The sequence below is a fragment of the Pholcus phalangioides genome, unplaced genomic scaffold, assembly GCF_987345545.1.
Source record: "Pholcus phalangioides strain wild (caught in Gottingen) unplaced genomic scaffold, Ppha-v1.0 ptg000021l_1, whole genome shotgun sequence".
NCBI classification, from domain to species: domain Eukaryota; kingdom Metazoa; phylum Arthropoda; class Arachnida; order Araneae; family Pholcidae; genus Pholcus; species Pholcus phalangioides.
In genome coordinates, this window is record NW_028301614.1 from 452,658 (window position 1) to 725,000 (window position 272,343).

A 272,343-nucleotide genomic window follows, 5' to 3' on the forward strand; every position below is an offset into this window, starting at 1 on the left:
GAGAATCTCGCTATAATGACTGATTTGCAAATGTTCGTCAAGATTCAAAAAACTTCGGCTATAGCGTGTTGAAAATTGGAGCGCATTCTCTATAACGTCGAAATATTCTCGAAAACGTTAGTTCTTCTTTGTCTCTCTTCAAGAATTAAACTTACGTTGACACTAGTTATCGCACATGGTCTTCGTAAACATTACTCCTCAGGTGCTTTCTACAAAAGAATAGACACAAAAACCATATTTTCTGACCTTTTCTTACTATTTTTAGATTCTTCCATAGACAAAAGATATTCGACAATTTTATTAGACTTTTCTCTCAACCAGTGACTAAGAGACTACGGTCACAGGCAGTGCTATATCGAAATGAACTTACAGTTTAATGTCGTTTCCGAAACACCGAACAAATCATGCAATAAAAAAAAAACTTTCCGAATGACAAAAAATTCTAACGAGTCCATAACATTCATAACCATAAGCAATGATGAGAATTAAGAATTATTGTTGTTGTTTGGTTTTCTAAATCACTTTTTGAGAATACGATATTCTATGCGCAAACGTCAACTGCTGTGAGATCAAAAAATCGAATTCACGAACCGGAATTTTCTGTTCATTCGTTAATATCAGAGCGAAATGGTAAAAAAAAAGTTTTAAATTAGACAAAGCAGGAATTTTATACAATTAATGTATCGATAGAGCCTAAAATTGCAATTCGCTTATAACGAGAATTCCTTTTTAACGACAATATTTCCCGCGATTGAGAGCTCTCATCATATAACGGCATCCCGTTTGTGTTTCTCTTCAACCCCTTTCACCACCATATTACGAATAATAGAAGTATTTATCATGTAAATTTTCTTTTAGGTAATTTTAGTTCTAAATGAAGCCTAAAAACAAATTTTCTTTCCCCAAATAAATTATCTATTACACAACGGATTAATTAACTTAGTATTTGTAAGTTTCACCAGCATTTATACGCTTAAAATAAAAAAACCAAATTCAAGTATGTTCATTAATACATAGAAATGAAAGGTTTTTTTTTATTTTACCTCAAGGAAAGCCATAATTTGCTTTGAATATTTGGGAGGGAACATTATGTATAAAAGCAGTGTTTTACTGCATTACACGAACAAGTATAATATGATAAAAACTTCTACAGCAGCAAAGCATCTACCGGGAAAAACAAGTTGTCTCATCCTTGCGCTACTGCTACCAAACCACGCATGCATCTCGTCCACATTCCTCTGCAGAACTTCTAATGAACTGGTAAATGTTGGAATGTGCGAGCACACGTGAACCTAACTTGAAGTTAACCTAACTTTCGTTTCTGTGTAATGCTTGTAATATACCGCTGCCATCAGCTATCTATTTTTCGAACTATGAGTGAAGTGTTATAATTAAAGAAAAGACTCGTTCGGTTGTAGGCCTGTTACTCTCTGAGGCAAGACTTTTTAACGGGGAGATCGGCTCGCCTTCGCAAGTCGAATTTGGGAACTACAGGAAACCAACTTCATCCGACTATCAATGTGGTTCGATTGGGTTCGAATCCGAGTCCTCGCGATTCGAATCCGTCATTATGAACACTCGACCACCACAGCGGCATTAACACCACACTTGCGCTATCATCTGATAATCATAAAGTAAATATACAGTCTTTATACTTCAAAATACCAACACCCGAGGACGTATGTAAGCGATTTTACGGGAATTAAAATAACTAGTAGTAACATCAGTAGTGAAAGAGTTAAATCTTAAAAAATGAGCGGACAAAAACTCAAAAAAAAAAAAATTCTTATCTACATTTTTTCTACATCGTGAATACCTTTATTCCCCCATTCTTGCTAAAAGAAGAGAATAAAATTGTCATAGGGCACCGATTTTTTCTTATTATCATCAGCCCCGGTCAGGATAACTGGATACCAGTCACAAAACAGATGAAAAATGATTTTTTTTTCCTTCTTTTTGCAGACGGGTTAGGTATGCGAAAAAACGGGTCACAGAATTATTGAGAAAAATTACAAGTTTGCTTCTCGTAGGAGTGAGACATCGCGTTATTGAGCACATCCATCAAACACACTGTGGGGATATAAGAAAAGATATACGTGGGGAACTCTTTTGTCGTCTCCTTTGAGGAAAAAGCAACAGAATAAAAAGGAAAAATAAACCATCATAAATAAAAGATATTCTTTCTCCTTTATTTATTTTGCACATAATTTTTTTTTGGCAACAGGGTAACTCAGGAAAAAAGCAGCTCAAGATGTGGCTATATGGATACCTTTCCTTCTTTTTTGGTTCTTTCATCATCTTTGTTTTGCCACGGAGGGTACAGAGAAAATCGGAGAAGAAAAACCCCGAATCTCTATATACAGAAACATTTTTCTTCATAAAAAAAGGGACGGGAATGTGTGGGGAAAAAAATGTTGATAGGAATGGCTCATCGAGATGGCAAAATATCTTGTCTTCTCTGAATACAAGTATATCTGTATGTAAGGGATGTGTGGAAGGTATTGAGAAGCTTCGGAGCATCGGGAATCAACATGGACTTTGTATAAGGCTGAGGAAAAAGTAACGATGTTATATGATGTACCGAAATTGGAAAAATTTCTAGTATTTTTGTCCCTAAGAAGCGATTACTGGTTCACAATTGATGGTACGAGACTCTTCGTGACAAATAAATGATGTATATAGGGTGCAGAGGTAGCAGGCTGTATGGTATTTTACTGGCGAACCGTTGATCCTAAAGGCGTATTTACAATTAGAAAAAAAGTATTCGAAGAGAGGTGTAGCACTCAGATATTCCATTCATGTTGCGAGGAGGTTGTGTAGTTAGTAAAATAAAAACGTTAATTTTTTATACGGACACCCTGTGCTCAAGAACCCAATTACAAAGTTGTTGCCTTCTGTCTTTCCCGATGCCACTTTTGTGAGTGCAATATTCACTGAGATATTCGAATTCGGAGAAAAGTTGGGAAAAAAAACCGCTCTAAATGTAGAAAAACCGTTTTACCCGTATATAACGCTGTTTTTTTTTTCTCAAATTTCCTTAGTTTTTCGAATTCGAATATCTCAGTGAATATTGCACTCAGAAACGAGGAAGTTTTTTTTTTGTTGGCATCAGGAGAGACAGGGCAACATGAGTATCAATTACCGTTTCAGACCGTTAATATAGTTTGTACATTGAAAACTGAAGAAGAAGAATCAATGTTATTAACCCATATTAATTCTAAAGTAAATCAGACATCAAAATGAAATGGAAATTAAATTGAATTAAACGATACACATTTTTACACAACAAAATAACTAATAATTGAGATCGTGTACAGTCCCTAAAAATGGAAGTTTCCAAGCCAATACAAACTTGCCAACGCAGTGATGAATCACCAAAGCTTGGTACATTTCCATCTTTAATATCTCGATAAATATTGCGTTTGAAAATATGTAACGTTGCAAATGACTTTTTTGAGGCGTATTTGACTATTTGGATGTTTTAAAAATAGTTAATTTAGCATTTTACTCACTTAAAAAAAAAAAATACGACGTTTAAGAAACCGCATGAACCACCCTGTATAGAGTGGGAAAAAATGAACCTTAGGCGAATATATTAAGATGAAGGGACAAGACTCTTTTTCTACTCAATATTCATGCATGGAAATCGTGTCATTTCCAGATGTTGGTTTGTTGACTCGATAGAGATATTTATGATGTGTAATTGTGTGCTCCTCCCCAACAAAGTTTTGTCCCTACTTGTCATATAGATATTTACATGAACGATGTTCAGCTTCTAAGGACTCTGATTCTCAATGCCGAAAACTAGATGCATGTTTCTGACATTCATCTCTATCATGCTAAAGACGGTATATTCTAGACCATTATCTAATTTTTTTCCCATTTTAAGGCATCCGACTACGTTCGAAAGCACTTTTCCATAAAATGGTACTGGAATGAACCTTAAAGCTATTTTTTGATAGAAGGTGTCTGAAAATGGTGAAAACAATAATAAATTTTGGACTACGTCATTTTTCCTGAGAAAAATCGTTTTTATATCAAATTTTAAACAAAATTCGTGTAAAATTCTAAACACGATTGCCGAAAAATTCTACGAATGGAATAGTTTGTTGTTTTTACAGTACATTCAGATAATAATGGTGCAGGTTGTGAACCGAAACTAAAAGGGATTGTAGGATATGCTCATAAGTTGCACTTAATTCTGTTAATGCACGTGTCAATTTTTTGAAGTCTCACTCTACATATCGTCTATAAAACACTGTAATTAGCCAAATATATGCGATAGACCTTAGATTTCTTTTTTTTGGTTCATGACTTCAAAAATATACAGAAAAATATCATGTTAAAATTTCGTTATGATACAATGAATAGATTTTAAGAAATTATGTCACAAACTCAACGTCAAAAATAGCATTCTACGTAAAACACGTTTGAAGTATTTATTCACATATTACTTGTATGTAAAAACGCAACACTGAAGTGGACGTAACGGCGATTCTAAGCGTCATTTAAACAAAACAAGTTCCTGTAGTGGAATCACAATGAATAGGGGTTTTACAAAAAGATTAAAAAAAGGAAAATTGATATTTTCTTCCAAAATGACGTTTTCAACGTAGTCGGATACCTCAATATCTTGTTTTTTTACGCATAATCACATTTTTCTATTATGTTTAAAAAATGTTTCGAACATAATTTTTATTAACATTTTAACATAAAATGTTTCTAAAATTAATGTGACTCCCATTTAATCCAATAAAAATTTTCAAACATAAAGATATGATATTAATTACTTAATATCAAAAATAGCTAATTAGTAAAGGAGAAAAAAAATTAAATTTTTTTATCTTAAAATTTTAAAAAATAACGACAAAATGCAGAAACATCAGCAAAAACAAGATATTTCTGCGTTATTTGATAATGCGTCACTAGATGCCACCAGCACAACGTGTTTGAATTATATTCAAAACGTTTTCAAAAGGTGATTTTGATGCAGTGAAATTTTACAACATGGATTAAGTTTTTCAAAATTTGTTTGGCCATTGTTTTTAGTCAAAACTGAACTTGTAGGCGAAACCTCTGAAGAAGGGACACGCCTGAGACCACAATTATAATCCCTTAAATATATAGAGGTGTCTCATATTCAAATGTAAATAAGTCTTTATTTAAAGGAGGCATGGATCAGCCAGGATAAATAGAATCGTCGTTTGCTCGGAGGGTCCATTAACGCGAGGTTTGACTGTATTTAATTCTTTTTAAAGTAACGTAGAGCTGTTAAGTTATTATACAAATACAAATACAACGACACAACAGGCAAAATGCCCAACGAGGTGGCTGATAAAAAGATGCCCATAAAAATATGGTTGTCATATGTTTCAAAAATACAGCAACCCAATTAAAAATGCAATTAACACAAATTACAAACAATATATACACATGATAAAATATTATACAATGCCCATAAAGAATACTTATGGTTGTCTTATTCTAAGAATGGATAGCTTCTCGATTTACCCCAACATGTTTATCGTATTTCTTTTTAAACGTGTCAATTGTGTTACAATTTACTACTTCCGGGGGTAAGCTATTCCATTTATTAACAACCCTATTGGAGAAAAATTCCCTGCGACACCATAACCTTGCATTGTCCCTCACCAATCGATACTGGTGTCCCCTTGTAAAAGCAGTCGATTGGCGGTGTACTAAAAGTTCATGGTCCATCCTATCCATCCCATTGAAAATTTTGAACACTTCGATCATATCTCCTCGACACCTGCGTTCATCCAATGTAAACATATTCAAAAAATGAAGTCTTTCTTCATAACTCAAGCCCCGTGTGCCAATAAGGACACGCGTAGCTCTTCTCTGCACCCCTTCAACCAAGTCTATGTCCCTCTGTAGGTATGGTCTCCAAAACCTTACAGCATACTCCAGTCCAGGACGAACTAAGCCTCGAAAAAGCGGAAGAATGACTTTAGGAGAACGCGAAGAGACCTTTTTGAAAATGAGACCAAGCATTCTATTCGATTTTTTGACAACCGCTGAACAATGTTCAGAAAACTTAAGTCGCTCGTCAATGAGAATTCCCAAATCGGTGACTCTAGTTGCATCCGGGATAGTGACACCATTCAACTCGTAAGAGAACCGTGGGTTGTTCGAACCAAAATGAGCGACCATGCACTTATCTACGCTAAACGTCATGCTCCATTCATTTGCCCATGCTGCAATCTTGTTTAAGTTGGTCTGGAGCAACTCCCTATCGCTTTCATTTCCGATTACCCCCATTAGCTTCACATCATCTGCGAATTTGCTAGTAATTCCATCGATACCCTGATCGAGTTTGTCGATAAAAAGTGAAAAAAGTATGGGGCCAAGGACACTTCCCTGAGGAACTCCACTTGTGACGTCTGTCCAACCAGAAAATTCCCCGTTCACCATAACTCGTTGCGACCTAGCTCTTAACCACGATTCTATCCAATTCAGCAAGTTGCCCCCATTCCAATCTCGTGTAAACGCTTCAAGAGTTTGCCATGTTGGACCCGATCGAATGCCTTCTGGAAATCAAGGTAAACAACGTCGACATTTTTGCTCTTACCCAAAGCCTTAGTCACGTAATCATAGAAGCAAAGGAGGTTAGTTACACATGACTTCCCCTTCCTGAACCCATGCTGATTATCCGACAATACATTATTCTCGTCTATCCACTTCACAAACTGCCTTTTGATGATAATTTCCAAAATTTTCGAGAGGGAGCTCGTCAAACTCACTGGACGATAATTAGACACCACTTCTCTACTACCCTTCTTAAATATCGGAACAACGTTAGCCAGTTTCCAATCTCTCGGGACGATACCCTCAGCAACACTACTCCTGAATATCTGTGCGACTGGCCCCAACAATTCATTAGCACCTTCCCTGAGAACCCTGGGATAGATATCATCTGGTCCTGGTGCTTTGCTTGCACATACATTTCTTAGAAGATTTAGGACCTCCACGTCTTCCACTTGAATATCGTTGAGCGTTTTATTACCCCATGCAACACCCGTATATCGAATATCATTATCTCCATTAAAAACCGACGCGAAAAAGTCATTGAAAGCACTACACATGCCTACATTGCTCTCTACTTTTGAGCCTCCTATCGAGAGGGGGCCAACTGTCCCCTTACATCCATTATTGACGTATCGAAAAAATGATTTTGGGTCAGAGCCAATGTTATCTGCCTACCTAGATTCAACTTGCTTTTTACTATCCCTTATCGCTTTCTTCAACAGTCTTCTTTTATCAGTAAACAATGATAGGTCACCTCGTCCACTTTTATACTCTCTGAATGCTCTTTTCTTTTCAAGATAAAGTTTCCGCACGCTATCCGTGAACCATAGAGGGTGTGATGTACAAACACGCTTTTTTCGAACAAAGGGTATGACGTCGTGCAAAACAGAGGACAGCTTCGTACTAAATTCTTCCCATTGACTTACCACCCCTACTGATTCCAACCGGTCTTTGAAAACTTCCGCTAACCTTCTTCGCAAAACATCAAAGTTAGTTCTCCGAAAACAAGGAACCAGTCTTTTGTTATCAACCTCACCCGAGGAAAAGTTACAGTGAAATCTGACGATACGATGATCACTGGAAGAAAACTCTTCCCCCACCGAAACATGTTCAACTAGATCCTCAGAACTAGTAAGAACTAAATCCAAAATAGCAGTACCCCTAGTGGCTTCTGATACATGCTGATACAAAAAATTTTCGAGCACCAACTTAAGAAAGTCTCTTTCATACTGATTTCCAGATGAAAGGTTCTCCCAATCAATACCCGGGTAATTGAAATCCCCTAGTATGAAAACCCTCTTTCGCTTACACATGTAGGAAATTTCATCTTGCATTTTGGCGATATAGTTTTGATCCCTATTCGGTGGATTGTAACAAACCCCAACAATAAGCTTATGACGTCTTTTGTTCTCAAGTTCAACCCATATGGTTTCAATATCACTTCTCTGCACGTTACACTCTCTAGCCTTCAAACATGATTTCACGTATATCAACACTCCACCCCCTTTCCTATCAGATCTATTTCTCAAAAAAGTATCGTATCCGGAGATGTGTAAGAAAGATTCATCCCCATCGTTTGCCCAAGATTCTGTAATGGCTATAAGATCCAAGTCCTCCACAACTATCATAGTTTCTAAAAAATCTTTCTTGTTACCCAAGCTCCTGGCATTTATTAACACACATTTTAATTTGCCCGGTGGTTTGTTGTCAATCGAGAAGCCATCCAAGTCAGAGGTGGGTAATTCCCCGTCAGTACTGTTGTGATTATCATTAACTAACCCGCATTCCCGACTACGTGGTCTGGGAGTAAAAAACCTGACCTAAGACTATCGTAAACCTCCCAGACCCCTCTCTTATTTAGATGGATCCCATCCGAACGAAGCCACCTATCGGTAAATGCGGGAAGCTCCAAGAACGTGACCCCAAGTGAGGAGCAAATGTCCTTCAGGCCTATATTGAATTGGTGGATCCTACTCCTATAAACATTCCAGGAGCAATGTTTCATTTGCGTACGGACAGTACTTCGTCTTCTCTCTGCAGATATCAGGCTGACGGGAGCGGTAGCCCAGGCCAAATAATATACTTTACTAAAGGATGTTTATGCCAAATAAGATACTTTACTAAAGGATGTCTATACCAAATAAGATACTTTACTAAAGGATGTCTATACCAAATAAGATACTTTACTAAAGGATGTCTATGCCAAATAAGATACTTTACTAAAGGATGTCTATGCCAAATAAGATACTTTACTAAAGGATGTCTATGCCAAATAAGATACTTTACTAAAGGATGTCTATACCAAATAAGATACTTTACTAAAGGATGTCTATGCCAAATAAGATACTTTACTAAAGGATGTCTATGCCAAATAAGATACTTTACTAAAGGATGTCTATGCCAAATAAGATACTTTACTAAAGGATGTCTATACCAAATAAGATACTTTACTAAAGGATGTCTATGCCAAATAAGATACTTTACTAAAGGATGTCTATACCAAATAAGATACTTTACTAAAGGATGTCTATACCAAATAAGATACTTTACTAAAGGATGTCTATGCCAAATAAGATACTTTACTAAAGGATGTCTATGCCAAATAAGATGCTTTACTAAAGGATGTCTATGCCAAATAAGATACTTTACTAAAGGATGTCTATGCCAAATAAGATACTTTACTAAAGGATGTCTATGCCAAATAAGATACTTTACTAAAGGATGTCTATACCAAATAAGATACTTTACTAAAGGATGTCTATGCCAAATAAGATACTTTACTAAAGGATGTCTATACCAAATAAGATACTTTACTAAAGGATGTCTATGCCAAATAAGATACTTTACTAAAGGATGTCTATGCCAAATAAGATACTTTACTAAAGGATGTCTATGCCAAATAAGATACTTTACTAAAGGATGTCTATACCAAATAAGATACTTTACTAAAGGATGTCTATGCCAAATAAGATACTTTACTAAAGGATGTCTATGCCAAATAAGATACTTTACTAAAGGATGTCTATACCAAATAAGATACTTTACTAAAGGATGTCTATACCAAATAAGATACTTTACTAAAGGATGTCTAGAGGTGTCCCGAGTTCGATACCCGTTTTGTCCTTGTCAGAAGCTTTTCTGACGCACGGATGCAACAGAAACGACGACATGGTCCGACAGAAAAAGATTGCTACCGCAGGGAGTCTCACATCGAGGAGTTAGCGCACCAACCTTTCGGTTAGCATAAAAATAGGCTGCCGTTCGGAAGCGGCATTATAGATCCCGGTCTAATTAGCCCTCAGGTGCAGAAAATGATCGTGGTGCAACAAAAATGATCAAATAAATGATATCAGGCGGACCTTCAATGTGATACTACTACGACTTGAACGTACATGCACGTCGTTTACATTGCTCTGCGGAATTTGTAATGAATTGGCACATGCGCCCCTTCGAAATTTTAGGGGGGGGGGTTTGAATTTAATAAAACGTTTTTGTTTTAATGAAATAACTGTTCAAAAAAATTACCTAAAAATTTGAAGGAGTATTTTCACTCCTCAACTAAATTTGTTGTAAAACTGAATTTTGATCCGTTAATCACGAATCTAGATGAGCGTTGATGAGCACTGATGGACAAGTTCAGAAAACGTACTACGTAGAAAAAATTTTCATGAAAATATTTTTTTTTGATATCTTTAAACTAAAGAATCTCAGAAGGGGAAATAAAAGAATAAAATTAAGAAAATCAATTCAAAATCTTATTTTGGCTGGTAAAAGGTTTTAGTTGAAGGGGGAAAAAATTGGGGTAAAAGCTGTGCCATAGACCACAGATTTAGAATAATATATATTATCTATTATATATATCTAAATATATATTATATCTTTAGTCTATGCCATAGACACGGCAGGCAGTTTTGACGTGAATACTTTTTTTCCTTTGCCTTGAATCACGTGATAGGAACTGGCATAATGGAATCGACATCATCGGACTTGTCTTTAGAATAGGTAATAGAAATATCTGTCATCTATTTGCGTCGAGAACATCTTGAGATATAGCGTAAAAGAATTTCGTTACGAAACCGGATCATCAGACTAGTGCCCAGACCAGAAGAGGTTTTAGATTCAGAGTAGTGTTATTGGATTTGCCTCAAAAAATGTCTATCAGGCGCAACCATTGCTTTTTATTTGCGTTGAGAACCTCTCGAGATATGGCGTAAAATAATTTCTTTACGAAGGTGGACCGCGAGCCTGCTGCCCATAGCGGAACAGGTATTAAAACCAGAGTGGTATCGTTGGATTTGTCTTAACGAGATGTACCCACAGACATCAAAAGCACTGATATATTATAAATACTTTTCTGAGATATACAAGCGCTTAAAGTTTTTGCGTCCCGCAACTATTTGCGAATGCACGCAGTACCGTCCGATATTTTAAAAGACGCATTCACGTCAGGGCGAAACGACGTAAGCGCGGGGTGACGCATAAGTTGATGTTTTACTGTACTACAGTACTTTGTTCATAATCGGCGAAGGAAGTGATAGTTCCATACAAAGATCACTAGATACGGCAAGTAAATACGGAATTGTAAGACATTGGCTAAGAATAACAAATTCGATTAGGTGCTTGAACAACAAAGTTAAATTGGTTTCATTGCATTGAAAATTCCAGAAATAACGTAATATATGATTGTTTCTTAATGATATTAGTCTGGAAACATTACATAAACTAAATACCGTTCGTGCTGGTATGAATTTCGTGCACATAATATTTAAAAATATATCCGGGGGTCTTTCAGTCAGAAAACATCAACCGATTCCAGAGAAAGAAAAAATTCTCATGGAGGGGGGAAAAAAAAAAATCTCGAATTTTTCCTTCTATCCACGAGAAATATCCAGATGGAATGGTGAAACAACTCGTCCTTAAAAAAAAAAAAAAGGAAATAAAATTCCGGGATCGGGAACGTCGATGATGGGGTCCGGGATCTGTGAGCGAGAATAAACCATCTCGGAGAAATGACTACGAACCGTAACCACTGGAGCGATCAACCATTTTTTTCCCTCCCAACCATCAAGGAAAACTAAAGATACGAATAGGAGAAAAAAATTGTCCAGGAAAAAAACACGATTCCAATACGGTGGGGGGAAAAGAAAATTCCCGGAAATAATAGACACCAATAGGTTGGAGTCACACAACCGCAACCACCAACCATTTACCGTGTTTCTAATTCAATTTACGGCGACTTTTCAAAGAACATTTTTCTTCGGTTTAATATGATTTCCTTGTAAAAAAAAAATCCTGTAAAAAAAACGAACGATAGAAAACTTATGGCGATTATTTAAACATCAATCCCTATATAATACAGGAAAAATATCCGATGCAGCTTGAATTTTTCTAATATAAACCGCCAGTACGAAAAGTTTCCGAACTCAATTTTTTTCCTGGGCTTGTTTATTGCGCCATCTGTAAAAAATCGCTGGTACTAGATACTACTATAACTTAACCGTACATGCACCTCATTCACATTCGTCTGCGGAATTTCTAAGGAATCGGTACATTCCGGAATATACCTGAGTTGCATGTGTGGCCATTAAAAGGCAGTGGTTTTCATACTTTTGTCTTCCGCGAATCTCTTGTCTTGTGGACGTGTATCCGCGACTCCCCCACATGTTAGCCCAACCAAAATCCGCTTCGTGGTATTGAATTAGCACAGCTCGCACTGCAACGGCCGTGACAGTGGCTTGCAGTTCCCGTAACAGCCGCGGTACATACTTTGAAAAATCACTGCCCTAGTCTTCCATGTATTGAAGACTTGGCAAATGCTTGAAGTTTCATATTATGTAAATACCATGATGAAGGGTTGCCTGCTCTGTGCGGAAAGACTTTGTCAAATAAGGGACCGGCTGGCATTCACGCCCCGAAATTGGAAACACAAAAAGAAAAACAACTTTAGCCGACTACAAATATGCTGCCAACGAAGTTCGAACCTGGATCCTCACGATGACAATCCAGCATGATGCCCATGGTCCTGTTAATGAGTTATTGTCGTTTTATATTCTCACTTATAATTTTTTACCTCGTAATTTTGTTGATTCGAATAAAGGCAGACGATTTTTTTTCATCGAACTGTTAGGGCGCGATAGTCCAGGTCGATAACATACTCGCCTAAAGTACCAAAGGATGTTCAGAGGTGTCGCGAGTTCTATACCCGGTTCATCCTTGTCAGAAAACTTTCCTGATACAGGGGTACAACAGAAACGGCAACATGACCGCAGAAAAAATTGCTACCGCTGGGCAATTACCGCACCAACCTCTCGATGAGTATAAAAAACAAGCCTGCCGTTCGGAATCGGCAGTAAATTGTAGGTCCCGATCTAATTAGCCCTCGTGTGCATAAAATGATCATGGTGCGACAAAAATGATCAATCAATGATCGAACTGTTGAAGAAATCAAAAATTCTGGATTATTATAAAACATGAAGACCGGCGTAAGTGTCTATGGCCGCTGTGCGGTCGTAACGCTATAGTGACTCTATATAACCACTTAAACTTGAACTACCAGACAGATACCCACGTTAATATTCCTTACGGAACCTCTAACGTAAAGGGTATCTGTTGGAAAAGTAGCAACACCTTCCCCAGCCCATCAAATCCGTCCACCCTACCCGATCAAACATGAGAACACTTTTTCAAAGTACATGGGGGGGGGGGGGACGTAAAATATATATAGTAATTTACAAAATAATGTGAAAATTAAACATTTGTGGAAGCACAATGCACGTCACAGTTCAGTATGTATGAAAAGGGTGGGGGAAAACATCAGTTATATATACTATATATCAGTTATATAACACTGGAAAACACAGAACAATGAAAAATAAACATCTGTGGTAAGCACAATGCAGGTCACAGTCCGAGAGAAAAAAAAACGGGGAACAACAGAAATGCAAATATGAAGAACACGGAAATGTAAATATGAAGAACACGAAAATGCAAATATGAAGAACACGAAAATGCAAATATGGTAAGCACAAGAAATATTCAAATCTTAAGCATCTGTGGTAAGCACAATGCACGTCACAGTCCGTTCAAGTACATATGTATATGAGGAATAGAAAATAAACATCAGTTAAATCACTATGGGAAACACAAAAAACAGTAAAAATTAAACATCTGTGGTAAGCACAATGCACGTCACAGTCCGTTCAAGTACATATGTATATGAGGAGTAGAAAATAAAAATTAGTTAAATCACTATGGGAAACAAAAAACAGTGAAAATTAAACATCTGTGGTAAGCACAATGCACGTCACAGTCCGAGAGAAGGAAAAAAATGTGAACACATTTTTACAATTTCAGCGTAGTCATTAGATTTGGGGTGTCGATGCTGATCTGGCCATCGATCTAGTCACCATGGTGAAGACAGGGATGTCTTCACCACTCTCATCAGATTCAAAGAGATCTTCTTCATTTTTGCTGTGCAGTAACGACAGATTTTCCTCTAGAAAGTTGATAAGTTTAATGATGTCAGCCCAGTTTTTAGTTTTTATTACTTGACGTTTCCAGACGTGGAAATGTTTTAGATTAATCGGGGGCTGATGGTAGGATGCAGTGCTTGGACACGACCAAATATAGTGAGGAAATGTTCCGATTTCCCCACAAGCACATAATTTATTTTTAGATATTTTAAATCTCCTTAAGTAATACGGAACAGGGCCATGCTCACTATATAGGATTGTCCTTTCTCTAATCCATGGTTGGTTGAAGATTTTGGTCTTATTTATGATTTGGAAGACCTTTCTGCCCCGTTGTTCACCATCAATCCATCTGGACTGCCAAGTTTCTTTCGCTACACAAAGTATCTTGTGTTTGGCATGAGACCAGGGAGGAAAAACATCAGAGTTCATATTTTCTGATGAAGTAGCTGTTTTAGCAAGTGCGTCTGCTAATTCATTCCCTTGATTACCCACATGGGCCCTGGTCCATGAGATGAAAGTGTTGGGCTTGTCAATTAGATTTGCTCTGATTTGTCGTACAAGTCGGGTGGGGGAAAAATTATTTCTAAGCGCGAGAATACTGGAAAGACTGTCGGATATAATCTGAATAGGTTCGTTCTCATGTAGTATATGGAGAATTGCCTGATGAATAGCATACAATTCTGCCTGGAAAACAGAGTTGAAGTCTTGGAGCCTTTGTGACCATTCGTGTATGATGACGTTGTTGCGAAAGACGACAAAAGCCGAAGCAACTCCATTAGAAGTTTTCGAGCCATCCGTATATATTTTGATGGCAGTTGGAATGTCTTTTTCTTCAGTGATGAGCTGATTATCTTGAAGATCTATGGCTGGATGATGAGGCCATGAGGTTATTTTTTCTTCGTATGCAGATGCTAGTAGACTGAAATCGTTACATATGACATTGTGTCTTAATAGAAGGAGTCGGCTTCTTTTCGATATAACTTCTATTTGAAGGTCCAAAGGTAAATTTCCAGTGGAAAGTTGTAACACATTAGTTGGCGTAGTATTATATGCACCTGTTACAAAAAGTAAGTATTGCCTTTGAGCTGTCAGCATCTTGCGTTTCATTCTGCAGGTGGGGTTTGCAAACCAAATACTCGATCCATAGGATAATTGGGGGATGATAATGGTTCGATAATAGATATTTCTGAATAGCCTGTTAATACCCCACTTGCTGCCCCCAATCCTATAGAAAGACTGGAGTGTTTTATGAGCTTTAAGTACTTGTTGGTCAATGTGGTAGATCCAGTTAAATTTTTCGTCAAAATTGATTCCCAGATATTTAAAGTTCCGTGTTCTTTTGATGTGTTGGTTATCATATTGGATTTTCAGGCGTCCTTTCTTTCTATAAGGCCAGAAATATGCAATCTTGTTCGTTTGAAGTTGCAGGTGATTAATTTCAAGCCATTCTTCTATTTCTTTTAGACATCGGGTGGCAATTTCATTGATGGATTTTGATGTGTTGCTTGATACTATAAGAATGATATCATCAGCATATGCTTGTAGGCATACATCGTCTGGCCATTGATGTTTGAGAAGGTCGTTAATAATAACATTCCAAAAAAAAGGACCACTACAGGAGCCCTGAGGGCATCCCTGTTTCTGTGTCTTTGTTGCAGGCCCTCTATCTGTCATGATAGATATACTTCTTTTTTCTAAAATACTTAAAGTGCTTTTAAGTAAATTATCAGGTATTGTTGAAATTGACGATAGCCTATTATATATGAGCTCATGGCGAAGATTATCGAATGCTGACTTGATATCGAGAAGGATCACAGCAGAGAAATTACTCTTTTCTTTTTGTCGTTTCAATTCTTGCATCATGTTGTCTATTGCTTTTTCTGTCGATTTCCCTTTTCTAAATCCAAACTGTAGCGGATGGAACCAATTCTGTTTGTTTAAGAAATAATCCATTCTATTTATGAGTATACGTTCAAATATCTTCCCAGCATTCGATAATAATGTTATGGGTCTGTAAGAGTCAAGGTCTTCGGGCTTCCTCCCTTGTTTCAGAAATAATAATAGCATGCCATTTTTGAAATGTTCCGGAAAGGTTCCAATGTCCAGGCATTTATTGAACAAGATATAGAATAGAGAAGGGAACTGACAATGAAGTTTTTTGATAGTTCTGTTACAAATTCCATCCACACCTGGTGCCTTTCTATTGTTTAACTTGTTAATGATTCTTGTTATCTCCATGTGTGTGATAGAACCACTTAAACTGTGAGTTGGTCTCAGTTTGAAAGGAAGTACAAACCGATCGGCCGAAAAGAGTCAAAACATATAATGTATAATAGACATTGTATGTTAGCTCCTCATCGACTACTTTAATCAAAGTTTAAATCGGAAATTTCCAGTTTTCAAACGAGCGCCCGAGTGATAAGATGCTCGTCTTCCACTATGAAGGTTACCATCATGGTCCAAGGGCTCGAATCCGGGTAAGAACATAAGTAACAAGTCACCGAGACTGAGCGACCACCGATAGATGTCACCTTAATTTTAAAGTAACTCCACTGTTTGGAAATTGACATATGGTGATCCGAGTTGGTGTGCTGTAAAGTAGTTTCAAAACGAAATTTGATGGCAGATATTCTTGCGTTTGTACGTATCAAAAAAAGTACGAGATAAAAATTCTCATGAGTAATAACGAAAATGACTTACTATGGAATGCAAACATTAGCGGTTGATACATTAAGAAAATTAGATACAAATACAAATACAAATACAACGCCACAACAGGCAAATTGCCCAACGAGGTGGCTGACTTAAGACATCATGGATCCCCGAGCCATTCTTTGGAGGCCCTACCTACTACTGCTACACCACAAATGCACCCCCCCCCCCGCGGAACCCCCCAATGAATCGGTACATGTGGGAATGTGCGTGTACGTGTAGTGCAACCTGACGTAAAGTTTGTTTCTGTGTAATGTTTGTTATGTGTAGTGCTGCCATCTGCCACCAGTTTTTTCTAACTATGAGTGAAGTGTTATAATTGAATGATTTATCGTTGTAGGACTGTTGCTCTCTGTGGCGAGACTTTTTAACGGGGAGATCGGCTCGCATTAGCGCCTTGAAGTTGGGAACCACAGAAAACCAACTTCAGCCGACCACCACTGATGTTTCATTGCAGGTAGTACCCTAAATGCTCAATAGATGACACAACGAAAAAGACCAGAAAAAAAAAAATTACAGCCAGTCGCAAAATGTCTAGTTGTCCTCGGTGTAGTACAGGGTTAGAAAGTTTTTCCACTCTGGTGTACCCCACTAGGGTGTGCAAAGCCATATTTCATTATAACTGAAGCGGGACATCCAATCAATATTTGTGATCGAAGAAAAAATTTTGTTTCTACGGTGCCTTCAACAAAGGGCGTTTACTGTTTTTTTTATTTAGGCCGGGATTACATGATAAAATTTTGATGAAAGATCTTTTATAAAACTGGAACAAAATTCAACCAATAAGCGCATCGGTTACATTCGAGGAAATGTAACCTGTGATCTTAATGGTTGAATTTTTCGAGTTTTATCAAAGAGCTTTTACAAAACTTTTATAGTTAATCCCGGCCTTAGAGTATTTATATTTTGACCTTTATTGTATCTATATTTGTTATTTTCACACGTAAAGAAATGCCATGGATAATATGTACTTTCTGTTATCATCTCTGATACCGATTATCCGACACATCCGTAGCCACGTGAGAGTCAGATAATCCAGAACACTTGACACAAAATATAACTGTACAACGTATCCAAAAACTGATTGCATTTTGAAATATTCAATTTACCGTCCGTACACAATATGAGATATAAAACTTGTAAGTTTTATTCGAAAGCTTCTAGATCGACTTCAGTAGGAACGGAAAATATATGTATTGTATATGTGTACGTTTTCAATTTTTACTGAAGAAAATGTTCAAATAATTTTTGAAAGAACGAGCTTTGTGCATGTTGTCAAATATATTTGTATTGAGTTTGTCTTTTGTTAAGGTTCTGAATAAAATTTCCTGTTGAACAAAAGTGTCTGAGTTGGGAGAATTCCATTGCAGTGCAATATTTTATGCGAAAATATTTCACTCCGTATTTCCACGGATTTCCGTGACAATCCTCTGAATACCTTATATATATATATATATACATATATATACAGTACGAATTTTCAGTTAATTCCATGCGAGCAGTATTATTTGTCAGGAAGGCCGTCTTTTCAGTGTGTGAAAATAGCTCGTGCTAATTAATTCAAGTTTCCCTATTGATACAGTATTCACCGTATAATAAATGTATATAAGTCCTATGTATATAAATATATGTAAATCTTGCTTCTTGTTCCATTTCCAATCCAGTTTCAGTTTCGATATGAGTTAGCGCCATCTGTTATTGCATACGTTGTACTAGCGTCATTCAGTGACGCATTACTGAACACGGTATACATTGACTTTTCTCACATATTATTGCAATTTTATTGCGGTTTTCTGCAATTTTAAGTAAAAAACAAAAAAATAAAACAATTTTTTTATTTTTTTTTTACCAATTCATCATTTTTAATGCTAATATTTAATCAATAATAAGTTCTACAAATTTCATGTCTTAGTGTTATTCTCATCTAATTTCTCACAAAAGGCCAGCCTTATTGGCCCGCTTAATAAGTAATTGCGTGGAAAATGTGTATTAGTGAAACAAGGTACAAGTAGACTCTTGATTATCTTTCCTAGCGTGGGGAAGGGCGGGCCGGTTAACAGAAAACTCGGATAGGCCGGAGTTTTATAGACTTCCCATACCCATCCAATGTCGCCAATACGCATCTAGACGCGTTGATTCAAACATCAAAATTCAATTTTGCTCCCAATTTCGTTGAGGAATAAAAATACCCTTCAATTATATAATCCTCCTAAATTTTAGGTAATTCTTTACGGGATTATTTCTCACTGATAAAGAGAAATACCCCTTATATAACTTCAAAGAGGAGTAAAATTATTTTTTCAGATAATACTGCCCATTTACCATCAAAAACATCCTTTTTTATACCAAAACCCACTCAATTCATATTTTCTGACGCCTAAAGGCCATTGTAAAAGTTTTATGAAAGATATTTTATGAAAATTGAAAAAAAAACCAAGCAATTAGTCTCTTGGTTACATTTGCTCGAACATAACCGATACGTTTATTGGTTGCATTTCTCAAGTTTTATAGAAAAGCTTTAGTTAAACTTTTACAGTGTAATCCCCCTTCCTTAGTACAGGAGAGTACTTAATAAATGTTTGTTGTGCACTTCTGAACTGTACTGTTTTCAAAAGTTACTTCAGAAAAAAGGAAATCCGCAAGAACAAAAATATTGCACACATTTCAAGATAAATTTTATGATGCTTATGGCCGGGATTACACTATAAAAGTTTTATAAAAGTTCGTTTGTAAAACCAATAATCGTACATTAACATATACTTACAAAATTATAAAAAAACAACACATTTTTGATTTCCTTTGGTAGCAGCACGGAAATTGACCTTCGTTATAGGGAGTCTGTGGGGCGTTGGCCTTCACTAAAGGGGGGGGGGGCTGCAGAAGGTTCACTACATCAAAAAGGTTTGAAAACTCTACTTACAGTACAATTACATACACTTTCAAAATGAACAAAACATGAACGTCAAACGTAGGCTAAATTTTTACAAAACTTACCTCACTTACTTTTTAAACACAAAACTCTCAAAAATCATTTAAACTTACTTTACACAATATGAAAAGGTAATATTGTAGTTAATTGATGTATTATTGCTTTTATATTAGGCCGGATAGTCCAGAGTCTACTGCATTAAAATGTAATAGAACTTCTCTAATCCGGACATTTCTGCCGAGCATTTTTTTATCAACCGGTAAAACCGGAGACTTAGACGTTTTTGCTTCACGAAAGTCCATTTCGGCTTTTCTTATAAAATCCGTCACACACACACACAATTTCGTATCTTTTTTTTATTGCGATTTTTCCGATGCATTGTGGGTGTCCACTGTGGTTTTTGGGCTTCTGGAAAAATGGAAACCATGATAGCATTTGCGTATCTCAATGAAAGTGATTAGCCAGAAAGTAAGTGAGCTTTTTTTTCTCCGCGCTATGTAGTTGATTTTTGTGCTTCAGAACTTGTCCAGCGATCGGATATTTTCTGCGATTATCTAAATCAGTGTTTCCCAAAGTGGGCAGTATCGCCCAATGGGGGTAGCTGGAGTGGTCTGAGGGATTCGGTCGTAGAAACTAGGGGTTAAAAAGAACATCCTATGGGAGCCGTTGGGATGCGACGAGAAAAAAAAATTTGGAGAAGAGTGCGAGATCGAGAGAGACCTAAAAGTTTTTGAGGAACTATGATCTATCTAAACAACGCATGCTCAACCCATGACACGCTGGCCAAATGTGATCCTCGGAGTCATCTGATCTGGCTCGCGACCTCAAACCTAATTTTGTACAAATGAACTAAGCGTTACATTGCCAGACCCCTTAAGCGACCAGCGGTGCCGCGTTCCAGAACACTCACCTCACACATGCGGTACATTTTCAGATAACTTAAGTGACCCGAGGTACATTTTTAGATCACTTAAGTGAACTGCGGCACATTTACGGATCACTTAAGTGATCTGATTATGACAGAATATGTGAACACTTGAGTGACATATATATGACAGTTATATTAACACTTAAGTGATCTGTGACTCAGTTCCAGAGCGCTTAAGTGAGACACGGCATATTTCCAGATCAATTAAGTGACCAGTGACGCAATTTCAGATTACTCAGGCGGCCGCGGCACATTTCCATATTACTTGAGTGACACAGGGCACATTTCTAGACTACTTAATTAGCCCGAGCAAAGTTTTAGATCACTCGAGTGTCGCGGCACATTCAAGTATATGCGTAGCCGGTCAATTTGTCGCGCGTCAGTTTGTCGGGTACAAATTTGTCGCAGCGCCAAGTCGTCCTGCAACCAATTCGTCGTGTCGTCGATTCTTCACTATACGTGTTCCTAGTGATCTTATATGTAGGTTTTTTGTCTTATACGTGAAATAAAAAACACGAAAAAAAAACAGTCTTTGCTAAAAATAATTCTTCCTTTTTATCATTTCGAAAAAATCATAAAAATTAAAATTCCTACTCATATTAATATTCCATTATTTAATAATTTGATTACAATATCAATTACATTATAAAATGTAACAATATCTAAAAATTTAATTACATTTGAAAATGAAATTATTTATAAAATTTTTTTTAAACGTTAAAAAATTGATTTTTGCTATGATGTGAAATTTCAATATTCTGTGGGAAAATTTCGGTGTTTATGATATTCTTCAAATTACAGAGGAGTCTCTCTTTAAGTTTAAATCTGTATCCGGCTCATGGGCTCCAAAGGTCCCTCCCCCCACCAACATCTGCCGCTAGAGTATCTCCATAAGTAACTGAAATATTTAATTAATTAATAATGAAATTAAATTTATATTTAATTTTCACCGTATAAGCCGCACTACGCACTTTCTGTCGGGATTTCCATTTCTCGCAGTGAGAGATAATAAATTACGATTAAGAAATATATTTTCAAAGGCAAGTCGTGGTTTATGCTTCTTTTTTCCGACCCGATTTCTTGCACTAGGGGACAACGGAATTTCGCAGCGTGGATTTGAATAATAAATCAAGAAGTGAATAAATTTCGCACCACAAGAAATCCGTTCTAGGAACATTGCTGTTTTAATTTATGCCAATGAGTTTTGTACATTAAAGCTAAACGAAAAATTGATATCTTCAGCTGATGATACAGTGCTTTACATGTAATGAAAAGTCTCAAAAAGTATAGAAGAGGGGACTTATTTATAAAATCAACTGATCAGTAATCAAACGTAAACTGAAATTAAACCTACAAAAAACGAATTACTCTTTTAAAAACCAGTAATATAAACACTAACCCACACATCTGTATTAAGATCCCTATCCACAGTCAAATAATTACCTTGTGTAACTTTCAAGAAATAGAGTGTCTGAATACTATTTTGACGTAATAACACAAGATGATTTGATATGTATACATTTCGAATTGCAGGAAAATAATTTAAAAGTAAGACTTTTTGCAGCTGTTATATATAAATTTAGATATATTGCCGATAAAAAATTCCTCAAAGATGTGCTTGGGGGAGCATTGATCGCAGTTTATTATCTTGGTATGTACCCCAACTCCCCTTGTTGCGATAAATGAAAATCCCGACATAAAGCGGGAAGTGCGGCTTATTCGGTGAAAATTGCATTTTAAAATTTTATTTGACCGAGTTTATTATCTTGGTATGCACCCCATAGTCCCTCGATGACTTCAATGAATACTTTCCTTCATTTGTTAAAAATAAAAATAGGGACGCGGAACATTCCCAATGAATGATTAAGAAGAAATTGGTTTCATTTTACGACTAAAACAAAAACCCTATTTATAAGATCACAATGAACATGCAAAGCATAGTTTCCCAATCTTTTTTGTCCGATCGCCCCCTTCTTCACAAATTTTCTTATATCGCCCCCAACTCAATCTAACCCATAGGATCCTATATTATACCCGTAGCTTCTACCGCCCCCCTGGAACTTTCCATCGCCCACAAGGGAGTGTTAACGTCCACGTCGGGAATCACTAATGTAAAGCGATTCAAATTTGCCTCTCGCGTTGAGACAACTTTGTATCATTTCATTTCATTCCGTGCACCGCCCAGGCTCTATCGACCATTGTCAATTTTAGCCATTGCCCGGATGAGGGGCTGGGCGATGTCGGGTGCTTTATTATGCATATAAAATATAAAATACATGAACATTGAATATAAAAACACATTATTAAAAAAAAAAAAATATATATATATATATATATACAGATTTAAATATTTCTATTATACAATTTATTCCGATGAGCTGTTCTGATGTCCTTTCCAGCTTTATTGAGCCCGAGCCCCCTGTTCCTCTCTGTGGCCAAGCGCCAGGTCCTGGACCCATGTCTTCCCTTGTTGGCTAGTGTGAGCCCTTCGTGTCACATTGGTCCAACCAGGTGCCAGGTCCTTCAGCATGAGGGGAGGGGGTTGTTCGATTATTCAAAAGCTCCTCAGCTTTTGGTTGGGTGCTTCACAGTTTAAACACTGATCATTGGGACTTTGTTTCTTGATTACTCTTTCACTGGATCATTCTATTTGAAGTCAGAGTCAGAGTCTTCCCATATTTCGACCGCTTCTTCTCTCTCCGATTGCTCTCCCTCTGTGTCGTATTCTTCGTCTTCTAATTCTTCTATTTCCTGGGAGAGTACCCTATCGACGCTGTCTTCGGCTTCTGCCCTTGCTCTCAGTCTTTCGCTCCTCCTCAGTTGTTGCGTTTCATGTGGAGTCTGGATGGTCTCATCCCTCTTGGTGTGGAGATGTTCCTGGTTGGCCTCTAGGAATTTAACCAGGCCCTTGATGGTTTCCATTGCTTTTCCATCTCTCTCCATCCTTTTGAACCATTCATGCTCCAACTGAGGGAGCGGCTTAACCAGGTGGAAATCTGAGGTCTTTTCGCACTCTGTTGCGTAATGCAATGGGCTTCCGACTCCTCCACACAGGCACTTGTCATTGTTTGAGATCCCGAAGCGGAGGAAGTGGGTGGGGAACGGCCCGTGGCCCGAGAAGAATATCGTCTTCTCTCTGCTCCAAGATCTCTCTCTCCACTGTATTTTGGGCAGGACCCTATGGATTAACTTCCCATGTGTGGCGGGGTGGTCCCAGAATTTCTGCCACTCTCCAAGGATGTGAATCTTTATTATCCTTTTTGCAGTCGCTGCTGGAATCTTCTTTTCCAGGAGGATCGTACGGCTCAAGGTTGCTGCCTTGGCCAATCGGTCCGCCTCCTCGTTCCCTTTTTCTCCGACATGGCCACGAACCCAGTTCAATTGGATGTTTGGATTTTTTAATAGAGCCCTGCGGACGGTCCTGGCGTCCTCGTGTCTCGTGAGGGGGTCTCTTATGGCTTCCAGGCTGGATCGGCTGTCTGTGTATACTTTGGACTGGGTCGTTGTGTTTTCCAAGCTGCTTACCGCTTCTCTTAGAGCGAAGAGCTCCGCCTGGAAAATCGTGCACCCTGTCAATATCCTCTGCTTCCACTTCTGGGTTACTACGTCATCCTCGTATCTCACGAAGGCAGCACCCGTTCCATCCTGGGTTTTAGAACCGTCTGTGAATATGGTGGTTCCCTCGTATGAGATAGGGCCCGTTTCTTCCAGGGTGATGATCTGGCTCTCCTGGATGTCGGTGGCGGGGTGCATATCCCAGCCTATCCTTCTCTGCTCTAGCTCACTCCACTGGTATTGGGCCTCCCCCAGACTAATGTTCCTCTTGAGTCTTGTCACCATAGCTGCTTTGGCGACATACTCCGTCTGAAGACTCAGTGGGGGAACTCCTGCGATGGCCTGCATGGCTGCTTTTGACGTCTTGTGGTAGGCTCTTGTGAGAAGGTGCAGGAAACCTCCCTGCAGGCTGTCCAGCTGCCTCTTGAGCTTCTCTGATGGGTCCTGGTACCACGCAGCAGCTCCGTATGTTATTATCTTGACAGCCACCTGGTCGTACAATATCCTTCTGAGCTTCTGCGTTAGTCCCCATCTTCGGCCTGCCATGCTCGCCAATGTTTGAAGGTTAGCGTTCGCCTTGGCTCCCTGGGTTTTTACGTGTGATATCCAGTCCAGGTCTTTGTCCAGAGTGACCCCAAGATATTTCATCGTCTTCTTCCATGGGATCCTGGTTCCCTTCATCCTTATCTTGGGTCTCTTGATTCTTGAACTGTACCACAGGTAAGAACTTTTTTCGATTGCCGGCTCCAGATCGTTGTTGTGTAGCCAATTGGCCATCTGATCCAGAGTCCTGGTGGCCTTTCCTTCCATCTCTTTCCATTTCTCTGTGGCCATGACTATGAGTATGTCGTCCGCAAAGGCCTGGACTCGTACTCCCTCTTCCCAGGACTGTTTAAGTAGGCCGTCCACCGTGACGTTCCACATAAGGGGGCCCGAGCACGAGCCCTGCGGACTACCTCTCGTTTGGTCATGTTCCATGAGCTCACCTCCCAGCTCCATGCCCACTTTCCTGTCTTTCAGGAGATGCATCAAAGTCTGTGTTAGATCTTGTGGTGCGGGAATCTGGGCAAAGATCTTTCTCAAGTTGGTGTACCGAAGTGCATCGAATGCGCCCTTGATGTCGATGGATACCATCGCCACGTGCTTTCCTTGTGTCCTGGCTTCCTTGATGTTGTCGACAACGTCACAGAGTGCTTCGTCCGCCGATCTTCCCATTCTAAAACCATATTGATTCTGGTGCAAGTATTGGTGTCTCTCCAAATGGTACATCACCCTCTGGACTAGGATCCTTTCCAGAATCTTTCCGGCGTGTGGGAGCAGGGTGATTGGACGATACGACTTTATGTCGTCCACTGGCTTTCCTTGCTTTAGGATCAGGATAACCTTTCCCCTCTTGAAGACCTTGGGAAATCTCCGCAGCTCCAGACACTTGTTGTAAAGCGCGGTCAGGAGCTCCGGGTGCTTGCCATTAATCGCCTTCAATATGGGCACGGTAAGCCCGTCCGGACCGGGAGCCTTCTTGTTACCTGTCCTGTAACTTTTTTCCCTCCAGCTTCAAATTATCCAAAAAAAAAATTCGAAAAAAAGTTTGAATTAAACAAGAAATTTTAACATTTAAATTTAATATATTAATTAAGTAGATGAAATTGGACTGAAAATTCAAGAACAGCTCGTAAAAGTCCGAATTAACCAAGTTGTACTGTATTTAGCACGTCACATATTTACCAAACCACATGTGCACGTATTTGCTACAGAAGATGGAGGTCAAAAACACGCAACTAGCTTTCAGCATAAGTAGGGTGACCATACGTCCCGTATTTCCCGGGACAGTCCCGGTATTTTCTGGTTTTTTGGCTGTCCCGACTTTTTAGCAAAAGTGTCCCGGTTTTTCCCGTATTTTGCACGAAGCCTACTTGAATTTTTATTCTATATTCAAGTCAAAGATTGAAATTATTTTCAAGTTATAAATTATATTATGATAACTATAACTATAAATGAGTATATGAATCTCCCACATTTGTCGTAGTGAAATTTTTTTTTCGTGGAATTCATTTTAATCCACTGCAATTAGCAGTAATGCTGCATTTCCCGTCATTGGGATTTCTCCATTATTTCAACAATATTTGGCGACTTTGTTCGGTTTTGGCGTCATTTTTGGCAATAATTGGCGATGTCCCGTATTTTGAATCCCAATGTCCCGTATTTCTCTTGAGGAAATATGGTCAGCCTAAGCATAAGGAATCGTGCTTGATAGAAAAAGGGGAAAATTCACTAAAACACTTGTATACATGACTTGAAATAACTGTAAAGTGTACTCAAAACTGATTGCATTTCGAAATAAACATAGCACCACTACTACTTAACCGTACATGCGCCTCGTGCACAACCTCTTCGGAATTTCTAATGAATTGGCTACATGCAGCAACGTGTTCTGTGTGTATATATGCATATTTCACTTTCCCATGTTATGTTCGTTACCTGTTATACTGGTACCACTACTAAACCGCGCATGAACCTCGTCCACATTCCTCTGCAGAATTTCTAACGAACTGGTAATCTACATGTTGTAATGTGCGTGCACGTGTTGTGATCATTTGATCATTTTTGTCGCAGCACTGTCATTTTCTGCACGTGAGGGCTAATTAGATCGGGACCTACAATTTATTGCCGATTCCGAACGCGGGAGGCTTGTTTTTATACTTATCGAGAGGTTGGTGCGCTAACCCCTCGATGGAGGGACTCCCTGCGGTAGCAATTTTTTCTGCGGTCATGTCGCGTTTCTGTTGTACCCCTGTGTCAGGAAAGTTTTCGAACCGGGTATCGAACTCGCGACAACTCTAAACATCCTTTGGTACTTTAGGCGGCTATCTTACCTACCTGGGCTACCGCACCCATGTACGTATTGTGAACCTAACGTGAAGTTTCTTATTATGTGATTCTTACTATTTTTTACTGCCGACAGCTGCCACTAGTTTTCCTAACTATGAAATGTAATGATTAAATATCGCTGTAGGCCTGCTGCTCTATGTGACGAGATGGGCTCACATTCGCGCCTCGAAGTTGGGAACCACAGAAAACCAACTTCTTCAACCGACCACCACTGTGTCTCGACGGTGGGGTTCGAACCCAGGCCGTCGCGATGCGAGTCCGTCTTTACGACCACAGCGGCTGTTGTATCGGTGCCGCCATCTGTATACGTATTTTGAAGTGAAAAACGCAAATTCTCCAATTGCCATGTTATGTTGGAACTGCACCAAGAAAAACATAGATTTCCAGTAAAATTCGTAAAAAATAAAAGAAATCGCTGTATATTACCCGTATGTACTTCTTTTAGTTTTTGACGTACGAAACTAGGAAAAAAAGGGAATTCTAAATTTTTTATGGGGAAAAAAAAATCGCCAAGTGTGTTTTTTTCCCCCAGAGAAAATTTAGGTTTTTTTTTGTTGAACACAAACTGTTCACGAAGGAGGAAAAATGAAGGGAAAAGAAAATTTCGTACGTAGAGATTTCTCACGTTTTCCATTCATACGTCGCGAAATCATACAACATATAAATAATATCTACGTCTATCAAATTTTTACACCGGGAGGAATTTTTCGAGAGAGTAACAGCGCTCCGCGGTTTTTTCAATGAAACCTCTCGGTCTTTGTTACGTGTGTGTGAGTGCCGGGTGTGGTACAAAATACACCGAAAGAAAAGGATACAAAAATTACACGCAGATATATTTTATAAAAATGTATTTCTCGTGCCCCGAATACAAAACGCAACAATAGAAATAGATTAGTGGGGGTTTTTTTCCCCAATAATACGGAAAATCTCGTTTGGTTTATCAAGGAGAACACGTAGAACTGTTCAGCATTTTTCGAGAGTGCGGGCCACTTCATTCGTTCGGAAACGTGCTGCGTGCCACTTGAGTTGTCTGGAAATTTACCTCGTGCCACTTGATTTACTGGGAAATGGTGATTATAGAAAAATTTCGATTTCTTAAATGCGATCAGAAGGAGATCGGATTTTGTTCTGACGAGAGAACAAAAATTAGTTTCAAAAGAAGAAGAAGAGAGAGAGGAGTCGAAGACGATTTACGCAAATCAGGACGTCAATGAATTGCATGGACGTATGCGCATTCTTCATACGATGCCGGTAAATAGCGTGTTTTCCAAAATTTGTTCCATATAATTCATGCCAGCGCAAGGCCGTAGCGGGGTCTATAGAGGCACAGGGTCATTACTACCGTCGTATTTCTCAGCGGTGGAGTAATCCACAGTAAGGACTTTCGTTTCTACAGTGGAACCTCCCAGCGGGCACTACCCATTGACGGACGCTTTGGTCACGTGGAATGGGACTTTTTAATGTATTTCACTCCCCGTTAGTGGACAGTGAAATCAGGCAAACTCTAATTTGATCATAAACCGAGAATTTATCATATTCAACTAGGATTATGTTTAATCCCAAGCTCTCGTGTTGGCAAATATGATAAATCGTCAATTAATTACTTAATTGACTGAGCATAACTATACTCTGGGATAGCGAATGGCCATGTTGGCTTTGTTTGTTGATAACGTATCAAGAAAGTCAACACTACAAAACTGATAATGTTGTTATGAATGTGTTTTTATCTTGTTCACACTTATTTCGATTCAATTTTTATTACGAGATACGTGTAATGCACGTATCATGCACGGGTAAAAATAATTAATTAGTTTAATGAACAAAAGAAAAGTTATAATTTTTTTTCCATATTTATGAGACCATCTTTTATTGAGAATTATGCATAATCGCCGGTAAAAGAGATATTGCCGCTGTGGTGGTCGAGTGGTTATAGTGCCGGACTCGTGATGCGAGGATCCGGGTTCGAACCCCACAGTGGTGGTCGGCTGAAGTTGGTTTTCTGTGGTTCCCAACTTCAAGGCGCAAATGCGAGCCGATCTCCCCGTTAAAAAGTCTCGCCACAGAGAGCAACAGTCCTACAACGGTAAATCATTCAACCATAACACTTCACTCATAGTTAGTAAAACTGGGGGCAGATGACAGCACTACACATAACAAGCATTACACAGAAACAAACTTTACGTCAGGTTGCACTACACGTACAAGCACATTCCCGCATGTACCGATTCGTTGGGGGGTTCCGCGGGGGGGGGGTGCATGTGTGGTGTAGCAGTAGTAGGTAGGGGCTCGGGGATCCATGATGTTCTTAAGTCAGCCACCTCGTTGGGCAATTTGCCTGTTGTGGCGTTGTATTTGTATTTGTATTTATATAAATGTCGTGAGATTTAATCAAACTTTCTTTATCGAGATGATTGGCGATTATGCATAACCACCGGTGTATCACTTTTACACAGAGTAACAAAAACATTTTAACATTAAAAGGTATAGGAATCTATTGCGATCGAAGCCAAACGTCGTATAAGTGTGAAAGTCGTGTAATCGAGGTTACGCAGTCTATCTTAACTAACTATAAGCGGACACTCCCTGTAAACGGACAAAATGTTTGGTCTCATGGGTGTCCGTTATCGAGAGGTTCTACTGTACTATGAAAAAAGGACGTCGTATAGTCCACAGTTGAGTATAAATCCACGTGTGAAAACTGCATTCATCTCTAACGGAATCTTAACCCTTTGCGGTCATAGGCCGAGATGAACTCGACATCAGGAAAAAAAAGCTAGGGCAGACCGGGGCTAGTCGGTGTAGTTTTTACTTTTTGATTTTTCTATTTTTTCCCTGTAATGCTTCAGAAAATGTGACCGATGCCGCGGATAGCGGTACTCCTTGGTGGAGCGACAGGGGTGTGTGACAAGTGCGGTCGCACCGGGCCGCCATTAATAACTTTTTTTTCGTAAATTCTGAGCTTTTATCTATTCTAGAATTTGCATTTTTATCTGAAATTAAATTAATAATAATTAAAAATAATTTCATGAATTATGAATTTTCATCGGTGCCGGAATCATTTCTTTCAAATATACGTCTAAACTATATCAAAAATGCATCAACCCAATAACAGCAATAAAAAACCAACATTTATGATGAAATACGAATATACATACAACCCATAAAAAAATTATGGTTGTCTCATCTGAGTATGTGGATAGCTTTCCGATTTATCCCATCATGTTTATCGTGTTCCTTTTCTAAACGTGTCAATTGTGTTAGAAAATTCACGACCTCCGGAAGTAAGCTATTCCATTTATTTAACAGCCCTATTGGAGGAAAAACTCCCTGCGACGTCACTACCTAGAAATGTCCCTTACCAGTCGATATCGAAGCAGTTGATTGACGATTTATTAAAAACTCATGGTTCATTCCCGTTGAAAATTTCAAACACTCCAGTCATATCTACCCCGACATCTGTGCTCTTCCAATGTAAACATTTTCAAAAAAATCACGTGTCTCTCTTCTTATCTTAAGTCCCGCGTGCCATCAAGAGCACGCGGGGCTCTTCTCTGCCCCCCCCCCCCTTCCTCGATCAAGTGAATGTCCCTGTGCAAGTACTTAATGAAGCATCCCAGCACTCGAAATGCAATCGTATTGACCACTCTAATCCATCACAGCTGTTGAAAATGTCTCAACATATTCATGGGTCGCACAGATTGAAAAGAACTTTAAGTGAAAAAAATATTTTCCTGGCCGGAAATCCCGAAACTTGCTGTCCTTCCTTTCTGGAAGCTCCCATCACACTGGAACTACATTGGATGATGCAACACCCTGAGGTGGTTTGACAGTGGCAATACTAGAACTCGGTGCATCCATACTTACCCCTTATGCCAACTAGCCGCGGTCTCCCCTACTTCATTGCCGAAACTGTCCCATACGATTACAGGCGGGGCCCTGTGAATTAGGCTTCTTAGCAGAACTCATAGGCTAGTCAAAAAAGCTAGCAACCAGGAGTCTTCCTGTACCGGAAAAAATTAAGAAATGAAAAAAGATGAGTTTTATACGTTATTTGGATACTTTTCCTAATTGGAAGTATGTTTCTCTAGGATCAATGGTTCGCCAGTAAAATGCGGTTCGTGCATTGTAACTATGCATTATATTATTAATAATAGCCTTTTTTCGATATATAACACGCTTTTATATTGGGTTGCTGTATTTTAGTTATATTTGACATCCATATTTCCTATGCGCATCTTTTTTTAGCCACCTCGTTGGGAAATTTGCCTGTTGTGGCATTTGTATTTGTTTTTATAGATGCATAATATGATGAACTGTATCACTTTTTTTATTGTTCTCGAGCTTCTCAATGAAACTATTTCTTCTTTGTTATCCTCCTCCTCACAGTCTACATACCTCTGTATTATACATCAGTATATACATGGGTGAAGTAACGGACAAATGGAACTGCCGATTGCTCAATAACAACACTGTATTCCAAGCAGAGTTATACGCAATCTGGATGGTGGTCAATTATGCAAAACATTTTGCAGAGAAATCAACTATAAACACAGACAGCATGTCATGTATACAGGCAATACGAGACGTAGAATCCCCTCATAGCCTAGTGCATGACATTAGAAAAATACTGATGGACAACAGGAAGATTTCAATGCGATGGGTAAAAGCTCATGTAGTCATTGAGGGGAATGAAAAGGCGAATAAATTCGCGAAAGAGGCTACAAAACATCAACATGAAAACCACCTAATGAAATTACCGGCATCCTACATTAAAAATCTGCTCTCGCAAGAAGCGTCAGAGAAATGACAACACCATTGGCAAATATGTACAACTGGAAGAAAGGTCTTCGACGTAATACCAAAAGTGGGTAAAATGAATGAAGTCATGCCGAGAGAAATAATAATGTTCCTCACAGAACACGGTCCATTCGGTGAATACATGCAAAGGTTCAAAATCAGCCAGACCAGCACGTGTAGATGCGGCCATCCGGGAAGCGTGATACACTATGTGTCACAGTGTGAGTACGCAAAGGGATACCATTTAGAGGCACCGCCGAACGGACGAGAGATCTTGTGGAAACGGAAAATTATTTTACAACTTGCAACGAGAAAACTACAACAAGTCTTGGGCTATTTGATGAATTATAAAGAAACTATTTTGATAATAACTGAAAGCAGTGAACAATCCACTAGTGATTCGGAAGTAGAATCTGAAACAGATGCAGATTCAACATAGAGGGACGCACTTAGGCTCATAAACCATAATATTTAAGTAATACACCCTGTATAAATTATGAATGTTTTTGTATATACAATTTCATAGTATGACGGTGGTTTAGTAACCTTGAATATTTGTATGAGCTCATTATGGCATTTTTTCCAATATATGTGTCGTGCATAGTAATGTTTATGTGTATCAACAATTATATAAAAAGGGAAATTTATATTATGTAAATAGCGTATATTATATAAATACATTATGTAAATGTATGTGTGGGTAATTCAAATGTGATCGCTGCCACCCAGCACTGTGAACGGGGACTGTGTTTGATTGTTATCGCCGCACTTTTATAGTATGATAGTAATTTTGTATCCTTGAATATTTGTATGAGCTCATGGTGATATTTGCACCCAATACTACCTTCATAGTAATGTTTATGTGCATTCCCAATAGTATAAAAAAGGGAAATTTTTGTAAAATAAATAATGTATGCATGTAATTCAAATGTGAATGCTCAGCACTGTCAACGGAGGCTCTGCTTGATTGTTCCCGTCGCAATGCGGGCTCTGTGTGTATTCTGTGTGTGTGTATATATTGCATGTTCTGTAGGGGAAGGGCGAGCAGAACTGCTCAGCGCTGTGGACGGAGGCTTTGTTTCTTCGTTTCCCGTCACAGTCGAGGCGCTGTATATATGTAATTTGTATGCATTGTGTATTTAGACCATTCTCAAATCTCTCCCACTTCAACATGCCAGCTTCTTTTTCTTCTTTCTTGCCCACAAGTCTTTTCCACACTTCTTTCGAAATCCCAGGCTGCGGTTTCCGGTCCTTATGTGTCACTGGGAGCACGTTTAATTTTTCTCCCTAGACATTGGATTCAGTCACCCATTTTTGTCAAATGGCTTATATGTTGCTTTGAGTTGATGGCTGTCTTCATGGAGAGAACGACGCGAGTAATTCGAAACTTGCGAGCACGGGGCAAGGGGAGCCACCACTATAAATCTTTGCTAGTTTTTCCCACACAACTCTGCCTCTTTTGAGGTAACGGAAGTAAGGTGCTTTGCATCAGTCCGGGGCTATTAAACCAAAAAATACCTGTATGAAAAATGATTCGATTTATTTTTACAAAATTAAGTTTGAGATCATGGGCCGTAGCGGATGACACCGAGGGTCAAATTTGACCCGCGGGCCATGGGTTGAGCATGTATGATTTCCGGCAGAAGGCTTCAACCTTTAGGATAAGGCTGTTTAAAATTGGAACTTCCAACGAAGTCCGCGGTCTAATCATAACTGAAGGCTTTTGTTTGTTCTGGAATTATTATTCTTTCATATTAATTCTGAAATAATTGTTTTCTCTGATTTTAAAATGTTTTTGATTAAGCACTTATTAAGTCATTTTACTTTGAGATTAATTTTTATCTGAAATCACTTCAAATGATTCTTTAATTATTTATTTAGGTAATTCTGAAATTATTTTTTTTTCTCAATTATATCTTGAAATAATTTCTTTCAATAATCATCCAATCACTTTTTCATTAATTGTAGAATATTTTCTATCAGAAATTACGAAATTATTGATTACTCTCATTGATTTAGTTATTTTTTGTTAAGTGGTTTTTTTCTCTAATTCTGAAATTATTTATTTCAAAAATTCAAAAACGATTTCTTTTAGTAATTATGAATTTTCATCAAATCTGGAATTATTTCTTTCACTAAACCCAGTTTTTACCAATTTGTTCCTTATATATTTCTTTCTTTTGTTCTAGAATTATTTCTTTCATCTTTCATTTATTCTTGAATTATTTTTTCCATTTATTCTTGAATTATTTTTTCCATTTATTCTTGAATTATTTTTTCCATTTATTCTTGAATTATTTTTTCCATTTATTCTTGAATTATTTGTTCCATTGATGCTTGAATTACTTCTTTCATCTTTCATTTATTCTAGAATTATTTCTTTCATCTTTCATTTATTCTAGAATTATTTTTTTGTATGTGTGAGCCTTCATTTACTCTAGAATTATTCCTTCCATTAATTCTAGAATTAATCGTTTTCAATGTTTTCAACCATTTTCTGAAAATTATCTGGGGGCCACAACAAAAGCTCCGAGGGCCAAATGTGGCCCACAGGCTATGCGTTGAAGAGCCCTGATTTACGGTATAATGATTGTGTTGTGAAGACGATCCACAGACAGAAGATTTTATTTACCGTGATAAAGTGTGTGGAAGAAAAAAAAATTTTTTCCTTATCTTTCACTAATTCAACCTAATTTAAATTTCAACTCGATACATTAGCATGAATAGAAGGACGGAAGGAGATTAATGCCTAATATCTCTGGTGATTTCGGTGATAGGCGTGAATTATTGCGTTCATCGCGTTATTCGAGCATAAACGATATAACGTAAACCTCCCGTGTTCCATCTTCATCTCTTACGATATCTCCACGGCTACTGGAACACGTACGTACGTAGGTATGAATGAATGGTTGCTTTTGCCCAGTATCGCATCGTCGTACTCATTGTATGAAAGCGCTCCTCGTTCGATGCATAAATTATGCTTTGTAATTTCTGTGAAATCGCGAATCGCTGGAGCGTCAAACTCCCCGTAGAGATAGAGACGATGATGACTGATGGCAATCTCGGAATGAAAATCGGCAGCGAATGGCAATTGGGGGAAGAGAATCCTTCACCGTCCGTCATCCCTGTTTAACTAGCACGAGTACAGAACGCGGAGCTCTTTCCTAGCCATCCACCCTTCATGACCCTTGCCATACGCTTGGCGTTGCCCATCGAACATCGTGCGAATAATTCGTGAATTCGAAATGAATTAATTTCGGAGGAAGGTGTTTGAAATTTGATGAGGGAATTTCACCGGAACACGTTTGCAACCAAATCAGCTACCAACTCGGAGGCTGGCCACGCAACAACCAGTACAAAGCCTCAATACTGTATGTACGTGTATATATATATATATATCCGACAGACCCAGCACCTCCATGAATCTATTATATTCATGTATGTGTCTGTTGTATCGCATCGCTGAAACAGCCATATGCGATAGCGTTTTCTCTTTTATTACGCCATGGTCGGAGGAAGAGGGTTTTCGAAATATACGGGGAGTGTGCATTTTCTGATTACGTTGAGGATGTAATTAATTAAGAGCAATTTATTGTGCGTGCGTTATGTAACATTTATCTTCATTAAAACCAACTAACTCCATAAAATTATATGGAATTCACGCGTAATATGGTAAATGTTCATATGATGTATGCAGTATGTTGAATATGGTATGCGTGTTTATAAGCATGCTTATTATGTTTGGATAGATGATACAAACGGGGATTTTTAATTTGTTCTGTGTGTGTGTGTGTAAAAGTTTTGGTACGTGGTTCAAATGTGTAATGATTATATCAAAAGGAAGTTTTGTGTCCTCTATCTACCGTGTTACGGCCACTTTTTTGTGTGCACGGATTCAAATTAGATCGGTACGGAGAACACTAATTACAAATTAATTTTCTCCTACGTCTTCCTCACTGAGATTTTAGTGGTGCTTAGTATTGAGACAGGCACAGTAAGTCCATCAGTTCAAACATAAATCTTAGATTCAGACCAGAAAGCCAATTAAGACTTTTGGTAGTCGTGTTAGTGACATCTGTCTTCCTCAAGTGGAATTAGTTAACATTCTGATAAGGACTGAGCGGATTACGGATTCACGATCCTTGGAACGTTCTCTGTACAAGTAGATTGTCTCATCGACCTGGGATAAAGCTGGATGAAAAGTAACTCTAAAAGCAGCTTTGCCCTGGAGCTACCTACACCCTCGTCGGTTACGTATAACTATGGTTACCAGATTTTCAACGAATTAAGTACAGGAAACCGTAGTTGACCATATTTCTAGGGACAACAGCAGGACAACCAGCCAATTATCATCACCCTCAGCGAGATTCAACTAAAACAGGGTAACGTTTGGTTGAATACTTCCTGATGGACAGATCCCGGGCTACGTCCAGTTCTACAGAGCCAACTATTATCAATTCGTCGTCAACGCGGTTCCAAAAAGAAAAAAAAAAAGACAGCCAACTGTCACAGTCTCTCATCGCTTTGTGTCATATAATCCTACAATAAAATTCAGTGGTTCCCAACCTGAGGCAATATGGTAACCTGTGGCCTTGGGATCTTCGAAGGAGTCCACGGGTGAAAATAAAGTGGAGAGTCAGGACAGGTCGTTAAGGGGACCATAGAGAGGTGTGAAAAAATACAGCTGTGAAGAAATAAAGCATTTTTAAATCAATGTAGGATTTTTAAATGAATGTAGGATTTTTAAATGAATGTAGGAATGTAGGAAAGGCGGGGAAAAGATGGAAAATAACTGCATAAATCAGGGGAAAGAAGCGTTATCCGTTAGTTTATGTTGTTCCCCTCCAACTTTTCTCTGATTTTTGAACTCAAATATCTCTGCGAATATTGCACGAAACGTGGAATTTTTCTTAGTTGGCACCAAAATAGACAGGGCAACAACGTTCCAATTGTGTATTTGCGCACACGAAATTGTATAAAAAGTTAATTTTATAATTTTAGTAACCATACAACACCCCTTGCAACATGAATGGCATAGCTGAGTACTATGTATACACGTTATTTGGATAATTTTTCTAATTGGAAGTATGCCTCTAGGGTAAACGGTTCACAGTGAAATTCGACAAGAGGAATTATGGAATCACCCTGTATAGTTTTAAAAATACGTGTGCGGACACTCATTTATTTTATGAAAGTACATTTCTAGACATCGACTGAACGTACAGTAGAACCTCCCTTAACGGACACTCCCGTTAGCGGACACCTCCATTAACGGCCACTTTTCGGATCCTCGGTCCCGTGAAGAACTTTGCGTAGTTTAATATATTTCACTCCCGTTAGCGGACATTCTCGATAGCGAATGCCCGATTTTTCCATATTTATCAGACTTTATTTGGGAATAATGCATAATTACACCGCTAAAAGTGATGATATGTAGTTAAATTTCATCAAACTTTCTTTATCGAGACGATTGATGATTATGCATAAATACCGGTGCATCACTTTTTCTCACAGTAACATATAGGAACCACTCGCGACCGAAGCCAAACCTCGTATAAATGTTAAGTCGAATAATGGAGGTTATACTGAATATCGTACCTCCCCAATAGCGGACACTCCCCGTTAGAGGACAAAAGTTTTGGTCCCATGAGAGTCCGTTATCGAGAGGTTCTACTGCACTGAATACGACGTCTGGTATAGTCTACGTATAACTTAAATGACAAATGCTGATTCAATAATTTTTTACGACCACACAAATAATAAATATTTCTATAACTTCTTTATTGTTTCATATAAAAAAAAAACAACATGCGCAATTTCCCTTATTACATAATAAGTAATAGGAAATCCTATGCACGCATGTAAATTTATTTTACACAGTCTGATATCTTCTTTTATATCATAATTATTTCGAAGTATTATCAATTATGAATTTCCAATAGATTCTTTCACAACTATCAATAATTATCGCCCTCTTCATAAAAATAATGAAAATAATTTGAATGATCGCGAAAATTGACTATATTTTTCCCGATTGATTAACATGAATTTCCGAAAACAATGCATGCGTTTCACCATAAATTTATCCTATGATGAAATAATTATACGCGAGCGACGACATGAAAGTAACGATATGGTTTTTTTATTTTCCTTTAGGGAAAGAATATGTACTCGGTGTGAATGTGCGTGACTATCATCTGCATCACTGATTTTTTTCCCGTTTCATCGAGAGCTGCCCTTGCGGGTGCGCGGAAGGTGACGTCACACCGGGCACCGAAATTTTTGACCCGCACTCACGGTAAATTGTTGGAGGCTTTTCCACCAATTCCTAGATTATTTCTTGCATTAATTATAAATTTTCATAAATGCTGGAATTTGTCATACCTTCAATTTTGAATTTTCATCAGCTGTAGAATTATTAATTTCATCAATTCTTGAATTATTTCTCTTATCAATTCTTGAATTATTTCTCTTATCAATTCTTGAATTATTTCTCTTATCAATTCTTGAATTATTTCTCTTATCAATTCTTGAATTATTTCTCTTATCAATTCTTGAATTATTTCTCTTATCAATTCTTGAATTATTTCTCTTATCAATTCTTGAATTATTTCTTTCATTAATTCTGAACTTTCAACGGGGCTGGAATTATTTCTTTTAATCACTTTTAATATATAAATTCTAAAATTTTCATTAGTTTCTGTTTCCTCTTATTTGTATGAAACTATCTTCATGCTGAAAATTTTCTTCAATTCTTGTGTTAATTTACGTTTAATTGTGTTTAATTTTGTTTTTGTATGGCCATTTCTCACTCAGCATTCTAGAAATAATAGATGCTGATCTATTCCCCCCCCCCAAAAGATATATAAAATCGTGTCAAACAAGGCCCCAAAACAGTGCCCCAGAATTTTTGAGACGTACCTGGCCCCACTATTATTTTCGCACCGGGCACCGCGTCTGGTAAGGGCGATAACGTTGTCATCGATTGAAAAAGTGACTAGGAATCGGAAACTAACGAAAAAAACTCATTTAGTACTTTTATCAAGGACTTTGCATGTCCAAGTCACACAGTGTGAAGATAGTCACACTCACTCACCAAGTAGAAGTTGATGGACGTAATGTAGTCCTTCCTCCCTCCAGGAAAATGTTTTTGGCTCCCTAGACGTACGTACTCTATTATGTCTAATATAATATACAAATAATTTCGTGCTTACAAAAATTACAGATCAACGTGCGATTAAAACTATCATACATGCTCTTATACACTCATACATATATATACAATATTCTGTTCTTATATTATACATATTTTACCTCAAACACAAACACACGTACACACACGAAGAAGAACACGATGATATGCCATTGATTCATTGGACAATCATTGAGAAAATGATGTTTTTTTAATTACTTATTTTCTAAAGACACAATGAAAATTTCAAATTTCACGAACAAGAATGAAAGGATATGAAATTCAAGGGATTCTGTGAACGTAGGTTCCGTTTCAAAGCTTTGGTTTCGGTAAAAGTCACGTGAAGGTACATCACTCGAGCAGCCTGAGCATATTGGAAATGCTTGCAAGATATTGGTTAGTCTTACTTATCGTTAACCCATAATGGTGACGTGTATATTTGAATATATGTTACTGCCGAAGCCCCAAGAGTTTTGGCCGAAGTCAGATTTGCAGAAACGATTCGGGCTTTGGCCGGAGATCGCTGACCTAAGTTCGACGTGCTGATGCAAAACGGTCCGGAGGACCCCGTTTGAATCTTTTTTATCGCCAACGCGCTATAAATGGATATATATAGTAGCTGTATTGAATATTAGTTCTATATGACGAGATAAAAATAGAGAAATTCGAGAGAAAAAATTATTTATAGTAATAATATAGATATTCTATTCTGTCAAATTTTGGAAAAAAAAAAAGTAATTACTGCATTGTGACTGCGATATGATGCGTTGTCACAGCTAACGTGAACTTGGCAATCAACCCGAATCATGTCTTTTGTTATCGGACTTTGTCTGGCCACTTCACGAACTGGATGGCCAAACCCCGAAATTCGGAGCCTTTGGTCAATATTGAACTAAATTGGCCGATTCGTGAACTGGCCGGACCGGTTGACCGGGTCAATGTCTGAATTTTGATCTTTCGCCCTCCGCTATATATAATTTTATAGGTTTTTGGTTCGAATACTTTTTATTAATTTTTATTTTTCGTTTTACTGTTTTTCCAGCCACCTTGTTGGGCAATTTGCTTGTTGAGGTTTCTAATTTTGTATTTGTATATACAGTATATCCATCCCTAATAATATATCGGAATTCCGATTCCTTTGATCGTTAGGGTTGCCATAGCTAACCATAATTATAAATGGCTATAATTATGAAAAAAAACGTCAGCGTGTGGCGTTGACCCAAAATCATAGGGATTAATATATAGGGGTCTTCCAAAGCCTGGTGAAATCCCGAAATTCTGACATTGGCGGATTTCGAGATTTGGCAGTAACAAATATACATATCAAATACATGGTAAAAAAAAAGACCCATTTTTATAATCAATTACCTTTTTAAATTTTTTGGGTGTTTTAGAAAGTACTTATTTTAGTGCCATTTCAGTACAAAATACGTGATGTAAATGCAATACTTTTTTTTTTATCTAGAAGGAATTGGTTATTTGTTGGTGCCATGTTTTGAAAGCTGCAGAAATTTTACATGTGTATGAGATTTATAAAGTGTCACAAAATATCGAGAAGGGGGATTAGAAATGAATGGAATTCGAGATAAAAGCTATTCAACTTTGCTAAAAGCAAGATTTTATTTGTTTATAGATAACATTAAAATCAAGGCATTTTCTCCTTAATTAATCATTTTAGCTAATGAAAAATACATTCTAATTAATTAAAAATTGTCGTGCTGATGTTTTTTTTTTCCATTAAAATTTGTTAACAGCACATATTTTCATCTGTATTTTCTAAGAAGAAAAATTTTCTATAAATTTTTATTGAGGTGAACCATAGAGGGTTGAATCTTGATTATGGCCAATATCTGAAATGTCACCAAATTTTTGATGTCATTGGAGAATAAATACTTTTATAGCCGGTATCGAATGATGGAAAGATAGTTCCGGGCTAAAGAATGGTCGTTCAGAAGAATTTGAACTTTAGGACGTCGGCCGAATAGGATTGCAGGCGCTTCGCTTCCAATCAGCACTAAAAATGCTATTCGTAAAGTGAACGAAACGTCCATAGAATTCGAAGCGTCTCTGGACAACTAAAGAAATCATGGAGACTCGGCTTCTGACACAACTGAAGATGTGCGTCCCGGATGGGGCTAAAACGTTTGAAAGTTCAAATTTTTGATTTTCCCGTGGATAGCTAAGGAGATCATCTTGAGGGTCTCTGCTACCGACATAACAAATGTGCCCGAAGCAGATATAGACAGAATGTCTACTACTTTAATATGTACATAAACTCTGGTGCAAAAACATACGGCAATTTCCAACTAGTGGAATTGGGTAAGAAATGAAGGCGTTATCTAAAGGTGTTCGCCCCAGGATCGGTTGGTAAATAACTTATTTCTGACGTTCTATGCCCGGGTTCGAACCCGTGGACCTTGACGGTAACCTTCACAGTGGAAGACGAGTATTGGGCCACTCGGACACAGAACGTCTGGAATTTAAAATTCGAGTTGTCCGTGGATAGCTAAAGAGATCACGGAGACTCAGCTTTCGACTCAGCTGAAGGTGCACGTAGCAGATGAAGACTAAAGTTCAAATTTGGATAGTCTCCGGATAGCTAAGGAGAGATCCGTCACGGATGTGGATAAAATGTCTGGAAGTTCAAATTTGAATAGTGTCCGAATATGCCAGGAGATCATAGAGATAGAGGCCCAGCTTATACCACAACTAAAGATATCCGTCGCAGAAGCGTGGACAAAACATCTGGAAGTACAAATTCAAATGGTCTTCGGATAGCTAAGATCACAGAGAGACTCGGCTGTCGACACAACTAAAGATTTCAGTCGCAGATATGGCCAAAACATCTGGAAGTTCAAGTTCGAGTCACTTCTGGATACAGGTCTCTAGCTAAGGCGAGACGATCCTAGAGACTCGGTCCCGTCACTACTAAAGATGATCAACGCAGAAATGCACACGAAACATCTGGAAATTCGGTGGAACATGGCTTTTTTCCTACTCCCAGGCTAGGAACTGTCATCTCACCATATTTAATGTAAATCGTGTTGAGATAAGGACCATTGGAATAAAGCTTATCTAATGCTAATTGTGTTTAACTAGAAGCTACTGTAGACGGTCTGTAGACAGAATCCGATCAATTCCATATTGATCACAGTTATAACTTAAACCGGGACGATGTACGTAATCAAGGGAATACAGTTGTCACATATATATGGAAATAAAGTGCTCCCGTTTTCAACAGAACAACAATGGTGGGGGGTAAAATTAAATGAACGTATCTCTCGATTAGAATGTTGGGATTCAAATGATTTCCTCTTGGAGTAATTTGAGCGAATTGGTGAAATTGAGAATCTGTTATTTAGAGTAAATTAATAATAATAGAACATCAAGCGTTAGCAATTCAGTGTTTAGGAATTTTTCGAAAGCTCTTAATAAAGCCAGCTATTCTCAAAGCTAATGATTTCAATAATTACTATTTAAGCCAATTATTCGTATTGGTCTTTCGTTCGACAAAATAAACTTTTAAAAATCATGCGCTTTCAATAACGCGTTTTATTAGAAATGATTCTATTCATGTTATTTAAGAAACAATTTTAATTTTATTTGTACAAATATTCGAAAGAGAATTTTTTCTCAAAATATTTGAAATGGATTATACATTTTAATTGGGGGTTGTAGTAATTAGTAAGGCTAGAATTTCTATGGCTTTGCATAAATTTTACGCATTTCGAATATTCCGATATTTTAACGCGACAGATAAGTTTTCATGATTTTCAGTAATTTTAGGGCATTTTTTCATGATTATCAGTAATTTTTGAGCATTGTTCATGATCTTCAGAATTTAATGCATATTTTCATTATTTGGAACATTATTTTGCATATTGCAGCATAACAATGAAAAGGGTAATTTTTTTCGCTAAGCTTCATTTCCCGCCTTTAGCAATTTTAGCAGTAATTGTCATTTTTACTTATCTTTGACTGGGACGATGTACGTAATCACGGGAATACAGCTGTCACATATTGGTAATGACTGGTGATTTTTCGGCGATACTAGTGACTATTGGCAATTTTATTTGTGCACTTTTTACATCATTTTTGACAATGATTGGCGATTTCCTGTACAATTTCCCGTATTTTTCCTCGAGTGGACATGGTCAGCCTATTTATAAAAGCATATTTTAAGTTCTTTAAGGCATAAATGCATTTTTTATGTAGTATATTCTGTGGGTTTTTATGTCGTTAAAACACCAGCTCTAGTAATTAGCATCTACCTGAGAACTTCTTTGGTCAGACAGCAAGAAAACCAAGGACCCTCTCAAGTGGTAAGCTCGATATATTTTCATTTTAATATCTGCTATGTCCTAAAACACATCTCAGTTACGCCCTAGAAAACTCTTGTTGACTCCCTGCGCCTAACCAGGACATGACACTTCCACTCTACTCAACGAAGAGACATAAGCAGGTGGTCTTGCCGACTCCCGGGAGTTCACGGACCACTTTTTGAAAACCACCAGAAAGAGTAATTTGATGAATCTTGATTATAATATATACACTATCTTTTCGACAATTAAAATTTTATGCGATACTGGAATAAAACGGATTAGTGTTCGATTATTCATAATTATTTCCACGTTTAGCATAATTTAAAGTTTTCTGCGTAGACACTTTTCTATACGGGAATATTTCAGAGAAGGTTAATGGGGGCCGAAATTTGAATGTATAATTTCATATTTCAGTCTATATAGCTATACCTCTGCTGATATCCCGCAGCTTTGGGTGTCTAGACAGCTTGGTAAGTAGCGTGAACGCAGCTTTTAGCATGTCCTGAAGCCCATTACTAAAATCACTGGTTAACTGAATTCACCTGGTAATTCCCGTCACCGTCTAATTGTCAGGTAGCGACGAGTAATTTCCTGGACTCAATGTAGGATCGCCGACATTGATAGGACAGGATTATCCTTTCGATTATTTAAGTATCACTGGCCGTCAATAATAATTAATTCGAGTCCCGCATGTATAAATTGCTGAAGTAATTAACACCCCTTACGGACGAAAATATTCGGTGGATAAGACGATAAAATGTTTAATGAAAAGCCTTTTTGGCTTGACCTCGATCGAAGCTGAAAACTTCATCTTACTGTAAATACAGGGTGTCCCATAAATTTGTATATAGTTTAAGAAATCAGAAAAATTAAAAGGATTGGTTCTTTTGAATGCAGTTTGCGAAAAAGTTATTCTCATTAGGAGGGGGGGGGGGGTTTGGATACAGAAAAAAATTCGTTCAATTTTTTTTCGATAGAGGGTGACACTACACGGAAAAAAAAAAATCACTGTGGATATGCAAATCAGAGTCCAATAAAACTCGGGGTGTACAATTACCAGCTCATTTCTGAATTTCGTGTTATTGGCGCTCGCATGCTGTTTTCATTGTGATGTTGGCATTGGTGGATAGAGTACTTACTACCTCATCGACGAAGCGGCTGAAGCTTTACGGACGTTTCGGACACTGAAGAGATTGACGAAAGTTTCAGGTCCAATCAATCCTGATTTGCTTTCATGCAGTGCCCCTCTATCTACTTTTAGGTACATTTCTTCTATATTTAAGGAACTTCCTTTCGCGGGAATAACTTTTCCGCAAATTCAAATATACCAATTCCTTGGATTTTTATAAATTTTTAAATATTTTTTTTTATATAGAAAAAAAATTAACATTTTAGTCGGCGCAAAGAGCACGGCATAAAAGCAAATCAGGATTGATTGGACCTGAATCTTTCTTCAGTTTGTTCCGTGTCTAAAATATCCGTAAAGCTTCAGCCGGCGATTAGTGTGTGTGGATGAGGTAAACAACTTACCAATAGTGCTCATCCACCAATGTCAACATCCCAATGAGAACCTTATGTAAACGCTTGTAACAGGAATATATTCAGAAATGAACTGCTTCTTCTTCTTCAATTATGCAGGGCCATCCTAGGTTAGACATTGATTTCGAAACTACTTTCGATCATACTGTCGTTTGTTTTCCTAGAAACTCCTCTCAAATGTTACTTGGGGATAAGGGAGTTGATGCTTCCACGAATAAACTATTGTTCATAGAGTTTCATAGAGACAATAAAAAACCAACAAACTCAATTTGAAACTAAAATCATGTTTTCGTTGAATCGACTTTGCATTCCATGTCGACTCCATGTCGAAAAATTCGATCAAATGTTGATCAAAATATTTTTAAATGTGGTCATTTGTCCAAAATGTTGCGAAATGAAAAATTACATGATTGATACAATTGATCGATTAATCGACCAGATTAATCGAACGAGTCCTATATTTTAGTTTTTTCAGACTGCAGGGCTATCTTCAGCTGTATCTACGAACTTCGTGTCGAATCTCGAAAAATTCTGTCTGAATTAAATTCTGGCCATCGTGGCTGTGACGTTCACACAGGTTTCAGTCGCGAGATGGCTTTGAAGCCAGGAACCGGCAAAAAACGTTACATTCTGTTCTGTTTGGTCTGAGACTACACGATGTTGTTGCAAATGGTAGATATATTGAAAATATTGTGTTTCAAAGATTTTTTTTATAGTCTGCAATATCATATGTTGTGAAAACTTGTTACAAATTTGGAATTCTGTCTGACTTAAGATTTACGGTTTTCCCAAGCGCAATGCAGCAAAAGGTGCATTTATATCACTTCCCGTTCTTTTTTTATTCATTGTTCCAATGTGACTACCAAAGCCCGAAATTTTCCGACCCAGCTAGCTGACCCGGCAAATCCGAATTTTGGGCTTTCGCCGGCCCCTATCTATAGATTCCGATGATTCGGGGTCATCATCGCCACTTTGGTGTTTTTGAGATAATTATGGCCAGCTATGGCAACCCAAAGGATCAAAGGAGTCGGAATATCAATATCGTAAGAATCGATATATGTAGGGATCTATAATATACAAGGGCCGGCCAAAGCCCGACGAAAACCCGAAATTCGGACATTGGCCGGTTCAACTGAGAAGGCCAGTTCGCGAACTGGGCGATTTCGGGCTTTTGCAGTAACACATATACATGGCTATAACTACCAACGATGTTACTATCGACATCATGCTTTATTTCTTCAATAACAATCTCAATTAATGCCAAAAATATCGGTCAAAAAGCTTTCACATAAACGTATCTAGAATGTCACACCAAGGATCAATATCAATAATAATTAGTTTAATAGCAAAGAGCTTAGATGAATCCCTATCTTTAACCGAATAATATACGAGAGTATTATTCATTCAGGGCTGAATTGTATTTTTCGCAAGTTTCTGGCAACATTTCCGATAATATTTATTCCATTAACAAAGAATTTTTTGTTATTCAACCACAAGAATTAAAATTTTCTAATTCCGCTCGCGTAGTTACTTTGGACGGAATCTTAAATCCTCTTTAATCCTTTCTTGGGGGAAAAATACTCGGCGACATAATATTTACTTGGCCTTTTCAGAAACATTTGTGACGAGAGCGAGAAACGGATGAGGTGGAAAAGTTCAAAAATAATTTACATTTTCTGTATCCAATTGCGCCGAACTTATCTTGTTTACACGGTGAAGACACAAACCGTTAGTTCTGGAAAACAATTTTCAGTTATAACTGGAGGTAGTATTTGTATTTCTCTGTGACTCTTTAAAAATTCTTCCGGCGAAAAGATGAGAGAGAAGATACGTTTATCATTCTAAAACAGCAGTTAAATGATGCATATACACGTGTATATGTTCTGTTCATCACCAATTTTTACAGGATACGCAAATTCCTCAAGCATAAGCTACAGAGTTTTCAAGTTGTTGATGTTGTTGTTCTAGCGTGAAAATGGTTTGAAATTCATTTGGCAATTAGCCTCGAGCGGAATCTTGGGAGAAAAGTTTGAATGGAATTTAAGTTTGTGACATATTTTTTTACGACTTTTTTCTATCGTTCGATTGGCTGAGTCTGTCTCAAACACTTCGACAGTTTAAGAGGTCTTCTACTTTCTAACGTGGTGAAAAGCTATGCTATAGTAGAAATATCATTAAAAATATTATTTAACCAATTCAAAAATAATTTAATTCAAAATTTAAAAAGATTATAACTCCAGTATTTATGAATGGATCTCTAATCTTTTTCGTCATTTTATGTAATGAACAGTTTTTTTTATTTTGAATAAACTTTTATTCAATTTCATTGATGTCATGCTATTTTATCATGCACGCCAAGCTGTTAATCTTTTTTGAAAATTGGCGAAAAAAACAAGTATCGAAGACATGTAAAACTTTGTACTGTAGTTGATAGGATAGCATGTACAATCAACTATATGTGCACAAAATTTGAAATAAATCAATGTTTAAATAATATTTCTACTAGAACATAACTTCTTAAAATGTTAAAAAAACCTCTTAAACTTAAAAAAATAGAAATATAGATAAAAATAATGCTTTTTCCAAATTTGCATTTCGAGATCTCTAGTTTGAGAATTTATCTCGTTATAGAAATTCTTGTTTTAAAACTCGTTTGAAAGTTCGACTAATTTGATGGAGCAGCCGTAAATTTTCTTATGCAATTCATACAAACATGTATGTACATAAATAATGCAGAAAAAATGAGGAAAAAATATATAGTTTTGTTTAAAAATGAAAATTTATCTAAGTCATTACTTGGATTGAATCTCCTATTGGGGTAGAATAACTAGCTTGAACAGTCAATACGATTATGCAATGCGAACTTATAACTAATTTTTCTAGTGCACAGTTTGTGTAAATTAATATTCAATTACTTCGTTTTATTTCATCATATCATAAATGAAACTGAAAACAATTCTACAAGTTCTCCTATTCTGGTGATCTAAGTTTCAGGGGTTTCTTTTTGGAACTAAACCATCTAATGGCTAGTAGATGAGCATCAATGGCTTTGAAATGAGCAAGATATAATTTTATTAAAACATTTTTAAAGACAAAACGCAATGTCTAGTTATGCCTAATATTACCAATTATATACCGGGTCTCCCGTAACAACCACATAAACTCCACGTAATAAAAATCCTAGCATAATAGGGCTTTACAGGATATCATGTATGTGAATATGCATTTACTTTGGTAACTTTTAAAATTATTTGATAATTAATATTTGTTTGGAAAATGTCTAAGATGGAGTAACAGGAGCATTTCATTTCCATTTGGGAGTACGTAATTGGCTCATATATATCAATGGCGTACCTATAATTTTATTATTATCATGAAAAATAATATCCGTAAATAAAGTATATAGTAAGGCATTTTCTCTTAAATACTGTACTGGATGTAAAAACCACACTATCGGTCAAAAAGAAAAACATACCCTTTATTGGATAGCTTTTGTCTGAATTACGCAAGCATTCGTCGTAGCAATAATTTTCTGAAGCCATGAAATAGCTCGAAACTTATTTTTGGCCAAATTTGCACGAAGTATCACCAAGGTATTGTCTATCAAGAAAAAGTCGGATGACACCTCAGATTCCTGTACAACAGATTCTAAAAGCTCCACGATTGGATTCAGGTCGGACGAGGTCTTTCGACCAATTTCTCATCATACCTCTAGTGATGGATGGAAATAGTCAAAAATTATGCTTGCATATTTTGCTGCAAAATTTTGCTGACATTAGTTCTGCTCAATAGAAACAGCTTCTGATCATAGCAATTGCTTCTGAGTCCTGTAAAGTAAGGGCAGTACAATTTACCGGCATTTGGTAACGCTCGACTACTGCTACTTTACCGAACACCAACTCCAGTCATATCCTGATTCGATTACCTCTGGATCGAACCCGCGGACCTGACGGTTAGCTTTCTTGGGGATAGACGAGCATCTTACTACTGTACCACTCGGACGCTGGGCAACGCTTGAGAACCCGTAATTATCAGCCTCAATGGGTCGATATTCTGTTATTTGATTTTCCCATTGGAATTCCCTCGTCGAGTTTAATGGCTAAAACAGAAATAAAAGAGCTACAGTGAACATAGATACGCCACTGAAATACGCCCAACTCACACGACTAGTAACATCAAATTAAAAAATACAAATAAGTAAAGGACACTCAAAAACTGGCTCAGCTGGAAAAAGAGCTTGAGCACGTATTTGGTACTCGAAAGATATGTATCCATTCTTGAACTCGTGAAAACACGATTTTCTTTTAAACACGAAATATTTAAGACAACTTATTGGGCGCGGCTTCTTCTTTTACCTTTTTAAACGATTCGCCAAAAGAAAACGGAAATAGAAAAATTGCGCTCGTCAACACACAAACACAATAACACAAGACAGAGAGAACAACACATTTGTGTACCGACAAGGATCGAGAGGTTTTTTTTCGAACGGCGGATATAGTCCATTCCATTCCATTCAACGTCACCTCTGATCGACGTAATCGCTGCACAGTCTACTGATCAGTATCTCGCTGTAAATAGCGTTGATTGGTCCCTCGACGTGATACTGAGGCGATCTGGAACGAGAGGAACTCCGGATTCCCGATCCTGGATTAATGGACGTTGTTGGTTTGGCTTGAGGAACTTCAACCACCTTGTAGGAAGGAAAGAAAGAAAAGATTAATTATTTTTTCTTGAAGAATAAAGACGCACAAATACACATATACGTGACGTGATTCCAATAAGAATTTAATTACACTCGAACTTGGTTAATTTGAAGTCCAAAGTGTCACTGGAAAAAAGTTCGAATTATCTGATTAATCTATTCTGGATCCATAAAATGACTACAAATCGCAACTTATTCGTCAACGTTCACATAGGATAATAATTATCAATTATTAAAATTTGATCATCAATTACGAAACTCTTCCAAATTTTAGTAATTGATAACAGTAATTTTTGTACTTTCCGGTACTTTCCTTACGCTTAACATTGAAAATGTCATTTTGGAAGAAAATATCGATTTGAATTTTTTAACTTTTTATGAAAGCCCTGTCTTTTGTTTGCTTGAACGCTTAGGACTGAAGTTATGTCCACTTTAGTGTCGTGATTTTGCATGCAAGTAATGCGCGAATAAAAACTTTGAACGTGTTTTACGGAGAATGACATTTTTGACATTTTACTTGAGTTTGTGACATGATTTCTAAAAACCTATTCATTGCATCATTACGTCATTGTATTGTCATTTCATTGTATATCACGGTAGAATTGAATCTCATGTATGTGCAATTGCCTTGACTAGCAAACACCAGTGTCAAAATCAGCATCTGGTTTTCCGAACGCAGATTCAATGCATGCAAGGCATGGAGCCTTCAATGCATGGACTTCGGGATTTTTTTGCTATGCGCCAACGATCATTTTAGGGAAATTTCTAAAAGAATTGAAAAACGATTAAATTTAATAAAAAATAATCGATCAAGTCCGCGGGCAGCTAACAGTTGTACTAAAATTGTGTAAAAAAATGAGTTACACGGAATTGTGAGGTACTTTCCAGATACACCAGGAACGCTGTACATTTGATAAATTACCGTACCGACACATTACCAGGGCCGTCTCGATAGGTTTGGGGGACCTCCAGGCTCGAACAATCATTCGGGGCCCGTGATTTCATACATATCAGGATGGAAAAGTCGGCATCTAAAATGGCATACCTAATTGCAGAATTTACAAAAACGTTGAAAAAACACATTTACGTATTAGAAGAAATAATTTCTGAATTACTGAATTTTTTTTTTCCAGAACTATCGAAATTATTTTGCATTTGATAAAATTTGAAAAATTTCTTATACATTTTCTGGAACTGTCCTGGAAGAATTATTCCAGAATATCTGAAATAATTTTTGAAACTAATTTCAGAATTAATAAAATCGTACCATATTAAATCAAATTATAAAACAATAAATGAAACAAATAATTTGGAAATTAGTGACAGAAATTATTCAAGTTTTTTCTTTATTATTTCTTTAAATAATTGAGTATGAAATTATCGTATGAAATAATTTCAAGATTTATTGAAAGAAGTAATTTTAAGAAGTAAATGGTTTTGGAACTACCGAAATAAATAATTACAGATTGGTTTAAAAAACTTCAGAATAATTAAAAGGATTAACTAAAAATTCCAGAATTTATAAAAGTAATGGCTTTAGACCTATTCAAAAAATAAAATCTGCAATTTATATATATTTTTTCCCTGTTTAACTCGTGCCCCGTAAAGAGAGCCAGCGGTCAGGGGTCACTGACATTACATGAGAGGCTCTTGTAAATCTGGATTTCATCTTACAATTTTAAATACCTCAATATGACTTGGTGGCCTGCGAGCTACGTGGGAGGTTTCAGTTTGGTTCGCGTGTTCTCTCGTTGAAGACGCTTACTCTTCTCTAATGGAAATATTGATAGACTATATGTATGACGAAAGACGTCACTCTTCCCCTTGTTAATACGATAGATACGGAAACTGGTTGAGTGAGGAGATATCGATGTTTCAGGGAAGGAAAATTCATCTCTGCCCTCACGGGGACGCGAACCCCGGTCTCCCGTTTGACCGAACGAGTGTTCTACCAACTAAGCTACGAAGACCTATAGTATTCTATACTCTATATAGATTGTTAGTCTTCATAGCATAGTTGGTAGAACACTCGACCGGCAAACGAGAGACCGGAGTTCGTGTCCCTGTGACGGCAGAGATGAGTTTTCCTTCCCTGAAACATCGATATTTCCTAACTCAGCCAGTTTCCGTATCTGTCGTATTACTGTTGGACAGTAGTGGAGAGCCTCCTCTCTCTCTCTACTAACCAGATCATGGTCCGCCACTTTATTTCAGTGAAGACAAAATGTTGGTAAAAAAAACAGCGCCAAGTTGGAAAATGTGCGTGTATGCGTTGTGAACCGAACAGGAAGTTTTGTTTCTATGTAATGCTTGTTATAGCGCTGCCATAATTTTTTTTAACTGTTAGTGAAGTGTAACGCGTGGTGAAGAACCCGGACCTAGATTTTTTTCCGGTATTCAAATCTGATTGCCGTTTTTTTTCCCTTTACATGGCTTGCACAGTAGCCAAGAACTGAAAATTACAAAAAATACATACATAAATAAATAAAATTAAGAAGGAAGTGAGAGCATAAGATGTATTATGCGATTCTGACTCGCGACTTACTTTGTGGAAATGGCAGGCACACTTGCCCTGCATGAAGTCTTTGTACCTGGCTATAGTTATGTTGAAGGTATCGATGACTTCGAAGTCGTAATGCCGTGCGAATTGAGCGAGTCCTCTGCTGTGGAGTATCAGCTTCTGCTGCTCATCCTGTTACAAAAAAATTAAATGCACACTTTACATATGGAAACATTATTCCTTATCAAGGAAATGGGTATTTTCTGCATATCATGCCCAGGTGAACTCGGAAAGAAAAGTCACCTAGTCTTCACCGGGACTGAAACCTAGTCCCCCTTGCAAACCGGGAAAGCATGCTACCATCTACACCACTGGAGACACGACCCTGCCTTCCTTATGTCACGCACTGTGGCGTGAGGCGCTGAAGTAGAAGCATTAGTAGCCTCTCTTAACTTCGGCAAATGGCCCAAGGTGGGACGGTAGAGATAGACAGACGGCGTTTTTCTCAGCCCAAAATGTCAAGGAAACAGGGCCGTGTCTCCAGTGGTGTAGATGCATTTTTACCTGGGTTCGAGTCCCGGTGTAGACCAGATGACTTTTCTTTCCGAGTTCACCTCAGCATAATATCCAGAGAATATCTGTTTTCTTGACATCTTGGGCTTAGAAAAGAGCCGTCTGTCCATTTCTATTATTCTTTATGCTTTGAAACTTGAAGACCATGGCAATGAAATAATAAATAAATGGATTTAATTCATACATTGAACTTTTCTCCATTAATTTCTGTATTGTAATTTATTGATATTTTGTATTTCAAAAGTTTAATCTCAATATAAAAAACATGTAGTTTACATTATAAAATAAAATGTCGACTTTTAGACCGACTTTTTTCCTGTTCCAGTTTCGAATGTTAAACATATTCGCAAAATTCTAACGAGATGTCGAACATGTCATGTTTGTAATTGATCATGACCGATGTGTTTTACAGTAAAGTATTGATGATATGTTTATAATAAGCGAAGTCTTATCAGTGAAATTCGTAATATTTTCACATCATTTACCTTCATCATGACATAATATTATGATTTTCATGTTTTATATCCCTTATGATATTACAATCATGAAACAAAGTCCTCCCCTACCATCTAATTTCACTTCATTGGAATCATTCTATTTTTCTAGCCCAAAAAAGCGACAGAAAATTAAAAGTATTTTCAATTATATACACCGCTATTAAAATTATTTTCTGAGCTTATTAGTGTTTTCGAATCGACATGAATATAATGGAGAGGGTATCAGAGCCGAGTCTGCACTCGACGAGGATCATCGTACCAACATTCAAAGTTTGAAATGATCAGTAAATCGCATCTTAGGGTACGAACATAGTGCGGCAGGTTTACTGATTCTGAAAGTCAGTGTCGTTACGAATAGGTTAAAAAACCTGAAATTCAGATTTTTAACTAATCTGTTACGACGCCGACATCTAGAACAGAACGGACAGAGCATGACCAGGCTCTATCCCTCACTCGATATAAGCTCATTGCTCCGGAGAACGTGGTAGTGCCGGAGAAAATTCCGACTCATACGGATAAAAAATAAAAATAATTGGGGTCCCTATCATGGGACCTGAAAGACCTCTAGGTTGGTATATGCATTCATATATAATTACAAAAAAAAAAAAAACATGTGCTAGGTCAGACATACAATGAAGAGAATCATGTTACAAAATGAGTTCGAGGACCTAATTTAGGGCACCCTGATATGACAATATGCATTTAAATGCAAGATTCAAAGTAGCATGTATTAGTATAAATGTATACACAAAAGTGTGAGAATGTACATAAAACAAGTACTGTACCAAACAAGTAAAAACAAAAAATAAATAAATTGAGGCCCCCTATCGTGGGACCTAAAGGACCCTGAGTCATGCACATTCAGATACGATTTCAAAAAAGCATGTGAGAGAGCAAGCAAATACGAAAATGATCAAATTATACAAGAAGTTTGAAGGTGCCTAGAGGAGATCCTCAAGAATCATAAAACCTGCCGCACTATGTTTGTACCCTTATCCTGGAATTGACCGAATTTCGGAAAGAATAGAAGAAATTATACAATCAAATCCATTCTATATCTGTATGATTCTGAGAAAGATATAGAATGGATAATCACTCTTAATCCAAAAAATATTATGAATCCCTACTTACGACCGACAGTGTATGGACGCTATCAACGGCTTGGTGGAAACCGGCACCCAAAGTCTTCATGACGAGTTTCATTCCGTGCAACCGTTCACTTTGAAAAGAAACGAACAAAAACAACACATCAATTATCCCACTCAAACAATACTTTGGGTGACAACAAAGGTTTCGCAATAATAAGGAGCCTTTATTACACTGCTGAACACTGATTTTATGCTCGAAGACATTTCAGTGATTTTATGTCGCTGAATCTGAATCCGACATTGGTTTTGTCAGATTGGCTCGAGTTTTTGAGATAAATTAAAAATCAAATTCCAATGGTAATACTTAATTAGCATACAAATCACATTGAAACTGTGCGTTATAATTTGATTCAGTAAATCATTGGCAACGATATTTGAGTGATTTTCGGATGATTTTAGTGCACTGAATCCAAATTTGGCATTGGGCTTGTCAGAGTGTCACCAGTTTGTCCAACCACGGCCATTTTCTGCATAAGAGGGTTATTAAGGCCCTGGGACCTACAATTTAATGTCGATTCCTAGCGGCAGCCTTTTTACACTCACCGAGAGGTTGGTGCTCTAACCCCTCGGTGTGGGACTCCCTACGGTAGCAATCTTTTTCTGTGTTGATGTCGCCGTTTCTGGTGTACCCCTGCATCAGGAAGTTGAGATAAAATTGAAAATTAAATTTTACATGTGTAATAACACAGGCTTCATTAAAATCGTAAATAATATGGACTACTTCAAAAACCAGAGCCAATCCAGCAAAAATAACACCGGTTTGAAATCAGCAGCTCAAAAATAATCTAAAAAAGTTGAAACTTCCTTGAGAACACGAAATTTTTTTTTTGTTGAACAGTGTTATCATTCATTTCAGGTATCATTCTCAGGTATATCAAAGGGCTCTACGCAAGAATATCTGGAAAAATACGGCTTTCCATTCAACAGAGAAATTTTTCAACGATACCAAATCGGACCAAGAATTTCCGGACAGGCTTCAGAAAATGTTGAGTTAATAATTCTATAAAATCTTCGAGGAACGAAACAAACTCCACAAATTTAATGGGGATTGAGTTCTAAACTAACATAAGAATGCTTTCTTCCTTTCATTAATATTAGTATAAGATATCTAATGCGTTTCTGTGGATTTGTGCATACAAACATTGCTATTACTCATCTCCATACATTATATACACCATATGTTTAAACATGATCACTTTCTTCTTTTCGTATGCTAATTCGATTTGCATCAATGCCATTTTTCAGGAGCATTCAGTTAGCCGAACCGTAAAGAATTCATTTATGAATCTAAAGCTTATTTCCATTGCTGGAATGGCGCTACGAATTTGTATTCATTGGTATTCAAGCACATGTATGAGAGAAAACGGGGAAAACAAATAATGGTTATTAATTAGTTCTGTTAATTAGTGAATGATAAACTGAATAACTACGATAAGAGAGAGAGTTAATGAGTGTGCGAGGCGGCATTGTCATTTTATGCGATCTTGGATAAGAACAACTAAAAATATGTTGTTTTTTAGGGAAAAAACTCTCTAACATGAGTACATGCATACATGGTGTGTGTTTTGTACTTGTTTCTGATTCAGCTTCAGTTACAGTAAACCGATATGTTCCCGTTACAATAATTAGCCCCGTTGTTGGTGGTGGAGATGCTTTTTTTTCCCTTATTGTCCTCTCATCTCCGTCTCCTGTTTTTGGAGAGGGTTATTCCTTTCTCTACTCGATGTTCATCAGGACATTCGCTAATTAGAAGGAAATTCGAATTAATTAGCTCTAGAAAATATATAACCAGCAGCAGCTTAAGTGAAAGAGTAGATCGTGGATCATGGTGCTTATTCCTCGGTTTTTAATAGTTTATTCTAATTACTGTATTTTTAAATATTTTTTAAGGGTTAGTTTCGGTTTCGAGTTAATTAGTCACTGGTATTGTATAACACTATAGTTGAACTGACGAATAAAAACTGGAATGAAGTTTTTGGAAGTGTGTATTATTTGGGATGTCAATGAGCGAAGAATCGCTTTTGTGATGAGAATTCAGTGCATGGTGAGACAACTTTTTTTTATGATTTAATATATAGATGGAATAAAACAATGGGAACCTTGTTGCCTTCTTGCAGTACTTTGATAGTCCAAGGTTGCTACTAATTTACCACACACCAGCTCCTGTCATATCGCCATACAACATTTAATACCGATTGGCAATGAAGGCACCATCTATTGCTGGTCGCCTCAGGTCCAGTAGGGAAAGAATTCGTTATCTACGTCCTACCCTACGATCGAAACCGCTCACCTGACGGCAACCTTCATGGTGATAGATGAGAACTTTACCAACGAGATACTCGGGCGTAGTCTGTGGCTGGGCGTCCACTGGAAGCGACAACAAGCGGCAAACAACGCGGGTGACAACAGCCGACATTGACGTCTGACGTAGTCCACTGGAAATGGACTGCACCAGGGGTTCTCAAACTATGCGCTACCAAGTTTTGTCATAGGCGCCGCAGAGCGTCAGCCCTGACAAAGGTTTTTCGGAGAGATTCTTTGTTAAACTGCTCTAGGGAGACGTGGATAATAAGTGTTGATTAGGGAAAGGGGCGCCTTGGGAGGAAAAAGTTTGAGAACCCCTGGACTTCTCTCTCTTCTTCTACACGCTACTCAGTTCGCGACTGCATAGGGAGATCCAAGGAGAAAAAAACGGTGCGAGTGGCGGGGAAAAAGCGAACAACCACACTGCACTTGCGCAGAATCGGCAAGACGCGTAAAATCTCAGTTGGGTCGAATCTTTCGCTCGCCTACTGCTGTTACCGAAAATCACTCGCCCAAGACCGTTTCTTGTGGACAACGTTCTTCTACTTTCTGTGCAATGGGATCAGTCTTTGAATACAAATAACTGCTCGTGACTTCTTTATCGCTTCTAGTGGACGACCAGTCTAAGTGGGCAAAAATGAAAATAAAGTAAAAGGGTAAAGAATCAATTTCAGAGGGGATTAAAGGAGCCACACAGACCTATATAACAATAGAGATATGAATATTGTGGGGGGGGGGGAATGTGGGTATTTATAGAATCCAATTGAGCTACCCATACAGCCCGCTCCCCCAAATCCACAAGAGAGAGAGACTGACACGTGTCTAGCTCAGGAGAGTTTGGAGATTCATTTTATTCATAAATGTATTGTACATTGTACATTTTCTCGGAAATCGAGTTATTAAATAGGAAGGGACTTGAGAGGCCGGCCCTGTTAAAGACAGTGGGGCTGCAAGAAAAAATTACTATTTTTCCAGAAGGGGACATGAGCGAGAAAAGGGTAATAAACGCTGCAAATAGAAGAATGGGGCTTTTATTGCTCGGAGACCACAACGCTTCCTTCCGGGGCTTCGAGGTTTGCACAGTAGTTTCAGTAGAATATGTTGCGCCATTTTTTTGTCCCGGTATTGTACAGTAGAACCTACCAAATCCGAACTCGTTGGGACCTAGATGAATCCACTTTATTTACTTCCCACTTTTTCATATTTAAAGCAATAATATACTCCTTTGTGAGCACTTTGATTCGTATTTCCCTTTCAAAAAAAAAAATTAATAAAGCAATATATAACTATGCGTTTAGTAACAGATAATTTACTTAAAAAACAGCAATTTTTCATTTACACACCGTCAATAGTTATTCATAGAAAAAAGAATACCTTATTAGTTAAAAACAATTTGTAGTCGTTGCTCGGGTCCGAAGAAAAAGATTTGAAAAAAATTCACTTTTGTTTCTAAAGATCGTTTTTCGATTCCACGTTCTCACACAATATTGTTATTGGTGTTCCGCGTTCAAGCATTTTCGGAAGTTCAACTTTCTCACACACAACACAATTAAAATTCACTTAGATAATCACAAAAAAAAAATAGAGCGCTGGCCAAGTTCTAAAACACTAAGATTGTACATTGTAATTGTACAGCGCGGAGAAATGAAATGAAGAAAGAAAAGTTTTGCTTCCATCAAAACTGACTTTCTGGCTAATCACGTTCAAAGGTTTTTAACAACTTTTAAACTGGCTGTTGCGAAGATATATTTTGGAAAGAGAGAAAATTCAACTGTCCCTGCGGTTAATCGAACCCTCGTCCTTTCACTTTCCGCCCTAGATCATTAGACTACAGAGGCAACGAATATCGCAATCTTTCCTTGGAGCTCGTGTGCACCGAACGGGACCGTACATGGACGGTCAGATCTAACTCAGGCCAAAGCTCACAATTGCTGACGCTGCCACCAGATGGCGACTTGTACAAGGATGACGTCACTCTCCGCTACTATACGATGGTTTTTAACAACTGGCTGTTTGTGAAGATATATTTTGGAAAGAGTCTCTAGCACTGGTAGTCTAGTGCGTTCACCCGGAAAGTGAAAAGACGTGGGTTCGATTCCCCGCAGGGGCAGTTGAATTTTCTTTCTTTCCAAAATATGTCTTCGCAACAGCCAGTTGCTAAAAACCTTCGTGTGGTAGCGGAGAGTGACGTCATCCTTGTGTAATCACGTTCATTAAGATATACAGTTATGCATTAGAAAAGGACGAAAGAAAATTTGGGTAATAAAAAAAAAATTCGGCCGAAATGTCCCGATTACATGGATTCGTCCGAATTATGGGTGTCCGGATTTAGGAGGTTCAACTGCACCGTTTGTTGCAAAAAAATTCTTAACATCTTTAACATCTTAGAAACTCGTGAGAGCAGTTCATGTTTAGCTGAAATTAGAAACTAATTTCACAGTATGTCGCAAATTTGTTTTGAGTACCGTTGAGATAAAACGTATGCATAAAGGGAATTTAATATAACCACTAAAAAAAAATCAGAATGTTTTCTCACCTTTGTTAAAAAAAAATTAAAACATTTAAATAAAAGAATTACTCTCTGATTTTTGGAAATAAACGTGTATTTTATGGAAAAATAAGAAATTTTCGTTACGATTTAGAAATGTTATGAAAATTGGGTTTTTATAATATGATGATTTTATCTATAAAACTGAATTTCTCTCGAATAGCTCCCATGAGGGTAAAATGATCACAGGAAAAAAAAAATCGGTACTTTCAATAATTAGGCTAATTATAATTTGAGCTTGTTTCTACTTACACCCGAACTGCTCGGAGAAGCATGTGCAGGTGCTGTGTTGCCAACCAGTGCACTCCACCGACCACTAGGATAGTGTTGGTGTTGTTTTCTAGTGGTCGAGACCTAACGGGAGTAAAAAAGAATATATAAATTTGTATGAGAGTGAATAATTATAAAAATAATACACGCGCTGGAGGTGAGCCAACGAACATTATTATCATTATCTATCATCAAGGAAGTAGTATCATAATTTCATGACGTTATATAAATGAAATACCATCGAGAGGTAGTATCGGACTGATGTTTCAGCAGCGATTTCTTGAGTTTTTGAAGGAGGGTGTAACATTTACCCATTATATGCCAAAACTCTATTATTCAACTTTAAAAATAACTAAAAAGACATGAAAATGGTAACATGAATGAGAAATAGGACGAAAACTATTTGGGGACAAAAGTTTTATTAAATTTAAATGACTAAGTATAATAATTAACCCTTAGAGTGGCAATCCCGAAATATCTCGTCAAACTAGATCTGCTTTATTTCGTTCACTCCGAAATATCTCGGGTTCTTAACACGTTTTTATTTCCAATGTGACAGTTATAATGCGGATAAGGAAAAACAGCTTAAAGGGTTAATTAATCATTGTTTATTAAACATTTTAGAATATTTTTAATGATTTTGTAACGTTTATTAGCAGTCAGTTCAAAATTTAGGTAATTATAAATGTTTTCCGTTTAATGAAAACATTATGCGGATTTAAAATGATTAGCAACGCATTTTTGAAACTCTAAGCCAAATGCGGTACATGGAGCTCATTGACGTGGCTAATCGACTACAGTATTTCCAGAAAATGGCGGAAAATCATTAAAAGCGATTAAATAAAAAATAATAATAAATCGGTGAAGCCCACATTCCACTATCATCAACGTTGCGCATCTGATACATTACCAGGGCCGTTTTAACAAGTTGGGAGCCCAAACGCATTTTAGGGGGCCCTTAGTTTCAGAATTTAAAAAAAAAAAACAAGCAAATTTTAGAACCAATGACGGAAATAGTTTCGGAATTATTAACTATAATAATTTCAGAGAATTATTAATTTCAGAGAACTAATCCCAGAATTCGTGGCAGGTATATTTTAAGATTCAGTGACAGAAATAATTTTGAAATCAAGTGACAGAAATAATTTGGGATTTAGTGACAGAAATAATTTGGGATTTAGTGACAGAAATAATTTCCGAATCAGTGACAGAAATAATAATATCAGGGAGAGACAATAATAATAGCAATTTAAGAATTAACACAAATAATTGCAGCAATTTTAGAATTAGCGGCGGAATTATTATCAGAATTATTTGAAGTTATTTCAGAATTAGTAAAAAAATAATTAATATCAAAAATATTTTCAGAATCAGTGAAAAAGAAAGATTTCAGAACAAATAGAAATCTTTAATTATTTTGGGCCCTGTTTTTACTCTAGGGCCGTCATAAGCCAATCCGTGAAGACACCACTGCACATTACATTAATAAGTCCTTGTGAGTGGATTCTTCTTACAATTTTAAATACCGTAATATGAATTGGTGTGGTGGCCCGCGGGTTTCATGGGTAGTTCGAATTTAGCCCGTGATGTCTGAAAGTTTGAAGACCCCTGTCTATTCAATCTAAAAAGAGTGTTTTTTCAGCAACGCCATATCGATCAACTCGATAGCAATTAATACTAAAAAATGTATTTTTACTTTATTTGGGTAGTTTGTATCTTCGATAGCGTGCACTCTATAAAACAAAGCTATAATACGTGGTTGTTTTTTTTTTTATGTGACGATTCTCTTCCCGATGTCCAGCTCAGAGGGTGGGGAGGTATTTTAACGACGTTCCGATTTTGATGACATACTTCTGTATCAGTTGGTAAATGGCCTTGTCGAAGACCGGTCTCTGGTTGGTCGGAAGCCAGAACTGCGGGTAATAACCGAAGCTGACGGACGTGTTTCCGCCATTTATGCTGTCGTAAACTCGGATGTCGTGCGTCTTGTCCCATTCGTTGAGAGTTCCGTTAAGCCTTTCTATGAGGTAGTGCATCATGCCCCGGTTCGTCGAATCGCCGATGAAAAGCAACTGCAAAAGCGATATACATACAGTAAACATTTACCATATATATAATACACGGGTATATATACATGCACTAAGTGGTTCCTTTATTTATGACCACCTGACAGTTTTAAGAAAATGAGCTATGGCACACACTGTTGTCGCTAGAGACCTAGCATTATTAAAAAAAGCTAATACAGATACAAACCCAAAGGATACAGGCAAATTGCCCATAAAAAATATGGATATTAAATATAACCAAAACACAGCAACCCAATATAAAGCATATATCACGAAAGAAATAATATTCAATACCACTGTATATAACGCACAGTCAAGAAAAATATTCATGGTTGTCTTAATCTAAGTATGGATAGCTTCTCGATATATTCCACTTCGTTAATCATACTTCTGTTCAAACGTATCAATTGGTATAACTGGTAAACTGGGTATAATCGTGAAAATTGTGCACGTCGCCGACTGGTGAATGCTCGGGTGAAACTGAGTCTCCAGACTCCAGTAAAACACAACAGAACATTAAATGTTCAAGAATCAACGCTGTAATAAAAGCAGAATGTCCCGTTTTACTGCCCGTTAAGAATGTGAAGGTTGAACTCTCTCTCTATTCTAGGTTTACATACCATATCCAGTAAAGACATACAATACTTATTCGATCAAGTTGGTGGAAATTTGTATTAGTGCATTCATGTAATAATTTCTTAGATGTTATACTTTTTTATTACAAAAAGGAAAAAGTAATTTGGCATTTTAAGACGCATTCAATCTACTTTACGAAATTTATTTTGCCACCGTTATGCTCAAGAGAATCTCTTTAAAGACGGAAATGAGTATCACAGATAAACTGTAAATTTCGGCTTTCTGACTTGAGCATTTCGTGACTGAACTTGTAAATTTCCGGGGGACGTTCTAATTCTTTGAAATAAACGTGTAATTTCCACCCACACACATCTAGCTTTTCACTAAAATGCTCAAAACCGCCAGAACTCTTCCGTGTGCACAGAACTCACTCGGTGTAAAGGGATATTGTTTAATCTCAGTAATGAACGAAAAATGTTATTTAGTACAGCAGCACTCGAAAAACAGATCATAATGCATGTTGGGTTAAATGATAGATTTCATACTAATTAGTTTCATCAGCAAAAAGGATCCATCAGTTTATTCATCCATCTATCTATCGACTGACGATAAAGTGGAACGGTAAATGACTTCTCGGTTCTTCGGGAAAATTAAAAGTCCCTTTCGAGAGCCGTAAGTCCTTTAAAGAGATACTAAACCAATTAAAGTTTCACGGAACCTCGCGCTTCGTCGATGACAAATCTTCCGAAAGAGAAGATGATTTGAATAATGAAGCTCCAGAAAAGTCTTTAGCACAAAATTCCTTATCATTCGCTTATTTCGGGAGGTAAGAGCCAACGTGTACGCTCAACGCGGATGACTCGGAGCCGTTTCCTTGTTATTTGGTTATGAGAGAGAGTTACTCTGGATCATTTCAATGAGCTCCAAAGTTTTAAAACGGATTCGAAATTCGCAGTCAAAGGCGGAGCTCGTGTGTGACTCGCAGTCACGTAACTCGATAATCACTATACAAACCCAATTTGATACCATCTTGGTAGTGAAATAGGAGGAGCGCGGAACGTGTTTCTTTAGATCTTGGCATTTTGGCAACAGTTGCCAATTCCGTTGAGGGCTATGGCGTTACATACTGCGGGATTACTTCATGCTATACGAATTAATTTGAATTAGCCGAATTTTTCATGAGACTACTACCAACCACTACCGCGTTTCCCTGAAAATAAGACCTAACTAAAAATAAACCCTAGTATGATTTTTCTGTTTACGGAAGATTCATTCAGCGCAGGAAAGTTCACTGACAACAGTTTGACACCAGTCAGGGAGCCAGTAAGTGAGCGTGGACTAACCGGGTGAATGAGTCAGTAAATGATGTAGTACTTAGTGAAGAGTGACCTCCACCCCCTTTCCTATCAGATCTATTTCTCAAAAAAGTATCGTATCCTGAGATGTGTAAGAAAGATTCATCCCCATCGTTTGCCCAAGATATTGGCGGGAAATAGCAGTTTACGTCTATTGTGAGGCCGAGGGGTTTTCACGGTTTAGCCGCCTGTGGGCTACACGAATTTTGCTGCCCTTTTCCCATCATAGTCTAATTTTCTCGACCACTCATTATTCAAAGTCGCCGCCATGGGCAATAGCCTGCTTTGCCTCCACTCTTGTAAATACACATGTGCCTTTAAGTTACTCTTTTGGTCACTCTCATGCTTGCGTACTGGTTTGGTCACTCTCATGCTTGCGTACTGGTTTGGTCACTCACATGCTGTCACTCTTTTGGTCACTCACATGCTGTCACTCTTTTGGTCACTCACATGCTGTCACTCTTTTGGTCACTCACATGCTTGCGTACTTTTTTGATACTCTTTCTCACACTCTTTAGGTCACTCTTTTTTGTCAATCACATTCCTTCCACGCTGTTTCGGATATTCACATGGTTGCACACTCTCTTTGCCACTGTTTTGGTCATTTACTTCTGTTGCCTTGCATCTACGTCACTCTTTTGGTCGCTCCCATGATCACACACCCTCTAGGTAATTATTTTGCTCATTACATTCTTCTATACTGTTATGGTCAATCACAAGCTTGCATACGCTTTAAGCCACTCTTTCGTTCACTAACGTGCTTGCAAAATCTCTCGGTTACTCGCTGATCTGGTCACTCACTCTCTAGGCAGAGGTGGATTTATGGTTTTGTGCTTCCCATCTTTCATTCTACTAAAATTCTCGGCCGCTCATTCCTCAAATCTGCCACCCCTCCAAATTTAGTCATGTATAGCCCGCGCTAAGACCTATAAATACGCAACTGTTGTCAGGTCCATTCGTAACAGGTGCCACCGGACTTTCTACAGGGCCACATTTATGGTGAACTTGAATTAAAATTCTCGCATTCCAATCGAATATAATCAATATGTATCAATGAATATTTTCCAGATCACACCCGAAGATTGCTTGGTCTTGGAACCACCAGTCGACTATCAACAACAGGTGCAGAGTTGGCAAAAATTCAGTTGGATGGATATTTTTTACAGAAAATGCAAGTTTAAGTAAATTGCTCTCAGCTATATGTAGCACTAATACGTAGTACGTAGCACTAAATTAATTTCTGCAATGTTACAAGTTTGTTCTAAAAAAAATCAGTATACATAGTTCATTCCGTAGATCTGGATATTGAATTAATTCGAGAAACTTTCCTGAAGTGGACTTTTCGGAAATGTATGAAAAAGGTAATCAGACTAATTGAAAAGTTAATGGCAAACCTCACGCAGCTACCATCCATTTATAATCGAATCAATTAATTAATTAAGGCTCCACATCGGAATGTTATTCGTTTAGATCTTCCCTATCTTGTCTCGCTTCTTTTGAAACTGGAAATGGGTTGATTAGAAAGATTTTCTAGTTTTCTTTCCAGGGCTTTTTTTTCTTGAGACGATGTTGATCTTTGGTATACAATCTTGACTTTTGATTAAATACTATACAAATATTTACAGAATTTTTTGAAACCATGAAAGAGTATCATCGACCACGAAAAATCAACGTCTTTCTATTTTGATGATTTTATTCTATGGAACTGTAAAGATGCAAAACCATCCCTTGATGTCACGCATTAATATATTGTATGGTATCATTATGCGATGTTGTAATGAAAAATTTAGAACATATATCTTTTGTCTTCAAAGCACGAGACACATGTGGCTCTCGGAGCCTTTTTTTCCATGGCCCGTGGATCAGTTTCAGAAAATAGCTTAAAACACTCAAATCATTAAATTAAAAAGTTGTTGAAAAAATTGGACTTGATGTCCCCGCGGGGCCTATAAATTGTATGATGGTATAATTATGACTCAAATTATTATAATTAATTACAGTCATAAATGTATTCATCTCACATATTTTTCAAAAACATATAATTTTTTTCCGGTCAATTACATTTCAATATATTGCGACTTGCATTAGCCCCGTATTTCCCGCCATTGGCGATTTTCGAGTAATTTTAGTGATTGTTGCCAACTTTACTTGACAATTGATTTTGGCTATGATTAGCACCTTTACCTTTGACAAGTTTTTGGAGACAATTGGCGAGGTCTCTTATGGATCCAATTTCCCGTTATTTTATAAGTAAATATAGCAAGCATTTACTGCTGATATTTGCTACTGGAACACCTTCTGCGGGCTGGATAGAACCCCGGAGGTTTTTGCACCCGTTTTTAAATAAACCCTCTATAGTGCGGTCGCTCTGATATGGAAATCAAAGAATTTTAAATCCATTTTCCTCAAGACATAATGCCATTGACAAATCTATTGTTTTCATATCATAACAAAACAATATGATTCAATTTTGACTGACGTTGAGTTTGCGGAACGAATTGTTTAATTTTTTTTCAAGTAATTTTACTTTACGTAGATTTTCGCAAGAAATTTCGATTGTTTCTGTTTGACGAATTGGCGATAAATATGGTAACCTTGTCCTAACCGCATGTTAGAAAAACACAGAAAAAGAAAAAGAAAAGAAAAAAATATATAAGAAGAAACGTATAATCGATAAGATAGATAATTTTTTTAGTGCTTTTTTCACGCTTTTCCTACGTATTCTCCTTTGCTCCCCCACACATAAAATAATGAAAGATACATTATATGATGTGTGGGAAAAGAATCAGAAGTGGAAGGGAAGCAAAAGCAAGGGTTACCATAAAGCTTCGCGATGGTGAAGAGAGAGGAATGTTTGAATTTATTCCACTTGTGTTTGGGAGTAATATTACGTTCCGTGATCGTAAAGAGGTCAATACATTTTTTGTATGAAACAAACATTTCTGGAAATTAAATGGTCTAATGAGTGACACATTATTTTTAAAAATTTGTCAACGATGAAATTTCATTTCTTATGATTTTTTAAAAATGAAACTTTCTGAGATTTTGTGATGGTTCTTCATCAGGAATTTTCTTTCTTCATGACGATGAACAGAATTTAAAAAAAAAATAATGTTTCTCCGAATTTTTATTTTCACATGCTGTGTGTATGAGGTTTCCCGAAATTTTAATTACTTTCATTAAATTAATTTACCAAAAAATTAATTAATTAGAAACATACATTAGTTACGGAGGAAAAACAAGCTAAATTAATGTCCAATTTTTTGGAAATTTCTCAGATATGTTATTCAAGTAGCCAGTCAAAAAATTATGCTAATCGGTCACGAATTGCAAGAGCGTGTAAAACTGAGTTTCACTGTGTTTGATACCTATATAGGTTCGCAACAAAAGCGTCAGATTTTTTTTTTTTATGAATAATAAAAAGTTTGAAATTTTTCGCTTAAAGAAGACATAAAATGCAATACAAACAGTGCATAATTTATGTTTATTACTATTTGCGTTACTTAAAGGAACCGCATTTCTGTATGTGCACCCTTTCTAGCTCCGATTACATCTAACCGGGTAAAAGGGTGCTCATATTGAAATGTGGCAGTTTTATACAACGGAAAATCGTAACACATTAATTAAGCACTGGTTGCATCGCATTTTTTGTGTGATGCAGCGTCATCTGTGAGTGAAATTTTCAACTTTTTTTTCATCCTTCATTGAAAAAAAAAAGAAACTCAACACTTTAATAATTATTTTGTTGCAGACTAAATTTTTCTATGTCAGATGCTAGACATTTTTTGTGATGTTCAAAATGTGTTAAAATTTTTTTTGCTCATCTTATTTCTTTTTGTATTATTAACAATTAACAATTAAAATGAAATGCAATATGATCATGACTATAAATCTCTTCAATGGTATCACTCTAAAATCTTCGTTATGAGAGGAAATAGGCTGGCAAGAATGTATGAGAAACGTTAAAACTAATCCCCATGTTTGGCAATAAAAACCTGTACTTTATAAGTATAGCAGGGGTCTTCAACCCATGGCCTTTTGAGCTTTTTTTGCTGCTGCCCTCAATATTTGTTGAATATTTGTAAAAATAAAATAAAGTCTTATAAAATTTGTTGGAAACCAATTTTCGGAATTGTGAAACGTTTACAGACACAGCAGAACATCATTCTTCGTCAGTTTACCAGAGCCCCCTTATATGTGAGAGGAAAAAACATCCGTAAAGATCTTGACTTACCACTAATCTTGGACTATATCAAGGAGCTTGCCAATGCTCATTTTGACAGGCTACGATCTTCTGAACACCCGCATCTTAGAGAAATTGTCTATTATGACCCTAGAATACCCACAGTACACTCTAGGCCAATGGACTTGCTGAGCGTGGATTGGGTGACGAATTGATGTAATTTGCAGAACATTTTCATGATTTTGATTTTTTTTTTTTTTCAAAACAATTTATCAATCTAATGTCAGTTTTGTTTGATATTGCGGATGCTGTGATCGCAATTCAGAGGCACTTATATGTTGTTGTTTTTTTCGCAATTAATAATTTTTCTCATTTATTCATAATTTGCGCTTGCATAAAATGGTGCATTGGGTTCGTGTCGTGTTGAAACTGATGTTATTACAATACAGAGATGGTATGTGTCATGTCTTCATTATAACTTTTTCTTTGACGTTCTTGATTATGGTTATATGACTGATGACGGTTCAACAGTACCTCAAACATCTCTGGTTAGTGTCTCTCGATTATGCAAATATTTATAATGTTGGGGTTTTTGGGTAGCATATCATCAGCTACTTCCCTTAAGACATTTCCCCGTTGTTCTTCGATTGTGTTGTGTTTTATCTCGATGAGCATTCATTTCGCGAAGATTTGTAAACAATACTCTCCTGGCTCATTCATTCTCTACACACACACATACACTACATACCTTACACACATGCACAAACTTGTCTTTTTCCTTCTCATACCACCCCTGGTGATCTGTAAGTCGCCAGGCAGCCTGGAAAGGCTGGGCAGCGACGGAAACGTTCAATTCTGGTCTGGTCTGGTCAATTTTCGGAATTGTTTCAATCGTAATTTTCAGAATTGTTAAGAGCAATTACAGAATTGCTAAAAGTAATAATTCATGAAAAATACTAGGAATTTTCGGAAAAAATAATTTCATAATTAATGGAAATTTAAAATTAATGAAAAATAATTTCACAGAATTATCAGGCGTGTTTCAGATTTATTAAGAGAAATAATTAATTAAAAATAATTAATTCGCTACTTAATTAATCAATGAAATTACGTTTTTTTGAACATAGAAATTCAAATTTAATGAAAGAAATAAATTCAGAAATGAAAGTGTTCAATAATTTGGGGAACCCTGTTTAATAATCACTTGGGGGCCCTTGGGCTTCTTGGAAAGTTATATTTGGCCAGCAATGTCTGAAAGGTTGAAGACCCCTGGTCTGCAGGATACCATCCCAATGACAAATCGAAATTAGTTTCCATTGTAAAAATATACTATTACCTTTTTTCCGCTCAAGCACTGCTGCAGATTCTTAGTTTCCAAGTGCCCGTATTTACAAGAGAACGGGTGCCACACGGCTTGCTTCCAGAAACAGGACTTGCTGTCACTACACACTCCGCAAGGAATCAACCAACGCCCTGAAAGAATAATTTTACATTTCAAAATAATCAGTAAATTTTTGCATTCCCGTATATGGAACGATTGGCAAAACTCTCGTACGGCAACTTGGTCCATGTTATATGAGACGACTGGCAAGAGCCCTGCCAGTTTCCCTGTGACCAATCTTCTTATTATTATCTTAATTTTTTCAATAACAATTTATTTGAAAATTATAACGTTCTAATTTTGCATCTGATTTTTTGAAGTGAAACATCTATAGTGACGCAACAGCGGGTAGATGGAACCGTTCACAACCCCGGACTGATGCAAAGCACCTTACTTCCGTTACCTTAAAAGAGGCAGAGGGGTGTAGGAAAAGTCAGCAAAGATTTATATTGGTGGCTCTCCTTGCCCCGTGCTCGCGAGTATCGAATCACTCGCGTCGTTCTCCCCACGAAGACAGCCATCAGCTCGATGCAACGTACAAAGTTGAGAAAGGACAGCATAAATAGGGGGAAAATCGTTTCCCGTTAATTTTGCTGTTCTTTCATAATTTTCCCCGATTTTCAATTCAAATATGTCAGCGAATATTGCACTTAGAAACATTGATTTTTTTCTTTTGGCATCAGGAGAGACAGGGAAACAAATTTCTAATCAAAAGTTAGATAGATAAATAAAACCTCTCACAACCCCGGACTGATGCAAAGCAACTTTCTTCCGTTACCTTAAAAGAGGCAGGGTTGTGTGGGAAAAATTAGCAAAGATTAATAGTAGTGGTCCCCGTGCTCGCAAGTATCAAATCAATCGTGTCGTTCTCCCTATGAAGACAGCTATCAAGTCGATGTAACGTACAAGCCATTTGACTAAAAAATGGATAACTGACCCAGTAAGCAGGGAGAAAAATTTCACGTGCGCTCAGAGGCACTTAAGGGCCGGAGACCGCAGCCTGGGCTTTCGGAAGAAGCGTGAAAAGACCCGAGAGGCAGATGGATTGTGGTGGTAGTGGGGAGATGTCAATAGAGGTTTGGCCGTGTAAGTAAATAAGGGGGGAGGGTTAATTTGGACGGTTTGTGTTGGAAAAAGACAGTTTGTTATTTTTCCCCACTCCCCGTGACGCCGCACCGCACCTGGCTACATGAGAGTAGAGTATATTTCACACTCAAGCGCAAGTTTTTTTGACGTCACAGTGCCAGCTCCTAATTGGCTGCGCTGTCATAAAACACAATTTATTTTATTTTGATAAATTTTTATTCAATTACGTTGATGTCGGGTGGAGACATCAAAAGAATCCGAATTTAATCATTTCGAGTTGCGAGTAGGTTCTGGTATATTTCTTATTTTTCTTCTGAGTTACGAATAATTTGTTGTGTGTGTGTGTACGAAACGGATCGTGTTCGTGAGTGGAAGAGTGACGTTATCGCTCGCGTCACATAGCTCCTTGAAATCTTGGGCTGATTGATCCGCCATATTTAATCAAAGGTGTAATATTAGTGTCTTCGCTATGACCAATCCTCGTTCTGTATCCTGCTCGTTTTTCAACGATTAGACTTCTCTTGGATCATAAAATCAGTTTTTTTTTTTGTTCAAATATAGAGGACGATGAATCCACTCGCTTATACAGGCGTCTTAGCCTAAACAACTGTGTAGGAAAGTCACCATACAAATCTCAAAAAGGTGAGTAAATAAATTTATACCAACAGCTTTGAGAACGTAATACTAAATAATTTAGAAATAGACGTTTACCAGCGTTTTTAATATCAATTTAGACCCAATTTTTTCGAAATTATGTTTATGAACTATAATTTTTTAAAATCCATTAACTTGGTATTATAAATTTTTGTCACAAATAAATATTCATCAGATGAGAGAGAAAAATCCATAGGAATTTTTTTTTTTTCAAATTTTTTCACGGATTTCAGTTTTTGTTAAAGATGGAAGACAACGAGTCCGCTCTCTTTTCTCTTTTATAGGCACCTTAGCTTAAGCACTATGTACAGAAAAATCGTAAAAAAATATTTTTGCACAAGCAGCTTTGAGAAAGCGACTTTAATCGTTACAACGGCAATGCCGAGTTATCTCGGGTTCTTAAAACTCTCTCAAAACGGCAACCCCGAGCCTACATACGGTTCAAAGTTTTCTTCTCCTGATTACATATTTTCTCCCCCCCCCCTTCTGCCAATAAACTGCCAGTGAGCGGAGTCAGCTTTTGTTCAAAGTCTGATAACAGAAGGGGATAGAGACTGTGTTTTTCTTTTCCTTTCTAAGTAGGATCATTCGTACAGCATAAATAACTGAAAACGATCGTTTTTTTCCCTCTTACTTGTTTATTTTTATTATTATTCTGTGTTTGATGGGGCGAAAGCATTTATCGGCTCGCAATCGTAAAAAAAAAAATTCTTCTTGAAAATAGATGGTAATATCTAGAAGGTTTGGTGATTTCCAACGTGGTAATTATAATGCAGATCAGGAAAATTTTTAAAATCGCCTAAAGGGTTAATAGAGCACTATCAGTATTTTTACTGGCTAATTCACTCTCTATGTTTTGGACAAATCATGCTTTTAAACTATAAATTTCACAGGTCACGGCCCATTAACATAATGCTCTGTTTTTAAATAAAATTCTTGTAACACTTAAATACCGTAATTTAATGTGTATAAGAAATTCCTCTGGTTTTTTTGGGTTAAAAATTAGGGAAAGTTTTCATTAAAGATATTTTTTGTTTTAAGATATATATAATATATAAATATATATGTATGTTTTATTCACGTCGTAGAAACCATTAAACTCCTCATCACTTTTGATGAGTGATGTGAACCATTGCTTGACGAACGCGTGGCTTTCCAGTGTTGCTAGTTATGAAGATTTGGGTTCCGAGGAACTGAGTAATTTGCTAATATCTATAATACTATCCATGTACAAGAAACTCCCTACTTTTAGGGAAAAAAAAGGGTTCCCCTATACAACGTTAAGATACAGTAAACACAGTTATCGGACGGACAGAGAAAAATCCACACAGAATTTTTATAATTTTCGCAGAATTTATTCGCAGATCTCTACAACAATGCACGATACTTTCTCAATATTCATCCGAACTCATGCGATTTCATAACACGGACACATAACCGGGAGAAAACAGAATACAAACTAGGTTCATGAAAAGTTTCCGAAGCATCGAAATCGAATAACGTTACATCTCTCTCTCTCTACGGATATGTTTATTTACTCTCTTCCTCCATTCCGCGTTCGATTCGGAAATCCATGTTTTGTTCCGAATTTGTTCATTTAATATTCTTCTATGCATGAAAATGTTTGTATTATCTTAAATTCGAAGAGGAAAATAAACGTTTCCGAGTTGTTTTCATCAGCGTGAATCGCTAAATCTTTTACAAAATTGATCAAAAATGTTTGCGTATACATATAAAATAAATGCGAAAGCACACGCGTTTGTATCGCGTTTTGTAGTTTGTGTAATAAAGCGACTCGGAATAAAAATAACAGCAACCGAGGAGCTAATTTCGGAGAAAACATTCGTGTTTTGTTCTCTTATAACGTGTCTTAAGACATTCTCGTCTCCTGTCGAATTACTAACGTATACGACGGGTATTCGTAACTTGCTGCTGTACGTTTTGTTTTCCCCCCCTTTGATAAAAGAGATCCGGAAAACAAGGCACTTATTCCGTTGAAAGAGAAAGGAAAAAGTGCCGAAAGAATCGAATCTTTGGAAATTGTATTGAAATTGAATCGAGTTATTTATTCTCTCCCTAAGGGGAGAAAACGAAACATTGACGAAAATGGCGCGAAGAAACTAAGCAAAAAAGACAAGTAGAAAAAAAAAATCGGTGTTTTTCCGTAAATTACACGAAATAACGACGGAAATATTTCAATCTATTGTTTCAAAGTGAATGCAGAGGAAAAATACAAATGTTGTTTTTTATTGTGTGTGGAAAAAGGGGAAAAAAGAGGAACAAAAGCTCTTTTCTCCGTTCCGTAATTGCTGAGCCGGAGAAATGCAAATGATGGTAATGTTTGTAACTTTCATTTATTGGAAAATATTTACAAGCAGAAATTATTTCGGAAGAATATTATTTATTTATTGATGAAGCTTTTGTATGAATTCTCTATCAGATACAATTGTTGTTACAACGGGGAGACAAAAGGAGTTTGGATAAATATGTGAAGGTTTATAGAATTGTGAGAACCTTTGTATGATATTGTTATTAAGGTTATAAAACATTATTTGCTGAGAGACTGAAGATTTCATTATTCAAATAGATGTGTAGAGATGTGATTGTATATATCAAGGGTGGCCAACTTATCTCTGTTCGAAGGCCAGAATAATAGTCAGACGCAGTGTCGCGGGCCGCAACGGGAACAAAACTCCCGTATATAAGCCGCATGCACAAGGGGAGAGAACTTCGGTATACAAGCGCCTCATCCTGCTGATTGCTTCCTATGGCAAAGGAGGCCGCAAACATTTTGACGGTTTTTAAGCTCTTCATTTAATTAAATACCAATTATAAACTGAACTAGAATGAATTATGAGTTATTAACTGAATGAATTATTCTTAATGAACTAACTTCGTAAATTATAAACTGAAAATATGCCCAGCCCACAGGACTGATGGTGGGATTACACACCGAATAGTTAACAGCGAAAGAAGGTGTATTTAATGTATGTATTTGAATGTACGTCAGTATGTATTTGAATGTACGTCAGTATGTATTTGAATGTACGTCAGTATGTATTTGAATGTACGTCAGTATGTATTTGAATGTACGTCAGTATGTATTTGAATGTACGTCAGTATGTATTTGAATGTACGTGTGTGAGAAATATTGTCAAAATCGGGAAATTATAAATTGCTAGAGTTACAAAAATACTGGGAAAAAACATTTTTGGGATAAATAAAGTTTTTAGAGTTCAAATGCAACTCTTGGCTGAAATTCGTATTAATTGACGAGAATATTCTCGGCTTCACTGAGGAATTTGTCCAGGACTGTTTTTTTATCCTCCTTTGAGCAGCAGTTCATAATATCCGTCAGGCAGGGCTTAGGAAACTCGAACATGTGATATGTTGAGTTGGAGCTATCCGCGGAGTAATCATCCGGCTCAGGGAAGAAAGACGGGCCCCGGTCATCATTATTGCACGTGTATTAGTTAGTATTTCGATGGTGAACTTGGTCTGCTTGTTGATGACCGGGCTGATTCTGGCCAAGTCCTCCTCACTGGCTAGAATTTTTCCAGAGTTTTTTCGAAGTCGGGAGATCCAAAGTCCGCAAAACGATTTGGAAAAAATTTTTGGGGTTGACACATGAATTTTTTTCGAAGTTTCTCGGCAACTCATTAGATTCAGCGAAGTCAGTAGGACCCTCATTAGCGGGTTTCGAAAAATTTCAACTGACTTTGCTTTGTTCATGGTTGCGAAACGTTTCTCAAGCACTTCGTAATAGAAATGTGCTGTTGGTGATCTTCTCTCCGATTTTTCAAACGTCGTGGTGAACTTAAGCTTCTCCCTAGATTTTTTTGGATGGGCTTTTTCCAGTCCTCGAGCTGATTTTGTTAGTTACACGCAGCTCGGCCAAATATTTTTGATGTGTCTCACGAAATTTTGTTTTTATTTAGTTTTGCTGACTGCATTTTCTTAGTTGTCAAGAAAACTTGTTCATCTTTTTTTCTTTCAGCAAATTATGAATTTCAACGCCCTAACTAGAGTAGAGAATGTTACTTCACACATAAAAAGTTTAAAGTTTATCAAACAAGAAAAATAACAACAATAATTTGATTTCTGACTTTCGTGCAATGCTTTTCTAGTTTGCTTTTTGTACAGCGAAGCACTCAACTGAATATTTTATGTATAGAAAACAGCACATTAGTTTTGAATTCTTATCGAAAAACTTAATTAAGAAAAACATTTTTTTGAGGGGTATTTTGTTCGTCGAGGTCATCACTGACTTCCGATGATTGCGCAAGAGAATATGCTACTGCTATTTTTCCATTAACTCTCACAGTCGGTTTATGAAATCAATCATGTGGCCTTTATATTTAGAGGTTTTTGCGATGAAAATGCAAATTGATTTTGTCAAATCAGAATTATTTTTTTTCTACATTAATCACAATTTCGCTATTGGAAACTTATGTAAAAAATATAATAGTTCTTTGATCTTGTCGAAGGCAGCACAAAATCACCCCGTGGGCCAGCTGTTGGCCACCACTGATATATATCTTCAGTATTTATTATTTTTAAGATGCGGTTGGATATAGAATGAAAGACTTATGAAGAGAATTTAATATTAGATGGATACTTTTTGATACTTAAATTTTTATTGTGTATAACAGGTATCTTCGACCCATTGGCCGCGTACACCACAGTGCTCCCCGAAGCACCTAGGTGAAATCCTATTACTTCTAGAGGTTTTATCGCATAATTTTGAAAGCGCCATCTATCTCTTCTACAAGGAAGTCAAGGAAGTAGATTGTAGTAGTCACGTTCGTTAAAAATCATTTTACCAGCTGAGCTGTTTTCGAACTTGTTGAGTCTGGCAGACCTTTTCTGGATATTATATCTATCGTGAAATTAAAAGTCTCTGTTTATTATGATTACTGATGACTGTACACATGATCCTTACTGACATCAATGATCATAATTTACTGCTTAACAGATCGTAAAAAGAAATGTTTTCATCAACATTACACACAGTTTAGTTAAAATCCCTGTTACAATATTAGATGTTGGCTCGGCATGTGGAGTCGCAACGGTTGTTGCTCTCTGAAGTAGTGTTATTTCGAATCGTCAGTATAATGACGTGTGTTTTCGCCTAATTGTTACGGGAATTTGCGTATCGACACGGATCAACGGTCTTGATAGTTCAACGTATATCGGTTGTCTTCCCAGTTTCCGAAACGTTTACCCGGGCTTTGTTTTGGTCGTACGGTCTTGCCCAGGGTAAAAACCTGGCCCTGACCATAGATGTGGCTCGTCAGGGGTAAGTTCTCGACTTTTTCAACTGCGTCATGCCACTCTGCTGTATCTATAGCAATCCCGTTGACAGGGCCCAAATTTTGGGGCTTCGAAGGCTTGCGGAAAATGCTCACGATGACAAAGGGAGAGATCTCGAAACCTTTGCGGGAAGTTTCTTTCCCCTGGATTCGAGTTCAATATAATGCGGGCAATGATGGTTTTGTTGATGACTGTGAAGTGATTAGAGAGTTATTGGATGTAATTTCAGTGTATGTCGAGTATCTGGTAGAGAGGTCGAATGGTGAAATATGTCGTAAATTAGTAATTGAAGCTCGATTTTTAATAATTTGGATGGTTTTGATTGTATGCATTAACTGGCTAGTGCTTTCAAAAAAAGCTGTCGCTTTCAAACAGATGGTAAAGTGCCAGTAATTAGTAAAAAAGGTAGGCCTACACTTAAAGCAAAATGTGTTAAGGAAGATCAAAATTTTTTAGATGAAAATAGTGTTTCCTTTGTTCCAAATTCAAATAGTGGTACTAATGGTTGCCATTTGGTATGTCACGCTCAAACCTCAGTATTTATTAACGGTTGTGCCTCTGTGGGGGGCACTAATTCTTTGGATAAACATGATATTTCTTCTGTTAATGACACCGATAAATATAGTGATGCTAAGGATTGTCATGTAGTGTGTAATGCTCATATATCAGAAGGTGTAATTAGTGATGGTAATACCTTAAATGTCACAATATTTTTTGATGAAAATAGTGTTTCGAGTGGTGATAATTCTCACAAATATTGTGGCACAAATGATTATAATTTAATGTGTGATGCTCGAACTTTAGAAGATGTTCCTAATAATAGTGCCACTCTGAATGACAAAAAAATGTTTGGATGTAAATTGTGTGTCTACTACTAATGATACTGCTATATATGGTTGCTCTACTGATTGTCTCTCAGAGTGTAATGCTCAAACCAATGAAATTATTCTTAATGGTGGTATCACTTTGCACGATAAAACTGATGTTGTTAATGATTCTTTGCTTTCTAATAAATATTTGTTGAAATGTAATGCTTGTGGTATCTGTAATGCTTGTGAAATGTAATGCCAAATGGGCATACTGGGACTCTTTGCGGATGATGCAATTATTATCACCAATAACAGAAAATCTGATAAATGCAGAGAAAATCTTCAGGAGACTCTGGAGGAGGTTGAAGACTGGTGTGAGGATGCTGCTGTCGAGCTTAATCATGCCAAGTGTCAGTTCATCTGGCTAACAAGAAGAACCAAATTCACTAGAGCACCAATCTACATGGGCAGAGAAGCCATAAGACCTGTGAAGGAAGTGAAATATTTGGGATGTATTCTAAACCAATCATTATCCTTCGTTCCTCGAATCACGTAAGAACTAAGGCTACCCAAACCGTGGGAATGATGTTACGAATTACATTTCCAAGTGCAAGACTAACTCTTAAAAGCAAAGTCATATTGTTTAAATCAATCATTAGACCTATCATGACCTACGCCGCCCCAGTATGGGCTCATGTTTCAAAAACCAACATGCAGCGTCTGCAAAGTCAACAGAATAAAATATTGAGAACTCTTGTGCGTGCACCAAAGTACATCAGAGGAGCTGACATTAGAAAAGGCCTGAAGATTCCAACTATCCTCAACTACATCCAACAAATCTCAGAGGATCATTTTGAAAGGATGAGGAACTCAGAATACGAGCATCTGAGAGAGCTGGTCGATTACAACCCACGTCAAAGACTAAAATTTCTCAGGCCTCAAAACGTGCTGCACGTGCCATGGACGGTGCGTTATGGTCTGAATTACTGAGCAGTATAATCTTTGTCTATCCATCATAATATTTTTGTACTTTTATCTTGCTATTGAAATTATCGATCAACTCTATTGTATAGAGTAACATTGTGGTTAAATTTACATGACTGATCTTGCACTGCACCAATTTGTGTAATTTCGGCTAACACATTTGTTTTTCGATTACTTCTTTTGTATGTTAGATTTATTTTTTATTATTATTTTCTCATTAGTGCGTTATGTAGCATTTTGGTGATTTATACATAAGTGATTTCATTTTTGTGTTCATTATAATACTTGTACGTATTTATCGCATATATATATATAGATATATATATTTCTTTTTTTACTACTACTATTGATTTTTCTGATCAACTCTATTGCATAGAGTAACATTTTGATGAAGTTTGGCTGATCTTTGTGTATTTTACTATTCTGATGGTAGCATTTATCGGACTGTATGTGGTTTGGCATGGTGAAAGTAGACAATTTCCCCCGATCACCATGCACACCCTCGGTGAACCTTTCGAAGAGCATGTATCCACTTATGGATGAGGAGTCCAGCAAATCACTCAGGGACAACGCATAAAGTGACAACGTTTAAAGCGACGCACTGACTGGACACAAGACAGTTTAGCTGATTGCCCCTACCCCCATAAATGAGACAGAACTGGAAGGGGGGGGTGGTATGTAGAGGTCCGAGATGTCTACTGAAGAAGGTTTATAGAGGACTCATAGGAAGCGAATGTTGATTCACGTAACCACGGAATGGTTTTTCTTGTTTTAAGCATTCCCAGTGAAAATGCCATTAAGAATATTTCATATTTTACAAAGGGGGATTGCTGACTTTATAATCATCATTCAAACCCCCCCCCCATATCAATGCAGACGTAATACTTCAAGACATAAAAACGCGACATAAATGATACTGTGGTCATGCCCACACCTCTTTATTCGAGCACTAGTAATGAACAGAACCAGCACTGTCTACAGCTAGAGATCGCAATCCAGACATAGATAATGCTGACAGAACACACTTGTTGCTTTTCTCGGAATAGTCGTTCTTCACATTTTGACTGCGTTGCTATAAGAGAATTTCTGATCTCATGGAACCTAATTCCTATAAAAATTGAATTCTTGGCGAAAACCTCTTTATATCCGATATTCGTAATTATGGCAATTCGTTATAACCGTTATTTTTAACACAATTGTGATATTGCAAGCTCACTGGGGCGGAAAAAAAACATTATAACCGATGCTCCGTAATATCCGATTCCGTTATAAGCGGGCTAGACTGTAGCGGGTGTGCATTTCATCATTTTTCATTTCGATATTGCCACTTACCTTGAGCATCACCACTGTTACATATTGGCAGCTTGTTGTAATAATGGATATATTGTGGCCAAGTTTGATCCCTGTGCCGTTGGTCGAAATATAATCCACATGGCTCGGTCGAAAACATCTGCATGTCACATTCCTAGTTCATTGAATTGACACAAAATAAACACCATCGACTGAGAATGGCTTCAAATTGTCTGACGCAAAATATACATTTGCAAATATATAATAATTTACCAAAGTACACAAAGCATTCATATAAATTTAATATTTTTAAAGCATTTTAATTCCATGAATTCTGAATAAAAAAATATCAACGATAAAATAAACAACAATAAATATTCTTCTCCAGCTCGTCCAAAAAAGTCAATATAGTGTTAATACTCACGGGGAAACCGAATAAGAAATAATTATATGGTAGAATATATGCACGTTGTGTTGATGATAAGCTGATTAACATTTGGAAATTAATTAATAAATGGAGAAAACATGAGCTCGCGACGATATTTTTCAATACGTTACAGAATTGGAGTTGATCAGTAAAAACGTTGACTGAGTGAGAACTAAAAACGGATATACAATTAGTTGATTGAAATTTTAAAAGAAAATTTTTAGAGGGATATATTCTCAAGAAAAATGCAAAGCTTAATTTACATCAATTACTGCGATTGCGAAATTGCGCGATTAAAAGATGCTCATTTCTTTCTTTCTCAATTGAATTTGATTATCGGAATACTCCGAAGAGAGGAAAAATACTTTTGAAGAAACGTATTCGCTATCAATTTTTCCCCCACTTAACCGAATGAGTATTAAAATTAAAAAAATTAGATTATGATGAAAAATTAATTTTGCTTTGATAGATTTCCTGTAGAAATTTTTAAAGCCATTGTTTATTTCGATGCCTTTTGCATTCCAGCAATGTTTTATGGCTAAAGAAAGTAAACTTGAAACTCTTATATTTCGTTGTACTATGTTTGTCATGGATCATACTTTATACAGGGTGTCCCCGAACTCATGGGCAGACTTAAAGGGAAGGTAAAATTCACATAAAGAAGCATTTTTTGTTTAGCAATGTGGGAGTCGCAAATGAAAAGTGTTTGCGGAAAAACACAAAATGCCGAGAGAATGAAAAAAAGCTTTTTGTTTACATTAATAATTACAGTATGTGCCACCACCAACATCGATACAGGCCTGGCAGCGTTTAGCAAGTGATTGCGTACCCTTTCGAAGATGCCAGGTGTTTCACGAACAGTTGACGCAGCGACTGAAAGTTTAGCAATGAGGTGTCCATCAGAGTTTTTCCGCCAACACTTTTCATTTCCGACCCCACATTGCTATACAAAAAATGTTTCTTTATGTGTATTTTACCTTCTGTGAAGTTTTGGCCCATGAGTCCAGAGACACCTTGTATGCATTTAGCCATAGATTCTCCAAGATTTCTGGATTGCACTGGCCGTATTTATTGTCAAATTACTTACATTTTTAAAAATATTATTTGTGTGCTATATAAATATGTTAATTTTTATTTCAAAAAATATATATCCATGAAATTAACTACGAATATATCTGTGGTGTTTGGTCAGAACATAACTCCGCAATCATATTTTTGAGATATAAGCTCTTTCATTGTCATTTAAAAATGAAAAATAAAGCATTCACACAAATACAAATGAAAATATCATACATCAGCATATTGTTTAGCCGTACGCGCATATTTTTGTGCCTTTATCTATAACCTCAAATTATTTATGACTAGCAAGATTTATTTTTGGATCAAAAAGCCATTTTTTGGAGATATTATGTTCCGACAAAACACCACAGATATGTTAATAATGTTTATTTCAAAAATATGCAGAAAATGACCATGGTGCGACAGAAATAATTAAACGTCAAAAATAAACTAATCAAATCAACTATTAGATAATTTCAACAATTGAGAATCGATTTTAACATAGGGGAGATCCTACATAATATTTTCTATAATGCGTGTAATGAATTTTACAGAAATAATGTTTCCGATGCCGATTGTATTTTTTTGTGTGATTATTGTTCTTCATAATATATATGCCTATATACTGTATGTAATATTATTTCCAAGTTCAATTTTAAATATTTTGGTGATTAATTTTCTCCATTCATATTTGCATATGTTCTTTTGCTCATACTCTAGATTTTAAATTGCATTGTGAAATTGTTTGTCTTGGTGAATATAGCCGTAGGCTCTTTCAGAGGAATTTTTATATGAATAAATTAATTTGGAGCAGTTAGTAAGAAAGAGAGAAAGCCTTCTAAAAAAATACTTTTTTGTAGCATTCAAGAAAAGAGCAACTACGTGAAAATTAAATTTTATCCTGTACGTGTGTGTGCGACCTTACGCCAAGCCAAGAATACAGTTGAGAGGTAGAAATGACAAATATCATGATCATTCAAATTCCCTTAATATTTCCACTCTTTTTATCCCTTCAATTTCTACCTGACAGACGTGAGTATGGATCCCACCTAATTTAGAAGTTGTTCGAAAATCGACTTCTCGGTGATAAAATAGACTATAGAATTTCACATATTCGGTAAGAGCTCCATGAGATGGATTACTTCATGGAATGGTTCCCATTGCTCCAACACATGAACCAAAAAGGAGAAGTGAAGTTAGCCAGACCACATAGTATCATTTGTTACTTTTCGTAACGCCCTTTTCGAGAAATTTGATGGATTTTGCGTAATCCCGTCCTTTACGAACTATTTACACTAATACCCGTGAGTTTCTAACCGATTAATAGAGAAAACATGAACTTCGCGACGATATTATTTTTCAATACATATAAGCTAGAGCGAGAGTCTAGCAGCTAGGAAAACGTGCATAACTCTCCCATAACCACCAGGCCGATGTGCGTTTATCCCTTCAATTTCCACCCGACAGGCGTGAGTGAGTATGGATATCACCTAATTTAGAAGCTGTTCGAAAATCGACTTCTAATGTTCCTTTCTAATTAGCTTCTCCGTGTGCATGAAATGACCATAAATGATGGTTCATTAACTAATTATACTCAATATATGCGTAGCGATGATGCCTCACCTGTTTCAGGCTGCATACTTGATGAATGGTTGCATCATGGAACGGTTTTTCTTCGTGAGTGACGGGTAGCCTCCTGATGAAGATATTATACGTGTTTATTACCCACGGCTCAGCATGAACGATATCTACGACCATTATGCTGATCTGGTTCTCGCCAACACCAAGGCTCGCATTCGTCGCCCTAAGAAATAAATTCGGAAACATACTCAATATGTGCACGATAAAGGTTTGATTTTCTTTTCGAATTCGAACAAGCAATGCTGAAGGCCGTGGACAAAATGCGGCACGTCTAGGAGTTCCCTCCGGCCAGCGTAAGATCTTCCGGTAATTACACTCACTCTCAACACGATGTATACCTATGATGACCATATTTCCTCGACAAAAATACAGAAAATGGATACCGCATATTATAGCCAAAAACAAAGTTGTCAAAGGTAAGTAAAGTTGCAAATCACAACGTTTTAAAATGTAATTCAAGAAAAAAACGTAGAACATGACAAACATGTAAGATGAATATATTTAAATGACTATGATCAATCATCATAATAATTATGGTCGTAATTATTATGATATAACTTATATATGTTGGGAAAATAACCTCAATGTTTGACTTCAGTAAAAGATAAAAATTCGAACATGCATTTAAGTAGAAAATACGGCAAAAACGGAACATTTTTATTTAAAAAAAGCTAAAATTATGGGTGTGTCCCGTATAATATGAGCCATATGGTCAGTCTTCTAATATATACCATTTCTGTCTCACCAGCAATAGAACATAAATGACTCGCAGGCCCAGATGGTTATGCACTCCTGGGCTAGACAAATTCATGTAGCTCTTTCAGTCTCAAAAAATGTCCAAATTTTCTTTTTTTCCTATACATGCACATTCAAGGCACCAAATTTTGCTTAGAGCAGGGGTGCATCACCATCTCCGGCCTGCGGACCAAATACGGTCTTCCAAGAGGATTCCATCCGGCCCACGAAAGGTGTTCCGGAAGAAAAGTATCAGTAGTAGAAGGCTGACCGTAGTTCTATCATAAAAATACAGTAAATTGGTATCCATGTGGGCCATCGCCAATTATCGTGAAAAAAATGTCAAAATTAAGTAAAAATTGTCAAAATTAAGTAAACCTGTCGAAATTAAGTAAAATTGTCAAAATGAAGTGAAATTGTCAAAATGAAGTGAAATTGTCAAAATGAAGTGAAATTGTCAAAATGAAGTAAACTTGTCAAAATGAAGTAAACTTGTCAAAATGAAGTAAAATTGTCAAAATGAAGTAAACCTGTCGAAATTAAGTAAAATTGTCAAAATGAAGTGAAATTGTCAAAATGAAGTAAACTTGTCAAAATGAAGTAAACTTGTCAAAATGAAGTAAACTTGTCAATTATAGCCAAAAAAATTGTCGAAGGAAAATAAAGTTGCCAATTATCTCTAAAATTGCTGAAAAATCACCAATGACGGGAAATAGAGGGCTGCAACTCACAATTGATTGAAATGAAATTCACCTAAAATACGATATATTTGACAGGTATGTGAAATTTATATATTTTATGACTAAGTAATTTTTATTACCATGTACAGTGGATCCCACTTATAACATTTTTAAGGAAACTATCATGGAACAAAAATTATGTGAGGGGGGAAAACGCTGTAAACGAGACATCTCAATGAGCATTAGTAATAGTTGAGGCCACAAAAACAACTCGTACTAAGCAGGAACGTCATTAGTGGCATCCACTGTAATTTTTAATCTCAATCCTTGATTTAAAAAAATTAAAATTCAAACAAGATTCGTTGAAAAACGGGACATTTTATAGAAAATTCGGTGGCGCCACAAAATTACGTTAATATCCCGTAAATTATGGGTGATATGGTCATCCTGCATGTTGAGGTTCCTGGCCTGTTAGCACCAGAAATACCATATATCAAACCTACAGGACCGAAAAGGTTGTACAATGTGCACCCCTGCTATACATGCGCACATTCATGGCACCACATTTCGCTTCAGAGAGTGTTTTTCTCTCTTCCATCATCATTCCATACCATCGATCTTCATGTGTGTGGTCATCGCCTTGAAACAAAACTAAAACTACATAAAAGATACAGTCCATTGTGAGAAGTCTCTCAACTAAATATTTTGCACGTAAAATACTGTTTCAGTCATGATAAAAATATTTGTACAATAAATTATACCTCAGGGAAAAGGTGCATAACTTTTCTAAAAAAAATTTCGAAATACGTCAAAAAATAATAATATAGCCGACACGTACAGAGATACGTATAGCCCAGCATATCCATCAAAATGATATACTCTTCCCCAGGTAAAGACAAAAGAAAAGAATTCGTATAATATATCAGTGAATAAGGAGGATTTCCTATATATATCTCAAAGAGAGAAAAGTGGGAAACAGGAAAAGATAGTCATATATATATTACGTTATATTACTCTTACTTCAGACAGTGAGTGAGAGAGAGAGAGAGATATCTATACCTGGTGGATCCAAATCGGTCTTCCAGCCGAGCTTCCGTCTGACAGTTTTGGGCGGTTGCGGATATTCGTATGAGCGTGACGTCATAGCTGACGTTGACGTGGTACTCCATCACCAAAGGAATAAAAGCGGGACTCAGCGGTATCGTTGGGTGAATGGATATCGAAGATAAGAAAGGCATCGTTGATGGGTCTGTGTAAAAACCACAAAGAACGATACGAAAACGCATTCAGATAATGAGTATACATCACAAAGCACACAAACATTGTATTTGTTGCTTCATGGATTCACCGGCCTACCACCATTAAGACAATTTAATACCGTTTTGTTATATAGAGATTTTTTTTTTTGTATCTGAAAAACCCTAGGGCATTGTGCACCCACGATTAGTTGGCCTCTGGCTACGTCATGAAACGTCACGATGGGCGATTCCATTTATCTTCTTTCGGTAAAATGGTCGCAAAGAAAAGGAGCAGATTAGTATTTTCCGTTGGCGTCTTTTGCGCTATTTCAGTGAGTTTTTTTTTTATCCTTTTCCCCCTGTTTCCCCTCCTTGGAAAATGAACCCTCCCTTCTCTCGTCAAGGTCAGACGCCAACTCAGTATGGGCATACAATATCGATACGTGTCGTCTGTGGGTTGTCCATGAATTGTTCGATAAGGCTAATGGCATCCTCTTCTGTTTCGACCTTATTTATCCGCAACACGAGTTCCGCAAACAATACTGTCCAACAAGTGCTGCCGTGCTTCCTTTACTGGCATGCGGCAAGGTGAGTTCGACGCAGCGATCGTAATCACACAGCGATATAAACAAACAACACTCCCGACAATACACTGAATTTTAAAAAAAAGTCAACAAAACGTATAAAATTCCAAAGTAAAGATATAAAATAAATTGTGTGACAAGTTTTTTTTTTAAACACAAAAACATTAAGACATAAAAATTAAAAGTAAAAAAACCGCTAAACATAATAAGATTAAAAGCAAAATGAAAGCTATACAATTCCTGAAAATTAAAATGCAAAAACGTTAAGACTTAGAAATTGAAATGAAAACCTTTTAATCATACAAAACTTTAAAAAACACCGAAATGTAAAGAATACAGATTGAAACACAAAAAACATACGAGACTTAGAATTGAATTTAAAAAACACAAAAAATAAGAACTGAAAAAAAAAAAATAAAGAAATGAAAGACAAAGAAAAAAAATATGAAATAGAGGAATGGCTCGAAGGATGTGAAAATTCTGAATGTACACAACATGGATACACCCTATATACGACATACATACAAAGACATGCGGCCAAAAAAGATATTCACCGATCACATTCTAGAATTATATCAGTCACACTATTGCAAGACCCAGAAACTCGGAAAATTCTGGTTGTCATCGCATTAAGATAGCGAGAGGTTATGGTCGCTAATCCATTATGGTTCACTCTCGGAGTCACTTGCATCTTCAATTTGTTGTATTGTTCTCACCTTCGCCTCGCTCCAAGCTATATACCTATATATATATCTTCTGACTTTTTTTTTCAGTAATGCTGGCAGTGTTTTACGGTCTCGCTCTTCAAATTTATTTGATTCCTCACGCTCTTCCATTATTCGCACTTATATATCAGATAATGTACGTCACATTCGGTTGACCCAAAGAAAACATACATCAGGGATTTTCCGAAGTATTTGCTTTGATGCTCTGTAATTGATTCGTGTGACCCGTAAGTATTTGGTTCCGGGGAAAAGTTCCCTGCCACTCTTTTAACATCTACCGTCGGGAATATACTACGAGTCGTTCTTCCTTTTGAAGACAATGTGCATTTCTTCTGCCATTTCTGCAGAATCTTTCTCTTACGCAGCTTCTTTATGCAGTCTCTATTAATGGAAACCATTGCCATGGATAGGATGAACCATGAATTATTAGTACACCGTCAATCGACTGCTTTTACGAGGGGACACCAATAAGGGACAATGCGAGGTTATGGTGTCGCAGGGAATTTTTCTCTAATAGGGTTGTTAATAAATGGAATAGTTTACCCCCGGAGGTAGTAAATTGTAACGCAATTGACACGTTTAAAAAGAAATAAGGGAAACATGTTGAGGTAAATCGAGAAGCTATCCATTCTTAGAATAAGACAGCCATAAGTATACTTTATGGGCATTGTATAATATTTTATCACGTGTATATATGTATATTGTTTGTAATTGCATTTTTAATTGGGTTGCTGTATTTTTGATATATATGACATCCATATTTATTATGGGAATCTTTTTGTCAGCCACCTCATTGGGCATTTTGCCTGTTGTGGCGTTGTATTTGTATCTGTTGTCCTATCTTCTTGCAATATGCCCCCCCCCCCATTTCCATTGTAGACGTTTAATTCTGTCCATGAAACCATTGTGTGGTTCCTTATCCAAGTGATTCGTTTTCTGTCTCTCCTTGTGATGTCTAGCATACATCTTTCCATGCTCTTCGGAAAGATATATGCTAGGCTTACTTCTTTGTAGCACAGTATAATAATATAAGTGACAGTCCAACGTTGAAGCTCAAAATAACAAATATTTCAAACACCAAACATCTGTTTCAAGGCTAATATTGCCCCCTTCTTCAATGATAAAAAGTTTGTTATAGCGCAGACTGCTCGCTGAAACAAAATGCGTTGTTGAAATGAGGCCGACGTGATGATGATGATTTTGACCAAACCTTCAACAAACAGCTCCATCCTAGACCCAAAGCTTCGTCGAATCCTACACGCAATATAATCGTTCTTCCTTTTTCCCCCCCGAAACTAGTTTCTATCTAGGCTAAAATTCTACGCAGATTCCAATTTTCAGTGGTCTTCTCACCCGTGGACAAAATTAATTTCACTCAACATAAAGATACTCATAACCTTACTGACTGAGGCATTTACAGCAGTTCTGCAAATGCGGATTTCGTATATTGCCGAAACCAAACGTCCCTCCGAACATAAGCGCTACGTAAAAATTCCATAGACCAACAATCACCACTTTGACTTGAATTCTGCTAAAATCATCTAAAACTGCTCTGCACCCCTAGACTTAGATTTTCTTTGAAGCGCCGCTTCACATTTATAAATGTGGCCGCTGTGGTGGTCGAGTGGTTATTGTGACGGACTCGCGATGCGAGGATCCGGGTTCGAACCCCACAGTGGTGGTCGGATGAAGTTGCTTTTCTGTGGATCCCAACTTCAAGGCGCAAATGCGAGCCGATCTCCCCGTTAAAAAGTCTCGCCACAGAGAGCAACAGTCCTACATCGATAAATCATTCAATCATAACACTTCACTCATAGTTAGAAAAAAAAACTGGTGGCAGATGGCAGCACTACATATAACAAGCATTACAGAGAAACAAAAAAAACTTCACGTCAGGTTTCACCACACGTACACGTACATTCCCGCATGTACCGATTCATTGGGGGTTCCGCGGGGGAGGGTGTGTGTGGGCGGGGTGCATGTGTGGTGTAGCAGTAGTAGGTAGGGCCTCCAAAAAATGGCTCGGGGATCCATGATGTTCTTAAGTCAGCCACCTCGTTGGGCAATTTGCCTGCTGTGGCATTGTATTTGTATTTGTATTATTCTTCTGTAGTTAACGATTTCTCTCCAGCACTCCATATTTCTCCAATATTTGGGTCCAATTCTTAAATTTGTCCTTTCCTGGGCTTGCCTCGGATCGAGGGGGGGGGGGCTGCGGGCTGTGGCTTGCTCTGGACAATGGAGGTAGAGAGACCAGGCCTCACGACCTAGAGCTCCAATCATAGGGTTCGAGGGCTGGAGCCGCGGACCGGGGGGGGGGGGCTTGGAACCCAGGCCCTCCGGCCCGGCGTAGTCCCTCTCTCCAGCGTGGTCCAACCACTCGGGGTAAAAGGCTTATATCTCACTAGAGACAGAGCCTGGGCCTCGACTGGTCTTAAAGTAACCAAAGTTCAAAGGAATCAATAATTTTTTTATCTGCTTTCCGTAGCGTCAGATCTCACTCACATCAATACATTAAGACAGGAAAGACCAGTGCATTTATCTCTTTCCTATGAATATACAAATACTGATTCATTTTACACCACTTTCTATCTTTCATTCAAACCGAAAACAGCCCATGCTCCATCGGCTTTAGCAAATTTTTAGCTATTGCCCTGTCAAGGGGCGCGATCGTGTCGGAGAAAACTGTATTAAACACAATTAAATGTACTTTTACACCACTGCTAAAGAAGAGAAATGGCACCTGCATACACGTAACGAATAGAATCAGTGTTTGTATTCATGTTCAACTACACTGTATACTACTAAACCACACAGAAGAACTTCGTCCACATTCCTCTGTGGAACTTATGAATTGGTGCATGTTGGAATGTGCGTGTACGTGTTGTGAACCTGACGTGAATTTCGTTCTGTGTAACGCTTGTTACATAATGATTTAATAATTGTATCGTTGTGGATCGGTTGCATTCTGTGGCGAGACTTTTAACGGGGAGATAAGCTCTCATTCGCGCCTCAAAATTGGGAACTACATAAAACCTATTTCAGTCGACCACCACTGTGGTGACGGTGGGGTTCGAACCCAGGTCCTCGCGATGCGAGTCCATCACTATGAATACTCGACCACCACAACGGCTCGTGGTCAACGATCACTGAAGAGCCTGGCTCAAATACAAATAGTGATTAACCTTCTCCCGTGAACAGTAATATTAACAATTTTCCCTAAGAATGAAAATACCGACTCCATTTTACACCATTGTTGATAATTCGAATAATAATGGTGGTCAATCACCAGTGCATCGCCAACCACGAATAAAACTACAGATTCACTTTCTCACATATGACGAACACCCGCGATTCTTTCTCTCAACAATAAAAATATTAATTCTCTTAGACACAACTGCAAACATGACGTAGCCGACCGCGAATACTGATTCTCTCATGAAGTGGTCTGAAAGATCAACATCATGTTCAATTACAATAACGACATGAGACCTCTCTTTTAAAAAATAAAACCGACTTCGAAATATACACGCATGCAATTTTTAAAAACTGATACTCTGTTATTGATTCCCGGCTGTCGTACATCATCAAGTTTTTAAAATGGCTCCACAGTGTGTTATAAATCGTTGAACATGAAAGGATTTCCATCAGGAACAAAACAATAAGAACAAATTTTCCTTTGAAGGGGGAGTTCTGCAACATTAAGCTTGTCTTGGGATGAGATGGGGGGGGGGCATAAAGGAGCTTAAAACGCGTTCCAAATAATTAATTGAAGATTCGCATGAGATTCTTTATATTTAAAACACACACACACAGTAGCGTAAAAGTGCTTTTTAAAACATCGTTTAAGAGCTTCTAATGGATTAACGGCGAGAATTTTCGGGAGGTGATTTATTATATGCTTGTTCTCTTTCTAACATACATGTACGATTCGAATCGTTAACATGCGGTTGAAATTCTCGCTTGTAAGAATTTTAAACTTGAATATTTCTCCTTCCTTGTGGTCTGAATTTCTATTAAAGACTGTCCATTTGCTTTTTTTTTTAATCCATGAAAACTCGTTACGTTATCCAAAAATTGAAAAGAAGGTATATATATATATATATTAGCAAGAATATCACGCCATTCTCTGTAAATACCTATTTTAATTTTCTCTCTTTAGGTATAATGAATATTCATAATTTACAGAATACATGGGATTTTTAATTTTGAAAGAAAATTAGAATGGATGTGTACGTTGTTGAGAAATATTTTAATCGCAGTAGTATTTATATATATACAGGATGGATACTATCGACCGCCCTATAATTACACACGCGATTCTTTATGGAACACTAATATAGAAAAGTGTTTCTCCTGTTTTAGGATCGGAAGAATATTAAGTGAATTATAACGTTTTGAAATTTTGTGACGTGTTAGTTTTGTAATGGTTAGTTACGCGCCAAACACCCAACAAAAAAAAAAAAATTCCCCCCTGCAGCGGGTTGCACTAATTGAAATATTCAATCCTGTTAGAAGCTATGTATGTACACAGTTATTCTCTTTGACGATTGGCGCTTTCTTCTCTTCGTGAAGTTAACCTGGTTATTACTTGTTACCTTCGCCCCACTATATCGGCAAGTTTCTCAGCAGATATGTAAAGAGTTAGCTAAACGAGATCTATTGAAAAAAATTGTTTTCTAAAAATCAACACTTTATTTCTAAAATGAGGTAATTTTCTTTCCTTCGCTATTAAGTCAAATTTTTGAGGGAAATGGCAAGGGGAAAAAAACTGGTTCACTCAGATTTAGCCTTCTTGATTACTCTCAGAGCTATAATATCGCTATCAGCTTGAAAACGCCAAGTTATGAGTTTGGTGCTCGTTCGGTGAATTTGGCGCGATTCGAAAGTGACGTAATCAACTTTTATAATGATGTTATATTCCATAATTAGTCAAATCAGAAAACTGAAAACACTTTTCCATACGCGTTCTTCACAAGAAATCACATGTATAACTACTGGGGGGTCGATAGTATCCACCCTGTACAAGATTTATGCTTTGAGATGACTTTATATGAGTTTTTATGATTAAAATATTAATTTTTGCGATAATGACTGAATAAAACTTACCGTCACTGCATGGCCTGTTGTGATTCAGGTCTAAGAATATAATAAATAAGAAATAGAATAAATGATTATGCGAGGAAACATCTGATAATTACAGTAAATAAAATAATATAGGAATTAGAAATATCATTTTAAATTTTTTGTGGGATATACTGTATTTTGTGGCAACGTTTGTGCTCATGTCAAATGCAATAAGAATAAAGCAAATTTGATTGATTTTAAATCGAAAAATCCTCACCCATCTTAGTTTCTCGGACTATGTTATCGTGATCATTGAAGATTGATTTTATTTTTGGGATTTTATAAAATTTTATTTTCATCATCATCCGCTCTGTCTGGTCAAATAAAAAAAAAAAACATTCGCACACTCTAGTACTTTATTGAACATCTTTTAGAATGAGTACAGTACGTATTAATTTTATGTTACGGTAAATGTGATAAATGGGTAAAATTATGCATAATCACCATACAATCATTTCGGTAAGTTTAATAAACTTCACAAAATTTATCACTTTTTACGATTATGCATAGCTCCCAAATGAAGTGATCGATAAGTTTGATAAACATGAAAAAAACTATCACATATCTCTCTTAACATAGTATTGACACGCTCGACTTCCAGAAGAATGTTTTTGGTTTAAATTTTTCTACAAAATTTTGTATAACGATATCGATTACAATCAATTATTGAGTGCAATCATCTTTCATGTACCAAATTTTTTAGCAATAAAATCAACATATTTTTTCCCCATTTCTTTTCTTAGTACAAATTTTGAAGAAACGGTCAATTCTTAGGTCTTTGTAACTCGCAACCGCATTGATATGGATATTTTTTCGAATAAAATCAACTTGTTGAAGAAATATGTTTTTCATTGTTTTTAATTTTTTCAACCACTGATTTCATGTTTTTATCCTTTTTAAAGCAATCTGTGTGTGTTTTACGTTCTTACTTATCTATTCTTTGTGTGTGTGTGTTTAATGCGCAGCTTCTGTGATTTGTAACTAGGTTTTTCTATTTGAACGTACAATAAACTGATTTCAAACGGTTTTAATTTGTTTTCGTACGTGATACATACATTACACTTATTTTTCCACAAAAATTAAATGAAAATATATGTGAAAAATAAGAGTGAAAAAAAAAATTTATTATCATCCTTGTAAATGTTGACTTTGTTCATATCATATACTGTATCAGCATGGGCAAACAAAACCAAGAAAACCGAAAATATTCATAATCCTAGCCCATACATGCTCAACCCATGCAGGGACAAAATGTGGTCCTCGGAGTCATCTGATGGGGCCCGTGACCTCAAACCTAATTTTGTAAATGAGAACTAAGCGGCACGTTCCCAAATCACTCCAAGGACCCACGATATATTTACAAGTCGCTACAGTGACGACGGTGTAATTTCACATCATTGAAATGGTCTGTAGCCCATTCCTAGATCACTTAAGTGACCACCAACGTGGCTGTTTACAGATAATTTGAGTAAGCCACGATATAGTTACAGAACACTTAAGCGGCCCGTGGTGCAGCTCCACATTAATCAACGTACCCGCTTCACAGCTCCAGATCACTCAAGCAGCTGACGACGCATTTACAGATCACTTAAGTGACTTGCAGCACTGTTTAAGAGCATTTAAGCGGCCACCGGCGAAATTCGAGATCACTTAAGTGGCTCAGGCCACATTTCCAGATCAGATCGCGTAAATAGCTTGCTAGATGTTTTCAAACTAATGAAGTGGCCAATAACATGTTTTGAAATCAACAAAGTGTCCCGCATTTATCTAAAGGTTGAACATCGTAGCCTGTTTAAGCACAATTAAAGTTAGAGGCACAAGTTTAGCCACAATTAAGCTAAATTTGAGGTACTTCATCGACGACGATTTATCACCAATACGACCTAGGGATTATGCATAATCAGCGATGAATATGGTATATTCTAGGGACACAAGCCAAATTTATAAAACTTACCAAAATGTTTTGTAATTATTCATAATTACCGGTGACAAATATAATCACTGCATTTATCGCATTTACAGTAACATGTATGCAAATTTTCTATTCATTAGTTGTGACATTAATCCTGTGCATCTTTAAATATCCATATACAAATTGTTTCAGCTATATTTGCATTAATTTCTCCATAATTTTTGGTGGAATAAGGAAGAGTAGAATAATTTCTTAAATTTCTTTCCATAGGCTCTGAATTGAAAAATGCAAAAAATGTTTTTATTCCTCAGCTTCAATCTATTCATATAAAATAACATGTCCTGAGTGATAGACTGATATATAATGTACTATAATATGATATATAATATAAATATGACATTTGGTAAGTAGCTTCATTTCGTGATGTAAAGACTCACTAAGAAGTTTTCCAAAATTCGGCCCCTAAAAAGACCATGGGGGAGATCGATGGTTATATGGGGCAATAATCGCTGAGTCCAAACCGCTGAAGCTATAAATATGAAATTTGGTCAGTATTATATTTTATAATATAGAGACTCGCCAAGACGGGATATATGCAAATGCAACTACCAAGGGGGTCATGAGGGGATCAAATGTTATACGAAGGAATCATCGCCGAGCAATTTTCAGATTACCAAATTCACGCGATCGAAGCCGCCCCTCGGCAACAGCTAATACATTCATAAATTCCCACCACGATTTATTAGTTTCGAAGTATGAATGTAAATTTTTTAATCCTTCATAGTTTACAGCCATATTTCAGTACCATTCTGAATCCTGAGTGGCCATTCATTAATCATGGCAAGAAAATGAATGACAAATGATTACTAAAAAAAAAAGAAATACCTGATTTACTCTGAAAGATTGTTTTAATTTAAAAAATAATAAATTCACCGATTTTGTGGCATTCAATTCCTGTAGTGTCAGAGCGAAACCAAACAGCATATTACACGCTCTGCATAATTGTCTAAAAGGCGGGGCGTGTGACATGCAAATTTGTTTACACTTGATGCTTCTTGTTAACTAATATGTATAGTAGCCGGCTTAAATCAATTGTACTGGATCGCCTATGCCTTTGTAGTGCATTCATTAACGTGTGTAACATGTTACGCATTGCATCTCATGATCCACTGACGGGATCGGATATTGAAAATTCTTTTACGATATTCTTGAGTGCTATTTCTCTACGTACTATCTTCTCCCATAGCTGCCGGTATTGTATCAAAACCGCATAGTGACTGTACTATGTTTTAATACTCAACCTTTTGGAGAGTGCGGGCCACTTCATAGGTTTTGGAAACGTGTTGCGATCTATCAAAATGAGAGATACCCGGGCCACGTCGCCATATAGCAATATCGGCTCATTTTCCTCACGGAGAGTGGGTACCTCTGGCAATTTATTTATTTATAAAAAATAAATTACAAAATATAATATAATCATAAGTATAAAATCGTTATCTAATTTTAAACTCGAGTTGGAAGATCACGATCCAAGTATACAATCCTAAATCACGTATTGAAATTATGAATCTGATATAAAATCATGTGTGTGTTCGAATTCATATCTCATTCACATTTAAATCGCTCGATTTCCACGGCATTATACGTGGGCTGATAAAGAAAGTGTTACGGGCTAATTTCGTTATTTGGAAATATGCCCCGAGCAATTTAAGTGATCTGAAAATGCGCCACGCGGGCTACTCGAGTCATCTGGAAATGCACCCCGAGCCACTCAGATGACCTGAAAATGTGCCGCCAGCCACTTGTATGACCTAAAAATATGTCGCGAGCAATTTAAGTGATCTTAAAATGTGCCAGGAAACATTTCAGTGATCTATAAAATTGCCACGGGCCGCCTGAGCAGAGGTGCATTTGTGGTTTCAACGCCTGCAGGATACAAGAATTTTGCCGCCCTTTTCCCACCTAGTCCGATTTTCCAGGCTACCATTTTCCCGAATTCGCCACCCTGTGCCATGATTCCCGCGTGACCTCCTCAGGTGTACTTGCCGGAGTGCAAGTACTCTCAAAGTCATTCTATTCGTCATTCATTTGCTTGCACACTATTTTGGAAACGGCCACTGGCTTGCACACTGTTTTGGCCAGGTATTTTGTGAGCCGGTATATTTGGCCAACCTTCCGTTTCTTGTTTTACAGAAAAATGTTTTACAGCACAACATAGGTCGCTCTTTTTGATCATTTACACGTTTACACATGCTCCATGTCATTTTTTAGTCGTTAACATGCTTGCATGCGGTCTAGATCACTCTTCTGGTCATTCACACGCTTGCATGCGGTCTAGATCACTCTTCTGGTCATTCACACGCTTGCATGCGGTCTAGATCACTCTTCTGGTCATTCACACGCTTGCATGCGGTCTAGATCACTCTTCTGGTCATTCACACGCTTGCACACTGTTTCGGTCACTCACATGATTGCACGCTGTTTCGGTCACTCACATGATAGCACATTGTTTGATCACTCATATTCTTGCACACCATTTTGGTCACTCATATGCTTGCATACCGTTTTGGTCATTTACATGCTTGCACACTGTTTTAGTTACTCACTTGTACATGCTCTAGGTTAATCTTTTGGTCGCTTTACTGACACGGTTCTTTGTTTTGTAGGTCCCTCTTTTGATCATTTACACGTTTATACATGCTCCATGTCATTTTTTCCCGACATTAACATGCTTGGACGCACTCTGTCACTCTTTTGGTCATTCACATGTTTTCACACGCTCTAGGTCACTCACTGACCTGGTCTCTCAATCTGTACTTGAGTGGTATATTTATTTGCGGCGGACTCTGGATGGGGAGGGCCATAACTTAAACATGCATGCCTTAATATCATATATCTTATCTTTGGTACGTGTGTGCATAAGGAGTTTACTATGCAAAAAAGAAGAAGCTATAAAAGATATAATACCTTCATTGCTGTGTAATTTTGAAACTTGATATTCGTGATGAAGAACAGTCATGTTTTTGTTTTTCCTGAAAACAAGCATCAATATTTCAGACGACGAACACGTAGCACAGTCATTAAGCTTTTTATTACATGAAGAAAAGTTCAAAGAATGTAAGTAATAAATGTATGAAATTTCATGTTTCACAATCAATGAAGAGAAGAATCTAAAATACTAAAAATTGAATATAAATTGACTTTCAAGAAAGCGGTGCTTGTAATACCTTTCTAGAAAGTGCGCGTTCGTAAATTTTGAGCATGCGCGGTGTCATGTGAAATCACTTACAAACTGACGCCATTTCAAATCAGATCGGCTTGTGTGTTTAGTGGTTTTCAAATTTGTAGTGTGTGTGTCTCTCTCTCAGACACACACACACACACACACACCAGCTTCGAGGCACGAATGTGGGCCTGTCTCCCATTGGAAAAAGTTTCTCCGTAGAGAGCAGGCAGGCCTGCAACACGATACAGACAAAACACGACAATTCAATAATTTCCATCTTTACTTCAAAAAATAGACGCCAGGTGGCAGCATGAACACGAAACAAGCGCGATTCGACAACATAAATACGTTAGGGCCCAACATACACTCAGAACACACATTCCATCATGTGCCGATTCTTTAGAAATCCCATAGAGGAATGTGTACAAGATGCATGTTCGGTTAAGTAGTAGTAGGCTCTCTACAGAGGGCAAGCAGTCCTTCAACATGATACTTGCATTAACTTTACATTTTAATTACATTGACATTACTTGTGAATTACGTTAACATTACATGAATTACATTAACACACATTACGTTGAACTTACCTGTATTTTGGCTATATTTGGCATCCATATTTTTTATGGGCATCTTTTCTCAGCCATCTCGTTGAGCAAATTTGCCTGTTGTGGCCTTTTGTGTTCGTATTTGTAGAAGTTCGTAAATTTTGAAAAATCCGGAAATTTACCGGTAATCGCCACTTTAGCTTCCAATATGGTGCAGATGGCAGCTTTTCTCGAACACGAAAAAGCACGTGGTCGTACTCGTGACTGGCACGTGATCGCGCGATTGTTAAATTCAGTTTCAGAATGCTATTGTGTAAGGGATTCGCTCTCTCGCTTCCGTGAGGAGATGGGTTTTTTTTTTTCTTCAAACCGAGCACAACTCAGGTCTATTGCCATAGGCAATTTACTACCTAGTGAGTTGTGCCGGTGGTGTAACTGTGTGTGTACCTAACAGTCTGAGTGCGTATCTAGTGTTGTGTATGATTTTTCAGTGCTGCCATCTATATCTCAGAAGTGAAGTAAGTGATGTGTAGTGACTGAATATTTGTACTGTTTGTAGGACTGTTGCTCTCTGTGGCGAGACTTTTGAGGAGAGGTTACGACGTAAAATATCTGTACACTTCTGATCCGCCGAGTTGCACGTGGCAATAATAAGCCTTCATAATTTCTCGAAAAATTGAGTGGCGACTTATCGAGGTTTCACTGTACGTAGGAAAGAAAAACAGAGTTTTCGCGTTTCACCAATATCCGATTACTAAACGTCCCATTTGACCAAACGGGATGTATGGTCACCGTTCTTGAAAGCGAGTTTTTTTCGGATATAGTTATCATTTGGTCATTATCAAAATCCCCGAGTTCCGACGTTATCATATTAAGGCGCGTGGACTGTATTATTAAACGAGTCCTCCTATAACAAATGAATTCATTTACATAATCAAAACAACATTTCTCTTCATGCGGAAAAGATTTACTCAGTTTTGGGGGGGACGGGGGTCATCACATGATCAGTCAGAGGTATTATATCACGAGAAATTGTGATTTTACTCACCATGACGTCACGGGCTCCATGTGCAAGTCCATGTCACTATAATAATCTTCGGAATTCGACCTGCCGTACCACCGTTCCATGTTTACCAGTAATCGATGTATGTCTGCTGTGGAGTGACGGCTGTTGGAAATGTTGACGTCATGAGTAACGTCATTTAAAAAAAAAGTAATGATCACATAAAAATTCATTACTGGTCCACGGAGGTGAAAGCTAGGATAAGGATCCAGTACTGCATCCAAGACTACACATAAAATAGTCGTAGAAAACCATGGCAATGTAAAGTTTTATGCGTTTTTATAATAGCTTCTTTCATATTTTTTGTTGATAATTCATAAATATCTCGAAACAATCTTAAAAAATTCTTAAAATAAGTATAGAGTGTGGGTCCAAAACTCCCCCGACAAACTTCTGGGGGTGATCGTATACGCTAAGACGGATAACTTTTGCAATGGAATTTCGGGTCGCGGAACTAAAATATTTAGTCAGAAACGACGTTGGCAATAGGGGAATCTCCAAGCAAGCAACAGTGTGTCAAGACGAGGCAACATGTCCATAGTGCAGTGTTTCTCAAAGTGTGCGTCGCGACTCTCAGGGGCATCACCAACCTGTGTAAGGAGCGTCGTAACGAGCTGAAGATATTGATTTGTGTGCCTATTTATGCTTTGAATTGGTTCTTTTATAAATGAAAATATCTACTAAACTATTTTGAGGAGCCGCAGAGAAACCATGAATCGGGTAAGGGAGCCGCGGGTGGCAAAAGTTTGAGGATCACTGCCGTAGTGGACCTGTGGCATGGCCTGCACGCTCCCGGAACCTGAATCCACTTAATTACACCCGCTTCGAACATCTCGATAACACACACCCATGGGACCAAAAATTTTGTGCGTTAATGTGGAGGCAAGGTATACAGTGGAACCTCGTTTCCATGACGATTGTCTTCACTCGCAATAAGTTCCTATAGCTTACATTTTATTCTTAAAATGTATAAGAGAAACTCCGGTAGTAATGCATAGTTATCAATCGATCTCGATAAAGAAAGTTTGATTAAATTTCACTTCATTTGCATCACTTTCACCGATTATGCATAATTCCTAAATAATGTCTGAAAGTCTGGTAAATATGGAAAAATGTATAATTTTTTTTCCTCTTCATTAAAATAATTAATTATTTCCACCCGTACGCGCGCGCGCGTGATACGTGCACTGCACATATTTTGCAGTAAAAATTAAATTAAGTGTGAAGATGTGAAGAAGATAAAAACTATTCATAACAACTATCAATTTTGTAATGTTTATTTCTGCATTTTCTTCAGTATTTTCGTATTTTCGCACAATTATTCTTTTTTTTTAATTTTTCCATTTTTTTTTTGCGCAATAATACTTTGTATATACGTATGATATTCTATGTACGTAATACGATTGTGTTTTAATGAAGTTTTCTCCGATATGGTCCCGCCACTGCACAGGGGCGAGGTCTAAAAAACTGGCTAACGCCGATAGAGCCTGGGCCGTGTTCTGTTTGAAAGAAAACAAAGTAAGTCTCGTAATGTTGCCTTTCTTCACACGTTTCAACAAACAAAACAAACCAATATTATATATACCATTCGAATTCACCACCCCTGACCATAGTCACGTTCAGTTAATTAACTGATTAATTGACGATTTATCATATTTACCAACACGAGCTCGGGATTAAACGTAATCTTAGTTGAATGTGATAAGTTCTCTCTCAGTGTATGACCGAAAATTAATAAATTGGAGTTTGGAAAAAAATTAGAGTTTGTTTAATTTTACTGTCCGCTATCAGGGAGTTAAGCATGTTTAAGTCCTATTCCACGGGATCGGGGATCAGAAAAATATCCGTTAGGGGAGGTTCCACTGTACTTTTGGGGGCCACTTGAGTCTACAACACACAACAGTAGACTCAGTGGAAGAATTTGTTGCTGCTTACAGACGATTACAACACCAAGCCTCTGTGGGAGGGTGCGTCATTCCTTCATTCGAAGCCGTCAGTTGAGCAACAGTACCCTCGGACGCCACTTTGAGCGCCTACTGTGAGTGCTTGCATAGCCAGTTACATTGACGTTTTGATTTTCTCTTATATACGCCACCAGGGTAGGCCTTGCCAGACGCGGAGCCCGGTGCGAAAGTAATCGCGAGGCCGGGTGCGCCACCACAATTTAATATATTTTGTGGGGAGGGGAATCGGCATCTATTACTTCAGAACATACAGGAATGTTGAGAAAATTCTATACAAGAAAATTTTAAACGCACAGTTTTCAATGTAAATTAATCCAAAAATTGAGGAAAATTCATCACTGAAGGTAATTTTAAACTAATGGCAGAAACAATTCCCGAAACTAATGCAATTTTAGAATTGGTGAACTAAAAATAATTGAAAGAAATAATTCCTCCCCAATGAAGATTCGGAATGATAGAAATTATTCCAGAGTTGATGAAAATTCAAAATTAATGCAATAAATATTTCCAGAATTTATGAAAGTAAATCGATGAAAATCCAGAATCAACAGCACACAAAAATTCCAAAATTGATGAAAATTCAGAATTAAATTATAGAAAGAAATAATTTAAGAACTGATGAAAGCCTCCAATAATTTGCCGTGAATGCGGGGCCTTACAAAGCGCGGCAACTGGTGATACCACATCTGTCGCACACCCTTAAGAGCGGCCCTGTCCGCCGCGAACCGTGTGGCTGTTTCTGTACTTGGTTTTCCGATTGAACAAATGTATTTCGACCCAAGGTCCCATTGCATAAGTTATTTGTGTTGACATGTACGATCAACCCTAGCAGATTGTCGGAGGAGTTCCGGACCACCCTGTATATGAGCTGCGTAATCGTCATTTTCTCTCTTACCGGTGCTGTAACCACAAACGAGCCGCAAACGCCTCGGTGAAATGCCTCTGCAGTTGCTCTACAATAGCATCGTGAACACCGGCTTCTGAGGACGGATAAAGCTAAAAAAAGACGTCAAGCCGAATGTTGCTAATACTTTATAGCACCGTTATTAAACCACAAATACAATGAAATATATATGCACATGTACGTATAAAAAAATACACTCTGCCGTATTTAAAAATAATATAATTGGTTCATATTCCGTCCATTTTCAAAAATAAAATGAAAGCGTCGACATTGAAAATCTCTAAGGAGCAAGAACTTCAGAGAAATACAGCCTGGGAAAATCGTCCATGAAAAAGATAAATTTTCACTTTATGAATTCAATAGTGGGCACGTGTATTCCCAGAATATGGCGCGGGTTCCCGGCTAAAAACCATCTTTCGGGATATTAACTGGTTGTTCATGCTCGGCTAAATATATAACTTTTTCGTTTATTGGATATGGTAAATTAAATATACCTTCTTCTTTTCTTTTCTCGGTTCTATCGGATTCCGTTTGAAAAATTATATTTTGTCAGTGGCGAGGATTCTCCGATACGTGGAACCGAGCCACACGACCTAATACAAAAATTTTCTTGAAAAAATAAAAATAAAACATGGCCCGCATGTGTGTGTTTGCAGTATGTTTGCACATGCGAGTTTTCCCTTCATTTAACATCCGATATACCTATGAAGGTTTGAAGATTTATTACGTTGGGATCTCAATGTTGCGGAAATGGAAACCCCCTTTCTTATAAATAAGCACGTGAAAGATGCCTTTTGTATTTATCATTCGACACTTTGTTACACTGATATTTCTAAAAATGCGCAACTTGCTGTTAAATTGTCGTGAGAGTTTTTTCTCTCATATAAGTATATTTCATATCTTTAATCCTTTATAATGAATCGTCTAATCGAGCAATTCTTTTTTTTTCAATGCTTTCTTTTGCCGACCCACGACCTGACTGACTTCTTACCTCCGGCTAAAGCAGTGGTTCTCAACCTTTTTTGCATCACGCACCCTTTGTTCAATACGACTTATACTGGAATTATCTTCTCAGCACAACGTACAAAGCAAAAAAATCCAACGATGTCAGCTAAAAAAATACAAAAATCTGGTATGTTTTTAGCTGATACGACTTATCTTCCTTCAACCCCCTTGGATAATGCGTTTTCTATCTGTTAGAAAATTTGGTTTTTCTGTAATTAATTACGTTAGTTATAAATTAATTAATTCTTAAAGTCTTGCGCTTATTAGTTAATTTCCTTTTTTGGCATAATTTTGGTTTTCTTCATAATTATTTTATCAACAAAACTGAAAAAATACTAATTTTTAACATTTTTCGAAATTTGAAAAAAATATTCAAGGAATAGTTTTGATTATTAGTGTTCTGATTATATACTAGTGTATTATTAAATGTTCTTATCCTAATTGATTCAAACTGGAATATCGATATATAAATGGCTGTGTGACTCTTGATTAAACTTTTTTACGTTTTTCTTGAGTTATGCTCACAACTGTATCAAGTTTAAGAGCAGCATGCTAATAATACGAAAGGTAAAATGCAAACAAACATATTTTAAGTGTATTAATAATATGTTTTCTTAATCGAAATAGAAAACAATTACAATCGCTAATCGGAAAGGAAAGTTTTGCAACGCAAATTTTTTTTTTCTGCAAGCGAGAGCCAAAATATTATACGTGCCAAAATAACGGTAAGATTCATATTTTTTTGACTGGAAAATTTCAATTTCTCTCATAATTTCAATTTTTCTAAATAATCACAGTCAACGTGTAATTTTTTTCTCATCTCGCACCCCACAAAAAATTCTTTCCCTCATTTCTGGAGGTGTGGGCACCCCCGGTTAAGAACCACTGGGCTAAAGACATTTAAAGTCTCGTATGACGCTAGTTTTTTCTTGGTCTTTCATCTTTCCAGTAATTCCAATACATTGATACCTACTGTATGTTTTCTCATACTTGGATTAGTTGTCTCATGATCAATTTGACCAATTAAGAAATAGCATTCCAATCAAAGTGTTCGAAATCTAGGTGTGCCGCACATTTCTTGGCGGGAAAGTTTAAGGTAGGGAGGCCCGGCTCTTCCGACCCGAATCACTTTGAAGTTAAATTTAAAAAATTCAATAAATTAGAATTTAATAAGGTTTCCTACAACGAGACGCTCCTTAGGGCAGGAAATGATGGTGGGTGAATGTTGTGGTTTTGAATTTTGAGTGGTTTTTGGCTGTTATCTTTTGATTTTGTTTGACAATTTTTAGTATATACTGAGAAATTGAATTTTCTGGATGTTATGCCGAAACTAATATTTGGAAAGTGATGTCTCCTCCGGAAATCGAACCCAGCTCCCCAGGGAGGGGGGACATTATGCAAGGGGATTCGGGTACGATTCCCGGAAGAGACAAATCACTTTTCTTTCCAAATATTAGTTTCGGCATAACATCCAGAAAATTCAATTTCTCCGTATATTTTGGGCCGAAAAATGCCATCTCTTAATACAATTTTCAATATAATTTCTACTTTAAACGGCCTATACAGTATTTTTTTGTAATGCTAATTTTGCTTTTTGTTTAAAGGGAATCTTTTATCACGGTGATTTGATTTCAGATAGTGATTTGATTAAAAAGTTTAATTAATATTTTAAAATATGTCTGAAAAGGATAAATGATTAAAATTAAATTGTCGCACGTATCATAATGTTTCAGAGATTATTTCATTGTTAATATGTTCACGATCCAGCCTCACGAGAAAATTACTGTTGATCACTTTTTTAAAAATTTCGCCTTTGCAATCAAACTTGACTATTCACCGTACTATGGCTATTCGTTGATCTCTCTTTTGCAGGATTCGAACTCAGACCCGTAAATTCGGAAGAAATGACAAATGAAACTAATGCCTTGGATTGAAATTTTCCGTCTTTAAGTTTGTATTTCTGGAGAACAATTGGGCAGAAATGAAAATTTTTTCTTCCTAGTTTGAATGATTATAAGTGAAAAAACATACACTAATTAATACATATCACTTGACAGTGTTTTTTCCCAGATAAATTTATAGGTTACCTGCCTGAATCCACCTTGATTGAGAGCCTCCAGTCTTGACGTTACCAAATATTTCAGGTCACCTCTGCTTAAGCATAGATTGCTTGAAATAGAACAGCTCCAGTCCTATATGAAAACACCGGCAAAAATAAGAATATAATTAGGCTTTCTCTAGGCATGCTTCTGATATCTAAGGCATAAACAAATAATAATTTTGATGAGCATGTCGAGAGATGGTGAGCACATAACCTTACAAAATGTTGATGAAATCAGCTATGTATGCTTATACTATTAACTTCAAAAGGACTTAATATGCACCACGTACCACCAGCATTAGTTTCAAGCTTGGAAAATTCGGTCTAAGATGCTATAAGACTAATTCGTAGTGAAGTGATAAATAATGCACGAACGTGTCACACAAGTCATGACTTGAACAACATCTTGGAACGGCATGAGAGCTCTCTGGGGGATTTCTGTTAAGTAAAGACTCGTGTCAGCAATCATTTGCATTGTGATTACGGTGATGGTTTTCAATTTGAAGGAATTGTTTTGTACCAAATTTTAAGCATGAGTTATTTTATGTACATTCGTTAGGACAATATTATGGAGTGGTAAAGTTTAAACTACTTGAGGATCGCAAATAGCAGTAATGCACACACAACCTGTTCAGCCTACGGGCCAGATATGCGGTGTTTCTGCCGCTCGTGGACCAGAAAAGCGTATAAAATGAGTGATTATTTGACACATATTTTTCTCAGATTCCCTAGTTCTGGTCGTCCTTTTTTATAAAATGTCCCTTTTTGCCGCCTATGTTCCAAAAAGCCTAGTTGGATTTTTTGAAATCAAAAGTTGAGTTTATTTTCCATGGCTCTTAGTCATAATTTATCACAATATTATTTATGTCAGTTATGACTAGTATCATTCATATAATATTATAGTCATATAAATGTATTCATCTCTCATAGTTGCCAAATATATATGTTTTTTTGGAAGGGAGTTAGTTACATTTTGACTTGGAGTATCCATCATTTTTCACGATCGGCGATTTTTCAGCAATTTTAGTTGGCAACTTTACTTGCCTTTGGCATTTTTGTTTTGGTTATATACGTATTTTTATGAAATAAATATGGTCAGCGTAGGTATTTATCGCTTGTATGACTTGAAAATTTTCTACCGGAGCAATTTTCGCGGGCTGGAACTATTGCAAGTCTCTTGTCAGGTTTGGGAATTTTAACCAGCAAAATGATTCCTTATAAACATGAGTTTTTCATGAAGTATTTATTCATGAAACTCACCAATATCCCAATATCAGAATTCGAATCAAGCAGTCCTTCGGTGATATCTTTAGCAACTGAAGCATCTTTGGTTACCTTCGGGAAGAGTAGATTCACCATATGTTCGACCAATGATTTACGCATGTTGTTGAACTTCTCTGCTTCGGGTCTTGGCGACTCCTTCAAAGTTGGCTGGCCATTAACTTCGAGGACTACGGGATGGAATGTTGAATTGAAAATCAGGTCGACTCCAAGCAGCTGAAAGCAATGACGACATCTATGGGGGAACGAAGAAGAAAATTTAACTGAGATATACTGCTCACATGACACAGTGAGACAACGTTTTGTTGCCATTGTTTTCCGTATAAAAAAATTATATTATTATTCGGCCTAAAATTCGGATAATAATTATCTGGAGGAAAGAGGGGACGTTACTTTCACCTACTCACAATTGGTGCGTGTGACTTTTCTCCGCATCACTTCATCAAGCACTGCAACTACTACTACTGTACCGCACACGCACCTCGTAAACACATTCCATTCATTCAAAAATCTCTCCCTCATGGTCTCATTAAAATATCCTAAAAATTTGACTGTATTCAGGAAAACATTTTTTTGAGGAAAAACTACTCGGAGTACACGGGAACTTTAATTACAACCACCCTGTATATATTAATAATCATATTTGTGTCATTATTCTGTTACCTTATATATATATATATATTTCACTATATGTTTTACATTAAAAAGATATTCATTAAATATATATTAATATCTTTCCAGTAGTTTTCTATTTTTCTGTCTGTAATTTTACCCTATTTCAAGGTACAAGACCTAATGTTGTACTTGGGAATATTTTAGCTCGCTCTTAAATCTATTCCTCATGGTTATCGTAGAACGGGAAGATAATTTAATATCATGATATCTCATGTAATATACAGATACACACCAAAAATGAATTAAGTGATATTTTTACGGTAAAAACTGGCTTCCAAAAAAATATTCTAAGGTATATCCGTCTCTCTTATATTTCCAATAACCGAAACTCAAAAAAAAAATTCCGAATACTCTTGATTTTCCCTCAAAAATAATCTACTGATGCTGAGGACAGTCACGTACATTCACCATTTGGCAATAGATGGAAGTAACGCTACCTCTTCCATTCCCCAAAAAAATTAACAGTTATTTCTGCCCGACCACGCTTTTACGTAGTTTAAGACCATATCTTATCAGACAAATTCAAACAATTTCCACCAAATACACTCATTGCCATAAAAATTTGCGCACCCAGAAGAAGTCGTCAAAATGAAACGAAATTTTACACATGTAAGTACTACGTTGATATAAGTAAGTGATTAGAAAATCCAAGAAAAAGGATCATTTATTGCAGAAAAAAGTACAGATGAACAGAAGTTTTAGTACTCTGTTGGACCCCCTCTAGCGCGAATGCACGATGCGATACGAGCGGGCATTGAGGCATACAAGTTCCGTATGATGTCCTGAGACATCTCGTTCCACAGTTGCTGTAAATGCGTCTCTAGTTCGACCAACCTCGTAGGGTGTCCAACTTGCCGTCCCAAATGATCTCAGATATGCTCGATTGGTCACAAATCTGGGGATAGAGCAGGCCAGGGAAGTGGTGGTAATGTGGCGGAGGCAGTCTTGTGACATCCTTGCTGTGTGTGGCCTAGCATTGTCTTGTTGAAAAATGGCTCCTGGGAGCCCTGCCATGAGTGGCAACACATGTGGCTGAAGGATGTTATGGACGTACCGCTGGGCTGTCATTGTGCCATGGATCAATATTAGGGGTGACCGTGTATCGTAAGCAATGGCACCCCATACCATGACACCAGCTGTGGGAGCGGTGTGTAGCTGTAAAGCGAAGGCAGGATTGAAGCGTTCACCACGGGGCCTCCACACACGAACACGATTGTCATCACTGCTCAAGTTGAATCTCGATTCGTCGCTGAAGACGACCTGGTTCCATTCCGTTGCAGTCCAATCCCGTCGTGCTCGACACCACTCCAAACGGAGGCGTTGGTGGGTGGGTGTCATTGGCAGCACACGTAATGGGCGCCGCGATACCAGATGTCCTTCAGCCAGGCGCCTTACAATGGTTCGGGAAGAGACAGGGGCCCGTAGTGAAGCTGCTGCCTGTGTCTGGATAGCGGCCAATGAGGCAGTTGGCTCTACGCGTGCGTTTCGGATGATGTGGCGGTCTTCTCGACGACTGGTCTGTCGAGGGCGTCCTGAACCTGGTCGCCGTGTAAATGACGTCTCTTCTGTCCACTGGTCCCAACACCTCCTCACAGTAAAATCAGAACGGCCTAGTTGACGAGCTACTCGCCGAGCTGACCACCCAGCTTCCCGATGATTCTTCCCCTATCAAACTCTGACAACTGCTCATATGGTCTTCGACGGCGGCGTAACGGCATGTTTACCTCAGCATTTCCTTTGCAAACGATTAAATACACTCCAGCAAGCTCTGCTTACCTGTTTTATACTCCAAGGAGAACGAAGTTCATCGCCCTCTAGTGGCATTACGCAATGCGCAATCACGCTGCATTTCTAATCATTTGCATATCTGCCCGACATGTACCTTCAGGCCAACTTTCGTTTCGATCCCACAATTATTTCTTGGTGCGCAAATTTTTATGGCAATGAGTGTAATAATCGCAGCGCTCATTATTAAAATAGCGAAAGATTGCTAAATATTTTTTTCCGCCATTCCGGAAGTGCGTGAACGGACATTCATACAGCCTGAAACTCAGTTGAAATGTACACCGTATAAAAGCGGTTCAATAATACCATTTCGATAAAAAGAAAAATTATTTTCCTCTTTGCGCTTATATACGAATGGTATCGAGATTATACCATTATGAAAACTGGGCATTTTTACGCTAATAATTAGCATAAACTTCAGCGTATGTACTCTTTCATCTTTAAAAAAACCATACAATATCCTGGAAAGACCAATAACGAGGGGAAAAACAAATGTAACATACAATTCCAACGAACAATTTTCAGCAGAACGGAAGAGATTATCCAACACGAAAACGGATAGTAACCGAAATATAAAAAAACCACTTTGAATAAATATTTATTATGTCGAGAGGGGAAAAAAAAAAGATTCTCACTATTAAACACTCGAAACAATTTTTGTTTCTACCTCGTTTTCTGCCCGTTTATTGTCTGGAAAAATTATATTTCATAATTTTTTCCCATGAAAATCAAGCGAAACAGTTGATCCTTTAATTAGCTTAATAACTGTGCTCATCTGGAGGAGCTTTAACAGCTGCATTACCACGAACGAACGAATAACATTGGTATGCAACAAATTCTGAAATTTTATTAAATGCAGCCATCTATTATAAAAATGAATTATCCATATATATATTAATTTTTTTTGGTTATTTCTCTGAAAGTGATGGAAGTTCAATTCATTAGTCATCCATAGAAACTTCCAATGAAGTTGTATAATCATTTAAATATAAAATACAAATATATTAAATAATATTTACAAGTTACTATAATATTTATAGTTACTTAGTTACTTCAAATTAATATTACCCTAATAATGAGTGTTGGATACTTATTATATGGGGTTTCCGGGCTAAAGGTACCCATGCTTAGTTATGAAAGTGCTGCACCGTCGATAGGGGGGGTTCCTAGAGGTGGATTAATAGTTTTTCCCCTTTTCTAGTCAAATTTTCACTATATCACTTATTCGTAATTAATATTTACTGCCCAAGGCTATGTCGCACTTAGCCACCCTCCTGTAAATACGCCTCTGTTTCTTAGTCGCTCTTTTGGTCACGCACCATACTTGCAAACTATCTGAGTCACTTTTTTACTAACTGATCCGGTCCTTCGCTCTCTTGGTTGTTATTTTGGTCGTTAACTGACCAGGTCCCCTGCACTCTAGGTAACTCTTTCGGTCATTCACTCACCTAGTCCCTCACAGTCTAGGTGGTTCACTGATCTAGTTTCTTTGTTTCTGGATAACTCTGTTGGTCACTCACATGCTTGCAAACTCTTTGAATAACTTTTTGGTTGCTTACTGACCTAGTCCCTGCTCTTTAGGCAAGTGAGGATCCGAGGGGGGGGGGCGATATAAGCGATCGCTCCTTTCAAAAGCCGAATAATATGAGAACAATTAGTGTCCCGAAAAATAAGGGGAGATCTGATTAACCTACACAATAAATCGCCTGTCCCGACACATTGTTCTGAATCTGCGCATGTCTCTAGGTCACTCTTTTGATCGCTCACTGACTTGGTCCCTTGCTCTTTAGGTCTTTCTTTTGGTCAGTAAATGAGTTACTCCCTCGTTCTCTCCGAGGTGTATTTATGGTCATATTGTCTGTGGGCTACAAAAATTTTACCGCCCTTTCTCCATTCTACTAATTTTCTTGACCACGCATTCTTCAAATCTGCCACCCTTCCTTGCTTCCCACATGGGCTATAGACCGCTAAGCAACCCTCCCCCCCCATCTTCCTATAAATACATCTCTGGGGGACTGCTGCAAGTTTCCTACCAAGGTCGCGCAAGAGGACTGTCGACAGCTGCTTTGAGATTCTCTTCGCAGCAGTTGCGCTAATTGACAGCATGAGGATGTCGTGGCTGGCTGAAAATCACTTTCAGTGGATTTTTTACTTCAAAATGCAAGTGAAAGAAGATCCTTTATTAAAAAAAAATCTCTCCACAGAGTACGCACAAACAATCAGGCATACAAAATTTAAAAGTCACGCATAATACGGTGATGCAGGTAGATTAAACTGCGGAGTTGTTTGCTTCTGAATCCTTAAGAAAGATGGCAGCACTTCTGGAACACATAACAGGCATTCTTTAGAAACGATATTAAACGATACGACACCTACATGACGCATTCTCACATTTACAAATTGTTAGAAGTTTCTCCGAGGAGTTTTTAATGGTTCATGTGCGGTTTAGTAGTAGTAGCAGTTCATTCAGGCCGGTTCAGTACATGCTTAGGCTAGCTGAGCTTCAATAAACTTGAGAAGGCAACTAATCTTGAGAATTTATCCTCTTCAACGCAACTTCAATTTAAAAGTAATCATGTGAATAATCAACTCTCACTACAGTGGAATCTTCCGATAACGGACACCCATGGGACCGAAAGTTTTGTCCGTTAACAGAAGTGTCCGTTAATGAGTCATAAAATAAGAGAGAGCTAAGGCCCGTTGACATTATTCCAGTGTTTCTCCACCTTTCTCGAACCAAGGACCACTAAAATGTCTGAAACAATTCGACGGACCATCAACTCACAGCTTGATTGGAGTGACCATATGACCCGTATTTTACGGAACATTTCTTTCATTTTTGCTGAAAATTTAATTTTTTCATGGAAATTAGCGATATTCCGTATTTTAGAGTAACAATTTCTTGATATGGTCACCCTAAGTATGAAGGTTCAATTTCTTCCTTGAACCTACAAGAATATTTCTAACATCAGTTGCATAAAATTGAAGAATTTTTCATCCAATTAAAATTAAATAATCAAGTCTTCCTTCGGACCACTTCTGGTCCTCGATCTGAACGGCAATAAGAATTCAGCCAATTCGAGGCATTTTTACAATAAAGGATATATTTAAGAATTTTCCAGAATCTCTGTCTCGAATTCCCCGGCATGCCGGCTAATGCGGGGAATACGGAAATTAATTTCCATTATCAACTCAAATTACCATATATATATGCCAAATCACCATGTTATATACCGACGAAAAAAATTAATTTTCAATAAATTTCCAATTGCAATAAAAATCTGCATTTTAAGAGAAAAATAGAATTTCTTTTAGCACAAGAATGTTCAACCCTTCGGGTGGCATAACTGCTTCGAGAAATGTCATAAAAATTGAGAAAAATACTGAGAATTCTAAGTGAGAAGTAAGAATAAATTCTAAGTGAGAAAAGACGAATAGAATCTTAATGAAAAAAAGATTGATAGATATTTATTTTCTTATATGTAAGAAGAACGTATAAATAAATATACGCACACGTAAGCTGCGTATATCTGCCAATCTGGGGACGACTAAACTTTGCGATGGAGGAATTTTCCTTTTGTTGTAATCCTATTATATGGAAATATATTCAAAATGATCGTTTTTCTTATTCCAGAAATCCTTCCGGGAGATTGCAAATAGAAAGGCATGCAAAGCAATCCTCTTCTACGAAACTTAAATTTATAAGTAATCATGTATGGTTCTCTCTCTATAAGCTATTACTTTTGGATAAATTCAGTTGGACACCCTGTATTTAATTTCTCTCAAAATTTATAGTTTCATATCAAAAATAACAAATAAAAAATATTTCCGTTATGATTCATAAATTGAAATCACAACAATGCTGGGGAAAGAACCACAGAAGAAATAATTAATTTCCATCACCACACAGCTCAAATTACTAAATTACCTTGTTATATACCTACGAAGGAAAGTAATTTCCAATAAATTTTCAATATCCATAAAAATCTACATATGAAATGCCAATGCCATTACGAGAGGCGAAAAAAAAAATTAAATAAATAAAACACATGGCGCATCTCGGAATTTTATGAATAGCACAAAATTTAAGAGAAAAATAGAAAATTTTTTTAGCACAAGAATGTTCAACCCTTCGGGTGGCATAACTGCTTCGAGAAATGTCATAAAAATTGAGAAAAATGCTCGTGAGAAGAGACTTGAACAGAATCTTAATGAAAAAAGATTGATAGATATTTATTTCCATATATGTAAGAAGAACGTATAAATAAATATACGCGCACACACATACGCTGCGTATCTCTGCCAATCTGCGGACGTCTAAACTTTGCGACGGAAAAAATTTTCCTTTTGTTGTAATCCTATTATATGGAAATATATTCAAGGATCGTTTTTCCTATTCCAGAAATCCCTCAGGGAGATTCCAAATAGAGAGACAGGAGAAGAAAAGCTATCAGGAAAAAGTGATGACCTACTATCATTTTATTTTACTTTATTTATTTTTTCAATTCGATATTTGCATGCCATGAACTTCAAAGGGACCGTTTATTTAAAAACAATTGAGCCCGAGTAAACTGATGCTAGTAGTATATTGGCTATGCGTATGTATATATATCAGAGTATCTTTCCCTGAAATTACTGCTGGAAATCTGGAATACTGTACACAGTAAATGGTTTTTGGAGTATTTATCTCTTTGTGTTCATTCATTGCTATATCTTTCTTTATTTTCGTTATCTCTTTCTTTGAGATATCTATTTTATTTTTATATGTAAGAGTAGGGAATGTGAAGTTTCTTAAAGGGAATAGAGAGAAGGGATTTTTTTTCCGGTTTTGATTATTTCTCATTGATTTCCATGAAACACAATTCCGACTTCTGTGACGGAATTCCCTGAGAGAGATGGATATTCCCCATACGAGAGTATCTAGAGCCATTGCGGAACGTTGGAATTTATTTTTTGCTTTAGGGTTTTGACATTCCTGAAGAGCCACAGGAATTGAAGGTTTTTCTTCTCTGTTATCGAAGCTTCCGCTGGATTGAATGGCTCTTTTCTTTCTTTCTAGGATTGGCCGATATCAGCGGGAATAAAATAATACGTTGATGGTGGTGCCCATTTTTTATTCACCGCGTGTCGTGTTGAATTCCTGGAGCACACGGTATGCATGATAACAATTTACACTGGTTGCTTTGATGGAGATCTCTATACAACGTGCTTGAAAATTCGAGCATTCTTTCGTGTTTTATATTCATGTGGAAACTTTCTTTTCAATTTGTAATGTCTTATTTATTGATAAATAAGTGATTCTCAATATATAAGCTGATTAAATTGTTGGTGCGCAGGGCCATGATTACGATTGTTAACATCGGGAGAAAATTTCTAACTAGAAAAAAAAAATTGAAATGACGTGGGGTTTTTCTCAAACATTTTTGAGGGGCTGAATACATGAATTAATTTCTTTTCACTGATTCTTCGTGATAAAATTGGCGAAATGAAGAACCTTTTCCGATAAGTCATTTAATATAATTAAGACAGATTCAGTAAAAAACTTTTGTGTAAAACTGATTTTTACTCTGTCCGGATGTTCTAGATGGAGATCAGGGATTTCCAACTTGAAACTTCTCGCGAAACTCTTGATTTTTATAAGTACGACTCGGATTTTTATGACATGTCATTTGTTTTGATTGACAGGTCATATTGCCAATTCACAAGTCATATTGACAAGGTCATATTGCCAATTCACAAGTCATATTGCCAATTCACAAGTCATATTGACAAGGTCATATTGCCAATTCACAAGTCATATTGACAAGGTCATATTGCCAATTCACAAGTCATATTGACAAGGTCATATTGCCAATTCACAAGTCATATTGACAAGGTCATATTGCCAATTCACAAGTCATATTGCCAATTCACAAGTCATATTGACAAGGTCATATTGCCAATTCACAAGTCATATTGACAAGGTCATATTGCCAATTCACAAGTCATATTGACAAGGTCATATTGCCAATTCACAAGTCATATTGACAAGGTCATATTGCCAATTCACAAGTCATATTGCCAATTCACAAGTCATATTGACAAGGTCATATTGCCAATTCACAAGTCATATTGACAAGGTCATATTGCCAATTCACAAGTCATATTGACAAGGTCATATTGCCAATTCACAAGTCATATTGACAAGGTCATATTGCCAATTCACAAGTCATATTGACAAGGTCATATTGCCAATTCACAAGTCATATTGACAAGGTCATATTGCCAATTCACAAGTCATATTGACAAGGTCATATTGCCAATTCACAAGTCATATTGACAAGATCATATTGCCAATTCACAAGTCATATTAACAAGGTCATATTGCCAATTCACAAGTAATATTGCCAATTCACAAGTCATATTGTCAATTCACAAGTCATATTGCCAATTCACAAGTCATATTGTCAATTCACAAGTCATATTGCCAATTCACAAGTCATAATTTGGTCATTTTCCGGAGCGATCGTTCATATGTTTTGGTCATTTATCAACAGATCTTTAGTCCTTTCATTCTCGGGGGGAGGGGGAAGGGAACCCCTTAGCTATGTTTCTGAAGGGAAGCCATGTATAGCACTTCAAACACTTGGGAAAGATCTTATTCATTTTGAACACAGTAAATCTTCGAGTTGAACGCGTTTCTGTCATGCCTGAAGTCAAGGCCGTAACTAAGAATTTTTTGTCAGGAGAAGGAAACTCGGTTTTTCCCCCCTCACATCACTGTTAATATTTTCAAAGCTCTATATTTTTCCATTAAATAATCAACGCTCGCTATAATGACCCTAATCGTTCCGTTAAAACAGACAAATCGAGTGATCGTCACCTCAAGAGAAAAACGTAGAATAGTCGTTATTTTAAAATAGTAGGTAGTTTTCCTACCGGTCGTTGTGATGGAATGGTTGCTACAACGTGGGGACATTATAAAAAGCGTCGACTGCATTTTGAAGTATAAACCATTTCTTTCATTTATCACCTCCCTCAGGATATTTGCTCCGCCAAATCTCCTTTCGTAGTTTATGTGAAATGATCTCTTCCAAAACTTTTTAGAAGAAATTGAATATTTTCAGAAGAAACACAGTAGGACACATTGCACTCTTTTTCACATTTGAAAATACATCTCGTAATTCAGTGGGTGCAATTCTAGAACGCTCTGGAAGAATACTAATAGTGCATAAGGTAGGCGTGGCTTCCATTCAAATTCGGTGATATTTTTAAATCAAAAATATCATTTAACAATTTTTAATTATGTAAATCGATGCATTTGCAATTTTTTTTTTATTTAACAAAATGAAAATCAATAACTGAAAAGAATAGATAAAATAATGAACAAAATTATGAGAGGATTGAGATGATATTTTCATATTTTAAGGTCATATTTCTAAGATTTTTAGGTCATAAAAATCCGGACCTTGCTTGTAAGCAATGTCCGGATGTTGTTTACCTGGAAAATCTTACAAAAATTACTTTGAAAAATTATCTAAAAACAGGAAAAAAAAGTGCCCAAAAAATTAGAAAAAAAAAGCAATCAAAATGACAAAACGAAGTTCTTATGAATCTGACTCTATTCGAAAGAAAAAGTTTTGATAACATCAAAATCAATGACAATTTTTTCTTACCATTTACATTTCATCAAAAATTACATATGCAGTATTTTCTAATAAACGAGTTATATATTAATTCATGAATCTGTTACAAACACTACTACTGAACTGTACCTCATTCATGCACTTCCTTACATGCACACATTCCTCAGCGGAACTTCTAATGAATAGGTACCTGGCGGAATGTGTGTTCTTAAAGTATGTATGGCCCCTAATATATTGTGTTTGGGCTGGGAATCGATTAAAAGTTTTAACAGGTTAATCAAAAATTTTAATCGAGTAATCGAATTTTAATCAAATATTTTGTTGTAAGTATATATAACATTAACTGATGATATAAAATATTTTTCATTCATTTAATGCAATTAATCGCCAGATGTAAACAAATGTAGTAAATTTCTACGTAAAATACGTAGAAATTAATCAACTGCTCACTTGAAGCAATTTAAAATGTTTAACCTATTTTGTCACATTCTGGTGTTTCTTCTCTTGGATCTTGTCGTTTTGTTTAAAAAATCTTTTATTTTAGTTCAGTCACTGATTTCGAAACCACTTTCGATTATAATGTGTTGCTTGTTTTACTGCATAGAAATTCCCCCAAATGATGCATGTGAGGAGAGGAGCTGATGAAGTGCCAAGAATAGGAAGAACTACTGTTCATAGTGGAGACAACAAATTTTAGTCTTTGAACTTAATTTGAAACTGAAGTAAGTCATCAGCTTTTTCGTTGAATAGAATTGCATTTCGCCATGCCAAAAACGTGATAAAAATAATGATTCAAATATTTTCAAATATGGTCATTTATCCAAAATACTATACGTAAGTGCATAATTTAAGACATCCAATCGGTTTCGTTAAACAAAGCAAGTTAAATTTCAAACTTTTTAAGCAGATTTTAATTGAATTGATCGAGTCCGCACGCCTGAGAATCAATCTTGTGTTTACCTAGATGGGTAGGAACATTTTTCTCCAAGTGCTCAATGCAATCTGTATTCATAATATTTTTTCCAATCCTTTTTATTGTCAAAAAATTTAAAAAAGTGGAAATATATCCCGAAAATGCCCCAAAACTTGAAAAAATACTTTAAGAGTGAAGAAAAAATGCAAAACATGTAAAAATTTTCAAATGGCATCAACATCCGGGCTCTGGTTATAAAGCTGTTGCATACAACCCTTGATGATAATGGGACTGTTCCACGAAACTCACACGAATTTTGAATTTTTATCAAAAAAAAAAAATTGGTCCTGTTGCCGTCTCAACAGCCTCACAGCCCTAGGGCAGGAGAAGTCACCAGTGGGAGGAGGACTTCGTCATCACCTCGGAATTTACATATTTATTGCCATAAATCATTGCGTCAGATCTTATCGTGGTGTGTGTGTGTGTGTGTGTGTGGGTGCAGGAGATCCCTGTTATGCGAGGGTGAAACTCTTGTGCGTTATGGCACAAAGTATATATTTGGTTGTCCTTTTTATTATTCTTTGGTGGCACAAAATATATATTTGGTTGTCCCGTAAAGTACACGTAAATTCTCCAATTCAAGAATCCTCCTCACTTCTAGTGGATAAAAAACTTAAAAAAAAAACATAGTTTTTTTACAACTTATAGTTTCCTGATAAAGCAGAAAATGACATTCATAACTAGTTTCTGGTTACTAAATTTGAATTTTAGAATCAATTTTTTTAAATTAGATGTCTTTTAAAAGACATTTACAGATTCAGTAGTATTCTATCATCTGAAGGAATTGAAATGAACAATTCTAAGTTTTTTCTTGATCTTTAAAAACGGGTATTTTCAACATTTTGTAGTGATAAGCATGTATAAGCTCCGGTGCTTTTTTTTAATGCACAGGGTCACCCGGGGAACCTCGGATGCATAAGAGGGTCTCGTGATTTCTTGAGATCTGGCAATATGATTTTCGCGAGTAAGTGTGTAAACTGGTTGGCTGACACGAGGTGGAAATCCTGCCATCCTATTGAAGGGCGTATTCACGAATAAAGCGCACTGTTTATAACCATCGCCAGAAGAAAAGCACCCGCGCAAGAACTCTGACATAATTATGCTTAAACTGAAATAAAATCATAGTGCTAATCATTGAATCATACGATGTTCAACTGAGTTGTCGGTGAATATATATATTTCCTGAGTACGAAATCAAACACCCATCCTCAATGGTTCAAGTGACCCTCATAAGCGAAGGTCTGGCAGGGCTCCAGCACTGTACAGGGCCTGATTCGAGAATTTGGTGGGCCATAGTGAGCACCGAGATACTCACGGGAAAAGGAAAAATTTTATCCCTACATGAAATGTGCCCTCTTTTTTCCTGTTGTATCTCCGTGCACAGGACTTTAATATCTGTGCGGATGACAAAATAACATGCTACCTTATACAATGTACGGAATTTTTTCCTGCGTAGCAAAAAACTCTGTGTGAAGGAAGCATTCGCAGACTCTGAACGTCAATTTTTTATTAACTTATTCTCCATGAAATACACAAAAAATGAATAAATAGACATAAAAATATTGACAAAATTTCCCAAATACGTCTGTCAATAACCAATAGACGGGTAAATGTAAAATTTTATCACCAAAAATAAGCCTTTTAGAAAATATTGAAAATAGCAAGAGTTTCAGCATTTCATTACATTTCACGTAAGAAACATAATTGAATTGGAACCTGTTTTGCCACCCATCAAATAAAAACACAATTTAATTCTGCATGTTTTATCCTTATCATTTTACAATAAAAAGACAACAACTGTTAAAATTCTAGGGCAAACTTGATATTTTAATTAATATTATTGCTTATAAAATATTTATTTGATATAATAACGATGTTATTTTGTTTATTTTGTACATCAATAGAAAACCAGTCATCAATTCCAATCGAAAAATTATAACAGTTATGTTTTTAGTTAATAGGTGACAGCAGAAGTTTCATAATATTTCTTATATGTAATGAATACTGTTTGTCAAGTTCAGGGGTTTCCAACCTTTCAGACATTACGGGCAACATTCGAACTTCCCATGAAGTTCATGGCCCCCACTTCCTGCCACGAGGACCGCCAATCCAGATTTTTCACGGGTCTCTCTGTTGGGATTTTATAGTGTGAACGAAAAATGATGAAATCGGTATCCTGGTAGTCCGGCTTCAACCAAGTCATATTACAACATAGCGTTTCGAATTGTAAGATGACATCCAGTTTCACAAGGACTTTACATAATGTACAGTGGCGAATGTGCCAACGGACGGAAAGATCTTTTGAAAATTAGAGTTTTTACAACTTTGAATTAAATTTCCGTCTTTAAATTTCTTACCAAATCTTCAATGATTGGTGAAAAATTCCGAAAACTTTTGAGTCAAACATCTTCATTAATAGTGCATTTAAAAATATGCAATTCATCGTAAATGACTTCTCAGAGCCCCATTTAAATTTCACTAAAATTCACTTAATTCAGAAATTCTAGTATAATTCTCTATTCAGAAAAAAATAAAGGAATTAGTTTTTTAATTTAATTTCTTTATTTTTTATGTATGTGACACTTTGGAAAATTTAATGCATTTTGAGTAACTGCACGTCATTTGAAAACTTTTTGTAATTGGAAGTATGCTTCTAAAGTCAACGGTTGCGGAGATATCCGCTGTGCAAACAATTTGGGACAGCCTGTATAGAAGGAGAAAATATCAGCTTAAACTTGTATAAATATTATCTTCATTTGAAAAATAATAATGAAATCAAATGCAGCTTATGATGATCCATACTGAACATTCTGAAAAATATTACGAGATACGTCGCGATTACTATGAAAGCAAGACTGAACATCGTGAACTCGAACCTTTTATGTTGCGACAAAATGCTTATTTTGAAATTTTCCACCTCGTGCCAGAAGCATGAATGGGCAAATTTCCAAAACGTGGCAAATGACGTTTGGATATTTACTCTACCCATGTTACTCTATGGGTGTCATTTCTCTAAAATGGTTTGTAACATGCGCATCAATTGGGGTTAAACATTGGAGTTTTTGGCAAAACTTAGATAGCCAAATAAGGAGATTCAACGAGCTGATAAACCGAAAAAGTGAAAATTTGCACATTCATGCTTCTGGCATTAGAGGGACGATATGATAGAAAAAGACACATCAGCAAATGGATCACGTGCCTACAGAAATGGCCAAAAAAAAATTCACGACATGATATAATGATAATTGATTTGTAAAAAAGAAAAAATAATCCACGAATTTCCAATACAAAAAATCAAAGGAAAGGCTTACACGTCAAAGTCTGTATTCGATGCTGTAGTAGAAAGTAGAGCCGCTTCTACGATAAACAACATCTGAAGTAATACGTGGTAAAGATTCTTGATTGCCGTCTTGACAGTTTGTGATCCGTGATTCTTGGCGATGTAGTGCCATAGCTCCGACAACAACCATATTCTTCCCGATATCTGTAATGTAAATCCAAGAGAGAAGGAGGGGGAAAAAGTATATAAGACGAATATAGTGAAACCTCGCCACAACGATACTCAATATAATGATAAATCTCTCTACAACGATGTTTCTTTTCCAAATCTTGATTGGAATTGCCTCTAATGTTAAACTCCTCTCGATACAACGATATGTTCTTTACTACCGTAAACCCCACTATAACCATATTTTTTGAAGAAATTCCGAAACCACCATAACAATATTTTTTATATTTTACGTAAAATCACCTTTAATACATATTTAAATTTCTAACCAGTTATCGTTCTTTTAAGAGGGTTCAATAACAAAAGTGTTGTGTGGTAACTCTACTACAGAGTGAAACAACTACAGTAGATTCTTTCCAATCCGGTACGTCAGATCAGGGCGTGCGGGATTACTGGAAGTTAATTGAAAAAAAAAACCCCCCATTTAAACAATATAAACTTCTGCGCACAGACATGCAGTGACATGATTTACTCTTCAATGTTCGAATAAAACCCGCCTAAAACATCGGGTTACTGAACGGGCCGGAGTAGCGAACGTCCGGATTATCAAGAGTGTACTGTAACTGAATTTATAATAGTATCCATATTTTTCAGGCTGTTATGCCAAGGCATTATGGCTGTTTGGCATAACAGGGCTGTTACGCCAACGAAAACGTTATGCCTTCGGAGGAAGCAGAGGTAAGCTGAACTACCTCCGAAGCTTTAAAGCATAACAGCCATTAAAGCTTCTAATTTCTGCTTATAGAAATTCGAAGCCTTCTATAAGCAGAAGTTTCGTCCACTTCTGCGGTGGACATCATCGGTGCAGGTGGCAGCAAGCAAAGAAACGAAACGACCTCCTTGGAAGAAAGAGTGTGATGTTTCAGACGCTTCTGCTGAAGACGCGAAAAAATCAGCCTCGTCGTTGTGGCGTAGAAGTGACGTGTCGATGTTGAATAATGTCGTAACTGAATTTTATTAATTAGAAATTTTTGGTGGCGAATAAGTGCATTTTATGGTCTTACTAATAATGCCATCCCAGAAGAGATGCCAACAACAGCATAAATTTGGTGGCGCCTGATGATAATATGCTACCTCTCAATACAGTGGAATTTCGGTTATCGAGCTTAATTTGTCCATGAATGTGCTTGTTTACCGAATCGCTCGTATATCAAATCAAACTCTCCCCCCTCCCCCATAGGTATTAATGGAAACTCGAATAATTCGCGTTCCACAATTATTCATTCACATAAAAATGACTGACAAAACGGCATTCGGTCAATAATACAACAAAATAATAATATAACCAAAATATATATAATATAAATAACGCTATAAATGAACATACAAAAAGTACAATAATACAAGTTATGTACAAATATACAATTATACAACAATAAAAGTACAATAAGTACAATACAAAAAGTACAATTTACTTACTCTAAACGACGAGCGAAAGGAGGACAATCGGTTAGGACGATTCAATAGTACTTTCTGTTGTTTCAAAACTTATTCTTTTTTATGTGGCTTTGAAAAGAGAACCTATCCAATCCCACTTTTGCCTCCTTTTTGGCATTTCTCGGAAATAAGAAATTTCATTGTCGCTGAATAGATTTATTGCTTGCTTTGTTGTAGCTTTATTTGATTGGTTCTTTTTCTACAAAATTTTGCACAGATTCCACCACATTCTATTCACATCTCTAATCTCATCTGAAGTGAGGGACTTCTCAAACTTTTTCTTTCTCAGACGGAATGCTGTCCATAAACTCTTTCTGTTGCGTGCAAAGGAGATCCATCAGTTAATCTACGGTCAGCTCCTGGCCATGTTTATCCCATAGTTCTTGAATGTCATCCTCATACACCTCCAGTCTCATGGTTTTCCCCGTGGACACAAACTCTTCGGCAAATGTCAGCACCTGTTCATGAGCTAGCACCTCAAAGTCACGTTCAATAAGGCAATTTGCCCCCAGTTTTGTCCGAGCAGAATTAAAAAAAAAAAAAAACTTCATGCTCACATACACGTGTCTACAATGCTACATCTAGTTTCGTATCGTAAAACTGTTAAGCTCACGCGTGTTAATTTTTCGAGTGAGACACTCTTACTGGAGATTATAGGGGAGGGAGCGAATATTACCCACAATTCCTCAGTACGTATATGGACGAAAGTGAAAAATCATCAGATCAGTTGTGAGGTACTTCAGCTGAGCAGTAACACGTGTGATAACGCGAACATATAAAAGCAAAGAGCGAAATATTTGCTCGTAATTAATATCATCGCTCATTAATCGTGTCAAAATGTTTTCAAAATGTTTGTTTTTTATGCGAATCACACGTTAACCAAAGTTTTACAGTGCAACGATAACTCCTCTACAGCGATATTTTTTCTTGGTCCGCAGAGTATCGTTATATCGAGGTTCACTGTATTAAAAATCAAGAATAAATGAATAAATACACGTTAAGAAAACTTTAATTTATTTTCGATGACGTATCGAGTCAAAATTTTAGTTTTACGGTTTTTTACGAGACCCAAAACGATAATAAGCATGAAAATTCTCAAATGTTGTATAATGGTATAATACTTTTTTCCCCGCAAGTTTACTTCATCCCATTAAACACTGATGCACAGGATACAGAACATGTTCCTTCATAATCACATATTTTTTCGCAAGTTTCTTTTATCGCATTAAAGACTGATACCAGAACATTTTGCCTCCAGAAAGCTCCGCCATAAATGAATTAAGATAATTCATCATCACACGAACTGCTCGAGAATTCATGTCCACGCTCGAACAGTTATTTTTCCCATCGCACATTAGTCAAAACAAGAGTTTTATGCGCTTTAAATCAGATAATTACGCCTCGACGTGACTGTAAGAATAGTGTTGGGGGTGCAATTCGTACCCTTAACACTTTTGCGTGGGAACATTATAATTCATTAAACTCGTCTACATTCATCTTCAGCGGGGGTAAAAGAGTGAGCCGAGCTCGAAACGAATACAGCGAACTGAAACCAACCTCCCGCGAGTGTGAAGTGGGGATAATTGTTTGCTCGCGTGGCCCACAAACTCTCCACCTACATCGAGATCTGTATGGGAAATGGATTCGCGGGGCCGCGAGAACGACATTCATTAATATGAATCTTTTTGGCGACTCCTAACAGCGTGGTTTCCGTCGTTCTTCCATTCTCCCACTTCGAGAATGTTCTCGAGTTTCAAGCAGCATCGACAAATCTCTTCACCTTTTCCCAAATTTATTCACGTCTTTAGGCCGGTCATTAAAAGCCGAAGACTTTGGCTGGAAATTTTGGCGGGAGTTCGCTCGTTACTCGGTCGATAATCAAGTTGAATGAAATCCACACATGTATAAGTTTTACTCTATATTCGAGTTATCTTTGACACCATTATAAAGGATGTCCCAAATTTTTTGCACGGAGGATATCTCTACAACCTTTGACTTTCAAAATGTTTTCAATTGCAAAACGTTTTCAAATGACGGGTGGTTATTCAAAATGACTAAGGTATCGTATACATAAAAAGTATAAAAATCAACTTTTTATGTAGACCCCTGCGTGCTAAAACATCTAGTTGTTGTAATATATATATATATATATGTGGCTCTGTGAGAAGTCATTTACAGAATATTACATATTTTTAAATACAATATTAACAGAGATATTTGACTTTGAAGAAGATTTCAGCATTTATTGCCAATGTAAGAGGGTGTATTTCATAAACTGTGAAACATAAATTTAAAGTTTTAAGAATTCTGTATTTGTCAAAATGATTGTCAAAAATGTAATTGTGTTTCTTCTTTATTGTAATTTAAAATAAATTAGTTGAGATAATTCCATTTATGTGCAGTTTCTACAAATGGTAACTTTAAGCAGATAAAAACTTGCCAACACAGTGACAAGTTAGCAAAACATAGTGATTTTACACGAAGGTTTTTAACAGATGGCTGATGCGTAGATATATTTACCAAAGAGAAAAAATTCAACTGCCTTTTGCGGGGAATCGAATCCCCGTCCTTTCACTTTCCGGGTGAACGCCCTAGACTACAAAGGCAACGAATATCTGGAAAGTGAAAGGACTTTGGTTCGATTCCCTGCAAAGGCAGTTGAATTTTCTCTCTTTTCCAAATATATCTTTGCGTCATCCAGCTGTTAAAAACCTTCGTATGGATAGCGGAGAGTGACATCATCCTTGGACATAGTGATTTAATATCTCGATAAATATTACATTTAAAGATACGAAATTTTTTGAAAGTGAGTTTTTAAAGAGCGATCTATATTTGAACAATTAGAAGTTTTGACACACAATAAAAAGATTAATTTTTTTTTATGTATACGACCCCTCAAACAAATTTTGAGATCCTAATTAAGTGCTCCTTTAAAAACTTTTTGAAGTTGGAATAATTCTTCTAAAGTGAACGGTTGCGGTGCAAACAATGCATCTGCAAAAACATCTGCTGTGCAAACAATTTGGGACAACCTGTATTCATAAAAGAGCAGTGGTTGTGAAACGTTTTCTTCCGTTCTTGGTTTTCGAGCAGGAATTGATTTATGATTTGGTCATTATTATATCAATTATCTACACTCTTAAGAGAAGAAAAATTTTAAATATTAACGGGGGATGACTCGGGTATTCAAGGTTTCACTGTCACCAAAATAGCTTCTAAAATCTTGCAATTTTTTGATATACTGATGGTTTTAATCGAGCTTTCGAGAGACGTGTATTATGTTACGTGCAGAAGAACAAATCATATATCAAGTAAGGACACGCCCTGTGAAGATGGAAAAGAGCAGGTGTTAAACTTGCTTTTGCCTTATATAAGTTTTTTCCATCACATCTCCAAAAAAGAATATCTCTCTTTTAGTCTCTTATCACCACTCATCTCCAGATGGAAACTTTCCACATCATTGTGTCACGCACAGAGGCGTCAAAAAAAAATAATAGGATACAAGCAATGGCGTCTTTATTACACCTAGCAGTTCTATACCAATAGAAAGCTTATGCCAGGTGGAAAGTACACCGTTAATATTCGATTATATTGAGAGTCCTCCATAAAACGTCTCACCGTACACCGTAATAGAGTATTTTCTTTGAATTTTGTATTTAAGGTAATCTAAATATGGAAATCGCGTCAATTGAAATTTAATTAATAAATTGTATACAAAACCTTTCTGAAATTTCTTTGCGGCCCGTAGCGGTGGTGAACGAGGCCTTCACTGTAGACATAAGCTCTCAGGGGAGCCAGTGACGTAACTAAAATGTAAACCCTGACGCTGACGGGTTGACCGAACACTGTCAGTGGACTGTCTTGCAGTTGCTGTACGATCAGCTTCTGATTACCAAGCCTGTAGAAAAAAAAAAGAAAGTTTAACCGAAAAAAAAAATTGGTAAAAGAAAAGAAACGTAATTTTTTCCCCATTATTTATAATGTGATTAATTCAGTTTTTCTTATTTAGTTCAAACTTATTTAGTTTTTAAAAAACTTTACGTACACAAATGACGTATTATTGACAAGTACTTACAGAATCATCACCTAGAATACTTCATAAGATGACAAATTTCGTCCCCTATGAAAATATTTTCGTAAAAATACAGTAAAAACCCTACTCTTTTGCGGGCACCGGTGGGACAAAAAAAAAATCATCCTTAAAAGAGGGGTGACCGCATCTGGGGGAAGGGGTTGTTATTTTTTTTTTTGGCCGTAAGAAGGAGCTGGCTGTTACGAGAGGTTTCACTGCATCTTTTGGAATTTCAATCGGTATCAATATCAAGTGTTTTCTAAGTTCTGTAAACAATCGTGGTTTTGTGAATGGACACTTATATAAGACAAGCTGTTACCCCGAGGCTTCGCTCGCATGGATTTGGTAATCTGAAAATTACTCGGCGATTGTTTTCCCCCCATACAACATTTGAACACCTCATGACCCACTTGGGGGATGAACTTCAGAAATCCCGTCTTAGTGGGGGTATCTACATTATAAAATGTAATACTGACTACATTTCATATTTATGGTTTCAGAGATTTCGGTGATTGCTTACTTATATCATGACCATAATAATCAATAAATATTCCTGGGCATTTGATTCAACTGAAATTCTCGCTATCCAGACGTCATTTCGTAATGCTTAGATTACAATTATTGTTGCTCTGTTTCTGATTTTTATTTGTTGTTGGGTGAACTGGAAAATTTTATGGGAACTAAACGTCTCCAGTGACTAATGGTTCGAAAGTAAGATAATATTTGAAAAAAAACAAACCCCCACATTATACGGATTTATGAACGTACAGCCACTTTGGCATCGTTTAATAAAGATATATACATAAAAGAATAAATAGTTCCAATTATAGAGCTCCTTGAAATACCAGGCTCACTCATCCTCCATCTTTGAACAAAATTGTGGCGTATTACCTATATAGCTAATCGTTCCCCTCTCTTGCCTTTTTTTTCAATTACTTCCGAAACATCACTTGGATCGGTAAACCTGTTCTGAGCTCAAAGATGGACGACGAGTTCAGTCGCCAAGTCATCGGTTCTTCACTTTGAGGCGAGAATGCGGGCCGATCACCCCTTTAAAAAGTCTCATCACAGAGAGCAACAGGCCCTATAACGGTACAATTATTCAATCATTGCACTTCACCAATGGTTAGAAAAATTGATGGCAGATGGCAGCACTATACATAACAAGCATTATACAGAAACAAACTTCGCATCACGTTCGCAACATGTACCAATTCGTTAGAAATTCCGTAGAGGAACGTGAACGAGTTGCATGTATGGTTTACTAGTAGTCTCCAAATCATTATCTCGTACAAATAATGTCCAACGAGTTGTATTCGGTCTGTCGATAAAAACGATGAATTTTTTCTTCTTTCCAAACTATACGCATCTCAAGGTGTATCAAGGGTGCCTAGGGGTGTATTGCCCAGGTCGATAAGACACTCGCCTAAAGTACCAAAGGATAGTTAGAGGTGTCGCGAGTTCGATACCCGGTTCGTCCTTGTCAAAAAACTTTCCTGACACAGGGGTATAACAGAAACGGCGACATGACCATAGAAAAAATTGCTACCGCACGGAGTCTCCCATCGAGGGGTTAGCGCACCAACCTCTCGACGAGTATAAAAAAACAAGCCTGCCGTTCGGAATCGGCAATAAATTGTAGGTCTCGGTCTAATTAGCCCTCGTGTGTGCAGAAAATGACCGCGGTGCGACAAAAATGATCAATGCGCAAAGGATAAGGAAATTACAACTTCATGAATGTATAGGTACTGATAACGACGCAAAATTTTCCAAAACAGAACTCACGTCATCAAGAAATTTTATTTCAAAGCCTTTTTTAGATCAGATATAACAAAGAAATCTTTACAAAAAAATATACGCATTATTTTGTTCTCAAAGGAGATCACAAACAAAAGATCCATTGTGACAATTTTTATTTGTCAAGGAAGTTCTGGAAATATTCTTTTCATCTTTGACAAATACTATCCACAATTTTTCTATCGTCGAATTATATTGAAAGGGGTGGGGGGGGGGAAACAAATAGAATCACCTAAATTGAGTATTATTTTTTTTATAAGAAAGAAAAACTGGGGACAAGATTAAAGAGCATTGCAACGCATACAAAGACCAAAGAGAATAAAGTAAAATAAGGAACAAAGAGCGATCACCTGACCTTTGTAACTGCCTCCTTCCAGTTTCCGTGGATAGATCAAAGATCTTCGGGTGACCGCTGTCGAGGGCAGAGCTTTTGTAACGCCTTCCTCCTGTACCCGGACTAATTGGCTTGACTGTCCACCTGGCCGAGTACCCCAATGCCTGGGCCACGTGAGCCAGTTGACGATATTGGGCCGGTAAGACGAAACACAACGGTGATATCTGCTCGTTTCTAAGGGCTTTAAAAGAATTATTCAGTTAAAATTTGATTTTGTCCTTGTAAGGCCGGGATTACGCTATAAAAGTTTCACCAAAGATCTTTTACGATCTTTGCTTATTGATTGTTTTTTCCCCCTTCAAGTCTATTGGACACATTCGAGCAAATGTGACCTATACGCTGATCGGTTGCATTTTTGAAGTTTTATAAAAAAAAACTTTTATCAAACTTTTATAGTATAATCCCGGCCTAAGGGCAGGAAATGTAGATATGTTACGGTAAATGTTATAAAACTGGTTATTATCATAATCGCCGAACATTTATGCAAGTTTGATAAATTTTCTTAAATTTATCACTTTTACCGGTGATTATACGCATTATCAAAGTGACGTGGTTAATCACTATAAATCGTACTAAATTTATGGTGACATAATCACCATTTCGTATAGATATGACAAATCGTTTCAACTGCCGTAATAAGATTTATTATTTATATTGCGACCGTACTTGTGAACCGGATATAGTGAACTTTGATTTAACGAATTTTTCCGAACATCCCGAAATAAATCCTATAATTGACTATAATTTGGCGAACTCTGAATTCGGACCTCGATATGAAAACTCCTATTTAACGGATTTTACAACCGTACCCTGATATAATTATCGCTCATTTAATTTTACGATCGTACCCCGATATGGCTCATTTAACAAATTTTACTATCATATAATGATAGATGTAATGAGCGCTCATTTAACGAATTTCGTGATCGTATTCCGATACAATGATCCTTGGTTTAACAAATTTTACGATCATATCCCGTTATAATGAACTCCTAAATAAACGAATTTTACAATTCTTCCCGGTATAGCAAACTTTCATTCAGAAGATTCTTCGATTTAACGAATTTTTACGAGATTTTGTGCGTATGCAGTCTCAGACCTCAATATAACAAACTCCTATCCAATGAATTCTACAATCGGACCCCGATGTATAACTCATTAAGGATTTTTTTTTCTTATTTATGCCTAATCACCGGCAAAAGCAATAAACTTCAAAAATTCATTAACCAGATTCAAATTAAATTAACCAGACATGCTTTTAAGTATAATCATCCGTAAAACTGATATTTCTTTTTTAGCATTTATCAAATTCACCAACAACGATTGGGTATTATGCATATTCGGTATAATCGTAATAGATATGTAAAAATTACAGAGACGAGAATGGGCGATTATGCATAATGAACGGTTACAATGCATATCAATTGATTTATCACATATACCGTAACTCCAATATCTTAATAAGTTTACCATTGAAAGACATTCAAATCGGGGAATAGCATACATTCCATTGAGGGGTCACCTACCTTCTAACATGGTAAAAAACTTTCTTATGATGTCCATTGATTCATTTCAAATTTTTACCACATATAATTGATTGCATATGCTATCCTTTGTGCTAGTATAAAATTTTGCACATCTGCAATACTTAATTTTTTACAAATTTTCAAAAAATATATACATTAGAAACAGCTTGCATGCATGATATTATGAAATCAATATAGTTGAATAAAAAATGATTCAAAATAAAGAGAACTGTTCAGTTCATAAAATGATGAGAAAGACTAAGAACTTTTGTTGCTTCAATCTTGTTCAAATTGAATTTTAAATTTTTTAAATTTAAAAATATATAATTTTGTTTTCTATAACTCAATTATTTATGAATGGATCTCAAATCTTTTTCGTCATTTTATAAACTGAAGAGTTTCATTTATTTTGAATTATATTTCAGTCAATTACATTGATTTCATCCGATTTTATCATACACGTAAGCTGTTTTAACGCGTTTTTTAGAAAATCTTAAAAAAATTAAGTATTAAAGATATGTAAAATTTTGTACTATAGAATAGGATAGCATATACAATCAAATGTATGTGGTAAAAATTTGAAATACATCAATGGATAAATAATATTTTTAATATTTCTACATAAGAAAGTTTCTACTATGTAAAAAGTAATAGACAACCCCCCCCCCCTCCTAAGTCAGGGATTCTTATCCCATGGGTCGCAGAAGCTTCCGAGATGGGTCGTTTTAATCCATTCACAGCCAGGGATGTTTCTTCAGCTATAGGTCACGAACCAAACTTGATTCGCTAGACTTCAGAGATGAGTCACACAAATTCATTTACAGTTCTGTTATAAATGCACTTATTGCGTCACTGGTTATCACTAACTTAAAAAAAACAGTCCCATAGATATCACTTTGATCTTGTTGATTTTGGGTCGAGGCTGAAAAAGGTTAAAGACCGCTGCCTTGAGTCATGTACAAATTTACCTGGTAACTGTTTGGCCATCGTCATCGTGGAACAAAAAGCATCTCTCTTCCATAAAACACTGCGAAGTCCAGGAAATCGATTCACCTGTGACATAAGAAAATGAAAGGGGGTGATGATGTGTTTCAGTCAAAAAGATCAAATTCTCAATTTCAAACTTTAATGAACGTGTATTAAAAAATTTTTTTAAAAAGAAAACCTTTTGGAATTCTTTCAGGTTGTGTATCTCATTTGGCTGCAGACAGTAATCGTCAGAAAACGTCAGGCACAGCAACATATGCCAACAGCAGTTATTTAGAGCCGATGACGGTGAAGACGTGTTCCTATTCTTCGAAGCGTCGTCGATTATGGCATCGTCATCGTCGTCATCTTTGTACAAATCTAGTGAATCTTAAGTAAAAAAATCAAGAGTCTTTGAGGGGTCTCATTCCTTTTAACATGGTGAGAAACTATGCTCTAATAGAAATATCATTGAAAATACTAGTTAATCATTGATTTATTTGAAATTTTTTATACATGTTCTTGATTGGATACATTTGCTATGCTGGTATAAAGTTTTACATATCTTGAAAAAAATTTTTACATATCTTGAAAAAAATTTTTACATATCTTAAACAATAATTTTACAGATATCTTACTACAACAGCTTACGTGCATGATAAAATGCCATGTCATCAACGTAATTGAATAAAAATTGATTCAAAATAAATGAAATTGTTTATTTCATGAAATGAGATAAAAGTCTGAAATTTCAGTCAATCTTACTTAAAAGAAAATTTTAAATTAAATTTTTTTGAAATTTAAATTTTAAAATTTAATTTTAAATAAGATTGATTCAATGAATTCTCAACATTTGGCTTCATTTCATGTACTGAACAGTTTCCTTTATTTTGAATCAATTTTTATTCAATGGCATTGATGTCACGGTATTTTATCATGCGAGCAAGCTGTCTTTAATGCATTTTTAAAACCATTATAAAACATTCAGTATCCAAGGTATGTAAAACTTTATACCAGCATAGGATAGCACAAACAATCAAGAACATGTGTAAAAATTTTAAAATAAATCAATAGTTAAATAGTATTTTTAATGATATTTCTATTAGAGCATAGTTTTCCCCCATATTAAAAGGTATGAAACCCCCCGCGCCAAGAAAAGATTAATTTCACCAATATATGATTATTTTGAACATAAGTGATTTAAAATTTACCGTATGGCTTGGATTGATATACGGAAAATTCACTGACAACAATTGATTTACCAAATGAGTGACCAGGTTAGTGAGCGTATAAATACCCGAGTGAGAAACCGTCTGATTGATCGAATGAATGACCATATGAATGAGCGACTGAGTAGGTGACCGTTTGAGTGAACGATCGAGAAAGCCAATGACCATATGAGTGACCAAGCGAGTGAGCTATTGAGCGAGTCAGTGACCGAGTGAGTGGACTGGGTGAGTCATCGAGTGAGTGAGCGATTGAGGAAGAGACCGTATGAATGACTCACTCACTCATTTTCACACTTACTCATTTGCCAACTCCCCCTTGATCAATAACTACTCACTTGCTCACTCACGTACTCATCCACTTACTCAGTATGTTACATTGTCGATGAATTGTTTGTCTGTGAATTTTCCTAGCGATTAATTTTCAGGCGTTAAATATTAATTTTCATGCGTTTCCAAGCGGTAAATTTTCATTGGTTGAATGGCATTGTGATAAATTTCCCTTTCGGTAAATTCCGCAGTGGTGAATTTTCCTCGCACGATATATTTGAATATACATTGTATGCATGTTATTGTACAGGCTTTAAGTCAGTGATTTCCAAACTTTTTTTAAGCACGACCCCCCTTTCAATGAAAAAATTTTATCGGCGGCTTCATTACATAGGCCCACCATATGTGCCAGTTTTTGGGACAGTTCAATTTGCTGAAGTTCAGCTAAATGTGTGTTGTTCCGAAAAAAATTGTTTGCAACGCTTGTTTCGGGGTTTTAATTAGACTATATTCACTTTCAACGCGATATTCGATTTTTTTTATATTATATAAATATCTGTTTTGTTTTTTGATGTACTTAGAGCAGTTGAAATTTGATTGCAGTTGAAGTTTTATGCAAGGTGGAAGTGTAGCGAGGTGGTCCGTGATTTTCGCATACAGGGTGATTAACAAAGAATAATCCGATTTGAAAATGATTCTGCACTTGGAATCGACCATTGATAAAAATTGTTCATGGAACGCGCGAAGACACATATTCTTCCTTATATCCACATACATTGCTTATCACTGGATCACGGAAATTTAAGCACAAAAAAAAACGGTCAAAATAGACATGCAAAAAGACACTAAAAATGTCTAAAATAATCATTAAAAGATATGTTTACAATTTAAAGGAGTAAAGAGAGAAATCAATGCTTCTGGTCATTCCGAAAATATCGGCGTTGAAGATTTTGGAATACATAGTGTTTTTTGGAAAATTTATGGATCGAACGGAGCGAACGTGTGGGCATATAAGAAATGTATGCCCAATCGAAATTTTTACATGCCCTGGGCATGTCGGGCAATTTGCCCAGCCGTTTCCTACAATCAAACTGTAACTTACTATGTGCAAGTTTTTTATGTTATTTTAATGGTTCGGGCACATAAAAGCCGAAGAAACATCGTATTAACCGATATTTTACTGTATCCGATTATTTTATAAGTGGGTACAACTTTTCCAAATAATCAGTCATTTCAAAAATTATTCAGAACTTATTTTCTCGGATAAAAAAAACCCTATAGAATCTAAAAGAAATAGGTTTAAAGGCTATACCTGTAAAAATAGGACGTAATGTTCAAAGTCAAAGATAGGTGACGCTAAAAACAAAATAATTTATTCAGGCGCGCACAAAATTGAAATTGCCTTGAAACAAAACAAAATTTGTTAAGCGAGCAAAATAAAAAGTAAAAATTATATTAATCAACATTTAACTGCGTGAAATTTCCCTGTATTTGAGTTCAATTATAATGAATTTTATTTATAAATCAACTTGAAACAGAAATTTTTCCAATAAAAGATATGACCATGCTTTTATATAATATTCGTTAATTCAAAAATTACTGTTTAAAATCGACAGCAGATAAAAAGCTAGTAAAAAAACCCTTTTTTGGCAGCCGAATCAACACATTTTCGTGAAAGCTCTTTCAATTTCTCAACACCAAATTGCATATAATTTTTACATATGGTTACTGGTTACTTAAATGACATGTTTGAAAAGTTTCAAAATCCCACCATTCCATCACCTACAATGAAGAAAATCGGACTTGGCGCGTGAACACGTTTAAAATTCAAACTCTTCCATCTGGAAGGAAATCGACCGAGTCCCTTAATACTAAGGGTTGAGAATTTTGAAAGAAAAAAAATCACTTTTGAAGTTTTCAGTGCTAAAAGCATTAAGTTCTACGGAACATGGCCTCTGAAATTCATGAATAAACATATAACAATACCGAAATAAGAATTTACGGCAGGAAAAATAAAAAAAAAGGCATTACAAAAAAATTAAGGAATTTTTCTTGGAAACTTCCGGACTCTACTTATTATATTGTGTGTTTTCAATTTTTAAGAAATATACAATTTTGAAATCGGGCGATTCTCTCTGAGTCACCCTGCACAATTATTAATTCGATATATTGATTATTGTACTAGTACAGTTTCATAAAAATTACATTGTATGGTAATTAGTTCAGCTGAGTAAAAGAAGTTTTTAGTTTTCACATATTTTTAAAATTAAAATGAATTTTTCATTTGGACATTTTTATTTAGCAGAATCTCTCACGACGTCCTAGTTCATTGGCTTGGGGGGGGGGGGGGGGAGTCCCACACTTTCGGAGCCACTAGTTTAAGGGAAGATACAAACCTCTGCGTCCAAAATGTCCATGGGTATAGTTGGACAATTCCTCGTGTTCTACCGGCATTAGGATTCCGAAGCCGTGAGTCTCTAGGACTTTTTTGTATAGATTCAAGTCCCTAGTTATCACACGTGCTTGGCCCCGTACCATTACGATTTTGTCACCGGCTACCTGAGACTTTTTCAACACTTGGTCTTCTATCTGCAACAAAAAAAAATAATACCATATAGATACAGTATGTACAAACATTAAAATTTATATGTAAAACTATTCATAATATTGAAATCTATATGGAAATCGTTATTGCCATCATGGTATTAATTAATGATAATATACGTATTTTTATCCTTCAAAACCTTTTCCAAACATTCTTTTATATTTGTTTTGGGCATCTTTTTCCTCAAGCACTCGTTGGGCATTTTGCCTGTTGTAGCCTTGTATTTGTATTTGCATTCGTAAAAAACAGAGATGCACAACCTTGTCAGTTAGCGGGAAACATACCCGATATTTTACTCACTCGCGGGAATGTCTGTACAGTGACCACAAGTCCTGTACTTTACGGTATATACCCGTATAATTTTGATCATCCCAAGTTTTTTCATAAAATGTCCCGTTTTCCTCTTTATTTTCAAAGAGGCTTACTTCAAGTTTTGAAATCAAGATTTAAGGTTATTTTCGTGACTTTTGCGTTAATGCCTTTGGCAATTTTGTTTGGCAGTAACTAACAACTTAAATTACCTTTTACAATGTTTTGGCTATAATTGGCAACTTCATTTGCCTTTGACCGTTTTTTCGCTAAAATTGACACCTTTAATTGCTTTTGACAATTTTTTGGGCTGTAACTGGCAACTTAACTTACCTTTGACTATTTTTTAGGGATAATTGGCGATATCCTGTATGCATCCCGCTTTCTCGTATTCGTTTTACGGAAATATGGTCAGCCGAGGTATTTATAGCATTGGGTGGTGTTCATAGGTATTTTTCTACCAGTATATATGTATGGTCCCTAGGAATATATGAATAGCATATCTAATGTACGCATGTTACTTCAGAACATGTATGAGAGTCATTTCCCTAAGAAGTTAAAAAATATGATCGATGGAAGTATAAATATGGTTCTTGTAAAAGTGCTCAGTGATGAAATGATACGTAAAACTTGCATTAAAAAAATTTACACATTTTCGATCGCTCTTCCGAAACAACTCTAGATCTGCAAAGCACCATGAAACAACAATACCATCGTGATCAATTTATAATATCAACGATCTGTTTTTTGATTGCGCTTTAAGTCACGAATGTTCAACATGTTGCATTAAATTCATCGTTATACTAAAAGGAATTTTTAAACGCAGCGCATATTGCCTCCCCCACCTCGGTCATTCTTGAATTATTTGTTTTCAAAAAATGCTTTTCAAGTGTCACGTTCATTGTAGTCACAAACAAAAATTAAAGTTCATTGTTGTTTCATTCATTGGTCCTCTCTCCGAATGTCTTTGAATAGAAATACAGCCGACGTTCGTTATAACGACACCACCCCGCGTTATAAATATCATTCCATTATATATACAACGACTGGTAGGAGATAAGTCCTAAATGTTTTTATTTAGGACATTTCGTTTTCAACAAGTAACCTATACACTATCTACCAATAAGTATTTGGATACCTATGCAAATGACGATATCTGCGGTCCTGAGATACGTCACTCCCTTCGCCGGTATATATCGTGTAGGAAACAACATCGGCAGTAGTCGCATGCAAGATGCCGCGCAGTTCGGAGCTCTCTGATTTCGAGAAAGGTATAATTATCGGGTATCACAAAAATGACCGATCCTTAAGGGACATATCTAGCGAGCTGAAGTACCCAAAATTGACAGTGGCCTATGTGATTAAGAAGTGGAAGGTGAGCTGTGATTGTCGGAATTTGCCCCGAGTCGGCAGACCAACGAAACTGGGAGATAGAGACCGACGGGTGCTGTCCAGAGAAATTCGGAAGAACCGCACCCAACCGATGGCCCTCATCCGCGAGGAGTTTCAACAGGCATCCGGGAGTATTGTTTCAATGAATACCATCCGTAAGGAAGCACATCTGATTGGTTTTCATGGTCGTACTGCTGCCCATAAGCCTTTGATCACAAAGTCCAACCGCGTTGCTCGGTTAATGTGGTGCAAAGCACATCGAAATTGGACCATAGATCAGTAGAAACGGGTTCTTTGGAGCGACGAATCAAGGTTCACCCTCTACCGTTCGGATGGCAGGGTCTGGATCTGGCGTCTGCCTGGAGAACGTCTCCTGCCAGAATGCATTGTGCCAACAGTCAAGTTCGGCGGAGGTGAAATTATGGTCTGGGGGTGTTTCTCCTGGTATGGACTGGGACCCTTGGTCCCCATTCATTGTAAGCTCAACGCCGATGCCTACTGCACTATTTTGGATGACAATGTGCTTCCTACGTTGTGACAGTTTTACGGGGTGGACCCCTGTTACTTCCAGGACGACAATGCCAGCTGTCATACTGCGAGGTTAACCAAGGCTTGGTATGGTGCCAATGGGGTTCGTCGAATGGACTGGCCTGCCCAGAGCCCAGACCTGAACCCTATCGAGAACCTCTGGGACGAGTTGGATCGCCGAATTAAGGGGTGCCCTACCCGTCCAAAATCGGTGAAGGAACTGACATGTCTTCTCCAAGCCGAGTGGAAGAAAATACCACTAGCCGCCACACAAGGACTTGTGGAAAGTATGCCCCGGAGGGTTCACGCTGTAATTGCCTCTCGTGGAGGCTCTACCAACTATTGATTTTGAATAAAGTTAGTTTTTCTTTTCTATCACAGGTGTCCAAATACTTATTGGTAGATAGTGTATATGTTTTTCCTTTCAATACAACGACCTTCCAATATAACGTTAATTTTCGGCAGGACAGTGGGGGTCGTTATAACGAGTGCCGACTGCATCTTGATTAGATAAACCGGATTGTTTAACTACAACAAATTCTTAACCCTCTATACTCCCGTGTATATTTAAATACACATGGCAAATAGATGGTCAAAACCCTGACATGCCAAACCATATCAAAGAGTGGTATATTTTGAGAATTATAAAGTCGCACAAAATTGAAAAAATTTCAAGGTAAAAACTATTCAAATTTGCTGAGAAAGATTCTATCTGTTAGCAGACAACAATAAAATCAAGGCAAACTGATTTTTTTATTTTACCCTTACTTAACAATTTTAGCTAATTTAAAAATCCGCTTCAGTTATTTAAATTGTGCTGATGTATTTTTTCAATTAAAAATATGCTGACAGCACCCACTTACATGCGTTTTTGTAAAGGAAATTTGTTTTTAATACGTTTTTATGGGCATAGAGGGTTATATGCTCAATATTTTGAGCATTTTGAATTACTTAGAAACTTATTTACAGCGCAGTGAAAAAATTTACTTAAATTGAGTTGGTATTTTTTAGGGTGGTTAAATTCGCCGGTGATTCAGCGGTCAATATCACATGACGAAGGAGTACTAAAAAAATACAAGAGAGACTATCCATCTCACTCAGTGATTATTTCTACAGAACTGATCGTTCTACCATTATTTTTACGAGCAATGAAAAATGACCGAGATAACTCTCATCTCGATGCGAAACAGTACATTGCGCAATTTGTTGTGTTAGAGTGGTCCTTTCACTTAATTTTTTTTTTATATATACACTGTCTAGCTTTTTTCTCCACCCCTCATTAATTATTGAGCCATTGGCCATATAAAATAGGTCCTCGTAAAAAATATAAATGTAAAAAAAAGGCTAGAAATGGATAGAGGCGAAGCTAGACATCATAACTGACAACAGGGGGCGTGACGAGACTTGACTATCCTGTTGCTACCTTCGGTGTAACCATGACACTAGGGTTTTTTGACAACAAAATTCTGCCAGTTCGTGCTCTTGGGGATTTCTGTTTTTTTTTCCTTTACCACTTAACTGTGTAATCAGTTTTCACCCTAGTTTTTTTTTTTTTTTTCATTTTATTTTGATATTGTATTCCTGTAGATATCTCGCTACACATGATAGGAACGCGTGCGTTGCCTCTAACTCACATGCTTTAATACAGCAGTATGAGTCTTCAAGAGACGTATCGAGCATATCTTATTCAAAACGTAATTTATTGCTGTTTTTTACTCTTGATAACGCGTGTACAGATTTATCAGATCATCAATCACTATAATTGATTCAATATACCGCTCGTTTTTCCCACCAAGCATGCAAATTTCGAAAGGTATTCATGCAGAAGTAGATCACAAGTTCGAATGAAGATATCTTCAAAATGCACGAACACAAATGCAATACAATACACAAATACCGACAAATTGCCCAGCGAGGTGGCTGAAAAAAAGGTGTTCATAAAAAATATGGATGTGAACTACACTAAAATATAGCAATCCAATATAAAAACATATATAGTCAACGCTCGTTATAACGATTCCACGTTACAGCGACTATTCCATTATAAAGACATGTAAGATAAGTCCCAAATTCTTTCCTATAACTACTACCTATATGTTTTCCATTCGATATAACGTGTCCGTTTTTGACGGAATAGGGCGGGGGGGGGGATCATTATATTGAGCGTCGAATGTACCTCGAAAACCATTTAAGATATATACACTGCCCACATAAAAAAGATGATTGTCTTATCTAGGTAAGGATAGCTCCGCGATTTATCCCAATATGTTTATCGTAATTCTTTTAAAACTATAAATTGTGTTAGAACTCACGACCTCCGAGGGTAGGCCATTCCAATTATTCACAACCCTATTAGAGAGAAAAATTCCCTGCGACACCACAGCTTGGAGTTGTCCCTTACTAAACGATACTTGTGCGCCCTTGTCGAAACGGTAGATTGACGGTGTATTAATAACTAATGGTCCATCCTATCCATCTTGTTGAAAATTTTAGGATGCATACAACATACAAAGTTGTATGTTTAGTTGTTACACACTTAGATAAAAGCTTATGGCAACAAATGTTTGTGTGTGGGAGCCATGTTCTAGTTTCGTGGTGGTGTATAAAAGTTGACTCAATATGGGTTAAATCAAGTTAGTCAAGATTTAGCAATAAAAGAAAAGTTATTCCATTCATGAATGCAATGTAAATGCATAGGTAAATACATGACAACTTTTAGTGTGATATCATATTGGCATTACAATGACATAAAAGGATTTTTCTTACTAAATTTAAGAACATATTAAATTTTGTTTAATTAATTGTTATTTTAATGTCATACAATAATTTTTATTTACAATTTCTTCAAAATCGTATTTTTAAAAACAAAAATTGACGTAGACACCACAAGCTTCCAAAACTATGGTTTAAGGGGTGTCACGACCCTTGCAGTCGAATTTTCAAAAATGACTTCAAAAAGTATTTCATTCAATCGCAAATAAAATACTGGAATTTTCGTGTCAATAGGTTAATATGTTTGTTTTTTTTTTCAGAATAAAAGAAAAATAATTAAAAAATCATAGTGTAAATGTTTAAAAAAACTCTTTGAACGTGGTTTTCTCAAATTTCAGTTTTCAAGTTCATCCATAGTATAAAGAAAAACAAATACAACGCCAAAAATTCTGAAATTTTACCGAAATATTTATTCAACATGTTTTAGTGAAATTAATTTCTAACTTTGATATCTGATCATTTGTTATAATTTTATGAAATTTTGAAGAGTTTTGAAGTTTTATAAAAATGTAAATTAAATTTTTTTTAAATACTTCCCATTAGTCAATTGTTATCCGAGGTCCACTTTTACTAACACGTGTCAAATAAACATTTCGGCAAAATTTCAGAATTTTTGGTGTTGTAATTTTTTTTTTTTGATATTACGGATTAACTTGAAAACTGCAATCTGAGAAAACCACGTTCAAAGATTTTTTTCTTGAAAACATTTACACTAGTATTCATTACTTCTTTTTCTTTTATTTTGAAAAAAAATTAATCGAATGACACGAAATTTTTAGTGTTTCACTTACAATTAAATAAAATATATATTTTTGAATAATTTTTGAAAATTCGACTTCAAAGGTCGTGACGCCCCTTGAAATGTAAGTGCCACTTTAAAAAAATACGGTACTTGTACCCCCCCAACCACGGAGAATTTCTATTGTGAATTGATTCAACGCATCTAACACAAGACACTTTCAATCTAATTGCAGGACGTTATACTTAGATTGAATGCTAGTGCAAAAACAAACACGTGTACATCGGCTCTCTTTGGAAATCATATACAAACACGGTTTTTTCATTTCTTACTTTACCTTTTGAACTCAAAGACCCTCCAAAAACAGGAAAGGAAAACAACCTCCTTCACTCAAATATTCTCGTATAAACAAACATACACGGAACCTACCACTTGTTCTAATGTATTTTTCGAAGCCCCCTTCGCCGAGATGAGGCTATAAAATTGGGAAGTATTATACCTACGTATAAAAGATATATATATATCTATGTATGTATTTGTGTATAATGTAATACCGGAAGTAGGGCGGATAGATAGCAAGAAAGTAGAAAGCGTGGCAGATCTCGATCCTCGTATGGAGTTACTCTGATGAAAAATTCACATACCACTTTCGAATTCATGTTGCCTTAGAACAGACAGAGAGCGCAGCTTCAAAACCCCGGCATCGAAAAGGAATAGAAAAAAAATAAAGTAAAATACATACACAGCACTGTGTGTATATCTTCCATAGGTAGAAGAAATGAGAGAGAGAGAGAGAGAGAGAGGGAAACAGCACAAATTGAATTTCTTGTTTCCCTTAGACGAGATTACTTTCAGTAGAGGAGTGTTTTTACCCGGAATGAAAGTTTTTGTATAATTTCTATATATGTGTGTGTTTGTGCGTATGTATATAGACATACCACCGTGGGTAGCTAGCGATACAGTATGTATAACCCTTTCACTCTGGATAGCATTTTATTTTATTTTTTTCATTTTCCTGTTTCATTTCAGTTGTTTGAAATGGTGTTTGTGATGGGAATGGAACACTTTCTATTCCTTGTCTATAACTTGTTTTCATGCTGCTTGAGATGTGTAAAGTTTCCAGTGTGTTTAATAGTATAGGGAATTAATTCTCAAATGGCTATTGTAATTTCCAGCCTGGTATCACCGAGTTCAGGGATGCTAGTTTCGTGTTTCAGTCTCATGTTTGTGTGAAAATGCGGATATTTTTCCATGTAAACTGTATAATATGCGAATTATAAGTTAAAAAACATCGGAATTTCTCTCAGTGAGTATTATACTATGTAAGACGATTTTTGTTCTTGGTTAGCTGACCATGGCTTATGACTAAAAAAAAGACTGAATACGGTAATTTTATGCTTTCGACTTGGGTTTTGTTGTGAGGGGATCGATGTTTGTGAATTGGTCGTTTACAATTTTTTGATTGAGTGACTGAATATTGAAAATGACAAAAAAAACTTTTCGCACTGATGATAATTTTAAAAATTGCAAATAACGTTTAGAATATCCTTAAACGTTCCACAGAAAATAAAAATTTAAGTTGAAATAAAATTTTAAATGATGGGAATTTTTCCAGATTTATTCCCATATGCACATTATCTCTGAAAAATAATCGCCATTCTATAAATGATCCAAGTCAAGAATTCTTTGGGTAAGCACCCAGGTCTACTTTTAATTTTTCGTGATGATCGTGGAAGATGCGATGTGTCATATGCGATATTCACTGTAATTAAGAATTACACTAGAAAAGATCAAATACCAAAAAAAAAAGCCAAATTCATTCGGTCCCATGGGTGACTGTTATCAATAGGTTCTACAAAAAATACCGAAGTGAGCGAACGAGGTGGATATGTTCCTTTTTGGTAGAAACGACTAACTTCACAATATAATTTTTATCTAAAATATTTCCGTTGGAATAAACCCTGTTGCATAATTCGATGAAACTCAACCCAACGATTCAGAAACCCTTAAAAAAATGAATTTGGAAAAAAAATTCAAATGTTCCCTTTTGAAAATAAGCTACTCAATAACAAAATTATGTTTAAAAAAAATTAAGATTTAAATAATATTATACGGTAGAGTGATGAACGGTCGACATGAGAAATAAAATGTGAAAATAATCCCAACAGCCAAAGAACCGAAATCTCGCCAAGTTCGGATGAAAAGTTGAGGTAATATTAAAGACTCGGTTCACGTTCGAGGAGGTTAACCTAAAATGGCAATCACGTTCAAATGAAGCTCGTCTTCCAGTTTTTATTTATTTACTATTTTTTTTTCTTTCCTCAAAATTATTTTTTTGTCTTTTCCGGAGTAAAAAGAAACAGGAGCTACAGTTGATTCTCTTCTTCTTCGTCTTTGGATACGTGACATACATTTTAGCTTGTTTCAGCGGAAAGAGGTGCTCTGTTAATCAGAAGATATTTAATGAGCGAACAAGCACCTTACTTACGCGTACATCAATTTTTCAACATGTGTATGAACGAGATCATATTATTATCACCAACATCATCATCATCATCACTCTGCGCGAAATAAAAATATTAAGCGGATACATAAATCTAGTCAGATATTAAAACTTTACTCATACAATGAAACTCGCGACTATAATGACATCGAAAAAAAGGGTATTATTTCACTGTTTTCAAAATATTAAACGTATAAACCAGTGTTTCCTAACCTTTTTGATATCGTGAGCCCCCCCCCGTAGTGAAGGTCAATGCAACCCCGAACCCCCCCCCCCCCCCATAGCATCGAATTCGATGCCCCGTCAACATAAAATCCAAGATGTGTAGTTTTTTCCCCCAAATTGCAAACCATAAAAAAATATAAAATTACAATTTTTCACAGCCCAAAATGTGCCATTCTTGAAATGGTTGTAAATGGAAATGCGTGATTCCAGTGGACCCCGTTCTGTAAAAGGATGTATTATTGGGAGGTATAATGGGGGCGGGGTCATTATTGGCATTTAGCAGTGGGGGAATGGACATCCGTCCCCTCCCCTTCACTATATACACTTTCAGTAATTCGCCCCCTCCCGTTTGAGTAGCCTGCATCCACTCATGAATATCAGATACCACCATACACAGTATTTTTCCGCAGTATCACACAGACAGCAAACCACACTTAACCCCCCATAGGAAATTTGATAAATTATCAATTTAATTTAATTTGATAAATTATCAATTTAATTTAATTTGATAAATTATCAATTTAATTTAATTTGATAAATTATCAATTTAATTTAATTAGTTTATTATTAATTTAATTTAATAATTTAATATTTTACCGACGTAAAATATCTACGATTACTCGAAACTTTTCAAAACCCATTCATATAGTTTCCTATATAATTCAACACAGCATTCGACAATTAATATATATTTTTGTATTGAGAAAGATATTTAATCGATGTCTATATATATATTATACAGTAATATAATTATACTTCCATTTTTAACAACGCGATAAGTGGTTGGTTTCATAGAACTTACAACTCATTCACTTTACAACAAAATTTTTTTTACACATGCATATTATGAAGCGATCATTATTCATATTTCAACAAAAGGTAGAAGTAAAATATAAATACATTGTTTTTTTCCCCCACAATCCCTCACTATTACAACGAGCAATTATTTATCGTTTTCGCAAAAAAAGTACTAAAATTCATCGTTTACGTATTTTCAATTTTTGCTCGTGATAAATCGGGGTATGAATAATATCATCCGTTTCCGCTTCATAAACAGTTATTAATGACTTCACAAATAGAAGAGAAGAAAAAGCTTTTTTGCTTTGGAGAATAGTTTTGGTTCTAAATGAAGCTTAAATTACTGAGTTAACATTATATTTGCAGCTTTTTTTTCTATTTTTCCCTTCAAGAGATTCCTTTTTTTTCTTGCCCGTTTTCTCCCAGGTGATGCTATTAATCTTCATTATCTCTGACATGTTTTATTTTCCAACTTTTCCCGTTTTTTTCTGGGAGTAGTTTTATATTTTATTATTATTTCTGGTCCCCATCGGTCAATGGCAGTGGAGTAGCCAAATCTGTACCAAATTAAGTTGGTGTTACAGTAAAAGAATATGCAATGTATCTATGCTTTTATCTCGTGTTGTAAAAGTTGATTTTCATTTTTTTTTTCTCGACAAATTTCCTTCAAGTTGAAAGACTTCGTGGGAATTGATGTTATATGAGATATTTATTTATTAAAGGATTATTGTATTAGATGTGTATGAATAATTTTACTCTAATAATTTGTTTCCAGTGGAGTCTTGTTTATTTTCTTTCCACTTTATTGTATTTTTATTTGTTTCTTTTATAAGTAATTTAGATCGAAAATAATTGATTTTTGTTCCAAAATAGAAAAAAATAATGTACAGACTCAGTAACACTTATATTTCCAAAAGTCTGTCCTTTTTAGAGTTTAGACATTTTTTTCTCTCGAGTTTCTAGAAAACTACTGAGTAAATCATTCTGAAATTTTTGTCACGTGAACCCTATCCTTGTACTCAATATCCAGTGAATGTTTGGTCACGAGCGCATTTAGGGGACCGACAAAAAATTAAATAAAAAAAATGTTTTTGATCAACCCTAATATATAGGGTTGCAATATTTATATTCATTAATATTTATATTCATATTTATATTCAATCTTCATATTTATCAAAAAACCTGCAATAGGCTTGTAACTTTGAAAAGTTATTGTATGAACTTTGTGACATATTTCCGTGCATTTTTGTGAGAATAGCGTGTATATTCACGATAATATAAATGTTTTTTTTTAAATAAAAATTCCAATTTTCATCGCATGATTTTTGCTTCTAACATGACGAGTTTTAAACCAATTTTTACAAGATTTACAGAAAACATGAGGCATACTATATGCACATTAAAAATGTTGCAAATAGTTATTCAATGAGATATGAGTATTTTTAGTAAATGAATATTAATCACGCATGCGCATGAAATATAAATTTTATTCTTCATAATTCGATTGCCAGATGTATAGTGCATCTTATATAAAAATTCTAATTGAATGCCATGAATATTCAGATAGATACACGTGATATTGTGAGCTGTAATTTCGAAACTTGCTGAAAGTAACTAAATAATGAGAGGAGCTCAATAATTGGATTTCCCAGAAATTAGTATATGATTAATTGTGTTATTTCATTTTTGACTTCATTTTGTTTATTTTGACATCATTCACGCGTGTTATTCTAAAACACTATAAGACACGCGTCTTTGCTTATGCGCATGATGCTGCGAGCTTGTTCTCGAAATAATCAAATAATAGAAAATAATCGTGTACTAATTTGTGGAAAATCCCTCATTATTTAGTTGCTTTCAGCAAGTTCCGAAACTACAGCTCATAATATCACGTGTATCTTTCTGAAGGCTCATGACATTTAGTTGAAATTTTTATGTAAGATGCATTATATATCTGGCAATCAAATTATGAAGAATAAAATTTATATTTCATGAGCATGCGTGATTATAATATTCAGTTACTAAAAATACTCATATCTCATTGAATAACTACTTGTAACATTTTTAATTTCCATATATTATGTCTCATGTACAGCGTCATGTTTTCTGTAAATTTTGCAAAAATTTATTGAAATTTCGGCACGTTGGAAGCAAAAATCATGCGATGAAAATTGGAATTTTTATTAAATTAACATTATCGTGAATATACGCGCTATTCTCACAAAAATGCACGAAAATATTGCGCAAAGTTGGTTCAATAACTTTTCAAAGTTACAAGTCAAGGGTCAATCAAAAACTTGTTTTTCTTATTTAATTTTTTGTTGATTCCCTAAATGCACGGGTGACTAATTTTACACTGGATATTATGAGCATAAACATAGGGTTTAAGTGAAAAAATTTCAGAATAATTTACTCAGTATTTTTCTAGAAATTCGAGAAAGTGTCTAAACTCTAAAAAGGACACAGACTTTTGGCAATATTGTGAATAAGGACATTAAAGAGCCTGTGAAGTGATGTCGTAAAAATGGATGATAAGATTTCAATATTCTGTACACTAATGCTGAAAAGATAAGTAACAAAATAAAAAAAAATTCTTATAAAAGCAAATGTTTTTATTATTTTTTGTTGGATTATAGGGTGAAGCAAAGGACACTCTCTGGTGAAATTACAAAGAAAATCCAAAATTAAATAACTGGCATAGAAACGAACAATCCATTGAGCCACAAAAACGTTCTATGGAGAAGATCGGCCAATATGAAATATGACCACCTGTGCTGGTTACACAGGGTCGACAACGTCTATCCATACCAATAATAAGATTACCAATGGCGTTTCGCGGTATCAGTGTCCACGTAAGCAAAATACTTGTTCGCGCACCTCACCGAGGCTTTGGGAAAGGTCATGGAGAGCAGTTGAACGTTTTCCATGGATGTCAAATTTATCTCAATGTTTCAGACTGAACGTAATGCTCGACAATACAAATTGTGTAAACTTTTGCGTTATCGTCCGTAAATATGGCATCAGGTCCCATGACAGAAAGAAATTGTGCGAGCATAGCAAGCATATGGTGCAATGATGGCCATCTCGATACTGCACTACCGTCTCTGAACCTCTAGTGAAGACATGAGGGTAGATGCAGAAGCCAATAGTAATTTCAATCCAGATCATATATAGTTACAATGGGGAATTATCAGTTTGTGGTTTAGCTTTTGAACATGCGTGTATAATATTCTCTAAGAAATATAATTTTAGACACAAAAGTAAAATGGTTATTTCACTTTAATATAAATAATGCATATGTAAACAAAGTTTGCTTCACCCACTGGGGCAACTGCCTTCGTTTACACAAACGCAGGTCTGAATTCATGAAAAAAAATTCTTTTATCATGAAGCTGATTTTTCGGACCTTGTAGTTTTCTTTGAAGAAATCTTTCTAGTAAATTCCAGAAGTACTTAAGCTTCCAAATTCTAACAGCGCTACTCCCACGTCTACATCTCTCATAATAGAGTTTAAAAAGCTTATGGCGGAGTATTATTAAAAACTCCGCACGCACTTTTTGATAATCACTGAGATATGGTATTTATCATTTCTTGGTTCAATATTCACGCGAGTTCAAAGTTATCAGTATCACTATTACATATCGTCCCCCAGCATGTCAGACGCATAAATGTGCAAATTTTACTTTTTTTCCAGCTGGTTGGATACCTTATATTGCTACCTAAGTTGCGTCTGAAACGCGAATGTTTTTCCCTATGGAAACACGTTACAAAACATTTTAGGAAAATTATTTCCATAGAGGAACATGGGTTAAGTAAACATTCAAACATCATTTTCCACGTCCTTTTTTTCCCAAGGACATTGCACATTCGTGTTTCTGGCAAGAAGGAAACGATATCTGAAATGCTGTTTGAATGCATAAGATGCCATCTATTTTTAAACTTTTAAAAGTAAATATTTCCATGCACAGTTGAGAGCTGCGTTTGGATCCGAAAGCAAACAAATGAGATTGTAAATCACAATAAACCTCATTTTGGCCAATCCGTTAAAAGACACTGATAATCCAACTGTTATGAGAGGTTTACTAATGAGATGTTATCAATACGAGTTTATAGCAGCATCACATGTAGATTCCATGCTTCATGCTCTTTAATCAGTTATGTCCCAAACAGTTTCTCATGGTCAAGTTTCAGAAATTAAGTATACGAACTTATAACGAATGCACTACATGCACTATATCATCTTTTGAATCTCACATATCGCATTATAAAGCTTGGTATGAATGACTTCGTATCATTAAAAACCATTGAATTTTCTGACTGGAAGGAAATCAGAAATGCAGCTATTCAAGGAAGTGTTCTAGGTTCTGTATTATTTTCAATTTTTTATTGATAAACACGATCAAGTTGTTAACAGAATTATCATAAAATTTACAAACTGTCCAAAAGAATGGTTAAAAGTTTGAATCGTAGAAGCCATGCTCCTTTCTCTCTCTCTCTCAGACACACACACACACACATTTATATTCGAAATGAAACTGCAGCCTTTTTTATGATTAAAGATTAAAAGCATACAAAAATCAGCTAATTTAACATTTATTATTGATAAATTAGTTTATTTCTCTCAAATCATAACTAAATGTCATCAATTAGTTTAAAACACATCTCTATTCGACATCATGTCATTAGAACATTTGAAAATATACTTTGTTGGGTGAAAAACGCTTATCAAGAGTCTCGGTGCCACTTTAATGTGGAACTCGAAATTGTGACGTGTACATATATCTGCACATATATAAAAGAAGTGTGGGAAGAAAGCTCTCGGGGGCCTGTGTTTTCACATATATTTCTCTAGAAAAGATGATAAAAATCTTTCCAAAGTCCGAAAAGGGAACAGAAACTACGAGAAAGAAGAAAATAAAAGAAAAACAAAAATTTCTCGCGGGCGTGTCGCCTTTAAATGGGATAGAAATGGTAGAAGCGAGAGAGGTTTGTTTTTCATCTTCTCTCTTGCTTCTATCTCTGTGTGATCCAGTTGAGAAATACTGCTCCATTATTTATATTGGGGGGAAAAAGAAAGAGCCTAAAGAAGGATGTCTGTGAGAATGGAGGGCGAACACAGAGAGAGAAAGCTCAAGCAGAGATTGGAAATGAGAAGTGGAGGACGGAATCGTGGGCTTCGCCTACTTCCATCCAGGGACCTCACGTCAAGTGTGAAATCCCATTTGCATAGCTTGTAAACCGAGAATGCTTCGAGCACAACCAAGTTCTTCGAGAAGTGGGATGAGCTTTACTGTGAGACACACAACAAGAGAGATAAGTTTTGGATAAAAAAAATAAATAAATAAGAGACGAAAAGATGCACGAAAGAGAAAAAAAAAAAATCTTAGAATCGAGATTTCGAAGAGCGAAAATCTCTCCTCTTATACTTTAAAATAAAACCTCTGGTCTACTTTGAGTATCTCACACATAAAACTATAGAGGCTCCTTCTTCCAGAGATTTTATTTTCTATTGTCTTTTTTTTAGATCTCTACGCAGAATTATATAAATATAAAGCCAATAAAATGCACTGAACTGTTAAAGAATCCAGTCTTAAGTATTTCGAGAGTATTCCTACCGGTGAGCTGTACGTAAAGTTTTGACCATGATATATGAGTTGGTATTGTCTCAAATCTATGGCAAGTTCGGATAGAATGTGAGCGACGAGAGCCTGAGTGCGCAGAACAGGTGGGCGGATTTCTTGTCTAACATACAGCTAAAGGTTATCTTGGCAGTTTCACCTTTAAGCCGTATAAATTTATTTCCAGAAGAGTTTCTAGGATAAAAATTCCCAAATAATGAATTTGGAAACGCCATCGGAAAATATCATCGCAAACATTTTCTTTCTTAAAATAAAAATGTTTATTGAAAAAAGGTGATTCCTTAAAAATAAAAATTTTCAATCCAAAAAAAATTTTCCAACACAGAAGTTGCTAATACTTGTTAATTTTTCACCTTTAATATCTTGATTAATGTTGCATTTAAAAATATGGACTTTTTCGCAAATCCCTTTTTGGAACAAGTATTTATGCCACTAATTGGAAGTTTCAAAACACGGGAAGAGGCTAATGATTAATGTCTTTATTGTTTTATGCATACGACTTCTCAAAAATTTAAATTTTAAGAAACCGCATGTCATTCAAAAACTTTTTGTAATTGAAAGTATAAATCAACCGCTGCAAAGACAGCCCCGTGGACAAACAATTATAATCATCCCTTATAAGAAAAATTAAAATATTCATTTCGACATTACACTGAATTCAAATACACTATACCGAATTCTAGTAATAATAGATGGTAGCACCCATTGCATATGCAATACATACATGAATACAGTACACTCTTCCAAACGGTACTAGCAAAACTAATTAGAAAGAGATCTCACATGGGATCTCTTCATCAGAATACGCCTGATGGTCTTGTTCAATGAGTGAGGGAAAAAAATCACTCTTTCACTTGGCAAATTATAAACACAAACCTGAGCTATAAAAGATTTTGATGAGTTATTTGATCAAAATTTAGTTTAAACAGAGAAATTCATCACCTCCTGCTTATCGTTTTCAAATTGTACAGTCTACGAAAAATTAAAACTTGAGACAAATATGTAGAACAAAATCAATAATGGTGTTATTAATGAATACCTCTATTAATAATTTCTGCAACTGAGAGCTGAAATTGTAAGGTTGTTGTTGGTTCCTGGAAACCGCCAACCACCGTTCATGATGCGTTTGTTGCTGTTGCTTCTGCGCCAGAATTGACCTCTTCAAGGCTTTTGCTAGGGAATCCGGCGGCAGCCATTTTCCTGGAAAAAGTTACAGTATTGACTTAAAAATATCAGAATCATACAACACTACTTCAGAGCAACATTCCACGAGAAATTCAAGAAACGCGCTTAGATTTCACTAGCATTCTCTCAATAACAACCGTAGCTAATGTTTCCGTTCGAAGAGTTTTCATTTAAGAATACTTCCTCCATTCCAAAGGGAATTGAATGGGCAATAATCCGTGAGATGAAATGTAATAGACAAGAAGACAGTATAAGATACTTTCCTGGAACCCCAGAATCAAAAGTTCCGTATCGATTATGATTGTTCGATTCCGAGAATCCAATCAAAAGTCTGGGAACTATTTCTGATTAGCCTAGGGTCAGTCCGGTGTCGAGGGCAGTGAGATGGTATTGTATGGACTGGAAAAGATGGTAGAAAGAGAGAGAGAGAGAGAAGACACAAGTAGAAATCTTCATTTACCTCGTAGTTACCTTTCTCTTTACCTCGACTTCTCCAACTTTCATTTAAAGACATCGCATTTAGCTCTTCTCTATCCGATCCTTTTCTTAGACTTTTCTCTTTAATGGAGTTTACGGTTCGAACAAAAGAAACTTTCTCTCGCTCAGTCTTTAAAAAAAAAAGAAGGAACTACGAATAAATTAACTTGTCACCTTAAACTTTAATCAAGAGTTGAGCTCATGTGACATCTCAGAAATTGAGTTTTCCAGCTTTTAAAACAGGGCATTAAGTACATTCTCTGCTTCTAAAAGATCTCCAGAGAATGTCGGAGTCTGGGGAGCTTCTTGCCCAAGTTCTATCCCATGTTGAATGCCTTTTCACTAACAGTTTTGTCTCGTCTTTTCCTTTCTATATATATAAAGCTCTTTTTTTTTCCTTCTCTTTTTAAGATATTCAAGAATTTCTTTTCCCCTCCATCTTCACTGTTCTAGACCAAAATGAAACAAAAGATAACCTTTGATAAACACTGAATGCCATTGTGATTTAACGGAAGCAAAGAAACTAATTACAAAGAGATTTTTAATAAACAATCCAAGAGTCTCATTCGGATTCTTTTCCCTGTTTCCGTGAAAAACAATTGTGATAGTCCCGAATGAATGTTTCGGAAATACGCGGTGAATGAGGAGCTTAACACTCGTTAATAGCAAAATTTTCTTTGATAATGGATGCAATCGAACGCTACTGACGTCAGATTTGTGCTGAAGTACGAAACTTGAGATATTTAACATCTATCGAAAAGATAATTTAGCGATCAATATCTTTATTACGGACAGTTCTAAGGACTTCAATAAATTGTGAAAGTCTCGTAGCGTTCAGAATTTACAGCACACGCTCGTTATAACGACCATGCATTATTGCAACTCTTCCGTTATAACAACCGGTACGATAAGTCGAAATGTTTTCCTATTCATCCCACGTTATTATCCATCCAATGGAATGACCTATAAAGACCATTCAATCCAGTACAACCTCCGAACTGAGTTCTCATCCGCTTTTTTTTTGCAAAGAAATATAAAAAATCTGTGTTCTTCGTTTGCCGAAATTGTGTTTGACTTTGACCTTTCAATATTGGAGAATATTCGGTACCCAAGTGTGTGTAGGTAATTAATTATTACTGTTTTATAATTGGTATCTAGCCCAATGCAACTGCTGGAATTTTGTTTTATTCTGTCCAAATACGATTTCGATTAAAATACTTAATCAAACGTTCGATACATCGAGCTCCTACTACAACGTCCGTATTCCGTGGAACGGAGGGGACGTATAATTGTTATAACGGACGTCGACTGAGTTATTGGTAATAATATATGTTACGAGTCATCTATTGACTTTATCACTTAACACGTTTGAATGACTATCAAAACTTGTAATATGCATAGCCAGTATATACATATAAACGCGGATCTGCTCGGGTTTTCTTTAAACACAGAATGTTAAGCAAACATCAGAAAATCATCTAGAAAGGATGAACATATCTTTATGTTGTTGAAAAGTAAATGAAAGATAGTTATATGAAATATGATTTATAATATCACTCTAGAACTATTAAAGTCATCCAATTTTTTTACCAGTAAGTGTACACATTACAAAACCACAAATATTATAATCATCCGCCGAAATAAACTCCCACTCATTATGCTGTGATTTTATATCCGCTTACTTCTCGTGACAGCACGATAAAGTTCTAGTATTTAACACCAGTGAGCGTTTTGTTGCTCTATTCTTTTGGCCAGGGCCAGTTCATTACGACTAGAACTTTGTCCCATCGCTCTGCCGTTTCTCATTCACTTGAACATCCTTTGTAGTGCACGCTTGAATGCAACCTCTCCCAATCATTTAGGATGCTCAGGAGCAAAAGAATTGAATATTTTAGAGAAATAAAGAACATTTCAAATTCCACGTATAAACTTCACACACACACACACACACACACACAAAATAACTCTTCAAATAAGACTTACACATTCAGTAATATAATGGTATAGGTACGTACTACATGATGATACTGATTAAAACGGCAACTGGCGAGAATCTCAGGAACTTTTCTATACTATCATGAATTCTTAGCGAGATGGATAGAAGTTTCGATAGGAACGTTGTACAGCAGATTTTAGATTCTAACATACAACGTGTGTTATAATGTTTTATAAACATTATGCAACAAGTCGTAAATAAAATCATTGGCTAAACCAATGTTTCTGGAGGGGGTTTGATTTCCCACCTTGGGGGCGGTAGAACGAACTAGAAGGCTGTAAGGTTCGAGACCTTATAGAGGATCCTATGAGAGGGCCTAATAAGGGGTGGGATGGGCAAAAGATACTCTTGAAAAAAAAATAAGTTTGAATGACTGACTGAATGAAGAAATTGTCTATTAATATATATTTTGCTGTTTGTGAATGCATTTTTTGGAATCAACCCACAGACCTATAGAACGGTACAAATATTCAATCATTATTCTCCATTCATAGTTTGAAAAATAGTTGACAGTACTAAAAATTCACACACAACATTAGATACACACTCAGACATTTAGACGCTTGCACACACACTCTTCCGGTACAATTCACTCGGTAATAAATTGCCCTATGCCGATAGACAGGAGTTGTGCTGGGTTTTAGAGAAAGAAAGCTTCTGTGTTAGCCGTATTATAAAAGAAAAACCCATTATCTATGTCTTTCTTTAAAGAAATAATTGAAAACTGAATAAATAAAAAAAATTAAATAACTGAGTAAATGAATCAAAAGTTCAGAAAATAATATTATAATAAATGAAATAAATTCCACACACACACAGTAAATAAAGTCATTCTTCTCTTTCATAGCATTATTTTCATTCATTCGTATTTTTTGGTACTAATGCATTTTCTTTATAAGGCCCCGTATTGAATTTTTAAAGAAATAAAAACATAAAAACGTTTTGAGTATAAATGAATAAACAAACACGAAATACGTTTATACGCAACGATGTGATAAATTTTATTTGAGATCAGCAGATAAATGATTTTGTTTATCGGGTTTTATTCTCAGAGCACTGAAGGAATAACAAACCATTATAAAAGGATGAAGATACATCTGTACGAAAAAAATGTATTGTTCAGAAAATAGGCCACAGTATTCGAAAATTATTATTGGAGCCTATAAACAATTGTTATAAAATTTACGATGCTTTCAGAGTTCCCACGGAGCTTTAAAGTAATTTATCTTTCATTTCCCGTCATGTTGGATATCAATGCAGAGTTTTTGTTGAATCTGTTGAAAATTGTAGGGTTTTTTTTCCACTTTATTTTGGGAATGTACAGAAAAGGAGGCAGGAAAGACAGATGAAAAATCAATTTTATTTCATGCAGATTGAAGTACGAACACAGGGTTTTCCCAGAAATACTGGATATTTATGCAAAAATTCAAATTAGATCAGTTAAACGTTGTAGTTTTATTCAGAATTGAGTAAAACAAAAAAAAGCACATAGAGTAAAAAAAATCAATTTTATTTATACAGGGAGGATACTATCGATCACCCAATAATTACATACGCGATTTTTTGTGAAATACGAATACAGAAAAGTGTTTTTAGTTTTTGATTTGACCAATAATTATGGAATTAGAACACATTAAAATTGATGACGTCACTTCCGAATCCTACCAAATACGCATAACGTGCACCAAACGTATAACTTGGTAAACATGTTCAAGCTCATAGAAATGCTATAAAGCCGGGTTTCCTAGGAGCATGTTTTCTGTTATTCGCCCAGCGCGACACGTAGTTTAAGAAAAACAGCATGACTGTTTTCCTACAGGCGCAATATGGCTCACGACAGTGCTTTACGTTGGGCGTGATTGGAATACTGCTCCCGGAGGAATCAAATGCGCGCGTTTCACTGATCTCTTCATTTTTGTTGTGTTTTTTTCGCTCCCCTTGAAACCGGAGCATGCAGACGACAAAGTAGCTGATGCCAGGGCCATATACTATAACATAGCCACCCTGATCTGATGCGCCACGCTAGGAAAACACTAACGCGCAACGTGGTTATGTAACACGTTTCTGCCGACGCGAAATTATACATTTCGGTTTACGCGGCGAAAAACACATATTCCTAGGAAAACCCGGCTTAAGCCTGATTGTGATTAAGAAAGCTGAATTTGAGAAAAAAAACAGTTTTTTCCCCTTGACCTTTCCTCTAAAAAATTTGACTTAACTGTAAAGGAAAGAAAATTACCACATTTTGGCAAAAAGTATTATGTTTGGGAAAACAGTTTTTCCAACAGATGCCATTTATCTAACACTTTATATATGTGGTGATAAACTTGCTTGTATAGTGGGAGGAAAGGTAACACATAATAACAAGGTTAACATCACTCCACACGAAGAGGGAAAAAGCGTAATCTTGAAAGAAAATAACTGAACTTGCTTTCCACACACACAACGGGATTGAATATTTCATTTTCAATTCGCGGCAACCTACTGAATAGGGGAAAAAAAATTTCGTTGGTTGTTTGGCACATGCCTGACCGTTACAAAAATGACACGTTGCAAAATTTCAGAATGCAACTACTTAATATTTGTCCCATTCTAAAACGAAAAACCCTTTTCTGTATTCGTTTTTCACAAGGAATCATGTGTATGATTCTATAGAACTAAAGATACTATATAGATTGGGCGATCTATATAGTATCTACCCTGTATAGATTGAATCGCCGTGAAAGAGTTTAAATTAAATTAAAGACTTTTAAAAACCTATTAGAAATTTAAAGAACTTTTTTCGCACCGGTTTCTATATAAATCAAGTTGTTGTTTTTTTCACATACAACAATTACCGATAAAAAAGCTCTCCGTAACAGTGTTTCCAGCAATAATTCAACATTACTTCAGTTAACAATAGCCGGTCAGGTTATCAGCCACAATGTTTTTCACATTGTTTTTAAGACAACATTGTTCTGTGTATATCAGTGGTCTAAGGAAAAAGAAAACCAATCTAAAATATAAGGTTTCAGGATTCAGTTGTTCGGTAAAAACAAACGCTGATTTCTTCGCTTTCTCTCACGGAGTCATTACATTAACGATGTGGCCATTGTCTTCTTCTTTGTTGTTTGTTTTAGTTTTTATCTGACCAAAATTGACTTTTCTCCTCACTTTCCTGTAATTGCGTAAACATGCTAGTCGAGCACAATAGCGCGTTTACCTTTTTATTTCGCGAAAGATACTTTTTCAAGTGTATTTTATTCCAAAGAACCAGTATTTCGAGTGATTCTTATTATAAATTTATTCGAGAGGTATATATATGTTCCTCAGATGAAACATTGTATATTTGAAATCTTACAAAATCATATATTTATTTCTAAATCTTATTTTCAAGTATTTCGCGTAAAATTGGAAATGGTCGGAAAAGTTTTCGTTTCAGAATAATATAAGTCATAAATACAAGTTTCGAAAATATTATTTACCTTCAGACCGATCTCTTCGTCTGAAGCGGCGTTTCTTGACGTTGGTAAGAAGAATTGTAAATTAAATTGTAATTAAATTGAAATCATTAATTGTATGTAATTGTAAATCCACTTACTCTAAGTGTACTCTAACTAAAGATCTCGGATGTTTCACTGGGCTGAGAAAGGCTGGGAAAACTCTGGCTGTATAGGGACTGTTCTTACTCACTCTTATTTTATTCTCTTATCCTATTCATAGTTTTACAAAAATTATTATCCTTATAATATTAAACTGAAGAGACAAAAAAACTGGTACAGGCATGCGTATGCAAATAAAGAGATATGGAACCAATCAGAGTACGGCGCTGCGGTCGGCAACGCCTATATAACACAACAAGTGTCTGGCATAGTTGTTAGATCGGTTACTGCTGCTACAATGGCAGGTTATCGAGATTTAAGCGAGTTTGAACGTGGTGTTATAGTCGGCGCACGAGAGATGGGACATAGCATCTCCGAGGTAGCGATGAAATTTGGATTTTCACGTACGACCATTTCACGAGTGTACCGTGAATATCGGGAATTCGGTAAAAAATTAAATCTACGACATTTCTGCGGCCGGGAAAAGATCATGTAAGAACGGGACTGACGAGAATCATTAAACGTGACAGACGTGCAACCCTTCCGCAAATTGCTGCAGATTTCAATGCTGGGCCATCAACAAGTGTCAGCGTGCGAACCATTCAACGAAACATCATCGATATGGGCTTTCGGAGCCGAAGGCCCACTCGTGTACCCTTGATGACTGCACGACAGAAAGATTTACGCCTCGCCTGGGCCCGACAATACCGACATTGGACTGTTGAGGACTGGAAACACGTTGCCTGGTCTGACGAGTCTCGGTTCCAATTGCTTCGAGCTGATGGACGTGTACGGGTATGAAGGCAACCTCATGAATTCATGGACCCTACATGTCAACCGGGGACTGTTCAAGCTGGTGGAGGCTCTGTGATGGTATGGGGCGTGTGCAGTTGACGTGATATGGGACCCCTGATACGTCTAGATACGACTCTGACAGGTGACAGGTACGTAAGCATCCTGTGTGATCACCTGCACCCATTCATGTCCATTGTGCATTCCGACGGACTTGGACAATTTCAGCAGGACAATGCGACACCCCACACGCCCAGAATTGCTACAAAGTGGCTCCAGGAACACTCTTCCGACTTTAGACACTTCCGCTGGCCACCTAAATCCCCAGACATGAACATTATTGAACATATCTGGGATGCCTTGCAATGTGCTGTTCAGAAGAGATCTCCACCCCCTCTTACTCCTACGGATTTATGGACAGCGCTGCAGGATTCATGGTGTCAATTACCTCCAGCACTACTTCAGACATCAGTCGAGTCCATGCCACGTCGTGTTGCGGCACTTCTGCGTGCTCGCGGGGGCCCTACACGATATTAGGCAGGATGATACCAGTTTTCTTGGCTCTTCAGTGTATTTTAATTTAATTCAATTTTTATCGAAAAATCCGTGCAATGCATCCTTGATGTACGGGATAATTTATGGTTGAATTCAAGTGATATTTCTGCATGATTTTTCCATATTCACCAAACTTACTCAGATGATCAGTGGTTATATGTAATAACTGGCGATCAAGCATATAATCACCGATTTATCCCATTCACCGTAACATATACATGAATAGTAAGGGGAGTCTCTTGGACGCATTTTACTGATTAACCGATGATCCCGAGGCATACTTCCAATTATAAAAAGTATTAAAACAAAGTATAGACTACAGATACGTCATTAATATTGTAAGGAGTTGTATAGTTATTAAAATAAAAATAAAAAACTTTTTGTACGATTACCCAGTCCTCAAAATCCAAATCAGAAAGTTGTCCTCTTCCTCCTGAGGCCAACAGAAAATTCTACATCTTTAAGTTCAATATTCGCTGAGATATTTGAATTCAAAAATCAGGATTTTTTTTGGGGGGGGGGGCATCGTAAACTAATGGAGAACTGTTTCTCCTCTCCGAGGTAAAAAAACGGGGAATATTTTGTTTTCCTCAAAGAAGAGACAGGACAACAACTTTCTGATTGGGATTTTGAGGGCAGGGTGTCCGTATAAAAGTTATTTTTATTTTATTTTAATAACTATAAAACCCCTTGCAATGTTAATGACGTACCTGTAGTCTGCACTTTGTTTTAATACTTTTTCTAATTGGAAGTATGCCTCGAGGATCAACGGTTAATCATTTTATTTATCACACTTTACATAATAGTAACTCTAAACATATATAACTATAACTATAAACAGATAACTGTACTTCTGTATCAAAGTTTTACGTGAACACTTACATGTTTAAATTCATTTAATTTGAAACTCATTTCTCATATTTTATCCTATCCTAGAACTCATAAATTTTAAATTTAATATTCAAGCACTTACAGAAGTAAATAATAGAAAATTCGAATATCTATAATATAAATGCTTTTTTGAATTATATGTATATATATATATATATATATATAATATATAATATATATATATAAAGGTACTCTCTTCTAGAAATTATCGTCAGAAATTTGTTTGCTATAAATATTTCACGAATATTTCCATAACTATCTTGAATAGCTTTCCAATATTAACGTGTTTACTTCAGCGAAAGTATTCACTTGAAAATCAGTAAATTATAATTGCGTTATTATATGAAAACACGTATCGTAGTCGACTAATGCAGGATGGACTAAATCGCCGAATACTAAACACGCGATTTCAAAAGTTTTTCGATTTTAGAAGTGAAATTCCATTCATTCAACGTGTTGCGAATGTCCCGAGAGATCGTTTTGCTTTCGTAATCTCCACCGATATTCCAACAAGTGCTTTTGTGCTTTTCGTTGTGGAATATTCCCGAACACTATCGGAAAATCCATAACTTACAAACAAAATGTATTCGAAAAGTTAAAATATTTTCGTATTAATGAATAACATCGAAGGGGGGGTTATTCTTGAATTCTTTTCAGCAAGAGGAAAAATCAATGAGATGATTTGCATTTTAAACAGTTTTGCGGGAGATGAGCTTTACCCCAGGAACTTTTCCGATAACTTTCGAGCAATTCGTCTTTCAATTTAATCGATAAATGGCACGAAAGCGAAACGAATCGATGTTGTTCTGCTTTGGTCTACCCCTGAGAAATCCCCCATATGGACGGACATGGATGGCGGCAAATCCTTCTCTAGCAAAAGTTGAGGCGAGGATGGTAATCTCTTCTATGCCAATCAGGGGAGCCCATCCTTTTTAACATTTTCCACTCCTTATAAACACAATATTCTGATGACAAATTACGATTGTAGTTACCATTTTCAGCAAGTTGCGTCCATGTCCTGCCGAAATGAAAACTCACGTAACACATTAGAAGCGTGGAAAACACGGCTAGAACGAAGTATTCTTTCAAGGTGCGGCACCTGAGCCGCCTTATACCTCTCCTGAACACCTGAAATGAATAAATATAAGAAAAAATAAGCATTATTGAAAATAAGATTTTTTTGTACACATATATATATATTCAATTATATATATTGCTGTCCCGCCCCTAGAGGCATACAGCGGTACATATATATATATGTATATACCTTATACTACCAAAGCCCGAAGTGCGGCCAATTCACGAATTGGAAAAGATTTTTGGCTGAAGTCTGAATTGTAGAAATGATTCGGACTCTGACCGGCCATTTCGGGGAGTGGCCGGAGATCCCTGGCCACAGCTCGACGTGCTGATGTAAAACAGCCCGCCCGGTAGGACCTAACCCCATTTTTTTAATAGCCAACGTGTGATACATGTCTATATATATAGCAGCTGTATTAGATTAGATCCATGTAACGAGAGGAAAAAAAAAAGAAATTTGAGAGGAAAAAACTATGAAAATACTTGATTACCGCATCGTGATTGTGGTTTGAAGGGTTGCCCTAAAAAACATGGACATAATTATCACGAAAAAAAAATACGCCAACTTGACAATGATCCGGAATCATGTCTTTTGTTATTGGACTTTGGCCTAGGGATCGCCGGCCAATTCAGAAACTGGCCACGGGCCAATATTTAACGAAATTGGCCACACTTCGGGCTTTGACAGTAACACATATGTACGACGTTTTGACTTCGGTAATACAATTCTCCCGTTTCTTTCAACTGAGCTCATTTGAATTTATAATACTCACTAAAAAAATGATGAGTAGAGATAATTTTCATAACTTATAAATTATATCACGATTATGGCTATAATTTATACATACTCATCACATATATTTGTATTGCTCAACGTTTCCCCCCCCCCCCCCGAGTTTCATTTCCAATTCCCTGCAATTTCCAGAAGCTCGTCATTTTCCCATTCATCTGTAATTTTTCCGAAATTTCAGGTAAAATTGGCGATTTTGTCGAGTTACGGCAACGTTTTCGGTGATTATTTTTGATTTCCCGTTTATTAATGTAATTAAGAAAGATCCCAATTCTCGGTACTTTTCTTAGAATGAAACGTGGTCAAAGATGAACGTTTTTACAGTGAATACAGTTTTTTGTTTACGGTGATTTCATTTACGTTTCTCCATTTCCCAGTGCCGTAGTAATTTCAGTAATAATGGACAATTTTTTTCGAAAACTGCATTTTTGTTCTTTTTCAGCTACAATCAGTATTTACAGGGATCGCAATTTTTGTATTTTTTCCCCATCAGATATGGTTACTTATGAGGGTCCAATACTGATAATATCAATTGAACATTATTTCATTCAATTAGAATTAGTTTATCAAGTCTACCTGTGGACCACCTGCAACCATCGTTGCGGACCATAGGTGGAGAAACTGTGAATTATCATATACAATAAAATATGTGTGTACAAAGTACAAAATTTGAAATAAATCAATGGTTAAATAATATTTTTAAGAGCATGTTGCTGCCAGGTTAAAAGGTAGGTGACCCTTTAATTGTGCTAGGCATTTTACTTGTCTTTTGATTCAGAAAGTTGTAGAAACGTTTCCATTCTCTAAAGTTCATCTATACTTCGATCGAGTGACGTATCAACTCGTCGAATAGTTGCAATAAAAATTATTGCATCAATATCTGCAATATCCATACCGATTTATAAATGTACAGGAAATCACAGGGAATATACAATCAATTCGCGATATCTCGAATATCTGCTCAAAAGTCGAAGTTTTCACTTGGCTCCAGTACTTTTTCTGTGTTTTAGTGTTAAAATTTTCTCTTAACTCAGATTTCTTCTTTTAAGTCGAAGTTTTTGGGAATGAGAGAATAAAAATAATGAAAAAATAATGGAATGAGTAAAAAATATCATTTAGTAGGTAGAATTTTCAGCATTTAACAACAGAATTTAGCATTTAACAACAGAATTTAACATTTAACAACACAATTTAACATTTAACAATATACTTTAGATTTCGCAATAGAATATTGCATTCAATAGCATTTAGCAACAAAATATTGCATTTAATAGCATTTAACAATAGAATATTGCATTTAATAGCATTTAACAATAGAATATTGCATTTAATAGTATTTAGTAATAGAATATTGTATTTAATGGCATTTAGCAATAGAACTAAGCATTTAACAACAGAATTTAGCAATATAATTTAGCATTTAGCAATATAGCTTGGCATTTAGCAATAGAATTTAGCATTTAGCAATAGAATTCAGCATTTAGCAATATAGCTTGGCATTTAGCAATAGAATTTAGCATTTAGCAATATAGCTTGGCATTTAGCAATATAGCTTGGCATTTAGCAATATAGCTTGGCATTTAGCAATATAGCTTGGCATTTAGCAATATAGCTTGGCATTTAGCAATAGAATTTAGCATATTTATTCAGCGGATTCACACATTTGTCTGCTTGCAAAATGTGAATGACTTTCTCATGAAAGAAGAGAGATGCAGTTCAAAATCACTGCATTTTTTCACAGAAAATTAACTTGTATACGCTTCATTTATGACATGTTTCATTAATAGAGTATCATGTACGCGTCCGTTTCCATATATGATACAGTATATTCGTCTAGTTTATTTCTAAATATACTCTCATCAAATAAATAAATATGATTAAATTAGAATAACTTATATTTTCGGATTTCTGCATCTCCAGTGGTTTGACATGTTCTTCTAATACAGTATTCGTAAATAGCGCTGTTATTTCGATAAATTTCGCTTTTTCACCTCTGAGAAATTGAAATTTTCGATAAGTCGAACTAACGATAAATCGAAGTTTTTGTGTCTGCTGCTGCACATTCGACTTCTCGAGATTTGACTGTAATGTATTTACCTTCATAGTCATACATATTGAAAGACATACGTTTATAATAAAACAAGTTGAGATAGCATTCGCAAATTGCAACACGAATTACCATTCAGACACAGAATCCCATACACTGCACCAATACGTTACCAATTCATTGCAAGTTTCGCAGAGGAATGTGAACGAGGTGTGTGTGTGTGGATTAGTAGACCGATACGGAAATGAAAATTCGTTTCAAACACAAATATTCATCGAAATCTTACATATAATATTGATGTATATCAAGGAAAAGCTTTATTAAAAATTTATCTCGTTATATTTGGAGGAAATAGCACTTTACAAATCTTGCAAATAAACACGTGTTACAAAACTGAATTACGAATTTCGAAGCCGAATACAGTAACGATCTGAAATACGTAAATGGACTTGCACTATAATGCACATACAACAATTGCGTGATTCTCGTCGAAACAGTAATTTCCTTTGAGGAACGTTCCTCTCGCATGTATGTCATTTTATGCGTTTGTTTCGCGTTTCTTATTACATTTCCGTACGATACTATACTTATACGTATTTTATTCTACACTCGTGCAATCTTCGAATGGCGGAATATAAATTGAAAATAGTAAAATTAACTATATTTCTTCGCTTTTCTTTCATATAAAGTAGTTTAGAATTTCACTTTGATACAATGGAGAAATAGAATAGTCATGGAAGTAGTCACCAGATGATATTGAAAATTATATACATATTTATGATTTTCTTAACTTCTAGAAATTTCGAGGAAAACGCGTATATTTGTAATGTATATTCAGCAGTATTAAATTATATATCATATGTATGAAAATAACTATCAACTGCGAATTCAATTATTCTAATTTTGGACATTTAAATACGGGGAAATAAATTTAAATAAATATGGTATTTGCTGATACACCAGCATATATGAATTTCATATACGTATAGGCTAATAGAATTTTTTATCTGTACAATCTATAATAGATTCCGACATTTTTATTTGTATTCTGTTTACTTTTTATTCGATAGTGAAGAATTATCTCCTAATAATGTTCTTTATCATTATATAATTTCAAAAAGTTATTGTGAAATGTATTTGTGTGTTACGGAAAATGTGATAAATCAATAATTATCTGTTACAGTCAGTTATTATGCATAACCATCAATAGTTTCAGTAAGGTTGATAAATTTATTTCTTATCTGCAAACTTTTATCAAATTTATTTATTTTTCATCGACCTGCAAACTGTATTTGTGTATTTTTCACCAGCTTGAAAATTATTATTCCCATTTATTTATTGTCAGTTCGCAAATTATTTCTTTTGCGCTGTATATTTTTTGCTAATACACACATTTTTCTTTTCCGATTTGAGCAATTTTTACCGGTTTGCAAATTATTCCGCCTATCTATGTATTTTTTGCCAATCTTCAAATTATTTCTCCTATTTTTTGGCTGTCCGAAAACTGTTTTTCCGATTTTCGCCGGACCCCAGTTATAAAAAGGTTGGAGAACATTGAAGAAAATACGACGTTGTTTGTGAAGAAATTTGGTTGGAACGAAGTGTTTGGATGCATTTGGAATACCTACATTAACTCTAAAATTCAAGGACATCTATTGACTGATATTTTTGCTTTTCTTATAAAAACAATTGTTGGAACTTTTTAGAATGAAATATTTCCATATGGAGATGTGTATATGTGTTACGGTGGATGTGATAATTCGGTTATTATGTATAATCGCACATTTTATTGGTCAATTGCTTTGTTTGATGAATTTATCACTTTTCCGGCGATTATGCGTAATACCCTAGAATTGTGGGTAAATTTTCTAAATGTTAAAAAAATTGTACGTGGTGATCGTTTAAAATGAATTTGATACTTAATATCGGGTTACAATCGTAAAATTTGTTAAGAAGGGAGTTCGTTATATTGAGGTCCGATTTCAGAATTCGTCAAATAGTTATTTTGGGGATGTTTGGATAATTTTTTTAAAATCAGAGGTTATATATATTATATCTGGATCGGATTCTGGCTCACAAGTCATAAAATAATATAATATACCACGGCAATGGAGTTGATTTATCGATACGAAATAGTGATTACGCATAATAACGGGTCAAATATGATGAATTTAGTACGATTTATCATGTTTACCAACGACGTTTGGGTATTATATACATGGTATCCTGTAAGTTCTAATGCGGCCTCTATGACTCAAGTTTAAAAAATGCTTGAAATGTGTTCAGAAATCTTCCTGTACCAGTTTCAAGATTGAAAATACAATGTTTTCCAAAATAAAAAATCTAAATTTTTATACGGTCCTCCTATTCTCTAACTTCCGAATAGAAAATTGTTGCCCTGTCTCTCCTGAGGCAACAAAAAAATTCCAAGTTCTTAAGTGAAATAGTCGCTGAGATATTCGAATTCAAAAAATGCAGAAAATTTATGTGAAAATATGGGAAGAACAGCAAAACAAATTGGAAAAAAACGCTCCTTTCCATCATTTATGCTGTCCTTTCCCAACTTTTCTCCGATTTTTGAATTCGAATATCTCAGCGACTATTTCACTTAAGAACTTAGATTTGTTTCTGTTTTTTTTTTCTGAGGGGACAGGCCTAAATCTTTCTAATTGGAAGTTAGAGGACTAAGACCGTAAAAAATTTAGATTTTTTTATTATGTTACGCACTGTATTTTCACTCTTGAAACTGGTGCAGGGTGATTTTTGAACGTCTTTTGTGCATTTTTTAAACTGAAACTACACCTCTACGACGGACGGTTAATGAGATAAAGTCCGCATTAGCAGGACACCCTGTACAATCGACAGTAAAAGTGATAAATTTTTAGTATATTTACCAACGATGCTTGGACACCATGAATAATCGTCGATAGGTGATGGATTTAGGGAAATTTATCAATCTTACAAAATAGGCCGGCGATTATGCATAATAACCGGATTTATCACATTTACCGCAACATATCTATTTGTTTTTGTTGGGAACATCTTTCTATATTGTTTGTATTTTTGCGATTTACTTCATTTTTCTACTAAATTTATACTCGAACTTAACCAGGCCAATCAAACCCATTTGCTCACCAACAAGGTATTAAGCGAGATGATTCGCTCCGAAGGATATATTGTGTTATACAATAATATTCCTTCGTTTGTTCTGTTTGTTACACCCTATGTATATAATGTGGTAAGTGCAAGATAGCAGATGAGATGGCATGCGCCCCCCTCCAATTGCTTCTAAAAAAATGTACCTTCATTCTAACATGTACATTCATTTTAACGGAACCCTGGAACATTTCTCCAACTCCCAACCCCATCTCGTCTGTTACCACCACAAAATTTGTTAATCACGACAGTACACAATTGTCCGGCGAAAATATATGTATTATAAAAACTTTGTATGTTTGCTTGTTTTTAACTCAAAATAAAGTGTTCCTAACTCTGCCTCGAAACTGAGCTGGAAGAGATCTCGGCAACAGGATAAGACCAGTGGCAAAGTCCTGGCGTTCATTTATTCAGTCGTGCAGAATCAGCTACAGAAAAGCATGCAAAAACGTAGCAAGACACGGAATATGCATTTTCACGAGAGAATTCTAAGGTACGTGCTGGAATCACCAATACTGCAAGCAACTGGTACTTGACGAAACTGAAACCGTAAGTAGCGTTATCAGCTACCGTCAAGGGAAGGTTATTGCGCGAATTTTCCAAGGCATAAAGGACGAGATTCAAAAAGCTCCAGCCACTCGTGCATTAAAACTTCGTACAAAATATTGAATTTGCAAGTCAAAATATCCGATTAAGTGGCTCGTTCTCGATGTAAACGTAACTCAATTTCCCAATGTTACCGGCAGTCGTGAACTGCTGCAGGAAATTTCCTTTTAACAAAACCCTCCCACAACTTCTTCGAATTTTCCAACGTAAGTTGCTAATTTATGATGCAGGGATTTCAAAGGAAAATCCCTATCAAGCAATTAAAATATATGAAAACTTCCTCTGAACTCAGTAATAACCGACATAAATCTGCAAACGAAATGACACAGCTGCCAAAACGCTGCTAAAATTTAAATTCTCTGTATTCTCTCCCTCTCTCTGTCCTTATCATTCTCTGCCCCCCCCCCCGCCACCATCATCTAGGAAAAGCCTATTCCTCCAGACATCTTAATCTCGAGAGCTAAATAAGAATTTAAATTTATAATCACCGGCGCTTACGCAGGAGAGAGATTATTCGGTAATTTTAGTAAATCTTCGTTCTTTGAGAGAGATCTCCCTCTCTACCGATCTCCTCTTGGGTATTATCTTCGAAGAGATAATGCTGAACTGACTGTGTATGTATATGTGTATGGTGTGTGAATATGCATAAGATCACACAGAAGAATTTTCTCCTCGTCTAGCCTCGTAACAGTCAATTCTGACTTCAAAGGAGAGAATACATTATAATTTTATTATTTTCAATTTTTTTTCCTTTGTTTTTGTTTTTGCTGCTCCGTAATCATTGGTTATTGAAATTATCGTGTTATTTTTAGAAATGTTTCCTTCGTGGAGCAAAAAACACTTGAGGTCTTAATATTTTTGATCTTTTTCACTATGAATATTAATGTACTTGAAATATTTTTCTAGCTTACTTTGCTACAGAGATAGACGGGTTTTTTTTCAACCCAATATATCAAGGAGACATATATTGTATGGAGTTTATGCCGAGATGAACTCGGAAAGAAAAGGCATCTGGACTCGATCCCAGGCCCTCTTGCATACCGGGCAACCACTGGAGACAAGACTCGGCCTACGTTATTTTACGCACTGTGGCGTGAAGTGCTAGGGTAGAGGCGTTAGTAGCCTCTCTTAACTTTAGCGAATGCCCTCCAGGTGGGACAGTAGAGATAGAGTTGATATATTGGGCTGAAAAAGCCGTGTATCTCTACCGTCTCACCTGGGGTTATGTGCTAAAGTTTAGAGAGGCTACTAATGCCTGTCCTTCAGAGCCTCACGCCACAATGCGTGATATAAGGGAGGCAGATTCGTGGCTCCAGGTGGTGGCATGCTTGCAACTCGGTATGCAAGAAGGAACCTAGGTTCGAGTCCTGAAAGAGACCAGATGACTTTTCTTCCCGACTTTACCCAGCACGATAGAAGGCCACTGCACTGTTTGACATAAACGTCATTCAGACTACCTAGCAAGTCTGCCACATTTTGAAACACAGCATCCTGTTTCGTTCCTTCTTATTTTGGCGTAGAATCTTCCTGATTGGCTCACAAATATCGCATAGTGATTGGATGTTGGGCATAGAAATCGCCAATTCTGAGCCCGAGATCCTTTCTTTTCCTCAAAACGATGATACTGGCACGAGCAGGGAATTTTTTCCCCCGAATATTCTGAGGGAAAACGGACTACTACTTACTGACGTCACAAGCAGACTGCGGAGGCTTCTATCTCTAGGCGGTGCTGCTTCACCTAGTCATAAAATCTAGATAATATATGTTTCCTTGGTAAAATTGCTATGTCAGCAGAGTAGTTGATATAATAATCTCTGATTTGCCATATCTAAATTCTGACTAAAACTTGGATGGAGGGTGAATACTACTACTACTAAACCAGACATGCACCTCGTCCATATTCCTCTGCGGAACCTCTAACGAATTGGTACAAGTTGGAATGTGCGTGTACGTGTAGTGAAACCTGGCGTGAAGTTTGTTTCTGTGTAATGCTTGTTATGTGTAGTGCTGCTATCTGTCACCAGTTTTTCAAACTATGAAGTCTAATGTGCTCTCAGTGGCGAGAATTTTTAATTGGGAGATGGGCTCGCTCGAAGTTGGGAACCACAGGTGGTATAGTATATCTTATTGGATAAATATTATTCCCAAGATTCATCAATTATACTTCATTTAACAGAAATCTTCAGTGTTTGCTATATGATTCGTCTGGCAGCCATGTTGTTAACGTTTTGCGGTCCTATGTTGAGTCTACGAGATAAGACTCGACATAGGGGGTTTTAAGACGCGTAATTTATTACATGAAATTTAGCAATAAAATTCTAGAAAAAAAATTTATATGAAGATGAGAATGTACCCTGCACATCATCTTGGCTGAAAAAATTGAACTAAATGAATTATTTCCTCACAAAAAAATTAAATAATTGAAAATTTGAAAAAATACACGTTTGCCGACATTGATGTTTTTAATACATTTTTTGAGTATCAAAAATTGAAAACATTTTGAAAATTCCAAAAAAATGAATGCTCGGGTCTGAAAAGGATAAAAATAGTGTCTATATACTCTGTATAGCCAAAATTAACGAAAATACATATAGAATCAACCCTGAATTGATCTCGTATTCTGTTTATCTTCAACAATACTTATTCTCCGTAAAATTCAATAAGTACATTGATCTATCCTCATTAATTCACTAAATAATTGACCCGTGATAGAAACTATTCATTAAAAGCTATCTATTCCCTATAAAACCTAAACTTCACTTTCTTTATACAGAAAGTAAAACTTTTTCGGATTCAATCTATTCCTTTTTTTTATACGAAGAGTTGATATTTCCAATTTCCTAAGTTTCTTTCTGGTAACGAAATTGAAGACACGTCGGTTTTCTTTTTTCATTTTTATTTTTATTTCTACGGAAATCTTCATTCGACGACCATTTTTCTTATTCTTCATTGTGTTTCTTCCTCTTCCGCTTACTGTTATTTCACCTTACTTCCGATTTTGGGTATTCTAAACACGTAGCAAGGACCAAGGCCTCGTTTTTGTCCATCCTAACGAACAACGACGCCTCCTTCCTCTTTCTTAGCCTTTTTACAATGCATTAATGCATCCTGAATCACAGATAACATTGACATAGCGGAACGGGAGAAAATAACAATAAAAAGTTTGCTGTATAACATCGAACGAAAATAAGACTGATCTCTTTCGGGCGATTCGACTTTAAATTACCAGAGAATTCTAACAGCGGCTGAGTTATACGAACACTATTTATGCAGCTGAGTCATGGGACACATTGGAGAGTTCCGAGATTTTTTTCGAATTTCTAGAAAAATACTTGATGAATTATTCTGAAATTTCTGGCCGTGTAAACCATATGTTTATACTGAAAAATTTCAGTGAAAATTTATTCGCAAGTGCATTCAGGGGGACCGAAAAAACTTTCAATAATAAGAAAAATGTTTTTTTATCAACTCTGTATCAGAAAAACTGCAAATAATTTGGGAAACTTTACCAAAATACTTTACTTTCTATTTTCAATGTTTGTTTGTATTTTCGGGAAAATTGCAAATGTTTTCACGGCGATGGATGTTTCTTGTAGAAATTGTCATTTTCATCGCACGTTTATTGTTTACAACAACTGGAGTTTTCAATGAAGTTTTAAAAAAACTTACAGAAAGTTTGGCAAAAAACGTAAAAGTTACACTTAATACTGAAATTTCAAATTAAAAATCAACTGATATTACATGAGATATGAGCATCTAAAGAAAATTATTCTTCAGTACACATGTTCGAAAGATATCAAATTTGTTTTTCACAATTTGCTTTCCAACTATATAGAGTAGATTTTGTTAAAGTTACAGCTGAATATCATGAAAATTCAGCAATCGGCGATATTGTGAACTGTAATTCAAGTTACTTACTTGAAGTAGATTGATAAGGAGTTTTCCAGAAATCGGTACTTTAATTGTTTTCTGCTGTTTGATTATTTCCTGCTCTTATTATAATATAGCATCAGGCACGCGAAGATAATAATAGAAAGTTTACTGTATAACATCAATGGAAAATGGGACTGATTTCTTTTCAGATGATTCAAGTTCAAATTACCAGAGAATTCTAGTAGGTGAGTTATACGTACACTATATAGCCGTAAACCAGTGGACACTTTGGAGTTCCGAGATTTTTTCGAATTTCTATAAAAATGCTTGATGAATTATCCTGGAATGTTGACCATATAAAATGTCGACCCTGCGCTTGCACTCACAATTTCCAGTGAGAATGTTTTAACGAGTGCATTTAGCAGACAGACAAAAATAAATTCAAAAATGTATTTGTTCACCCCTTTATCAGAAAAAGCTGCAAATTATTTGAAATTTTAACAAAATATTTTACCTGCTAAGATATGAATGTTTTTCTTGAAAAATTCCTATTTTCATTCCACGTTTTTTTGCTTATAACAAGTGGAGTTTTTAATAATATTTTACGAAACTTGCAGTTAATTTCAAAATGTATATAAATTACATATTATATTGGAATTACAAATGTAATCAGTTGATATTTCATGAGATATCAGCATTTAAAGCAAATAATATATAAATACACATGTGCACAAAACTTTTCAATTTTATTTTTCATAATAAAGTAGTAGTAAAGACAAGGAAAGTTTTTATACAAAAATAAAGGAATACAAATTTTCGTATTTTAATAAATGTACAGTCCTTTGCAACGCGAATGTTGTATAATGACGTGTATGCCTCTATGATCAACGGTTCACCAAAAATATGTGGCAAAGAGAATTATGGAATCACCCTTTATAGTGTATATAAAGTATTTTATCTCTGCGAATACGTTCATTCATACTTAGAAATATTGCATGAAAGTCTAAGAGAAGAATTATTTCTTTCATATATAAGTCATAAACTGCACTTTACGGATTTATTTATTGTGGGTGAAAGAAAGCTTCTGGCTGGTAATTCATGAATAATGATTCATCGTGGTTAGTTATACGGCCAACTCTTTTTCTTTAGACCGTTCCGCGACTGAGAATTTTTCACCGTAAGACCTCGTTATTCCACAAGACTCGTCTCGATTCGGCCGGCTGTGCTTTTACTTCCACCGTCACAGTAATTTACGTACTTGGACACGGATCGGTCATCAACTTTTAATGTTCAGTCTGGCTTTAGTCTGGAAGCGAATCGTTAGATCCTTTTTACCCGCATTCATTATTTAAGACTGACTTTAACTGCTGTTACTATACAGTGTGTTTTACGACGATTCTTACATTTGAAACGGCATTGGTAGAAAACTAAGAACAAGAAAGTATACATATTCGTTTCCAGCATTTTGATAATAAGTCATAAGCAGCACTATATCGCTTTTTTTACTTTTATATAAAGTAAAAAATAATATTTATACTACAGAAAAATTATTGTTGTAAGGTTTCGCTTATTTCGCTGATTTAAACGGACTTTTCTAATGTCCTGACATATGACACTGTTTGTAAAATAATCTCTGTAGTATTTATTGGAATTTTTTTTCCATGAAAGCCCTTTCAGGAATTTTCACATCTTTTCTACTGCAAAAGATTATTCTAAAACCAATTATTTCTAAAATGTTTTAAATGTCGTGTCCAAAATCATTGTTTGAAATTCTGTGTTCAAACATTTTTATTATAACAACCAGTATGGGACTAATGAGCATTTGGTTTTGTTTTTGCATGTGAATGCTGTTTAATTTTTTGCAATTATTTGAATAAACAAAGGATAAAAAAAATTAATAGAAACTCATTGTTTGAAGTTCAGTATCCAAAATCATAAAAGCATATCACAAAAGCATTGTTTTAAAATGCTGAACACTAAATTATTGTTTAAAAAAATTCTGTGACCACAAATATTTATGTGACATAGTGAAAAGACAGGTTTAAAACTATAGTTTAATTTTTTTTAACAACAGAACACATTTCCAGGTAACCTTCAATTTCCAGAACACTTTATAAATAATAATTTGCTTGTAAACCATTGTTTTGAAGAAAAAAAATAAGTCATGATCTTGTATAATAACTTAAAATTTTTAAGTTTAAAATAGTTGTTATCTCATGTATATAAAAATAGCATTTCATTTTTACAATGAATCAATTGGAATATATTAGTGAAAGTTCGCGGATAAGAGAAAGAAAATTTTTAAATATTTGTATATATTTACTTATTATTTTTCCTAACAAATAAACTGAATTATTTTGCATGTTATTAATGTTAGTATGACATTAAGATACCAATTTATAAAATGCAATAAATATATTCATTCAGCTCTTATCGAAATTCAATGAGGAGTTTTAATGTTAGTTTTCAACCAAAAACACATAAATTTGTTTCATTTAATCAAAATATTATTCGGGATGAAAATGTTGATACATTATTCATGAATGACATTTCAAACAACTAAACAGATCGAGAAATTATGTGAAAACTTCATTATCAACTGCTTATGAGATTCATATCTCGCACGGATATTCTTAAAAGCTTGAGTACTGATGATTCGATTAGCAATATATTACATTGTTATTCATATAATGTGCTGATACTTCTTTTTCAAGCATTAAGTTAAATTAATTAAAATAGGAGGATTACAAAATACACAATTTCAACGTTCAAAGAGAAACGAATTTATTCACTTTCAAATTAACAGAAAATGCGGGAAATCATCGAAAAAAATAATTTTATTTTCGAGTAAATTGAAAAGATATCTGAATTGGTAATTTCTTATCAATATATATAAGACATTCATCTGATAAAAGAAATGTTTAACTGATATAAATAAGCTAATGTTAAATTTTGAATTTTTTATGCGAATGTGTGAATGAACTGATAACTATTTTCTCATCGTATTACAGCTTAAAATGGAAAAGTAAATTTTGAATTTAGAACAAAAAATTTTAATATTGTTTATTCAAATACTAAATGATAATTATAGTCATGACAGTATCGAATTAATAATGACGAGTGACTTTATGAAATACATTCAAATGACCAATTTCAATACCAACTGGATTACTAAAAACAGAATTGGATTTCCAAATGTACTACTTTTAATACATATTTGTTTTGGTAAATTTACATTATTGAAAAAAAGGATTATTTTTAAACATATTTGTTAAGTATTGTTATATTTTTTATTTTTGTTAATTTATGTTCAAGTTACTGTTAAAATTACTGTTATAGTTATTGTTAAGTTATGAGTTTTAAATTATTATTTAATTTGTTTTAAAAAAGTATAGTTTAAAAATTTTATGTTAAAAAAGCATTTGTTTTGAATTAACTAAAAATTACTATGTTTTACTATGTTCCAAAATATTACTTTTTCTAAAGTTTTTTATGAAATTATTATATGCATAGCGTGTTGAAAGAGGAAGTATTGTTTGAATGCTGTATACAAAAAGATTGTTTAACAATGCTAAACAGAAAAACGTATTTCAGAAATGCTAAACAGAAAAACGTATTTCAGAAATGCTAAACAGAAAAACGTATTTCAGAAATGCTAAACAGAAAAACGTATTTCAGAAATGCTAAACAGAAAAACGTATTTCAGAAATGCTAAACAGAAAAACGTATTTCAGAAATGCTAAACAGAAAAACGTATTTCAGAAATGCTAAACACAAAGTATTGTTCAAAAACACTGTGTTCACAAATAACTCATGTCACATAGCGAAATTACATGTTTAAACTGTAGTTTGAAAAAAAATTCAAGATATTCAAACTTTTATGAAATGTGTGAATGAATTAATAACTATTCCCATCATTTTATTACTTAAAAGAAGAAAAATTTATACTACTGTGTGTATGGGGGCCATTCAAGTATTACGTAAGCAGATTGTCAGCCATTTTTGACCCCCTCGTCAGCAAAAGTCAGCAAAACACTGACCCCCCTCCCCCACGTCAGCAAAATTTCGTCAGCAGCTTAGAATATTTCATATCTCTAAAAAAGGGTGGTTGATGACGTAAGCAATCTTAAAACCCACCTCCCCCCACGTTGTCATCAAAAGTCAGCAAATCCGAACCCCCCCCCCCGATGCTGACGTAATACTTGAATGACCCCTATGTGAATACTAAATGATAATTACAGTTGACAAAAACGAATTAATATTGGCGAATTACTTAAGGGAATACATCCAGCCGGCCTATTCCAATACCAATAGTGGTGAAAAGCAGACTTTGATGATTTTTTTTTTTAGATTTAATCCTAATATTGTTAGTTTTTTTGGTTAATTTACAATAAACGATTATCAAGAAGATAATGCTCTTATTTTACTTGTTCATTTTCGAGATGAACATATACCTCGTTTCACATTTTTTTACAAACACGTGTTTCGTATCCCGTTATTTACAACATGCCTCGATACAAGGCTACAGTGTATATCTTATTTCTTTTAGAATTTCTTTTTCCCGTTTTTCCCGAGGGATACCATACTGGTTAACACAGTATATTTTTTTCTCTGTATTATTCCTTTCCTTCAAGAACTCTTTCTTTTTTTCGTTGTTGTTGTTATCCTTATGTCCGGGGCTATATTTGAGCGATTTTTTCTTTCCCATGATTCACGAGAAAACGTGTCATTACCAAGAAAAAGATGAGTTGAAGACTTTCTCCGTCACCCTGTCTTCACAACTACCATTTTCAGGATGCAAAAAATAAAAAATATATAAAACTAAGATACGTAAAAAAAAAAAAAACAACATATTTTATGCATGAGCTGTAGCAGGAACCTTTCTCTCCTTAACTGAACTTATAAAACAAAACAAAAAACTGGATGTTGATGTGAGGATTCATTGATGGAGGGAAAAAGTTTAAGAAAAGAAAAGAAATTGAAAAAAAATCGATAAAAAAGGAAAAGAGAAAGAAAAATATCAAAAAAAGTAAAATTTTTGTATTTTCCTTTCTCCATACCATCGCCTGAAATATTAGTATTTGCTTTTCGTATAAGAAACACGAACTCTTTATATTTATATATATACAAGGATCAGGCGAGTGTTTGTATTTATTTTCGGGAGAAAATTCTATGTTTTGTGTATTATTTTTTTTTTATATTTTCATTTCAATAAACCATATTTTTCAATAAAAGAATTTTTTTATAGCTAAATTTAATATCTTTACTGCTTTATGGATCTTGTATTGCGATAATGTGAATGTTCGGATGTTAGAAATTCGTATGTAAGAGTAAATAAAAGTTTATTGTAGTTATTGTACGATTGATAAAGAGAATTATTTTACTACTAATTTTTCTGCAGGATATTGAATGAAAATGTAAATGTTTTTATGTAATATACTTCGGGATACATGAATAATATACTACTAATAATATACTAATAATATACTACTGCAAAAATAGTGGAAATATATTGAGTATTTACTGGAGTAAATGTTGATATGATGACCATTCTTCATTTCTGACTGAATTACTATGTGGATTACTTTTTCTCACAGAAATTTTTTTTTTTCCTCAGGGAGTTAAGCCCTGGCTTAAAGGATTGTGTGAGTTTTGAGTTAGAAATATGATAAATATGAACTTTTGGGGCTTTAATCAGACGGTAGCACTTTCCGGGGGGTCAAGATGACTTCCAGCAGAAAATATTTCCGGGAAATGTGGGATTTATTATATAAATTTCTCAATAAAATTCTTGAAAAAATCGTATGTGAGGATGAATATACCTTAGATTAGACCATCTTGGCTGAAGAAATTTGAAGGAAATGAATTATTTCTTCACAAAAAAATTAAAAAAATTAAGATTTGATGATATTTATGTTTTTAATGCATTTTTAGAGTTGTAAAAACATCTTGAAAATTTCAAAAAATTAATGCTCGGTTCTGAAAGGGATACTTATGGTACATTGTATATATACGTATTTAAAGTGGAAAAAACAAAAGGAAATACACACACACGCACACATCTGTAAAACTGTTTTCACTGCTATGAGGTGTACTGCGTAAAGAAAATTACATTAGAAGAAGCATATGGAAGATTATATTTATTCCAGCCGTAGCTTACCACATATGATAATTATTATTATTTATTTATTTGCAAATAGACAATTGATTCGTTACAAAGGTTGGCAACACTATAGTTGTTCAAAATACATAATGTTTTAACAAAAAATAATAATAATAATAAAAAGAGGCAAAAAAAGCATAATTGTTGGACAATAGGATGAAGAGGAAAAAAAATATGTATCAATTTCAAATAAAAGTAAGCAGACACATTGTGGAAAGAATTGTGCATATCTAATGTAAAATTTATATTGTGTAAGTTGGTATTTATTAATTGTATTAGTTCACTTTCTGTAAAATCCATATATTGACAGTGTAGCAAAATATATTTGTTTCGGTAAATGCGGGAGAAAATGCAATAAAAAAATTATATGTTCAATGTTTCCATTGAATACAGAAGTAACTACAAAGTGTACATGTGTTATTACAAATATAATAGAATGAAATTGCACATTTTTCCGCATATATTTGACATACGTTTTTGTAATATCTCTCAAACACTAAATTATTATAGCGATTGAAAAAATCAAAATAGATGCTTGATAATAAGGATGTAAAACACAGAAATAGGTTTAAACTGAAATTTTGAGTGAGAAAAAAAAATGTGCACGAAAATATTGAGGAACTCTCATCTGAGAATGTTGTACATCATTTTGATATCTTTCTTACGGGAGATATACTATATTCCCCGGCATTAGCCAGCAAACAGCGAGGGAGATCATCATGCCGAAGAATTCCCGTCATTTTGGCATGCCGAGGAATTCGAGGCATAGATTCCGGAAAATTCTCAGACTCGTGGGATAGGTTGATTTGGCTGGTTTGAATCTTGTCTTTTCTGTGCATTTCAAGATGCTTTATGTTTTACGAAACACGTTAAAGATAATACGATTGAATAATCGACGTTTGGGTGTACCCAAAATTCCAAAGCGAACTCGGCTATACGCGTTTCGGAACTATATGAAGTTCCTACATCAGTAGCAGAAACAAAGAAAGAAAAATATTGAAAAAACTCCTTATAGCGGGAGTTACTCGCTGTTGTAGACAAGAGTCAAATTCAAAATGAACCGGCAACAAAAGAGTAGAGTAAGAGGACAGAAAAAAGAAAAATGGCGGAGCGATTTCCAGTTTCTGCTACTGATGAAGGAACTTCTTATAGTTCCGAAACGCGTATAGCCGTGTTCGTTTTGGAATTTTTGGTGCACGCAAACGTCGATTATTCAATCGTATTATCAAACCCAAAAGGTAATTCATTTCTACGTTAAAGATAATTCGAATTTCACGTTTGCTTTTGCTACCATATATGTTGTTTTGCTGCAGACATAGGATACTAAACATATTATATTCGTTTTCGTAAATTAGATGAACTAAATGAAAAAATTAATAGATTGCTAAGTATTATTGAATTCTTTGAATAACCAAAGAAAAAAATTAGAGAATTGCATTGCAAAACATGATGCTGTAATAAGAAATTCTTCAATTTCTGAACATGAAAAAAAACTGTGCAAAACACCGTATCTGTATTTCGTATTAAGTTGGTGATAATTAGGTTAGAGCGATAAGTAAATGCCGAATTTTCACTACCGTTATCAAATTCCAGGACAAAACACATTTTCTCCGAGGGATAACCACATTATTTTATTACGATTCGCGTATTTATTCGTGTATTTAATATATTGATATTGGTCTTCTCAATGTATCATATGATTCTGATTGGACCTCACTTTTCCCGGCATGTCAGGAATTGACCAGATACTATCATTAAAAAACCGCTAATGCTGAATATTACGAAAGTGTATATAAGCGAGAAACAACAAGAATTCCGAAGCTCTCGCTTCAAAACTACAATATTGTCTTTCTCATTTGACTGTAAACACTCGCCCACAGTGAATGTCCACACTCGCAGATACAGGTCTTTAGAATGCAGAAAATGAAAACTTAAAACTTAAAAACAAGACTGTCGTTCTTAGACTTATCATATTCACATATATTCACAGATATATGAACTACTAAATTTTATCAGACACCTTTGGGAAAAGTCAAAGAAATAGCGTGGCTTCCCTCTGGAATTTATGAAGATTTCTCGGAAATTCACTTCGCGGAATCTTGCATAAAAATGAACACATTATGCAGAAAGTGAGATGAGGTCCTGAAAAATAGATGATTTGTAAAATAATAAACAGAATGATTTTGATGACGATGAATTTTTCATCGTCTCATCTCACTTTATTCGCAGTCTTAATACTTATGTTGAATTCAAATTCCAATACACAGAGAGATTTTGAATACGAATGTGTTAAACTTTCGAGAGAATAATTTACAGTTAACGAAATGTATTCAAATGGAAACGGGAAAAATAATCGTAGCACACACCAGTCAACTATAATATTCAAAACACGTGGAATTGAGTTCGAATGTACAGGGCGTATGGTATTTTACTGACGAACCGTTGATCCTAGAGTCATACTTCAAGTTAGAAAATGTAACCAAATAAAGTGAAGAACTCAGCTATGTCATTCATGTTAAGGGGTAGTATAGTTGGTAAAATAAAAAAGTAACTTTTTCTACTATCCCCCCCGTGTGCTCAAAAACCCAACCAGAAAGTAGTTTTACTGTCTCTCCTAATTTACCAATGAAGTTGGGTGGGAAATGAAATCGCCATCTATCGGTGGTCGCCCTAGGCTCGATATAATTAATTATACAGTAAAACCTCGCCAAGTCGTAATTCGAGTTTTGGGCCATTGTGACGGCTTAAGCTGAGTGACGACTTTTAAGAGAAGTATCGTCACTTCTAAGAGCGATAATGTTTAAAAGTCAAATAAATTTAAAATAACTCTCGTCAGCATAAAGTTGAAAATGTATTAATAACAAGTTTATAGATTACCAATGAAAACGGAATTTTTACCTATTTATTGAGTTTCACAGCATTAATTTATTATGGTTGGAATATACAAGTACACTCTCGATTTATACCAATTTCGTTTTAGTTTAGACTGATCAGAGTAATAATCTGATAATTGCCAGACTGATAATCATATAACAATGAGAATAGTTAGTTTTTTCTCCATCACTTCGATTTTCGCAATACGTTTAACATTTTAGTACTTTAAATTTTTCATCAATACTTCATGGTACAAACATAAGGGAATCTCGAATACACTGCGTGATTTTGACCCTGGAGGGGCAATGAGCAGGGCAAAGTTGAAACTAGTAGCCTCCTTGACTTGGGAAATATCTCTGGTTTGTCAACAAATATATTTTGCTCAAATTTGAAATCTCAAATTGGGGTGGGGGAGTGAATATATATGACAATGCTGTTATCTCTTTCTTTCTTTAAAGACAGCCATAGAAGATTCCCCTGTTCCTCTCTCTCAATTTTTTCCATAGTAACTAGTTAATTGAAGTTAGATACGAGTAAACGAGGGTTTAATAGCATTGCTATCTATGTGAGCTGGACGGGACGTAAAGAAAAATGACGAAGTAACCACGGTGACGACTTACCGAGGTTTTACTGTATTTTAATAAATGTAATCTAAAATATATTTAGACGCAGTATCTTCATTTCGAGCGTGACTCTAACTAATAGCGAAAAGATTCCAGTTCTACCGAAATAACGAGAGAAAATACCAAAGGAAATGATGAGAAAGTAAGGAAAAAAGAAGAATAGTAGAGAAAGAGAAGTTAATAGTAGAAATCGGAGGAGTGACATTAAAGCAGAAATCGGAGGAGTGACATTAAAGCAGAAACATGCACAGAGCCCGATTCGATGTGATGTCCCATCGGAACCGCCGATAACGGAAATCGTCAGCTCAAATCAAAAACGGGAAAAAGGAGTTTCGATGAAAAGGAGTCCAGAGAGAGAGGATGTAATAGGAGGAGAAAACAAAAAGAAAAACCTTATTTCTCTGCTGTAACAAGGAGGTCGGGAGCCAAAGAAAATGAGAAAATTAGTCTTCGGGGAATTGGCAACGAGGGGCAAAAGGGCAACTTCGTGAGGTTTGATGGTTGCTTGACACTAGAAGTCATGTCAGCCGGAAGGGCGTTTTCATTACCTCCGAGTATGTCTCAGCTCTGCTAAAAGTTGGTGTTTTTTTTCCTTTTCCGTTCAATGTGTGCTCACATAATTCTATGAGTGTCTTGCCCTCCTCACTTCCTTATCTCCAATATCAAAACCAGAATACAATATCGTGTATCGAACATGGGAATGAAATCACTTTCGGATATTTATTGTGGAATCGCTATCGAATCCTGTCAAACTGGAAAGCCATTAAAAGCTATTATTTATTCGCTATACTCCCAGTAACAACGTAAAGGTTTCCTATAATTACCTGGCCATTAATTTACTCTAATCATGGAAACATCTTTGGCACACACACACACACACAAATGGTGCATTATATATGTTACTGCCAAAGCCCGAAATTGGACAGATCGCGAATTGGCCAAGTTGGTTGTAAATTGCGTCGACCAAGGTCCGGAATTCGGATATTGACCAGCCACTTCGCGAGCGAGCCGATCTCCCCGTTAAAACGTCTCGCCACAGAGAGCAAAAGGCCTACAACAATACAACTGTTCAATCATTACACTTCACTCATAGTTAGAAAAGTTGATGGCAGATGGAAGCACTATGCACAACAAGCATTACAAAGAAACAAACTTCATGTCAGGTTCACTACACATACACATACATTCCAACGTGTACCTATTCGTTAGAAGTTTCGCAGAGGAATATGGACGAGGTACATATGTGGTTTAGTAGCCATTTCGCGAAGTTGCCGGAGCTCCCTGGCGAAAGTCCGGTAACTAAAGACATGATTCAGGATCAGCGTCAAGTTTGCGTATTTTTTTCGTGATAATTATGTCCACGGTAGTTATGGCAACCCATCAAACCGCGGTCACTTGCGGTAATCATTTTTTTCTCCAAAATTTGGCAGAAGAAACTTTATGTCTATATAATTATTTTTTTATAGTTTTTCCACTCAAATTTCACTTTTTTTCTCTCTCGTCACATGGAGCTAATACAATATAGCTGATATATATATGGACATGTATCACACGCTAGCGATGAAAAAAAATGGATTTGGTGCTTTTCGGACCGTCTTACATCAGCACATCGAACTTTTGCCAGGGATCTCCTGCCGCTTCTTGAATTGGCCGGCCAAATCCCGAATCATTTCTCAAAGTGGAACTTTAGCCAAAACTCTCGGCCACTTTTGCGAATTGGCTACACTTCGGGCTTTGGCAGTAGCATATATCTAATATCCATGGAAACGTTTAGGGAAAACCCAAAAAAACCAGCAAAATAGAGTATTATTACGCCGCTTATTAGAATCACGAATAATGTTATCATACGGGATTGTTCTCATTTTTACAAAGTACGGAACGGACCAATATCATGACATGGAAAGTTTCGCTTATAGTTATCAGGACTTTGGTTTATGTTATGCATTTTTTTCGTCGAAAGTTTTTTTTTTCGTATTTTGAAGCTAAGGTTGAACCAGACTAATTCTTTCCATATAAGTATCGTTACCAATCTCCAAAACTCTATAGGAAGTCAGAATGCTTCCCTTAATGACAAAACTTTCCGTACTCATCTCATTATGGCTTGATCGGACCTTTATCGGGCGTAATAGTCACTATTATCCATGTATGTTTAGCGCTGCTTCTGCAATATCTTTCCTATAGTGAGGGCATGTAATAGAAATATATAAAGGCAGGGCCAGACTTAGGCAGGTGCGAAGGGTGCAGCCGCACCTGGCCGCTAAATTTTAGGGTCCGCAAAACGGAATGAAAATGCTTTGATTAAATGTCTTCTTAACAAGCAATAGCTCAAAATTATGTCGGAGACAGAAAACCCACAGGGCAAGAGTTTTGACAGTACCCCCCTCCCCAGCCATTGCCGTGGGTTCATGCTCTGGGCAAATATGAAATTTTAGGGGTCCCCCTTATATAAAGTGTTCTTTGAGACAGAGGAATGGGGTGGGACCTCTGCCTGTAATACAAAAGACAACCAGTTTCGTAACCTTGAAAATTTGAGGGCCCCGAGCACGCACCCCGTTTGCCCGCGCGAGAAATAAGCCCAGCACTAAGCCAAGAGTGCACGCGGTTTTGATGCCCCGGGTACTGGATCGGAATGAGCTCTGAATTCTTCCTTTAACGACGTATTTAAAAATTTAAAAGTGTACGTGGAGGGGGGGGGGCAACATGCACGCTTGCCCCAGCTGAAAGAGTATTTAATTGCAGCTCTGGATAATCCGTTGTCTAGCTCTGACAGCCCTCCATTGTGGTGCGCTGAGTACAGATATTGTAGACATGGCCCCCAGATCTTGCAGCAGAGAGGGTCCTTACGCTATGATCTTTGGCGGTCCCCGGGACAAATATTTTTCTCGGTCCCCTTTATAGTAAATTCATAATGTGAAGAAACAAAATTAAGAAGAATCGTTGCTTCCACCGGACTGGAACCCTGTCAGCCCCACCCTCGTGGGAGACACAGTGATTATAAAGTAGTGGTTTTCAACCTTCAATTGGTCGGGGGCACACTTACAATTTTACTCGGAGGGCGATAGGCCCAAATGTATTGGCAGCACAAGTGAATTGTTTTACCATAAATACACTATAAAAAACTACACGTAAGTATAAAGTTTGATAGTCGTTCTCCGGTGCTAATGTAAACCTGGCGTACGCCAGTGTGCTGAAGACACTGGAGGATTGGGAAAAATCCTTTTAGAGGACCGCAAAGCTGTTTTCGCACCGGGAATTAAAATACTTAAGCCTGTCCCAGTATAAAGGTAAAAATATGTAAGGTATAGTAAAGTCCCTTTCTCAGTTCACGGGCAGTTCTTTTCACACAGTTCCTCGGCCGGAAGACTTCTACAAGGGATTTATGGAACGTACCATACATGAAAAAAGTATCATAATTCGCGATACACATTAGACAGTTGAATTCCACTCGTAGCTCCTCAAAATTTCTGAATAAAAAGGGGGATTTTAATTTGAATGGGGGAAAACCCCCTTTGATAAAATAAACGGCACGATTTAACATTTTTTAACCAGTTATGTGGAAAAAGAGAAGCACGTTGTCCCGTTTTCATACGTCCCGTTCCACAGAACGGAACAAAAGTGCATACGTTTTTGAATTTTATTCATCGTGTAAAATTCCGAAAAAATATTTACTTTTTCCACAAAATGAAATTCTAAAGCCATCTATGAAATTTCTTTACGTGCATAAGAGATGTTTGATTCAAAATATTTACTGAATATGTAATAGAATGCATTAGAATTGTATTAGAATGTTCAGTACCTAAAATAAATTACACTATGAATATCAATTGTGTTCTTGTGTATAGATTATGATTTAACAAGCCACAAAAAGCTCTTCATTCAATAAGTAAAAAACTTTAGATTTGCTTTTTGAATTCTTCACGCATCATATAGCAACTAAGCCATTCATGTTGCAAAGACAAGAGATTTTCTGCAATAAAATATAAAAATTAACTTTTCATACCGTCCCCTTGCGCCAAGAAAACCCAGTTAGAAAGTTGTTTTCCTGTCTTTCCTGATCCTGACTAAAGAAATTACGCGTTTCTAGTGCAATATTCACTGAGATATGTGAATTCGAAAATCGGAGGAAATTTGGAAAAAAAAATCAGTATTAAATACGCGTAAAATGGTTTCCCCCTTTGCAGTTGCATGAGTTTTGTATTTTTAATTATCGTTTACAGGGCTGTCTGTTATCTGTGCTGTCCCACCCCAACTTTCCTCCGTTTTCAAATCCAAATATCTCAGCAAATATTACACTTAGAAACGTGTAATATTTTAGTTGGCATCAGATGAAACGGGGCAACAACTTCCTAATTGGGTTTTTTGGTTCACTGGGACGGTATAAAAAGTTAATTTTTTATTTCAAAACTATACAACTGCTCTGAAGGTGAATGCCATATCTGAGTACTACACGTTATTTGGATACTTTTTCTGATTGGTAGAATGCCTCTAGGATCAACGGTTCGCCAGTAAAATGTCATATGCTATGTTACCTATGCACCCTGTATATTCAAATATACACGGGACGAGAGGGTAAATTAATTTGATTAAAATGTAGCTCAAGATACTTTTTAGATCATTTAGCTATTTTCTTTTACAGTGCGTAAAATTTACGGTCAATTTTGGACAAGGTTCCAAGTAAAATTACAATTTACCTGCAACTTTAGTGGCCATCTTATAAGCTTGTGTACAATCGCGAGGGTCTCTGAAAGCGAGATAGAATCATCTATCAAATCACAGCAGATAGTCATGATATGGCACTCTTTCCCTTCGTTGAAGAGACCTTCACGATTCATGAAGACGTTACCAGAGTTGTGGACAAAACGTTGGGAAGTAGTTTTCCCAAACCATGATCTGGAAGGACCACTTACCATGCCAGGGAGTTTTGAGCATTGAAATAACTTCTCAGCTACAAAGCTTTGGAAAATATTTCATATTCCATTCGTGTCCATAAAAGATTAAACTGGAGAAAAAAAATCGGAAACAACTTCATATGTGAAAATTCCCGAAAACTTTAAGATTAAAATCTTAAACTATAAATTATAACAAACATGCACGATAAAAATTAGCGATTCAAAATAAACCAAGAGATTAGACGTGTACATGGGAAGTCTTCTCATACAAATTAATATTTTGTGAGGAACGTCACCGAAGGAATTTTCCCCGCATCTTTTATGTGAGCGGTATTTCTTTTCTTTCCAGAAACTTTCCAGTAAGAACCCCCCACCCACTCCCGAACCGAGATCCCAACGCTATCATTACATGACAATGGGAAAATTATTTGCATGAAAATGGCCACGAAAAATCCTTCAATATATAATAATTCCTTCTTTTCTCCCCCTTTCATCACTTTTCCTTTTTTACACAACGACATCTTTTCAGCTTTAAGGGGGGAAGAGCTTTCCAAGTAAATGGAGAACCGATAATCGAACGCGGCGGCTTCCCATCAAAATTCCTAGCATGCATATTGCTTATGACAGATGAATTCATTTCCACTGTGAATGAATGGGGCCTATGCGCGTATGTGTAGTAGTTAGTTAGTATGGAAGTATGTTTAACAGCCTTGCTCGAATGTAAGGTAATAAAAAGAACCATTTTTTCCCCCCTCTCGTATTTAATGAAAATAATGGGATAAAAAAAGTCCCACGGTTTTGATTCATTCAAAGAATCTGGAAGGGAATTGCCATTTTTTGGATTTTTAGGGAAAAGCAATTAGGGATTTCGAAGATATGCGAGAGCGTGTATTTGTCACTTGGAATCGACATTAAAACGTCATGTTTAAAAATAAATGAGATCAAACATTGGAGAGGATTTATGAAATCTTAAAACGAATTTCCTACTTTTACTAGAAATTCATTTCTCGTATATTTTATAATTGGCTATTCTTTAAATGTATTTTCTCGGTACTTTCTCCAAATGTTAAATCTGATTTCTCGTAAAATATTATCTTAGCGATTGTCAGAAATTTCCGAGTTCCAGTACCGAAATGTATTTTCTAGAAATTTAATCAGGAACGGAACTAATTTCCCTGTTTCATCGCAAAATGCTGCTTGATTTGATATAATTACTTTTTTTAAAAATTATAATTAAACTTCAACATTGTAATCCGAGATAACGGGAAAGAGGGAGCGGAATTCGGATACAAATACTATTATTAGTGAAGTTGGGTAAATATCCGAGTATTCGGAACCAGAAAGGCTCGTGGGATTTGGTACTTGATGAAATGGCAAATTATTAATATTTTGAAACATTCATCGGAAACGAAAAAAAATTGGGAATGAAAAGTTATAAAAATATTATTTTGGTGGTTGATTTCTCAGCATTATCTCATACAGAGTGTTGTCCCCACAATCAACTGACGGTTTTCAAAATGGGAGACTGATATTAAAGTCATTTTGCGGGGCATATAAATGTGTGAAGTAAGGAATTCTAGCAATGAAATTCATGATGCAAGGGGTTGTATAATTATTAAAATAAAACAAATTAACTTTTTATATGAACACCCTGTACCCAAAAACCCAATTAGAAAGTTGTTGTTCTATCTCACCTGATGCCAATAAAAAAATTGTACACGTTCCCAAGTGCTATATTCGTTGAGATAATGGAATTCAAAAATTGGAGTAAAGTTTGGAAATAACAGCAAAAACTAATCGGTGACGATTAGTTTTCAACTTCAAAGAAAAGCTGGAAAAGAAGCGTTGTCCGTTAAGGGTGAATCATTGACCCAAGAGGAATACTTCCAGTTAGGAAAAATATTTAAATAACGTATAGATTTCAGATACGTCATTCATATTGCAAGGGGTTGTATAATTGGTAAAATACAAAAACTAACTTTTTACACAGACATCTTGTCCGCGCAAAAACCCAGTTAGAAAGTTATCGTCTAGTCTCTTCTGAGGCCAAAAAAAATCCACGTATCTAAGCCCAATATTCACTGAGATGTTCGAATTAAAAAATTGGAGATAATATACCGTAGACTGTGGACTATCCGGCTTAATGTGGCGGAAGGGCGGGCCCGATAACAGGAAAACCGAATAGGCCCGAATAAAGCCGGAAAAACCCCTTTTAAACACGTATCAAAGAATTAATGGTCCAAGAATAAAAATATTGGGCACATTTTAGGTTTTAGGATAAATTCTTTTATGTCTATTTTGATTGCAGGAAACATAAAACCATGCACATTGTCCAGTATGAACACATACCGTACACTTTTAAAATAAGCAAAACATTAACGTAAAACTTAAAGAGTTTAAATCTTACAAAAAACGAATTTAAACTCTTTTCACTCTTCATTGATAAATGATAGCACAAGTGTTAAAAGGTAGGCCCAAGATGAAAGAGTCAAAACTCACAGTCTTTAGTTTATTAAAATTCCTCGATGTAGATGACTGAGAGATTCTCCCTTTTTGCCCTCTTTCGCCACGCAATGTACCTCCGCGTACTCTCTAACCCACGCAAAAAACTGATCCGGTTTTGAGGTGTGGCTATTACAGCGCGGGAAATTTCAATGGTCGATTTTGCGTAACCGCACCACGAAAACGGCTTTAATGCAGCTTGGCATCACGGAGATTATTGTGTATTAATTTTTAACTAAGCCGGCTACTGTAATTGCAATTCGAAAACTTCAACGAGCACGCAATGTGTAAAATTCTATCCGAGTGGTTACAGAAGGAGGAAAAAAAGCTAACTGTCTTATCTGAGAGGGTTTCTTGTTTGGTCAAGAGTCTCTTTCGGTCTCCAAAGTAAAGAAATGTGAGTGAAAACAGAAATAAGAAAAAGAAACAAGTAAATAGAGGCCCGCGAGGAAAGAGGAAAGAAAAGCAATGGCCCCGCAGGAAATCCTATCAACGTCCTTACAAAAGTTCGGTAATAGGTTGAATAAGCTGTGGGACGGCCTTTTTAGCAGGCCTTTCTTCGCCGGCCGCTAATTTTTCCCCAGTCGACAATTTTCGTTGGACGTGACTCACCTCTGCGCACACCACGTCAAAGGAAAATTGATGGAATTTTTTTCCCTTTGTGATATAGTTTTTTTTCCCGCGAGTTCATCCGAAAAAGCAAATTGTCCGAAATTTCCAACGACGAACCATCATCGTCATGTTCAGCTCTCAAATAACCATTTTCCTCGCTCGTTGTCATGACATAGCTTTATTATCTTGACCCGCTTTTATGTGATTACATGCTCATGAACATAAGTGCGAGATTCGTTGATCGATACGTCATTTCTGAATAATTTCTCTCACCGGGATTCTTCAAAAGATATACGAGTATTTATTGATCACGTGTGTTTAAAGCTGAAACCTTGGCCTTTTCACGGAAAATAAATATTGTCGAGGGGGGTCTCAGGGCCACCTTTACTTTAGAGGGTTTAGAAGCCAATCACGTAAGTCACTGTTTTTGCGGTAGTGATTTGCGTATTGCAAGTGAGTGCTGTTGAAATTTTCAGTTTGCAAATCACTCAAGTCACTATATTCACATTGCAACAGCAGATGGCGCCTGAAAAATTTATATTTTTTACCCCTCAATTTTAAAATATCCTTTTATCTCATTTTTTATGTTTATTGTCAATGTTCATTATTGACTTATACTTATTGGCTTCTGTGCTCTTCATACGTGGATTATGATGCGCCACTATTGACTATACGATCACATTTTTGTCAAATTGAAGGGTTCGGCCGAACAACGGACCGTGACGTTTTTTCGAATTTTAGAAGACACAATGAAAGTTATCGGATCTTTTCTTTCTTTTTTTTCGTCTGAAAGTGACATAGACCGTTAATCCATCTGGGAAGGTAAGTAAAGAAAACAATAAACACACAGAGAACGACGATATAAACCAGCGATTCCCAAAGTTGGCGTTTACGCCCGCTTTGGGGCGATGGAAATTTCCAGAGGGGCGGCAGAAGCTACGGGTATAACATAGGATCCTATGGGTTCGATTGCGTTGGGGGCGATGGGAGAAAAACATTTCTGAAGAAGGGGGTGATGGGACAAAAAGGTTGGGAAACGATGATATAGACCGTTGTTCTAATCAATTAGAACTTAAGATTGCAGCTGTGTAAAGTGGCGTAGCAACAACATATGTTGATTTCAATTTGAATTTGAATTCGGGAACTCACTTGAGGAACTTGCAACGGAAGCTATATGCGTTATTTAGTCAAGAAACCGATTTTGCAGAAATGCAACGTAGACCGTTATTCTTTCAAACTCTTCAATAAATGTAGTTGACATCACCGTATTAAGCAGGAAATTACGGAACTTTCCTTTTTTTTTTTAAGCATACAGACACCGATATAAAGCTGTGCTTTGTGAGATTCATCAGTCATTGATTCGCGAAGAAAACAAGACCGTGGGCAAAAGAATCTTATGCAAATAAGGTAAGAAAAGAAAACGAGGCTATATTTCCGCTGAGGCAAAACGCATTTTGGAATAGGTATATTTTCTTTTCTTCGGGTAAAAATTCACACTTTTGTGGCTGAGAAGCTGCTTGTGATCAGAGTGAGAGCTAAAAAAGAGAGGAAAAAAGAGAGATTTTTCTCGACTTGGTTTCCTTTAGAAAATGGATCGCTGATTTATGCGGTGGAGAAACATTACCAACGGACCTGACTTGAATTTCAAACTAGAGGATGGGCTTTAAAGAGTTTTTCCTCGTAAAGCCCTCCCACCACACCTTTTTTTTCCTTAACCCCCTGAATATTTCTCCATCCCAACTCTTCAACTCGGCGTTATCCTCAGAAACTCCGCTTTAGATTCTCAAAAGTAAATATTTTTGGAAGAATTTTCGACGACATAAAAGTTTTGCACATCCCGTCTCCTTCCTGAGCATACTCGCCTCAAACTTTCTCCTTATATATTTATTTTCCATAACTTCACAATGCGAATGTGACGCTGCTTTATTCAGGGAGAAGGAGGGGACGTTTTTCATTGAAATCATCTCCGGGATTCTATCCGTGTGTACAGTGGGTGTAACTTGAGCGTAATAAATTACTGGTACTTGACTTGAGCTTTGAATATGTTGGAATTTTATCGTTTCGTGTAGGCAGTTCGTTAGAGTTGCCTCGTGTACTAATCAGAGTATTTCAACTTTTGTATCCAGTATAATAACACTGCTCCACACCGATTTCGTTCTCAAAATAGTTAAGTGATTGTAGGATGGCGCTGATGCCGAATTTTAGCATTGGTTTGGTCAGATTCGCTCTAGTTTTTTTAGATAAAGCGAAAATGATATTTCAGTGGTAATACCATAAACAGCATACAAATCGCATTGAAACTGTGCGTTATAAATATATACAGTAAAACATTGGCAAAGATATTTCGATGATTTTAGAGTGATTTTAGGACATTGATTCCGAATCTGCCATTGGTTTAGCTGAACTGGCTCTAGTTTTTGAAATAATGCATACTCTCAACAATGTGATTAATGCATACTATCAACGTAAGGTGCTTGTGTATAGTAAAACCTGTCTATAATGATACTGTAGGAACCTAGAAAAAATATTGTTATGGACAGGTTATCGTTATAGACAATTCGAGCATTTGCGCAAGCAATGTTTATGTACGTATAATGTGTGCATGTAATAACGTATATAGTTCTAACTAGTTTTACTGCGCTTATTGATTGATCTTGCAAATACTCTCTTATATAAAACTAATTTTTTCACAATTTTTTTAATAAATTTAAAGTTGAAATTTCAGTTAAAATTTTTACTAAAAATTTACATAAAATTTGCATAAAAGTGAGATGTAAGCATATTTTCATTTCATAATAAAATTACGGAATAAAACTGTTAATTTTGTTTGTTTACTTGTTGACGAAAATGACACTTGTATACTCATGTTTTCGAGCCCATCTAACGAGTTAAGGTGTAATCAGAAACATTTGGTAACGTCGAAACGAAATCCTGCAGAGTGTTAATCCAACCCCCTCTATAGCAGATGCTATAGATCTATAGCTATATGCTAAGATGGCGCTGGCTAATTAGGAATATGGCATCTTTTTAGCAGAAATTTTGTGGTTTCTCTTGAGAATTTCAATCGCTAGCCCTCCTACCCTGATTCTCCTGCAATAATTTCTTATCACTCATGTGCTGCAATCTTTTATTATCTCATATTATGGACCATGGGGCGTCGTTTTCCAAGATAAAAAAAAAAAGGACAAATGATGGTTTACCAGTTTTCTAACGATGTAAACCTATTGCTTTAGACAGGTGCATCTAAAAAGTTATCGCTGTAGGTAGGTTCAAAATACATTGAATAAATGGAAATACCGCCGGGACCAAACAAAATGTCCTTATAGGCAGGTTTATCGTTATAGACAGTATTATTATACACAGGTTCCACTGTATCGCATTGGAATTTAATTTTCCCTTTATCTCACAAAGTAGAGCCAACCTAACAAAGCCAATGCCAGATTCGGAATCACAGCCCCAATATACTATCCCATCTCGTCTGTAATCACCACAAAATTTGTTAATCGCGACAGTACCCAATTGTCTGGGGAAAATATGTTGTAAAAGTTTGTATGTTTTTTTTTTCCTTTTTTTTTGACACAAAATAAAGTGTTCCAGACTCTGCCACGAAGCTGGACTGGAAGAGATCTCGGCAACGGTCCAGTGGCAAAGTTCTGGCGTTCATTCATTCAGCCCCAATATACTCTAAAAACATTAAGATTTCCTTAAGAACATTGAAAAAAATATTTGTTGAGCAGTGTAATATTTCGAGAAATCAATTTCACGCAATAATGAATTAATATTTATTTACATTGGAAAGAAGACGATGCACGTTCCTAGGAAAACAACCTGAAATATGCAGTAGAAGTACGTTATAACAACAGTTAACAATCAAGAGGAAAATTTTCGTCACAACGGACTTGTTATAACGAATTTCCATTTTTTTGCTCCTTTTTTATAAAATTTTAGAAAATTCATACTTTATCAATTGAAACGTCTTTCTGATCATTTCGTTCCAATATTAACAAGCGAACGGAACTCTGATCATAAAATTGATTTTAGATCTCACAAAAGCTGTTGATTCTCTAAGGGTGGTAAGGGTGGTACCGACAGGATTTAAACTATAGTTGCAATTTTTGGATAGAAGATCGACACGGATCGGTTAAATTCACGTTTTTAACCAATCCGTGTCGATCTCCTGTCCAAAAATTGTGACTGGTTTAAAAATTTTCCCGTCGGTGAATACCACCCTAAGATATTTTTGCATACAATTTCGGATTGTCAAAGTGATTTAGTCGACCAACTGAACAATTATTAAATGTCTCAGTTATTTTATCAGTGCTCACTTCCATAACAGTATAGACCCATCGACATTTTCCCGTTAATCGGATTTTTTTTTTAACACGCCTTTTTCAGTCATTCGGAAACGACTTAGAACTGCAAGTTCTGGTCCTTTGGTATCTTAGTCACTGGGAGAGACAAAAGTCAAATAACATAATCACATATCCTACGTGGATAGTTGGGAAGCACAAAAATAGGAAGGAGAGAGATAAAACAATTTGACTTTTTTTTGTGTCCATTGTTTGTTCGAAGTACCTCAGCGTAATTTTTACGGAAACATGAGCCATGTTTCCGTAAAAATGTCTTGTCTTGAAGAGAGACACGGAAAAACTAACATTTTTTGAGAATTCTTTTGTCGTTATAGCGAATGCTTCCAAATTTTCAACTCGTTATGACCGAATACTTTTTGTATCTTTAACATTAGCTATTTGACAATCATTCATTATATCAAGATTCCAGCTATAAACCGTACTCGTTATAACGGACATTTACTGTATTGTATCAAAAAAATCCAGGAATATCTTACCATCATCTCACGTCAGCATTCAAGTCTTTTGCAAGAGTTTCTCTATCACAAAGTAACACTAGTCTTATCTTCATGGGGTAATTTACCAATAATTGAATTATGTTGGAATTCTATTCAGTCCAAAGTGGAAACTCAGTGCTGTTGACACTAATCATGCAAGGGCTTTATTTAAGTTATTTAAGAAGATTTGTACATAATTCCCAAATAAAGGTGGAAGGTCTGATAAATATAGAAAAAATTATAACCTTTCTTCTCCTATCATTAAAGCAATTAATTATTTTTACCCGTACATGGTACGTGCAATACTCATATTTTTCAATAAAAATTAAATTAAAATAAGTGTGAAAAGAAGAAATTAGCGTTCATAACAACATTATCAGTTTTGTAATGTTGGCTTTCTTCACACGTATCAACATGTGCAAACAAAACCAGCATTGTCATTCGTAAGCAGCATCCTGTACCATAGTTATGTTCAGATAATCAAATAATTAATTGACGGATTTTATCATATTTACCAATACGAGCTTGGGTTTATACCTAATCAACGTTGAAATATGATAAATTCCCTATTCATGAACAAAAATTCACAAATTATAATTTGGGGAAATTTTTTTTCCCAAATTCCCAGAATTTGACCGATTTTACTGGCAGCTATCGAGATTGTCCACTAATGGGGAGTGAAATACATTAAGGCACTATTCTAAGGGACCGGGGATCACACAAAAGTGTCCGTTAAAGGAGGTTCCACTATAGTTAAAAATTTCACCCACAGATGGCGTTCTATTACAAAAAATTGACTTAACACATAAAATCCAATATAGTGTCTAACTTTATGACGATTTGCGTTACATGAAAACCAAATGAACCATGAAACTACCAAATTTAATATGAGTACTCTTTTTAGCTTGGGCAACATCTGAACAGATCCTCATGATGAAATGTGGAATTTTATGTAACGCACACGTAATAAACTTGCATTGTTTGTATCGCGTTCCAAGTGTTATGTCGAATTTTCTGTGATACAGCACCATCCATTAGTTGGAATTTTGAATTTTTTTTTAAATCAAAAAACGAAAAAAACTGTAGGGCATGGTAAGTATTTTTGTGCTAAACACGCTTTTTTATGTCAAACGGTTGATTAGTTATTAATTGTAAAAGTGTGTCCAAGACTTCTCGCCCACCCTTTTAATAAATCATTTTAATTCTGGAAAGTTTTCTCAGAACTCGGACTTAAATATGTTACAGACAAAGCTCGAAATCCAGGTATTTTATGAATTGGCCGGCCATTTCGCATATTGACCGAGAAGTGTGGCCAAAGTTCAATTATTAGAAATGGCCAGTGTTTTTTCTACTTTGACCGGCCATTTCTCGAGCTAGCTGGGGATCCCTGGCCAAAATTCGATGTGCTGATTTAAGATGGTCCAGCATGAGACTTATCTACCACTTCTGGTTTGTTGTGTAATTCGAAATGTCGTACAAGTTCAGCTTGTTGCAACAAGTGATGATAATAAATGAAGGGGAAAATAAATAAACTTAATACCGGGAATTTTTTCTTCCAACTTTGGCTAATCACTCCATGCCATTTCGCTAACCGACTGGCCCGTAATCAAGAAAATATTGGACATTGGTTGGTCAATTTAGAGTGCATTTAGCCAATGCACGAAATGGCCGGCCAATTCGCAAACTGTCCCATTTCGAGCTTTGGCAGTACCATATGCATTTTTTATACATATATATATTTTCATTTACTAATACTTGTTTAATTAACGCGTTTATTAAAATAATCGAAAACTCAATATTAATCCATTTTTTTGCAACAAACATCCCTTTACTTGCAATGAATGATATCCTTTATATATTTTTCGTTTACACATCATTTGATATTCATTTCTTTTTTTTACATTCAGCCCTTTTTTTTTACAAATTCAGCTGCAGAGGGTGTGTGTGTATAATATTGAAAGCAAATATATGTTTTCGTTTTTTTTTACAGTTCGCTGTTCGAATATAATGGAGTTTATTTTATCTTACAGATCCAGAGATGTTTACGACGGACAAACATATCGATTGTATTCGAACATTATTTCATCACGGCTTAGTCAAACAGAACACTATGCAGCTAAATGTTATGGTAAATACCTTGGGGGATACTTCCTTTACTTTTTTTTTATTATTATTACTCTGCTTTTACATCTCAACGTGGATGCATTGAACAAACTTCACTCTCATCTTTATTCAAAATTGTATCGAGATTAATGTAACCTGGGATGTATTGCCAACAAAAGTGTATCTAGTTTTAGCCTTTTCGGCAATCAAAGGTTCTGATGTTCAATGAAAACGACAGTATTGATCTAACTTTTTTTTTTTGTAAATGGAGTTTTTTTAGAAAACTTTTTGTTTTCTTTGAAAAATTCAGTCATATAATACTGCAATTGTGTTTTCGTCAGGGCTGGACAAATCTCCAAACATTTACATACCCGCTCGGGCATTCAGACGTATTGATGGTTGAAGAAGATGGACAATGAAGTTTGAAGATTACTGTTGCCGTCAAATTTTGTATAGTGTGTTTCAATGAAAAGTATGATCGCTTTTCTTTATAATCATATAGTGCATTTATAAATTTCTTCCACAGATACATAGGTAATTCTCGCACCAGCTAGACCCATGTTTTCTGGAAATAGCTATACATATCCATACTTGTCTATGCATATTCACGTCCTTTCTGTGCATATTTGGGCTTTTTGTGAACTCCCCCCTCCCCGCGCTTTTTTTTTCTTTTTTGTTTTATTTTCAATGCAATTTTTTTGTCTTCTTCTTTTTTTTCCCTTTTTTATTTTTAAAACACAATAATTAGTGGGGGGGGGATCAGAGAAACGTTGGGTGGGGTGTTACGGGGAAGGAGTTGGTGTCTGGTCTCCCAGGAGCGAGGGGCACACACACACACACACACACACAGGACTAAGATTTTCCAGCATGGTCTAGGTCTTTGAGCATCTGCTTATATCTCTTCCTTGAGACGGAGGGTGGGCCATGTTCTGGTTAGGAGGAGGAGGGCGTGTAACTTAAAATAATAGGTCCTCGAATGAAAATTTTGTAATACGAAAAATGTTATCACTGGATTCACTTTAAAAAAAATTGAAAACAAATTGATTTATTTGAGTAAAAAATTTTGAAAGAAATATTAAAATGCAAAAAGAATGCGGTGACCAATTAAAATTATGCTATTAGTCACACTGTTTATTATAATTTTCTGTAGAATCAAAGCCGACTTCAAGTACGGGACCGGATTTGGATAGACGCCGCCTAGGATCATGGTGCATGGCCAGATCATGCGACTGAGAGAAACTGGGAAAAATCCTGATAGACCGAGACATAACGCAAAACCACTAATAAAAACAGGGACAGACAAAACAGATTTCAGTGGGCTGTTGATTCGTGAGACAATAGATAAAATTGCCTATCGCCTATAAAGCCCAAGCCTAAGTACAGTGTATAGTTCAGTGTTCTTTCAACCTTTTTCTCATTACAGACTGCTGAAATTAAGTGATAATTTTCGTGAACCTCCATAAATGAGAGAAATACTTTGCGAACCGATAGGAAAAAAAAATATAATAGACGGAGAATTTTCTAATCTTCTGACTTTTTTATATTTCATATTTGGGATTTAGATTACTTCGTCGCGATGTCATGCTACAAACTCGTCGTACAGCGAAGAATTGCGACGAATTGACTCTCCGATAAACTGACGTCACAAAGAATTGACACCACGAAGAATTGACACTACAACGAATTGGTTACACGACGAATTGACACTGCGACAAACTTGTTCCGCGACGAATTTGTACCCGACAAATTGAGGCGCGGCAAGTTGAGTGCGACCGGCTATACGTCATACTTTCTGGTCTAAATACCAGAAACTGTGTAAAGCCGGGATCCCTGCTGTCACCTATTGAAGGGGAAAAAAAGTATCTGTTATAATTCTTTAAATAAAAATGTGGGGTTGTTGGTTTTAAACAGATAGGCAGAATAAAAGTGAACAACATGTGGTATGAAACTGTTGTTGCCGTCAACCCCGTTGACAGCACAGTGGTGGTCGGCTGAAGTTGGCTTTCTGCGGTTTTCCAGCATCGAGGCACGAATGTGAGCCGGTCTCCCATTTAAAAATGTCTCTCCCGAGAAGTTCACGCAAGCCTACAGCACGATACTGACAAGACATTTACTTCAGAAAACGGAAGCCAGATGGCAGCATGAACACAAAACAAGCGCAACTCGACAACATATATACGTTAGGGCCACACACAAGCATACACTCAAAACACATGTTCTCCTTATGTGCGGATTCGTTAGAGATTCCGAAGAGGAATGTGTACGAGGTGCATGCTCGGTTAAGTAGTGGTACGAAACTGTAACGTTTTTATTTTTATGTTGCATTCTGTACCGGTTAATTTATGTACGCCGACATACCAGTGAATTGTTATACCGAGTATATAAATACTTCAATGATATTTTTCGGGCGTGATCAATTTTCCTCCCCCACCGCCCAACATGATTTTGTTGGATCCATTGCATTTCTCTAGCCCAAAAATGGTGCCAGAAAATTTAAAGTATTTCCTATTATATCCCTATGAAAGTCATTTGCTATCGCACTAATGTTTTCGAATCGGCACGGATATGATAAAGAGGCTATAGCTGAGCCTACACTCAGCGAGGACCCTCGTTCCGCCATTAAAGATTTGAAGGTATTAAATTTTGTGTGATTCTCTCGGGCATCTATTGTATTTTTAAGTTAAATGCCAGACCGAACATGTACAGTTTTATATTCAGAACAAGATAACAAGTCCAACCCTGGGGCATACAGCCCATATGATGAACATGAGAGCATACCTGATTTCAGTTGTGTTACTAGGCATGCTGTATGGATTCGACACATACTGCGGTATAATTTATCAGTTCCTAGAAGTATTGCAGTCTTGAGAGCATAATATAAGCTTATTTCCTTTATCATTTTTTATGGGATATATAAGCTGTACTTCTCTCTCATCAATATGTACAGGACCGGGGGAGGAGAGAACTCTTTCACACACACGCCGATTGCACCTGGCAATGATCAATACACGGCACCAGACAAACGATGAAAACATCATCACGATGGTCCCGGAATCGATATTTATTCTGCCTCAATTATCGAGTTTGTTATCGGGTTCCAGGTCGTACCTGGCAAAAGAAGCGGCTAATGACAGGCAAACATCGCGGCTAGAATCGGCAGTGGCCCTCCTCCTCACTACGTTTGCTTTGGCAGCAACAAGAAGAGAATCTTTCGCTCATAGAGATATAGGTTTCTCTTCTCACAACTAGATCTAACTATACTCTTGCAGTGGAACTCAATACTAGCACGAGTAAAACAATCCGATACAAACTGAATATACGGGGTGTCCCGAGAGTCCTAATTCGGTCTTTATCCCATCAACCGTTCGTCGTAACTAGAACCATTACTTACTTCATACTAGTGTTGAGAGTGAAAGTGCAGTGTGTTATAAAATAGAAAAAATAAATAAATTTTTTTTTGCCGTCCATCTGTTCCCTAACTTGCAATTGAAAAGTTATTGCCTCGTCTCTCATGAGGCCAACAAAAATATTTCTTACTCCTCGGCGCAAAATTTGCTGAGATAGCTGAATTCAAAAACCGGAGAAATGTTAGGAAAGAACAGCATAAATGAGGGAAAGAAGCGTTGTCCGTTGGTTATGCTGTTGTTTCCCAGATTTTCTTCGATTTTTTAATTCGAAAACATTAACGAATATTGTACTTAGGATGGATTATATTTTTGTTGGTCTCAAGAGAAACAGAGCAAAAACTTTCTAATTACAAGTTAGAAGGTAAGGGGACCATATAAAAATGTAGATTTTTTTTATTTTCTGGCACACTGAATTTTCACTCTTGGAGCATTAGTGATTTTTGAATACGTTTTGGGCATTTTTTAAACTATAGCCATACTTCTACGACGACGGCTTCACCAATTGTGCTTTGTCCACCAAAGTCAACATCACGATGAAACCTTGAGAAATCGCCAGTAACCGGAAAGTTCAAAAATGTGCTGTTAATTGTACATCATGCATTTAATAGAACTTTGATTTGCGTATTTCCAGTGAATTGCTTTCGAGAAGTGCCCTCTATCAACAAAAATTTGAACTTTATATATTTTTTCGCATAAAAAAAATTCCCCTTCGTGAAAATAACATTTTTGTAAACTGCATTTATAAAATATGCCGATTCTTTTAAGGTTTAAGAATTTTTAAATTATTTTCGAGATAAGATGAGATAAAAGCCAAATTAGGACTTACAAGAGGCACCAAGTATAAGCCGTAACATTGCCTTTTGCGAGCCGTGAAATATAATACTTGGCTTTGTGTTATTATTCTGGGGTCCTTTTCGGTTGAAATTTTAGATCTCGTTCCGCCACCACAGACGAGACTGAAAGATGAAAGAGACTTTCGTCGGTCTAGAACAAGATAGTTTCTAAGCATTGGATAAACTATACGTATAAAAGGGAATACTCTCATCTTTTACCAGATATATCACCATTTCTACTTGGCAATAGTTATTATCTCAATATTCCATCTGTAGCCACCATAACAATGACTTCCGCCCTTGTAGCTTAGAATTTTACAAGTATTACCTTACATTTAGATTTCGAAAATTATCTACATCAAGGGTGGTCAACTTCTCTCTTTTCGAGGGTCAACATGATGGTCAGCTGCAGCGTCGCGCCCCGCACCAGGAGTGACACTCCGGTATATAAGCCTCGGTTTAAAATAACCTGAAAAACTCGCAGATTTGTCTGCACCATAAGTAATATGGTGACACACGGACAATTTAGTCCTCCTGAGACGAACCAGCTTATATCCCCTAGGGGGAAGAGCGGGGGCCATGGTTGGTCTGGAGGACAATTTAGTCGTTAAACCCTGGACTTTGTACATTCCTTCATTTCTTCATAAACTATCACATATTTGTTTGCCTACTTGTGCTCCCAGCTAAATACTATGCATCTAAAATTAAAGTCTTTTCTATGTTTCCATCCAATTATATTCATAAGTTAAATTTTAGACTAAACATTTTTTTTTATCAAATTTTTTCGCAGTTATTTTGTTTTCCTTACCCGATTTAGCACCCCTTTTATAGTGGCACCTCGTGCTGCCGCACGGGTCGAATAGGCGCTCCGGGAAATTATTGATTCACAAACCGGTGACTTCGACAAGAGTTTTACTATTGGAATGAAAAGCGTGCCAAAAGTCAGTCGCGTGTATAGTACTAACCATGCGGACTGGGCAAAGGCGTGATGGTACCAAGATAAGATGGACCGGCTTCGTATGGACCACGCAGATTACGGTGGTAGAAAATTGCACAGCGTAATTGCTGGTGAAGGATGCGCGGACACCTTCATTTGTTGTACGCCTATAAGATTACAGGGAACCAGATTTGCGATACATGTATTCCTATTACGTGACCAACTTTCTTTAAACAGAATGTCGGTGGTTTGGTTTGAAGAAGTGTCAGTATGATGTAACGTGGAACGCCTCAGACCTGTTTTGTTTGAAATTTAAAGATAAATTTTTCTGTTTTCGGCACAAATACCTTCTGTTTTCGGCAATAAGACCTAATCATCGCTTCTGGGTGTGGAACTCTTGACCAATGCCAAAATTACTCCCACTATCAAATATGATTCATTTTCATATATGAATTTTCATTTGCCTATATATAGTCGACAGAAGTTTCGAGTTACCCTTGCTAGTTGGCATCCATATCAAAAAGTTTCGTCACAGTGAGCAGAACATCAAATATGCTTTCGGATACAAATACAGAAGCCACAACACACAGCTTGCCTAACGAGGTAAAGGGAAAAAAATGATATGAAAACAAAATTCCTACAAAAAACCATTTGCATGTTCCAAAGAGAAGTAGAACGAGAACATAGTAATCTATTTTTTGGCACTAGAAACATTGAATATAAATACGTAGTCATCAGGAAGTCTGTTGTTGGAACCAACTGTTCAAATAATGATCAGAAATTCAATTCAATACATAGTATTTTTACCTTCTAGGAGGCTGCGCAAAATCTCCTCACGGGCTGCATGCGGCCCAGGTGTTGGCCACCCCTGATCTACACGGTCTCCCATTAATTCATAAACAGTTTGAAAATTCAAAACAAATGAAAAGATTTGGTATATTTCAGGGTACAAAAGCTTTTCATTCCGCGGGCTAGAAACTTGTACATAGGGAGTGGTCATATGACCGGTCAAAATTATCAAAGTGGTAATTTTGACCGGTTGGGGCGGTCAAAATTACGGGAATGACCCTTAAAAGGTCATTCCCGTAATTTTGGCCGCCCCAACTTTTTTATTAAAGTATTCTTTAGTTAAAGTTATTTTTAAATAATTAATTCTGTATTTATAAATAAATGTATAATTATATAAATATAGATGTATAAGTGATATATAATTAATTTTTATTCTTAACGAAGCCTACTTGAATTTTTTAAAACAAGAACCCCAAGAATATTTTAATCACTTAAAAATTACATCATGATAATTAAAACTATTGTAATTAATATTACAGTCGAAAAATATATTTATCTCAAACATATACTTTTTTAGGTGAATCTCATTGCCACGACACAAATATTCGATCATTACACTTCACTCATAGTTAGAAAAATTGATAGCAGATGGTAGCGCTACACATAACAAGCATTACACAAAAGTGAAATTCACGTCAGGTTCACAACACATACACACATTCCAACATGTACCAATTCATTAGAAATTCCCCACAGGACTATGGACGAGGTGCATGTGTGGTTTAGTAGTACCTTGCAATACCGACAATGGTCCGCGATTGACGATTTCTCAGCAACTTTATCGATAGTTTACAACTATACCTGCATTTGACAATTTTGTGACTGTATTGGGCAACTTTGTTTTGGCTATTATTAGCAACTTTGTTTTGCTATTATTAGCAACTTTGTTTTGGCTATTATTAGCAACTTTGTTTTGGCTATTATTAGCAACTTTATTTTGGCTGTTATTAGCAACTTTACTTGCCTCTGACAATTTTTCTTATTTTTGGATGTAATTGGCAACCTTACTTGCCTTTGAAAATTTTTAGGAGTTCCTTTTAATGTAACTGTTTTTAGGAGTTTTTAATGTTTTTAGGAGTTAATTCTAACAACTTTACTTGCCTTGACAACTTTTTTGGCAAAATCCCGTATCGTATTTTTAAGAAAGAAATATGGTCAGTCTTAGTATTTATCGTATTGTGTATAGAGATACTTTTTTCGGGAACAATTTTCACGGACCAGGCCTTTTGTACGGCTGCATTTGATCCGCGGGCAGGAGGTCGTACAGGGTAAAAAATAGTTCAATTTTTTATGTGTCGCACATCTTGGTATATTTGACAGTGGTTTTTACTCGCACGAAGGGGAGGGAGATTTGGTACAGAGTAAAAAATAAGTTCAAATTTTTGTCGATGGAGGGCAAGAAAATCAGTCCGGCAGGAGTACTGGACCCAAACCTTCCTTCAATCTCTTCTGCGTCCGAAAAATTCGTAAAGCTTCAGTCGGTGATTTGTGGCTGAGGTAAACATCTTCACCAATAGTGCATTACCCACAAATGTCTACATCACAATGAAAACCTTACGTAAGCGCCAGTAACAGGAAAATTGAGGAAAAGAAATAGAAAGAATAGAAAGTCTCCGCCGGGACTCGAACCCGGCGGAGACGTGATGACTTTTCTTTCCGAGCTCACCTCAGCATAATATCCGGAAAATAACTGTTTCCTTGATATCTCTGGCTGAGAAAAAAAGCCATCTATATCTCCCCAAAAACATTCCCCTTCGTGAGAATAACTTTTTCACAAACAGCATTAAAATACTCTTAATTCTTTCAATTTTGATGAATTTTCAAATTATTTATGAATTTATTTGCCACTCTGAATGTTTATATACAAATTGCCCATGAACAGAATGCATTAGTAGAATAATCTAAACATTTTTTTTTCCGTCTAGCGTACACACATCTATAACGTTGTACACATTAAATATGGCATCAACTGCGAAAACATTACTAGGTATCACACTCGAAAGAAATTATATGGAAATGCAGAGGTTAAAGGCGACATTCCAAACAAAATTTCATTGTATATTTGCTTGCTTCAAATCTAATATTTTTAAAAATAATTTTATTTGTATAGACATCACCATTGCAAACGTAATGAAAATAGGTTCAATGAGACTAATGAGATAACTCGCCTTTCAAAATTTTGAATCAAAAGCAATCGATATAAACATTTATTTTTATATTGAAAAATCTTTTGTGCCATGCTGAAATTAAATTTAATGAAAATCACTACAAAAAATTGCTTACTAGAAAAACCAGTTTTTTGAAAGATAGTCTCTATAATTGTAGGCCTAACAGAACTTTGGATAATTGCAGCGCTGATATTGTTGCTTTCTTTCAAAAAATTCAATCTCCGAGAAATTGGGTATGAACAATATCGTATAATTCAAATATTAACAAACTAAATAGCATTCGAAAAAAAATCGGCTCGCGATTATACAATGAAAATTTTTTAATAAATATTCGTTTGTAAAGAATTGGTATATAATAACCACGTAATAAGTTCTGTTATAAATAAATCACAATAAATCCCGTTTCCAAAATGCATGGAAAATCTTTAAAAAAAATCGCAAATTTTTTCCACTGCTTATTCGGCTCTTCTTAACCCCCTACGGTTCACCCCCATAAGAACGTATTGAAATTTTATTTTTTAACAAAAGCGGATGCAAATTACTGGCATTAGCAATTTTAATTGAAATATTTTTAATTGAAACACAGCATCAACGCAGCAATTCAATTGCTAAGAGTGTATTTTCAATCAGCCTAAATGGCTATGTAAGGGTGAAACAGTTTGCCTTGATTTTGATGTTTTCTATAAACTGATAAAAACTTTAAATCAATTGGCTTTCTTGATATTATGCCGAGGTGAACAGGAAAAAGTGTTGTTTCTCTCCACCGGGAAACAAACCCCGGACCTCTTGCCCCGGTATGCAAGAGGTTCTGGGTTCGAAGCAAAAAAAACGTCATCCATCTGATAAAATCTTGTTTATCAAAGTCGAATAGTTTTTACTTTGAACTTTATTTAAAGTAAAAACTATTAATTTTTAACTATTCATTCTAAACTATTCATTTTAAGTAAAAACTTTATTCAAAGTAAAAATTATTCATTTGGAAACTAAATTCATTTTTTTTACCTTCAATTTGGTGCGATTTTATGAAACTGAACTCGTAAAATTTCACTAGTTTTCAAAAAATGACACCGACAAGGAATCAAGTCAAAAAAAAGTATTGTACTTATATAGCTGTATTTTGTAATGAAATGACCACTAAAAGATGTACATACTTTATAAAATACCAAAAAACTGGGAAAAGAAATTGATACAGTGGGTTTTTTTGACCATTTGTTTGCCACGTATATTCAAATACACACGGGACCTAGAGGGTTAAAAAAAGTTGTGGTAAAAAATAGTGATGTAATTTACTGAAAGATATATCTGGACATAAAATTTTCAGAGATTTTACGATTTTCGTGAAGAAAGATTACCCATGAAAATATAAGAAATACTTGTCAGACAGATTAGTAATCAAACGTTTCATTCATCTCATACAAAACTAAAAACTTTGTGAAAGTTTCAATTTTTTTTACTTCTTTTTCTATATAAATTATTCATTTTGAAATCAGAAAATTTTTATAAACTTATTTTTTTTTATTATTATTTCTAAATCGATCACCAGATGTCACTACAAGCTATTACATAAACAGTAAAAAAACCTTTCTTTAGCAAAAATACTTGTATCGGACAGCATTGGGAGTAAAACTCTTTCACAACTAATAAATCGAAAATTTATCCTCGAGAGGAAATTTCACTCATAGCGTGGAAAGTTTTCCCGATATAATACTAAAAAAAAAAGCCTTTTATCACGTCAAGCATGCGAGTCAATCTAAACACAGGTTGTGAAATAAACATAAGCTACTCCAAAAAAAAAAACTTGATAATCAATATTTTCTTATAAAAAAAATTCTCTTATATATTAGTTTACGACTAGAGAAAAAAATAATATTTCTACTTAAAAAAAAACTAAAAATATCGTGAAAAAAAAAAAACTTTTCTCGTATATTTTTTTTATTGGTTTGAGGAAACCACTAATAGATTTGCCAAAGGCAATGTTGTGAAGTGAAAATACAGTACATCAAAGAAAAATAAGATAATAGTAGAAATACTGAAAGAGGAATGGTTCGATTCCCACAAAAGAATAGAAAGAGGAATCGGCTATAAAAAAAAAAAAAATTCCACCTTGATACTAACACAAAAACTTACCAAAAAACGGTAAAAAAAATAAACAATTTTATTGGTCGTTTATTTTATTGGTATCGGTAAAAACAAAGCCTTTAAAGATTCAGTAATCGATTATATTTTATTTTATGTGTATATATACTGGACAAATATTCGTAAGATATCGTCGTAGTTATCAAATAGAAATTCTTTGTCTTGGAATAAAATTTTAGTTTCTGTGGATCAGGTAAAATAAAATTTCGGTTTCGTATTGACTGGAATCAGTGGGAAAAAATATCGATTTTCGATGTTTTGTCTTTGAAGAAATAAACATCGTTGTGAAGAGTCGTTTGCTTGGATTATGGCTATTTTAAAAACAATATTATATGGTTATAATATCGTAACAATGTAAACTGCGTAAACGTAAATAAAAAATATTTAGAAAAACATTGAAAAACCAATCACATTATCCCTTACATATGGTATAGTCAGGGGAAAAAATATATATATAATTGCTAACATAATTACTTGAAAATTACAATCATTATTATTATTAAAAGTGGAAATTTTTTTCTGCGAAAAATATATTGATGAAGAGCCAGAATATAATGTAAAAACTTATGATGGAATATAAATTATAGTACATAGAACAATTTTTATTTATTTTTTATACATTTAAAAAAAAATTCAAATCCAATATTTGGTTTCAATGATAATTGTTTTGGTTTTTAAATTGATTCAAAATATTGGCAATTTATCAATATTGGTACGGGTTTTTTATATCGGTAATTACATTCGCAATGAAATTGATGGTTTTTGGAAAACATCATATATAACGTGGAATTTTTCTAAAAATTTACTTATCTTTCCCGAGAGTTTTGTACAGAGTGCTATTATTGTTTGACTTTTTCTTTCAAATTGTTCAATATTCTTGCTTCGTGTACTGTTCAAACGGCTTTTTTTTTTTTTTGCTCCCAATCGTGTTGTTGCTTCGTGATTCATGTAATGTTCGAAACGGTATTTGTGCCTCATGTACTGTTTGAAACGGTATTGTTGCATTATGCTCTGTTTGGAAAGGTATTGTTGCTTCATTTAGAAACGGTATTGCTGTTTTATACGCTGCTAGAAATGGTATTGTTGCTTTCTCCGCTGTTAGAAACGATACTGTTGCTTCATGTGCGAAATGGTATTGCTGCTTGATGTTCGAAACGGTATTGCTGCTTGATGTTCGAACGGTATCATTGCTATGTTTGAAATGGAAATTGTGGCTGCGTGTACTGCTCAAAACGACATTACTGTCTCATGTACTGCTGTATTATTGTCTCATGTACTGCTCGAAACGGTATCGTTGCCTCATGTACTGTTCGATTGTTTCTTCGAGTTCGAAATGATATTGCTGCTTGATGTTCGAAACGGTATTGTTGCTTCTTGTTAGAAACGATATTGTTGCTTTGTATTCGAAACAGTATTATTGCTTCGTGTTCGAAATGATAATGTTGCTTTATCGTTGAACTGGTATTGTTGCTTGTAGTTTTATGTACTACACGAAACGTTATCATTGCTTGTAGTTTTATGTACTACACGAAACGTTATCATTGCTTGTAGTTTTATGTGCTACACGAAACGTTATCATTGCTTGTAGTTTTATGTGCTACACGAAACGTTATCATTGCTTGCTGCTTAAGGTATTGCTCGAAACGGTATAAGTGCTCACGCACTGTTGAAGATGGAGTCGTTGCTTTAAGTACTGTTCGCGACGCTATCGTTGCTTCATGTTCAGTTCGAAACAGTAAAGTTGCTTAATGCTCTGTTGCAAGTGTCATTGTTGCTAAACTCTGTTGCAAGTATCATTGTTACTAAACTCTGTTGCAAGTATCATTGTTGCTAAACTCTGTTGCAAGTATCATTGTTGCTAAACTCTGTTGCAAGTGTCATTGTTGCTAAACTTCGTTTCAAATATCATTATTGCTAAATGTTGTGTTTTTCAAGTATGTTATATTATGTTTGTTACTAAATGTTCTGTTGAACGTGGTACAGAACTATGTTGCTTACTTCCCTAGTTGAAACGCTATTGGACATTCAATTATTTTTCTCTATCCGTATTGCTTAATACATTCTATAAAATACTGTTGTTGCTTAACATTTCATTTGAAATTATACGGCTGCTTGTACCTTCGTTCAAAACTACATTGTTGTAATGGAGAAGTTACTTATAAATTTTTTCGTACAAATAATTCTAAATAAGCTAAAATGAAAATATTCGCATGAACTTAACATTAAGACTGTGATTATTCATATTTACTTTAAGTTCCAGAATCGAAGTAAATAGATGCACTCAAGCTAAACAATTAAATAGAAAGTTTTTCTTTTGATAATTATAATTAGATAAAAGAAGTCAGAATAAGAAATACTCTCCCGATAGTTTTGTATAATTCAATTTCATTCGAATTATTTATGATCATCAACATTCGGAAGAAAACAAATTACGTAATTATTTATTATTCATTTATTTCTATATACGAAAGAATTCCATTCATAAATTCGTGCCTGAATCTTGAGTTTTCTTTTTAAAAAAATTCTATGGAATCAGTTCTGACGGAACACTCTGCAGCTAGAAATATTTTTCACGTTAATTTTAATTTTGATAATTGCTTCCGCATTACGTAGGTTCCCCTAAAACTACGAATGAAATTCCTGCACAAATGGAATTAGGAAACTAATTATCTTAGTTATCTCTTTGCTGTCATCTCTCGTTACGAATCGCCCTTGTCGGGAAATTCGGCAGAAATTTCTATCTTTCCATAAATGAATTCCGATTATGAGTTTACTTTAGTTTTGAAAATATTGTCACTATATTTGCGATGGCGTTTCTGATAAGGAGACCAAAATTTTTCATTTCTCTCTCCAATCACTATTTCAATTCACTATGGAATGGCTATTAAATTTAAAAAATTTTATTCAAATTATTGCGTCTATATTTTATATAGATAATTTGTTCTCAAAATTCAGATTTAATTTTAGTCATTTTATTATCACCATACTAAAATTTTTTTCTACGCAAAATTTTTGATTTCATTAAAATGTCCATTTCATTTGAATATTTTGTTATTTTTATTTCTTGATAAAGAAAAGATATAATTATTGCAAAAATATATATAAATAATTACCCTATTCCCCTCATTAGCCGTCATGCTGCGAAACAACGAAGGAGACCAGCGTGCCGGGGATTTGAGCAGAAAATTCTAGAGATATCTAGAATATGCTGTAGAAATATCTGGACTAAAAATCGATTGAATTGTCTGTTTTGAAGCTCTTGTCTATTCTCTGCATTTTAGGATCCTTTGTGTTATACAAACTACGTTGAAGGCCGTTGAAAGTTCATGTTTGGGACAGTAATGTTTGCCATACCACCCTGCTACAATAAATCTTGGTTTATTGCAAATGTCGTATACTAAGCATATTCGTTCTCGTAGATGAAAAAATTAGTAGCATGCGAAGTATTTTTGTATTCTAATATACATTTAAGATTTTAAATAAGCAGAGTAAACCATTAAAGAATGGCAGTGCAAAACATGATATTGTCATACAAAAGCGGCAGCATGTTTTTTTCAATTTCTGAATATGCAAAAAGAAAAACTTACAAAACACAGTGTCTCTGCATTTTGTCTTAGACAAATGATAATTAAGTTAAAGCGAAAAGTAAATGCTCAGTTGTTATTATTGTTATCAAATTCCTTGGCAAAAAACATTTGTTACAGTAAAAAATATTATTTTATATTTCGATATTCACGCATTTATTCAGCATTTAATATATTCATATCGTCTTCTAAATGTAGCATGTGATCCTTATTGAACCTCGTTTTTCCCGCCATGCGGAAATGGAACAGACACCAATAGTGTCTGCTGATTTGTACGCCATGCCGGCTAGTGCCGGGGAGTACGATATTTGATTTGATGATTATTCATCTGTTATTCAAATACCTTTAAAAATCAGTTGAACCGGTCCATATTTCAATCAAGCCAATTAACCAAATAAATTATTGAAATTATAGCTTATTTCCAAACTGTTGTTTTTATGAGTCTCAAGTTTCAATATAATCGTTTCTCAAAAAATTTCAATAGAATTTACATTATTTTGAATGCCAAAAAATTTTATCGAAATCTTTAGATACCGTCTATTCCGAACGAAAATTTTTCTCTGATCAATTTATTTTCAGTTTTCATGGCTATTAAAATTCAGAAGCAAATTTTTCGGAATTTTCTGCACATAGCTAGAAAAATAAATTACGTTTTTATCTTATTTTGATATATTTACTACACGAACACACAAAATGCAATGCCAGACAGAAATGTTGATAAGCATTACTGTGTGATTTTTTTTTCCGGCAGTTCGTTTTGTGTCTATTCTGTGATAAAAGTTCATTCCAATTGGCTTCAGGGAAAGGAATTTCTTATCGAAAGAAAGGAAATAAAGAAGAAATGAAGTAATAAGAAAAATAGACGTGGAAAGTTATTTTTCTTGAGTTTAGGTGCTTGTTTTCGTGACATGAATCATTGTCATATCACACCCTTAAGGTCTTGGAAAATACAAAAACAAGTGAAAACAGTTCGAATCTTATAAAGAAAACTTTTATTCTCTTGATAAGAATTGACACTTTTTTGTATCTGAATAGTTTCGTTGAAAAACTTTCTTAGTTCTTGCTTTTCGTTAAATAAATGGGTAATCGTTTGTTTCCCCAATCCCCGTCTTTCTTACGGGGGTAATGTTAGAAATAACTTATAAATGACGATCATTGATACATTCACATCTATTACTGAAAATAATTAGAAAACATATGTAAACTGTTACGGTATTGCACTTGACGACCATATTGTTAAAATTCTAAGATTATTCCAGCCAATATTATCAAATGTCGCTTCTAATTTTGATTATATCTTGAGTTAAGGTATCCGACTACACCTTCCTTAGCACTTTCTATAAGATGGCCTACTGCAATGAACTCTAATAACATTTAGGAAGATATCTAACATATTGCGTATGAAACATTAAAATTAGCGAAATGCATGTGATAGACCAGGATGGTCAACCTTTTCACAAACCGTGTCACAATTAAGATTATTTTCGAGGCACGTGCCGCTCAACGCAGACCACGCGTCCTGTTTTTTCGGGACATGAGCATTTCGCTCACCCAAAGAAAAAAATTAGTTTAGCTGTCCTCTTGTTTTCGCAATGTTCATCTTGTTACTCTTATGAATTTGTGAAACTCTGTTCATTTTTGTGTTGTAAATTCGATTATCGCAATGCATATTGTGTATGTACGCATATTGAAAGAAGTTCATCTTATCTACAGCATGGGCACTGGAATCTGAGGGCTGAGGCTGTTTGCAGGCCCCTCCCCAATAAACTGTGCAAGAGGGTTGAGCCCCCCCCCCGCCACCCAGGAAGACATGGATATGCAATGCATGTCCCCTGTGCGAACGTCCCTGAATCCCGTACGTTTCTGGGACGTAGAGAAACTATGGTCCTAAAGACGAAAATCCAAACAAAACGCATTGAATGAAAATAAATAACTACAACTGAGAATACACCTACTGTACTAAATATAGGTTTGGAAGCCTACAACCACCATTCATAAGAAAAGAATTGTTTCAAATTTTTGCAGAAAATTTGTTCGATTAAAAAATCAAATAGAATTTCTTTAATTTTTGAAAAAAAAATTTCACGTGCCACTCCTGATACCATGGCATGCCATTGGTGGCACATGTGCCGCGGGTTGGCAACCCCTGTGATAGACCTTAGAGATTTTGGTTCATAATCTTACCAGTATATGGAAGAATATAATATAAAAATTTTGTAATGGTACAATTGGTATGTTTTTATAATTCTCGTTTCAAACCCAAGTTTAAAATGTCAAAAATACTATTCTTATTGAAACATGTTTAAAGTTTTATTCACAGATTACGTGATATGAACATACAACATAAAGTGGGCGTAATTTCGGTTCAAAAAAGTTACACAAATAGTCTCATATGAATAAAAAAAAAGTACTTTTTGAGATTTTAAAAATGGGGTTTTTATAAAAAATGGAAATTAAAAAAATCTATATTTTCTCACAAAATGACATTTCAACCTCTTAACTGAGGAATATGTTTAGAAAAATTCATAAAAAAATGGAGATCTTTTTTTCCCCTATTTTAATTTCGTGCTTTTATATTAATTATTCCTTTCATTAATTTCTAGAATTAACGAAAGTAATAATCCTAGAATTATAAGGGAAAAAATAATTGTAGAATTGATCAAAATTCAGAATTTTGTAAACAAAGAATTGCAGAATTAATGAGAAAAATAACTTAAAAATAAATAAATCAATGGGAAAATAATTTCGTAATTTCTAATTGAAATTATTTCACAATTAATAAAAAAACTGCATTATTATTGGAAATAATAATTTCAAGATATATCGAGAAGGGAATAATTTCACAATCATTTAAAGTGATTTCAGATTGAAATTAATCAGAATTACTTAAACTTATCAGTAATCAATCAAACTTTTACAGAATTTCTGAAAAAAAAAACTATTTCAGATTTAATCAAAAATTGAATATAGATAAAATAAATAATTTCAGAAAACATAAAAGTCTTCGAATATTTTCCTCCCTATTTAACTCGGGGGCACCTCTATTTGCCCCCTTCTATTAAGATGCGTTTGTAAATTACATGAGAGCCCTTGTAAATTTAGGGGATTTTATCTTGCAATTATAAATACCTCAGTATTAGTTGGTGGCCCGCGAGAAGTTTGAATCTGGCCCGCAGTGTCTGAAAGGTTGAAGACCCCTGCCTTAAATTATTTATTCTAAAATGGAGCAAATTATATTTGATTAATACGGTTTTTTTTATCGATATCAAACACGTTTAATTTAATCAGTTGGAAACCATTAATATCATTTGATGTGAAATTGGATCGACTTGATAAAGTTTCCGAGGAGTTCAGTATTTATATCATGTGTGTGTCCCATCGAAATCATCCAAGATCCAATTCGTAGTGTCGGAAACATGATTGAGTGTTGAGCAAAACGGTCGACCAAATAGCACATTTCATTTCCATTCCACCTTCACCCCCACTCACTCCATTACACTCACATATCTATACTTGAAAGGAAATTCCACAAACTCGTTAAGTTGATTTATTGCGCAATTTCTGAGGCATTCACAAGCCCATTAATCCGTGGTTTTGCGCATTTGTCAAGTCTCGAGCATACGTAGGATTTTCCCGATCACGTGATTTGGAGCGTTCCGGTGCGCTTGTTTCTCTAATATCCATCATTACACACGAATTTATGACTCCGTTTCTTCCTTTTACCACGAGATGTATTATATGTCCTGGAAACATTTCTACAAATTTCCACGCTAAGCTGGTGCTTCCATTAGATTTTTGATTCGGTTTTGCCCCATCCCCCGAAACATAATATTTTTCCCCCTCAGACTTTATAGAGACCGTCATTGACAAATGGAAAAAAAAGAAGTGTATTGATCAATAAGACTAACACAAACTTTTTAAGTCCGTTGCACCCTCGGAAATTTCAAATACCCCGTGACACCCCATCCAAGACGATGTGACGGGAGGAGCGAATTGCGTAAGTTCTTCTGATCGTCCCAGAGAATTTTATAGAATGGATAAATGTTCCCATATTATTTAGCTCTTAGAAGGGGCATGGTCATTCCTATCGCCTACTCTGGATCCGCGCCTGAGTGACGGCAAACATCTTCAACTGTGAATGCAGCAGGGCAAGACATCTTCGGCTGCTAATGGAGTGGAGGCATGATATACGTCGAAGAAGCGACTCATTATGTAGGTGCTTCGAATTATCCTGTATTTTACGAGGCAGACAAATTTCCCCTATGCCATTCGTCTCTTGGGAGGGGCAATCGCCCTATCGCCCTCCCTCCCCCGCCTGGCATTAAGGAACTTCGGCAGCACCAGTATTATCCGAAAAAATAATTTTGGAGAGTAATTTCACTTCTCTCTAAAATTTGAAGGAGTAGTTCTGTAAGAGAAGAATATTTATTTTATGAAAACCAGAAAAATCACTTAATTAAAAAAAATTACCTAAAACTTAAAGGGCTATTGTCACTCCTCAACGAAATTTGGAGGAGCGAAATTGAATTTTGATGCTTGAATCTTGCATCTAGAAGAGTATTGATGAACACTAGGCGGCACACTAAAGCACCCTATGCTGATTGAAAATGAAATTCATCTACTTTCATTATTACTCCATCTTTAAAATATTTTACGGTACTCCCGATTTCCGATCTCACCCATGTCTGGGCGCCGCAAAATACACTTTTAGAATCACTTCTGTAAATTGTGGTACGATTATGAATTGTTTTTTCCTTATAGAAAGACGCGCGATTCAAAAAGTATTTTCCATTTTTTTAATTTTTTAACACAATGCAAACCGTGAATGTGTCGACGAACATATTTCATATTTTGAATAAATTACATTAACTCATTATGCACCAAAACTCCATTATTCAACTTTTTCAAAAAAAAAACCATTTTGTGATAACATGAATGAAATATAAAAACTGTTTGTTTGGGAAAAAAAGTTTTATTAAATTAAAAATATTAGTTACGAGAATAATAATTAATTATTATTTATCGATTTTTTTTTTAATTTTTATATTGAGTCTGCAACTTTTATAGCAGTCAGTTCAAAATTTAGGTACAAAAATCAAAATTAAAAATTCCACTGCTAAATTAGAAATGAAAACAAACGTCCCAAAAAAGAGACAATGGTAAATAATGGGTTAATAAAAAAATGCAGAATTTAAATTATATAAAACAAATTATATTGAATCTGTAGTTCAAATATTTTAAGAAAAGTCGTTTAATCTGAAATCTAATTAGTCAATCATTTAATAAGTTAAAGCTAATTTTTTTAGCTCACTATCTGAATTTAATATTTTACTATCATGAAACGAGTGTTGTCAATTAAATTCGATAGTTTTCTTCTGACATCAGTGTGATTTATAAATATTCAAAAAATGATGTTTTACAGGTTAATTTTTAAAATGCACATGTATTTATTTCTATTCCAACCACTCAGAAAAAACAAGCTGCAGAGATATTACGCAATGGTATATAATATCTGCATCAGGAAATTCTAATGTTTTTTAACGTATAAATCCGTTGATTATACGCAGGGAAATACGGTACCCATTATTCAGAACGCAAAATTTTTATGATCAATTAATTCTTGATTTTTCACGAGTATTCAACTATTAAAACGGGAAATATTAGATTATGCAATATATACTGGCTACAAAATTAAAAATTAAGTTCAATCCTTCACTTTGCAAATACAAAACATAATACGGGACAGAAATAATTAATTCGGTTATCTATTTATTTCTTTTAGCAAAACGCGCGTGAATCGTTTCGCGTGTCTATTCTCTGATATAAACGAAATAAATTTTCCTAAACTATACATGCTCAACACATGACCACTCCCTCTCAGATTCATCTGATGTTGTCCTCTACCTAAAACTTAATTTTGTGATATGAACTAAGTGGCAAATTTACAGTGACTAAGTGACCCACAGTTCAGTTCCAAATCACTTAAGGGACCAGTGGTATATTTACAGCTCACTTGAGTGACCCGTGACATAGTTTCCGAACACTTGAGCACACAGTCCGCGGCATAATAACAGATCACTTAAGTGACCCGAGACACGCTTTCAAACCAACGAAGTGGCCCACTCTGTCCTAGAAGTTGAGCACGCTTGTTCTAAATAATTCAATTATTCTTCAATCTATTGTTCATGAGCGCCAAGAGCGCTCAGAGCTCGTCCGATTTCGTGTTCGCGAGCACTTGAGCAGGGTCTCAATCAAACACCCGATAAAAATTGTTTGAGGATTACAATTATACAGATTTCAGGCACACGCATGTCAAAGTTGCCGTGAGGGTTCGTTTGATGATGGGTATAGGCAGTGCTCAACTCGAGAAAGGTTGAAAAGCCCTGAATTACAAATATTTTCCACATGAAAAATTCTGAGTGAAAATTAATTTTTATCCAAAACCAAAATCTTACCCAAAACGTACAGTTTTATGTGATCACAACATTTTAAAATATTCGTTACATCAGGCTGCATGAAAATTAGTTTTCCTCGCATTAGCCGGCATGTCGTAAGACTCAGGGATACCAGCTTTAAGAATGTTTGGGAGTCTGTTTCATTCTCGGCATGACGGGAAAACCGAGGATTAAAAATAATCACAGTATGCATATAGTCAATTCGGTAGATTTTTATAATAAAGATATTTAATCTTTTATTTAACAGTTGCTTCAAGCAACAGAAATTTCTTTATATTTTTCAAAAAAAGGCATATGTTTTGAGCTTGTTTCGGCAATGATGCTTCAAAGCAACTTCTAAACATTCGCTTCTCTTACTTATGAGCAGATCGTGAAGATACTATAATTACTACCAGCAGAATGACTCAAAGGTACACACGTCTCCTATTTCTTGAGAAGCCAAACAAGAACGATTTTGACCCTTGTATTCTTGAGGGAAATAACATGTGTGGAAGAGACATACATTCCTGTGCATTCTTCAACAATGATATAAAAGTAAGTTGACAAATAATAAATTAAATTTTTAAACTATCTATGAAATCATATAAATACAGTGTCTTTTCCCCAAAGTGCAACGTTCAATATTTTTTTTTAAATATTGACAATAATTTTTTTTGTCATGTCATAAACATTCAGGGTACGCGTCATTAATAACCCCTTAACATATAACCCCTCAAAATTTTTCTCTCCCGAATATTTCAATGCTTGCCAATGAAAGGGTTAAGAATTTCCCAGAATCTGTGGCTCAAGTTTTCCAGCATGCCGGCTAATGCGGAGGATCGGTATGATACGACAGCAACTGATACGACATGTGTCAGTTCGAAAAAACTCATTTGTGAAGCATAAATTTTCACAGGAAAAGCGTATAGGAACGCAAAATGTTAGACATATCACGTGGTTATACGTAGTCGTTTCTTCTAAAGAATATACTTGACAAGCTTACCTGCATGTTTTGTCACGTGCTTCATGCAATCGACGACGCTCGGGATTTGTTCGGCAAAGTTTCGTTTCTCGTTGAAGAGATGGAGAGAGACGGCGAGACGCGATCTCACCGTTTCCAAGTCTCGCGAGCGTTTCGCATCCCAGACTACCTGTCCAGAAAACAGCTGATATGCGTTTATTATTATTTTTTTCTTCCCCCTAATGGTTTCGGTTGCTGCAGCGCCATCTACTGAGAAAATTTCCATCTAATCTATGTGAGAGATCTTCAAAATGAGCCTCCCTGTGGTCCGGAAGATGAGAGAGAGAGACTGAGAAATGAGAGCACTCTTCATATTAATTAATACGATTACCGAGTTTTGTTTACGCGTTTTGTGGCTGACGTGCTAAATTAAATAATGTTTAAAAAATTAGAAATGATATGAATTTTCTTCATTTTTCTACTTAGGAATACACAGTCAATTTATAAATTGTTATCTTAAGGGGGCTGTCTCATACCTTTTAACATTTTTAAAAGTCCTCAAAAACTATGTTCTAATGGAATCAATATAAATATTATTTAACTATTGATTTCTTTCAACTTTTTCTCACATGCAATCAAAATCAGTTATAACGACATCGAATATTTCGTGAAATTTTGTCGTTACAACCGATGTTGACATTTTCAAAATATTACAAATGTGAAAATACTATTAATCAAATGAAATCAAATATTGTAAATGAAGTTGAAATTGTATTAAGATTAGGGTTATAGTTTTTTATCGAGAAAAATGTGGGAAATTGGGATAATGAATACGGGACATTGCTGTTGCTAGTGAAAACTTTTGCCAGCGAAATTGCCATTTACTGCTGCCCGGTGGTAAATAATATGCTTCGGCAAGTCTACAGTGAATTAAAATGTTTTCACAGGGTAAAAAAGTTGAACATGGCATATATGTGCGTGAAGAATATTTATATTTATACATAGTCATATGCATTTTAATGTAATTTCTGAAACATGCAAATTATCTTCGTCCCCAATTTTTGTGAAAATGATAAAATAAGGTTCATTAAAAAAAAATAAAAAAATAGTAAATTAACATTAAAAAACCATAAGGGGGTGAAATTACGGGAATGTCCCATTTGGGGATCTTATCAGTCAGTAAGTCAGACCTACAAACATGAATAAATCTTTTTCATCGTTAGCCATCAATTGAATAGCACGCAAACTTTCCCTGATTTTTTATTAGCTCTAATTCTAGGGATTTGGGGTTTCTGGGGAAAACGTCATAAAAATGGAAGCAAAAGCGACGGAAAATGTGTTGTTATATTCGAGGGCGTTGCATTTTATCCAATATATAAACAAGGTTCATTAAAATTGTTACCTACGGGAATCAGCCGGGACTGTCAATTATTGACATTAATGCTGGGTTGTTGTTACAACTAAAGTTATTATAACCGAATTTGACTGTATTTTCAATTTTATATACTATGGTTATACAATGTTTATCAATATTTATTTTTTTGCAAATTTTCAGACATTGAGGGTAAAATGCATTCTTCACACCATGCGCGTGTACTAAAATAGCATGAAACCAATGTGATTGAATAAAAAATTATAAAGGAAACCGTTCAGTTCATAAGATGAGACAAAATACAGTATTTGACATTCATTCATAAATATTTTATTACTTACAAAAAATATTTATAAAAAATAATTTAATTTTTTTTAAAGTTAAAATCTTTTGCCTCATTTAACGAAATGAACAGTTTCTTTATTTTGAGTTAATTTTTATTCATTTGCATTGATTTCATGCTATTTTATCGCGTACGTAAAATGTCAATAATAAATTTTTTTCTAAATATTTGAAAATTCGCAAAAAAAATAAGTGTTAGAGATACGTTAAATATACCGTATTGGCTATCTTAATACAGGGTTTTACTTATCTGCAATAATTTTTTTTTGCAAATCTCTAACTATTCAGAAAAAAATACAATATGTTAACAACTTACGTGCATGATAAAATAGCATGAAATCAATATAATCGAAAAAGAATTGATTCGAAATAAAAAATGTTTAGTTCATAAAATGAGGCAAAATATTAAGAATTCATTCTACATTCTTTCAATCCTATTTAAAATTCAATTTCAAATTCAAATTTTAAAAAAATTACAAAAAAGTCAATCATTTTTTTAAATCAAGTATTTATGGACAGATTTCAGATATTTTGCTTCTTTTTATGAAACAAATTATTTCCTTCATTTGGAATTACATTGAAGCCTCCCAACAATAGCCACTAACAGGACCGAGCAAATATGGTCGTTATTGTGAGTGATGTTACCGTTGTTAAGAGGTTCAGTGTTTCTGAAACGTGGATTCATTTTTTTGGTTGCTTGTAAAATTGTAACAAGCCATGCTGCAATTAATTCGCATAAGCTGTTTTGCTGTACATGACATTTATTTTGCATTGAAGATGGGTGACTTTTTCATGAAGAAATTTATTTGTGATTTTTCTATTGTTAGTATATCATTCACAAATGTTATGAAGAAAAATTAGTACAGCTCTTCTGTGATCTTTTTGTTCGGGGGCATGCATTCTTCAGATCAGATATATCCTCGGGTGCAATCAGCTATTTTTTTGTTTTTATTTGGGCAGCATTTTCAACGCCATTGGTCAAAAAGTATGGAAAACTAGAACACTCTGTGACATGGCCACTTTCCAAATTCTAACCATAATTTCTGCTTTATTCTTTCTTTCTGCTTTATTCAATTTCAAATTCAAATTTTTAAAAAAATTGGAAACAAATTCAAAAACAAAAGTTCACGTGTTTTGTGATATTTCAAAACGATTAAATAGTTTGAAAAGTTGTTTGTACGTCAGACAAAGTCGAAGAAAACAGGTTTGCCCCTTAGATCAAATTTTTCATTAATAAGGAGTGCGTCTAGCCCACTCCTTAGCATCTACTTTAAGAACTCCCGAGATCCATGGACCACATTGTAGAAACTACTGATGTAGGAAAGAACCCATATATATTTATATATTCAAATAAATCAAGGGGAAAGAAAAAAAGCAAATCTTGACGGTTGTTTTTCTTAGTGATAAAATACATCATTTTTCTTCCATTTTAATTTCCAAAAGTGGCCGTTATTCGGAGGTTAACCTTAAGGTTAATCCAGTGGGATGTGTTCTGTTCCAAGGAAATGTGGCCGTTGTTTATAGGTGACCGTTTTCGGAGGTTTTACTGCAATTTTTATTCAACTAAAATCATGTCAAATCATTTTATCGCGCCCGCAAGGTGATAATAATGCATTTTCCCAATGTTGAATTTTAAGTTGAAATTTTAAATTCAATTTAAAGCAATGAATGCTTTAATAATATTTTGAATGATATTTCTATAAGAGCATAGTTTTCAAGACTTTCGACAATGTTCAAAGGCATGAGGCCTCTTAAAGTTTTCTATTTTGCAATTATAGCAGTTGTGAGGTAAAAACAGCTCACAGTTGCTCGCTCATTAACGTTCAAAACAATTTCCAAATTCGAATACAATATTTCATGTTATTTCAGATGGATTATAAACTCAATTAGCTTTATCCAATACATCTCAGTGTGAAATCAAAAATTTGTTTCCAATTATGGCCATTTTTTTTCTTTCAACCATTACAATGTGTGCAAAATCTTCGTCTTGCGGACCATATGATTACTTTGCTGCCTGCAGCAATTACTTTTTTGGGACCGAAAAACTGATGGAATCACTATAAATATAACTGGCATGTTTTAATTAGAGGCCAGATCATCAATTCATGTTCGTAGTTCAACTAATCGTATTCTTAAATTTGTAATATTTCAAAACGATGAAATAGTTTGAAAAGTTGTTTTCAGACCAAATTTTCTGCATCCTACAAGCGTTACTACTTGAATTTTTATTATTCATTGAAATCAAGGATTAAAATTATTTTTTCTCAACTTATAAATTATATAATGATTTTTTTAGCAATAAAAATTCATCTGAGATATTTTTATGTTAAATTCATTTTCTTCCCCGCCGTAGAATGCATTTTAATCCGCAGTGATTGATAGTAGTACTTCATTTTTCGCAAATGGTGATTTTTTGAGATTTTTTTTCAATAACTGGCAACTTTGTTTACCTTTAGCATCATTTTTGGCGACAAATCACCATTTATGTTACCAATACGTATTTCGCATATTTGCTGGAGGAACTATGGTCAGCATTACGGCTGGAATTTTTATAATATAAAAACCGACAAAATATGCTCCATAAAAAATGTATTTATGCACTAAAAAAAACTTACAATATGCCGTAAAGTTCTAAAAATATGTTTTTATAAATTGGCTGGTCATATTTCCTCTAGGAAATTACAGGAAATCACCATTATCCAAAATGACGCCAAAGGCGCACAAATACATTTGCCAATTGTTGCTAATATCACCAAAAAATTACCAATCATTGCCAAAAATAATGCTAAAGTTGAATAAAATTGTCAATTATTGATAATATCATCGAAAAATTGCCAGTTGTGAGGATATGAAGCTAGTAATGACTGACTTGAGGGAAAAATCCCCTCTTCATTATTCTGCTGAAATATGCAAAATAATCCTCTAAAATATGAAAATATGCCTTAAATTAGTGAAAATCATAAAAAAATTTCTATCTCGCGTAAAAATAGCGAAACATGCAAAATCATTAAAAAAAAAATACGCAAAATTATAGAAATCCTAGCCCTAATCAGCACAAACTCTTTACTATCCGCGGAATCACCAATCATTTACGGATATGGCGGTCTCGGTGCAATGCTTGCTTCCAAGTAAATAAATCAATCATAGAATCAGTTTATTCGAAACGCAAATTAAGATTTATTTCTGAACTACTATACAGTAGATAGCGATATCAAAAAAATCCAGACCCCCCCCCCATAGATAATATTATAGAGAGAAATCTTAAAGAGTTCGTTGTCTGATGGGAACAATGTGTGTTACAAAAATAATAAAGGAAACATATTCAAGAACGTTTCAGATCGATAAAATGGAAGAAAATGCTTTTTAATAAAAATTGATACATTGAAATGAAAAATAAGACCTTTAATGTATCGATGAAGAATAAAAAACAACTTGTATCCTTTCTCGAAATAAATTATTCATAGAACGTTTCAAAGCGAATTAAAAAAAAACAAAAACGAAAGGGAAATTATTGAGAGACGGGAAAAAAAAATAAAAGAATTTCTTCTTTTACCCGAAATTTTTAAGAGAAGAAAATAGTAAATCAATTTGAATATGAAAAGAAGTGGAATCAATAACAACAAGAAAAGTTGCTTTTTAAACAACTTATCTTCCAAAGACGAAAAAGATGTAAACTTCTAGAGAAATATTTTCCTTTCATATATTTCTTTCATAATAAAGAATTTTTTTTTTCTTCATTTTTAAATGGAAATAACGTTTTTTCTCAGCTTATGATACTTTATTCATTCTCTGGAACTGAATTTAAAATTCTCGTGACGATTGTTCTGTATGTGAAAATTTTGCTTTTTAATAGATGCGTTTCAAAAACTTTATACTCATCATTAAGCAGCCTACCACTTTTATAATAGTATGCTGTATTCGAAAAAATAGTTTTTAGTAATACTGCTACAGTTGAACTCAGGTCCTCCACCTTTACCAGACGTGGGACTCGGTGGGAAAATAAAGGTGTCTTAATAATTTCGAGGCTTTTAACTCAGATCTTACATATTCTGTTGGAGAGAAGAAATACGTATCCAAAAATTCATACATTTTTGCAGAAAAAAAATTAGCAAAAAGTTTCAACTAAGAAAATTCAAAATTGATCAAATGAATAATTCCAACACCATTTAAAATAAGGATCTAATGAAAGAAATTGTAGGAGTACTAATGAAAATTCAGAATCCAGGAATTGAAAAGGAAAAAATAATGGACAGCGATAATTCCAGTACTCATGAAAAGAAAATCCAGAATAAATGAAAGAAATAATTCCAGCCAACTCGTGAAAATTCAGAATTTATTAAAGGAATTATTCAAGATATTTTCTTTCTAGATGAAAATGCAGAATTTTCCAGGTAAAAATGCAGAATTTTCCAGGTAAAAATGCAGAGTTCCAGATATTCAAAATGGATAAAAATTCAGAATTTCAGAATGGATAAAAATTCAGAATTTCAGAATGGATAAAAATTCAGAATTTCAGAATGGATAAAAATTCAGAATTTAAGAAAGAAATTATTGTGATCATAAGTGCATGCTCCTCTCCAGAAACACGCGACTATAACTATCGCACACCAGAAAGGGCGGCTGTAGTTAAGCGACTCGTTGATAACGACCACGGTTGTAACGATACCTCGGTCATAAAATCAATAATTTGCGGTTGTGACTAATTCCCGTAGTAGAATAATGTTAATGAACCTTGCTTATAACGTCAATGAAAATGCAATGACCTCGGATGTAACGACACGTATACGTTTTTCGTTATGCCGTATTATTTATCATAATTAGGGTGACAATATGACATGCATATAGAATATTTCGTAATTGTGACTGTTCTTGAACTTTTTATGTGGTCCTGACGTATTGGCTAACTCTGGCACTTCCCGATGTCCTGAAGTGCAGAAGAGGCCTCATGAATATAGGATCTGATGAAATTTTCGCCAGTGAGTAGCTTGGTTAGCAGGTATTTCTAGCCAGGTAGGGGACCCATAAAAAGCATTTTGCCCGAGGACTGTGATGCTTTTAAGCATCAATCAAATCAAAGCTGTGAGTTTTTCCTCTTGAAATACATTCAAAATCACTTTTGAGTTGCTATGTTAGACTCTTCTGTATTCTGTGATTTTAATATATTGTCACAATTGTGGCGTTCATCTTATTCATACAAAGGATACATGGATCATAAAAGGTCATATAAACATCTGCTCTAGATTTTAGAGCTCTCTCATGCCGAAAAGTTTGATCAAAATATCGATTGAAATGTTTTTAAATATGGTCACTTATTCTAAATGTTATATATAGGTACATAATTTCAGATATCTAATCGGTTTTGTTAAACAAATAAAGTTAAATTACAAATTTTAATCGAATTTCAATCAGATTGGATTTCTGAAGATTCAATAGATTAAATGGATTAAAATGGATTAAAAACTTTTTAAAAAGAAGTAAAATATCTAACTGCGATTAACAACTGACCCGATTAATCGGACCAGCCCTAATAATTTTATCCACAAAATATCTCGTAGGTATATCTCCCGGCCCACCGTTTGAGAATCACAATTTTTTTTAATATTTTCCTCACGCATTATAATGTATCCTCCATATACGAACCAACAAAAAGATTTCTCTCTCACATATTCACTCAATAAATATTCTCACCGAGATCGCGTTAATATTTCCATCAAATATTATTCCTGTCAGCAAAAGCAAGCACAAGCGAGAGAGGATAAGCCAAGGAAAAACTTTCCTTTCGCTATTGCTAGTAGGATATTCAAGCTGATCTGTAATCTTTGTTTTTCCACAGCTTATTCTTTGCTGTACCTCAATACTGTCCAAGGTATTTCCGTCAACGGCTTTATAGATAGAAACAGCAGATGAGCTCATGAGTCGTCGTGGATGGATATAAGGCGAGTGGAAGGAATAGAGATGGAAAATCTGCGGTTGGCTAGTCAGGATCGAATAAACAAGATCCACTCGCTGATTGCAATCGGCACATCTTACTTCTTGCCTGTTAATCTAGTTAGGGCTCTTCTTCTTTTTCACGGAATATATATGTGCTCATACATATATATTCCGTGAACAAAAAGATAAAACATTCGTATTTCTTGCTTGAAGCTGGAGAAGACATTGAAGAAGATTTGTAGAGAACGTTGAAATACAGTCATTAATAAATAACGCTACAACATATATCTTATACTTTTGTAAACTTTTTAAAAATATTTTTTGTAATACTGTATATAACCCTAACTAGTTATATCTAAAAATAAAATTATTGTAAAGAGTAATTGCACTCCTCTCCTATATTTTTAGAAAAGTATTTTTTTTCTGAAGGAAAATAACTTGAAATTGTTATGCACGTGTATGGTGTCTGCATTCATATTTTATAGAAATTTTGCACGAAGATAATTTGCATGATTTATAATATATTATGATAGTTATGACTATAAATATAAATATTCATCGCCGCAAGTGTTCGACATATTCACCGTTTTTTAGTGGAATGAATTTTAATTCACTGCAAAATTTCTTTCCTACCCAAAAGCACTTTTAAAGCAATTTCAGGAATAATTCGTTTTTTCTAACAATTGGGGGTTTTTTAGAGCCATTCGTTAATGTCTGGTATTCCCAATCTACATTTCCAGTATTTTTCTTTATGAAATATCATCAACTTAATCATGCACTATTGTCTATAAAACGGGGAGAAAAGTAGGGCAAATACCACGCAAAACCAGTTTTTTTTTCATCACACTTTTTTTTTTAACCAACAAATATTTTTAAGCAATAATTTTGTTTACAACCGAAAATTTGAAGGAGTATTTTCACTTCTTGAAGACATTTAGAGGATTTAAAATAAATTTTAATGCGTAAAATACGAATATAGATGCCTACCTTGACCCGACTCAATTTCTACTGATCTCGAGTCGCTTGTATTTTGCACCGTTCATTGAAGATCGATGCCATTTACTGCTATAAAATGCCATCTAACCCTAAGATTTTAATTCTGTTGTTTTGCATCTCGTAAATATTTTTTCGAAATTTTAAAAAAATATTTAGATAATTTTATATACATTCATTTGGTCATACAAATACAAAACGTACATGTATATACAAGCACGAAAAATAGAGAAAACAAATATGAAAAAAATTCACATATACGATTCAAAAAATTGGTGTCTTCAGGAATGTGACAAATTATTTATCAACGTATGCGAGGAAAATGCTGAAATAACTATTCAATGAATAAAAGAAATTACACAACAATATCAAACAAATGGTTTGAATACTTGTGTGTCAATGATCATGATTGTTTCAAATTCATGAGAAAAGACATACATGAAGGTAAAGCAATTACAAATTGTAGTTTATAAACAAGTTTTACTTGTTTTGGCGGCTGTATAGTATATGTCTACAATTTTTTTTTTCGCCTCGTGAATTTTTCATATGAGTAAGTGATAAGTAAAGTACAGCGGGAGTAAAGAGGAAAATAGAGCTATATTTTTTTTTATTTGAAATTTTTAAGAGATAGAGAATTCTTTTCCATAATCATGAGTCGTTGAAAGCAGCCTAAAAGTAAGACTGCATTTGATGTTTCCGAAACTTTTAAAGAGGATTGTCTGTTTCTCGAATGTGAACTAAGGGACGTCGCCTGAGCATAAATGTCTGAGAGAGAAAACGTTGAATAAATGCACAGTTTTTGACGTGAATACGTCTTTTAAATCACCTGACGATACTGCGAGCATTCGCAAAAAGTTGTGTGACGAAATTCTCTAAACGCTCATATCTCAGGAAGGGCTTAACGCAAGTCAAAAGGAATGATATCGTCAGATCCATATAGGAAAGGTGATATCATTCCGGTTTCAGTACCTCTTTTCGTCTGGGTACTAGGTCCGCGGCCCTGGTTCGTAACAAATTGTTTTCCGCTATACCTCCAAAAGTACACATCGAATGTGAAAAACAACGGTATCGTCAGGTGCAGATGGCAAGAGTGCACCCAATGATATATCACTTCTGTTTCAATATCTCTTCCCATCTCTGTAATTGGGCTCAGCCTGTTGAGGTGTGTAAATAAATAAATAAATAAACCTGTTGCCAAGCCAGGGCCTGGACATCAGGTTTCTGCTGTATCTCGCACAGTTCACAACGAAAATAGGCGGCATTGGTATCGTTTGTGAGATATTCAAAAGAAAAAGCTGATGATAATTTCATTATGTCATGATATTTCATATATGTTATCAAGACACAAAAAAACGTATTCGTGTCAGAACTTGAGACCCTGTTTATGACACATTGTATCTCAATTTTTTCCCCACCAGATGATCGGCATTCAACATTCAGATTAGTTGCTGAGAAGCTTAATACCATCGATGCTCGTTTTTATAAACCCGTACGGACTAATTAGTTCGTAAAATCAAAAGTTTGTAAATGGGAGAGACGATGATAAAAATGGAAAAAATCAAAAATGAGTTAGTCACATTCACATTTATTGATGATTTCCATACAAATCACTTATTTTGTTTGCTTCGCAGCAGTATTTTGATGAATATAAGATTCCATAGAATTGATGTAGGATAACATTTCACGCGAATCTCGCTTCTCTGAAATACTTTCAGGATGGTAGAATGCCGTGGAACCACTTGCTGTAGAAACGATCTTTTGCTGATCTTTGATTGAAGACTCATTGCAAGTTTTTAAATCCCGTACTTTGGGAGACTTGAAAGCAATTTCTGTCAATGTCAGAGTAATCTACGTTAATTTTTTTTTCCAAGATATTTTTTCATCCACTGTAACATTAACTTGTTGACATTGCGAAGCGAAAAGTAGAGGAACAGCAGTTAGCTGAAATAGAATTCGATCGACTCTCGACTTGGAAATGGTCTATCAATAACGTAATGTATCATACCATTTCTGAAATTACCAGTTAATCTAAACATAATGCATAAAGTGTGAATTACGTTGTCAACGCATCTCCGATTCATGGTCAACCCCGAAAACAATCGAGCCCTCTTATCTGCAACGTGTTCGTAAAACACCTGTAGCCTGGTGATTCCAAATTGGTGAACTCTCTCTCTCTCTCTCTTTACTTCCCCCTCTTCCTCTATTTTCTCTTAAGGCACGTAGAACGTCCGAATTGAAATTTACTTTCGATTACAACGAACTCGAAGGCGACTGGAAGAGTAAAATTACCGAAAAAATAGCGGAATAAAAACGAAGTTCATTAAATATAGAGCTAATCGAAATAAGAGTTCGGAAAATGCAGCGGATTTTAACATTAGCTGTGTGTATATGGCATGCTGTTCGGTAAAGGGGACCAGTTCGCAAAAAAGAACGTGTTCGTAAATTTGAGGTTCGTAAAATCGAGCGTCGACTGTATCAGTAATGGCTCAATACGCAATCCCTGGTGTTTTTAGCAAGAGGAAAATTGATGCCAAATTTTCAACAAAAAAAAAAGTCGTGGTCATGATACCTGATGCGCTGTTGATCAAAGATTTCTCAGCTACTAACGTTACTTCCGACAATGCCAGTATAGCGGAAAATAATTTTAGGATTCAGAGCAGAGACAAAAAGCTGTTTTTGACACATAAATAACTTCAATCAGACATTTGAACAATGTCCTAGAGAATGAGCATTTGTTACTTCAGAACATTTTATGAACTCCATGAATGCACCAAAGTGTGTGTGTCACAAAGACTGGATCTATTATTCAAATAGTTTTGTCACAGCTCCAGTACAGACCGTGCAGATCACATTTGTTAATCATTATGTAATCCCCAATGTCGAATATATGTTTGAACGGAAATATAAATAAACACACCACACCTCCCATTTGGAATCAAGAGAATGTGAAAATACACCAATATATTCAGTTCCGTAAAAAAGAACACCTTCCGTTCGTAGTCTCGAATATTGGTTTTTGATTGATTAACAACCCTATACCAATTTCCTCGTAGGGAGAATAATTAACTCACGACGTACATCGGAACTAATTGCCATTTGGAACTAATTAGCATAACTAATCAATCAATTCAAATTTTTATCGTGGTTCTCCTTCCCAGCATGTCAAAAAATGATTATAACGAGTTCTAAGCATTTCATTGGACGGTAGAACTAATTCATGGAGTTTTAAAAGTTCATCAAAAGATCGATAGAATGGCTTGGGGTTCATTATTATCATCTATGGACGAAAGAAAACACTTTTTTCCTGTTTCCCTATGATTGGATGTTCCCTAATCTTCGGTAAAAAAGGTAAAAAGAACTGAACTGGGCAGTATGGCATACTTGTATTGCAATTTATTCCCATCTCCATCCTCCTAAATCAAGTTCCCAATCCTTATAATCAGGTACCGCAGATCCTATGTGATATCTTCTCATAATGAAGTTTTACTTACACAAAAGACAAAAAAAAAAACAAGATAATGTGGAAAAAACTAACTAAAAAGAATTCCTGGTGGGATGAACGGAGCGGCTCTTTTGGCACTGACTAATGCGAAATTGATGCTACTGGGGATTTGGGCCTTTTCCTCGACCCTCTTGCTTTCCGCATACAAGAAAAAAAATTCTTGTCGATGATTCGATAGCAAAGTTTGTGACGAAAACTACCAACATTATCCACTATATATATATATTTTTGTTGTATTTTTTTCTCCCGTCTTTACCTTTCGATTACAGTGAATGATGATGTTAAGGAGGGATTTTGAGATCGTCGAGGCTCGTAACAACTCTCTTAATGACTACGACTGAATTTATTTTATTTATTTATTTTTTCAGCTTTTTTTTTCTTTCCTGAGTAATACTAAGGGATTTGACCAAAAAAAAAATTAATAAAAATATATTTATTTATCTTCCAAGAAATATTTCTTTGGTAAAGTAAACTTAATGTTTATTTTGTGTTAAGTTAATGATTTTATTTACCACTTGGAGAATATTAATTGATTTTCTCACGATGGGAATACAGTAAAAGTCCATTATAACGACAGTTCACAACCCGAGGGAAAATATTCGTTATAACGGATTTCTCATTACAAACGAATTTTAGTTTCTTCAATGTAGAAACATATAAATGAGGGGGGGAAGGAGGAGTTTCCATCCGGCCCGCCGAAGGTGTTCCGGTAGAAAAGTATGAATACATCCAACACAATGAATACCTAGGCTGACCACATTTTCTTCATAAAAATTTGTAACTAGGATTTTTGCCGCCCGGGGTAAACATTATTTTTCCGCCCCCCACAACTTAAAAATTCGATAAGTTTGTAACGGTGTTCTACTCCACTATGTGGGACGATGTCCCGCCTTCTCTATCCCGAGAAGGAACTACTTCGGTGATCATCAGGTGACTCTAAGTGAAGTTGTGAATGCTCCCAGCATTTACAACTTGGTAAATTTTCTAAATTACACTAAACACCTAAATTCATGGTGAGTTTCAATTCTGCTTTAACTTGAACTTTCATGCATTACTATTTAATAACCTCATGTTGAGTTCTCAGCCATATCCCTGAGACCTTCTCTGCTCCTTTTCTAAAAGGGCACCGCAGACAGGCGCAGCCTCAAATTTTCTGACATGGCTTTACTGGTTGCGGTTCTCCTTAATGTCCCATACAGAGACCCAATATAATGTGGTAATAGACACCATAACTCTCGTCCCCGGAGCAGTCACCAAACTCTGGGTATTTCCACAGAATAATATCTTTCTTCATTCTTACATGACCCACAACTCATGTTGAACCACTTGGTGCTAGAGCAATGGGCAAAATTTGCCTAAGCTTTTCCCCTATGGGACGCCAAATGATGATGATGATGATGAACGGTGTTCTATGTTCCTACCTAAAATTGGCACCCGGGGCAGTTTTTACCCGTACCCTTTAGTTCCAGCCCTGCTGCAGAACAATATTCATATTTACATGTAAGAAACATCATTGAAATTGAACCTCTACTGCTACCTATTAAATAAAAAATTCAATTGTGATTCTTCAATTAAAATTGATGAACGTTTTCAAATAATGTGCCTCATAAACAAAATCAATACGGTATGATATGAAAATGCAAAATAATGCAATTAAATTTTATTTTATGAAATATAACTCCATTATGACTCTTCCTTAAAGCAGATCCATGAAACTACAATAAATTTAAAAATACACGTTAAAGTTTAAATTCGGTAAATTATATGCATTAAAAATTCATTTGTTGTTATAAAGACGTAAGCTTTCTGAAAAAATGAGTTTCAAATTCGTATTTCGTAGGCAACGAGGGAAAATCGGCACAACCCGATGATTGATGGGTTTCACTGCAATATAAGTTGATATACAGAAAAACCAACCTAACGTTGTTCAATGCTACACCAGCATCTGTTATCATTAGAAAATATGTTGAATCTAATATTGAAAGAGAAAACATGAGAGTTAAGGCAGTAAAGTTTACAGGTTTCCATGGTTGTCACAGAAATTTCATGAGTCCCCCAAAGATAAGATCTTTGGTGGACCTCCTCTATAGTGAATTTACAGTGTAAAAAAACAAAATAATAATAATAAGATTTATCTCAGGACTCCGAACTGGTGCCCTACTAGCGTTCTCTTGTAGGAGCCCCATGTTGCTCACTTAAACCATTGAGGATGAATGCTTGATTTCGTAATACGGGTATATTTACCTACAACTCAGTTGAACACCCTATGATCCTATGTGGACCGCAAAGAAAAAAAAATAGGAGAAATAGATTGAGCAAAGAAAAAAATTAATAAATAAAGAAATAATTTGAGTTAAATCCCGAGCAAAAATCTTTTGAGGGAGCCTCCATCTGACTGGAATCCCCAGCCTACCAATTTACATACCTATTCTTGAACAATTATAGTAACATTTTACGTTATCGAAGGGCAATGCATGTTTAATCTATGGCCCGTGGGCAAAAATGTGGTCCTTGGAGTTATCTGATATGGACCGTGGCATGTAATTTTGTAAAATGAAACTAAGCAGTACCTTACCAGATCACTTAAGTTACCCGCGGTACAGTTCCACATCACTTAAGTGGACTGCGACATGGTTTCAAACTAATGGAGTGGTCCGCACTCTCTAAAAGGTTAAGCACCCTTGTCGTAGACTATACTGATTTCAGATGGCCCAGGAGAAAAAGTAGTCAAGTATATTCAGGTCCAGGAGCGTGCAAGCCATGTCGCCGGTCCACTACGGCCAATCCACCGCTTTGGATATGTTGCCCCTTGCTCGGCGGTTAACTAATACTGTCATTACTTATTAATTAATACTGTCATTACTTATTAACTAGCACTATCATTACTTATTAACTAATACTATCATTACTTATTAACTAATACTATTATTATTGCTCAGAAAACTAATGCTATCAGATCTTAGATAAATAAGAAAATTTTATAATTTATGAGAATAAAAGAGAGATAATATATAACATAAAAAATAAATTTTATTCTTTGTTTAAATTTTTTTAAATTTTAAATGAGATTGAGTCATTGAAATCTCAAACTTTTGCTTCATTTCATGAACTGAACAGTTTCCTTTATATATTTTGAATCAATTTTTTATTCAATTGCATTGATGTCATGGTATTTTATCATGCGCACAAGCTGTTTTTAATGCATTTTTTTCAAAATTCACAAAAAATTAAGTATACAAGATATGTAAAACTTTCTACTCGCACAGGATAGCAAATACAATCAAAAACATGTGTAAAAAAATTGGAATAAACCAATGGTTAAATAGTATTTTTAATGTTATTTCTATTTAGGGTTCATGATTTATTTCTAGCATAGTTTTCATCATGTTAAAAGGTATGAAACCTCTTAAGGATCCTTTATTTTGTTTGACAATCAAGCCTGAACTAGCAGACACCAGAGTGTCTCCAAATATTGCTTTTAAGAAACATGCCCCCCAAACACATTTATTACCCAATAAATTCCTAGAAGATATCTCTCATTTTTAACAACATACTTTCCTTCCTTGGCTTTGTCATTTTAAAGAATTTCTCAGAATCTAATTACAGAATTGTATGATAAATACAAATACAAATACAAATACAAATACAACGCCACAACAGGCAAAATGCCCAACGAGGTGGCTGATAAAAAGATGCCCATAAAAATATGGTTGTCATATGTTTCAAAAATACAGCAACCCAATTAAAAATGCAATTAACACAAATTACAAACAATATATACACATGATAAAATATTATACGATGCCCATAAAGATTACTTATGGTTGTCTTATTCTAAGAATGGATAGCTTCTCGATTTACCCCAACATGTTTATCGTATTTCTTTTTAAACGTGTCAATTGTGTTACAATTTACTACCTCCGGGGGTAAGCTATTCCATTTATTAACAACCCTATTGGAGAAAAATTCCCTGCGACACCATAACCTTGCATTGTCCCTCACCAATCGATACTGGTGTCCCCTTGTAAAAGCAGTCGATTGGCGGTGTACTAAAAGTTCATGGTCCATGCTATCCATCCCATTGAAAATTTTGAACACTTCGATCATATCTCCTCGACACCTGCGTTCATCCAATGTAAACATATTCAAAAAATGAAGTCTTTCTTCATAACTCAAGCCCTGTGTGCCAATAAGGACACGCGTAGCTCTTCTCTGCACCCCTTCAACCAAGTCTATGTCCCTCTGTAGGTATGGTCTCCAAAACCTTACAGCATACTCCAGTCCAGGACGAACTAAGCCTCGAAAAAGAGGAAGAATGACTTTAGGAGAACGCGAAGAGACCTTTTTGAAAATGAGACCAAGCATTCTATTCGATTTTTTGACAACCGCTGAACAATGTTCAGAAAACTTAAGTCGCTCGTCAATGAGAATTCCCAAATCGGTGACTCTAGTTGCATCCGGGATAGTGACACCATTCAACTCGTAAGAGAACCGTTGGTTGTTCGAACCAAAATGAGCGACCATGCACTTATCTACGCTAAACGTCATGCTCCATTCATTTGCCCATGCTGCAATCTTGTTTAAGTTGGTCTGGAGCAACTCCCTATCGCTTTCATTCCCGATTACCCCCATTAGCTTCACATCATCTGCGAATTTGCTAGTAATTCCATCGATACCCTGATCGAGTTTATCGATAAAAAGTGAAAAAAGTATGGGGCCAAGGACACTTCCCTGAGGAACTCCACTTGTGACGTCTGTCCAACCAGAGAATTCCCCGTTCACCATAACTCGTTGCGACCTATCTCTTAACCACGATTCTATCCAATTCAGCAAGTTGCCCCCTATTCCAATCTCGTGTAAACGCTTCAAGAGTTTGCCATGTTGGACCCGATCGAATGCCTTCTGGAAATCAAGGTAAACAACGTCGACATTTTTGCTCTTACCCAAAGCCTTAGTCACGTAATCATAGAAGCAAAGGAGGTTAGTTACACATGACTTCCCCTTCCTGAACCCATGCTGATTATCCGACAATACATTATTCTCGTCTATCCACTTCACAAACTGCCTTTTGATGATAATTTCCAAAATTTTCGAGAGGGAGCTCGTCAAACTCACTGGACGATAATTAGACACCACTTCTCTACTACCCTTCTTAAATATCGGAACAACGTTAGCCAGTTTCCAATCTCTCGGGACGATACCCTCAGCAACACTACTCCTGTATATCTGTGCGACTGGCCCCAACAATTCATTAGCACCTTCCCTGAGAACCCTGGGATAGATATCATCTGGTCCTGGTGCTTTGCTTGCACATACATTTCTTAGAAGATTTAGGACCTCCACGTCTTCAACTTGAATATCGTTGAGCGTTTTATTACCCCATGCAACACCCGTATATCGAATATCATTATCTCCATTAAAAACCGACGCGAAAAAGTCATTGAAAGCACTACACATGCCTACATTGCTCTCTACTTTTGAGCCTCCTATCGAGAGGGGATAAATAGTTAACGAAATGCTTAAATTTTTATTTTTTTTTAGCAATATCAATATTTGTTTCATGTTCTTCATTTTATTAAGTTGATTAAAAATGGAAAATAACTCAGTTACCGGATGGCTAACTTTTTATTCCCTTCTTTTTTCTCTACTGTAATCTGCAATTGATATTTTCTAAATTTAATTCTTAGTTTCTCTTTTTTTACGATCATTTCTATAAATTTTACAGAATATACATTTCAACACTGAAAATAGCTGCAAACGCATTCAAAAAAAAACACTAACACACACAGCAAGTCTTTCTCAAATAATTTAATAATATAATTCAATATTTATGAAATGAAAATCAGTATGCATTGTGTTTCTAAACAATACGAAAATACGTATATAGATAAAAATATGACTTATTCACAGATGATTATTTATATGGTTATCATTTAGAAATATACATTTTCATGTTTACTATGACTAGTCATGATGCTACAGAAATAGTTGTCTACATAAAATAAAAGATTGATGGTAAGAACAGACATAGTTTAACATTATGGTTTATTGCACAATAATTATTTAAACATTACTTAAAAAATGTATTAGTTGTTTAGCAATGACTACCCCGTAGTTTTCCTGTTTTCGTTGAAACTATAATATGGACGCAATCAATTATGATTGAAGCAGAATTAATTGAATATTGATATTTTAAAATGATATATTTTTTTTGAATAGAATATGAGGAAAAAAAATAACCTTTTTTTCTGCTTGTAGTTCGATGTTTTGATATTAAATTACTAAATTATATAAATAATTACGCTCTGATTAATGATAAATTAAGTACAGTATATGTTTATTTATATATCTATATATATATATATATATATATATATATATATATATATATATATATATATATATATATATATATAGTCTTCTCCGCCTTTCTTTTCTCTGGTAGAATTTCAAGCCATCAAATAAATTATATGCGAAATTTAGCAATGAAAATTTCTCTCCTTTTTTTCCATTAAAATTTTACAAAAGTTCCACAATTATCATACCTTTACATTGCTAAAAGTGATTTTAAAATGATTTTTTTTACAGTATATAAGTACAGTATATAAATACGGACATTCCTAAAACTGTCTTTAGTTGGCTAGTTCAATTGCAATACAAATTTAAACATTTTTATAAGCGTTCAAATATGAATCGAAATTTAGTTTGTACGAGTGAATTTTTCGAATAGAGAATATATTTTTGTGAAATTTAAACATCCCAAAAAAATTTCTAACTTCAAACTTTTGTTTTTTAGAAATAGGTTTTATTTTGCTGATTTATAATATGTTCCTCCTGATGGTTTTAAAAATGTGGACCGTGAATCCCCAAGATCACTCAGAAGATCCCGAGCTGAATTTAAAGTTTTACAACTTGCACGAAATATAAACATTAAAAAAATGCATGTTTATCCAATAGGGAGGTTTGCGTTGAAAAACTTTAAAGGAAAGAAGGATTAAAATTTTTCTCAGATTGAGAAAAACTCTGGATACATATATATATTCATGAAATAGGTACTCTATGGTGAATTACAAAGCCTGAATTGGCCGAGAGTTTTGGCCGAAGTCCCATATTTGTAAAGGATTCAGACTTTGGTCGGCTATTTCGCGAAGTGGCCGGAGGTCTCTAGACAAAGTCCGATGTGCTGATGTTAGATAGTCTTGTACTCGCCAAATCCATTTTTTTCATCGCCGACGTGTGATACACGGCTATATATAGTACCTGCATTGGATTAGTTCCATTTGACAAGAGAAAAAAAGAAATTTGAGAGAAAAACTACAGAATAAGACCTACTAAACTAAAACAAAAATTCACATAAAAGTAGATGCAAAAGGTGAAAGTATACAAACCATGTGATTAGTCCTAGTACTGTATTTTTGGTGGTCAATATGAAGTCAACAGTTATTGGTGTGAGGAGGAAGTAAGTCCAATGTGTATGGAGAAACATTGTTGCCAATTGAGATTTTTTTGCTATTAAAAAAAAACATAAAATATATAAATATATATATTGCTTCCGTTGTAGTATAAAATACTAAATTTTCTCAGCTTCTAGGTATGGTCTCCAAGTGGAACAGTGATAAATTATTTCTAAAAATCCCCATGATGCTAGTCAGTGTCGCTCGGTTGTCACTATCATCACGATTGCTATAGAATTGGAGTACTATTGCTTATGAATTTTCTCGCTTTCTTATTTCGCATCAGTCAGCTGTTGGAAACCTTCTTATATGGATAGCGAAGAGAACATCATCCTCGGATAATTCACCATCTGGTGTCAGCAATTATAAGCTTTGGCATAAGTTAGGTGCGACAGTCCATAAACGGTCTCGTTCAGCGCATACGAGCTCTAAGGAAAGGTAGAGAATCGTTGCCTTTGTAGTCTAGTGCGCTCACCCGGAAAGTCAGAGGACGCCGGTTCGATTCCCCGCCAGGGCAGTTGAATTTTCTCGCTTAATTAAAAAGCTCTTTAATTTTCTCGCTCCTAAATTCCTCTTCGAATCCACCAACTGTGGAAAAAACTTTCGTATTCCTTATTACCTGACACAATTCCATGAAACGATTTTTTAATGTCTTTTTTCATAGTTGTAATATTTATTTTTAAAAATACGGTGCACTTGTCAGTGCAAAGACAAGAAACCAAATGTTATAGAAATGCAGATTTCAGGTTTCTGCCGTGTTTCAAATTGGAAAAATCGAAAAAATAAAAATGGTGTTCCATATTACCCGAATGTACTATATTATTTGATGTCTATAGAAATGAATAAGACAGAGCGGGAAAACATTTCTGAGATACAATTTCATATAAGAATGCAAATTGGAATATTTCCAGTGTTTTTGCGTATTTGTTCCATTTTTCCTCTGGAGACGAAACGCATGAATAAGCTATGAGAAACACTTCTCTATTTTTCCTCCATTTTTGTTTCTTTTCTCTCGTTGTGCTTAATGATACATTTTTAAAACGTAATTATCACTCCGGTTAAGGCTATTTGATTTATGCAGTTCATTTCCAGTGGTTCCCTTAATACATATCGCGAAGTTTTATGTTGTGCGTAACTGCACCAATCTCGGAGATTTACTTCAGGGAATTTTCTTTTATCATTTTTTTTCCCTTAAGAAATAATATATTTTGAATATATATGTCTCTACTCTTTTTCTCTCATTCCTTAAACTGCTCTAGTTGCGTGACTCCTTTTATCTATGCACGGTTCCATGATGTGCTTATTCTGTGTGTGTGTGTGTGTGTGTGTGTGTCTTAACTAGCTTTTCTTAGTGTGTGTGTGTACTGCTTTTTTTGTTTTCCAGAGAATTATCATACAAGATTTTACATTTGCATTAAAACTTTGATAATTGCCTCTCCGAGAGAAAAAAAATTGATTGAATGCATGCTTAAGAAAATAAGAAATTCATGTAAAGGAAGGAAAAAATCTCAATTTAGAATATTTGAATAAATCAGAGAATCAAAGTAATTGGATTTTTTCCCCTTTTTTATTTATCTATTATGCATAAAATAAGACTGAGTATAATTTTTTTTTTTCATCGATTGAAATCATGAGTGAAATGAGAAAGATAATGAAACATCTAGTTTATGTGTGTGATGGAGAAATAATTTTTTTTTAAACATAATTTTACGGTGATGATTATGCATGTGATGTTTTGTGAATGGATATTTAGTATGCAAGTGTTCAGTGATTAAATCCTGCGAAAGTGACTAGTAATTATACTAAATATTTAAAAATATCTAAATTAAACAGAAGGATTTTCCGAATTTCCATGATCGATATCGATTTCTTTGATACCATATTATACATTATATGCTATTATCGATCAAATATATTTTTCTAGCCCTATTAAGAAGATTGGTGCACGATCTTTGCTTCTCATGCCTTTGTATGAGAAAAATTTAAGGGATATTTAAAAAGAGTTTATTCTTTTCTCTTTAAGCACTCAGTATTTTTTTCTTCAAATACAGTGTGTGGATATTGTTATATATCTTAACAAGAGCATTTAAGATTTTTATCGTCTGTTATTTTTTTTTTCTCGAATTGTAACTTCAACCCCACATGCAGCTTTTCAAAAATTACTAAAATGTACTCCTTCTTTGCGCCATAAAACTTTTTTTAACCATTTTAATAAGAAATCACTCCGCTAATGTATGTAATAACTTAGTGTTGAAAAACACACAAAGTTTCAAGACATTTGAACGAGTGGTGTTTGCAAGACACATGTTCCTTGTCTGGCAAAAAGCTCAGTTTGAGAAAAGAGAATTTTAATGGGAAACATTAGAATATATAATGCCTGCCAGCAGTTTATATTAAAATATTGTTTGTGTGCATTCCCAATATTATGTAAAAAAGGGAAACTTATGCTATGTAAATAATTTATGTGAGTAATTCATATGTGAATGCCCAGCACTGTGAATGGAGGCTTTGTTTGTTTATTCCCGTCGCAGTGGAGGCTCTGTGTTTTCATCTGTGTGTGTGTGCATATTGAATATTCTGTAAAAAGAAAGGGAAGCAAAACTGCTGAGACTTTGTTTTCACGTTTTCCGTCACAGTGTGGCGTTGTATATATTTTGTTTATAATGTGTATTTTAGATCATTCGAACCTCCCACCTCAACATGCCAACTTCATCTTCTTACTTGCCCCATAAGTCTTATCCTCACTTCTTTTGAAATCCCATGCTGCGGTCCCCAGCCCTTATGTGACAGCACTGGGCGCACGTCAAATTTTTCTCCCAGGTCATTGAGTTCAATTATCCATTTTTAGTCAAATGTCTTGTACGTTACATCAATTTGATAGCTGTCTTCATAGTTAGAACGACGCGAGTGATTTGATACTTGCTAGCACGGGGCCACTACTATTAATCTTTGACACAACCCTGCCTCTTTTAAAGTAATGGAAGTAAGTTGCTTTGCATCAGTCCGGGGTTGTGAGCGGTTTTATCTATCTAACTTTTGATTAGTAAGTTGTTTCCCTGTTTCTCCTGATGCCAAAAGAAAAAAAATCAATGTTTCTAAGTGCAATATTCGCTGAGATATTTGAATTGAAAATCGGGGGGAAAGTTATGAAAGAACAGCAAAAAGCAACGGGAAACGATTTTTCCCCCGATTTATGCCGTCCTTTCCCAACTTTTCTCCGATTTTTTAATTCGAAAATCTCACTTCGACATTTTTAGAATTTGCACTTGGACAATTGATTTTTTTTTTTTTTTTTTTGGCCTCAGGAGAGACAGCGTAATAACTTTCCAATTGGAAGCTAGAGGACAGGGGGGGACCGCATAAAAATTTAAATGTTTTTTTATTTTGTTACGCACTTCATTTTCACTCTCAAAACTGGTACAGGATAATTTTTAAAAGCCTTTTGAGCATTTTTAAACTGAAGCTATACCTCTACAATGGACAGTTGGTGCATTAGCACTTACGGGACACCCTGTATAAATACTGTATATAAAATGTTGGTTGACGTTATATCGAAAAAAAAATGAACTTTATTTTTTTAAAGTAGTGTACTTTTGTTTTGAAAGTGACAAAAATTTGTACATTGTTAAGTGGTCGGCCGAAACGGGTAATCCATCCTTATCACTTAATAGAGTTTTCACTTCGTGTATTTGTGTTGTGTGTTTGCTGAAGACTGTGACGAAATGGGCGCGTAAAAGTAAGAAAAGGTTTTTTTGAATACCAGATTCAGATTCTAAACTAAGGGTGCTTAACCTTTTGGGGAGTGCGGGTCACTTCATTTTTTGAAAACGTGTCACGGGCCACTGAAGTGATCTGGACGGCGCGATCACTAATATGATGTGGAATTGTGCCACGGGCAGCTTGAGTGATCTGAAACTTCGCTGCGGGTCGGGTCACCTCAGTGATCTGGGAATATGCCGTGGGCCACATGAGTCATCTAAAACTGCACTGCTGGTCACTTATTGATCTGGAAATGTGCCGCAGTCCGCTAAGTGTTCTGAAACTGTGGCGCTTAGTACATTTTTGTGAAATAATTTCTTGAGGTAATGGGCCACATGAGATAACTCCGAGTGCCACATTTGGCCCATGGGCCATGGGTTGAGCATGTGTGTCCTACACTTATATGTTCAAACTGAATAATGCAGTGAAACGTCGTTTCAACGATACTCGATGTTAAGATAAATCCTTATACAACGATATATTTTCAAATCTTGTTTGGAATTGCCTATTGTCTAATGTTAAACTCCTGCCTGCACAACGATATCCTTTACAACGATAAATTCTTTTATAACGATGTTTTTAAGGGATTTTTTTTACTTCGCTATAGCGATATTTTTTTTCGGTATTTCACGCAAAATGTTTTGAATTTGATTTTAACTTCGTCACCTGTTTCCGTTCTTCTGAAGGCGTTTAACAACATCGGTATTTTTCATTAAATGATCACCGAAAGCGCTAAAGAAATTATCGGTGTTGCTACTTTCTGTATATAACACAAAAGTGCAATGAGGTAAACTCTTTACAAGGCAATGCATCTAATTGAAAATTTTATTAAACAGAACTACAATATTTCGTGATAAATATATATATATAAGCGCATTTTCTGGTAGTACTAACAATGCCGATTAAGAAAAGATAGCAAATACAGCACAAATTTGATCACACCTAAGGATGATGTTGCCTCTCTACATGACGTTAATCCCTATACAACGATTTTTTTTTCTTTTTTGGGCCGCAGAATACGGTTACATCGAGGTTTCATTGTATTTAAATTCAAACAGTGTTACTTTTGAACGTTCTTCCAGTACGAATTTAATTTTTTTAAACAAATATACTAGCTGTTGCAAATGGATGACATTAGGATATCCTTAATTGAAAGAATACATCAACACAGGATTTTTTTATTTAATTAGTTACAATATCCAGTTATAAGTAAAATATACGATTTTCCTTCATGTCACCGTTATCTATAAATTGATAAAATCTTACTCAGGAAAGCTGCTCCCTTCAATTTTATTGGTGCGGTTTTAAAAATCTCTGAGCACATAAAATTTCCAGGGCTCTCAAAAAATGACATCGAAAAGGAGTCAACCTTTTCTAGATAAAAAAAAAAGGAATTGTACTAAAAAATTGCCGCATTTTGTACTGAAATGACACTAAAAGATGTGTCATTTCAAAATACCAAATAAAGGAGAAAACAAATTTGTATAATGGCCTTTTCGCCCATGTATTTGCCTTAAATTCAAATTTACATCAGGCCCATAGAGGGTCAAGGGAACAGGTACCAAAGTGCTTGCCACACTCTTACATGCGATTCGTTTTATTGCGCGTAAATCAATTATTTAAAATTAATAAGAGCTCCAACCAAAAACTTAAAATCGCATTTATCACCACAACCTGTCGCTACGTAATACGCACACTGAGGATGGATGCCTATTAGGAATTGAGCACCCATGGGTCTTAATTTTCAAAATTTTTCCTTTGGTTTCATAGTACTAATTTCCAAAATACAAATGTTATATAATCAATTTTTATTCATTTAACGTCAACTAACATTTAACATATAGCATTTGTATATTATTTTTTTGGTTGACTATAATTCTGTTTTAGTAAGAATTGTGTTGTTAAAATTTTTGCGTAACTGTGTTCAATATTTTGTGCATGCTAATGTGTGTTCACTAGATACCACTCTATCTACAGCATAGTTTCCCAACTTTTTTTGTCACACATCGCCCCCTTCTTCAGAAATATTTTTCTCCCATCACCCCCAACGCAATCTAACCCATAGGATCCTATGTTATACCCGTAGCTTCTACCGCCCCTGGAACATTCCATCGCCCACGTTGGGAATCACTGATCTACAGTATCTCTGAAATTCTCATTGAGTGCATGTGTAATGAACATATATTTATGTTGTGCGTTTTCGCTGAAAAATGTGGCGAGACGGGAGAAGTTGGCGCATGAAAAAGTTACAAAAGGTTTTTGAACCTCCAATTTAAGTTTTCCCAAACTCAATTTTCTCTTAATTTAAAATAACACGTCATTTATTTTGTTCAACCTTTTTCGTTTTTAAATAGAAAATGTACCTTTTACCCTCTGTGGTTCATCCCCATAAAACGTATTTGTTTTTTTTTCTTACAAATATGGATGCAAATGGATGCTTTTAGCGCATTTTCAATTAAAATAATAAATCAACACAACAATTTAATTAATTAGAGTAGATTGGTTAAAATGGCCAATTCCCGGGTGAAACATGTCATGCACCATAACAGCAATGCACAGAAAAAATTAACGTATGGAAAAATTTTGTAATTGCTTTTGAAAACAGTTACAATTTTATCTTTAAACAATATTAACCTTTTCAGAACTTAGTGCGATAAATCTGTTGGTTGCTTTTTTACCAGTAATTATTTTTTTTACCTCATGAAGTTAAACCCAGACTTTAAAGATCTCATAAGTTTTGAGTTAGAAATATGGTGAATATGAACTTCGAAGGCTTTCATTAGAGGGCAGCACTTACAATTAAATTCTTGCGGGGGGGGGGGGGGAATGTGATTTATTGTATAAAATTTAACAATAAAATTCTGGGGAAAATTGTGTGCGAAGATGAATGTACCCTGCGGATCATCTTAACTGAAAAAATTTGGACAAAGTGAATTATTTACAAAAAAAATTGAAAACTTCAAGAAAAAAAGATTCGTAAGATTTCGTGACATTTATGTTTTTAATGCATTTTTTGAGTACCAAATTTTCAAAAAATGAATACTCGGATCTGAAAGAGACATAGTTGTATTCAAAAATTGCCGTCATTAAAAAATGCATTAAAAGGATGTCCTTTCTAAAAGATCAAAAACATTGAGAGAAGAAATCGGTATAATGGGTTTTTGATCACATATTTGCCATGTATATTCGAATATACACCGCACCATAGAGGATTAACTTCTGTTTATTTCTCGAATTTTAGTGACAATTTATCGGTGTTCAACAGCATGAGTGAAGCATCACATAATAAAAATTACAAAGAAATGTCAATTGATATTAATTTATGGTGAATAAACAGGGATATTAATGAGAATATACGCACTACGTTAATCGTGACTAATGAACTTTACGTGACACTAAGAATCTCGAGAGCATTTTTGTTTGTGTTTCTTCTTCCGTTTTTATTTTATTTTATCGGGATGTCCAATTAGCTACACCGATCAACTTCCTTAATTTACAACCTTTAATAAGATTTTTTTTAATTGTTATTGCTATTTGTTTGCTGGTTTCTTACGTGACGAGCACCTGTCGAAAACGGGTAAACTCTAACATAATTGAGTATGCGATTCCAATGAATAATTTTCGATCACTAATTAGTTAGTTTCAAATTTGTTTATGTATAATTGTCCAAAAAAAAATATTCTCTCCATCACCAGAGCTACTCCGAAGTACAAGCTTTTTTCCCCCGTAACTGACATCGGATTGCTGATGATGCCAGACCCAGGAAACAGCCTGATGTATTGCTTAAATGTGTAGGCATGTTTCTGTCTTATCTTGTTATCCCTTGTGGGGATAGGGCAAGGGCTATGGTGTGTTTGTCGCTGTCTTATAAACTGGTCCTTAACCGGGGGCGGGGGGTTTTACGGGGTCGAAGAACTAGTGTGAGAAAACAATTTACTTATAGTTTTTTTTTCAGTTATTATGTACTCACAATATCAAAGCTGGACAAGTTTAGAAATCTTCATGTTGGCAGATTGGCAGATATGCTGCTGTAAATACCAAACATTTTGTGCTTCTCTCAGCCTGCAATTTAGTAGCCATACAAAAAAATTATTTTAGTCACCGATATCAATTTTTTAGTTGCCAAGGCAACCTGGCGCCTAGGATTTGTCCAGCCCTGCTGAATATCATTTGCTGAATTAGTCCGCGGTTTTCATCTTATTGGCAAAGTCCCCGGCCTTTGGCTTAGTGGCACAGATGGCTCGTGGAATACGAATATTAACAACTCCTGATCTAATCCGCATGCCATTGTAGTGGTCGAGTGGTCATATTGACGGACTCTCATCGCGAGAACCCGGTTAAAAGCTCACCGTTGCCACAGTAGGGGGGTGGCTGAAGTTGGTTTTCTGTGGTTCCGTCCTTCGAGATGCGAATGCGAGCCGATCTCCCTGTTAAAATGCCTCGCCATAGAGAGAAGCAGGTCTACAACGGTACAATTATTCAATCATTTCATTACACTTCACTCATAGTTGGAAAAATTGTCGGCACAGATGATAGAACTATACACGTTAGAAGTTCCTCAGGAATATTAACGTAAGGGCGCGTTTCGTTTTATAGATAGCACTACACATAACGAGCATGATAAAGTATCAAACTTCACGTTAGGTTCACAACACACACACTTTTCAACATGCCCTGAGTCTTCGACCACCTGCTAAAATCGCTTCATTGAGACAGAGCGTCGGGCGATGAACTGGTGAGGAGGAGGAGGTTTAATCCGTCTAGTTTTTACCAACTAACAAACGTTTTTCTTTCCCGCGCCATCTATCTTTCAAGCAAGAAGCATGTTTTCGTAAGCGCTTCTCTGTTTTCAATCAAACTGGTTTTAAACCCGCGCTCAACTCTTAATTATCATAAAACTGAATTTTTGAAAGTTTGAAAGTTTTCTTTACTGCTGTTCGTTTACTGTACAAAGCCGAAATAAGAAATTTAATTTTCTGAGTTCGTCATTATACATACTTTCTTTTCTTTCTTTCTAACCGAGCACAACTCAGGTCTATCACCATCTATTTGCGATTTACTACCTAGTGAATTGTGCCGGAAGTGCAACAAACAAGATCGATACAACGTTAGGCGTATTCTAGTGGGATAAGGAAATCAACATAGTAATATGATATTGTAGTATGATCGTGACATTTGCATTGTAGAAGTATGATTGCGGTACATATAGTATAAAGTCCAGAGAACCAGGTTCTCTCTCTCTCTATTATGACCAGGAAATTTGTATAGTAGCAAGAACACGAGATCCATACTCTAATTATGACGCTATTTGTACTATATATAGTACCGCGGGAACCTTTCTTTCAAACCGAGCACAACTCAGGTCTATCACCGTCTATGTGTGGGCGATTTACTACCTAGTGAGTTGTATCGAAGTGTAACTGTGTGTGTGTACCTAACAGTCTGAGTGCGTATCTAGTGTTGTTTTATTTTTCGGTGCTGCCATCTATATTTCAGCAGTGAAGTGAGTGATGTGTTAGAATTGAATTACATTTGTACCGTTTGTAGGTCCGTTGCTCTCTGTGTCTGGACTTTTTAAAGGGGAGATCGGCTCGGATTCGTGAATTGAAGTTAGGAACCCCAAACAACCAACTTCAGCCGACCACCACTGTGGCGACGGGGGTCATATACATACTACTACTCAACCGTACATGAACTTTGTACACATTCCTATGCGGAATTTCTAACGAATCTGAGCTCTTTGCTCTGGGTGTATGCGATACCCTTACAGAGTTGTGCTTGTTTTGGGTTCTTGCTGCTGCTGTCATCTGTGTTCTGCATTGTGAAGAAATAAATGGTTTGAATTTTATCGTTATTTAAGTGCGGTGAAACCACTCTTTTGCGGACACTGATGCGACAAAAAAAGAAATCGACTGTAAGAGAGGGGTAACCGTCAATCAGGGGTTTGAATGCATACTTTTGTAATACAAGGAGAAATTAATATTTGCTCGTTAAAAGGGAGGTGTCCGTTAAGTGGGGTTTTACTGTATCACATTGAGGTCTGCTTGGACATTTCATTACCTAGAAATGATTTACCGTATTTTAACGCGTATAAGCAACCCCTGATTTTCTGGCCTTAAAATTTCAAAAGAAAAGTTTAAAAATATATTTAGTAATATTCATATACAAGAAAGTCACCTTTTTCTTTTGGGACCAAATTTTTGGCAAAAAGTGGGTTCCTTCGGTGAATTACTTGAAAATTTTCAGACCGTACGAACCTACCATAATTTCTTAAAGTTTGATCAGAAACGTCTAGAATTTTCAAAGTGATTTATTTGATCATCGCACTCAAAGGAGTCTTTACTTTTTAATTATCCTTAAAAGTCACGAAATTTTTGATAATGATTTTTATGACCATAAAGTCCCCCATAGTACAGTATTGATATCTCTTTTTAGTAACAACCATTATATTACGTCATTATTTACGTCAAATTTTTTATAGCTTACTTTTTATATAAACCATTTTTTTTCATAATAAACTCATGTATCTAAATTAATTTGCATTCTCTGCTCCGGGTTAGTTGCAATTCAAACAATCATAGACGCGTCTCTATGTGCTGAGTAATTAGTCACAATAGATACATATTAGGAGATTTAATAGACTCAATTCCCCTAATGACTCTTTTATTCCCAATGCCGTTCCTTTTGTCCGGCTTATTTTTATTTGATGAGAAATTCTGCATGCGGCACAAGCATGTATGACTATGACAATGGCGACAGAGTGCACGGCCACATGCATACAAAACAAAATGACGCTAAACCAGAGGCGCATTGATGGCTTCCCGCCTGTGGGTTACACGGCATTTGCTACTCTTCTCACATTCTAGTCCTAATTTTCCTTGACTACTCTTCCTCGAATTTTCCACCCTGTGCTATTACCCGTTTGGTCTCCCCACCCTGCTGCAAGTACACCTGTGTCTTTAAGGTTTTTTTTTGGTCACTCACATGCTTGCACACTGTTTTGGTCACTCATATTTTTGCACACGCTCTAGGCCACTGTTTTAGTCACACGCATACTTGCACACGCTCTAGGTCACTCTTTTGGTCACTCACTGACATGGTGGCATGGTTTCCTACTTTATAGGTCACTCTTTCGGGCATTTACACGTTTACACATGCTCTAGGACAGGCATTTTCAACTCTTTGCTCGCGAGCACCATGGTTTTTCCTGAAGCACCCAGCGTGCTCGTGTCAGATTTCATGCTCGCGATCACTTGATCAACGTTTCAATTAAACACCTTGTACAAATTGCATTCAAGGATTGGAATCATCTTGATTTCATGCATTCGCATGTCAATCTTGTCGTTAGAGTGCTCTTCTTTTTGATGATGCGTATAGGCAATGCTCGCGACTAGGAAAATGTTGAAGACCTCTGCTGTAGGACCTACAGTCTAGGTCATTCGTTTAGTCACTCACGTGCTTGCGCGGTGTTTTTGTCAATCACATGCTTGTAAACTGTTTTGGTCACAGGTCACACACATGCTCGCAGACGCTCTAAGTCACTGTTTTGGTCATTCATCTGCTTGCTGAAGCTCTAAGTCACTGTTTTGCTCACCCAAGTGTTTGCAAACTCTGCGGGTCACTCACTAACCTAATCCCTTGCTGTCTAAGCTAGGGATTAGGCGGATTTATTGTGGTTCATACAGATTTCTCCGCCCTTCTCCCATTCTACTACCTTTCTTGGCAACCCATTCCTCAAATTTGCCACCCTTCTTAACTTGCCGCACTGGCAATATCCCTCTACGCCCCCCCCCCCCCCTGTAAATATGCCACTGCACGAAGCATATTAATTTTGCATTCTAATGCATATTACACGCTTTGCAGAACCATATGATATTGTTGAGTATGTAAATTCCCTTTTAAATTTGCGTCATTTGAAAGCAATGACCGTATGATCAACTTAGATATAATCAATCACCCATGATGTTTCACACCTGCAGACAAATAAGTCCAGCTAATGTTGCAGAATTCTATCACATCCATCCTAAAGGTATTGCCAAATCAAAAATAATAGGCTTATACTGTATATGTTTGATTTGTCTCAGCAGAACATGGTATTAGGCAGGGATTAACCTATAAAATTTTGTTATAACATCTTTTAAAAAACTTGAAGAAAAACAACCAATGAGCCTACTGGTCGTATTCTCTCAAATACAACAGATAAGTTTATTGGTTGCAATTTTCAAGTTTTATAAAACTTTTATAGTGTAATCCTGGCTTTACTGTAGCGGAGAACACAATACAAATTACTTGATCACTTGGTGAAATGTTGTACCCAATAGTTCACCAGTTGATGCACCAATAAGTTCTGGAGCATATCGCGATGTCTAGCAGCAGTTGCAGAGTATGTCACTATAGAATCAGAGTTTTTCCCACCAAGCGAAAATCTTAAGATGAATTGAATATGAATACACACCGGGACATAAAGCGTCCTCTATTGGACGATTTTCCAACTTTTTTAGTAGCTGAATCGTTATCCGAATGAACGGTTTTGCGAAAATCGGCCAGCAGCAAGAAAAGATAAATATGAAGTCAACAATTTGATTATGATAGAGGGCGACAGCCCCCGTTTATCATTTTGAAAAATCGCGCGTGTAATCTAAAAGAACTGCAACCGAATAATCTTTATAATTCTTAGCAATCAATCCTTTTTCAAAATCTGATAAATATCAGTTTTAGCCTGTGACGACATAAGACATGCATTTTCGCAGCTTTCATTCTTACCTATAACCAGCTCGCGATTCCTACCTTATTTCATCAGCTACGCGCAGGTTGATGCCAAAAAATAAGAGGCGATCACAATGATTTGACTCTACTTTTTTTTTAACAACGGAGAGAGAAAAGAAAAGAGAAATAAGAAAAACTCTTCGATTTCAGAGATTGTTTCTTCAGACACACGAAGATTTATTGAACTCTTTGAACTTTTACAAGAAATACGACATTGAGCATTACTCTCTATTATATGGTTACTTCTTATAGATAAAATCTGTACAAGACTCCTTCGACCTTCCAGTGCACGTACGAGAAGTGAAACACATACAATGTTCTCTTCGTATAACCTATATATATATATATATAAAAGTACAGTGTTCAAATTTTCAGGAGTAACCAAGGAGTCACGTCTGTATAGGAGCGAGGAAAAGGGAAGATTCGAATCCTTGTTTTTTTTTTTTTTTTTTTTGTTCTTCTTGACCATTCGCTAGGGACAAGGGTGAGCACGAATTTGGAGTCTTTCAGCGCTGGTTCTTGTGATAAATGATGAAATTTAAGCTCTCGTCTTAGTTTCTTTCTCTACGTTCTTTTTTTATCCATTTCTTCTTTTTTGTATTCCTTACAGCACGAACTATCGTTGGGTTTATTTCAGTCAATTGTATGTAGTATTGTTCTTTCCCTTCCCCCTAACTATTGTATTCGTTTAGAACATAAGAAACGATGAAGTTGAAGAAAAAATCTCCTAAAATTTTGATGAGGAAAAATAAAAGCTTGGGGAAAAACAAAAGTTGTTTTGTGTAAATACTTTATCACGTTCGGTAGAAATAGATATACGGCATTTTTCACTCAATTTATCGCAAAGAAATGTTATGGTAGATAATGTGAAATGAGCATGAATACTGTAAAATTCACATAAGTTTTGTACATTTATCTCTGTGGTTATAAGTGTGAAATATTTAAAAAAAACTAATTTTTTTTTAAATAAGTTATTAAGAATTATATTCAAGACATTATTATAAAAGAATTATTTAAGAATATACATGTATAAGAATCGTTAAGGATATATTATACTGTAATATACGGTATAATACACTCTATAATAATATTGCCAATATAAAAAATAATGGTTGTCTTAATCTAAGTATGGGTAGCTTCTCGATTTATCCCACTACGTATATCGTATTTCTTTTCAAACGTGTCAATTATGTTAGAATTCTCGACCACCGGAGGTAACGTATTTTCTTTCGTTAATTAACAACTCCGTTAGAGAAAACTCTCCGCGGCATCACAACCTATAATTATCCCTTACTAATCGATATACTGCTTTACCGCACACCCACTTCAGTCATATATCGCCATACGGCGATTTTCAACCAGTTGAGTTTGGTGAGAAATAGGGGCGCCATCCCTCGGTGGTCACAACAGGCTCGGTAGGTGAAGAAATTGTTTCTGATGTTCGTGCCCGGATTCAAACCCGGGGACCTTGACGGTGACCTTCATAGTGAAAGACGAACATCTTGTCACTGCGTTAGTCTGGCACTTACCATTCGATACTGGTGTCCCCTTGAAGCAGTTGAATGACGTTTTATTAATAATTCATGGGCCTATCCACATCCCGTTGAAAATTTTAAACACTTCGATCATATCCCCCGACACTTGCGTTCTTTTAATGTAAGCATATTCAAGACATCAGGTCTATCTTCATAGTTCAAGCCTTGTGTACCAACAAGAACACGCGTAGTTCTTTTTTGCATCTACTCAACCAAGTCTATGTCCCTCTGTAGGTATGGTCTTCAAACCTTACGGCATACTCCAATCCAGGACCAACTAAGCCCCGGAAAAGTGGAAGAATGACTTTAGGAGAATGCGAAGACACACTCTTAAGAATAAAACCGAGCATTCTATTCGTTTCTTTCACTACCGCTGAACAGTATTCAGAAAATCTAAGCCACTCGTCAATAAGACTACCCGTATCGGTGATACTAGTTGCATCCGGAATAATAACACCATTCATCTAGCAAGTGAAACGCAGGTTGTTCGAACCAAAATTATCTACCATGCACTCATCAACGCTAAACGTCATGCTCCATTCATTTGCCCGTGCTGCAATCCTATTTAAGTTGGTCTGGAGCAATTCCTTATTGCTTTGATTACCGACTACCCCCATTAACTTCACGTCAACTGCGAATTTGTTAACAATCCCATCGATACCCTGATCGAGTTTACCGAAAAAAGTGAAAAAAGTATGGGGCCAAGGACGTTTCCTTGAGGAACTCCACTTGTGACGCTTGTCCAATCATAGAATTCCCGGTTCACCATAACCACGCTGCGACTTATCTTTTAACCGCGATTCTATCCAATTCAGAAAATTGCCCCAATTCCAATCTCGTGTAAACGTTTTAAGAGTTTACCTTGCTGGACCCGATCGAATGCCTTTCGGAAATCAAGATAAATGACATTGGCATTTTTTGCCCTTACCCAAAGCCTTAGTCACGTGACCATAGAAGAAAACGAGGTGCAACACAAACTCATGAAGCATAATTATATACTTTTGAGTTGCATTTTATGGTTATGACGAGATTTCCGTTTTACAGTGTCACCTCTGAGTGAAATTTGAACTTTTTTTTCAATCTAAATCAACCCTAGACCATGTATTTTAATGCAGACGTCACTTTTTTGTCAATTGATTGATTTGTAATTAATTTTTTAAATGCTTCCAGGACTTCTTGTCCACTCTATATTTTCAGAATTATTATCAGAATGTATTTGAAAAAAAAATCAATACACTAATAAAAAATTTTTATCACGTTTTTTTTCAATTTATTGAGTCGTTAAGATATAACGTTCATGATTTATATGTCTAAGTCACGATCACAGAACACATTGAATTTTCTCTCTTGCTTTGCCTATTATAAATCGGATTCGATTTCATTAGAACGGTAACGTAGAGAACGGCTCTCTCTTTCTAATTTATTTTTCCTCTTCAGTTTTCCTAATTTGTGCTGGAAAATAAGGTTGCATCTTAAACGCTCCAGTGACGTAGGAGTTAATAATTAAGTGGATAAAATAATTAGAAAATGTTAGAGAGGGGGAAAAAACTGGTGATCAATTATATCTTACACAAATTAATGCGGATTAATTTCACACTCCGCTGATTAAGTTCCAATTTGCTTCCAGGGCATCCCTATTTCGTTTTAGTTGTTTAAATGGAGCTTTGTGTTTTTTTCCGTACTACGCAACACAGCGTATTCAATCATCGACGGATTTCAGATTGAAATATACGGTTAGAGTTAACTCTACTTACTCATTGAATTCCAATATTCTGGTACCTTAAAAAAAAAGATGGAAATACAAAAGTTATAAAAGACATATTAAGAGGTGATTTTTTTTTCGGCCTGAAATATACTGAGAAATTGAGGGGACCCGGGTTCGATTCCCGGAGGAGCCAAATCACTTTTCTTTCCAAATGTCAGCTTCGGCAGAACATCCAAAAAATTCAATTTCTGATTATAAAAGACGGTTTGTGTAAGACGTGACAAACATGAAGTCCGTTATCAAAAAATTGATGGAATTTCATTCTTGGGCTTTGGTCAAGTATTTCAAATCGAAATGAAATAAAGTAAAGGCCGCTTAATGGGAGGGGGAGCAATTGAAAATATTATCATTTATAGCTATTGTTATCAATTTCGTTAAGTACGGAACGGAGCAATATCATATATTGAGAAAAAAAATTATCGTTTATATAAAAAAAAGTTTGTCGTTTATAGTTATCAAGATCTGATTTTATGCTATCAATTTTCTTTTCATCGATTTTTTTTTTCGTGCTTATTTTGAAGATAAGATTGAACCAGGTTCATTTTTTCCCTATAAGTTATCGTTATCAATCTACAACAGTGTTTCTCAACCGCTGGGCCCTGCCATCAGTCAAAGCGGACCACGAGTGATTCACTGTTTCATTTTTCTCATTTATTTTCCATTAGGGATTTGTATGACGGGACCTTCCACTCACAAAAAAGAAATCAACCGGGCCGCCGTTATCCAAAGGTTGAGAACTACAAGACTATGTAGGAAATCAGAAAGCTTCTTTGTTGACGCAAAGTTCCGTACTCAGTTCAAGGGCTATGTAGTAAGGGCTTTTCCATCTCTTTGATGATGGGGAGAACGACGCGAGTGATTCGATACTTGCGAGCACGGGGCAAGGGAGGCCACCACTATGAATCTTTGCTAACTTTTTCCGACACAACTTTTGAGATAGCGAAAGTAAGATGTTTTCAATCATTCCGGGGTTGTGTGTGTATGAGAGAGAGAGCTGTTCTATCTATCTATCTAACTCTTTGATGTTTCGCCTACCACCTTGGCTCAGTGAGCGCAGTGTCGGAGGTGCTACTTTTTTATAGTCCGAGTTCTCCTTTATAATGTCTTTTGATATTAGCATTCGAAATAATAATAATGACGTTCAAACATCGTATACTAGGAAGTTTTATTTTATATTTGCTTCTCACCAGCCGTCGGAAGTGCTGGGAACTTGTGGGTGATTGTTTTGAACTTTACATAAGAAATTTAGATTTCTGAATCAATTCAGTGGGTGCTCAGACCCATATAATAAATTAGCGTTTAATCACTCAACTGAGAAACCTACAACATTTATATTTTAGGAATTCAAACACTTTGAGAAGATGAGAAAAGTCCTCAAATTTCAATAACCTGAGATTGTTCGTTTGGGTGTATATAGTTCCGTACTCAGTTAAAGGGCTATGTAGTAAGGGCTATTCCATCTCTTTGATGATGGGGAGAACGACGCGAGTGATTCGATACTTGCGAGCACGGGGCAAGGGAGGCCACCACTATGAATCGACTTGAATTGAATCGAAAATTGACTATCTAATAGTCAAATTAGTTTCCCGGTCAAAATGACTTCTTCCGTCGGTCTAGTGTTTTAGGAAATCATCTTAGGTCAAAAATTGTTATTGTCGTATTCATGTTGCTCACAGATTAAGGTGCTAAGCGAGATGGCACGGGTGATTTTTAATTGTATATATTCCCCCCACACACACACACAATATTTCTATTTTGTATATTTTCATCAAATCCACCATAAACTCAAACCAATAAAACTAATGCTGGCTTCTATAGTCCGCAAGTTATCAACCCCATCTGCTCACCAATAAGGTGTTAAGCGAGATTACTCGCTCCGATGGATATATATATATATATATATTTTTTTTTTTTTTTTTTTTTTTTTTTTTTTTTATTTCACAATAAGATTCTCATTTGTTTTTCTTTTTGTATCCTGTGTATATAATATGACAAGTGTAAGATAACAGATGGGATGGCATGTGTGGGGCCCCCTCCAATTTCTTTTAAATACACCTCCATCCTAATGTGCCTACATTCATCCGTCTTAACGAAACCCGAAACTTTTCTCCGACTTCCAACCTCATCTCGTCTGTAATCACCACAAAATTTGTTTATCGCGACAATACCCAACTGTCCGGGGAAAATATTTTGTAAAACCTTTGTATGTTTTTTTTTTCCTTTCTTGACACAAAATGAAGTGTTTCAGACTCTGCCTCGAAGCTGGGCTGGAAGAGATCTTGGCAACGGGATAAGTCCAGCGGCAAAGTTCTGGCTTTCATTCATTCATTCATTCAGGTCAAAAACTGTGTGTGTCCGCTCATCTTTGAATTCTCACTGAATTCAGAAGGCTAACGATAACACAACCAAATTCACTGAACCCCCCCTTTATTTAAATACCCGAATAGTCGAGCACATAACCCAACTTTTAGAGACTTTCATCTAGATCACAGGTGGCCAACTTCTCACTGTTCAAGGGCCAAAATAATAGCCAGTTGCAGCGCCGCGGGCCGTATCAGGGACAACACTACGGTGTATAAGCCGCACCAGTGAAATTACCCAGAAAACTCTCAGATATGTGTCTGTCATAAGTAATATAATGTAAAACGGGCAATTTAGATATTGAAATTTTACCCTGGGCTCCATTTTTTCATAAACTGGTGCATATCTATTTTTCTTCTGGTTCCCAGCTAGTAGATCCAATGCATAAAAAGCTACCGTTTCTTTTGCAAATCATTCCATTCAATTGCATCCATAATTTGAATTTAAAAATACAAAACATTTCATTTTTTCTACAATTATTTTTATCCCTTACTCCCGATTTGGCAAGCAATGGGGCCGCTTAGATAGAATATACGCTCAAGGAATTGATTCACGCACACACATAGACTTCGAGAGGAGTTTTATTATTGGGATCGAAATCTAAGCGTGCCAAAGGACAGTCACGTGGAAATTATTGAACATTCACAATTGGTAAACATGTGATGGTACGAAAATAAGATGTACTAGCTTCACATGGACCAGGCAGACTTCCTGTAGATGTGAGAGGATGAGCACACGCACCATTACCTGGTGCTCCTGTATGTCCATGACATTGCACGGAACCAGATTTGCGTTTCATGTATTCTTTAAAATCTCTGAGGTTTCAAAGATTCCAGGATTTTATCGACATGTATTCTTATACTTGAATTACCTTCTTGGAACAGAATTTCGATTTTTTTAGTTGGAGAAAGTGTTTGTCCATTTCAACGCGGAATGCCACCAACCTGCTTTGCAGAAATTTGAAGGTTAATGCTTCCTCTGCTTTCGACACAAAAAATCATCTTGTCTGGGTGTGTGGAACTTGATATGAACCCGACCATCCCATATAACACATTTTTGCTGTTTGAAATTATTAGGGTCGCCGTAGCCCACACAGTCGGTTATAATTTTGAGGTGTCATTGCTAGTTTCCATCCACCTTGAAAGAGCTTCGTCACTGTGAGCAGGACACCAAATATGCATTCAGCTACAACCACAGAGGCCACAAAAAGGCAACTTGCCCAACGAGCATAGGTGGAGATAGACATAAAAGGCTGGGGGAGGGTGCATGATGATAATGATTCATTCATTTAAATGATAATTCATTTAAATGCATATACATTTGATCAGTCAGCTCCATACATTGTCCCCCATGTCCCTGTTAGAAATTTAATCGCACTAGTTCATGTTTTATATGTATGTGTATAGATAACGCTACATGTCCATGAACCGGTCGTTTGTAGTTATCTGCATAGGTGTGTGTGTATGCTTGTATATTGCGTCCTCTCTTGTATATTAGTCTTCTTCCTGACACAGAATCGTTCGCATCTCTCTCTCTCTTTAACAGTCATCACCCGTATCTCCGTCCTCCATACCAACCATGTGGTGGAAAGAAATGGTGTAAAATGTCCATAACAAAATTTAAGAACAATACGTGTGTACGAAAAGGCAGAGCAATGAGAACATGGGTATTTACTATCGTTACTAGAAATAATGAATGTAACGTGTAACGTATAATTTGTAATATTCATGTCATCAGGTATGTGCTGTCTGAAAGCGTGTGTGGATTTTCCTGCATGATCGATCGTAATCAGTTAGTCAAGAGGAGATTGATTTGATACATCAACCAGAGAAATTTTGTTTTCTGTCTTGATGAAGGAAAAACTGTCTGCTCTCGGGCTCAGCTGCAATTTCAAATAGTTCATTTCAGTGTTATTCAACCGCTGGCACGGACATTTCAAACAATTAAGAGATGGTATGTTTTCGGCCCGAAATCCACCTATGCTCTGTTTATCAGGTCCACTGAGGAGGAAAATGTGACTGAAATAATAATAAGAAAATCAATTTTACCTAGTCGTGAGCCGCACAAAGTCACCTCACGGGCCATCTGTTGACCACCCCATTATCTAGACTATATCTAGACCATTACCTCACCATTATCTAGACTATCAAACTCAATCAATGCGTCCAATCCTTAAATCTAAGCACGGATACTTTAATTTAACATCATCCAGCTTCAATAACGAAATAGGTTTCATTTTTTTCACTAAACTAAGTGTATAATTTTCTATGTACAACATTTCATCACAGCGTGCAATTAAAAAAGAAACATACCAGTGGAAAACCCCGAATCAATTCGAAGATATATATATTTTTGCAATCTAATCATAGAAAAATAAACTTTGATATTGGTACAAGAGATACATGTTTGCTTACATACAAAAAAAAAACATATTTCAGAGTTATGAATTTAATAACTTTCTCTCGGTCCACGGCGCATCCATCTAGTGATTCCAATGAATCCAGTCCAGATAAAATTTATATATAAATACATCCAATTTTTTTTATCAATAGATGGAAAATAAGATATGTTGAAAAAAATTTTAATACGAAGAAATAAACCTCAAAAGTTATTTATGCTCAAAGGGATCCAATTTGTAAGCCCGTTGTGGCGTTCTGTTTACCGACTATCTGTATATATATATGTACTGCGCTCTACCTGGGCTTCTCTTCTTATTCGAGAAATGAAAAAATAAAATTTCTGAAGTGAATTTCTTGTAGAAAATTTGTTACGGGAGTATGAACCTCTTACAAACCCGGATATTTGTTTATATTACATGCCGTATGTTTTCAAAAATGGAATTACTCTGATTTCTGAATCACTAGGAGAAAATAAAATAATAATAATAAGAGTAAAACATTATATACTCTATGTAAATAGTGGCACGGGATGGATTTCGAAATGATCTGATGGTCAACGAAGCGTCAAGTTTGTTTAATAAGTCGATGAATGTTTGAGTTGATAATTATTACGGGAAAAACAAATTTTCTTTAAATTTTGCGCGGTGTGTGGGGTGGTTGATTGTTACGAGCTAAAAACATGCATGGATGTGCAATTAAAAGTTTCAGTGTTTGCTCGTGATCTATCAATTGCTTTATGGCAGAGATGCACAACTTTTTTTTTAGTCCGCGGACTGAAAAGGTTGTTCAAAACGCTGGTTAAAAACTTGTATACATAGGGTGGCCGTATAACCTGTGTATTTGGCACTTTACCTGCTAAGAAATTTCTGGATAAGTGCGTATTTTTGAAGCTATAGTTAAGCTCAATCACTTTTGCTTATAATTTTTCAAATATTCCTTAAATTATTTTCATAACATTTTCCTTCTTTAATATCTTTTACGATATTTTCATGACATCGCTTCCCCCCCCCCCGCAGGTGAGATTTAGTGAATTAATAGAGATGTGTTTGCAATATTGTATTTTCAAAATATTAACCGTTTTATTGCAAGGGTATTTCTAGAGATATGTCGAAAGTGTTCCATTTTGTTTTTAGGAATAGTGTCGAAATTATTTTGTTGCAGGTATTTTGTTACTGAGCAGCTGCAATAATCCAGAAATTAAAAAGGTTTAAATAAAAAATATGTAGAAGTTATATTTGCATAAGCGTTATATTCCTCTGTGGGGATATTTTTTGCAAATGAATATGCACTAAGAAAATAGAACATATGTACAGTGGAACGTCCCTTAACGGACACTCCCCATTATAGGACACCTCCCGTTAACGGACACTTTTCTGATCTCGGGTCCCGTGCAATAGGGCTTTAATGTATTTCACTCCCCGTTAGCGGACACTCTCGACAGTGGACAGTAAAATCAAGCGAACTCTAATTTTTTTTCCAAACTCTAATTCATGAATTTTTGTTCATAAATCGATAGTTCATCAAATTCGGTGCTTATTCAAATCCCAAGCTCGTATTGGTAAATATAACAATCCGTCAATTAATTATGTAACTAACTGAACATAGCTATGATCCAGGAATGTGAAGTCGAATTTTATAATGCTGGTTTAGTTTGCTCATATTGATACGTGGGAAGAAAGCCAAAGACAACACTGATAATGTTGTAATATGAATGTTTATTCCTTCTTCACACTTATTTTAATTTAATTTTTATTGAAAAGTATGTGTAGTGCAATTATCATGTACGTAAAAAATAATTAAATGTTTTAAGGAAGAGAAGAAAGATTATAATTTTTCCTATATTTAGCAGACTTTCCAACTTTACTCGGGAATCACGCATAATCACCATTAAAAGTGATAAATGTGATGGAACTTAATTCAATTTTCTTTTTTTGAGACGATTAATGGTTATTCATAACCACCTGTGTATCACTTTTACTCACAGCGGCATATAGGAACCAACTGCGACTGAAGCCAAACATCGTATAAATGTGAAAGTCGTATAAACGAGCTTCAACTGTATGTTGTACCTCCCTAATAGCGGGCAAAAGTTTGGTTCCATGAGTTTCTGTTATCGAGAGGTTCTACTGCATTTTAAAAACATATCTGCTTTTTATTATGTATTTTGTCATTTTTTGGTACATATTTCAAATTATTAACTTCTTCAGGATTTTTTAGTGTAGACCCATATTTTTACGTTTTTATGCATATTTTGAATTTTTTTAAGTCCATATTTTTACGTTTTTATGCATATTTTGAATTTTTTTAAGTCCATATTTCGGCATTTTTGTGCATATTATCCGGGCTCTATCTATCTTTCACAAAAGACAACTGATAAAAGGAAATTATTTTTTTTTGCCTCTACTGCACCATGAGCAGCTTTTTCTGACCATTCACCTGGGGTTAAACTGTAAGTTCCGGTCTCGTGGTCTCTCTTAGTCACTGGGAGACACAAAGATTTAATAAAATCCTCACATACCTCATGCGTATAGTAACGTAGACCAAAAAGTTGGAAGAGAGTGTTCCGAAATGCCACTTTTCTGTACCTATTCTTTGCTAGAAATACCACTGAGTAATTTTGACGAGGAACATATGCTGTGATACGAGTCATCATGTTCAATTCTTGAAGATAGAGAAGGAAAAACTGGCATTTTTCAGAATTATTTTGGCGTTACAGCATATGCTTCCCAATTTTGAACTCACTATAACATGATATACTTTGTATCTTTAACATTAGCTATTGAAAACCACTTGCGAATCACTGGTTATATCAAGATTCTAATTATAAGCCGTATTCGTTATATCGGACTTGAATCTATACTGTATTTTTTTACCATAAACAAATATAAATTGGTAGCAAAAGTCGTGAACTGATTGCAAGTAGTATTTCGGCACCATATAGTATCTAATAAAACTGATTGGAGAGATTTTCGCTTGCCGAAGCTATTTTCTCAATATCACCAAGGATAATAGAAAATTTTTCCAAAGGCAAGCGATTCCCGGAATTTCGCCGAGATTCTCCAACCATAATCATCACCACCATCATCTCTCCCCTCGCAAGCATCACGAGTATGTTTACGTAATTAGAAAGAATCAAACACACAAAGGGTAAGAAGAATCACGAATCGCCCGAAATCTTTCGCGATTCTCTCAGACTATTTTGTGCCCGAAAGTTTTCGGAGAAAGATCGGCGGCGTAACTCACTTTCGGGGCCACAACGCGATTCTGCGTCTACTTATAGCGAGAGAGAGAGAGAGAGAGAGAGAGGTGGTTGGTATGTAGTGTGTGTGTGTGTGAATTGTTATTTCACTTCGTTCTCATTAACTAAAAGTGCTTACAGCAGAGTTGCTTGTGTGTAGGATATACCGCATACATACAAAGATTGTACCTTGGCTCGGTGAAGATGAGAGTGGTGGCCGTCGGAGTTGGTGGTGGTGGTAGTGGTTACCGGCCATTACCAGAGAATCGTTTGTTCGCTTTTCCCGTGCAATTAATAGAATCAGCAGCAACACAGAAACGCAATTCAACCACTTCTTCCTTCCCATCAGATTTATTAGCGTCCTCCCCTTCCTTCGCCTAGTGTGTTCTGGAGAGACGAAAGCTGGGTGTAATTTGCAGTTCGTTTCATTGTTTGCTTGCGGACGTGGGCAGAGTTTTCACCCGCAGACGGGATCACTGTTTCTAATCCCGAAGAAAATCACGAAAAGAGCGTATAATTTGCTATCATTTTTATAACCCGACTATAATTTCTGTGGTTTCTCGTACTTCGATGTTATAAGATCATGACTCCCGTTTTCAGCAATTATTTTTTAGTATGCACTTCGTTTTCTTTCTCTCTCTCTCTCTCTCACGCTCTCGCTCTAGATCTTAATGCAGCGTGATAAAGGATTAGCCGGAAATACCTATACAGAAAAATTTTGCATATATTGAGAAAAAGATACACACACACATTCAAGCAATCGGTTAGTTCTTAGGCTCACAAAGTAATGTAATTGATGAGATTTTCAAACTTTTCACCTTCCGTTACCGCAAAAGGACGGATGTAGGCTTCACACATTTCTATTACTTTGCTTGGAGTCAGAAAATAATTCAGTGATAATGCCTCTGGGCTTCTACATAGTCTTTAGGTAGAGTTTTCAAAGAAAAAAAGTCACGGCTACGTAAGTCGGATTAGTGTCAGTAAATCGCAATGACAGTATTCCGACATCTATAGCGCCCATTGCAGTGGACGTATTACGGTTATTATGATAATCGCCGATCATTTTGGTGAGTTTGATAAGTTTCCCTGAATAAACGACCGGTAGGACAAGTCAAAAATGTTTTCATAAAACGACTGTCATGCATTTTTTGCTTTCTGTATAACGCTCCCAATATAGCGTGAACTTGTGACGGGACGAAGAGGGTCGTTATATCGAGCGTCGACTTTATCAAGTTAATACTTTTACAGGATGATTCAAAGAGAATCACCCATTTCAAATTTGCACATTCCTTGAAAATTGAAAACACAGAATGTGATAAGTAGAGTCTGGAAGTTCAGGCAAAATTCCATAAGTGCCTTTTTTAGTCTATTTTCAAACTTTTTTGTACAAAATACGTTTTTTTAACTTTTCCTGCCGTGAATTCCTATTTTGGTACTGTTATATGTTCATTCATGAACTGTAGAGGCCATATTCTGAAGAACTTAAAGGTTTTTAGCATTGAGAACTTCAAAAGATTTCTTTTTTTAAAATTCTGAATCATTAGTCGATGCTCGTTATAACGACCCAACGTTAATAGCGATCATTCTATTATAACGACCGGTAGGCCAAGTCCAAAATGTTTTCATAAATAGTGACTACCCTATATGTTTTCCTTTCTATACAACGACCTCTCAGTAGCACGTCCGTTTTCCACGGAACGATGGGGTCGTTATAACGAGCGTTGACTGTATTAAGGAACTCGGTCATTGCCCTCCAGATGGAAAGGTTTGAATTTTAAATGTGTTCCCGCAACAAATCAATTGCCCCAGTCTGATTTTCTTCATTGCAGGTGACGAAATGATGGAATGGTGTGGGAGAGTTTTTTTAAACTTCTCAAACATGTCATTTAAGTTACCATTAATCATCCGTAAAAATTATGTGCTATTTGTTTAAGAAATTGAAAGAGCTATCACGAAAATGTGTTGATTCGGCTGCCATAAAAAATGTTTTTTACTAGCGTCTTTTGCTGTCGACTTTGATGACAGCAGAGGAGACGATCTTGATGAAACAGTAATTTTTGAATTAACGAATATTATAAGAATATGATTATCTCTTCTTTTGGAAAAATTTGTGTTTTAAATTATTTTTTAAATAAAATTAATTGAAAAAAATTACAGTTTCTCTCAATTACAGGGAAATTTGACGCAGTCAAATATCAGTTAACACAATTTTTATTTCCATTTTTGTCACTTGACAAATTTTGTTTCATTTCGAATCAGTTCAATAATTCGAATCTCGGCAAACAGACTTGTTTTTCTATTACTTCTTTTGCATGTTAGATTTATTTATTTTTCTCATTAAAATACATTATATACCATATTGTACATAAGTGATTTCATTTTTGTATCCATTATAATACTCGCATTTGTCGCATAATATTTATTTTCGTACTATTGATTTTGCTGATCAACTCTATTGCATAGTGTAACATTTTGATGAAGGCTGATCTTTGTGTATTGTACAACCTCTGACAATAAAGTTCGGTGAATGAAGTCAGAACGGCCGATCTGGCAACACTGGCGAAGCAAAACGCTGCGCATGCGTAGCGGCAGGTGTTGACCATCTGTCGCCACCGTTGTTCAGTTGAGCGTCGTTTGTGTTCCGTGAAAGACTTGTTTTACAAAGTGCTTGTTTAGTGCGTTGGTTCTTAACTGAGAACAGGAAAATGAACAGGAAAATCCACAAGGAATTTCTATCTGAGGGAACGACGATGAATGCTGCAAGGTACATTGAAATTTTGACCCGTTTCATGAAACGTCTACGCAGGGTACGACCTCAGTACGCACAACAAGGTTCATGGTTTCTTGTTCACGACAATGCTCGTCCTCACACAGCCAATATCGTTCTGACAAAAAAGGGGGTGGTGCAAATTGAACATCCACCATACTCGCCAGATCTCAATCCTCCAGACTTCTTCCTATTCCCACGACTCAAACTCGCTTAAGGAAAGAGATTTGACGATATTCCTGACATCCAACGAAACGTGACGAGTCTTTTGAACTCAATCCCAAAAGAAGACTTCTTGCAAAGTTTCCAGGACATGTATAGGGGATGTCAGCGGTGCATAGTAATGGGAGGTGACTATTTCGAAGGACAGTAAGGTAACTTTCATTAACATTTCATCTACATTAATGTTACAGGACTATTCACCGAACTTTATTGTCATATTGTCAGAGGTTGTTGTATTCTGGTGGTAGCATTTATCGGACAGTATGTGTTTGTGTTTTTTTTCTTTCCATTTACTTACAAGCACTTCACATCAACACAAATACGCACAAACTTGTCTATAACCCCCACTTCATAGCCAGCAGGGGCAGTCTGCAAATCGCCAGATAGTCCCCTCGGGTTGGGCAGCGATGAGAAAAATTAAATCCTGTCTGTCTGTGTGTTTTATTTCGAACCAGTTTGTTTCGATTTCATGCGCGCCTGAATAAGCTAGTTTTGTTTTTAGCGTTATCTATTATTGACTTTGAATATTACTTTCTAGTTTTGCACGTATAAGTTTTTGGTCCTGTTTTATTATATTATATCGTACCGTCATATTAATCGGAAAAATTGTGTCCGCTTATAAAATAATCGGATAGAGTGAAATAAAGTATCAGTTAATACGATGTTTCTTATGCTTCTATGAGCATAAATCATTTCAAGAACGTTAAGGAACTTGCTCATTGTAATGTATTTCCACAGTTTGAATGTAGGAAGCAGGGCTCGGCAAATTGCCTGACATGCCCAGGGCATGAAGAAATTTCTACCAGGCATACATTTTTTTATATGCCTACACATTTACTTTTTTCGATGCATAAATTTTCCAAAAACTCTGTGCATTCAAAACATTTCCTAATCTTTCTCATTTGTATAAGTGGATTCCTCTTGTAAGTTCCCACTGTACGTTTACCCCGATTAGTACGACTTATTTTTGTTGTCCCAACGAAATGAAAACGTTGTTCAACGAAATACCTGAAATATGATTTGTCATAAAAAACATGACACATCATAACACACATATCATAAAAAATCCAAGCCCCAATTTATCATATTTGCCGTGACAGACGTATTTCATTAAAACTTGGTATACAGACGATTACGTATGCATAATAACCGGTTATTATGCATACTTACTAATCATCTTGGTAAGTTTGATAAATTTATCCCTTTTACCAGCAAATATGCATAATATCCAAGGTGTCGTTGCTAAATTTGATAAATACTTGAAATCAATCGCCTTTATCGGTGATTATGCATAACACCCTAGTGTAATTGGTGAATTCGATAAATATGAAAAACTTCCATATGAGTCTAGTTTGTGTAATGAATACAGTCGGACCCCCGATATAATGATAACTAATTTTACGCTCGTACTACGATACAATGATACAGGTATGATATAGTATATCATATAGTACGATTTATCATGTTTACTAACGACGCATATACGATAAAAGTGATTAATTTATCCAACTTCCCAAAATGTTTGGTAAGTATGCATAATAATACTGTAAATGTGATAAATGCGGTTATTATACATAATAACCGCATTTATCACATTTACCGTAATGTATATATTATTTGGACCAAAAAATAACTGCGATAAAAAAAGGCCCACTTTTCACCTGGTAGACAAAAATTGAACTATTTTTTTTTATATTGTATCTTTCTTTTCCCCCATATATATATATACCAATATATTATATATACCAAGTTTCATCAAAACGTCTCCATCAGTCTGGGCGAGACATACGTCTGAGTAGCGTCAGTTAACTTAAAACCGCACTGTAGAACAATAATATTCGAAAGAAAAACGGTATATTTTTTTTGTATCTGTAGATTCCATTATAAAAAAAAGGATTCATGTAAAAATAAAGTTCCTTTTTTTTTTTTTTCAAAAACTAAGAAACAAACTTTTTTGTTTGTTTGAGATTTCGGAAACAACTGGAGCAGCGAAAGCATGATCCGGTTAATGCTTTCTGTCTGTATATAAGTCTGTACCCGAACTCCAAAATCATCCAGGATTACAGAACTGGAAAATTCCTGTAAACAAGAGGTTTTTTTTTTCCTTGTAAAGTTTCTCATTCTCTAGTTTTTGTCTCTATGTTTTATTTTCCCTAAGGATAATCAAAAGAATGATTTCTTCAATTCAATAATGAAATGTTACTACGAGTATGAGCAGAATAGCATTCGCGATGTGTCCAGTGGTGTATTTACGGGGACGGGGTAGGGAGTTTGGAGCAAATTTGAGGAACGGGTGGTCGCAAAATTTCTATAGCCCCCCGGGGCCGTAACTAGAATTTTTGCTGCCCAGGACAAACATTATTTTGCCTCCCCACAACTTTAAAATTCGATAATTTTGTAAAGGGTCTCTTTGTTCCCACCTAAAACTGACGCCCTCAAATTTTGCTACCCGGAGCAGTTGCCCCTCTCCCCGCTCCCTCTAGTTCCGGCCCTGATCCCCCCCCCCCTACAGGTGGTAAAACCATAGATCCACCTGTGCCTAGACAGTGAGAAACTATGCCAGTGGATGACCAAACGAGTGACCTGTGTTGATACAATGGTTTCTAAGGAGTGAATGCAAGCATGTGAATGACCAAAATTTTACCTAGAGAGCAAGTAATCAGGTCAGTGAGTGACCAAAAGCGTGACCCAGAGAGCGAGGAGACCAGAAAGTGACAAAAAGAATGACCGAAAGAGTGTGTGAGAGAATGGGCGTGACCAAATCAGTGCCCTAGAGAGTGCGCGAGCTTGGGAGTGATGAAAAGAGTGGCCTAGAGCTTGTTTGAGCGCTGGAGTAACCCAAAAAGTGACCTAGAGTGTGTGTGTGTGTGTGTGTGTGTGTGTGTGTGTTAGCATGGAAGTAACCAAAAAAACGACCTAGAGAGTTTGTGAGCATAGGAGTGATCAAAAGGGTGAACAAGTATGTGAATGACCAAACATGTGACCTGGATAGAGAGCATTGGAGTGGAATGGCCAAAAGAGTATAAAAATTTGAATGACCAAATAAGTGGCCTAAAGTGTGTGTGAACATGTGAGTGACCAAAAGAGTACGCAAACTAGACCAGCATGAAGAAGGCCGGCAAAATTCGTATAGCCCACAGGCGGCAAAATCATAAATGCGCCTCTGGATGTGTCTATGTTTGGGTAAATGTGGTAAATCGGTTATCATGCATAATTCGCCAATCATCTCGGTAAGTTTCATAAATGTACCACTTTAACCTGTGATTATGCATAGTACTCAAGCGTCGTTGGTGAATTTGATAAATACCAAAATAATTGTCACTTTCACCTGCGTTTATGCGTGTTGTTAGTAAATTTGATAAATGAAAAAATTGTAATAAAAAATATCACTTTTTACCGGTGGTGATTATGCATTAGGGCAGCCCTTACCAGATAAAGGGTGGGGGGACCGTTGAGAAAATAATAGCGAATCCAGGTGCGTCTCAACAATCTCGGGCACTGAAAATGTTTAGGACCTCCTTTGCCTGGATTTTATATATCTGTGAGGGAGGGGAATCGGCATCCACTCTTTCAGAATATGCAGGAATGCTGAGAAATATTCATTGGAAAAATTATTAAACGCACAATTAAATGTAAATTGATACAAAAGTTTGTAGAAATTCAGCACTGAAGGTAATTTCAAACTAATGCGGAAAATAAGTCCCGAAACTTATGAACATTTTAGAATTTCTGAATTAAAAATAATTGAAAGAAATGATTCCAGCACCAACGAAATTTTAGAATTAAAAGAAGAACTAATTCTAATAATTGGTGAAAGTTCAAAACCCATGAAAGAAATAATTCCAGAATTCGGAATTAACGGACGAAGAAATTCCTTAATTAATGAAAACATAGGATTAATGCAAGAAAAATTTCTGAATTGGAAAATTTAACAATTGGTGAAATCTTCCAATAATATACCGCCTCACAAATCGCGGAGCCCCTGTGCGACCACACCTTTCGCACATCCCTAAGGCCGGCTCTGTTATACATAATAGGCCTACACAAACGTCGTTGGTTATAGTTATGTTATATTTGTTGTTATATGAGCGTTCATTAAAAGGGGTACAAACATAAAATTTGTTAAATAGGAGTTCTATATACCGAGATCCGATTGTATAACTTGTTAAAGAGGAGTTTGTTGTATTGGGAGGGTCTGGTTGTGCACGCACAAAAACTGTAAAAATTCGGTGAACAAAAGAATTTGTTGAATGGGAGTCTGTTATACCTGGGTATGATCGAAGAAAAAGTTAATGGGAGAATATTACATCGGGGTATGATCTCAAAATTTGTTAAATTAGAGTTCGTAATACCAGAGTACGGTTGTAAATTTTTTTAAATGAGAGTTCATGATAAAGGGGACGATTAAAAAGTTCATTAAATAGAAGTTCGTTATATCGAGTTCTGATTCCAGAAATCGTCAAATAAGAGTTAATTACAGGAGTTGTTTCGGGGATGTTCGGAAAAATACGTTAAATCCGAGTTCATTATATTGGGTTCAAACTCGGCTCTCAACTACGGTCATCTAAATAATAAATCTTATCACGGCACTGGAACTGATTTATCATATTTACCTATTAGCCCAGTCAATATGTACCAAAAAATGGGTTCCCTTGGTCGGGTATCTCTAATTTTTGAATATGTCGTAGGGACAACAGTAAAAATAGAGATACCCTATCTTTTACAAGGAACCATGAATAATTTTACTGGGCTAAATACGAAATGTCGATTATTCATAATAACCGGAAAATGTACTGAATTCAGTGTACGATTTATCAAATTCACTAAAGACGCTTAAATATTATGCAGAATTGCCGGTAAAAAGTGGTAAATTTAGTGAAATTGATCAAACTTACCAAAACGGTCGGCGATTATGCATATAAAATCCGGATTGGTCATATTTACCGTAACATATATGCACAACCATCGAGCGGATCGGCCACGATTATCTTATTTGGCACGTTTATTCATTATGTACTTATCTTTTTCCTATTGTAATTATTTTTTAATTATATGCTTATAAATACGTTGTTTTTTCTTCTCTAAGACTGTCGATAGAAGTAGCGAAGGATCTACATAGAGATTAACATTATTGCATTAATCATCGTGATACACACTTATTGATAGCGGGTAATTCTGGTTCCTATCTCGATAAATATGATTCGACTCTGTTGAATTATTCTCTCGAGTATAAACAACTATAAATTAATGATCACAGAACCCCTTTGCGAATCGAACGCGTATAAATTATTCGCATACATATACGAATGAATCACTTCCAAGAATGTTTTTTAAATCAATTACCGTCTAGAATCAAAACTACTAAAAACAGAAATAAGTAAAAAAAAATGCAGCATGTTATTTACCTTCTGTATTTTGTAAATAATTCAGAACCAAATTAATTTCCAAACTTGTAACTTTAGATAAAACATGATTTTTTTTCAATTTATTTCTCAGTATGTGTTTTCGTTTTTAAATCGAAATCACTAATTGAATTGATCTCTGTGAATAAATAATCAAGGGATGTGTTTCGTTTGAAAGTCGTTTTTCTTGTTAGGATTCCGATCATGAAAGTCACGATATCAAAGTGATGTCTGAAACAGTTAAGGGAATCAAATCATCCGATAAGAAAGCATGAGACATGTTGGATATAACGCGCAAATGAGATTACAAAGAGATTACATTGATTACAAAGAGATTACATTGATTACAAAGAGATTACATTGGTTACAATGAGATTACATTGATTACAATGAGATTACATTTTTTTTAATGTAGGGGAAAGTGGAAAAATAATATGACAAATTTTAGTTATGATTTTTTTCGAAGGGAAATAAAAAAATTTATAAAATTTCTTTTTTTGTTTTATTCACAAACATTATATATTTGTGGAAACAGTTATTTTCCGGATATTATGCTGAGGTGAGCTCGGAAAGAAAAGTCATCACGTCTCCGCCGGGACTCGAACCCAGGCCCTCTTGCATACCGGGCAAGCATGCTACCATCTACACCACTGGAGACACATGAACCTGCCTTCCTAATTTCACGCACTGTGTCGTGAGGCGCTGAAGTAGAGGCATTAGTAGCCTCTCTTAACTTCAGGAAATGGCCCCCGGGTGGGACGGTTTAGAGAGATATAGATGGCTTTTTTTCTCAGCCAGAGATATCTCTCTAAACCGTCCCACCCGGGGGCCATTTCCTGAAGTCAAGAGAGGCTACTAATGCCTCTACTTCAGCGCCTCACGACACAGTGCGTGAAATTAGGAAGGCAGATTCATGTGTCTCCAGTGGTGTAGATGGTAGCATGCTTGCCCGGTATGCAAGAGGGCCTGGGTTCGAGTCCCGGCGGAGACGTGATGACTTTTCTTTCCGAGCTCACCTCAGCATAATATCCGGAAAATAACTGTTTCCTTGATATCTCTGGCTGAGAAAAAAAAGCCATCTATATCTCTCTAAATTATATATTTGTGTTATATGATAAAAAAAATTTAAAACAAATAACTTCGGTTGCTTTTGCAATGATGATCAATTTCATACATCAGTACTTTTGTTCCATTAAACCCCAACCTCGGGATCTAATGGGACAAGAAAAATGAACCCACAAAAAACTGGAATAATAACTGTGAAATGCTATTTTAACTTAATTTATCAGTTTTTATGCTAGAAACTAAAGAATAATTTTGAAATGGAAGCTTCCTAGTTTCAATGGGTGTTAAGCCGTGGTGTAGCTTTGATGCCACTATCCATTATCAAAGTTTATCTTCTTCCTTTGAAAGAAAACACTTTGTTAGGCACTAGTGATGACAAATATTTCTTCCTTTTTTATGTAATATGTGATACATTATATAATATGTGATACATTATATAATATGTGATACATACATTATATAACCTTTATAGTTGAAAATCTAAAAAATTATAGATCAGATGAACCAGAAACATTTTCGTTTTTACCCGTACACAATGTTGTGGTTGTCTTATTAGATCAGGCGTGGACAAATTCCAGGCGCTAGGTCGTCTGGAAAACTAGTATTGGTGCCTAAAATTTTATTTGGGAAGTTACTAAATTGCAGGTGAGAAAAACACAAAACGTTTGTAATTTATATCTCCATATCTGCCATCAAGAAGGAGGATCACTATGCCCTAAAAAGGTCAATAGAATAGAAGCATTACTTTGGACACCTTTTTCCTCGGGTAAAACTTTTTTCTGGCACCTGGATTTTTTTGCTATTTGTGTAGCCCTGCGTTAGGCCCCAAAGGCTGCAAGTTTATATTTTGAAATCCTAACAGCACATACCTGTTTATCACAAGAAAATTTAACTGCGTTGAATGAAAAGTGCAATACTCAAACTATACAAATTACCTGTATCTTCAACAATAAATTTAGTATTTTATTGAACAAAAAAAACCGTCAAATACAAATACAACACCACAACAGGCAAAATGCCCAGCGAGGTGGCTGAGAAAAAGATGCCCATAACAAATATGGATGTCATATATTTCAAAAATAAAGCAATCCAATTAAAAATGTAATTAGAAACATTATAAACAATATATACACGTGATAAAATATTATACAATGCCCATAAAGAATGCTTATGGTTGTCTTATTCTAAGTATGGATAGCTTCTCGATTTACCCCAACATACTTCTTTTTTAAACGTGTCGATTGTATTACAATTTACTACATCCGGGGGTAAGCTATTCCATTTATTGACAACCCTATTAGAGGAAAAATTTCCTGCGACACCATAACCTTGCATTGTCCCTTACCAATCGATACTGGTGCGCCTTGTAAAAGCAATCGATTGGCGGTGTACTAAAAGTTCATGGTCCATTCTATCCATCTCATTGAAAATTTTGATCACTTCGATCATACCTCCTCGACACCTGCGTTTATCCAATGTAAACATATTCAAAAAATGAAGTCTCTCTTCATAACTCAAGCCCCGTGTTGCAATAAGGACACGTGTAGCTCTTCTCTGCACCCCTTCAACCAAGTCTATGTCCCTCTGTAGGTATGGTCTCCAAAACCTTACAGCATACTCCAATCCAGGACGAACCAAACCTCGAAAAAACGGAAGAATGACTTTAGGAGAACGCGAAGAGACCTTTTTGAAAATGAGACCAAGCATTCTATTCGCTTTTTTGACCACCGCTGAACAATGTTCAGAAAACCTAAGTCGCTCGTCAATGATAATTCCCAAATCGGTGACCCTAGGTGCATCCGGGATAGTGACACCATTCAACTCGTAAGAGAACCGTGGGTTGCTCGAACCAAACAGAGCTACCATGCACTTATCAACGCTAAACGACATGCTCCATTCATTTGCCCATGCTGCAATCCTGTTTAAGTTGGTCTGGAGCAACTCCCTATCGCTCAAAGTTACTTTTCAGGGTGGAACACTGTGATTTTTGACTTTCTTTCTCTCTAATAATCACAAGTGGTTCACTTCTTGTTATTAATGACAGCAGCTCGATTGCTGTATTTCAGATGTGAAAAAAATACTTGGAAAAAAAACAAATACTGAAATTTGGTCTTGTTCCATTAGACCCCACTTTCTCCGATGTCATGAAGATATATTTTTATAAATTGAATTAAATAAAGTATTGGAAAAGTCAAATTCTTACTCCATTTTTCTGTGTATCCCCACATGTTTAGAGAACACAACTTTTCTCTATCTTATTAAGGTTTTGTTCACTTAGTTACTAATTCTCAAACTGGTAATCTTAGAAAAAAACATTCAATCACAAATATTGTCACTAATCACCCTAGACTCCACAGTGGATTCCGCTTATAACGTTCTTTCTTAGAACTTGTTACAACGTTTATCCCGCTTAGTACGACGTGATTAATTTTCGTTTTCCCAAACTAATATTCATAGATATTTCCCGTTTAGAGTAGTTTTCTGCTTACAACGTTGTCACAGAAGAATATTGACAACATGATGAGGACAAATAACAATTTTCACAAAGCACCGACGTATGTTTCGGCACTCATGGGTGCCGTTATCAAGGTTGAAAAGCAAACATGTTCTAACCCAACGAAAAACGTGGTCTGTGAAGGTCGAGTTGTTTCCTTTCACTTCAGCATTTTTGTGCTCAGTTAAGACGTCATAGGCACTCAGTGTCAATACCTATGTCGGTGTTTTGTAAAAATTGTTATTTATCCTCATTATGTTGTCAATATTCTTCTATAGTTTCGGACAAAGTTATTCTTTTTGATTAAACACTTTTCATGACTCGTTATTGAAAAACTTTATAAATAAGATTGACTGTAAATAAAAAATTTGTTTTTTAACAGTTATAAAAAAAAGGTTTTTATATGTTCCTTGGGTTCTACACAAATATAAAGGCCAGAACAGTCAAAATGCTCAAAGAGGTGGCTGAAAAAAAGATTCCCATAAAAAATGGATGTGACATCTAAAATATAGCAATCCAAAATAAACGCAACTATCACGAAATATAAACTAATTGTGCATCTGTTTTACTAAATACATAATAATAATAAATAATTATGATAAAATATAATGCACTGCTCATAAAAAGTCATATTGAAAACAAAAAGCTTCCATTATCTAAAAATTATTTGAACTATTTATCGTGGCATTTTAACTCTTCGATATGAATTATTTCATCTGACAAGAAAAATTTTCTTTCCTTTTTTTTTTCTATGCATAATTTGACATCTACAATTTTGATCGCAGTTTGATATTGTTTTTCAATTTTTCAGTCATTATCAAGCGTGCGGATCTGGTGAAATCAGAACAGAAAAAATGGTTGATAGAGCTTTCACGAAGTATGTATAATTCTGAATAACTTTTTTTTTTTTGGATTCAGATCG

General features: G+C 35.7%; 1 protein-coding gene across 1 annotated transcript; it reads right to left on the reverse strand.

Annotated features, from left to right (window-relative positions):
* Nucleotides 1-47,977: 47,977 nt before the first annotated feature.
* LOC149070467 (cadherin-like and PC-esterase domain-containing protein 1) lies at nt 47,978-216,215 on the reverse strand. The gene is made up of 24 exons (XM_089248967.1): nt 216,097-216,215; nt 159,574-159,709; nt 150,144-150,304; nt 133,991-134,183; nt 130,298-130,488; nt 130,101-130,185; nt 127,568-127,787; nt 125,064-125,241; nt 119,710-119,882; nt 105,320-105,575; nt 104,046-104,150; nt 100,945-101,045; nt 98,071-98,190; nt 96,219-96,283; nt 91,322-91,351; nt 84,725-84,914; nt 82,233-82,413; nt 79,166-79,298; nt 68,943-69,079; nt 61,278-61,498; nt 59,409-59,510; nt 54,288-54,375; nt 52,132-52,278; nt 47,978-49,574 (listed from the first exon to the last, which is right to left on the reverse strand). The coding sequence occupies exons 1-24, from the start codon at nt 216,100-216,102 to the stop codon at nt 49,404-49,406; spliced, it is 3,390 nt and encodes a 1,129-aa protein (XP_089105093.1). The 5' UTR covers nt 216,103-216,215; the 3' UTR covers nt 47,978-49,403.
* Nucleotides 216,216-272,343: the final 56,128 nt, after the last annotated feature.

Bases quoted from the DNA above. Each gene is read 5' to 3' on its own strand.
- LOC149070467 (XM_089248967.1), bottom strand. The intron at 96,284-98,070 runs GTGAGTAAAATC...GCTTGTTTTCAG, and splicing joins ATGGAGCCCGTGACGTCATG to GAAAAACAAAAACATGACTG. The intron at 49,575-52,131 runs GTAAGTCGCGAG...CCTTCCTACAAG, and splicing joins GTGCCTGCCATTTCCACAAA to GTGGTTGAAGTTCCTCAAGC.